We start from the raw sequence: 241,079 nt of genomic DNA on the forward strand, positions 1-241,079 counted from the left end.
TCATGTTGCAGTTGTATAAGACTCTGGTGCGGCCTCATCTGGAGTATTGTGTGCAGTTTTGGTCGCCATACTATAGGAAGGATGTGGAAGCTTTAGAACGAGTGCAGAGGAGGTTTACCAGGATGTTGCCTGGAATGGTAGGAAAATCTTATGAGGAAAGACTGAGGCACTTGGGGCTGTTCTCATTGGAGAAGAGAAGGTTTAGGGGAGATCTGATAGAAGTGTATAAGATGATTAGGGGTTTAGATAGGGTAGATACTAAGAACCTTTTACCGCTAATGGAGTCAGGTGTTACTAGGGGACATAGCTTTAAATTAAGGGGTGGTAGGTATAGGACAGATGTTAGGGGTAGATTCTTCACACAGCGGGTTGTGAGTTCATGGAATGCCCTGCCCGTATCAGTGGTGAACTCTCCTTCTTTATGGTCATTTAAGCGGGCATTGGATAGGCATTTGGAAGTTATTGAGCTAGTATAGGTTAGGTAGGATTCGGTCGGCGCAACATCGAGGGCCGAAGGGCCTGTACTGCGCTGTATCCTTCTACGTTCTATGTAAGTCATAATTACTTTTTAGAAATTCACAGCATTGAACCAGCCCAAAGCAGAAGGAAGCTATTTGTCCCACCAGCTCTTCCCTAGTGCTCCAAATAAGCAGTTGTTTAGTTCCCTTTTCTCACCATCTCTCCAGAAGCATTTAGATGAGCACTTCAAATGCCTGAACAAACAAGGGTCAAGGGCTGGAACATGAAATGTTGATTTAGTATAGACAAGCTGGACTGAAAGTCTTTACAGCATGGAAAAATGTCTATGCCTCAAAGTAAGCCTAAATCACAACAGGTCTGGCTTCAATAGTGAGAATGGGTTGTATAATCAAAGTATTTAGAAAATTTGGCCAAAAATAAGATGGTGACCTGTAGATGAGGCACATGAGAAATGAGACAAAATTGACTATAAAACACATTCTTTCATGGGATGTGCACGTAATTGGCAAAGCTAGCCATCCCAAATTACCCGAGTGGTTGGGAACTAACTTGATTTAGAGGTTTAAGGTGCAGGTGGTTTTGGGGGGTGGGGTAGTTCCAAAACTTCAGCCTGGAGTAGTGATAAATATCAGGGCACATGTGTAAGCACATGCACCTCAGGTGGACTTGGCACTGGTAGTCTCATGAATCCACTGCTCTTACCAGCTTATAGGCCTGACTATACTGATGTTCTGTGCACAGCCATCAACATTAAGCACCAACTATAGAAATTGCAGTTTGAGAAGTAGTGGCTATGCTGCTGTCAAAAACAGCTAACTTCAGAGAGAGTTGAAATGCAGCCTGTAGATGGTATGTACTGCTGCCATGGTGCACCATTAGTAGACAAGAGCAAATTTAAAGGTGATATATAGATTCCAATCAAACACTGATATATGCTCCATGTTGAGCTTCTGGGGTACTGTTTGAACCACACTTGCCCAGGCATGTGCATTATAGCAAACACCTGACATTGTGCAGATGGTGGATGGGCTTTGTAGAGTGAGGAGAATGCCCAAGCTCTAGTCAGCTTTTGACAGAATATCTAATGCCACAGCCAGTTACACATCCAATGGAGTGTAATGGATAGCAGTGCTATTCAATACCAGAAAGATCAATTCTTAAGATAATTAACTAATCATTGATTGACTGCCAGATTTTTTTTTAAATTGGCCTTAGCTATATAACAGACCAAGGGTCCAGAAAATGGCCATTATTTGTCTATGTAGGCCTTCCATTAGATACTAGAGAATATTATATATTCCTGATGGAAAAAGGCATTCCCTCCCACTCTAGGCAAAGGCATACAGCCATGGGATGTGCAAACTCAATGCAAATGCTAAAGACTGACTTGTACAGGTAAGGTGTCTCAGTGCAAGGGCATTAGCACAGGAGTTCCTCAGGATAGGGATTCTCAAATTACTACACATCTCTAGAGCAGGTCAGACATGAACCTGAGCATCCTGCTCTGAAGGTAGGGACACTGTCTTCTGAACACTACCAACTTTCAGTGATAGTCATTTCAATTCCAGGACTGCCCTGCAAGGGTTCCTCAGGGTACACTTGTCACTAAGTAACATTTTGCCATACAAATGCCCTTCCCCATAGTAGAATCTTAATCTCTACTCCTTGAGATGCAATATCATGACCAAACCATCCTTGGGGTGACCAGTGACCAGAAACTCAACTGGACTCCCAAGAGCAGATTAGAGGTTAGGAATACAACACCAACTCTCCAAAGCCTGTCCACCATCCAGTAATGGTGGAAATCAGGTGTGATGAACACTTTGGGCACATTCCATACAAGCTTAAGGAATAGGAGCATTGAGCTATTAATGCCCTCAAGCCTGCTCTGCCATTGAAGATAATGGCTGATATTTTCATTGACTCCACTTCCTGTATCCCCTCATTTAAGGTGAAGACTTCTGAACAATAGAGGTAAACTCACCTGATTGTGGTGAAGGAATTCCACAGATTCCCAACCCTTTGGGCAAAGTTACTCAACTTAGTCCTAAATCTGCTCCTTTTGAGGCTATGCCCTCCAGTTCTAGTTTCACTGGTCAATGGAAAGACCATCTAGGACAACCCTGCTTGGTTAACACCTCATCCACTCCTTCAAGCAGAGGCTCAGTCCACACTGCTACCTACAAATGCACTGCAGAAATCCTCAAGGTCTTCAAACCCCTTCCAAAGGGATGACAACTTTTATCCAAAAGGACAGGGGAAGCAGATAATTGGGACCACACTCCTACAAGTCTCCTCAAAAGCTACTCACTGACTTGGAAATATTACCATTCCTTCACTGTTACTTGTTCAGAATCCTGGAATTCCCTTGCTAAGGGCATTGTGGGCCAATTCACAGCACACAGACTGCAAGGGTTCAAGGCAGTGCACCACTGCTCAAGGTGAACTAGGGACAGACATATGTTGGCCAGTGACATGTCCCAAAATTACTGAAAACAGAACTCCAAATTCCTCATGTTATACTAACATTCAGATAAGCAGAGACATCTCTGGGTGTCTTGTGCGAGGTGAGGAATCTACTCGTGCAAAGATGTTAAGCCTTTATCTTGATTTAAAAACAAGTATTCTGAACTTAAGAAATGTACCTCTAGAGCAGGTGAGCCTTGAACCAGGAAGCCTAGTTCAGAGATTGTAGCACCCTAATAAAAAATTTGGAAATCTAACTGATCATTCTTGACCTACGATTACCAATGACCCCACCAGCCCTGACCAAAGGAGGGGGTACAGCAGAAACTAACCAAGAGATTAGACAAGTCAATAGGAACCAGATTGAGTGACATGGGCAAGATGCTAGAAAGCAGCTGTTTCTGTTAAACCTTTCAGCAAGGGGGGGGGGCTTATGAAAGGAAGGAGATGGAGTGTGGTAGGAATCAGGAATATACAGCCTGCAGGATCTGTGGTAGGAAATGTCAACTTTGAAAAAATACTTGGTAAACACTTGAAATTGCACATTTCAAGGCTATGGGCTAAGTGCTGGAAAGTGGGGCTGATTTAGAGTAGCTCATTGGTGTAGAAGTAAGGAGATAAAGAGCCTGAGTCTATGGAGATGAGGGGAATTTGTTCTTTTAACAGTGTACACAAGATGGATCCTGACTGGACACTGGTTCTCAAGCTTGAGCAACTGTAGTGCCCAAAGCAGATCTTCCAATTTGCTCAAAAGATTGGATCTTAATTTAGCTAAGTTAGATGCCAGCCCAAAGTACAGATGATGCAAGCAGATGGAGGTAGGATAGCATTAATACTGTGGCTGTTGCTAATCTAAGAGGCAATTAGAACAGAGGTAAAGACATCCTGCCATGTTCAGCAGTGGCACATTTTCCTCAAATCTCAATCAATTCAGTTTTATTCTAAGTAGAATGTTCAATTTAGACCAAGGTTCCTCTAACAGTCTAGAAGAGGAAAAAACCATGGTTGATACAACAGCCAGTTGAACATGTTTGTCCAGAACAGCTCAATGTCTCAAAAGGTTGGTGACTTTTTAAACAAAGGCCAATGAATGCTGTAACTAGTTACATGGTAGATTGAACAAACATGTTTTAGAAATAGCAGAAAGCCTTATCCAAAGTTTGACTTGTCTTGAAGTTGTGCCCTGCAGTCAAGCTAATGGTTGATTCTAAACTGATGTACCCATCAAGAGGATAGCACATATTGGGGAATTACATCGATAGTCATTGAAAAGGCTGCACCTTGCCTCTTTTCAAATCAATCATTCTCCAATATTCTAGACCAGAATAGTTACACTCCACTTCAAGCATAAAAGTAAATTCTATAAGAAATAGCATCCCAAAAAAATCATTTCTGCACACCAACTGCTTTATCTCAGCTATTAACTGAGGAGGAAGAAACAAAACCCGGAGTTGAGAAAAAAAAGCATTATAAACTGTTCTAGTTTCACTTCAGACTTACTGCAGGACATCAAATGATAAAGTGACAGGCACATGCAGTCCAATTGCACAACCTATTGTTTTGACATGTCAATTTTATAAAAGGTTGTATTATTTCTATTTACAAATAGAAAGTGTAGTACTAACTTATTACAGCATGGAGTCAGGATGTAGACTGGATCTATTGTATTCCACATGGGAAACCCATAATCCAAGTCTTGTGGGCCCTGAACAGAACCTAGGCTGTGTTCTAAAGTAAAGAACACAAACCAACTACTCCCTTATGGCCCAAAAAAGCCTTTCTATTGGCAGAAAGAGTCAAATCATTGTTGCATTAATGAAGGAAATTTTAGGCCTCCATTTTGCAGAAGAGGAAGGGTAAATGAAGTTAAAATGAAAATTGAACTGATTAACTTCTCCTTAAGCTATAATGCTTTCATTTATGTCTGGTAAGCAAGCAGATGATCTGTTCTTTTGATTGTCACATTCACAAGTGAAAGAAGATTTAAACTTTTCTTGTCCTTTTGACTGAAAAAAGGGACTGTCACAAGACCAGATGCACAAGTGAATTCATTTATCCACAATACTGCAGATACTTCATATCAAACTATTCCTCATTTTGGTTGCAGTCAAAGCACTCATTTGTCCCTCAAGTATCTTCTGGTTTAAAAATTCACTTAAAGCAAGATGGAGAAAGAGCACAGTAGAGTGTTGCCTTACCTTACTCATTAAGGAACCTCAGTTACTCTAGCAAAATGATTTAAGCAGACAATTTTATGCAGCAGAACTACAAGCACAAATCTGCACTTTTGGGATAAGTGGAAATGGAATTTAAGGACTGGCTGTTCTTTACAGAATTGAACTATTTCAAAAAATATATGGGAAAAGTCTTTGATTTCAGAGGCTGAGATTTACTGCTTATTGAGCAGTTACCCAAATTTCAGTTTTGGCTCTACCAAAACTGCTTGGTACTCGAGAAAGTGTAATTGAAGAGAGCTGTTATGGATAACAGACCTGGGACCAAGAAAGTTAAAGATAGATATTTAATATTGAAGACAGCTTTGAAAAGATACTGAAGGTACAACTTTAAATCTCTAAGTTTGAAAAACCTCAAGATTTGGCAATTCAAACATTTACTGAGAAGTTTATTAACAATGAACTAATTTTCATAGCCTAAAAATTAGCAGAATCCATAGAACAGCATGAGGAAAAAAAGCCAAGAAATACTAGTGGTGACACTACAGTTCCCTCATTAAAGTGTTACTTACTGTACTCTTGTTACAGTCACATTCATGTTTTGCAATAAAACCAAACTGTATAGAGTTATGCACAATTATTTGCAATCTATGGTGAGAATTTCTGTAAAGATTCCAATCAGATGTTGAATATTTAGTTTCATTAAGACCACTGGTTTTAAAAAGAGAGTCAGCAAGATATGGTCAAGCTTGCATTTAGAACATAGGAACTAATACATCAAATTTAGCTAAAGTAGTCATTGAAGCTAAAGTAGCAGATACAATTCAGCAGAACTTCAAGGTACCTTGATAAGGCAAAAACACCAACATTTAGAAAGTAATTTTGATTCCCATTTGTCAAGGATGGGTCCAAAAACAGCTCTTGACTCATGATAGTTTGGCCAAGTTATTAGATCACTTCCCATAGTTTGGAGATGGTGTTAAGACTGGGGTGTACAAAGTTAAAAATCACAACACCAAGTTTAGTCCAACAGGTTTAAATTGGAAGTAATAGCTTTCAGAGCATGGCTCCTTCAGGTGGAAGGAGTGGTGCTCCAAAAGCTAGTGCTTCCAATTTAACCTGTTGGGACTATAACCTGGTGCTGTGATTTTTAATTTTGTACCTCCCATAGGGAGTGCTAGATTATTCAGTCACCAACAAAAAGATATTAAATTAAAGATGAGAATTCCTCGTTTTACTTTTAACAGCCTTTGCTGGCTTCAAAAAATCAGTGCTCACTAGCATAAAGTTTATGAATATTTAGTTTCATTAAGACCACTGGTTTTAAAAAGAGAGTCAGCAAGATATGGTCAAGCTTGCATTTAGAACATAGGAACTAATACATCAAATGCACTGGGGAACATTTGCTAAAAAGCAACAATATCCAAGTCATGGTGTGTGTACAGTCACTTGACTAAGGCAGTGGCTGGTTTTAGGACCTAAAGGAACGCATCGATTCCGCAGAAAACTGACCGCACCCATTTCTTCGGGAGACTCCGCTTTAAAATTGTACTATTTATGGACACGGGTTTTTTTTTGGAAAAGCCATGTTTTGTGAGCGTTCAATGACCGTCAGAAAAGACCGAGCCTTTTGGTGAAGGAGCAGCGCGCAGACTCAGTCACCCAGTGTAAAGTTAGTTTGACAAAGAAAACTCAGATTCCGCCGGCCAGGAAATACAAAAAACTGCAAACAAAAAAAAATACAAAAACGCGGTCCGATTATATTTAATACTTTTGTGAAAATGAGTTTACACAGCTTACAATTCACTCTAGAATCATGTAAACAAACGCACGTCTTAGCTTCACTTAGTAGCTTCGCCATTTTTGTTGCTTGTCCTTTTTTGTTTAAAACAGAGACTGATTAACCTCAAGAACCCACATGGGAGACGTATCAAAAATATTAAATGTACTTTTCAGTCTCTTTAAAAGGGTAGTCTTTTTCCTTTCAGACCAGAAAAAAGTCAGCGCACAGAAAATCCATCTTTCAACTCCTCAAAACAAATCGCTTTTTTTAAAAAATGTGCCCCTTAAACTTTTGTCTGTGATGCCAGAGCAATATTCTTTTTAAAAAGTCACATCGAACGGTTTGGAGATGAGAACACAATCTTGGATGTAGAGAGATGGCGAGGGGGCAAGAAACCCACAAATAACAAGAGCTAAAGGGTCGTGTCCAGTGTGTCTCCGAACAGGGGCTGCTCTTGTGCTCGAGTCTCGGTGCAACTAGATACCCCCAAAAAGGGGAGCCAGGATCAGTGACCAACATCTCCCCACCCCTTGACAAGTAGTTATTCCATTGTTTCCTTTCGTCTACCACATACAGCCAAAAGCAGACGAGAGGGTATTAAACACGGTCCTAATCTTTTCTTGGTGAGAAAAAATGCTTAGATAATTTAAAGAGAAAAAACAAACAAACATCGAAATACGTGTCTAGTCCCAGGGTGCACCCCACCCCCTCATCACAACACCACGCACATACCCCTCCCTTCCCCCCCAACCCCAGAGTGTTCAGTTCAGTCCCTGCTGCAGTCAGTGATGTGGAAAGCTTATCAAAATATCCCCTCAGTGGATCCACCAAACCTTCAGGAGGAAGGATCGTTTCCCCCCCCCCCTCCTATTCCCCAAAACAAAAACCCCTCCCTCCTCAGTCAGTCAATCCCCAGTTGCTCCATCCCCCGCTGGACTGTCCAAGGCGAGAGAGAGATGAATGTTATTGGGGAGAGAGCTCAGTTTCCCCGGAGAGACAGGGGTGAGAGTGAGTGTAACAGGCAGCATCATAAGACGGAGCAGCAGTTCGCACAGCCGCTGCTGGGTCTGGCTCTCTTCTGCAGGGCTGCTCGGGTAGCGGTCTCGAACACCTCCCGGACCCCCTCCTTGGTCTTGGCCGAGCACTCCAGGTAGTCGTAGGCTCCGATGCGCACGGCCATAGCGCGGCCATCCTCTGTCTTCACCGGCTCCTGCTTCATGCGGGCCAGCTCGTTGCGCACGTTCTCGTCGTTCCGCAGGTCCTTCTTGTTGGCCACCAGGATGATGGGCACGTTCGGGCAGAAGTGCTTGACCTCGGGCACCCACTTCTCCGGGATGTTCTCCAGCGAGTCCGGGCTGTCCACCGAGAAGCACATCAGGATGACATCGGTGTCCGGGTAGGACAGGGGTCTCAGGCGGTCATAGTCCTCCTGACCCGCCGTGTCCCACAGAGCCAGCTCCACCTGCTTACCATCCACCTCGATGTCCGCCACGTAGTTCTCGAACACGGTGGGCACATAGACCTCCGGGAACTCGTCCTTGCTGAAGACGATCAGGAGACAGGTTTTCCCGCAAGCACCGTCCCCGACAACCACCAACTTCTTGCGGATAGCAGCCATCCTCCTCCCTCTCTCTACAACAGCTCTCGGTGCAACACTGGGGCTTTACTGGTGAAAGGATTCTGCATTAAACTTACACCACACCCTTCCTCGATGGTTCTCTCACACACACAGTATCCAGGCTGCAGCTCCTCAGCCGCCTTTATAAAGGGGCAGTGCATGCTCCTAAATATAGCTACCCAATGGAAGGTTCCAGCCTGAGATCATAGGCTTGCAGGAGCTCACTGATTGGAGCCGGGCTGTTTGGGAACGAGCAATCGATTAGTCAGTTCCCAGACAGCAGCAGAGTTCAGTTACATTGGGAAGAGGGGAAATAAACGCCCACTCAATTCCCTCGCGTCAAGGAATACCCGTTTTACACCAATATTGTGTATTTTTTCCTGAAATCATTTTATATCAAACCAGTTTTTTTTTGTTTTAAAAAATCCAAGGACCCAAACACACCCTCCAGGCGATTAAACGCAAATTACTCCCCATGCTGGAATCTATACTGAAAACAGAAAATAAATATGCTGGAAGTCACACTGTCCGTGGAAAGAGAGCAAACTAATGTTTTGAGTTGAGATAACTCTTGGTCACAGCTGGTGTTTTTTCAGAAGCAGCAATTTATCTGCACCCCACTCAATCTAATCTACTGTATTCGCTGCTCAGTGTGGTCTCCTTTACATTGTTAGAAATCACACAACACCAGGCCATAGTCCAACAGGTTTATTTGGGAGTACTAGCTTTCGGAGCACAGCTCCTTCCTCAAGTTGCTCCATCCTCAACATCGGGCAGAGGAACCACCGACTGGGTGACCTCTTTGCGGGAATACCTATGTCCTGACCTCAAAAAAATGACTGATCTTGCAGTTGCCTGTCACGTCAAGCACACCACTGTGTTCCCTGGCCAACATCTCTGTCTCAGGCTTGCTGCAGTGCTCCAGCGAAGCTCAAAGAACTCAACTCCCCCATGTCCCAGCCCCCTTCCCCACACACCAGGCCTTGTTATCACATAGACTGCCATTCCAGACTACCCAATGCTGACCACTAACACTATCCATTAACAGCTATTCACCCTCCCAGCCAGATTGTTACCAACTCCTCTGTCTGTCTAATTGTTCTCTATATTTGGATTTTACCTCTATCGTTTACTCCTTATCTCATCCCCCGACCCTATCTTCCGTATATGAACCAACATTTTCCATCAGTTCTGAGGAAGAGTCACTGGATCTGAAACGTTAACTTTCACTTCGCTTCACAGATGCTGCCAGATGCGGCACTGTGCAGCCTCTAGGACTCAATATTTAATTTCAATAACTTTAGAACCTGATTCCATCCTTTTTTTTAACCCAGCCCATGCTGCTAGTAAAAAATGAGGTCTGCAGATGCTGGAGATCACAGCTGCAAATGTGTTGCTGGTCAAAGCACAGCAGGCCAGGCAGCATCTCAGGAATAGAGAATTCGACGTTTCGAGCATAAGCCCTTCTGCTATGTCATAGGTTGCTTTTAGCACAGTTACCCATTCTCATGTATTTCTGGGCTCAATATCACATTACACGGTTGCATTCAGTACAGCCCACCCATTCTCTCCTACTCTTACCTCTTATTATCACTTATTCAGCGTTTCCTCTGCCCTGGCCTGGTTTTCATAATCTCCTTGTTTATCCACCCCTTTCATATATCTCTTTCTGTCTCTGAGCTCCACCTCCATCTAGCCGCTTAGCTCTCCCCTTCCCTACACCCCACCCCAATTTCAGTTTTAGCATAAGTGCCACTTTTTTTCCTGGCCTGCTAACAGTTTTGATGATGAGTCACTGGACTCGAAATGTAAACTCTACTTTCTACCCACAGATGCTGCTAGACCTGCTGAGTTTCTCCAGCAATTTCTGTTTCTGTTTGAGAGCTTCAGACGATCATTCTTTGTTTATTTTATTGAGAAAAAGTTATTTCCTGCAATGCTTCTTGCTTCATCCCTGCATTGTGTAAACGGTGCAAAGTCATCCCGCTGTAAAGCATGCTCAGAGATGCCAATGTTATGGGATCCATATTTTTGTTATGGATGAATTGGACTGAGTTATCATCACTTTACAATAGATACCACCATTACTCCTTTTCAAAAACTGCTATAACAGTGATTCTAAACTGAAATGATTTCAGGCTGCTGATATCTTGGTTAAATGTTGTTATAAAGTTTGCAGTTAATAAATTTCACTATTCATGATTAGTCCTTGACAGATGAGATCTATGGAAATCCCAGACTGAGGATGGGGAATCATAATCTACAGTGAATATTTTTATTGTGAATACAAACAAATAAATACATTTAATTGAATCCCAGACTAATTAGGCATGCAATGATGGAGTTCAATTCTCTTACTGAAATGTTAACACACATTGCTTAATTGAGAATGTTTCATCCAGCATAAATAATTGCCATGCATGACGCAGAGCTGAAATAAGTTGGGAAATCGAGTCCACATTTCTAACCTGTCAATTTAAGGGCAGTTGATAATAAATGCTCTCTGGATTCATTCGTTGAGCTGGTATGCTTTTCTACAAATGTTTTGTTGCCTCGTTAAGTGACATCATTAGTGCTTCTTTGATAAGGTGTTGATGCTCTGTCCTGCCTAGTATTTCTATGTAGGAGAAAGTGAGGACTGCAGATGCTGGAGATCAGAGCTGAAAATGTGTTGCTGGAAAAGTGCAGCAGGTCAGGCAGCATCCAAGGAGCAGGAGAATCGACGTTTCGGGCATGAACCTTCCTGAAGAAGGGCTTATGCCCGAAACATCGATTCTCCTGCTACTTGGATACTGCCTGACCTACTGCACTTTTCCAGCATCACATTTTCAGCTCTAGTATTTCTAAATATCTGTTTATTGGTACTTCCGGGTACTAAACAGAGTTTAAAATAGCAATAGAGAGCATTTTTAGAGTTCTTGAGAAGGTTGTGGATGATGTTGTGGATTCGTTCACTGAGCCAGTGTTTTTTCTGCAAACATTTCATCACCTCGCGAGGTTGACATCATCAGTGCAGGTGTTGATGGTCTGTCCGGCCTGGTATTTTATGTCTCTGTTATCAGAGATAATTACCCAACTACTCAGACCCATGGGAATAGTGACTATATCATGCATCAAAGACATATCAGAGATAACTACCCAACTACTCAGACTACTGGGAATCTTAGTGGCCCACAAACCAGTAAACACCTTCTGCTAGCTCCTCACAAAGGTTAAAGACCTAACATCCAACAGGACGAACATCATTTACAAGATACTCTGCAAAGACTGTGAAAAATACTACTTAGGGCAAACAGGAAGAAAACTGACCATACGAGAGCACCATCATCAGCTCGCCACGGCCAGACATGACCAGCACTCTCTCATTTCCAACCACACAGACAATGAAAGACACAAATTTAACTGGGACATTGTAACCATCATAACACAGGCCAAACAGAGACACGCCAGAGAATTCCTTGAGTCCTGGCACTTCAACCGGAGCTCAATCAATTAACACGTTTACAACTGGACCCCGTATACAACCCACTCAAATACAGAACCGAAAGTACCAATAAACAGATACATAGAAATACTAGGCAGGACAGAGCATCAACACCTTATCAAAGAAGCACTAATGATGTCACTTAATGAGGCAACAAAACGTTTGTAGAAAAGCACACCAGCTCAGCGAATGAATCCAGAGAGCATTTATTATCAACTGCCCTTAAATTGACAGGTTAGAAATGTGGACTCAATTTCCCAACTTATTTCAGCTCTGTGTCTCGCATTGCAATTATTTATGCTGAATGAAACATTTTCAATTAAGCAATGTGTGTTAACATTTCAGTCAGAGAATTGAACTCCATCATTGCATGCCTAATTAGTCTGGGATTCAATTAAATGTATTTATTTGTTTGTATTCACAATAAAAATATTCACTGTAGATTATGATTCCCCATCCTCAGTCTGGGATTCCATAGATCTCATCTGTCAAGAATGTCACTAATCATGAATAGTGAAATTTATTAACTGCAAACTGTTGCTGTGTATTCAGGATATCAATAAAACTGGAGCTGGAGCTTAGATTTCTAATCAGGGACAAGAGACAGAAATTCAGATAGTTAAATATTCAACTATGATTTATAGGTTCTCAAGTATAAGTGCATCTGCTTTGAGAGTATGGTGGAATTTGTCCCTCTTGACTACCTCCAAGGATACCATAATGAAAGAATTTGAAGAAGTCAGCCTTGTGTTGATCTTGAATGATTCAGTTCATTTGTTTGATGTAGTTATAGACCATTTTGTTGGTCATATTTGCTTTGTTTTAAATAATTAAAGTTGCAATGGCATAAAATGAAAACAAATCGCTAAACCCGTACTGTGTTTTCATTTCAGACCCAGAGGCTTGTTAGTGCTTCTCAGCAGTTTATTCAAATAATTCCAGACAAATGGTTACAGTTCAAGAACATTTGGCAAATCATACCTGGTTCAGAAACACAGCACACAATGGCATCAATCAGATGAAAATGTACCACCACAACCTATATCTCAGAGTAGAGGGAAAATATCAGATAAGTTTCCCTTGTTTCTTTCTGCATGAACTCTTGCCAATGTTGTGCCAGAAGGTGCAGCTTATTTAGCAGTGCAATGTTTGAGGGTTATGTTTTTAAATGTGAGCAATGAGCAAACATAACTATTGGTCTAAGTTGAAAAGAAGTGCACCATTCATAGTTGAACATGTCAAACAATTAAAGTCACCAGAAAGAGCGGGATACGACTAATTAAAAACATTTATGTTGATCTGCTAATGGGAAAAAAAAACTGCTTAGTACAAGACGTTTAGAATGTAACTGAATGACCTCACCATTTCCCTCACCATGATCATCCAATCTAAACTACAACAGATGTTTGATCAATACATCGTCAAAATGTTTCTCACATACAGTCTTTCACAATTTTTCTGCTTAAAAGAGAACATTTGGTACAATTTTATCTCAATAAAATTCTTGAAGTATCATTTTGATATTCAAAATAACATCAAGTATTGGACCCTCAAGGAAAATATTCCCATCAGTTCAATTTACAGAAAAGTGCACATGAATCCTCTGATTTTAGGTACTATTTTCAATTTAAATTCAGTTCACAGAATCACTGCTGTGGCAAAAATATAAAGACTGAGACAAAGCTTTTGGGAGACACCATTGAAGACACAGTTGAAAAGACAATTTAATAAACATGTAATTATTGTGAAAATGTCAATTTGTTTTAATTTTGAATACTTTGAATGTTAATTTTGCTGCCTAGAAAAGGCTGGCAATTTAAGAAAATCTTCAGAAAATATTTGATCAGAACATCGATTAGGCAAAGCCTTTGAGATTGTAAATATTGATCCATGAATTCATAACGGCCTTTGTAGTGCAGTGGTAGCACTCCTGCCCCTGCACCAGAAACTCCTTGTTCAAGTCCAATTCTGGGACTTGATAGCCAAGGAAGGTGTATGCATAACATGGTAAACCTTTGCAACATACACAAATGGCAAATGTTAAGAGTAGGACAGAATCGTGATCAGTCATGTGCTGTGAAGAGATTTGGAACCTCAACCACAGTATGTCACAATTCATGTTGCCACGGCAATTCAGAGACCTCATGGGATCGGTTGGTTCAATTGGCTGGACAGTAGGTCCAAATCAGATTGATATTGCTGGCATTAGGTTTGATCTTTGTTCTGGATCAGTGGTGCTGGAAGAGCACAGCAGTTTAGGTCTTTGTTCTGGCTGGGGTGAAAATGAGATCTGCTTTGTTGTTCCACCCATGATCATGGCGCTGTAGGTTAGATCTACTTTTGAACAGAGGGCGGAAGAAGAAGGATTCACAATGGAAACAAGGTGGCAAAGAACATGCAAAAATGACAAAAAGCAGCAAAGGTTTACAGTAAGGAAGCACAAAATGTGTGTGCTACTTATATATAACATTGTGCAAAGACAAAGCACAGTTTCTGCAATGTCAACTGCATGATTACATAGAATGGCAATTATTGTAACATATGTTGGAGTTACTTGATACACTGTCCTGAAACTTACTACAGTATTAAATTTCCCTTTGTGTCATTGTATATTATAGCTAGTGTGAAGCAAAAGTGTTTGAGACTACTTTCTTAAGTTGTTATACAAGCCTGTTATGGCCAGGTGAGGAAGGCTAACTCAGCTCCTCCCTTTTTAACCCCCTCTTGATCGATTACATTGCTTATTTTTATTCCTTTGATTAGGCAGCTATCTGATATATTAATTTAAGATGTATTTTCAAAATCAAAGTAAAGGATCCATTTGTTAGGTTTCTCTGAGTGAAAAAGGAAGTTTTTATTACTAATTCCACCTCGCCCTCCAAAGAAAATGACATCAATTGCACACCCAAACACAGGTAATAAGTTTTTTAAAGTTAAAATGTTTGGTAGAGCTGAAGATAATAATGGAGACATGGTTTAAAAGTTATTAGACACATTAAGATGTTAGATTTTGAACCTCAGACCACAGTTCTTTCATTGCTGACTGCTATATTTAGCAGCAGTGAAAATTGTGGGAGTCTTTCAGTTCTTGGTGAATAGATGTTTCCCCAATTTTGTTTTTAACTGGGGGCTGTTTGCTAAGAAAAAGGCAATGGATACAACAACAATAATGTTGCACACCTACAACAAGGACAGGGAATTCATATGAAGTCATATAGACTAGAGAACTTTCATGGAGAGGTACAGTTTTTGTGTGGGATAGAAATGTTATCGTTTTGAACTCAGTGAGACAGAATTTGACCTACCTGAAGATCACCAGCACATTGATCTCTCTCTCTCTCTCTCTCTCTCTTTCTTTGCAATTCCTCTTAGCAAAGTGTGTGAACTGAAAACCCATCAAAGATCATCTTTACCACTCATGGAGGGTCTCTGAGAGGATTCTTTGGAGTCTACCACTAATGTGTGAAGTGAAGGTCTTTTAGTCGACTACAACTGTGCTGCTGTCATCAGTTTGTGTGTGCAGAATAACTTCATAATCAGAACAATCTGTTATTTATAATTTTTCATGAGTTGAGCTATTATTTGCGCAACATATTTTAAAAGTAATGTTCTGTAGAGTTTTCACTTTTCTGTTTATCCTCAGACTTGTGTATATATGGTGGTTTATTTCGAAAGGGTACATATATAATAATATATTACAGAATCTAAACTGTTAATAATCTTTGTGTTTAAATATGTTAAATTAAGATAATAAACCAACTATTTGTTCTTGACTAAAAGCTAATTGATATGTTTTTAACACATTCTACATATTTGGCCAGATCATCAACTTTTATAACATTTGCTATGACAAACAGATGAGTTGTACTAGAAAATGAAACAGTGCATCCCTTCAATCTCAGTCAGAACTGTGATATATTGTTACATATACTCATGTCAACGCCTATATATATATAAAATAACTCTGTTTGCAATAAATTTGTTTCCAAACATGAGCACTACTTTTGCAACAAGCGGAACCAGTAGACTTCTGCTTTTCTCTACGTCAGTGGAGAAGCGTAGTTTCTTACCTCTGCTACTAGAGAAACGTCAAGCTGGGCAAGAGCGCCATCCACAGAAATAAAGTGGTAAGAACCAGTTATATATCTAATGTAGCCATGATGTAGAGAAGATGGTGTTGGACTGGGGTGGACAAAGTTAAGAATCACACAACACCTGGTTATAGTTCGACTGGTTTATTTGGAAGCACTAGCTTTTGGATCACTGCTCCTCCAGCTACCTGAAGGAGCAGTGCTCCAAAAGCTAGTGCTTCCAAATAAACCAGTCGGACTATAACCAGGTGTTGTAACATATATAACATAGAGGGAGTTAAATTGTTAGTGGTGTCAGAGTGAGAGGATAAATCAAAGGATAAACGCAGCAGATACATGGAGATATCATCATCCACAAGTTCATCTTGAAGGCACACACTGAAGTTACAGACATGGTGGATGCATTGGTTGTAATTTTTTTAAAAATCATTGGATTCTGGAGAAGTACCAGAGGATTGAAAAACTGCAGACGTGGCATCCATATTCAAAACGGTGAAGGGGGGGTAGGTGGATAACACAGGGGTCACAGTCGAAGGATAAGGGGAAGATCATATAGGACTGAGATGAGGTGAAATTTCTTCACTCAGATATTGGTGAGTTTGTGAAATTCTCTACTATGGAAAGTGGTTGAGGTCAAAATATTGAGTATTTACAAGAAGGAGTTGAATATAGGTCTTAGTGCTAAAGAGATCAAAGAGTTTAGGGAGAAAGTACAAACAGGATACTGAGTTGGATGATCAGCCACAATCATATTGAATGGTAGAGCAGGCTCGAAGGGCTAATGGCCTGTTCCTGCTATGTTCCTAACAGCACTATGTGTGCATCTGCATCATGTGGTCTGCAGTGGTTCAAGAAGGCAGCTCACCACCACCTTAACAGGGGCAATTAGGGCTGGGCAATAAATGTTGGTCTAGACAATGACACCCACATCGCATGAATGAAAAAGTTCAAAGAAGGACTGTTACCGGATTTTCATCCTGGTGCATCATGCATGATATTTTAGATTTTCAAAAGTACTCTTTTAAAAATTGTTCATTTCATATGAAAGTCAACTGAATTCATCTGGAAATTAACACAGGTGTGATTCCCAGAGTTCTTTTCTCTCAATTCATCCACAAAGGCTGTTCAGAATCAACTAGGAGAAAGTGAGGACTGCATATGCTGGTGATCAGAGCTTAAAAATGTGTTGCTGGAATAGCGCAGCAGGTCAGGCAGCATCAAAGGAGCAGGAGAATCGATGTTTCAGGCATAACCATGGTCTTGGCTGATGAAGTTTAAGTTTATGGGGAAATCAGCTTATTTGGGGTATGTGCAAAAGCAGATTGTAACACTTATCCTCTAGAGCAACAGCCTGGAATCCCAGTAGGTCTCTTGCCATGTGTTAGTTTCCTTTCAAAATATCTCCAAGGCATTATCTACACATGAAGGAGATCTCCATCACCTGATTCTGAGTTTTCTCTACAACAGTATTGAAAGGAGTTCTTTTATGTAGTGAATGCAGCCTTTGAAAGCTGTGGCTGTGGATTATTTCCTGTCTCCTCCTACTTACGAGAGAGCTCCCAGAACAGGGCCAATTTGTGCTGTGAATTCACAATGGCCACACAATGAGGTTGATGTCAGAAATCCGACAAGTATGGTCTTGCATAGTAATGAGCCTGGGGAAAGTCAGCTCTAAATCTGGTGTCTACAATAATTTCAAACAGCAGTTAATAATATATAGTCAGTGAAAGAATACTAAAAACAAAGGTTAAACACACAGAAATGCTGATAAAGCCAGCAACTTGTAATGATGAAGATGGAATATCTGTGATGGCAATGAGAAATCTTGCAAAAGGTTATAATTTTGGTTTATTTTGGCAATTCTCACCAACTTTATTTGCATGTAAATGTTACTTCAGTGCCAACATTTCTTTTGTTTTGAGTTATTTCTATAAAACTTTTATTTCATTAATATAACAAATAGTTTGCCAATACAAGAAGTTTGCTTGTTCATCAGAAACAATAAACTATTACCCAGAAATAACATTTTTATTAATTTTAAATTAAACAGCATACAGTGTCGATGCAGAATACCCCAAACTTCCATATCCCTAGCCTCAAGTTCACTCTCTATAGGCAGCATAATAATTAAGGGATAGATGAAGAACTAGAGGAGAAGTGGACTGAAGACTGTTTTTATAAACTGCCCTGAAATGCTTTCCATAGGATGGAATTTTCACCTGCTTTGTGTGGCTTGGGCAATGCTGAGAAAGTTGAGGTAGGTGGCAAGAAGGAAAAAAAAACAGAAATTCAACTTCAAGAAAGAGCTTTGCAATTTTCCCCTGATGATTTTAATGGTGACTTCAGAACCTTGATATTGAGCAGCATTTTGATTAGATTAGATTCCCTAAACAGGTCCTTCAGTCCAACCAGTCCACACCAACCCTCTGAAGAGTAACCCATCCAGACCCATTTCCCTCTGACTGATGTACCTAACACTATGGTAAAAACAATGACTGCAGATGCTGGAAACCAGATTCTGGATCAGTGGTGCTGGAAGAGCACAGCAGTTCAGGCAGCATCCAATGAGTAGCGAAATCGATGTTTCTGATGAAGACCTTTTGCCCGAAACGTCGATTTCGCTGCTCGTTGGATGCTGCCTGAACTGCTGTGCTCTTCCAGCACCACTGATCCAGCACCTAACATTATGGGCAATTTAGCACAGCCAATTCACCTGACCTGCACATCTTTGGACTGTGGGAGGAAACCAGAGCATCCGGAGGAAACTCACGCAGATACAGGGAGAATGTGCAAACTCCACACAGACAGTTGCCTGAGGCTGGAATTGAACCTGGGACACTGGTGCTGTGAGGCAGCAGTGCTAATCACTGAGCCATTTATATTCCATGAATTTATATCTCATTAATAACCCACTCAGTTTGTTTCTACACCATTTCCAAATGTCTTCTCCTTTGGCAAAAAACTAGTCCCAAATTCCCAATGTCTGCGTGGGTATCCGTCAGCTACAGTAAGCTACTTTCTTGACCTGGCCATCATTTGATTGCATATGGAAGACAAATTCACTCTGTAGCTACCATTACCATGACCCTTTAACATTGGAACCAAGGGACACCAATGACTTGCATGCCTCTGCCTGGTTGTTTTGCACAAAGTTATACCAGCTTCTCATACATTTGTGCAGGATACACTCTACGGCTTTTAGATTACTAAGCATTCCTTTTAACCCCAGACACAGCACTGGCCTGGTCCACTCTCTGTGAGGAGGTCAGGCTGTGTCTGGTGTTACGGTCTCCTGTGGTGGTCAGCAAGATAGGGGAGTGACCCTCTCTTCTCACCCACACTCTCCACCAGCACATCCAGTTGTCTGTTTACAAAGCGGAGAACACATTTTCTTTTGGGGACCATGTCCTCAGTCGTAATGATCAAACACCCACTGTTTGAGAGGCAGTTTCAGTATCTGACCTGTGGAGCCGGGCTATAAATACAGTGACACTAGTGTGAACTGTATTGGCAGTGATGGGTGTCTCTGTCTCTCCTGCTGCACAACTGCATAAAACAGACAACGTAGGTGCATAATTAGTGAGCTGAAGAGACACAATTGCATGAGAAAGAAGTTGCTGTGAGCCACGGCAAATTGGGCTTGGTTCTCACTCAACAAAACACTAAGTGAAAATGAGAATATTCAGTCCTAAGTGTTTTTCACTGACTTGCATTCATCTTGTACTATTGCAATTCATTAAAGAGTGTTGCATCTCTGTACAATTTGTAACCAACCATAAACTTGCAGTTTGTAAATGAATGGTTACTTTCACCGTAAATAACAGCAAATCATCAATCCTTTTTTTAATAAAGATAAATTATAGTGGTGCAACATCTTGTCTGTTCCCACCATAGATGACACCTCAACTTTTGAGTGTTTCCATGGTTTGCTGATTCTGTTGCGATTTCCAGCATCTGTAATATTTTCCATTTTGTATAATCAGTCTAGGTTTGCCTGGGTTGGTGCCACCTCTAGCAGCAACTGCAGAAACACAGTTGCCTGGCCCAATGAGCCTGCCCATAATTTGAAGTGAATCAAAGGGAAATAAATCAAGAGACCGCACAGCATGAATACAAAAACAAACAAGTATTCAATCCGAGGATTTCCAACAATTGGCGCCACCACCAGGTAGGTTGAAATAATTAGCATGAACACTGGCACAAGCATCGGCACCTATAAGTGGAAAGATAAAGTTTTCAATAAGTGCCACACAAGACATTAATTTTCTTTTTGTTTTGCTTATTGCACTTAGTAAATTCTAGTTTATTTTTACAGAGGTGGTAGTGGCTACAATAGATCTTCTCTTAGGCATTGTGGTTAGCAATGCTGCCTCACAGCACCACCAGGTTTAACTCCATCCTCCAGTGACTGGCTGTGTGGAATTTGCACATTCTCCCTGTGTCTACATGAATTCCTGCCAGCTGCTCTGGATTTCTCCCACAGTCCAAAGGTGTGCAGCTTAGGTGGATTGGTCATGGGAAATGTGGGGTTACGAGGAGAGGATGGGGGCAGGGTCTGGGTCGGGTCCTCTTTTAAGGGTTGGGCCAAATGGCCTCTTTCTGTACTGATTCTATGGTTCTATGACAACGTGGTTGTGAAATAACTTTACAGAGGCTGACATCCCCTCATCAAGACATCCTTTATGTACACATATACAGTCTGCGACTATAACACTGTTTCATACAAACTCAGCACCAGAGTGTTAGTATATCTGACACTCAACCATTTTATGTCAGCAAGGGCTCCCTGAGAGGTGCTGTTAATCTGCTTCAATCAAGGTACTCAGTTTATGAGGTTCAGCAGGCTGACCCCATTACAATCACTGCTAGTTATTGAACTCATAATCTGCAGTAAAGCTGACAAAACCAGATCTGCAACCTGATGTGAATTGGAAGTTCTTTGGTTTAATTGAAAATATCTGCTTCTGCCATTCCACCATTGCAGTCCCTCATTACCCAAGCTGCTGCTGTCTCTTTGAATCTTATTTTGTTGCCAGTAGTTGCAATTCTGCACTCTATGCAGCACCCAATACCTTTCTTGGAAGTTAATTGAAGGAGATTTTGATGCTAATTTCACAGCTGTAAGATGACTATGTCAGGGGAGTCAGAGATGTAATGGTTGAAGAAAGGAAAATCTCTTTTAACTCTGTAGGAGGAATCAATGCATTGAAACGATAGCAGACAATAACCTTGTAGATATAAACCGTCAGTCAGGAATTATAGAATCATAGACTCATACAGCAATGAAGCAGACCCTTCTATCCAACCAGTCCATGCTGACCATAAACCCAAACTAAACTGGTCCCACCTGTTTGCTCCTGGTCCATATCCCTCCAAATATTTTCTATTCATGTACTTATTCAAACGTCTTTTGTATTCAGTGTTGTAATTGTACTCTCATCCACCACTTCTAAAAACAAATCTATGAGGACCACCAGTTGTTCAGACCTCATCTTCTGCAACTAACTTCTTAAATCTCCTCATCTTTCTAACTCGCTGTAAAGTGCCTCCTTCTCCAGATGATCAATTATCACTCAGATCTACTCAGGGTAACTCTTCAGTTTTACTTCCTGAGGTGCCTTAGGGACATGCAAACAGATGAATTTATTAATGCTCCAAGTAACAAACTTCAGATGATTAACTATATTTACAGGGCTGAACTAATTCATTGCAGAGTTTCTGATATTTTTCATAGAAAATCTTGTCTGAATTAGCAAAATAAATTTCAAGTTTTAGTCTTCCATGGAGTCCATTGAATCTTCACAAGGCGGCACGGTGGCACAGTGGTTAGCACTGCTGCCTCACAGCGCCTGAGACCCGGGTTCAATTCCCACTCAGGCGACTGACTGTGTGGAGTTTGCACGTTCTCCCCATGTCTGCGTGGGTTTCCTCCGGGTGCTCCAGTTTCTTCCCACAGACACAAAGATGTGCGGGTCTGGTGAATTGGCCATGCTAAATTGTCCATAGTGTTAGGTAAGGGGTATGGGTGGGTTGCGCTTCGGCAGGTCGGTGTGGACTTGTTGGGCCGAAGGGCCTGTTTCCACACTGTAAGTAATCTAATCTAATATCTAACAATCAGTAAATTAAAGGGACATAGCATTGACAAACAATTCCATGGTGCTTCACACAATCACAATCAGATGAAACGAAATAGGCTGAACAACTATAAGGAGATAATACAAGAGCTCACCAAAAGCCAAGAATAAGAAAAGGAAATAATAAAAGGAAAGGACGGCAAAGAAATAATTAGCAAATTATATGGCGCATGATTGAAGGCATGACCACTGGTGTTAGAAATGCATGATAGACTGGATTTGGAGAATTCAGGGTTCTGAGAGTGTTAGGTAAAAACAATGACTGCAGATGCTGGAAACCAGAATCTAGATTAGAGTGGTGCTGGAAAAACACAGCAGGTCAGGCAGCATCCGAGGAGCAGTAAAATTGATGGGCAAAACCCATCACCTGTGAGTGTTAGAAAAGACTATAGGAAATGGAAGGACTAAGACCATGAAGAAGGATGTGAGAGCTGAGGGACTGGGAATCAATGTAATCTTAGAAATATGGAACAGTTACAGAACAGGAAGAGACCATTCAGTCCTGTGCAATAGAAACTCAGCTAGTCCCATTCCTTGTCCTTACCACAGTGCTTCTAATTCTCCCCCACCCACCTCTTTCTTTGTATTTATTTATCACATTTTAAATGACCTGTATACCAAAGCCCTGAGCTGTTTTTTGGACTGTGACTTTTTAGCTTTCCACTGTTTTGATAGTACACTGCTCTGCCCTTTTTAGCTCCAAAGTTGATTACCTGACATTTGCCAGCATTTGCTCAGTTAATCTGTCAAAATCTTTTTTGTAATTTCATTTTTCTATCTGCACTGCTGACAATAGCATATCTTCATGTCATCGGCACATTGGAATACAGGTGTTTCCCCGTTATCTGAAAGGAGAGCGTTCCTGTGAAACGGTTCATAAGTCGAAATGAGGTAACACAAAGAAGCAATTATCATTAGTTTAAATGGGAAAAATGTTTGAGTGTTCCCAGACCAAGAAAATAACCTCCCAAATCAAACCAAATAACTCATAAAATAACACTAACATATAGTGAAGGCCATCAGAGGTTGGGGTGGTGGGAGTACAGGAGACTGGGGTATTGGAGAGAAAGGAGGAGGGTCATCTTTTAACAGCATTGCGTCATCTGAACTCATTGCGGCAGACATGTCACTAACATCTACATTTTCTTCTCTGTCTGCCTGCCTTGATGTCGAAGGTCAAGGTTCATTGTCTAATGTGGAAGGCTTGAAATATGACAATATGCTTGACTGTTTAGCCTTACTATTTTTCTATCATGCACGTCTTTGTAGGCACTCAAAACATCCGAGAAGAAAGTGAGGACTGCAGATGCTGGAGATCAGAGCTGAAAATGTGTTGCTGGAAAAGCGCAGCAGGTCAGGCAGCATCCAAGAAGCAGGAGATTCAATGTTTCGGGCATGAGCCTTTCTTCAGGAATCTGGCAGCATCCAGGGAACAGGAGATTCGACGTTTCGGGCATGATTCCCAAAGAAGGGCTCATGCCCGAAACGTCGAATCTCCTGCTCCTTGGATACTGCCTGACCTGCTGCGCTTTTCCAGCAACACATTTTCAACTCAAAACATCCTGCAAACCTGCCCTAAACCTACGTGCCCTTTCAAAATTAAAGTCATACTTTTCCACAATCATTGCAGCGCTGTCAATCGTAGAAAAATCTCACGCAAGTACTTTATATTCAGTTCCTGGATGACTTCACTTTTGGGCCGTTTGCTATTGTGTTCAGTTTCAATTTGTATCCTTTCCTCTTGCAATTGCATCAGGTCTTCATCTGTCAGTCCTTGGTCATGGGATGCCAAAACCTCTTCAACAGCATCTTTGTCAACTTTCGCAAACCTAGCCTCATTAGCCAAAGTCACTATTACCGTATTTACTGTTTCTTGTTCTAAGTCTTTAAAATTGTTCACTGCTTTGGGACACAGTTTTCTCCAAACACCATTTCTCATTAAGCCTGTTCGCATATCAAAACCATCTCCAAGGCTGGTGATTGCCAATTTTACTTTGTACAGTTTCCAGATCTCTCGCAAAGATGCGTCAGAGTTACCCTGACTGTCAGTGGCACTTACAATAAAAGGCATCCCTTTTTGCATGTTGTTAGCCTTAAGTGTGGCTATTAAGCCTTGGTCACACAGTTGCAGCAACAACGTCGTATTCGGTGGTAAGAACACAACACAAATATTACCGGCACACTCAGCAATGCCAGGTGGATGAGCAGTACAATTATCGACAATCAAAAGACACCTATTATCGAGGTTATTTTCTCTCGAGTACTCATCAACAAAAGGACGAACGTATCCACTCATGTACTCAGAAAAAAATCAGTTAGGTGTTCCAAACAACACGGTGGCACAGTGGTTAGCACTGCTGCCTCACAGCACCAGAGACCCGGGTTCAATTCCCGACTCAGGCGACTGACTGTGTGAAGTTTGCACGTTCTCCCCGTGTCTGCGTGGGTTTCCTCCGGGTGCTCCAGTTTCCTCCCACAGTCACAAAGATGTGCGGGTCAGGTGAATTGGCCATGCTAAATTGCCCGTAGTGTTAGGTAAGGGGTAAATGTAGGGGTATGGGTGGGTTGCGCTTCGGCGGGTCGGTGTGGACTTGTTGGGCCGAAGGGCCTGTTTCCACACTGTAAATAATCTAATCGAAACACAACAGGAAGTGTATTCTTATCAACACCCTTAAGTGCCTCGGATTTTCTGAATGGTACACTAGTAGAGGCCTAAGGACAGCATTACCAGTGGTATTAAGAATAAGCATTAGGGTAACTTGTCCTTCGATGCCTTGTGTCCCTTAGCCTGCTTTTCTTCTTTCAAATAAATGTCTTGCTCAGCAACTTTTTCCAGTAAATTCCAGTTTTGTCACAGTTAAGCACTTGCTTATGCATTTAACCACCTTCTGTAATTATTTTCTTCAGTCCTTCTGGGACTGTCCTTCTCTCAATCTGCTGTCAAATCAATTGGTTTCTAAACTGTGTCAGAGGTTTGTTTTCAATTCCATGGATTTCAACTTTAGCTAATAACCTTCTTAAACCTTAGGAACTTGCAGAAGGCATTTGATGCAAAAATATCCATAAATATTCCCCTATTCACTACTTCAGTTATCTCTTTAAAATGTCCAAGGGGCTTTCTCAGCTGAAAAATGTTAAGGTGTTTAGTTGCTCTATCATGAGCAATAGACTCTAATACTTTTCCAGTAGCAGATGTTGTTACCTCAGCTATAACACCCTCTCACTATTCACCATGAATTACATGGACAACGTTTTAAATTAAATGAAGGTTTCTAAACGAGAGAACTATGGACATTGCTATTTCATGCAATGTTCTCACCTACTTTCTTTAGACCAGGGACTGAAGCCATGTGATCCTGAAGCTTTGTTATATTTTAAAACCATAATTTTGGCATCACTTTTATTTTGCTTATATTGGGTTTAGTGAGTTCCTGTCTGTGATTTAATACCAGCTCCTTAGGAATAACCTCATCTACACTAAATAATGATGCAAAATAATTATTCAACATGTCTGTCATTGCCTTATCTTCAATAACATTATCATCTTCAGTTTTAAGGAACATGCGTTACTTCTGATCACTCTTAATTTCTTAGTGCAGTTGTAAAAAATTATGTTGATTCTGATAATCCTTGCAAGTATATCATCCTTTCTTTATACATTTCCCATTTGATAGTCTATTTAATTTCTTTCTGCATTGTTGTATGATTTTTCTCTTATTTCTCTAATTTAAAAAAAACAGCCTTAACTGACAATTGGAGCTCTTGCCTCTTGGGATAATGAACTATTTCTTTACCATGTTAAATTGTTTTTTGAACACTTTTCACTGATCATCTTTTCTTTTACCCATTAAAGAGCCTCCCAAATTTACTGTGGGTTATTTCTGACTATCAGATTAAAGTTAGACAACTCTAAGTTTAGAATCTTAGCTGTTTTGAGTTTCTTCCTTTCAAACACAAGTTGAACTTGATCTCATTATGATTCCTATTAGATAATTAGATATCTAATAATTAGATATCCAGTTAGCTGCAAGTCAACCAATTTTTAAACAATGTCAATGACTTATTTTCAATTCCATGGATTTCAACTTTTATAATTGTTTTGGACCTTATGAACTTCCAGGAGGCATTTGATAGAAAACGATCCATAAACATTTCCCTGTCCATTATTTTAGTCATCTCTTCAAAATGTAATTCACAACGTAATCCTATCAAAGATGTCGGCTTGCCTTTTCCAATTTCAAAATTTTAAACATTCCTGCAGCTTGAATTTTGTAAGTGTATAATGTGCATTTAAAGGTGTTTATCCATTATCTATTTGTAAATCAATAAGCAAGGTATGACATCAGTGGGAAATTGTAAACAACAGTGATTTGATGTCATTAATAACTGATGCTGGTAAAAATATTGAAAATACATTAATGTCTTTTCATAGAAGTAATAGTGTTAAAAAGACATCTTACTTTGAAGGGCTGTTGAAGATGAGGTCTCTTAATTTTCATATACACCAATGCAGCAAAGGTTAGACTATAAAACATCCAAGCTGTGAAACTTTAAGACAGGAAAAATACATAATTGATGAGTAGGCAGCAGTTCTAGAAGAGATTGCACAATGTCAAAGAGAAGCCACTTGATATATTAACATACTGTAACTAATCTAAATGTCTACATGGATTATGAAGGCTCACCCACGAAATACACATATTTGGAAAAGTTGCTTGCTGTTTAGGAACCAAATCAAATATTGAGTAGCCTTTATGAATCTTAGATCAACCTTAGACATGTTAAATATTGTTTAAAGTCCACAGAAAATCTTGGAATGAATAACAAATATTGTCAACATTTCTGACTCAGGGATTTGCTTTTCTGGAAACATTTCAGGCTTTCAGTCAATTGATTATCATTTTGGGAATTCCACTCTATCCAGTGATTATTTTTGCCATGGTGTTCCATGTTGCACATCAAGTGAGAAAAAAATTAAGTAATATTCTCAATTTTTAACTGATAATCCTTTTACTGAGGAAATGGTGAAGATGCAAGGAGGACACTCCATGCAAGGGATCCAAAATGTAGTTACTTGAAGGCGTTGTGAATCATATCTTACACAGGCTCAGGACGGTCACCAAAGTCTCGGCCTTATACATAGCCTGGAACCTGATTTGATTTTTTATTGTCGCATGTACCCAAGTACAATGAAATGTTTGTTTTTGCATGCAGTCCAGTAGATTACAACGTAAAGACACAAAGATCATTGGGTGATTGAACAGCGTGAGGAATACAAAGTTACAGCTGTAACAAAGGTGTACAAAAAGCAAGATCAACATTAGATTTGAAATTTGAGAGGTCCATTTGCAAACCCAATATCAGTGGGGAAGAAGCTGTTCTTGAATCTGTTGGCATGTGTGTTTAAGTTGGAGATAAAAAAAATTCAAAACAGAGCTGCAAATGTTGACTATCCCTTTAAATTCATAAGGCATAGGAATGACGTCTTGGATTTTTTTTCAATGACAAGTTATACAAACATAACAATGGACAACTTTACTTCTGTGAATGAGTCAAGTTAGATTCAAAATTGAACGCTTGAACAATAATGGAAGTGATTGATATAAGGCAGAGGTATTTTAATAATAATTTTGGGCGATGTTCTTTCTTGTTGTTTATAAATCAGGTGAAACTGTGATTTTATAGTGATAAAGGCACAAACCATGTAACACATGGGTGTGTTATTTTGTTATTAAACCAAAACTATCTCAAATTAGGTCATTCCCATTGAAGATAGAAGTCCAATTGCTTTAATTATAAATAAATGTATGAATAGTTTACCCATGCCATTGTTTATTACAAATTATTATGTTGAGGTGCCAATGTTGGACTGGCGTGGACAGTCTCACATGACACCAGGTTATAGTCCAAAAGGTTTAGCTGCTTCATTGGGTGACATAGTGAAGGAGCAGCGCTCTGAGGCTTGTGATTTCAAATAAACCTGTTGGACTATAACCTGGTGTTGTGTGACTCTTGACCTTATTACTAATTAGGTTGTGTACTGTTCTGTAAAGTAAGAAACGTGAAGTAACAAGTTCAAGTCATGTGATGCATCAAGTTGTTATTGTGTGACTATGCCCTAAAAACATAAATGATAATTGAAAAGAAAATTAATTCAGAGTTGTTTTCTTGTATATAAATGAAAATGTGGCTGCTAGTTTCAAACTCCAGCTAAGGGGATCACAGAATGTTTACAGATTAATAAAAATCGACAAAGTGATACCCGTGTGTGCTATCTTTCTCCAAGTTTCCCCTTGTGTTTGAGTGTAACTCCAACAGAAGGAGTTGGACTGAATGGTCTGTTTCCATAGTATACTGCTCTTTTGCTCTGTAGGGAGAGGCTGAATAGGCTGAGGCTGTTTTCCCTGGAGTGTCGGAGGCTGAGGGTTGACCTTATAGAGGTTTATAAAATCAAGAGGGCCACTGATAGGATAAACAGGTCTTTTTCTTGGGTTGGAGGAGTCCAAAACTAGAGGGCATAGGTTTAGGGTGAGAAGTAAAAGATTTAAAAGGGACCTTAGGGGCAACTGTTTCACACAGAGGGTGATGTGTGTATGGATTGAGCTGCCAGAGGAAGTGGTGGAGGTTGGTACAATTACAACATTTAAAGGCACCTGGATGGGTATATGAATAGGGAGGGTTTTGAGGGATATGGGTCAAGTGCTGGCAAATGAAACCAGATTACTTTAGGATATCTGATTGGCATAGACAGGTTGGCCAAATGGTCTGTTTCTGTGCTGTACATCTCTATGATTGAAATAGTTAGTTTGAACCAAGTCACAGAAATAGAGCAGGTGCCATTCAGTTCATCATGTTCCCACCAGCTCTCAAAATGAGCAATTCACCTAGAACCATTCTTGTGCTATCTCCCATTATGCTGCAGTTTCTTTCTTTTCAAACAGCAGCACAGTTTCCTTGTGGATGCTTCAATTCAACCTGCCTTAAATGCATCTCAGACTCAAACGAATAGGTCTCAATATTTTTTGAGGGCTCCATCAGAGTGAGGGACTCAGACAGCCTGGTGGGAATTTAAGGAGTTTGAATATAGATATATTTAAAAGAAAACAATTTTGCACAAACCTGAAATAATTGACTATTGACTCAAAATCTCCCGGGATTAACATTATCAAAGCAATGAGAGCTGTAAACAAAAGGGCAGGCAATGGTGTCAGACGGTGGACGTGAGCCATGGACAGAATATCTGGCTGGGAGAAAAAGACAAAGCAATCAGCAGCAATCTGGGTTTGAGTTCCAGATTTAAAAAATCTCAATAAATATTACTTCAAATGTGTGTGTTTTTCAGTTGATAGGTAATAAAAAGCGTATTAGCTTTGTCACTTCTTTGAAATTCATCAAAGTCAGAAACCATATGACTCCAGGCTATAATCCAACAGGTTTACTCAAAATCACAAGCATTCGGAGAGTGGTCACCTGACGAAGGAGCAGTGCTCCAAAAGCTTGTGATTTCCAATAAATCTGCTGGAGGATAACCTTGTGTTATGTCTGACTTTGTCCACCCTGGTCCAACAGCGGTACCTCTACATCTTGAAATTTATCAACACTTATCTCTTTTCTTCTGTTCTGCTGGGGCTCATCATGCGCCAGTCGCTGAAAGTAAGTGTGAAGGTGCAGCAGGCAGCAACAAAGGCAAACAGTTAAGCTAACCTTCATAGTGAGAGAATTCGTGTACAAGAACAAGGATGTCTTGCTGCAATTACACAGGGCATTGATGAGGCTACATCTAGAATATTATGTGAGTTTAGATCTCCCTGCATGCCCACAACATTTCCTTGCCTATCTGGCCATGCAGTGTCAGTTAGCACCCAGTCAGTAGTCCTCAAACAACAGGGTGTAAACCTTGCTGTACAGCAGTGTGCCATGTTAGGGGTAGATTCTTTACTCAGCGAGTCGTGAGTTTATGGAATGCCCTACCAGTAGCAGTGGTGGACTCTCCCTCTTTATGGGCATTTAAACGGGCATTGGATAGGCATATGGAGGATAGTGGGCTAGTGTAGGTTAGGTGGGCTTGGATCGGTGCAACATCGAGGGCCGAAGGGCCTGTACTGCGCTGTATTTTTCTATGTTCTATGTTCTATGTCCACCTCAGACCTGCACAATATGCTTGCAGCTTACACAGCAAACACCCCGCATGAGGAGCAAGCAAGCAACCATGTCTCAGTCTGAGGGGATTGGTACTCATGCAAAATGCTGGCATAATTTCGTATGGGACTACACTGAGACAAACAACAAGGTGGAAGGTGGAAAGGTGCCATGTGTAAACAAGTGTCAAATAATGAAGAGTGCATTGTCATCCAGGCCACCAAAGTGCCCTCAATGGTTTTTCTCTTCTTTCTCTCCTTCCCACAACATAGAATTGGACATGATAGATGGCTGGGGTAGTTAGTTAATGAGGTGAGTTTGGTAAGAAAAATCCCTGAGGCCTCAGGTCACTACCTGATGAAGGAGGAGTGCTCCAAAAGCTTGTACTTTCAAATAAACGTGTTGGACTATAACCTGGTGCCGTGTGATTTTTAACTTTGCCTTTCGGCAGATATTCCCTGAGTGGTGATTTGTTCCAGGAAAGGCATGTGATAAGATGGTGATAGCATCAGACATGAAAAATGCCATAGGGATGGTGTAGCTGGTTAATGAGGTGAGTTTGGTAAGAAATCTCACTTCTGCATCATGACAAGAATTCCTCCAAAAACAATTCAACACAACTCACACTTAGCCAACAAAAATGTAAGATTCAGCCTTAAGTCCTTACCATTGAACCTTCTCTGGCTGCTACATAACAACTGCGACCTCCAGTGAAGAAACTACCGTTTACAGACCCAAATGTGGAAAGTACAACAGACAATGGCATCAGCCACGCCCAGCTGCCCAGCACCTTGTTTCTGAAAATAGAAAACATTCCAAAAGAAGCCATTTTTCACGATTGTTATTCCAACTTGGGGTTATCTAGACTGTTATTAAAGTATAGCTCTATTGTAAAGACACTTGGAATATATTAGGGACATTTTAGTTCTCTCTATTAAGCAGAGACTGGGAGAGTGACAGAGGTGAAATTTAAGTTGTTCCCTGTTTGCTGTTGTTATTACAGCCTTAGGCTCTGGAGTCCAATTGCCTTCAGATTCAGTTGGGGTTTCATTTATCAGGACAAACTGAGGACCTCTCCGATATTTAGGGTACTGAGGCAATTATAATAGACAATCGCGTGGTATATATGTTGATAATATAGAGAACACAAGTCATGAGGGTAAAATTTGCCTTGGGCACAACAGAGCAGGCAATAGCTCATTGGGCAGCTCACTTTATATTCTGCCTGAATATGATTCCAGTAGCTAAATGTTGAAGATGGAGAGTAGCACTGCACTTACGAATCCAACATTGAAGGAAAACTGACCAATTTTCTCCACTTGGCCCCATCCCAAATCATCAAACCTCCTTCTCTCCCTGATTATTGCTGATTTCTCTCTAATTTCCAATGACGTCACTCTTCCAGCCAATGCTATCTACCCCTTAGACACCAGGTCCTTCCTGACCCAATCAACTTTTGTTACCACTCACCTAAAGGATGCAGCTGACATTTGTTCCAATCAAATATTGGCAAGAGCTAAAACCATCTTTACTTCCTGGCACTAACTACATTCCCTTCCCAGCGACTCTTTCTTGGCAACTGTGTGAGGCTGATCCAGTCTAATTCAAACATGGTTTCATACTGACACTGAGAGGACTTAGCTAACCTATGTGTGAGATCATCTGTTTTTAGCTTCGTATTATAGCCTCAACTTAGCTGACACTGTAACTCTCATCTACCCCTTTGTTATCGCTATGTTTAACTTTTGCAATATATTCTTAGGTTGGTTTCCCAAGTTCTACATATTGCAAATTTAAGGTCATTCAAAGCTCTACTGCCTGTGTGCTAGCTCACCCCAAGTGTCAATCATTTATCACAGCTGTACTTGCTGATTCAGATTGGCTTTCAGTCAAGGGAAGTCTTGACTTTTAATTTCACATCAAGGTGCTCAAATCTCGTGTGGGTGGCATAGTGGTTAGCACTGCAGCCTCACAGTGCCAGGGATTCAGGTTCAATTCCAGCCTTGGGCGACTGTCTGTGTGGAGTTTGCACATTCTCCCCGTGTCTGTCTGGGTTTCCTCCAGGTGCTCTGGTTTCCTCCCACTGTCCAAAGATGTGCAGATTAGCTGAAATGACTATGCTAGATTGTCCCACACTGTCCAGGAACATGCAGGCGAGATGGATTTGCCATGGGAAATGCATGGTCACAGGGATAGGGTATGGGGTTGGTGGGACTGTGTGGACTGCTTCTCGGAGGCCCTGTGTGGACCTGATGGGCTGAATGGCCTGTTTTCACGCTGTAGGTATTCTATGAAAGCTTTACTTGTGCTTAGCACTATAACTTCATCCATCCCCATAATGCTCTAAGATATCAGTGCTCCTCCAATTCTAGTCTGCTTACACATTCCTGATTTAAATTATTCCATCATTTGTGACCATGTCCTCTGTTATCAATATCCTAAGTTATCATTCATTCACTATGGAGACAGTGAAGTCTGCAGATGCTAGAGATCAGAGTTGACAGTGTAGTGCTGGAAAAGCACAGCAGGTCAGGCAGCATCCGAGGAGCAGGAAAATCTACGTTTCGGGCCAGAGCCCTTCATCAGGAATGAGGCTGGGAGCCTCGAGGGTGAAGAGGTAAATGGGAGAGGGGGTGGGGCTGGGGAAAAGGTAGCTGAGAGTGCAATAGGTGGATGGAGCTGGGGATAAAGGTGATAGGTCAGAGGGGAGGGTGGAGCGGATAGATGGGAAGGGAGATGGACAGGTCATGAGGGCGGTGCTGAGCTGGAAGGTTGGAACTCAGGTAAGGTGGGGGGAGGGGAAATGAGGAAACTGGTGAAGTCCACAATGATGCCCTGGAGTTGGAAGGTCCCGAGGCAGAAGATAAGGCATTCTTCCTCCAGGTGTCGAGTGGTGAAGGAGTGGCAATGGAGGAGGCCCAGGACCTGCATGTCCTTGGCAGAGTGGGATGGGGAGTTGAAATGTTCAGCCACAGGGTGATGGTATTGATTGGTGCGGGTGTCCCGGAGATATTCTCTAAAGCGCTCTCCGAGAAGGCGTCCAGTCTCCCCAATGTAGAGGAAACCACATCTGGAGCAACAGATACAATAAATGACATGTGCGGAAGTGCAGGTAAAACTTTGATGGATGTGGAAGGCTCCTTTGGGGCCTTGGATGGAGGTGAGGGAGGAGGTGTGGGAGCGGGGTTTGCAATTCCTGCGGTGGCAGGGGAAGGTGCCAGGATGGGAGGGTGGGTTGTCGGGGGGCGTGGACTTGACCAGGTAGTCACGGAGTGAACGGTCTTTGCGGAAAATGGAAAGGGTTGGGGAGGGAAATATATCTCTGGTGGTGGGGTCCATTTGTAAGTGGTGGAAATGTCGGCGGATGATGCAATTCATTCACTATGCCCATCTCTCTACTTCTCCCCCTTTTCACACACTCTTAAGATATACCACTTCATTTCAGGTTTTGGTCACTTGTTCTAATCTCTCCATTTCAAATTTTGGTCATTAAGGTCTGTGGGGCATTTTATTGCACAAATGGTGTTCTATAAATGCAAGTTTACATTGTTGATACAGCATCGCAATCTTAAATCCTTTTTCACCAGCAAACTTCCTGTTGATGTCCATAACTCATCAGTTCAATGGCAATACAGTCTGAGATTTAATAAAGTCATATAGTCATATATCACAAAATAGACCCTTCAGTCCAACTCATCCATGCCGACCAGAGATTCCAATTTGACCTCGTCCCATTTGCTAGCATTTGACCCATATCCCTCTAAACCCTTCCTATTTATATACCCATTGTAATTGTACCAGCCTTCACCACCACCTCTGGCAGCTCATTCCATATACGCACCATCCTCTACATAAAACGTTACCCCTCAGTTTCTTTAATATTGAATATTTTGACCACTGTCTCCATATCCTTGTTATATTTGTAATTGCCTGAGATGCTAAGTAATTAACATTTCCCATCTGGAGCACTGAACCTTGTGTTAAGTTTTCATTTTAAAGAAAGTTTTAAAGAACAATTCTGTAGAGTTTGAGTCAGTGAGGTTTTGAGCCTGAAATCACTGCCATACCCAGCTTGTGTAAGGAGCCAAAGACCTGAAAACTGTTGAGTGATAAGTATTCTATGTCTGTTTTGCCTTCAGAGATAGTCACTGGCGACTGTGGGGCTGATTTGAGGTTGGTTGATTCAACAGACCTAAGATTTAAGTCTCAGGACGAGGTGGGGACACTTAGTGGAGAATTGAGTATGTATTAGACAGAACTGAAAACCTGTTGTCAAGGATCAGTGTCAATGAGTCTTGAATTTGAAATTCAGTCCAAAAATTGGCAGGAGAGTTTAGGAGAATTCCTTCACAGAGAAGTTCATGAAAGCTTTGAATGCATTGCAATAGGTGGTAATTGATGCAGTGATATGATCTTCTAGGGGATGGGCGGCACGGTGGCACAGTGGTTAGCACTGCTGTCTCACAACGCCTGAGACCCGGGTTCAATTCCCGACTCAGGCGACTGACTGTGTGGAGTTTGCACGTTCTCCCCATGTCTGCATGGGTTTCCTCCGGGTGCTCCGGTTTCCTCCCACAGTCCAAAGATGTGCGGGTCAGGTGAATTGGCCATGCTAAATTGCCCGTAGTGTTAGGTAAGGTGTAAATGTAGGGGTATGGGTGGGTTGCGCTTCGGCGGGTCGGTGTCGACTTGTTGGGCCGAAGGGCCTGTTTCTACACTGTAAGTAAGCTAATCTAATCTAAAAGACTGAGCATGTGAGGCAGAAGGAGACAGAGGGGCTGGAGCAGAGGGAAGAAACAGATTAGTTCATGGCATTGTTCTTGGTTGCAAATGTATCTGATATTTTGAATGAAGATAGTCACAACACATAATTCATTTGTCAATGCAATGCGTTAAATAAAAAAACAAAGTGTTATTTTATGTTAGCATAAGTAATTTACCCCCAGGTTACGGCCACAGCACCTGATGCCAAAATCTCAGTTGGACTCATGGCTGCCAGGTAGCTGATATTTGCCATTAAATACAGCAGGGTCACCAATGGAAGTGAAATCAATAAAGCTCGAGGCAGATTCACCTGAAACAGAAAGTTCGGTTAGTTACTAGCAAGACTATTGGGACACTTAGAATTATCCTCAAAACCCACAGTTTCTCATGCACTGATTTGTATGGATGGAAAATAACTGCATGACTTCTTGATGTTTTGATGTAGCAGAAATCGTGGCAACTTAGTTCCAGGCAAGAATGCAACATGAACAATATTTTTTTTCCCACATTTAAATTGTCAATGTTCAAACATAAAAAATGGACAAAAATTGTTTTAGATTCATGGTGAGCTAATTAGCTTTTCATATTTCCACCATTGTCTTTTTTTTCATTTGCAAGATAATCCCAGACATTCTTTTAGAAGCATCCATTTAGAAGCATCTCCTACTCCTTTCTTCACACTGCCTATCAAACCAACTCGTCCTCATCCTTCTCCATCATCTCTCTGTCCTAGCCCTGGAACACATTTCTTTCTATTTGTCATCGCTCAAATGAGCTAATTTCTTCCAAGGCTCCTATCTTTTCCTCTTGCACTAAACTACTAACCACCAATTTTTTTCTCTGATCCCGTTGATATGAGAAATGGTCCCACTCTTCACATGTTGTCCCCCCGACAAAGCAGCCAATATTATCTCACTGGGGGGAAGCACAATCACCACCTCTGCTTTTGCTTGTACCCCATTTTCTATTCCCTTCCTCTTCCAAAGGTGTTGTTGCTCCATGAATCAATGTCCATCTCTGTCATACCTCCACAGGATCCCATTTGTGTTCCAGTCTGGTCACCAGGAGATGAAGTATTCAGGCAGTTTGAGTGACAGGAGATTTGTCTGCTGTTGGAATCTCAACACAGAAGTCTGTACAAGGTGGTGTGTGCAGGTTGAAATGGAGCTTTGGATATTTCAGAATCTCAGAATTGTTACAGTGCAGTAGGAAGCCACTCTGTCCATTGTCTCTGCATTGGCTTTCTGCCAATCTCCTGCATTTTCCCAGCAACCTGCACATTATCACTCTTTAAATAACCAGTCAATGTCCTTTTGAAAACCTTGGTTGAACCTGCCTCCACCACCTTCTGGGCAGAGCATTCCAGGCCCTAAATACTCAATATGTGAATGAATATCTTCTTGCCTCATATTCCTCTGTTTTGCAAAAGACTTTTAGACTGTGCCTCTTTGTTGTTAATCCTTTTATGAATGCAAACAGTTTCTCCCTATCCACTCTGCCCAGACCCCTCTTGATTTTGAAAACCTCTATCAAATCTTCTTATCCCTACCCACTCAGAGGAAGTTAAAAATCACACAACACCAGGTTATAGCCCAACAGATTTATTTGGAAGCAATGGTTTTCGGAGCACTGCTTCTTCATCAGGTGGTTGTGGGGCAGTGCTCCAAAAGCTGGTGCTTCCAATTAAACCTGTTGGACTATAACCTGATGTTGTGGGATTTTTAACTTTGTACACCCCACCTCCACATCATGACACTCGGAGGCAGTCCTAATTTATCCAATCTTTTCTCATAACTGGAGTGTCTCAACCCTAGAACCATTCCAGATACATCCTTTGTCTTTCCTATCTTTTCTATTCCTATTTTTCCTAAAGTGAGGTACACAGAACTGTATGCAGTATTCCAGCTGATTTATAACCAGTTTTATACAAGTTCATCATTACCTTCTGGTTCTTGTACTCTATTCCTCTATTAGTGAACCCTGGAATATTAACAGCTCTCTCTGCCTGTCCTTTATCTTTAATGACTTACATACATATACATATCTATCTGCTCCTACACGCCTTTTACAATAGTTGGCTTTATTTAACACTGTCTTGCTGTTGTTTTTATCTCACTCCTCTGCTTTGAACATCATCATGCTCAATCCTGCTGATGGGCTTTTGCCTGAAACGTCGATTTTCCTGCTCCTCAGATGATGCCTGACCTGCTGTGCTTTTCCAGCACCACTCTAATCTTGACATTGAACATCATCAGCCAGCTATCCACCTACTCCCCCAATATGTCAATATCCTTTTGGAGTTCCACACTATCCTCCTTACTGTTTACAATTCTCACAGGGTTTTACATCCACAAATTTTGAAATTGTCTCCTATACACCGAGATCTATATAAATAAATCATGGTCTCCACACTGACTACTGGAGAATCCCATGACAAAAATATCTTCCAGTCCAGAAAATACTAATTAACTATTACACTTTGTTTCCTCACCTTTGGTGAATTTTGTATCCATGTTGCTGCAGTCCATTTTATTCCATTATCTATCACTTTCCTCACGTGCCCATCCTGTGGTACTGTGTTAAATGTCATTGCAACTCCATAGACACCACATCAACAGCCTTCCCCTCATCAACCCTCTTTCTTGCCTCCTCAATAAATTCCACGTGTTAGTTTGATAGGATTTTCCCTTAAAAAGAATTTATGTTGACTCTTCTGAATCAATGCTGAAAATGTGTTGCTGGAAAAGCGCAGCTGGTCAGGCAGCATCCCAGGAGCAGGAGAATTGACGTTTCGGGCATGAGCCTTTCTTCAGGATCCCCAAAAAAAAATTTGTTACAGGACGTCTCCCCACCATCAAAGTTAAACTGAGCAGTCTGTAATGGCTTGGCTTATCTTTACAACCTTTCCTGAGTAAGGTTTGCAATTCTTCATTCTCTGACAGCACCCTTAATCTAGGAACAACTGGAAAATCATTGCCAGTGCTTCTGCAATTTCCAATCTCACTTTTATTCAATGTCCTTGCAAGTATCTCATCCAGTCCCAGTGTTTTATCAACGTTAAGTATTGACAGCTCACCAATACCTCCTCTTGATCAATTTTTCACCCTTCTAGTGACTGTGTTTTCTCCTCTGCCATCATCATCTGCGCAGGAACTATCTTGTGACTAAAGAGAATGCGGAGAATTCATTTAACACCTCAGCTATGCCTTTTACCTCCACATGTCAATCCTTTGTTTTGGTCCCCAACCATCCTTTCTCTTCCTTTTGCCATTGTTATCATTGATGTACTTTTAGAAGACTTTAGGATTTTTCACTTCCCTTTTGAACCGGGACATTTGGATTTGCCTACCCTACCTTTCCTTTTGAAGGAATAGACTTTGACCGGTATTGAATCATTGCTTCACTAGTTTTCCCAATGACCTTAGGTTCCAGTCTCATCAATCAAGCTCTCTTCTTGCCCCAACTGAAGTCAGCTCATGACCAGTTTATTATTCGTACTTGGGATTGACCACTGTCATTTTCCACCATCATCTTAAACATTATGATTCAATGATTACGGTAATCTAAAGGTCCATCACTGCCACTTGACCTATGTGGTCCACCTTATTCTCAAGAATTAGGTCCAGCAATGCCTCCTTTCTTGTTGGACTGGGCAGATACTGCTGTAGGGAATTCTCTTGAATGTAGCCTAGGCACGCTTGCTCTTGCTGTCCTTTACTGCTATTATCCTGGTCCATATTAAAGTGGTTAAAGCTCTGCATTAGAATTCCAATGTTTATACCTCTTGTGATTTCCTTGTAAATTTGTTACTCAACGTCTTTCCCACTAATTGATTGTCTACAGATTACATTAAGCACTGCCATTACTTCCTTCTTATTCCTTAGCTCTAGTCAATTTGATTCCAGCCTTGAACTCTGGAATATCGACTTTGGCCTGGACCTCACTGTTCTCCTTAGCCAAAAACGGCCACCCCACCCTTTTCCTTTCATAACATTGCAGAACATCTTGTAGTCAGGAATGTTTTAACATGCAGACCTGGCTGTCCGAGGGCCCAGTCTGCATTATTGCCACAACATCATAAACTCACATGACAATCTGTACCTGTTACTCCCCAGTATTGTTAATGCTCCATGCAAGGATTCTGTTGTAATTTGAATCTCTGCTGATGGAGACACTGGTCTTTGGATATGTCAAGGAAACTGAGCCATATGTGTGGAACCTGCAACCCTCTAAATCTTCTCTCTATTCTTATGCCCCCACCCCAGACTCCACATCTGCTGACCCTACCACAGCACATCGCAGTGACGGGGCCTGACGACTGGCTTCCTTGTCTGATATCCTTCTGGAGCGGATCGCCTCCTGCTGGTGTTGAATTGAAAGCCAGTGAAGCCCTGAAGCTGACAAGAAGGCTCAACAAAATGTTTGCACACAGAATTGCCAAAACAGATGTAATTACTGAGGCTTTATTGAGATAAGACAATTTGAACTTTAAACATTGCAATATAACTCGTTTCTTTTTCACCAGCAAGTTCCTTGAGCCCTGGAAAATCCATACTGGATAAATTAAGTTTAATATGCTGTGTAAATCAATTAAAAAAGCAGTCACTGTGATGTGATTAGGATTTTAAAATCTGTATTCATTATAAACCCATCAATCCCAATGAACACAGCCAGCTGTGTTATAACCAGAAGAGGGAGCAAGCGAGCCAGCTAGTTCTTCAATTTTCATTTTCAACCTGACCCCAAATGTCTCTTTCCTGGGGTTAAAGTTCCCCCCGGGCATAGAATCACAGAATCTCTACGGTGTTAAAGCAGGCCATTTGGCCCATCGAGTCCACACTGACCCTCTGAAGAATTTAGCATGGCCAATCCACCTACCCTGCACATCTTTGGACATCTGGAAACAAAATATGTTGGAGATCACAGTGATCCAATCCCTCTACACCTCCATCCGCCATGACCAGGGCCTCCAAGCCCTCCGTTTTTTCCTCTCCAGACGTCCCCAACAGTACCCTTCCACCGACACTCTCATTTGTTTGGCCGAACTGTCCTCACCCTTAACAATTTCTCCTTTGAATCCTCCCACTTCCTCCAGACCAAAGGGGTAGCCATGGGCTCACATATGGGCCCCAGCTATGCCGGTCTCTTTGTTGGCTGTGTAGAACAGTTGATCTTCCGCATTACACCAGCACCACTCCCCACCTCTTCCTCCGCTACATTGATGACTGCATTGGCACCACCTCGTGCTCCCGCGAGGAGGTTGAGCAATTCATCAACTTCACCAACACATTCCACCCTGACCTTAAATTTATGTGGACCATCTCTGACACCTCCCTCCCCTTCCTGGACCTCTCCATCTCCATTAATGACGACCGACTTGACACTGACATTTTTTACAAACCCACCAACTCCCACAGCTACCTGGATTACATCTCTTCCCACCCTATCTTTTGCAAAAATGCCATCCCGCATTTCCAATTCCTCTGCCTCCGCCGTATCTGCTCCAAGGAGGACCAGATCCACCATAGAACACACCAGATGGCCTCCTTCTTTAGAGACCGCAATTTCCCTTCCCACGTGGTTAAAGATACCCTCCAACACATCTCGTCCACATCCTGCACCTCTGCCCTCAGACCACACCCCTGCAACAGTAACAAGGACAGAACGCCCCTGGTGCTCACCTTCCACCCTACAAACCTTCGCATAAACCAAATCATCCATCGACATTTCCGCCACCTCCAAAAAGACCCCACCACCAGGGATATATTTCCCTCCCCACCCCTTTCTGCCTTCTGCAAGACCGTTCCCTCCGTGACTACCTGGTCAGGTCCACGCCCCCCCTACAACCCACCCTCCCATCCTGGCACTTTCCCCTGCCACCGCAGGAACTGTAAAACCTGTGCCCACATCTCCTCCCTCACCTCTATCCAAGGCCCTGGAGGAGCCTTCCACATCCATCAAAGTTTTACCTGCACATCCACTAATATCATTTATTGTATCCGTTGCTCGCAATGCGGTCTCCTCTACATTGGGGAAGCTGGGCGCCTCCTAGCAGAGCGCTTTAGGGAACATCACCGAGACACCCGCACCAATCAACCACACCGCCCCGTGGCCCAACATTTCAACTCCCCCTCCCACTCTGCCGAGGACATGGAGGTCCTGGGCCTCCTTCACCGCCGCTCCCTCACCACCAGACGCCTGGAGGAAGAACGCCTCATCTTCCGCCTCGGAACACTTCAACCCCAGGGCATCAATGTGGACTTCAACAGCTTCCTCATTTCCCCTTCCCCCACCTCACCCTAGTTTCAAACTTCCAGCTCAGCACTGTCCCCATGACTTGTCCAGACTTGTACAACCTGCCTAGCTCCTTTTCCACCTATCCACTCCACCCTTTCCTCCCTGACCTATCACCTTCATCTCCTCCCCCACTCACCCATTGTACTCTATGCTACTCTCTCCCCACCCCCAACCCCCCCAAGCTTATCTCTCCACGCTTCAGGCTCTCTGCCTTTATTCCTGATGAAGGGCTTTTGCCCAAAACGTCGATTTCGCTGCTCGTTGGATGCTGCCTGAACTGCTGTGCTCTTCCAGCACCACTGATCCAGAATCTGGTTTCCAGCATCTGCAGTCATTGTTTTTACCTTGGAGATCACAGTGAGTCAGGCAGCATTCAGGGAGAGAAAGCAAGCTAATGTTTCGAGTCTGGTGACTCTTCATCAGAGCTGAAGTGAAGTGTGGAGGGGACAGCATTTATGCAATCATGGGAAGGACAGGCAGTAGGGTGTTGGGGGAGAAAGAAAATTGACAGTTCAGATTAAGTGATCGGAATGTGAGAAACTTTGGGCCATATCTTCCTGAAAAACCTCACATTGGAAAATTGTCACACCAAAGTGTTTCCTGAATGCCTCGTGGGCAAATGGGCTATGAGTTGGCAGTTTGAAGAAACCCATTCATTTTAAACAAGCCTCTGACCAAAATACACAATGAAATCAGAGATGATCAATCAGTTTGTGAGTTTAAAATGACTGCAGAGTCCTCAACCATGACAGGCAAAGGTACTAGCTGTAGTTAAATACTTCTATCACTGAAGCTACTGAATTGACTTATTTGCTTTTCGTAGGTAGAATTTTAATGTTGTTTCATTGAATAGAAACAAGTTGAATATATTCAGGACTTGAGCCTATTTATCAATGAGAGCATGGTTGATTTGTTTACTAACTCTATCTTTGTTGCTGTGATAGAATCAGGCCTACCCTGGTCATGGTGATGTTCACTCAGCCCTCCTTTTCATTGTCCCTTTAAGGTCCTGTCTATGACCCGCAGCCTCACAACTGTCGATCTTAATGGAGTTGCTTCTCAGCTTTCTCTCCCCTTCTGAACGAAATCTCAGAACATCACCAACTGACTCGCCTTCCACTTCAGGGACTGCCTTGTCTATTCATAACCAGCCACAACCAGTCATGAAATTGAATGCCCGATGGACTCTGAATCCTTAAATTAAGAAGGACTTTAATGTTAATAAATACCTTATTTCTTTATTTTCTACTTATTCTGTGAAGGCAATGCTGAACTTTTTGAACTTTGTTTCTTTAACTACTTTGTGCCTGAGTTTTTGTACTTCAGTAACTTTGTAACATTATCTACTTTTCACTGGACTCCTATACTTCTGCAATTGAGTACGTACGACAATGAAAATCTAAATCTGGAATCTAAAACTTTCCCAATGCTTTCAAAATCAGTTCAACATTCTTAGTCTTTTTAGCAGAAAGAACCTGCCCAGAGCACCTTAACTGAAATACAGGCACATAATGACTTCTACAGCAACTCAATTAGTGTTACAGAACCCAGTCACATCAAATTGCTTCCAAGTATTTGTACACTGGGTGTACCACACTAACTGCTCAACACAAGCTGGAGGGTGGCCTTGGTGCATTACGCTGCTCATGGTAATTAGTATGTAGTAAAGTATTGATTTTTAAATCATCCAGTGTTGACTAAAAACTGTTTTGCACTTACCTCAGGACGTCTGATTTCTTCAGTCACATAATTTAAATTATTCCATCCGTCATAGGACCACATCCCTTGCTGGAATGCAATCCCCACTGAGCCAAATCCTGCCACTGTTCCCTGAAAGGCATTCTGAAAACTGTGCGTGTGTCCATTGAATAGTAACACCAACCCCCCAGTCACAATGATAAGTAGGGACAGTAGCTTAGCAAAAGTGAAAATGTTTTGAATGCGGGTTGCCAGTTTTACATGAAGACCATTTATAATACCAAGAATTAAAATGCTTGCAGCTGCCGTACATTTAACCACAAATGTTGGTGGTAGGCATGCAACATAGAATGGAGCTGCAATATATTGGGCTAAGCTCAAAGACATCGCTGCAATTCCTGCAGGTCTAGCTATAAACACAGAGGTCCAGGAGAACAGGAAAGCAGGAATAGGACCAAAGTTTCTTAGGATATATATGTACTCTCCACCAGATTCTTTTATAGCGGTGCCAAGTTCTACATATGCAAGAGCGGCTATCGTGCACACCAATCCACAGGCTGCCCATATCACAAGGCTGGCTCCAGGACTCCCAATATATTGCAACACCCACTCTGGAGACATATAGATGCCTGAGCCGATCATTGTCCCAACAATTAAACAAACAGCACTGATTAATCCGACTTCCCGTTTTAAATGCAGTTTTTGTGTACGTGCATCCATGTCGGCACTTGATTGAAAAGCGATGCAGTTTGTGCCTTCCCTGAATGTCAGTGTTGAAATACTTCGGTGCATTCAAAGTTCTAAAGTCTGTGTTTCAGTTCGAAGTACTTTGTAAACATTAACCGTTCCCTGAATAATCAGACCTAATAAATTGAGATAACTTGCTGATATGCGGGATAACATGAAAAGATAAAGTTTTAATCCTAAAGTTTATGGTATACAATGAAATAACGGAAAACGTAAGGGAGATTTTCACTTGTGTAGTAATGTCACAGTCAGAGGTTCACAAGTAGAAGTGTATAAGATCATGAGAGACATGGTTTGGGTGAATGCACTCAGTCTTTTTCCCAAGATTGGGGAATCGAGGCCTACAGGGCATCAGTTTAAGGTGAGAGGGAGAAGAATAAAAGGGAACTTGAGGGGCAACTTTTTTACACAGAGGGTGCTACGCATATGGAATGAGCTGCCAGCGGAAGTGGTTGAGGTAGATACATTAACAACATTTAAAGACATTTGGACAAATTTGGATAAGAAAGATTTAGAAGGATATGAGCAAAGTGCAGGGAAATGGGGTTAGCATGAGTGGACATTTTTGTCGGTTGGACCAGTTTGGGCCAAAGGGCCTGTCTCCCTGCAAAAGGACTTTATGACTCTATGACTCCAAGTAAACATACACTGAGGGTCTTCTTATTAATAATTATTCTACACTTACAGCTCAAACTGCTCGACATATTCTGAATGTGGGAATTGCTCATTCATCAACAGGAAAAGACCCTTGCTCCATTTATCTGTGCAGGGACCTGTGCGATCATTTATGTCCCAGACCAGGTAAGGTCAGGAGAATTCACTGAAGGATATTTGTGAGCCACTTGGGTTCTTACAGTGGTCTGATAAGTTCATGTCAATTTTGCTGGTTCTTTTTGTGGCAGCATGGTGGCTCAGTGGTTAGCACTGCTGCCTCACAGCACAAGTGTCTCAAGTTCGATTCCAGCCTCGGGCAACTGTCTATGTGGCTTTTGCACGTTCTCCCTGTGTCTGCATGAGTTTCCTCCCACAGTCCAAAGATGTGCAAGTCAGGTGAATTGGCCATGCTAAATTGCCCACAGTGTTAGGTGCATTAGTCAGAGGGGAAATGGGTCTAGGTGGGTTACTCTTCGGAGGGTCTGTGTGGACTGATTGGGCCGAAGGACCTGTTTCCACACTGTAGGGAATCTAATCTAAACATCCTAATAAACGATAGAGGGTGCTGACCGAGAAAGTACCCATGGACGGAAGCACTCTCCTCTCCATATCCTACTTATAGGGACTAGCCATCAATGTCGTCTTTTTCTGTATAAAGTCCCTAATCTGAAAGTAACAAAAGAGGTCCTTCCTAGATAGCTCATATTTCTGGCTCAGCTGCTCAAAAGACATCATGACCTCCCCGTCAAATAAGTCTCCCAAACAGGAAACTCCTCTGGACTCCCAGAGCCTAAAGCTGGAATCCATCAATCCCAGCCAGAATCCTAACTTTCCTACTATGGGAGTAAAAGGGGAAGTTTTTTTGTAAATTACCCTCACCTTGTCACATCATTCTCCATGCTTTAACCATGTTAAGGACAATCGGATTTCTGCAATGGTCCATAACAATCCTCATCTTGTCCATGAACAACATATTAATGAGGGGACATTTTGCCTGGGAGGCCTCAAAGTCTAGCCAGATTGACCACGGGTCCTGGCAAGCCCAATCAGCCACATAGGATAGTAGGGAACTTAGTTAGTATTTCTTAAAGTCTGGAAAATCCTCACCCCCACCTCACCACCCCACCTCCCCCAATCCCCTGCGGACGCTGCAATTTGGCAGGCTTAGTAAGAGGCCACTATGATGCCAGATAAAAGACCCGAGCCAATTGTTAAACCTCCGTAGCGCTTGCCTACGCAGCATCAAAGGGAGCATTCGCATGGGATATAATAAATGAGGAAGAACATTAATTTTAGCCAGAACTATTCTACCCAACCAGGATATCGGAAGATCCTCCCAGCGGCAAAGGTCCTGTCTCATCTTCCAGCAACTGCACAAAGTTAGCTTTATATAATTGATCAAAGGGCGGGGTGATAAAAATGCCTAAATACAAGAAACCTCCCTGTGGCCACCTGAAAGGGAATTGGATTCCACCCCCATGATCAGGTATTCCAGTAAGACGCCCGACACGCATGGCCTCTGACTTCATAAAAGTGGTTTTATACCCCGAGAAAGAGCCAAATAAATTAATCACTTGTATTAAACAGGGAACAGATATCGTTGGGTTAGTTAGAAAGAGAAGAATATCATCTGCATAAAGGGTGATCCTATGCCTTTCCATCCTTCCTGCGGGGCAGTTGTATTGGCATCCCTCCGGATGACCTCTGCCAATGGCTCAATCGCCAATGTAAATAGCAACGGTGAGAGGGGGCACTCTTGTTGGCTGCCTCTGCCAATGCTAAAATTATCTGACCTTATACTATTAGTGAGAACCGATGCTTCAGGATCACTATATAACACTGCCACCTATCTGGCAAAGACCCCTCCAAGGCCAAACCATTCCAGGACATAAAAGAGGTACGGCCACGCCACCCAGTCAAATGCTTACTCTGCATCCAGGGAGACTACCAAGCCTGGCATCGAACGTTGATGGCACACCTGAATCATTGTTAGCACTCTCCTAATATTATTAGAGGATTTGTAATCCCTAATAAAAACCTGTCTGGTCCTCTTTTGCAATGAAAGGCAAGTCCTTCTCCAGCCTCAACGCCAGCATTTTTGACAACATTTTAAAATCCACATTTAATGACGATCTGGGCCTATACGAAGAGCAATCACCTGGGGCTTTCCCTATCTTGAGAATAAGATAAATATTTGCTTCTCTCAGAGAGGGTGGGAGGCAGTCGTGACTGTACGAATAATTGTTCTTATCCAATATTGGCCGGGCTAGCATGTCTATGAACTCCTTATAGAACTCACTCCGAAATCCATCTGGGCCAGGTGCTTTACCGCTCTGGAGTTGCCTCACGCCTCCCATATCTCTTGGATTGTCACAGGGACATTCAAAAGAAGCACCTGCTCAGAAGTCACACCTGTGAGGTCCAAGGTCTTAAAAAAAGGACTCCATCCTCGCCAATCTGTCCTCACAGCCCTTCGACCGATACAATCCAGAGTAGAATTTCCTGAATGCTGCATTAATCTTTTTGGGATTGCAGGTGACAGTAGCAGCACACTCTCTGATGGCTGTGATAGATTGGGGAGCACTCTTCTTTCTGGCCAAGTATGCCAGATATCTACCCAGTTTATCACCATACTCGAATAACCTCTGTTTCACAACGGAAATCTCCCCCTATGCTGTCTGGGTGAGCGCAGCATTCAGAACACACCAGAGGGCTGTAATCCGCTGCGACTTAGTTATAGACGGTCTGTCAAAATATACTGTTTCGGCTGCCCTCAGCCAGGCCATAAGCATACACTGCTGCTCTCCCTTCTGCTGCTTCTGAGTCGCTGAGTAAGAAATAATCAAACCCCTTGCATAGGCCTTGACAGTTTCTCAGAGCACCAATGGATTACAGCCGTCAAATTGATGTCCCAAGATATTTCAAATTCCCGTGAAAAATACCCAATGAACATATTATCCTTCAGGAGGAAAGGACCATGAGGCAGTGTCACGAGCCTGTCCCATCACCACTGGCCTTAACCTCCACGTACAATACCGCATGATCAGAAATGGCTATGTTCCCAATTCTGCAGGACAGCACCAAATTCAAAAAGGCCAATGAGGCAAAAAACATGTCAATCCTAGTATAGTACTTACGTAGATTAGAAAACAAGATGAAGTCCCTACCCTCAGGTGAAGACATCTCCACACTTCCACCAATCCCAGCTCCCTGTTCAGGTCCACCAGCTGCCTGGATTGCGGGGATATACCTGCGAGACCCCTAGGCATCCTATCCACCTCAGGGTCCATAAGTCAGTTAAAATCTCCCCCTATAATTTTATGATGTGCTCAAAGAGCCATCAGTCTGGAGAGTGCACCCATCACAAATTTGAGGGGGTGTGCTGTGGGGCAATATACATTCAAAATCCCATATTCCTCTCCATGTATTAAGGCTTTAAGGATCAGAAACTGCCCTTAACTTGGTCTAACAACTGAAATGGTCGATTCTTTTGAATGACTATAGCTACTCCTCTACTTTTTGCACTAAAGAACGAAAAAAACACCCAGCCAAACCCTCCCTGCTGTAACTTTAGGTGCTCCTTCTCAGTTAGATGAGTTTCTTGCAGCAAGGCTACATCGACCCTGTCCTTCCTAAGGCTTGAAAGTATCTTTTTTCCCTTAATTGGTGAATGACTCCCCTTGACATTCCAGGTGCACCATTTAAATGTGTGGTTAGCCACAGCCATCCGAAACAGTCCGTGACCCCTGGGAGGAAGAACCCCATTTATAGCGTGCTGAGTGAAAACAGTGAACAGTTCATATAAACTTGAAAATACAACTACAAAACCTTCTAACAACTACTTCCACAATGAACCAAAATATAACACAAATAAGAGGAAACTGTCTCCCTTGCTCACAGGGGTGCTGATACTACCCATTAACCCCTCCATGGCTCCTTCTAGCTATAGCCTTGCCCCAAACCCAGACAAAACAAAGTACATAAAAGTCACACGCATCTTATAACAAGAAAATTAAAAGTGGGCATTCAACTCATCCCATCCATACTTTGACCCTAGGCAGTCCTGGTTAAAAAAAAAGGAACCACCCCACCCTGTACTAAGAAAGAGAAATGAAAAGGGAATTATGGAAAAACAAAGGATAATGGGAGGGGAGAAAGAAGGGAGAGGAGAGAGAAATAGAGAAAAAAAAAGACCCCAAACATATTTAAAAAAACAAAACCAGGTAAACCAGGCATACTACAGAAAAAAACAAAGTGAACAGGATTGTCCATATTATTTGAACCAGCCAATCTATTTTAAGTTGTCCAGAAAGTCCTTTGCCTTTTTCGATGAGTCAAAATTAAACATGGATCTTCTGTGGCTGAAACATAATATTACCGGATATCTTATAGAGTACTGAATATTCAAGTCTCTCAGCCTCCATTTTACCTCATCAAAGACCTTCCCCTTACAGACCACAACTACAGAAAAGTCTTGAAAGAACATAATTCTTTATCCTTTATATATCGGAGACTGTGGATCCTTCCCCAGTGCTCTAGATGCTTCTAGCACCATTTCTTTATCTCTGTAGTGCTGGAGTCACACTAGGACTGGGTGGGGTTGCTGGTCCAATCCAGACCTGCACACTGAGACCCGATGGACCCACTTGACCTGCATCTGGTCCGCCTCAACTTCCAGCTTCAAAAACTGCCGGAGCCATGGCCCCAAGTAGCTGACCAGCTGGGCCCTTCTTCCTGCTCCGGCAGCCTGATCAGACGGATATTCTTCCCACAGCCTCAATTTCCGTGGTCATTGACCTGTTTGACTAAGACCCGTATCTGCTGTTCCAGGGCATGGACGCGGCCTTCCGAAGATTCCACCGCAGTTTCGGAAGCCGCGGCCCACTGCTCCACCTCCACGACAATCTGCCCAAAATGTTGGATCTCCCGGTATGGCCGAGCTCGGTTCCAGCCTTGCCCGGGTCTCCTCCATCGCCGAATCGACCTTCTCTCGGAGTTTCCCGAACTCTGAGACCAGGCCATGCTCCACAGGTAAGTCGCCAGGAGCATTCACAGAGGCTAATGCCACAGCCACAGGCTTGTCCCGTACTGCAGGGAAGTGTTCTCTTGTTGCAATTCTCGCGGTCTTTTTCCCTTCATCATTTTTGTTTCTTTGAGAAAAATACGGAAATGAATAAATAACAGTTCCAGGGTCTAAAACCAGCGATTTACACCACAAAGGGTAAAAAGGGAGGATGAATACATCACTCTGTCTGGGTTTTTGGGCACACCCTACCCGGGCAGGCCGACTGGATCACCGCCATCTTGGATCTCCCCGTTCTCCCCAGATTGACGTGGGTTTCCTCTGGTTACTCCGGTTTCCTCCCACAGTCCTAAGATGTGCAGGTCAGGTGGATTGGCCATGCTAAACTGCCTATAGTGTCCAGGGATGTGCAGGTGGGTTAGCTGTGGGAAACGTGAGGTTTTGGAGATGGAGTGGGTCTGGGTGGGATGTTCTTCAGAGGATTGATACAGACTCGATGGACTGAATTGCCTCGATCTGTGCTGTAGGAACACTATGATTCAATTCCTTGAAGCTAATCAACAACTGAAGGGTGTTGATAGGATAACTGACAAGATTTTGCATTATTTTCAGCAGCAGTCCAACCCTTCCAAGCATAAGACAGTGATTAAAAGGATGATTTACAGAAGGCCAGCAGAAAGATCAAAGCTGGGGTAGAACATGTAACTGCTCTGAGGGCTGCCACAGGAAAGGAAGCACGCCTACACAGCAACGGGAAAACAATGTTCTAACTACAAGAAGCTAAACCACTTGACACATAAGGGCGTCCCTGGAAAGGAGGAAATGAAGCTGGTAAAAATGGTTGGTGGAGAGATTCAGATCATGATTCTGACAAATCACCCTGTACACTAGAATGAGTTGGGACCGTCGAGGCATGCAATAAAATTGTTTGTGGTTATTGATATGATGACTACAAAAAAGAGCAACAAGTTGCTCTTCAATTCCATTGAATTGAATTGAACTGAACTTATTGTCATATGTACCGAGAAACAGTGAAAAGTTTTGTTTTGCGAGCAATACAGGCAGATCACAGAGTTAAGTAGCATAGATAATAAATAATAGGTAAACAGCGACAAAAACCAAAATGCAGGTACAAATGAATGCTAAGAGTTTATGAGTCCATTCAATATTCTAACAACAGCAGGGTAGAAACTGTTTTGAAACCGGCTGGTGCGAGTGTTCAGGCTTCTGTACCTTCTCCCCAATGGTAGAGTTGTAGAAAAACATTGCCAGGGTGGGATGGATCTTTGAGAATGCTGGCAGCCTTTCCTTGACAGTGGGCCTGGTAGATGGATTCTATAGATGGGAGGTTGGCCTTTTTATTGTCTGGAACAAGTTCATCACTCTCTGTTATTGTCTTCGATCTTGAATGTTACAGTTGCCTTATCAGCAATGATACATCCAGACAGAATGCTCTCGATGGCACACCTACAAAAGTTGCCAAGGGTATTCGCCGTCATGCTAAATTTTCTCAGCTGCCCGACGAAGAAGAGATGTTGTTGGGCCTTTGTAATCGGTGTGTCCACATGAAGAATCCAAGAAAGCTTGTTGTTGATGACCACTCCCAGGAGCTTGACACTCTCCACTCGTTTCATCTCTGTGCTGTTAATGTGTAGGGGGGGGCATGAGTGACATCCCGCCGAAAGTCAATAATGAGTTCCTCGGTTTTGCCGGCATTGAAAGCAAGATTGTTCTTGGTGCACCATTTTTCCAAGTCTTCCACCTTCCACCTGTAGTCTGTTTTGTCGCAATCTGGGATTCGACCAACTATGATGGTGTCATCAGCAAACTTGTAAATGGCATTAGTCTGGTATTTGGCGACGCAATCATGGGTATACAATGAGTACAGTAGGGGTTGATACGCACCCCTGAGGGGCTCCAGTGTTGAGTATCAATGAGGATGAGATATTGTCCCCATCAAGTTAACGTGAATGGTCCAATAGACATTGGTGTTATAGAGATATAGAGTCATACAGCACAGAAACAGATCCTTCGGTCCAACCAGTCCATGCTGAACATAATCTCAAACTAAACTAGCTTCCTATTCATGAACCCATCCAAATATCTTTTAAATGTTGTAATTGTACCCACATCCACCACTTCCTCTGGAAGTTTGTCCACACGCAAACCACCCTCTATGTAAAATAATTTGTCCCTCATGTCGTTTTTAAAGCTTTCTCCTCTCACCTTAAAAATGTGCACTCTGGTCTTGAAATCTTTCATCCTAGGCAAAAGATACCAACATGAACTCTATCTATATCCCTCTTCACACGCCTATAGATGTTTTTGTTATCAGTTTATTCTCATAGGAGAAAGTGAGGACTGCAGATGCTAGAGACCGGAGTTAAAAAGTGTGGTGCTGGAAAAGAGCAGCAGGGCAGGCAGCATCTGAGGAGCAGGAGAATTGATGTTTCGGGCATAAGCCCTTCTTCAGGAAATGCAAACTTATTCTCATACTCTATTATCATCCTCTTATTCAGTCTCTTTGTCTGCCATTGCTGGAATTTAAACTGTGTCCAGTCTTCAGTTCTGCTGCTTTTTTTGTACAATTTGTCTGCCTCTTCCTTGGATTTACTTCCATCTCTTATTCCCCTAATAGTAGTGGTCTGACCACATTTCCCAATTTATTTTTATGTTACAGATAATATTATTTGCAGTTAATCCAAGTGCTCTTTAAATGTTTCCAATGCCTACCTATTATTATCTCTTTGAGTAACAATCCCCAATTAGTAATAGCTAGCTTGTGCCTCACTCCATCGTAGTTTCTTTTGTTTAAATCCAGGACCCTGGTCTCAGAAACAAGTACATCACTCTCCACTCTCCCTCAGGGCCCACACACAACTAAATTGTCAATTATTCCTCCTCATGACACAATATTAGTCAAAGAAAACCTTTTCTTTAATTGGTTGTACAGTGTATTGATATATAAAACATATTGCCCAGTCAATATCCAGATTGAAGCTGCCCATAAGTACAGTGTGCCTTTATGAATTGCATCTCCAATTTCATTTTTAATACTTTGCCCATTATTGTTTTTATAGTTTGAATGTCTATCTGCAACCCCTACTATCTTTTCCTGTCCCTTGGTGTTTCTAGGCTCAACCTTGTACAGATTCTGTTTCACTACAGCTAATATCCTTCCTCACAATCGCATTAATTTACATTTTAATTTGCGGTGCTATCCCACCTCCTGATGCTTTTGTTCCATCCTTTCCAAAAACTGAACATCCGCCATATTCATATTCCCATTCCCGGTCACCCGGTAAAAGGGAGGTCACCAGGCCTGAAGCACGCAGTATCAGATGAAATGGGGACAGTTGTGAGAGATGATCGAGGCCAGATGATGTATAGTCCATTTGAGTGGAAGTAAATAATAAGGGAAAAAGACAATGGTAGGAGTGGTGTGCAGACTCCCAAAGAGTAGCCACACTCTAGGAAAAGGCATAAATCACAAATAATAGGAGTATGTAAAAGGAATGGCAATAATGATGGGTAACATACTCTTCATGTTGACTGGGTCAGTCAGGTTGGAAAGTGTAGCTGTGACAACCAATTTACAGAGTACATTTCCTAGGTCAATAAGTTATCGAGCCAACCAGGGAGCAGGCTGTCTTTAATCTGGTAATGGATAATATAACTTTTAATAAACAATCTCTGAGTAAAAGGAAGTACAGACAGAATTACATGATAGAATTTAACATGGAGTGTGAGAAATTTGGGTCAGAAACAATTGCATTTAGCTTAAATAAAGGGAGTCAGAATGAAATGACGATAGAGCAAACTAAAATAGTCTGCAAAGATAGATTAGTAGGAAAGAAAATAAGCCAGCAGTGGCAGACCTTTAATCAGATAATTCATGACTCTCAACAAAAGTATATCCCAGGAAGCAGAGGGATAGGCCAATCACAGTTAACCAAAGAAGTAAGGGGAGTATAAAGACGGAAGAAAAAGTATATAAGGAAGTGAATGTCAGTGATCGATCCAAAGACTGGGATAAATTTAAAAGCACAGAAAAGATAATAAAGCGAGAGGAAATAAACTATAAGGGCAATCGAGGAAAGAATATAAAAACTGACAATAAAAACTTCTTTAAATATATTAAAAAGAAGAGAGAGGTCAAAGTGAACACGTCCCTTAGCAAATAAATGGTTACGGGAAACAAGGAAATGGCAGAGGAGTTAAATAGGTAACTCCTTCAGCCTTTGTGGTGAGAGATATTTCTAACATTCCATTAATACTAAAGAATAAGGGGGAGGAATGAAGTACCATCTCCATCACTGGAGAAGTAGTATTAGACAAACAAAGGCAGCTAAATCCCTTGGCCCTGATGACCTGCATCCTAAAAGAGGTAGCTACAGAGATAGTGATACATTGGTTGTAATTTTCTAAATCCTTGGGTGCTGGAGGAGTACCCAAGAGTTGGAAAACTGCTAATGTGACATTCTTATTTAAAAAGTGAAGGAGATAAAAAGTGTTTAACTACAAGTCAATTAGACTAACATCTATTGTTGGGACAATGTTGAAATCAATTATCAAGGAAGTGATAGCAGCACATTTGAAAAATCTTACTCCAATCAAGAAGAATCAGCATGGCTTCATGAAAGGGGAATACTGTCTGACTAATTTATTAGAGTTTTTTGAGGAAATCTAGGCCAGAGTGGACAGAGGAGAATCAATAGACTTCCAGAAGGTGTTCAACAAGGTACAACAAAAAGTTCAAGTCATAAGATAAGAGTCCATGTGATGGAAGTATTTTGTTGGCTTGGATAGTGTATCAGCTTTTGGGCAGGAAACACTGAGTGGGAATTAAGGATTCTTTTTCAGATTGGCAACTTGTGACCAGGTTCCCAAGGAATCGATGCTGGGACCACAATGGTTTACTATATATATTACTGACTTGGATGAAGAAAGTGAACATACTGCATTTTGATGTAACATTTGGTGGGAGGGCATGTTATTAAGAAGATGCAAACCCTTTAGAGAGAGATAACAATAGGTTAAATAAATGGGTGAAAAGCTGGCAAATGGAATATAATGTGAGAAAATGAACAGGTTAGGTGAATTGGCCATGCTAAATTGCCCGTAGTGTTAGGGGTAAATGTTGGGGAATGGGTCTGGGTGGGTTGTGCTTCGGAGGGTCGGTGTGGACTTGTTGGGCTGAAGAGCCTGTTTCCACATTGTAAGTAATCTAATCTAAAAATAAGTGGACCTAATCTCAGCCAAAATATGAAGTTGTTCATTTTGGAAGGGAGAATCAAAGAACAGAGTATTACTTAAGTGGAGAGAAACTGCAACTCAAAGGAACTTGGGGTACTTATATCTGAAACACAAAAAGCTAGCACACAGGTAATCAGGAAGGCTAATGGAACATTAGCTCTTATTTTAAGGGGGTTGGATTATGAGAATAGGAAATCTTACTGTAGAATGGTGAGACCACAGCTGGAGCACTGTGAACAGTTTTGGCCCCCTTATTTAAGGCAAAATATTGGTTCATTGGAAGCAATTCAGAGAAGGTTCACTAGAATGATTCCTGGTATGGTGGGATTGCCGAATGAGCAAAGACCAAACAAATCAGGACTCTACTCACTGGAGACTAGCAACTGAAGAAGGAGTGAGGCTCTGAAGCTCGTGTTTTCAAATAAACTTGTTGGACTATAATCTGGTGTTGTGTAATTTTGACCTTGTCCAACCCAGTCCAACACCTGCATATCCACATCACTGCAGATTAGAGTAATGAGAAGGGATCTCATTGAAACATATCAGATTCTTAAGGGGATTGACAGGGTAAGTGCTTCCCCTCATGGAAGAGTCTAGGACCAGTGGATATGGTGTCGGAATTAAACGGCACAAATTTAAGTCTGAGATAAGGAGTAGTTTCTTCTCTTAGATGGTTGAGAGTCTTTGGAACTGCTTTCCACAAAAAGTTGTGTGGGCAGAATCATTGTGTATACTTAAGACTGAGAGAGATAGATTCCTGATCACTTGGGGAATCAAGGATTATGGAGAAAAGTGGCCAGGAAGAATATCAGATCAGCCATGATTCTATTGAATGCAGAGTAGGCCTGAGGTGCTGAATACCTTCACCTGTTCCTATTTCTTATGCCTTCATAATGTTAAAAGGAATGAGAATCCTGATTTTCTTTTAGATTAGATGCCCTACAGTGTGGAAACAGACCCTTCGGCCCAACAAGTCCACACCGACCCTCCGAAGAGTAACCCACCCAGATCCATTTCCCTCTGACTAATGCACCTAACACTATGGGCAATTTAGCATGGCCAATTCACCTGGTCTGCACATCTTTGGACTGTGGGAGGAAACTAGAGCACTCGGAGGAAATTTTGGCCTTTGCTCATTCGGCAATCCCACCATACCAGGAATCATTCTAGTGAACCTTTTCTGAATTGTTTCCAATGAACCAATATTTTGCCTTAAATAAGGGGGCAAAAACTGTTCACAGCGCTCCAGATGTGGTCTCACCAGCACCTTGCACGGCTGCAGTAAGGCAGAGAAATATATTCATCTGCCTTGTCCCTGCTCTGATGATTTAGAAATAAACATTTGAATGTTCCATGAGGAGTTCAAATGTGTATGATCAAAATAATCAGTAGACCCAGTTCAATGCTCTGTTTCCATATAACCTACTTCTAGGAAAACCGTCAAAACCACTATCTGGGCAGTGCAGCCAACAGACAGTGGGAATGGATGCATGATGCAGATTTTGGATATTTCACTCCAGGGATAACTCTGAAAACTGATGCATGGTGAAATTATTTCTGCTGAACTACCTTAAATAATATAACATTGTATCAACAATACAATTAATTTAATAAAGTGAAACATGTTCAATATAACATTGAACATTCATCCATTACTATTGATTAAGAAGTAATATACTTATGCTATTGTTGTTAATTGTTTTGTCTTTATAGATCCATATGAAACATCTGAACTGAAGATAACAACTAGATCATAGTTATCCATAACTTCTTAAAGATATTAAATTATTTGAGTATGACTACTCACTGAGAAGAATTACTCAATATTTCCACCAGTTAATGTTATTTATATGGAGAATGCTAAGTTTGTAGGCTTGAGAATTCAAGGTCTAGGCAATTGTGTGTACTAGTGAACCTGAAAAAATTCAGAGCAATGGGGAAAGATTCTAAGTCAAAGTTTTATGGCTGTCCTGCACAATATAATGGATAGGAAAAAGTTAGAATCAATTTTTGTATTGAAGGCATTCCTGTGTAATGCACTGGACCACTGAATCTCATTGTAGAATGGATAGAAAACAACTGAGCATCTCATTGAATTTTCAGGATTCAAGCATTGCTGGCAAGATCCATTCCAAATTGACCTGAGGTGGAGATGAACTACTTTCTTGAACTACTGTATAAGTGGTCTAATGCAGTTGAGTAAGTTCAGGGAGTGGTTAAAATGCAACCACATCAAGATGGACTGGAGTCACAAATACACTCAAACAGCTAAGGACAATAGTATTACTCTAAAGATATAGGTATGTCAGTTGAGTTTAACGACAGTTTAACAACCAGGATAATTATCAAGGTTTTATAACTGCGTGTGCATTCTCAAACTTTTGATAAAATTTGAATTAACAATCTGGATTACTAATCAGTGACATACCCTCCACACTGTGGTCCCTCTCCCCCTTTGCATAAAATAAATCTGTATGTTCCTTTTGCTATTTAACTTTCTTACTTTTTGAAGGGTAAAGCATTTCTATTCATTCATTCGCAGGAATGTGAGCACCTCAAGTAAAACTAGAATTTATCCAGAATTTCTTTGAGCAGGTCACTTTTTCAAACTCTGCAGTTCATGTATTCAAGAAGTTCCAAGACATTGACCATATCTTGGTGAAAGAAAGGCAATATATTTCCAGTCAGTTTGACATATGACTTGGAGGTTGTAATGTTGTTATACACCTGCTGCTCCTTCCAAACATCACAGGTTGGGAAGATGTTCCTGGAGGAGCTTTGTGAGTCACTGTAATACATCTTGTACATGGCACACATTGCTGCCATCATGCATTGGAGTGAGGGGGCTGGATGTTTCAGGTAATAGATGAGGTGCCAATCATGCTGACCTCTTCTCCATGAATATTGTTGAGCTTCTTGAGTGTTGTTTGAGACGCAATTAGCCAAGCAAATAGAGAATATTCCATCACATTCCTGACTGTGAAAAGGCTTTGTAGAGTCCAAAAATTGCCATTTGCTAAAGAATATCCAGTCTTCACTTACACTTGTAGGCACAGTACTTATGTTTCTGGTCAGTGATGGCTACCAGGATATTAATACTGCAAAATATAATGATCGTGGCAGTTCCATTTAATTAAAAAACTGAATCTAGCAATTTCGACAGTCACAGGATCACTAAGAGCAATTTGCAGTCAAAGAAGTAAAGCAAGGAGAAACATTGAGAAATTATGTTTCCATTATGATAGTCATTGCCTGATACTTGTGTAGTGCAAATGTTACTTGCTATTCAGCCACCTAACTGTCGACGGCAGTTCTGAAGAAGAATCACACTGGACCGAGACAAAACTCTGCTGCCCAAAATGCTGAGTTTCTCTAGCATTCTCTGTGGTTGTTATGGATATTGTCTTGCTCCATGCAGACATGGATTATTACAAGATAGATACAGAGATAAATTTCCCTCCCCACCCCATCCGCTTTCCACAAAGACTATTCCCTCCACGACTACCTCGTCAGATCCACATCCCACCTATCACCTTTACGAAGATAGGTGGAGTTGTGGATAGTGAGGAGGGCTGTTGTCAGCTGCAAAGGGACTTAGATATGATGCAGAGCTGGGCTGAGGAGTGGCAGATGGAGTTCAACCCTGTCAACTGTGAGGTTGTCCATTTTGGAAGGACAAATAAGAATGCGGAATACAGGGTTAATGGTAGGGTTCTTAGTAAGGTGGAGGAGCAGAGGGATCTTGGGGTCTATGTTCATAGCTCTGTGAAAGTTGCCACTCAGGTGGATAGAGCTTGTAAGAAGTCTATGGTGTATTAGCGTTCACAGAGGGATTGAATTCAAGAGTCGTGAGGTGATGTTGCAGCTGTACAGGACCTTGGTAAGGCCACATTTGGAGTACTGTGTGCAGTTCTGGTCGCCTCACTTTAGGAAAGATGTGGAAGCTTTGGAGAGGGTGCGGAGGAGATTTACCAGGCTGTTGCGTGGAATGGAGAATAGGTCGTACGAGGATAGGTTGAGAGTGCTAGGCCTTTTCTCATTGGAACGGCGAAGGATGAGGGTGACTTGATAGAGGTTTATAAGATGATCAGGGGAATAGATAGAGAAGACAGTCAGAGACATTTTCCCCAGGTACAACAGAGTGTTACAAGGGGACATAAATTTAAGGTGAAGGGTGGAAGGTATGGGAGGATGTCAGGGGTAGGTTCTTTACCCAGAGAGTGGTGGGGGCATGGAATGCACTGCCTGTGGGAGTGGCAGTCAGAATCATTGGTGACCTTTAAGCGGCAATTGGATAGGTACATGGATAGGTGCTTAAGCTAGGACAAATGTTCGGCACAACATCGTGGGCCGAAGGGCCTGTTCTGTGCTGTATTGTTCTATGTTTTATGTTCTATGTACCCCCATCTCCATCCACCTATTGCACTCTCAGCTACCTTCCCCACAGCCCCACCCCCCTCCCATTTATCTCTCCACACCCGAGGCTCCCAGCCTCATTCCTGACGTTTTTTTACCTGAAATGTCAATTTTCCTGCTCCTCGGATGCTGCCTGACCTGCTGTGCTTTTCCAGCACCACGCTCTTGACTCTCCAGCATCTGCAGCATTCACTTTTGCCTTGTTACAAGATCTGTCAAATATTAACCAACCCACCCTTCCCTCTCGGCACCTTCCTGTGCCACCAAAGGAATTGCAAAACCTGTGCTCACACCTCCCCCCTCACCTCCGCCAAAGATCCCAAAGGAGCGTTTCACATCCATCAAAATTTCACCTGCACTTCCACACATGTCATTTACTGTATCTGTTACTCTTGATGCAGTCTCCTCTACATTGACGAGACAGGACGCCTACTTGCAGAGCGCTTCAGAGAACATCTCCGGGACACCCACACGAATCAACCCCAGCGCCCCGTGGCCAAACACTTCAACTCCCCCTCCCACTCCGCCAAGAACATGCAGATCCTGGGCCTCCTCCATCGCCACACCCTTATCACCCAATGCCTGGAGGAAGAACGCCTCATCTTCCGCCTCGGGACCCTCCAACACCAGAACATCAATGTGGATTTCACCACTTTCCTCATTTCCCCTTCCCCACCACCTCACCCCAGTTCCAACCTTCCAACTCAGCACCGGCCTCATGGCCCATCCCATCTGTCTATCTTCCTTCCCACCAACCGCTCCACCCTCTCCTCCAACGTATCACCTTTACCCCCCACCTCCATCCACCTACTGCACTGTCAGCTACCTCCTCCCCAGCCCTACCCCCCTTCCATTTATTTCTCCACCCTCAAGGCTCCCAGCCTCATTCCTGGCGAAGGGTTTTTGCCCGAAAAATCGATCTTCCTGCTCCTCGGATGCTGCCTGACTGCTGTGCTTTTCCAGCACCACACTCTTGATTCGCCAGCATCTGCAGTACTCACTTTCATCTTGTTACAAGATCTGTCAAATATTAACTATTGTGCACCAGTGAACGCCTTCACTTCTGCCTTTGCATTGGAGGCTCAGATATTGATGAATTAACTGGAAGTTATTGGCTGCACTTTTCCAAGAAACCAGTGCAGTGATATCTCAGGGTAAAACATAACAGGCCTCCAAAAACCACAACCTTTTACCTTTCTGCTCGGCATGACCCCAACCAGACAGCTTTACCTTGATTCACAGAGATTTCAGTTGTACAAGTTTTCTTGATTCCCCATTCAGTCAAATGAATTCAGACAAACAGTAACTCTTATTTCGCCTCTCACATGGACCCATGAAATTCTATTAGATGTTCTGTTCTAATTGACAGTAAGAGGAACATTATGTTTTTTGTAGCCTTCTCAGTATAAAATAGGGTGATAGTTTTTATTTAATTCTCGGTGTTGATACATTATTTTATTATGTTTTGGTTTGTAGAAGACAACTGTTTATTTTCGGTCCTTTTTCAGGGTGGCACAGTGGTTCAGTGGCTAGCACTGCTGCCACACAATACCAGAGACCCAGATTCAGTTCCCGCCTTGGGTGACTATTTTTGTTGAGTTTGCACATACTCCCCGTGCCTCCATCAGTTTTCTCTGCATTCCTCCTACAGTCCAAAGATGTTCAGGTTAGATGGACTGGCCTTGCTAAATTGCCCATAGTGTCCGGAGTTAGTTAAGGTAAATGCAAGGTTACAGATATAGGGTGGTTGGGTTGGGGGGGGGGGTGGTAGCGGGAGTAGGGGGTGTCATGAACCTGGAAGAGATGATCTTCACAGGGTTAGTATGGACTTGATGGGCTGAATGGCCCGCTTCCACACTGTAGGGATTCCACAGTCGTGAGTCTTGGAGCTGGGCACAAAAAAAAGATGTCTGGTGGATTTCTGGACTGCACAAAGATTTACAAAAGCATATTAAGCCAAAGAGACATTCCCTATTAGAATATGGCATAGCTCACCACAAGTGCTATGAAGTTGTGTCAATAGAAATATTTCAGAAGGAGTCAGATAAACAGAAAAAAATGGCACAGGGAAAAGTAGACAAATCTGAGTACAGTAGAAAGCATGAGCCCAAACACATTGGGTAAATAGATTTCTGTTGAACTGAAATTGATATCATTCTCTAAAAGTGAATCTTAGTAGGTAAGTGTTATGTATAATGCTTGATAACTGTCAATTCATTGATAGTTAGAAGCCAAGTGGTGCCTCATTACCTTGTCAGCACATTGCCTGCCTCTTGAATGACACACTGTCGTTGATTTTGGAAGATAATCGCTTGTCTAAAGTCCAACACTATCAATAGAGAAAGACCAAATAAAAGAATTACTACTGCAGCAAAATCTAATCGCTAAATTGCTAAGGAACAGTGATCTCTCATTTTGTGGGTAAAGAAACATTCTGAGAAATGTTTTTGTGGTTTGGGATTGGTGACTTACCAGAGAAAATCAGTATTGGTCATGGAAATCTTCCAGTAAGTTGGTTGACACAGTTGTGCATTTCACAAATATTATAAATGCTTGTTTGCTGTTTTGTGAAATGGTTTTTAGCCAATAATGTTTCCTTGATCCATGAAAAGATTTATTTTTTAGTTCTACAAGTAAAACTCTTTCCATCATGCAATTTTTGGGAAAAAGTGCACATAAAAAGCACAAACATATTGTTTGCTAGAGCTAACATTACAGGAGCTGGATTTTATATTGTCAAATAGAATTGTCCTCATTTGGGATTTGAAATATAGTTTTATGACTTATTAATACCATTCTACTCACTTCTTATGAGGTGCAGATCAGTATTATACAATTAGTGCAGTCTCTCTGTTGGGTCCTGGCAGCTACTAACTGACAGTCTCTTTTAAGGTTGCCAATACTTAAAATAAAGGAGCATTTTTTACACAATAATATAACCGGAACATAATATTTACAAAATCTGATTGAAGATTTGTAGCTCGGGTATCCGTTGTTGTGGTTCTGCTTGCCGAGCTGGAAGTTTTTGCTGCAAACGTTTCGTTCCCTGGCTAGGGAACATCATCAGTGCTGTTGGAGCCTCGTGTGAAGCGCTGCTTTGATGTTTCTTCCGGTATTTATATTGGTTTGTTCTTGCCGCTTCTGGGTGTCAGTTTCAGCTGCAGTGATTTGTATGTGGGGTCCAGATCGATGTGTCTGTTGATGGATGTTCTTGCCGTTTCCGGGTGTCAGTTTCAGCTGTAGTGGTTTGCATATGGTGTCCAGGTCAATGTGTCTGTTGATGGAGTTTGGGGATGAATGCCATGCTTCTAGGAATTCTCTGGCTGTTCTCTGTCTGGCTTGTCCCGCTGCTCCTTTATCAAGATCAGGATCGCAGGACACAGAAGTTAAAGTAAAAGATCAAAGTGTCATACAATTGATGCGATGTATTCAAAAACAGGAGGGAGGCAGAAAGTCGAAAACTATAGACCAGTTAGTTAACGCCTGTCATTGGGAAATTATTGGAGTCTATTTTTAGGGAAGTAGTATTGGGACATCGGGAAAGTCAAAACACAACCCATTAGAATCATGATCATATGAAGGGTAAATTGTGGGTTGACTAATTTGCTAGAATCTTTCAAGTAATAACAAACAAAATGGATAATGGGAATCCTGAAGATGTAGTATTATCGGGACTTCCAGAAGGCATTTGGTCAGGGGCTGCTCAAAAGTTTAATACACAAGGTAAGACTACAAGGGGTTGACGGTAATATATTATCTTGGTTAAAGGATTGTCTAACTAATAGAAAGCAGAGAGTCAGAATAAATCAGTTTTTTTTGGCAAGCTATAACGAGTGAGGTCGCTCAGGCCTTAGTCGTTCTGCTACAACATGCGTTTCGTTAATATGGATTCACTATAATGCGATTGGCCAATTGAGGCACTATTTCTAAAGTACAAACCTTTAAAATTAGTGTTGCCTGCAACACAATTATATCGCCAACACTTTAAGCACTGCTCCTAAAGCATGATTATTTTATAGTGCATGTTTGCACAAGAATGCAAGCATCGCGTTATGCAAGAGCTGCCTGTATTTACAATCTATATTAATGACTTGGATGCAGGGATAGAATGTCCCATAGACAACTTTGTAGATAACAGTGAAATTAGTGAGAAAGTATGTTGCAATGAAGAAATAAAATATTTGCATATGGTTATCAGTAGGTTAGGTGAATAAGCCACAATTTGGCAGATGGAGTATAATGTGGAAAGGTGAGAGGTTATTCATTATGGTCAGAAGAGTGAAAAGGCAACTTACAATCCAAATGAAGAGAAACTTCAGAGTACTTTGGTGCAGAGGGAGCTGGGTGTCTTGCATGAATCAGAGAAGACTATATGAAGTACAGCGAGGAATTAGGAGGTGAAATGGAATTTTGGCATTCACTGCAAACAAAATTGAATATAAAAGCAAGGAAGTCTTGTTACAATTGGTATTAGTGAAACTATATCTGGCATATAGTTATGCTATTTGAGGAAAGAAACCGGAGGCAGTTCAGAGGAGGCTGACTAGATTCATTCCAGAGATGGAGAGTTTGACAGTTTAGGCTGATATTTGCTGTACTTTGAAGGAGGAGCGGAGATATAATTGAGAGACGTTAGTCACAAAAAGGTATTGACTAAGTAGACAAAGAGCAAATGTTTCCATAGTGGCATAATCAAGGTCAATCTTAGGACAGTGCCTCAAAGTACTAGGGACCCAGGTTTGATTCCACCCTTGGGCGACTGTCTATGTGGAGTTTGCACATTCTCCCTGTGTCTGTGTGGGTTTCCTCCTGGTGCTCTGGTTTCCTCCTACAGTCCAAAGATGTGCAAGTTAGGTGAACTGGCCGTGCTAAATTTCCCATAGTGTTCAGGGACCTATAGGTTAGGTGCATTTGTCAACAGAAGTGTGACGTAATAAAATAGGGACATGGGTCTGGGTGAGCTAGACTTCGGAGGGTTGGTGTAGACTTGCGAGGCCAAATGGCCTGTTTTCAAACTGCAGTGATTTTAATAAGAAGTCATTGTTTTAGACCAATGGGAGACAAATTTAAAACAAAGATGAGGAGAAATGACTTCTCTCAAAGGAATGTGAATCTGTGGAATTCACTACCATTAGACCATAAGACGCAGGAGCAGAGATTAGCCATTCAGCCCATTGAGTCTGTTCCACCATTCATTCTTGACTGATAAGTTTCTCAATCCCATTCTCCTGCTTTCTTCCTGTAAACCTTAATCTACTTGATACTCAAGAATCTATCTATCTTAGTCTTGAATATACTCAATGGCCCGGCTTCCACAACCTCCTGTGGCAGTGAATTCCAGAGATTCCCCACTCTCTGGCAGAAGAAGTTTCTCTTTATCTCCGTTAGTCTAAGGCTTTGCCCTCAGGTCCTAGTCTCTCCTACCAATGGAAACATCTTCCCAACATCCACTCTGTCCAGGACACTGGGACAATGAATAAATTGAGAGAGGAGATAGGTTTTTAGTTAGAAACGGGCTAAAGGCTTATGTGGAGCAGGCAGAGAAGTGGAGTTGAGGCTGAGATCAGTTGGAATTGGGTTTAATGGTAGAGCAGGCTCTAGGGGCTGAATTGCCTACTCCTGCTCTTAGTTCTTACTTTCATATCCTACTCCATGGTTTGTCTGCAACAATCAATGCCATATCTGTAAATAACTGATAGATAGTGGAATTGTTAAAGATACCAGGAAGGATCCTGACAGTGCCTGGACGAATCTGGGCTCTGGTCAGAAATGCGGCAGAATCATGTGAGAAGTCCGGTGAGGCTTATCTCAACATCAGTAACATGCCGCTGTATGTTTTAACTTGGCTCCAGTCATGGCGATGAAATTCTCACTGGATACCACAGAGTTAGCTATTGGAGAGGATATTGCTTGTTAAGCATACATCTTGCCTCATTAATAAGCACTTTCTACATCATGTGGACTCAAAACATGAGCTTGTTCTCTCTCCATGAATCCTGCCTGACCTGCTGTGAGCTCCAGCAATTTTTTCTTTTGACATTTCTGCTTGCAGCTAGCTACTGAGAATCTTAGTGTTGCTGAGTGAGCAGCATCATCTCAGAGTATGATCAGCCACAGCCACCCCTCATTCATAGACATTGGCATTGCGGCACTTCTCTGAACACTTACAGGAGGCTTAAGAAGTTGAGACTTTGCATTGATGGGTACACAGGTGGTTAGCCTTGAAACACTGCTGCAGGAACATATACCCAGCTTATGGATTTCTGGGTTGCTCACTTTTTGTTGTAGTGTCCTACCCAGATGCTCACAGTGTCATCATCTTGCATGTCGATGTAGTCATGAGACCAGGCAACTTGCCTCACTGGTCAGCTGTGCATAATGAAGGAGACAGAAATATTAACATACAGCACCGTGCTGCACCAATCATACACTTATGCTATGTGTCAGTTGTTTACCCAGCAACACGCTATTTGACCAAGTTGTCATCGCGCAAACTCTGTGGAGAGTAGCCCTCACCAAAGAACATGAGGGCTGTGATGGGGTCCCAACAGTCTCCAGTGTCAGTCCAGAATATTGCTCACAGACTGGCTTTCAGTTGGGGTGTCCTCTGTCAGTGTTCTTTGCAGTCCCCAGAGTGGGTCACTCTAAGTCCTGTGGCTCCACAGTGGTCAGCTTGGGGAGTACAACTTATGCAGCCAGAAGAGCGTGTACCATGTAGCAGAGGCAGTAGGCTGACTCTTACTCTGGTGGTGCAGGGAATTTCACTGATACTGTTGGCCATTCCTCCAAAATAAAGCAACAGTAATGACCTGGGTGACAAACTCAGATCAGGCTGCCAGGGTCCAGCACTGCTCTGCTGATCCACTGTGAAGAGGACAGCCTTCCTTTGCACCATTCCCTCCTCCAGGATGGCATGATGGCTCAGTGGTTAGCACTGCTGCTTCACAGCGCCAGGGACCCTGGTTCAATTCCTGCCTTGGGCAACTGTTTGTGTGGAGTTTGCAAATTCTCCCCATGTCTGCTTAGGTTTCCTCCTGCAGTGCAGGTTAGGTGAATTGGACATGCTATAATTGCCGGTAGTGTAAATGTATGGAAATGGGTCTGGGTGGACTTGTTGGGCCAAATGGCTGTTTCCGCACTGTAGGGAATCTAATCTAAGGTCCCTGTCAGAGAAGTATAGCATCATTTTGCCCTTCATTGCTGAGCAGGGCTGCTTTGCATTGCTAGTGTTCATCTAGGAACACAGCTGGCTTTTAAAGGTGGTCACCAGGGATGCTCGCCTTTCATCAGAATGAAGCAAAGAATCCTGGAATTTTACAGTAAAGAAGACCATTCAACCTAGTGTCTGTATCAGCTCCTGAAAGAACCAGCCAGTTAGTCCCATTTTCCAGGCCTATCTCTGTAGGCCCCTAAATTCATCCCTTTCAAATATATATCCAGTTCTCTTTTGAAACCTGCTATGGAAACTGCCTCCACCACTCTGGCAGGCAGTGCATCCCAAATCCTAACAACTTTCTATGTCAAGATGCTTTTTCTCATCTCTTGCTGACAACCTTGAACTTGTAACTGTCATTGTTAAATTACATACCAACTCGTGGAAACAGAATGGCAAAATTGTTCATAGATTTGAACACCTCAATAAGGTCACATCTTAATCTCCTCTGCTTCGAGCAGAATAAGTTTTATTTCTCTTATTTTTCCCTGTATCAAAAATCCTCCATTCCTGGTATCATTCTAGTAAATCTCCTTTGAACTCTCAAAAGGGTTTCCTTCCTTAAATAAGATTCCTAGAACTAAACACAATACTCTAAATGTAGTCTGATTAATGATAACTAGAGATCTAGCATCACTTTATTGCTTTTATACATGTTGCCACTCTTTATAAACCCAAGGATCCTATAAAGTTTGTTAACAACTATTTCAGCTTGCCCAGACACCTTCAGAGAATCATACATGTAAACCCCGAGGTCGCCTCTGATTCTGTACTCCCCTCAAAGTTGTACCATTGAGCATGGATTGTCTTTCTGTGGTTGTTCTCCCAAAATGCATTACCTCACATTTCTGTGCATTGACATTCATCTGCCAGGTGTTTGCACATTTGACCATGAGTGACGAGTTGTTCTGGTTACAGCAGGTGTTACAATAGGTTTAGATTCTGATGAGAGGGAATGTCAGAGGATTGGGGAACCTAATTATCTAGACTGAATTGGTAAGATAGTGAGAAATTTCATTAGGTATCACAGAGAGAAAAAAAACCCTTGTGAAACTCAACAAAACCAACCTTAGCCAAGAGTTCAGCCTGCCATATTTTGGATTAGATGTTAAACCGATACCTCATGCCCCCTCGGTACCCAGACTTTATCCATTACTCCATTTTTCTCATTGTAACATTCTGTGTGTATGCCCACTGCTCCCTTGCCACCATTTGTACCATCTAGAGTCACAATCCCAGTTTTGTAACACCGTCATTAAACTTTGACAACTCATCCAATTTTCAGTCTTCCCTCCAAATCTCTCCCTTCCACCTCTGCATGTGGTTTCCTTGCAATCTTAATCGTCAAGTGCCTTGGAATATTTTACGCATTAATGATGCCAAATTAACGCAAGTTGAGGTGAACATCATCCTGCCAGATCTCGATAGTCAATTTCCGAGTGGATACAAGTTCAAGGTATACTCTACATAAAAATATGTGGACTATGAGCCAACAAAGCCCAACTGCACAAACAAAGGACAGCTCCACCCAAAAAGTGACAGTGATGTTAGTGGCTCAGACTGGGCCAGTGACAAGAAATGGCTCCTGGGGAGTAGTGACTCCAACTTTGTTGGTTCCAGCACTAGCGGAGGGACATTGCCATTGATGGCAGAGATTTGTGTCCAGCAACAGCAGATGGCACCTGAAATGTGGCAACTCCAACATGGGCAGGCCCAGAGGGGCAGCAGTGGGGGAAGCCTTGAACTGGAGCAGTGGATAAAGAACAAAGAGGGACTTTCTTTCAGTCATATCTTTTTATTATTTTTTTTAATTATTCAAAATGATGTTGGAGAGTGGTGACACTTGAAGCTTTTCACTGTATTTTCCCCGAAATACAGGTGACAATAAATCACTCAATTCAATTCGATTTGTTTAATGTGTTCAAGAAGCACATTACAACAGATTAAAGCAGGGGTGGGCAATTAATTCTTCCAAAGGGCCACATGAGAAACCTGAGTTGTGTTGGAGGGCCAAAACCAACAATAAGTTGAACATAATTCTGCTCAGTATTAATTTTCTCCCATTGTTCAAAAGTACTAAATTATATAGTTTTGCACTGAAACTTATAATCAAAAGAATAAGGATATTCTGTTATAATAAAGATATGAAATTGTGGAGTAGGTCAAATATAGAAGAAATAAACAGTAAAAACAATAATTTCAGTATTTCATTTTATTTTTAACATGTTAATCTCACAAACCAATATTGAAAAGTTGTTTCATTATTGTTCAGTATTACAAACAACAAACAACTCTATACAAAAAGCAATAAGTGCTTTTGATGTTTTTCAGTTCATTTTACTTGTTTAGTGAGAAAAATCCAACCTGTTTTGGGCTTGAACAAGTGCACTGAAATCTGGTTGAATGTCTGAGGTGAATATGCAAAGGACAGCAGAGAGGTGATCATCAGTGATAGAGGATCTGTATTTGGATTTGTTGAACTTCATCACTGAGAATGTTTGTTCGCATATATAGGTAGATCCAAAGAGGACTAGAATCTTCTGAGCATGCTACCTCATGTGTGGAAAGTTCTCCTCTTTGAGGGAAGCGTAAAAATCAAGCAGATACTAACCTACTGTGCCAGAAGTGTGTCAGACTGCAGGTCAATGAGTTCAAGCTGAACATCACTAGGTATATTCTCCACATTGCATGTAAATGGGGAAAAAAATCATGTGCATTTCATTCTCAACCGTTTTAAAGTCTTGAAATTGCCTTGAAAATTCACCATGCAGTGTTTCTAACATAGATGAGTACCTGTGGAGGTGATCAGCTGAAGGTGCTGCTTCCTTCAGTGTTGGCAAGTGGTGAGAACGTTGTCCTCCATTTGGCTTGAGAGAAGCTGCAACTTTCTCATAAAAGCCTTCACCAAGTTGCACATTTCATGCACAAAAAGGCCCTTGCACTGCAGTTTCACATTTAGTTCATTCATAAGTGCAGTCACACCAATAGCAAAACCAAGGTCTGCAATCCAGTCTGCATCTGAACCCATGGAATGCCACTCCCTTTCTTCACACAGAAATCTTGAATCTCTTCTCTCAGGTCCCATTCCCTTTTCAGCATTTTGCCCAGGCTGAGACACCTGACCGCTGTGTGGTAGCCTATGTCACGATATTCAGTCTCATTTTCCTCCAAAGGTGCAACAAACTGCCTGCGATTCAAAGCTCTTGCCCTGATGAAGTTAACTATTTTAGTTACAACATCAACCACATGGTTATTTTTTAACACTGACTTACACAACACTTCCTGATGTATAATACAATGCAAAAATACCAATTTCTGTTGAGGGTCAATTTCTGTCTTTAAGAGTCCAACATTTTTTCCCATTAGATTTGGACAACCATCCATTGTCACACCCGCCAGCTTGTCCCATTTTAGTCCCAATGTGTCCAAACATGCATTTACCTCCGTGAACAAATCATTACCAGTTGTTGTTCCTTTCATTGACTGTATGGCTGCCGGCTCCTGCGTGATTTTAAAGTCCATAGTTATCCCACGTACGAAGATGAGTAGCTGGGCTGTGTCACGTATGTCGCAGCTCTCATCCAAAGCCAAGGAAAAAAAAGTCAAAGTTGACTGCTCTATGGTGCAGCTGAACCTCCAGATTTCTCGCGATGTTCCCAATCCTTCTTGTTACACGTCGGGAGAGGGGCACATTCTCAAATGCCTCCTTTTTCTCTGGGCATATTAGTTCTGCAGAGTCCAACAAGCACTCCTTAATAAACTCTCCAGCAGAAAATGGTTTATTGTTTCTGGCGAATTTGTGGGATATGACATAACTTGTCTTGACGTGAGCTGACATTTTGAGGGCTAGCCAGCAAGCATCACTTTTAGCTGTTCACGCACACACGCACATACACACGCATGTGCATCCATTAGTAAATAAAAAAAGCATCCTTTTCAAAACAGAAGCAGCATAGTTGTATTGTGTGCATGGCGTAAATACTTTTTCACTTATGTTCTAATTTAAGATTGCCCTCATGCGGGCTGGACAGGAACGATCAAAGGGCCCGCGGGCCATAAAATGCCCGGTCTGGATTAAAGGCAACTGGAATTGAAATGCACAGCAAATATTCCACAACTTTCAACTTAAACTGTAAACGCTGTTATTCCAACACATACTTTAATAATGTTGAAAGTTTTATTAAGCCATGCTAATTTTTGTTTGAAATGTAACCTATTTTGACTTGATCTTTATGCATATGTAAAGAGGCGGATATATAAAGAGCCAATATTTATCTATATTCCTTTGGAGGAAAATCACCTTCAAATATTTTTGCAGACTAAAATCACCATTGTTGAAAACAAACATGATATATATTAATAATAATAAAACACTGCAGATTCTGAAGAAACTCAGCATCTATGGAGAGAGAACTAGAGTTAATGTTTCAAATCCACTACAACTTCTGCCAGAACTAGGTTCGAAATATAATTTATATTAACCTCAAAGGCAACTAGTCTCGTGGTTTAAAATAAATTTCAGACACTTGTGGTATAGCTGACAAAATCAAGGAACTGTACATTGTATAATTATGAAAAAATGAGAGATTTTTAATTTTGATTTGGTTTGATTTATTATTGTCACATGTGTCTAGGTACAGGGAAAAGTTTTGCTTTGCATGCAGCACAGGCAGAACACACCATGCAAAAGTGTATTAGGCTCATTGAACGGGGCGAGGAATACAATGTTACAGGTGCAGAGAAGGTGCACAAAGTGAAATCAACATTAAATTTAAAATTTGAGAGGTCCGTTCAGAAATCTTCTAACACTGGGTAAGAAGATGTTCTTGAATCTGTTGGCGTGTGTGTTTAAGCTTTTGTACTTTCTGTCCAACAGAAGAGGTTGGAAGAGATTATAACCGGGATAGGAGGGGTTTTTGATGAGGGTGGCTGCCTTCCTGAGGCTGGGAGAAGTATACATAGAGTCAATGGATGGAAGGTTTGCTTCCGTGATGGATTTGAACATCTGGATTTGTAACTGTTATAATGAAATGATTTGACCAGTTACATTTTTCTTAGATGATTGTGACGAGTACACTTGGCCTGGCATTCTGTTTACAAGCCTCTCCTTTTGATGATGCAATGTGACTGTACCTTGCCACAGCCACTCCCTCTGTCAGTGCAGTGGAACTAAAGCTTGCAACGTTAGCCTGCCTTATTCTTTGTGTTACAGTCATGTCTCCTCCTGAGAAAACATCTTTACGGACGTTTCTTCCCATTTCCATTGAGGAGGGAAGAAGAGTTTTGTACACAGCACATAATAGAAGATTGAGATCATTCATGGACAGGCAGGCTGCTTGCAATTTCTAAGGCCTTGAAGAGTCCATTTTTCATATTTATGCAGCTCCTGTGAGGTTGCAATCCCTTTTTCACTCTTCGAACAACATTTTGTAGCATATCAGCCCCACAGCCTGAAATTTGGTCAGATGGCATGAGGTATTGCATAGGACCTCCTCTTACCAATGTTCCTGTGCCACTGCAGTGGGTTCTCAGTGAATGAGTGAGATGAGTGAGTCTGTGAGATGATTGAGTGAGGTGAGTGACTGAGTGAGGTGTTGTGTGCATGTTGGGTCTCACCCCTATGCCAATGCAGTGGGTTCTTAGTGAGCGGAGAGAAACATATGAACAAGGAAACAAAGAGAAGGCCATTCAGCCCTTTGAGACTGCTCTGTTCTTCAATAAAATAATGGCTGATCTGATATTAACTTCCAACGAGCAGCGAAATCGATGTTTCGGGCAAAAGCCCTTCATCAGGAATAAAGGCAGTGAGCCTGAAGCGTGGAGAGATAAGCTGGAGGAGGGTGGGGGTGGGGAGAAAGTAGCATAGAGTACAATGGGTGAGTGGGGGAGGGCATGAAGGTGATAGGTCAGGGAGGAGAGGGTGGAGTAGATAGATGGAAAAGGAGATGGGCAGGTAGGACAAGTCCAGACAAGTCGTGAGGACAGTGCTGAACTGGAAGTATGGGGGAAGGGGAAATTAGGAAACTAGTAAACTGGTGTTGTCCACATTGATGCCCTGGGGTTGAAGTGTTCCGAGGTGGAAGATGAGGCGTTCTTCCTCCAGGCGTCTGGTAGTGAGGGAGCGGCGGTGAAGGAGGCCCAGGACCTCCATGTCCTCGGCAAAGTGGGAGGGGGAGTTGAAATGTTGGGCCACGGGGCGGTGTGGTTGATTGGTGCGGGTGTCCCGGAGATGTTCCCTAAAGCGCTCTGCTAGGAGGCGCCCAGTCTCCCCAATGTAGAGGAGACCGCATCGGGAGCAACGGATACAATAAATGATATTAGTGAATGTGCAGGTAAAACTTTGATGGATGTGAAAGGCTCCTTCAGGGCCTTGGGTAGAGGTGAGGGAGGAGGTGTGGGCACAGGTTTTACAGTTCCTGCGGTGGCAGGGGGAAAGTGCCAGGATGGGAGGGTGGGCATGGACCTGACCAGGTAGTCACGAAGGGAACGGTCTTTGCGGAAGGCGGAAAGGGGTGGGGAGGGAAATATATCCCTGGTGGTGGGGTCTTTTTGGAGGTGGAGGAAATGTCGGCAGATGATTTGGTTTATGCGAAAGTTTGTAGGATGGAAGGTGAGCACCAGGGGTGTTCTGTCCTTGTTACTGTTGGAGGGGTGGGGTCTGAGGGCATCTTTAATCACGTGGGAAGTGAAATTGCGGTCTCTAAAGAAGGAGGCCATCTGGTGTGTTCTGTGGTGGAACTGGTCCTCCTGGGAGCAGATACGGTGGAGGTAGAGGAATTGGGAATACGGGATGGCATTTTTGCAGGAGGTAGGGTGGGAAGAGGTGTCATCCAGGTAGCTATGAGTGTCCAGGTGGATGCAGTGTGTTGGAGGTGGGCGAAGGGGTACTCGGAAGGTGGGCGGGAATCTCCTCCCTGACCTATCACCTTCATCCTCTCCCCCACTCACCCATTGTACTCTATGCTACATTCTCCCCACCCCCACCCTCATCTAGCTTATCTCTCCATGCTTCAGGCTCACTGCCTTTATTCCTGATGAAGGGCTTTTGCCCGAAATGTCGATTTCACTGCTCCTTGGATGCTGCCTGAACTGCTGTGCTCTTCCAGCACCACTAATCCAGAATCTGGTTTCCAGCATCTGCAGTCATTGTTTTTACCTACCTGATCTGATATTAACCTCAACTGTACATTCCTGGATATCCTGGTAACTTTTCATGCCCTTGGTAATCAACAATCCACTTCCCTGTGCCTTAAAAGAAAGATTCTGCATCCACTAACCTTTGAGGAAAGGAATTCCAGAAACACTCTGCCCTCTGGGACAAAAGAAAAATCCTCATCTCTGTCTCAAATGTGCAAACCCTTATTTTTAAACTCTGACCTCCAGTTCCATACTCTCCCATGAGAGGAATCACCCTTTTCAGAACAATGTGATAAAGCCCCTTAGGGTCTTGTATGGAGTTATACAGCATGGATTCTGGAGTAGAGTGGTGCTGGAAAGACACAGTAGTTCAGGCAGCATCTGAGGAGCAGGAAAATCGACATTTCTAGCATCGGGTTTCCAGCGTCTGCAGTCATTGTTTTTACCTTTATACAGCATGGAGGCAGACTTTTCATTCCCAGTCGTCTGCACTGACCAGAAATCCTAATCAGACAGAGTGCCAGTTGCCACCATTTGGCCCAGATCCCTCTAAACCATTCTTATTCATATACCCATCCAAATGTCTTTTAAATGTTGCAATTATACCAGCTTCCACCACTTCCTGTGGCAGCTTGTTCCAGACACATACCTCCCTTTGTGAGAAAAAGTTACCCTTCAAATCCTTTTTAAATCTTTCCCCATCTCATCTTAAACCTGTGTCACCTAATTTTGGACTCTCCCACCCCAGGAAAAACATTTGGATATTTACCCTACCAATGCCCCTCATGATTTCATGAACCTCCATAAAGTCGCCCCTTAGTCTCTGACGCTCCAAGGAAAAAGCCTCAGCCTATTCAGCCTCTCCCGACAGCTCAAACCCTCCAGTCCCCAGCAAAATCCCTGTAAATTGTTTCTGCACACTCTCAAGTTGAACAAAATCCTTCCTATAGCAGGGCGACCAGAATTGAACGCAGTATTCCAAAAGTGGTCTCATGAATTTCCTGTGCAGCTGCAAACTGGCATTCTAACTTTGTTATGACCAATGAAGGCACATGTGCCAAATCCCTTCTTCACCATCCTGTATACCTGCGACTCCACTTTTAATGAACTTTGTACCTGCACCCCAAGGTCTTTGTTTGGCAACACTCCCCAGGGCACTACTATCAACTGTATAAGTCCTGCCCTGGTTTGCCTTACCAAAATGCAACACCTCAAAACTTATCTGAATTAAGGTCAATCTGCCACTCCTCACCCCATCGTTCCATCTGATTAAGGTCCCATTGTACTCTGAGGTAACCTTCTTCATTGTTCACTAAACCACCTATTTTGGTATTATCTGCAAAATTACTAACCATACCTCCTACATTCACATACAAATCATTTACATAATATGACGAAAAGCAATGGACCCAACACCAATCCTTGCAATACACTGCTGATCAAAGGCCTTTAACCTGAAAAACATCTCTCCACCACTCCCTATCTCCTACCTTCAAGCCAATTTTGTATCCAGTTGGCTAACTTCCCTTGGATCCCATGTGATCTAGTCTTACTAATCAGCTTAACATGCGAAACCTTGTCAAATGCTTCAGTGAAGTCCTTATAGACAACATCAACTGCTTCATCAATCGTCTTTGTCACCTCTTCAAAAATATCAATCAAGTCAGAGATACACAATTTCCCATGCACAAAGCCATGCTGACTATCCCAAATCAGTCCATGTCTTTCCGAATGCCTGTAAATTCTGTCTCTCAAAGTCCCCTCCAACAACTTATCAACCACTGATGTAAGGCTCACCAGTCTATAGTTCCCTAGCTTTTCCTCACAGCTTTCTTAAACAATGGCACCACATTGGCTAACCTCCGGCACTTCACCTGTAGCCATCAATGATATAAATATTGAATTGAATTGAATTTATTGTCATGTGTACCGAGGCACAGTGAAAAGCCTCATCATGCGAGCAATAGTCAGATGGCATTGTTAAGTAGCATAGATAGTAAATAATAAGTAAACAGCGGCAAAAACAAAAACACAGGTATGGGCGAAAGTTAAGAGTTTGTGAGTCCATTCAGTATTCTAACCAGTCAGGTAGAAACTGTTACAAAACTGGCTGGTGCGTGTGTTCAGGCTTCTGGACCTTCTCCCTGATGGTAGAGGTTGTAGAAAAGCATTGCCAGGGTGGGATGATCTTTGAGAATGCTGGCGGCCTTTTCTTGACAGTGGGACTGGTAGATGGATTCTATAGATGGGAGGTTGGCCTTTGTAATTGTCCAGGCCGAGTTCACCACTCTCTGTAACCATCTCCGATCTTGAATGGTACAGTTGCCGTACCAGGTAGTGATACATCCAGACAAAACACTTTCCTATCTATTTTTGTGTCTTCAGCAAATTTAGTTACCATACCTTTGATCCCTTCATCCAAATCATTTATATAAATTATAAAGAGTTGAGGCGTCAACGTTGAACCTTATGGCACACCACCTGTAACACATCCTGTCAATCTCAAAAAGTCCCATTTATTGCCACTTTCTGCTATTTGTTAAAAAGCCACTCTTCTATCCATGTTACGCCCAACACCATGAGCTCCTATTTCCTGCAAAAATCTGTGATGTGTCACCTTATTAAATGCCTTCTGAAAACCTAAGTACAATACATGCACTGGTTCCCTTAATCCACAGTACTGCTTCAAAGAATTCCAATAAATTTGATAAACTTGATTTCCCTTTGACAAAATCATGTTGGCTCTGTCTGATTACCTTGAACTGATCTAAGTGCCCTGATATATCTTATAATAATGGCTTCTAATATTTTCCTGATGACAGACATTCAGCTAATTGGCCTATATTTTCCTGATTTCTGCCTTATTTTTGAATACAGGAGTTTCATTAGCAATTTCATCTAATAAAATCTTCCCAAATCTATTGGGTTTTGGAAAACTAAAACCAGCATTATCAACTATCTCAATAGCTACTTCTTTTCAGATCTTAAGATGAAATTCCTCAGGACCTGGAGGCTTATCAACTCAGAATTTCAACAATTTACTCAATGCTACTTAATTGTAATTTTTGTGTTTTCTGCCTCTTGTTCAATTCCTGATTTACAGCTATTTCCTGGATGTTACTTGTATTCTTTCTACTGAAGACCAATACAAAATATCTGTTCAATTTCTCTGCCATTTCCTTATCCTCCATTACCATTAATTCCCAGCCACATTTTCTTCAGGAACAACATTGACTTTGTTAACTCTTTTCTTAAATATCTTTTTTTTCATAACTATTTCAAAAGTTTTGGCAAACTTTCTCATACTCAAAATTTTTGCACCTTATTAATCTTTTAGTAATACTTTGCTTTTTTAAATATTAGATCCAATCCTTCTCAAAACCTAGGTCCAATCTTCTGATCTACCAACTATTTATGCTCAATTATACAACGTTTATTTAAGGTTAATACTATCTTTGATATCTTTCAGTACTTAACTATGGATGGTGAGTCTGCCCCTAAGAATTCTTCTTACTTTGTGCCCAGTTTTCTCACAGTGTTGTCTCCATACCCCAAGTGCCTTCTTATGACTCCAGTGTCCTCCCCAAGTCCCAGCACATATGTCATCCCCCCAGTGCCCTCCCCATGCTATTGTCTCCAGTACTCTTCTCAGGTTCCTATCCCAGTGCCTCCTGATGCCCTATCCCAGTGGACCCACATAACACCATGCATAATCCTGTCCCAGTGCTCCGTATACACCTCAGTGCTCTGTCCCAACGCTTCCTATAACACCCATGCCTTACCCCAGAGCCCCAATGCGCAGTTCCAGTGTCCACAATAAATTCCATGCCCAACCCGATAGCCAACTCCAGTGTCTCCCCATAGCCCCGTGCCCCCATGCCCTACCCGTGCCCCCGATGCCCTACAGTGCTCCCTAAACCCCTATGCCCTAGTCAGTGTCCGTGATGCTCTGTCCCAATGCTCCCTATACCACATGCCATGTCCAAGTGCCCCTATGCAATGTCCCAGTGCCCTGATGCCCTCTCCCAGTCCCCCATGCTCTCCCCGATGCCCTGTCCCAGTGCTCTCAATACCCCTATGCCAGTGCCCATGATGCCCTGTCCCAGTGCTCCCTATATCCCCTATGCCCTACCCCAGTGTCTATAATGCCCTGTCTCAGTGCTCCCTATAAGCCCCAAGACATGCTCCAGTGCTCCCTATGCCCTGCCCCATTGCCCCCACTGCCCTGTCCCAGTGCTCCCTATAACCCCAGTGCCCCCTGATGCCCTGTCCCAGTGCGCCCTATACCCATGACATGCCCCAGTGCCCCCATGCCCTGCCCCAGTGCCACCACTGCCCTGTCCCAGTGCTCCCTATAACCCCATTGCCCCTGATGTCCTGTCCCATTGCGCCCTATACCCATGACATGCCCCAGTGCCCCCACTGCCCTGTCCCAGTGCTCCCTATAACCCCATTGCCCCCGATGTCCTGTCCCATTGCGCCCTATACCCATGACATGCCCCGTGCCCCCTGATGCCCTGTCCCAGTGCGCCCTATACCCATGACATGCCCCAGTGCCCCCTGATGCCCTGTCCCAGTGCGCCCTATACCCATGACATGCCCCAGTGCCCCCATGCCCTGCCCCAGTGCTCCCTATAACCCCAGTGCCCCCTATGCCCTGCCCCATTGCCCCCCGATGCCCTGTCCCAGTGCTCCCTATAACCCCAGTGCCCCCGATGCCCTGCCCCATTGCCCCGCGATGCCCTGTCCCAGTGTTCCCTATACCCCCATGTCTAACCCCAGGGCCCCCAATACGAAATCCCTGTCCCATCTCATACCAGGCAAAGCCTGGATTGATGGTAATGGGGGCAGGAAGGATTTGGGGGCGGTTAGTGTTGGGGGGGCGGGGGCAAGGGAGTGCGAGGGGCGTGTCCGGAGGGAGGGAGGGGGCGGGGCCGAGAGGGGGCAAGGGAAATAATGGTGGGGGCGGGGAAGGGCGTCTGAGGGAGAGGGCGGGGCAAGGGATGGGGTGGGCGAGAGGGGCAAGGACCTGCAAGGGGGAGGGGAAAGGAAAGAGGGAGAGGGGAGGGAAATGATGGATGGAGGAGGGGGAGGGGAAAGGGAAACTGGGGAGGGGGCGGGGCCGGGAGGGAAACAGGGAAGGGGGCGGGGCCGGGAGGGAAACAGGGAAGGGGGCGGGGCCGGGAGGGGAACAGGGAAGGGGGCGGGGCCGGGAGGGGAACAGGGAAGGGGGCGGGGCCGGGAGGGAAACAGGGGAGGGGGCGGGGCCGGGAGGGAAACAGGGGAGGGGGCGGGGCCGGGAGGGAAACAGGGAAGGGGGCGGGGCCGGGAGGGAAACAGGGGAGGGGGCGGGGCCGGGAGGGAAACAGGGAAGGGGGCGGGGCCGGGAGGGAAACAGGGAAGGGGGCGGGGCCGGGAGGGGAACAGGGAAGGGGGCGGGGCCGGGAGGGAAACAGGGGAGGGGGCGTGGCCAGATGGGGCGTGGGAAACCGAGGGGGCGTGGCCAGATGGGGCGAGGGAAACCGAGGGGGCGTGGCCAGATGGGGCGTGGGAAACCGAGGGGGCGTGGCCAGATGGGGCGAGGGAAACCGAGGGGGCGTGGCCAGATGGGGCGAGGGAAACCGAGGGGGCGTGGCCAGATGGTGCGAAGGATCCTGGGAAGGGGGCGGGGCTGGATGCTGAGCGCGGGGACGCTAACCGCCGCCATGTTGTTGTGGGGAAGGCGCTGAGTTTTTGTCGGAACAAAAAACGGAGAGAAAGCCCCGGAAGGCCGCCTACATTAACCCGAGCCCGTGAGTATGAGTCCGCCCGCGGGCCCCGAGAACCGAGCGCCAAGAATCGGCCGAGAGAGAGCGCGTCTTAATAAACAAAATAATGTCGGAGCCACACAAAGATCGAGGAAGAGGAACGGGCCCCAGAGCCGGGCCCGCTCGCCGCCGCTACCGCCCACAGTCAGAGTGTGTGGGGGGAGAGGGCCCCCGAGAGCAGGGGGGTTGGGGGATGGACCCGCGGGAGGAGGGGGGAGGGGGGACAGGACCCGCGGGAGGAGGGGGGAGGGGGGAGGGGGGACAGGACCCCCGGGAGGTGGGGGATTGGGGGAGGGACCCCGCGGGAGGAGGAGGGGGGTTGGGGGGGAGGGACCCCGCGGGAGGAGGAGGGGGGTTGGGGGGGAGGGACCCCGCGGGAGGAGGAGGGGGCTTGGGGAGAGGGACCCCGCGGGAGGAGGAGGGGGGTTGGGGGGGAGGGACCCCGCGGGAGGAGGAGGGGGGTTGGGGGGGAGGGACCCCGCGGGAGGAGGAGGGGGGTTGGGGGGAGAGGGACCCCGCGGGAGGAGGAGGGGGCTTGGGGAGAGGGACCCCGCGGGAGGAGGAGGGGGCTTGGGGAGAGGGACCCCGCGGGAGGAGGAGGAGGGGGGAATTGGCGGATGGGTCCGTGGGGGGAGGGGACCTGCGGCAGGAGGGGGGTTGGGGGGGAAGATTGAGGGTAATAGGAAGGAATGGAGTGGAGTGAGGATGAGATCAGTATGAACTGGATGGAGAAGAGTGGGCGGGGTTGGTGGCTGAAGGGAGGGGGAGATGGCAGGGAGAGAAGGGGACGTAAGGGGAGGGAGATGAGGGTGAGGGAGGCAAGGGAGAATTGAGGGAAGGCAGAGAAAGGGGGAGGGAGAGGTGGGGGAAGTCAGTCGTGGGCGAAATGGAGGATGGGAGGGGAAGGAGTTTGAGGCAGGGATTGTGGAGTGAGGGGACACAAATGTGGAGCGGGGGCAGGCGAAATGGGGAACAGGAAGGAAGGAGTTGAGGGATGATGGGGAACTGGGGGAAGCGAGGGGAGGGAGAAATGGGGCGATGGATGGATGAAGGAAGGGTAGGCAGAGGTGGGGGGGCAGGAATGGAAGGGGAGACAGGTTGGGGAGGACTGGAGTGGAGGGGGGGCAGAGGTGGGGGGTACAGGGGTGAATGGGGAGGCAGAGGTGGGGGGGTACAGGAGTGGAGGGGGAGGTAGAGGTGGGGGGTACAGGAGTGGAGGGGGAGGTAGAGGTGGGGGGTACAGGAGTGGAGGGGGAGGCAGAGGTAGGGGGGCAGGGGTGGAGGGGGAGGCAGAGGTAGGGGGGACAGGAGTGGAGAGGGAGGCAGAGGTGGGGGTACAGGAGTGGATGGGGAGGCAGAGGTGCGGGGGGTACAGGAGTGGATGGGGAGACAGAGGTGGAGGGGGGCAGGAGTGGAAGGGGGCAGGAGTGGATGGGGAGACAGAGGTGGAGGGGGGCAGGAGTGGAAGGGGAGACAGAGGTGGAGGGGGGCAGGAGTGGAAGGGGAGGCAAAGGTAGGGGGATAGGATTGGAGTGGAGGGGTTTGGGGAGAAGGAAGGGCTGGAGGAATGGAGGGGGATGCAAGGGAGGGTGATGGGGGTGCGTAAGAGGGCTGGTAGAGGAGTGGGGAAGAGGGTGGTTGGAGGAGGGGAGAAGGAGCTTTGGGAGATAGATGTAGAGCGAGGGGAGTTGTGGGTATGAGGAGGAACTAAGGTGGTGGATGGGTTGGGGTGAGAACTGTTGGTATGTGGGAAACCGTGGTGAGAGGAGTCGGTGAAAGAGGGGAAAAGGTGGTGCGAGAGGGTAGGCAATGAAGAGGAAAGGTGCTGGAATAGTGGGGGGTGGGGGAGACGAAAGAGTGGTTGGAGGAGAGTGTGATGAGGGTCTGTGGAAATGTGGCGTTTTGGGGTGGAGGTGCTTTTTGCCTCTTGACTGATGCAATGATTTCTTGCTCCTGTATAGGTTCCCGTGGAATGAATATACCTCCATGTGTGCTCCTGGGTATGAATGAAGTGGCCTGGCAGCAGGACTCGGCGCGGATGATGCATGGAGGCGGAGGAAGCAGCGGAGGGGGTGCTCCTCCGGGCGGCAGTGGGATGGTGCTGAGTGCCGCTGTTGCTGGCGCCACTCTGGGGCCTGGTGCTGCCCCCACTGTGGTGTCCAGCAACCCCGGAGTCCAGCCCCCTCTCAGCGGCCGATCCCAAGACGACGCCACTGTGGGTTATTTCTTCCAGAGGCAGCCGGGGGAGCAACTGGGCACCTACTCAAGCAAACACCGTTGGCCCACGGGGGATGGGGTCCATGTTGAACATCAGGTGTGTTTTGGGGGGGGTTAACTCCTCTGCTGGACGGGAATGAAATCAAAGCTGCACAATTCACTCACCCTGTTCTCACATTTGAAATAGTTTCCTGCTGTTTTTCTGTTTCTTTTGTGTTCCCAACTTTTGTGTGTTGAGTGGGATTGTCAAGAAAAGAATCTGAAGGTGCCTTGATGTGTTTTTGTATCTTGGTGATGTTAAATTATTGTTCTGTTTTCTGGATGTTACCCCTTAAAGGGGTTACAAAAGCGCAATTTGAGGACCGATGCAATCACATTAAGTGCATGCATGCATTTTTACAAGTCCTTGCTATCTTTATATTAGTAACTTTTAAATATTATTTATTTTCAATGCTGCTCTAAATAGGCAGTCATATGATGATTGGGTTTTACATGTAGCACTGTAATAAAATAGATTTATTTATTGATTTCGTATCATCCCATATTATTAAAAGTCTCATCTGTGGTTCTTTTTATACAATAGCCCGTAGCTAACCTACCAGACTTGTTAAACTCTTTTGTGGTATGTTGGCATGGCCAGCAATGTTTCTGATTCTGAACTGGATTCTAGAAATTGCAATGAGTCACTTTCTTGAGCTGCTGCAAGTGCATCAGTGTTGTTGGGATGAGGGGTTTAAAATTTTGATCAAGTGACAGTGAAGGAACAGTAATATAATTCCAAATCAGGATAATGCATAGTTAGTTGGGAGATTCTCAGGTGGTGTTTCAGCTGCAGTTTTGAATGGTGGTATTGAAAGAGACTTGGTGAGTTGTACGTTTCAGATATTTGGAAGTTTAGGCTGTTTTTAATAGTTAGTAGGTCAGATTTAGAAAGTAAGGCCAGAATGTACACAAACCACCATTTTCATGTTGTGAAGCAATTAGAAGTGTGCCTAGTTTACGAATATTGCAGTGGACCAGAGTTATTGTGAAACTAATTTTTCCCTTGTTGACGAAGTATAGGTGGAGTTGACTAATAATTAGATTATAATTTGTATTTGTCCAGTTTTTAAGGCTATTATTTTGAAACCAGTCTCTGGGCAGGAGCAGAAAGCAGTTCACGTTTTGAAGTGTTTTAATATTTATGAACAAAAGTGTCTCCTATCTGTGCTGTACCTTGCATGTGTAGATTTGTGTACAGCAGAGTTGTCTGACAGCTGGTCAGCTATATGTTGGTTGTGAAGCCTTCATAACTCCTGCAGCCTTCGAAACGAAGCTCGATGTTCACTGCTTGTATTTATGTAAGGAAAGATTACTTCTATGCATATTCTTTGTATTTTTTTACCACCTTACAATTCTTATTCAGTTTCTGAATCTTAAATGTCAAATGTATACCTGATTCTGGTATTCATATTAAGTCCACTTATTTATGAGAGCCAACATGTAAGCCTGCAATTCTTCATCCACAAATATGCTGTTTCATTAAGAGAACAAATCTAACAGTGTAATAGGGGAGTAGGTTTACAGACACCTTTTTTCTGGAATCAAGCTAAAGCACCAGAGTAATTGTGGCTAAAGCATGTCTAATTGATTAAAAAAATAGAGTTCAGACATCCAAGACGTATAATACGTGGCAAATGATTTTCATTGTATGAGGGCGAGTGTATTTGCTTACAAACATCGCAACATTTGAAAAAGCTATTCAAAAGAGATTTAGATTATGCCAGTTTCATGATTTTAGGTGCTGTTGATTCTTATTTAATGAAAGCTGTGCAGAATTTTAAAATTATTTTAATGTAAATTTTCATAAGCTCTTTTATATTCAGGATTTTATGTACCTTTCTATCTGATTAGCTGCCTGTATAATTTTCCTCACAAATAAGGATAAGATGGTCAAAGATTGACGTTTTTGATGAGCATCTGAAAGGAGGAAGAGAAGGGTTAGAAAGATAGACAGTTAAGGAAGGAAATTTTGGCGATCAAAGCGTTAATGTGAATTTGCTAAAACCCGATTGGTGAAATGGGGACACTGTTTCTAAAGTGTGAAATTTTAAAACATGTATTGCTTGTATGGTGATTCTAGCCCCATTAGTTTAAATGGTGCTATTATGTGAATTTCTTAACACAGATTGCATGAGTACAGAGCTACCGCGTTATTGCAAAACTGACTGCGTTTGGAAACCCCATAAAGCTTTGATCCCTGATACTATAGAGAAAGGTTTGAAAACTATGTGAATTTAAAATTGAGGCATTGTCATTTAATAAAGCAATGTAGATCGGCAAGCAGGAGAGGAATTGGTGAAAGAGACTTCAGTAGTGGTATGGGCAACAGAGAACAAAGAAAACAAAGGTAGGACATAGGAGCAGGTTCTCCCAATTTAGCACTCTTCCTTTAAAACCACTCATCTTTATCCATAAGCTTTTGATAATTAGAGTCATAGAGATGTACAGCATGGAAACAGACCCTTTGGTCCAACCTGTCCATGCCGACCAGATATCGCAACCCAATCTAGTCCCACCTGCCAGCACCCGGCCCATATCCCTCCAAACCCTTCCTATTCATATATCCATCCAAATGCCTCTTAAATGTTGCAATTTACCAGCCTCCGCCACGTCTTCTGGCAGCTCATTCCATACACATACCACCCTCTGCGTGAAAAGGTTGCCCCTTAGGTCTCTTTTATATCTTTTTCCCCTCACCCTAAACCTATTCCCTCTAGTTCTGGACTCACCGACCCAGGGAAAAGAGTTTGCTTATTTATCCTATCCATGCTTCTCATAATTTTGTAAACCTCTGTAAGATCACCCCTCAGCCTCCGATGCTCCAGGGAAAACAGCCCCAGCTTGTTCAGTCTCTCCTTGTAGCTCAAATCCGCCAACCCTGGCAACATCCTTGCATATCTTTTCTGAACCCTTTCAAGTTTCACAACTTTCCGATAGGAAGGAGACCAGAATTGCATGCAATATTCCAACAGTGGCCTAACCAATGTCCTGTACAGCCACAATATGACCTCCCAACTCCTGTACTCAATACTCTGACCAATAAAAGAAAGCATACCAAACGCCACCTTCACTATCCTATCTACTTGTGGCTCCACTTTCAGGAGCTATGAACCTGCTCTCCAAGATCTTTGTTCAGCAACTCTCCCTAGGACCTTACCAGTAAGTGTATAAGTCCTGCTAAGATTTGCTTTCCCAAAATGCAGCACCTCGCATTTATCTGAATTAAACTCCATCTGCCACTTCTCAGCCCATTGGCCCATCTGGTCTAGATCCTGTTGTAATCTGAGGTAACCCTCTTCGCTCTCCACTACACCTCCAATTTTGGTGTCATCTGCAAATTTACTAACTGTACCTCTTATGCTCGCATCCAAATCATTTGTGTAAATGACAATAAGTAGAGGGCCCAGCACCGATCCTTGTGGCACTCCACTGGTCACAGGCCTCCAGTCTGAAAAACAACCCTCCACCACCACCCTTGGTTTTCTACCTTAGAACCAGTTCTGTATCCAAATGGCTAGTTCTCTCTTTATTCCATGAGATCTAACTTTGCTAATCAGTCTCCCATGGGGAGTCTTGTCGAACGCCTGACTGAATCTCAAGTTTACTTTGATAGTGACTTTGTGAAGCACATTGGGAACGTATTACATTGAATCCCCTCCACAAATGCAGACTAAGAAAATATTGTCAAACTATCTTATAATTTAGGTTCTATTTGGTCAAGAAAGCATTTGTATTGTATATCAACCTTCTCTAATTTGTGTAAATGTACAGCTCTGTGATTTAGATTATTTTTTTCTTGGGAACTGAGGGGAAAATATCCTTGAGGGAACCACTGTACTTAGTGTTTTTTAAGATTTGTAGCAAAAACTTAAAACCAGAATCGATAACACTTGTATTTCTATTTGGATGGCATTAACTCCCATTTTTTAATCTTGGAAGCCAGTTTTGAGAAAGACCTCCTTTCAATTCGAAACCCCTCAAATATTGTTTTGGTACAAATGACTTCTTCTAGAACTATTGTATATTAACTCTGGCTGTTACTGCAATCTTAAATCTAAATTTGAGACTTGAGAAGTGCCAAAATTGTGTGGTATCGCAAACCCAATTCAAAATAAAATGTTAGCTTTCCAATTAAATGGAGGTGCTTCTCTGTTGTGCTGTAAGTTGTGCTAGTGATGTCAACACGATTGATGTTCTGCAACTCAATAATAAATGAGACAATTGCTGTGGCTGGTAGCTGGTGACTTTGTTTATGTGAGATCTTGTGATGAGTACAGATTGCAGAAGGGACCCAACCTGATGAGCAGAGAGGGTCCTTGGTTTATTCATATTGAGTACTCTTCAACTGTACAAACTTCACAGCAGATTTTAAAGTTGCCTGTTAGGTTGGATTCTGTAAGGTTAATTTCCACGAGATGGCTTTAAACTAATTGTTTTTAAGTCTTGATTCACTTACACAGCTCAAGAATTTTGTCCTGATTTTCCATGACTCTAGTAATTCTATCACAAGGATAAGGATGGTAGTAAAAAAAAAGAACCTTGGATACTCCACAACCAATGAATCAGACCAAAGCTCTGCAGTCCTATCACGAGTTAAGTGTTGTTGCAACTGCACCTAGAGTACTGCATACAGATTTGGTACCTTTACTTAAGGCAGCTCAGATAAGGTTCACTTGATTTAATTAGAGATGTCATATGTGGAGAGATTGAGTAGTTTAGGCCTATACTTGCTAGAGTTTCAAAGAATAAGAGTAAGTTTAATTAAAGCATACATGATGCCAAAGAGGATTGACAGAGTTGCTGTACTGTAAATGTTTCCCCTTGTGGGGCAATTTGGAACAAGAAGTCATGGCTTTACACTAAAGGCTGGCAGCATTTAAAACAGATGGCGAGGGATTACTTCTCTCAAAGGTTTGTGAATCTATGGGGTTTGCTACCCCAAAATGTGATGGATGATGGGACGCAATAAATTTCAGGAGGAGGTAGACAGAGTTTTAGTAATTAAATGGTAAAAGCGGTATGGGGAGCAGGCAGGAGAGTGGATTTGAGATCGAAATGAGATCAGCCATGATTGTATTAAGTGGCAAGCAAGCCTGAAAGGGTTGACTTGCCTACTCCTGTGCCCAGTTTCTATGGTTTTAGCCACCCATGAGCAATGGTGGGCAATTAACTAATGGGGGGAGGAAGCGGCACCACAAATACCCCATCCTCAATCGTGAGCATATCTATGCAAAAACAAGACTCTGAAGTATTTGCATTTATCCTCAGCTTGTGCCAAGTTCAGTGATCTCTATCTCCTCCGAAAAACTCCAGTCATGTTTGCCAGTCTTCAGTAAAGTCCCCCCCCCCCCCCGTCCCCCCCCGAAAGCACAGCATTGTGTACATATCAAATACACTGTAGTAATTCACAAGTCTACATTGACAGCACTTTTCAAACCTACAAATTCACCACCTGCAAGGGCAGCAGATGCATGGAAGAAGATGCACTTGGAACTTTCATTGCAAGCCACTCTCCAGACTTGGGAATGTATTCCCATTTACTGTTGCTGTTGCAAAATGCTGAAAATCCCTTCTCATCAGCACTGTTGTTGTCCCTACACCTCAAGGACTACAACAGTACAAGAAGACATTTAACTACCACCTTCTCAAAGCTATTGGGAGTATGCAGTAAGTTGCATTTCCTGCCACGAACCTCTGTGTGCTACATGGTTGGGAAGACCTAGGAAAGTGGGGTGGTTTGAGAAGATCAAGGTCTGGAGAGAACCAGATGGAAGATGGGGAGGAAAAGAGCCAGTGGGAGCACAGCAGGGAGACAAAAGGGGAGAGTATCTCTTGTTTGCACTCTCCCTTCCTGGCTCCTGGGCTGTCCTTGTTAACACCACCACATCGTCTCCCCACCTCTACCACTACCCACCCAGGCTCAGGGGCCCTCTTCCCTTTGTACTCGAGGATTAGTCCCCATGCTGCCTTCCTTTCCCCACCAAGGAAGCCCAATTCAAAGCCATGTGTTTCACTGCACATGAGCAAAAATGTAGTTTTGCATTTCCAGTGAACATGCATGCGTGGTTACGCAGCGTTATCTATGTCAGCAAGCATTACCGTACAATATATGTGCATCCCATGAGCTAATTAAAAATAAATATAAATACGATTCATGCTCTGTAAGCATTCTAAAGTTCTTTATAGTCATTTGAGCATTTTGAAGTTATTGTAAGTAAAATAGCAACCAATTTGTAGGCCATTAGTTCTACAAGTGCAATGAGCTAAGACACCAGGCAACCTTGTTCTCTGATATTAGTTCAGAGTTTGATGTATGCAGTTTAATATCTAAGTATATACTTTCAGGCAGTTCGAAGGTACTGCAGATTTAAACCCAAAACTAGCTTGCAAAGGGAAGAAAATGTTTAAACTTTGAGAAGAAGGAAAAGAACAAATTATCCAAATCATACCAAAGGACGATGGTCTGTTTATTATGCAGTTAAAATGTTGGTTTAAACAAGATACTTAAAAGTATTGAATTTATTTATGTAGATGATTTGATTTCTCTGCCACTTTGCAGAACAGTAAAGTGCACAGTTTCTTACTCTTGCTGAGCGGATTATATCACTTAGTTAGACATTGTGTCATGTATCGTGGTTTAAGTCATATAATCCTGTTTTTTAGTTCTTTCTCTTCATCAACAAATTTTAAGCAAAACATGCCAGCAATGTCCACATCCCCATCTATGACTAAAATAAGTCACTTGCCTCACAGTCCACTGAGAATGTTCTCTCCCTCCATTCTGTATCTTATTTCCCTGATTTACTTTTCCTCATTATTCATGGCCATGTGTTTTGCTGTCGAGGCCCTATTTCGAGAATTACTCTCCTAGACCAATTCACATTGCCTGTATTAATGAAACCTACTTGTTCAACCAACTCTTTACTTACCTATCTTGACTTGTGCATTTTTCCTTGGTGTCTTATTATATACCCATAAAGCTCTAAATGAGGAAATGAAAGCCACATTATATTTTTGTTGGTTTCTCTTTTATTATATGAAAATCAACACAATCTGAATTGCTGAGGAATGTGATGACCATCAAATTAACTAAAATTTTATCTCTCAAAGAATTAAATATTGTAATCTGAGTTTCTGAATGATTATAGTGATTTTAAAACAAAATTGTGTATAATTTGCTCATCAATAATTGTTAGGTGTCAATTGCTTTTATGTTGAGTGAAAGATTTGATTGTTCTGGCACTTCCTGAATCAAAGATCTCATCCCCATCTGCTTTCGGAATATTAAGCAGTTGGACGTGCTGAAGCTGATAACCTCCATATTTCACTTAATTTTATTCCAGAGCTGCTCTTGTATTATGCATGATCTAGAAGTCATCAATGTGTTTTTGGTTTTTAATGGATTCCAGCAGTTTTAAACTGGCTATGATGTCTACACAGTGAGAACTGGCAACATTTGTGTCAGAAACAGTTTGAGTAAAATTTGTGTTTAAAAGTATCATTTGTTTCTTATAATTATTTTTACATCACTTTAAGTTGTGATGTGAGCTTTGGAGCATTTATTTAGAAGTTGTTTGTAAAAATTGACATGTTCTTATGGTGTTGTAAGCGCTGAATGATCAATCATTGCAATTGCTTAAGATTATGCTGAAATATAGTGAAACTCTATTTAGTAAAGTGTAACAAACTAGTAAGTACGATCTTGCAATTTTCTGTTTCACTCCATTGTGGAAGCATCACCATCACAAACTATAGTCATTCAAGGGAAATACCCACGTTTGTTTCCACAATGCAAGTAGAAGTGGATAATTGGCCTTGCCAACTCTGAAAAAAATCTTACTCTGTGGATAATTGAAATTGGTTATAATTGACAATTTCTAAACTTGGTTCTTTATTGTCCTGCATGATGCATGAGTGAATACTATTGGTTGCTGCTTCTAAACACCAGTCTGACATCTTTATACTGTACTTCTTTTAACATGCAAGACAATTTTACATGCTTAGTTTCAATCCCTTAAGCGTGTTCTTTTCACTGAGTATCAGTCTTCTGGCTCAGTGGTGGCAGAGATTGTATCTTTTACTCTTACCCTGCACTGATGGAAGTAGCTTTTAAAAAGTTCATAAGATGTGAATGGCATTGGCAATACCAGTATTTGATGTTCATTGCTAATTATCCTTGAAAATACGATTGTGAACTGCCGCCTTCCAACAGCTGCCGTATAGGCACACCCACAGTGCTGTTAAAAAGAATGCTAGCAGGTTTTTGAGCTGGTGTCTGTTGGAACAACAGTTCAATAGCAATTCCTGCAATAACAGCCAGGAGGGGGAGTGTCTTCCTGGCTGTCTACTGTGCTTATTCTCCTCTTTGTCTTCTAGAGATTTAGTTATTGGTACTTCAAAGAATGTATCAAAGTTGACGAAGAGCAGGTAGACTGTCATAATCATGTCATACCAAGATTACATAAGCTTAGGTACTCAACATTTGTCACCTTAAGTACCAAATGACATTTCTTTCTCTTTTCCTTCACAATTTGTTACTTGAGGTTTGATATAATATGTAACTCTCTATAGAGGATCTGAGACCTATGCAAACAGGGTGCACTCAACAATATGTCTCATCAACTAATATAAGGTCTCTATAGTCTCAGGGCGTAGGACTGCTGTGTCATGAGAGAGAAGGACTGTTGGTCATGAGTTTATCCTAAGGATCACTATGTTTCAGGCAAGGAGCAGAATTGAGAAGGAGGTACATTTACTGGTAATCTCGGCTGGTTAAGAATTGAACCTGCACCGTTGGTGTCACTCTGCGTAACAAACTGACTACCCAACTGACTAATCAGTTTGAAGAATTCTTAATCGAGCTACTCAGTGACTAAATAAGGAAGCGTCAGAATATTTAATGTATTGATGCATAGAAAGCAAAATAGAAGAAAAGAAATAAGGAATTGAGAGGGAGAAGAGTAAAAGAAAAAAAACTCTTTACGACTGCAGTAAAAATGAAAGTCTGAAGAGAAAGGCCATTGTAAAATTTAATTTTCAGAGCTAAAAAAATGTTTATAATTAAGAAATACAACATTATTAAAACTGCACTTGAATGTGAAACTCCAATTTAAATTGATATGTTTATTGGATAGATATTGCAGCATGCCCTTTGTCTATGAATGTGGAGTTCTCGTGATAAGGTATTGGCGTAGCAATGTTTACATAGGAAAAGCAATTAATAGTTTGTTTCTTTAAAGCAGCTATTATTGAAAGAAGTGAGTTCCTAAGAGTGTCATAAGAATGCCACTGAACAAAATGTGACAGTGTGCCTCAAAAGAAAGTATCAAGTCAGGTAACCAAAAGCTTGGTTAATGAGGTAGGCTTTAGATCATGTCTTAGAAAAAGAAGTTGGTGAGATTTGGGAAGGGAATTCGAGTATTTGGCGCCAAGACAACTGAAAGCATGGCTATCATTGTTGGAGTGATTACAATTTGTGCATTGCTAAAATCACTGAGGGTTTTAAGATTGAGTATGGAGGGACGAGTATGGATTTGAAATCTAAGAGTTAAAAATTGCAAGTTGCCGAAAGATCAGGCATACACAAGGATGTTGGCTGAATGGGAGTTGATGTGAGTTAGCATACAGACAGCAGTACATTTTTGAATGAGCTCATATTTAGGCAACATGGGAGTAGCGGAGTACAGTTGTCAAGTTGAGAGGTTATGAAGGCACGGAGTGGTTTAGCAGCAGAAGGGTGTGACCAGGGTGGAGTCAGGTGATATATTGATACATGAGGACAGTCCTATTGATGATATGGATATGTTGCCGCAACATCATCTCTGTAAAATACAGCTCCAAGATTGCAAGTTGAGCCTTTACATTCATTATGTATTATTCTGTTGGCCCATCTTGAATTTTGAGGCCGTTGTTATTTTCCCCACCATATGACGGACCAAAATCACATGTAGTTTTCAGATGAGACCTTATTGAGAGAAGGTATTCAAATTTGCTATTTTGCATTTAAAAGTAGCTGAGTTTTGAAAGCAGACACAGTCTGAGGAAAACTGATACAAAATGGTGGGAAATGTCTTCTCATTTCATTACCACCTATAGCGTCATTCTTTCAATATGTTCACTACCTTTTTATATTTTCCCCTCTGACCGCATTTTGACTCTAATTTTTCCCCATCTCGGGTTTTCTTTTGAAATGAGTGTACTGTTGTACAAATCTATGCGCTACAACAGCAGAATGCTCCTCAAGTCTACTCTGCCATTTAATAAGGTCATGGCTGATCTGATTGCAGTTTTACCTCCATATTCCCACTTCAAGTAAACTTTCATCCCTTTGCTAAGAGCTTATCTGTTTCTGCCTTGAAATTATTTAGACTCAACTTCTGCTATGTTGATATGGTAGTTGAGGTATATATGGATATGTGAACAGGAGCAGAAGTAGGTCATTCAGCCTTTTGAGCCCATTCTGCTATTCAGTGAGATCATCGCTGATTTGATTGTGACCTCAAACCCATGCTTCCACCTACCTCTGATAACCTCTCAAACTCTTGCTTAATAAATCCGTCTACCTACTCCTTAAAAGTATTTAAGGATTCTGCTTGTGCCACCATTTCGGGGAGAGAATTTCAAAAATTCATGACTCGAGGAAAGAAAAAACATTGTCTAATCTGTTTGAATGAACAGTCCTGGATTTTTAAAGTGATCCCCTAGTTCTAGATTCTCCCACAAAAGGAAACATCCTTTTCACATAAAACTCCTCAAGATTCCTTCACGATTTAATAAATTTCAACTAAGTCACCTCTTGCTCTTCTAAATTATGCTGACTATAACCCTAGCCTGACTGAACTTTCCTTGTAATATCTCTTAAATATCTGCCTCTGCATTTCTGTTAAACTAGCAAATTAGATTAGAAGTTGTAGTAGCCAGCTCAGTTTCAAATTTTTAAAAAATTGTCTTGGATTCACTCGTCTCTTGGTCAAACTAAACTCAACCACCACTCCTTCATCTTTTCCTACTTGGCGGTCATAGCAAAAATGTCTTATCCTAATTCAAATCATACAGTAATCATCTCTCTGTAATGTCTGATAGATTGTACTTATTCATTTCTATTTACATGCTCAGTTTTGTTTTAAAGTTACATCTAATGCCAATCTTTGGGTTTTAAAAGCCTAAGGTGGCATTGAACAATGTTGATAACCTTAAATAAAGACTGAGATAAAGAAGTTGTGGTTCTTTCCAGTCTGGTTTGAATGCAGGAGGAAATAAATTGTGTGCAGTGGTTTCGAAAGAAATAGGAAAGGTTTAGATAAGTACTGATAATGTTCATCAAATTGAAAGAAAAATCTTTGAAATTGGGTGTGAGAGGCCCCACAATCTTTCATAAAAATGTGCAAGAAATGCTCAAGAACTTTCCCAAGTAGAATAGTAATACTGAAATTATGGGTGGTTAAAATTTATAGGGGCTCAAGAATTATAATTATCTAATCAGAAAGCAAAGAAACAGACCCTTCAGTCCATTCTGAACATAATCCCAATGTAAACTGGTCCCACCCTTTTGCTCCTGGCCCATGTCCCTCCAAATCTTTCCTAATCGTGTACTTATCCAAATGTCTTTTAAATGTTATAATTGTATCCATATCCGCCACTTCTTCAAGAAGTTCATTGTGTGTGTGAACCACCCTCTATGTAAAATAAAATGCCCTTGTGTCTTTTTTTTAAATCTCTTCTGCTCTCATCTTAAATATATGCCTCCTACCCTTGAAATTCCCCATCCTAGGAAAAGACAACTGCCATTAACTCTATCTATACCCTTCATTATTTTATGAACTTCTCTCAGGTCACCCGTCAGCCGCCTATGCTCTAGTGGAAAAATTGCCAGCCTATTTAACCTGCGATTATAACTCAAACCTTTAGTTGTTAAGAGATTCAGTAGCAAACCTAGCTGCTTATACAGAATTACAAAAAAAGTGTGAAGAGCTATGCAGGCAAACCACAAAGGTGAAAGTTGCTTGCTTTTGATTAGACTTGAGAACCAGGAGGAAACCTTTTCTGAAGAATGGAAAGCAGTAAGACTTCTGCTTCGAGTCGGAGGGCATTGAAGAGTTCAAAAACCATGATTTTAGCCGTTGGACTGAAAACATGTTCCACCTGCATTTTTTAATTTCATCAGATACCAAAAGAGGAGTAAATAATATAAAAAGGAAAAAACAAGAAAGTTTGCACGTTTAATGAGTTAATGATAATGATCAAGCATACACACGATTTGAGAACACTTTATAAATCTATAAAAGTAATTTTGGCAGGCATTTATATTGCAGGGGATACTCTAGTGAAGCGATATTGGCAGAATCATAAAATCAGTTAAAACATATATTTGTAATCAATTGTGGTACATTGAAACCTGTAAATTGCAGCCACCCTGGAGACCAACGTTTTGATTTACAAGTGCAGGTGTCCTTGTATTCAAGATGTCTACTGAGTACACTTCAAAAATATTTCTGTAAAATGGGGCATTTCTTACCTTTTGTGACTGTAAGACTGCTTCATCTCTGAACTAGAGCTGTTCAAGAACTCAAGTTACAGAGTTACAATAATTTAACTGTCATTCTGTATTCTGGGTGAAGAGGACCTCATTCCACAAAAAGCTGTAACTTTCCTAAGCTACCCCCTGGTACTTCGTTCTGAATGACATGCAGTATGCTGACCTTATGAGAATTTGAAGGTTATGTCAATAATTGTCTTGTGTTTTGTAATAGTATGGTTTATTCAAGCAATTAATATTTGGGATCCAGGATGCAGTACCTGAGAGATTGGATGAATAGCCTCCTTTATTTTGATTATTCCATGTTCTTTGAGGCCAACTCAGTGTTCTGTGCATGAAGTGATAATGGGCTAGGAAATTGTTTCTGTTAGGCGAGGAGACTAGGACCTGTGGACACAGCCTTAGAATTAGAGGGGGTCAATTCAGAACAGAAATGCGGAGACATTTCTTCAGCCAGAGAGTGGTGGGCCTGTGGAATTCATTGCCACAGAGTGCAGTGGAGGCCGGGACGCTAAAGTCTTCAAGGCCGAGATTGATAGATTCTTGTCGTCTCGAGGAATTAAGGGCTACGGGTAGAACGCTGGTAAGTGGAGTTGAAATGCCCATCAGCCATGATTGAATGGCGGAGTGGACTCGATGGGCCGAATGGCCTTACTTCCACTCCTATGTCTTATAGTCTTATGATGAAGGATGAGTGAGGATAAATGGAATCAAACTAATAATTGGGAGTTTTTTCAGTCACACCTGATGCTTTCGATTTGGTCCTTTTATTATGATTGTGTTTTGTACATGTATTGTTTTATTCTTTCATGAGTATGGGAGTTACTGGAAGGGCCAGCATTTCTTACCTGTCGCTAATTGCCCTTGAACTGAATTGCTTGCTAAGCCATTTCAGAGGTTAGTTAGAAGTCAACCACATGATTGTGGATCTGGCATCTCATACAGGCTAGGCCTGGTAAAACTGCCAGACTTACTTCCTTAAATACCATTAGTGTGCCAAATGGGTTTTTCCAACACTTGATAGTTTTATGTATTGAGAAGTTGAAAGTACTTCTCTGTAAACTTATGGTATCAATGAGACCTTTGCTGTCTCTTGTTTTAGAGATTAACTGGTTGCAAATACTAATATAATGCAAGCAGCCAGGTTCCTGATACATTTTTTAAAAGTAGATATTGGGACTGCGTCTATATTGTACAAAGCTTTGCAAGTAGGAAAAGAGAATTTTTGAGTTGGAGTATTCTACAAAGCCCATTTATGGTGAGTTTTGGACTTTTGCTCATTAATTATCACCTACAAATACTAAATAAACTAAAATGTTTTATTGGCTCCGAGTAATGGTTTACTGGAAAACCAAGGTAATTTCTACTTGGAAGTTTATTTGGAGAGCTTCAACTCTAGACTGTTATGAGCATTTTAACTGGAACAGGGACTTTTTAAAATAGAAAGTGAGTATTGTTGCATTGGTGTTTATTATTTCTAGATTTAATCTAGTTATAGTGTACATTTTGAATCAGTAATAACATTGTTACTGCTTCACAGTAATTTATTTAACTTTTTAAAGAGATATTAGTTTGAATAAAGTCATGCCTCACTGCAGAGCGTGTTGGAAGTCAGGCTCCTATAATTCCCAGAGTCGCCATGAAAATAAAATTTTCTTATCAAAGTATGCAAAGTCCCTAACTTACCCGTAAGATGGACTCTGGCTAACAGATGACACAAACCAGGTTTTTGTACTGAATGGGAGCTATTTATTACAAGTAAATAGATTGATAAGCAACTATGAACTGTCAAGGCATAACTCTACTAGATAAAACCTTATGTTGCACTTGCTGTCATCGGGACCAATTACGCATTCGTGCATGCAGCAGTGAATGGGCAGGGTTTGGGAAAGGACTGGGTTGGGAGTGGGAGAGGAGAGAACAGGTAGAGTACATCTGTCCAGACTGCCCTGGTTGCCGTCATTGACCAGTATTCCCTTGTCTCTGCCAAATCTCTCCCCTCTGTCCCCATTTGATTCCCTTTTTAATCTCGTGTCTGTCCTGTGCATATGTGCCTTATGGATTTCTGCATAGCAGAGGCCTGGAATTGAGTTCATGCACATTGCTATATGAGCTTTAGGCATAATTGCCCAACAGTTGCGCTGAATGGCCTTTTTCAGTGTTGTTGCACATTCTGTGGAAACTCACTTCCTTTTCTCCACAGAGAAACATGACATTAGAGTGGAAAACCAACAACAAATTATTATATTTAAGATTGAAATCAGGGGTACCATTGATGCAGAAGGCTGTAGTCTGCACATATATTGAAAAGATAAGAGACACACTATTTCTTCACATTAGAACTTGTTAGAAAAGCATATTGCTGGAGGGCTGGCAAGCTGCTAGTGTTAAATGTAACTTAAAATTCAAATTAGCTTGGCCATAGCAAATGTGATGGAATCTTTATTGAAAATTATACTAAAGAAACATTTAGAAATCAAATATATTCTGGTCAAAAAGTATGTTTGACCAAACTTAATTTGAATTCTTTAAAGAAGTAACAGAAATAAGACAAGGGTAATATGATAAAATTCCTGGATTTTCAAAAACCCTTGTAAAGAAATGAAAGATTTGTTAATGGTTGCTATTTAGATTTGCAAAAGATGAAAACATAAACAATGGTCACTCATATATTGCCATTGTATCCAGGCGATACTTCAGGTGGAACTTAAGTGGGAATAATAGCTTAACTTGTAGTTGACACACAAGGTATATGTTTTTAGGAGAAAGCCATCTTAAGCATGTCAAGGTAAAAGGAATAGACATGGATTAAAGAGGAATGAAAGGAGCTTGTATGGAGCATTAAGATTGGCTAGTTGAATCAAGTATCCTTCTGTGTTAAAAGTTGCAGTGCAGTTTTGCTGTTAGTAAACGGCTATCTAAAGTACTTCAGACTTGTGAAATGCTGTAGAATAATTGTGAAATGGAATCTGAGTTATATGTAAACATGTGACTTCTCCCATCTGTGTAGTAAAGCTTGGATGTAACCTAAAAACTGGACAATTTATGCAAGTGATCCAAACATACCAATTGAACTTCTTGTTTAGTTAAGACAAAATGTGGGTTTGAGAAAATTTTGATAGAAAAGGAATCCGATACAGTGAAGCTTTTAGCAGTGCTGAGACCTATTAAAGGAACAAGTTGCTAGTGTCTCTTATAAAGCATTGTCCAGTAGAATTTGCTGACCAGCCACAGGTATAGTGACAGTCATAATATGTCTTTAAGTATCTACAACGGTTCAGCAACCAAGGAAGTCAATACAAAATTGCAAATTTTGCTTTTTGTCTTGCTCACAAAAGCAGAAAAATGTGAGCTTCATAGACATTCTTTATTTAAATGAACGTGGTGATTTGGTATATGCTTAATGACAGTGCCTGTTGTTCCTTTCATGATCAGAAATGCAATTAATTACATCTGGATTCTGTTGTTTTATTGGACCAACATATTACTATGGGGACAGGCTGTTGTTTTCTCTGGTTGTGGGGGATCCCTAATCTACCTTTTATATATCAGTGATTGTTTTTCTTCTGTTTAGGGAAATGTGTACTACATGCCAGCAATGTCCACATCCCATGAGCTAATTTTAAAAAAGTGTAAATAGCATTCCATCTTGTACTACTGGGTTTCTAGTCACATGATCATATCTAGGCTGCGGATACTGTTGTGGAATTTATCTCCGAGGGTATATGGGATGGATCCTATGAAACAAAAACAAAATACTGCTGATCCTGTAAGTCTGAAATAAAAACAGGAAAATCTCCAGTCAGATAGCATTTATGTAGTTAAAAAGTTAAAAATTCAGCGCAGTGAACTGTGATTAGAAGAATGGATTCTATAATGTTGGAAGATTACATCTCGATTGTTGAATCAGTATTAAGGAAAAGCGTCTAAAGGAAGTATAATGTGACAACCAGTCTGCAGTATAAACAAAGTGGCTTCCCTAACAACTAATTATGATGCCTCTGATTCTGTAATAAAACGATGCATCCAAAATGGTGTTTACTTAAGTAGCTGGCAAAACAAATGCTGTGATTAACATTTCAATATAAATACTTTCCCTGTTAACCATTTTCCAACTGGCATCCCGGCACTCTGCCAATCCATCATATGTTGAGTCATTTCAAATTACGCATCGGGCCCTCTTGTGACGCAGTAATAGTGTCCCTACCCCTGGAATGGGTGGCCTGGGTTCAGGTCCCACCTGCTTCAGAGGTGTGGAATAACATCGCTGAACAGGTTGATTAGAAAAATACGTGAAATAAAAATTTTAAATTACACCCTTACAGGACCACATTTGTAAGTCACATGTTCATAAAATGGGCCTCGATATGACTCCACGCATTTGAGGAACCTCTGAGTAGTATCTTCTCTCAGAAATGTGGAACTCACTTTCTAAAAAAAAAAGTCTGCGTGAATTGGCATATTAATTTCAAATTGCTGCAGGTGACCACAAAAGATGGCTATGCAGAAATTTATCTTGACAATGTGGTGGCTTGATGAAATTGGGAAAAGATTATAAACTATTTCCCTATTTTACCACCCAATCTGAAATATGTATTTTGCAATTTGTGAATGCCATTGGTAGATTCTCTAATGTTTAAGCTGAACATGTCATGACCCAATACTGATTGGTTAGTTTAAAATTGAAAATTTCATGTGTTTTAGGAAATGATGCTGAAGCTTTGACAATATATTTCTCAGCTAAAAGGAAGTAAAGCTTTGGTGCTTATAGGACCTCTGAATTCTTCTCAATTATTCTCTGTTCCAACCTTTTAAATAGATATAAAATTGGTTTTAAGGTAGGAGACAGAGAATGGTGGTGGAGAATCATTTTTTGGACTCAGCCTGTGATCAGCAGCGTTTGGTACTGGGTCCACTTTTTTATCATTTATAAAACATTATTTGGATAAGAATATAGGAGGTATGGTTAGTAAGTTTGTGGACGACAGCAAAATTAGTCGTAAAGGAGAGAGTGAAGAAGGTTATCTTATATTACAAAGGGATCTTGATCCAATTGGATCAATGTGCTGAGGAGTAGCAGATGGAGTCTAATTTGGATAAATGCAAGTTATTGCATTTTGCTAAAACAAACAAGGGCAGGAGTTAGAACATAGAACATTCAACCCTCGATGTTGAGCCAACCTTGTGCAGTAAATGGTAGGGTTCTGGGTAATGTTGTAGAAGAGAGAGACCTAGAGGTTCATTGAAATTTGCATTACAGGTAGACAAGGTGGATAAGGCGTTTAGCATGCTTGCTTCACTGCTCAGACCTTTGAGTATAGGAGTTGGGACATCATGTTGAGGCTGTACAGGATGTTGGTGAGGCCTGTTATGGAGTACTTGTGTAGTTCTGGCCCTGTTTTGGGAAGGATGTTATTAAATTGGAAAGGGTTAAGAAAAGATTGACCAGGATGTTGCCAGGAATGAAAGATAGGTTGGGACTTCTTTCACTTAAGCGTAGGAGATTGAGAGGTGACCTTATAGAAGCTTATTAAATTGAGCAGCAAAGATACTGTAATTAGGAAGGGTCTTTTCCCCTAGGGTGGGGGAGTTCAAAACCAGGCAACATATTTTTAAGGTGAGAGGAAAAAGAGTTTAAAAGGACAAGAGGAGCAATTTTTTTAAGACTGGTTAGTGTTTGGAATGAACTTCCAGAGGAAGTGATGGATGCAGGTATAGTTACAACATTTAGAGGACTTGGAAAGGTTTGAAAGGATATGGACTAAACATAGGTAGATGGGACTTTTTTTGGAACATGTGCAAATTTTGAGAAAAAAATACTTACTTTTATATATGTCTTTTCTGCCATTTACTGATTCTTGAACTATCAGGATTAAATTTTTTTTGTTGTTTTCATGCAATGCTAATTGAATTGGCAAGTTTGTGGAAAATTACTCTTACAGTGTGCTTGAATTTACCTTACCCTTTTGGTAAGTTTGTTGATCCACCTGTTCAGTATAACTGAATTCACATTTAGAGTTCAGTCTTTGAAATAGTTTTGAATGTATTTGTGTTTTGAGGCCCAAAAATTGAGAAAGTATGTTTTATTGATTACCACATAATGCTTATTAGAAGTTATCTGAAATGGTGCATCTGTAGGTTTTATCGATTTTGTTCTCTGCAGATTAACCAGGGTTTCATGGGTTCATACAATTCAGAAAAGACCCTTTGGCCCATTGAGTTTTTACCACTGACAATATTCTATGACCTACACTAGTAGCACTTGCCCTCACTAGTCTGTAGCCTTGAATGTTATGATATGAGACCAATCCCTCTATAACTCCCTCGTTAGGCCCATACACCCCACCAATCTACCTTTCACTCCCAGCACCTTCCATTGCCACCACAAACTGTGTAAAACCTGCACCCAAACCTTCCTCCCTCACCTTCTTCATCTGAGGCCCCCAAGGGTCTTTTCACATCAGTGATTTTGCTACGCATCCAAACACCACCTCTATTGTGTCCGTTTCTCTTGATGTGGTCTTCTCTACATTGAGGAGACAGGATGCCCACTTGCGGAACATTTCAGGGAACATCTTTGGGACACATGCACCAAACAATTCCATTAGCCTGTGACCGACCACTTCAACTCCCCCTCCCACTCCACCAAGGATGAACATTTCCCATCAATTACCACCCTCTGTCTTCTTACAGCTAGCCAATCGCCCTCTATCCCATGTCTCCATATTTTGTGCATTCACCTACTGTGGAGAACCTTATTGAGTGCCTTACTGAAATCCATATACCCCACATCAACTGCTTTACTCTCATCCATCTGTTTGATCACCTTCTCAAAACTCAATAAGGTTTGTGAGGCATGGCCTACCCTTCACAAAACTGTGTTGACTATTCCTAATCAAATTATTCCTTTCTAGATGATTATAAATCCTAATTCTTATAATCCTTACCAACACTTAACCACAGCCGAAGTAAGGCTCACTGGTCTGTAATTATCAGGATTGTCTCTACTCCCCTTCTTGAACAAGGGGACAATATTTGCTATTCTCCAGTCTTCTGGCGCTATTTCTGTAGACAATGATATCATAATGATTAAAGCCAAAGGCTCCCCAGTCTCTTTCTTGGCTTCCCAGAAAATCCTAGGATAAATCGCAACCAGCCCAGGGAACTTAATATGTTTTAACACTTGCCAGAATCACTAACACCACCTCCTGACGAACCTCAATCTCATATACTCTAATAGCCTGTATCTCAGTATTCTCCTTGATGGCATTGTCTTTTTTCTGTGTGAATACTGTGAAAAATATTCATTTATTGCCTCTCCTTTCTCTTCGGATTTCACGCACAACTTCCCGCTGCTGTCTTTGACTGACCTTTATCTTAGTCTGGTCATTTTTATTCCTGACATACCTGTAGAAAGCTTTAGGGTTCTCCTTTATCCTACCTGCCAAAGACTTCTCATGTCTTCTCCTGGCTCTTCTTAGCGCTCTCTTGAGGTCCTTCCTGCTAACTTGTAACTCTCAAGTGCCCTAACTGAGCCTTCACACCTCATCTTTACATAAATCACCTCCTTACTCTTGACAAGAGATTCAACTTCTTTCGTAAACCATGGTTCCATCACTCGACCACTTCCTGCCTGCCTGACAGATGCGTACCTCTCAAGGACACGCAGTGTGTTCCTTGAACAAGCTGTACATTTCAGTTGTGCCCATTCCTTGCAGTTTCCTTCTCCATCCTATGCATCCTAAATCTTGCCTTATCACCTCATAATTGCCTTTCCCCCAGCTGTAACTCTTGACCTGCGTTATATCCTTTCCCTTTCCATTGCTCAAATAAACGTAACCAAATTGTGCTCACTGCCACCAAAGTGCTTACCTACCTCCAAATCTAACCCCTGGCCTGATTCATTACCCAGTACCAAATCCAGTGTGGCCCCCATAATAACTACCCTGTTACTTTTGCTCCTATACAGAATCATCTATGCAATCCTTTACTCTGCACCTCTGGAATTTTTCAGAGGCCTGTTAGAAAACTGCCAACAGGGTGAGCTCTCCTTTCCTGTTTCTAACCTCAGCCTATACTACCTCAGTAGATGAGTCCTCATCAAACATCCTTTCTGCTACCTTAATACTGTCCTTGACTAACAATGCCATGCCACACCTTCCTCCTTCCCTGGAACCTACAACAACCATTCCTGTCCCTGCTGTATCCATGTCTCTGAAATGGCCGCAACGTCAAAATCCCAAGTGCCTACTCATGCTGCAAGTTCACCCACCTTATTCTGGATGTTGTTACTTTCCTTTATTAATTTTATCTCCATGATGCTGCTGAACCTTTAATCAGATGAGCAAGTAACAAGTATTGCTTTTTGTACTTGATCAAAGATCTTTTCAAATACACAGCCTCAATCAGATTACCCTCTCTATGACTTCGAAGAATGTAATCAAGTTCATTAGGTAGTATTTGCTAATGACAAATCCCTACTGGCAGACATCAACTCATGTCTTTCCAAGAAACAGGTTTCCTCTTCCATACTTGCCCCATTCTCTCAGTAAGCTAGGATGCATCCCATCTGTTGACGTTTCTGCTTTTAGTTGTTGTTAGTCTTTTAGGTAGATCTGCTTTTACCCTATCCACTTCCTCTATTCCCCCCTTACTATGACATTGACAACCTCCTCTTGTAATATTCTTTTAATTTCTCCACAACTAAAGCATTTTCTTGTCAGAGTTGGCTCTAATCTTCCTTTAGCTATCATTTTACCACTTATGAATTTAATGTTTCTTTTCAACTTTGCCAAATGTTAAGTCTCGTAAATTAAAATCTTCACACAAAAAATGCTACATTGTTGGGTAACATGGTTCCTTTATTAACAGAAATATGTTTCCTACAGGTTCGATCTGTGAATGAGATGAATCATGACTTTCAAGCTCTTGCACTGGAGGGCCGGGGAATGGGAGAAGTAAGTTGGCTAAAATGTGATATTGTTATGAATTGCAGGCTTGACTCTGAAAAATAATGCACTTGACTTTCACAATACTATTTGCACTAGGTGGACACAGAGCTGAGTACTCATATCCTAAGTAAAATTCTGCCTTTGTTCCATACTAATGATTTTTAAAATGGCTTTGGAACTTCATAGAGATAATCATTTCAAAATGGAATATTTATTTTGTTTTTGTAGTTCATGATATTTCAAAGTGATATTTAACCCTTTCAACAAGTGGTTAAGTATTTAGAGTAAATAGGAAACCTGAAGAATACAATATCTTGAATTTTTATGACCGCTTTTAAGTAGGAAAAGGTACATGGCAGAACATCGCTATAGTACTACAGGGCCGTAATGCTCTCTCTTATTAGAGAGAGTTGACGAGTGGTAATTTAAGCTCTGGGTTATCGCACCTCAGGAGAGGGGAGAGATTGAGGACGAGTGTCCCTCATAGTAGCCTCAGCTAGTATGGCAATTGAACCCATGCTTTTGGCATCACCCTGCATTGCAAACCAGGCATCCCACCAACTGAGCTAACTGACCCCATCTTCAAATGTAATCGCTTAAAGAAAAAGACATTATTGGAGTGACCTTGAGGCTTGGCCAATGACTTGTACAAAAAGAGAATTATAAGAAAGTAGAGAAAACAAGTTTTGGAATTCTTTTTCATCCTTGGGCAAGGAAGACCAGAAAAACAGTCATGCCAAGTGAGAGAGTGAAAATGTTACATTATGTAAGGGTCTGCTGAGGGAGTAGTTACGCAGGTCACAGCTGCCATTTCTACCAGCTGCAGACAGAGGCAGACAGAATTGGGTAAGTGATATTTGTGGTGAATACTATGTAGACACAATCAAATGAATACAGAGAGAATAGCAAAGTTGGCGGTATGTCTGTGAATGTTGATATCTTGGTTTATATGGAAGTGGTTGTTAAGGAAGGTGGAGGGAGAGAGAGTGTTGAGTTCAAAGAATCAAAAACCTGAGCCAGAGATGGACAGGATGCTTTGATTTGAAGAATATGGCCTAGATTTTTTGCCAGATGGATACAACCCCTTTCTCACAGCAAAAATGATGGAAGACATCAGCAATCCTAAGTCCGGCCCCACGATATTTTTCATGTTTGTGGGGGTGGGATTGGCTAGTTCATATTTCATGTATGTTTATTTTGCGGAGGCAGTTGGCCATTTAAGTAATCAGATGCTGAATGAAATTTCAGACTCCTTTGTATACAGAACCTGGAGTGTGGATGTCAAATGTTTCTTTTGGATTGACCGTGCAAGCTTTAGACAGATGAGACACCCCTGTGCAGATGGTCCCCGGCATGGGGGAAATGGTGGTAGATGGGGTAGGTAGGTAGGTGGTGGTGGTCAGCAATCCTTTTGGTATGTGGTAGCTTGCAGTTTGTCATTGTAAATTGTGCATAAAATTTGCAAAACACTTCAATACTGCAGAGACATGTTGACTTGTCAACATATGCAGCACCTTTTGCAAAAGTGTGTATTCTGCAAAATAGAGCTTTTAAGTAGCATACTTTACTTTTGTCCTTTCGTGCATGGGTACTTTTGAATATGAAGATAGTTGGCTTGATAGGTAAAGTTGGAAATGAATTGAGTAGACGTAGGCAGTTAAGTTGCCCTTGGACTACGATCAGCCATAGGGAATGGGTAGAGAGGAAGTGTGCACAAAAACTATACAAAAGCAGTGTTTAACTAAGACGGATATTAGTGTTATACGTTCATAAGTTTTGTTTTCAGAGAGAATCTGGGGTTCCTGAAGTTCCTCTGGCATTTCATCTAAATGTTTTTCAGTTCCAAACATCAAGAAGTACGATCTAAGATTTTGGATGTTAAATCATCTTTTGATATCAACAGGCAAGCTAGGGAAATAATTAACTGATATTTGTTTGTTATCTTGCATGCAGTTGATTATTTTATCTTGCTGTACCATAGAGTCATAGAGATGTACAGCATGGAAACAGACCCTTCGGTCCAACCCGTCCATGCCGACCAGATATCCCAACCCATTCTAGTCCCACCGACCAGCACTCGGCCCATATCCCTCCAAACCCTTCCTATTCATATACCAATCCAAATGCCTCTTAAATGTTGCAATTGTACCAGCTTCCACCACATCCTCTGGCAGCTTATTCCATACGCGTACCACCCTCTGCGTGAAAAAGTTGCCCCTTAGGTCTCTCTTATATCTTTCCCCTCTCACCCTAAACCTATGCCTTCTAGTTCTGGACTCACCGACCCCAGGAAAAAGACTTTGTCTATTTACCCTATCCACGCCCCTCATGATTTTATAAACCTCTATAAGGTTGTCCCTCAGCCTCCGCGCTCCAGGGAAAACAGCCCCAGCTTGTTCAGCCTCTCCCTGTAGCTCAAATCCGGCAACCATGGCAACATCCTTGGAAATCTTTTCTGAACTCTTTCAAGTTTCACAACATCTTGTCGCTAGGAAGGAGACCAGAATTGCACGCAATATTCCAACAGTGGCCTAACCAATGTCCTCTACAGCCGCAGCGTGACCTCCCAACTCCTGTACTCAATACTCCGACCAGTAAAGGAAAGCATACCAAACGCCACCTTCACTATCCTATCTACGTGTGACTCCACTTTCAAGGAGCTATGAACCTGCACTTCAGGGTCCCTTTGTTCAGCAACACTCCCTAGGACCTTACCATTAAGTGTATAAGTCCTGCTAAAATTTGCTTTCCCAAAATGCAGCACCTCTCATTTATCTGAATTAAACTCCATCTGCCACTTCTCAGCCCATTGGCCCATCTGGTCTAGATCCTGTTGAAATCTGAGGTAACCCACTTCGCTGTCCACCACTCCTCCAATTTTGGTGTCATCTGCAAACTTACTAACTGTGCCTCTTATGCTCGCATCCAAAACATTTATATAAATGACAAAAAGTAGAGGGCCCAGCATCGATCCTTGTGGCACTCCACTGGTCACAGGCCTCCAGTCTGAAAAACAACCTCCACCACTACCCTCTGTCTTCTCCCTTTGAGTCGGTTCTGTATCCAAATGGCTAGTTCTCCCTGTATTCCATGAGATCAAACCTTGCTAATCAATCTCCCGTGGGAACCTTGTCGAACGCCTTACTGAAGTCCATATAGATCACATCTGCCCTCATCAATCCTCTTTGTTACTACTTCAAAAAACTCAATCAAGTTTGTGAGACATGATTTCCCACGCACAAAGCCATGTTGACTATCCCTGATCAGGCCTTGCCTTTCCAAATACATGTACATCCTGTCCCTCAGGATTCCTTCCACCAACTTGTCCACCACTGAGGTCAGGCTCACCGATCTGTAGTTGCCTGGCTTGTCTTTACCACCATTCTTAAACAGTGGCACCTCATTTGCCAACCTCCAGTCTTCTGGCACCTCACCTGTGGCTATCGATGATAAAAATATCTCAGCAAGAGGCCCAGCAATCGCTTCTCTAGCTTCCTACAGAGTTCTCGGGTATACCTGATCAGGTCCTGGGGATTTATCCACCTTTAACTGTTTCAAGACATCCAGCACTTCCTCCTCTGTAATCTGGACATTTCGCAAGATGTCACTATCTATTTCCCTACAGTCTATATCTTCCATATCCTTTTCCACAATAAACACTGATGCAAAATATTCATTTAGTATCTCCCCCCCTTTCTGTGACACCACACAAAGGCCGCCTTGCTGATCTTTGAAGGGCCCTATTCTCTCCCTAGTTACCCTTTTGTCCTTAATATATTTGTAAAAACCTTTTGGATTCTCCTTAATTCTATTTGCCAAAGCTGTCTCATGTCCCCGTTTTGCCCTCCTGATTTCCCTCTTAAGTATACACCTATTTCCTTTACACTCTTCTAAGGATTGGCTTGATCTATCCTGTCTATACCTGACATAGGCTTCCTCCTTTTTCTTAATCAAACCCTCAATTTCTTTAGTCATCCAGCATTCCCTGGACCTACCAACCTTCCCTTACACCCTGACAGGAATATACTTTCTCTGGATTCTTGCTATCTTATTTCTGAAAGCTTCCTATTTTCCAGCTGTCCCTTTACCTGCGAACATTTGCCTCCAATCAGCTTTTGAAAGTTCTTGCCTAATACCGTCAAAATTGGCCTTTCTCCAATTTACAACTTCAACTTTTAGATCTGGTCTATCTTTTTCCATCACTATTTTAAAACGAATAGAATTATGGTCACTGGCCCCAAAGTGCTCCCCCACTGACCTTAGTCACCTGTCCTGCCTTATTTCCCAAGAATAGGTGAAGATTTGCACCTTCTCTAGTAGGTACATCCACATGCTGAAAAAGAAGATTGTCTTGTACACACTTAAGAAATTCCTCTCCATCTGAACTTTATCACTATGGCAGTCCCAGTAGATGTTTGGAAAGTTAAAATCCCCTACCATAACTACCCTATTATTCTTACACATAACTGAGATCTCCTTACAAGTTTGTTTCTCAATTTCCCTCTGACTATTGGGGGAGTCTATAATACTATCCCAATAAGGTGATCATCCCTTTATTATATCTCAGTTCCTCCCAAATAAGTTCCCTGGATGTATTTCCAGAAATATCCTCGCTCAGCACAGCTGTAATGCTATCCCTTATCAAAAATGCCACTCCCCCATCTCTCTTGCCTCCCTTTCTTTCCTTTCTTAACATTTGTATCCTGGAACATTAAGCTGCCAAGTCCTGCCCATCCCTGAGCCATGTTTCTGTAATTGCTATGATATCCCAGTCCCATGTTCCTAACCATGCCCTGAGTTCATCTGCCTTCTCTGTTAGGCCCCTTGCATTGAAATAAATGCAATTTAATTTATTAGTCCTACCTTGTCCTTGCCTGCCCTGACTGACTCACATCTGTTCTCAGCTGTACCTGTCTCAGATTGATCTCTTTCCTCACTATCTCCCTGGGTCCCACCCCCCACCTTACTAGTTTAAATCCTCCCAAGCAGTTCTAGCAAATTTCCCTGCCAGTACATTAGTCTCCTTCCAATTTAGGTGTAATTTGTCCTTCTTGTACAGGTCACTTATACCCCAAAAGAGATTCCAATGATCCAAAAATGTGAATCCTTCTCCCATACACCAGCTCCTCAGCCATGCATTCATCTGCTCTATCCTCCAATTCCTGTCCTCACTAGCTTATAGCACTGGGAGTAATTCAGATATTACTACCCTTGAGGACCTTTTTAAATTTCTGCCTAATTCTCGCTAATCTCCCTTCAGAATCTCAACCTTTTCCTTTCCTGTGTCGTTGGTTCCAATGTGTACAATGACCTGCTGGCCCCTCTCCCCGTGAGAACATTCTGCACCCTCTCTGAGACCAGCTTGACCCTGGCACCAAGGAAACTACACAACATTCTGCTTTTTCTCTGCTGGCCACAGAAACGTCTGTCTTTACCTCAGACTACAGAATCCCCTAACACGATTGATCTTTTTGCCTATTAACTTAATGCAAAAGTTCATCTCCTGTTATTTTGATGTATTCCTAATATAGTATCTAATTATGTTGTGTTAGTTTGTTTGGGTTGGCTGTGAGGAAACTACAGTACCAAGCTGCCAGTCGCAAAATGTTGCAAAATTATCAGGAAAAAGAAATTTGCATTTTTAGTTCTTGAAGTTCTTTAAAGCTCAGTTTTAAATTCCGTTTGATGGATAATGTCATTTTGTAGGCCTTAGTTATTGATGTTATGGTTGAAATCCTTAAGTTTGAAGTGTATTAGCTCTGAATGTAATAGCCTGGTAATTTTGCTGCCCCTTAGTAACAGAACTGAGAGGTTTATTTTTACATGCAATTCATCCATTAGCTTAAATGTCAGAAAAGAAGATAAATAAATTGGATTATTATGATCATCCGAAATGCTAATATAGCATTGAACATGGCTGCTTCTACCACTACCCCTTTGGGAGACCTTTGTCTGGCATGAAATTTCTCGGGTCACTTGCCCTGAAGTTCCACTGTGCAAGCTGCATACTTATCATGACATATTCCATTGCATTATTCAAAGGGAAGCAAAACGTTCTGCCAGTGTCTGAGCCAATATTTATTACTCGTGTCTCACGCTTAAACCATACAATCTGACCATTTGTCACATTCTAGTTTGTGGGGTTTTCTATTTACAGATTGACTGCCACATTTTCTAAACTTTTGAATTTGTTCATGGCACGTGAGCATCACCGACTAGGTCAGCATTTATTGCCCATCCCTAATTAACCTTGAGAAGGTGGTAGTGAACGACTTTCTTAAAGCAATCGCTGTGAGGTAGGAAAACCCACAATGCTGTTACAGTTTTGACTTAGTGACATTAAAGCAACAGAGGTCTAATTCCAAGTCAGGATAGTATATGGCTTGGTGGTGAAGTTGTCATGCACTTGCTACAACTCGAGCCTTTTAGGTTTTAGAAGTCACGGATTTGGAAGGTTGCTCTTAGAAGAACTTTGAGTTACGGCTGCGCATCCTGTTGTCAGTACACATTACTTCACTGTTGAAGGCATGGATAAGGTGCCAATCAAGTGGGCTGCTTTGCTTTGGATGTTGTCAAGTTTTGTTGGCTCTACAAATCAACAGTTTTCTATTACACTCCTGACCTGAGTTTTTGCAGATGGTGGACAGGCTTTTGGGAGTCAGGAAGTGAGTTCCTTGTTACAGAATTGTTTGTCTGTAACTGGCTATTGAAAACAGTATTTAGATCCAGTTGTTGGTCCAGTTCAGTTTCTAGTCAGTGCTAAACCTCCAGGGTGTTGATAGTGGGGACTTTATCAATGGTAATGGTATTGAATATCAAGTAGTGATGAATAGATTTTGTTGAGATTTTCTACATCTCGATATTGACCACTCTTCAGGAGTATTTGATTGTTTATAAAGCACTTTGAAATATCCTGAAGATATGAAAGTTTGTCTTTACTGGAGGCATTAGTAATATCTTGGAAACTGGTAATTACGTAGCAGTCTCCTGTGATTTTTGTTTAATCATTTAAAATTATTACGGGAATAACTGAGAGATGCCATCTTTCGTGTAGATATTTCTGGGATGGGAAACATCTTGATCAGTAGTTCTCGAAGTGTCGTATGGTCCTCTGGGTGAGCTAGTCCAAAATGCAAATCCCTGAAGCTGGTGTTCAGCAAGAAATGTTTGATGGGCCACCATCCGCCTGTTTTTTAGGTCAAAGCCAGTTATGAGTGTCTGCTCCAAGTGAGTGAGTATCCTGGACTCATCCATGGAGCTGCAAAACTTTTACAGCCATTTCCAGCAACATAGAGTTGTGAGTTTGAACTTTTAAGCATTTGGTGCTTACTTAGAAGAGTGAGAACTGGCAAAACATGAAGCCCAGCTTTGAAGCGCATGTCACTGTACTGGTGTTTCATCGAAAGTAATGTCATTTTTAATATTCATTATGAGGAACTTGTTTTGCAGAGGCAAGCGAAAGGACTGGTAGATTGCATGCAGGGGTTTTTTCCCCTACCTAAGTGATCTATGGGTGGAAAGGTTTGAGGGCATCTTATATAACATTTGATTTAAATTTTATTATAGCGTGTCATTTTGGGCTGTAACTTTCTTTTTTTTGCTGCTTTTTGTAAGCATTAGCGAGTTTGTATTATGAAATGGATAATTCTTCCTACATGGTTAATTTATTCTGTTTCTTAATTGCATTTCATGCAAACTTTAGTAAGCACATAGATTTTGAGTTCAATTTTAGTAAAGTCTGTGTGGTGTATGAATAGGCCGCGGAGTCTTGTGACGCCTCCAAATCTCTCCCAGTATCAGTTGCAATTTTTTGCAGTTTTCCAGCTAAGCAATTTGGGCACAATTAGAGGCATACAGTCTCTGGTCACTTAACAGGACTTGATTTTAGATAATTTTACTGCCCCAGACTATTACTTAATATACATAAAGCAATCAGTTTTCTAGCAACTTTAATGCAGACTAAATCAATGCTGTGCCAAGACTGAACAGAAGAAGATGTATAAACATCTTGATGACAACAATACTTGTAATGATCCATCTTTAACAATGGAAGGACTTTGCTATGATGTTTGTAACCTGATTATCATAATGTTTGTTCGGGAAGGTGGTTGGGGATGGGAAGGTAAGTTATTTGAAATTGAAATAACCTCCCATCCGGTTCTCAGACTCCTTTCCCAGTACCCTCTCCTCCCTTCCATTCCTCATGATGCACCCTCCTTCCAGCTACTAACCAGATTCATTCCTTCCATTGATCAACCAGGTTGTACCTTCTGTCGTTGTTCATCTATCCCTACTTCAACCAACCCCCCCCTACTACTTGGACTCACTCCCATTCCTGAAGAAGGGTTGCACCCAAAAGGTTGACTTCTCCACCACCTGATGTACATGATTTAATGTGTTCTTGCAGCCATCTGCTTGTCTGCCTTCGATTCTAGCATCTGCAGTTTTTTTTATCTGTAATTATAATTGTAGTTTCTGGGACGTTGTTGTAATTTCTATCTCATTTCCACTTTGAGGTGGTGATTTGTCTTACAGGATTACTTTATTCTTGAAAGAATATATTCTTCAATCTGTCTTCTACTTGTGTATGGAAAAATGTGGTGCTGGAAAAGCACAGCAGGTCAGGCAGCATCAGAGGAGCAGGAGAATTGATGTTTCGGGCATAAGCCCTTGATTAGATTAGATTAGATTCCCTACAGTATGGAAACAGGCCCTTTGGCCCAACTAGTCCACACTGATCCTCTGAAGAGTAACCCACCCAAACCCATCCCCCTATATTTGCCCCTAGCTAATGTACCTAACACTATGGGCAGTTTAGCATGGCCAATTCACCTGACCTGCACATCTTTGGATTGTGGGAGGAAACCCACGCAGACACTGGCAGAATTTGCAAACTCCGCATAGACACTCGCCCGAGGCTGGGATCGAACCCACGTCCCCGATGCTGTGAGGTAACAGTGCTAACCACTGAGCCCCCATGCCGCCCTTGGATGTGAACATAGATGGTATAGTTAGTAAGTTTGCAAATGACACCAAAATTGGAGATGTAGTGGACAGCAAAGGAGGTTAATGGGAGTGCAGTGAAATCTTGATCAGATGGGCCAATGAGCTGAGGAGTAGCAGATGGAGAGTTTGATCAAGATCCCATTGCACTCCCATTAATCTCCTTTGCTGTCCACTACACCTCCAATTTTGTTGTCATGTGCAAACTTACTAACTATACATCCTATATTCACATCCAAGTCAATTATATAAATGATGAAACATAGTGGACCCAGCATGGATCCTTGTGGCACTCCACTGGTCACAGGCTGAAAAACAACCCTCCACCACCAACTTCTGTCTTCTACATTCAAACCAGTTCTGTATCCAGATGGCTAGTTCTCCCTGTATTCCATGAGATCTAACTTTGTGAACCAGTCTCCCATGGGGAACCTTGTTGAACACCTTACTGAAGTCCATATCGATCATTATCTAATTATCTGAAGTACTGTTAAGAATGTATATAGACCAGTCCCTAAGTGGTCAGGTTTTTATTCCACCAAGCTCTCCTGCGACAAAGGGTTTCATTAAAGATTGTTTAGTAATAGGAGGCTCTGGGATTAACCTCACAATTTCCTGCCATCGAATGCAAATATCATAATATTTGCTTTCTATCCCAATAGAATACAAGATTTACATCAAACAAACAACTTATTATTGTCAAAGGAAGAAAATGCTCGGTCTGATTTTAATTTCAGAAATAAATGTTAGCAGATTTGATCAAGGGACTGCGAATCCTTTCTATTGCATTTACCTGGAAAATATTAGCATAGTCTACTTATGAAGTGACAAAAATCTTAAATTGCAGATAGACTTTCCACACTTTTGTGCAGCTTGTGATTCCTTCACAGATTTTTGAGTCCCTGCTTCCAGTTGAATTCACTTTTTTAAAATACATTTATTGCACTCATCAGGTTGAACGGTTACGGGGATACTTCAGATAATCTAAGTTTGACCACCGTTGAAAAGGTTCAGCTTCCACATAGAGCTAGCAGTCTACCTATCCTTCATTTCTTTTTCTGTATGTAGGCTTTGAAGCTGTATTTTTGGGAATTGAATGCTGCTTCCTTCAATTCAAGAACAGTGGTGCATCCAGAATAAAGCCTTATTTAAGGTAAAATGTTGAAAGGTTATCTTATCTTTGGATCATGCATGACCATCTTGAAAGGGCAGTATCTGAATCTTTCTCATTTGAGAAGATCTTACTGAGGAAGAAATGAAACCTCTATTAGATGCAACTTTATATATTTTTCTGTATGGCTTAGTCTCCCATTCTGTAAGCTTGTCTTGATTCTACTCTTCTAAGTAGAAATATAGCAAGCCATAGAAAAGTCAGTTCACTTTATAGCAGTGCATTTTAATTGCTACCAATGTGAAGATGCTGGGTATTTTTGGGTGTGGGATATCTGGTCAGCATGGAGGGGTTGGACTGAATGGTCTGTTTCCATGCTGTACATCTCTGACTCTAAATGGTTGTTTTCTTCATTTTGAGGAGTTGTAAGGAGACTCTCAGAATTAGAAAGAGTGCATTTCGTAGTTGAGTCCAACATTTTCCTTACACTGTTGTTCCAGTAAGAATTATGATTATTTGTGATAAATATGAGCACTTTCCCTGCTACCACGTCAGCCCTAAACTCTACATTCCAGTAACATAGACTGAGAGCAAAAGTGCCTGTACAGTGAATGTGATGAGATCGGGATCCTAAGCATTCAACAAGGTAAAATCTTTGTAGTTTGATCAACTTAAATATTATTTGTCCAGGATGCAAGTAGTTTGTTGTTCTAATCGTAATATCCTAATGGACAAGAGCACTGAATAAGATTAATAGCCAACAGAAGGAAATATTGTAATATTTCAGTACTGTGATCAAGCAAGAAAGCTGGGAGAGAACTATGAGTCTCTGTACGGGCATTGACTTATCTTCAGTAGACAGTGGGGACTGCAGATGCTGGAGATCAGAGCCGAGAGTGTAGTGCTGGAAAAGCACAGCAGGTCAGGCAGGAGAACCGATGTTTTGGCCATATCAGGAATGAGGCTTGTGGGTCAGGGCTGAGAGATAAATAGGAGGGGCTGGGGTTTGGGGAAAGGTACCTGAAAAGCGATATGTGGATGAAGCTGAAGGTGATAGGTCAGATGAGGGAGTGATGGACAGATCTGGAAGGTGGTGATTAGTTGGAGTCTGGGGCAATGGATAATGTGGGAGAAGAGGAAATGAAGAAGCTGCTGAAATCCACATTTATCCCGTGTTGTTGCAAGGTCCTGAGGCAGAATATGAGGAATTATCCTCCAGGCTTTGGGTGGTAACGATTTGGCGGTGGAGGATGTCCTTGACGGAGGGAGAGTTGAAGTATTCAGCCATGGGGCAGTGGGGTTGGTGGGTGCGGGTGTCCCAGAGATGTTCTCTGAACCAATCTGCAAGAAGGCGTCCTGTCTCCCCGACGTAGAGGAGACCACATTGGGTGCCACGATGCAGCACGTGACATTGGTAGAGGTGCAGGTAAATTTCTGACGGATGTGAAAGGGTCACTTGGGGCCTTAGGCAGAGGTGAGGAGTGCGTGGGCACGGGTTTTGCACTTCCTGCAGTGGCAGGGAACGGTGCCAGGTGTCGGATGTGGGTTGGTGGAGGATGTGCGCCTGATGAGGGAGACGCAGAGGGCATGGTCTTTTCAGAATATAGATGGATTTGGGGAGGGAAATATATCTCTGGTGGGGTCTGTTTGGAGGTGGTGGAAGTGGCAGCCGATGATGCATTGTATGCGGAGGTTGGTAGGGTGGAGGACTGGGGGGTGTTCTGTCTTTATTGTCTTGGGAGAGGTGGGGTTCAAGGGCAGTGGTGCGTGAAGTGGAGGAAATGCACTGGAGGGTATCGTCAACCACGTGGGAAGGGAAGTTGCAATCGTGGAGGAAGGAGGCAGCTGTCTGGGCTCGGTGGGAGGGGGCTGCCTGGGGCTCTGCAGGAGGGGGAGGGGACTGCCTGGGGCTCTGCAGGAGGGGGAGGGGGCCGCCTGCAGCTCGGCGGGAGGGGGAGGGGGCCTGGCGCTCGGTGTGAGGCGGAGGGAGCCAGGCGCTCGGTGTGAGGCGGAGGGGGCCAGGCTTGGGTTCCGTGGAAGAAGTCGGCCCTTCAGCCCTATACCGATCTGTACCTCTGGGAGATAGGCCAATCACCTGAAATAAACCAACAGATTTACATTTTAGTTTTTGTGTTGGTGTATATTTCTCTTTTATAAACTTTTTGTAATTTTGTGTTATTGTGTTTTAAATCTATTTTAGTTAGCCATTAACACTTGAATAAAGGTGTTTTGCAACGCCAAATGATTTAACTTCATTGTCCACTTGGTGTTTTTTGCCTTGACGTTGTGATTAATTTGATTTTTGTCTGTCTTATTTTGTTTGTATTCACTCATGCGATGCTGGGCAAGCATTTATTGCCCCATCCCTGTTCTCGAGGAGATGATAGTGAGCCGCTTCCTTGACCCACTGCATTTCGTTTGCTGAAAGTGAATCCAGGGAGAGTGTTCTAGGATTTTGACCCAGTGATACTGAGGGAATGATATTACATTTCCAAGTTAGAATGGTGAATGGTTTGCAAGAAAACTTGCAGATAATAGTGTTCCAATGTATCTGCTGTTCTTGCCTTTCTATAAAGTAGTAGTTGTGGGTTTGGAAGGAGCTTTCTAAGGTTCTTTGAATTTCTGCTCTGCATCTTATAAATCATATTCACTGCTGTTTATTGAGTTGTGGTGGTGGAGAGTGAGTGTGTTTGTGGGTTTGGTGCGAATCAAGCAGATTGCTTTGTCCTGGGTGGTGTCATGTTTCTTAAGTATTGCTGGAGCTGTACTCATCACTCATCTGACTTATGCTTTGTAGATGGTAGGCAAGCTTTTGGGAGTCAGGAGGTAAGTTTTTCTCTGCAAGGTTTCTAGCCTTTGATCTGCTATTGTAGCCATTTTATATATATGGCTAGTCCAGTTTAGTTTCTGGTTGCAGTGGTTTCTTTTGGTGCTGAATTCCTTACCTTGATCAAGTTTCCATATATTAGGTTTTAAACTGTCCAAAGTTTGCATGCTCAGGTGCTCATTTCACAGTAATAGAAGCAGGAGCAGGCCATGGCTGATTTATCCATTGTTTCAGCTCCTCTTATCTGCATTATGCCCCTTACACTTCATTTCCCAACTGTGTCTTAAATGTATTTAATGAAGCTGCCTCGACTGCTTCCTTGGGCATGGGAATTCCATTGATTCACTTCCCTCTGGAAAAAGCAGTTCCTCCTCATCTCTGTCCTAAATATACTCTCCCATTCTTGAGACCACGTCCCCTAGTCCTAGTCTCACCCACCAGCAGAAGCAACTTTTGGATTAGTGGTGCTGGAAGAGCACAGCAGTTCAGGCAGCATCCGAGGAGCAGCAGAAGCAACTTCCCTGCCTCTACCTTTTCTGTCCTTTTCATAATTGTATATGTTTCTATGAGATCCCTTCCCATTGTTCTAAATTCCAGCAAGCACAGTCCCAAGCGGCTCAACCTCTCCTCATAAGGTAACCCCCCCATCTCTGGAATCAACCTGGTGAACCACCTCTGCACTGCCTCCAACGCCAGTATATCCTTCCTTAAGTAAGGAGACCATAACTCTGCACACTACTCCAGATTTTGACCTCACCAAAACCTTGTACGATTGCAGCAGAGCCTCCCTGCTCTTAAATTCAATCCCTCTAGCAATGAAAGCCAGTATTTCGTTTGCCTCACTGATTACTTGTTGCACCTGCAAATCAACTTTTAGCGATTCAAGTCCAAGCACTCCTTAGGCCCTGCGCACAATAACGTACTGCAGTCTTTCACCATTTACATAATACTCTGGCCTACTGTTTTTAATTCCAAAGTGGATAACCTTATAATTACCAACTTTGTACCCCATCTGCCAGATTGTTGCCCACTCACTCAACCAATCTAAATCTCTGTGCAGATCCTCCATATCCTCTGCACTGTTTGCCTTTCCACTCAATTTGGTGTCATCAGCAAACCTGGATGCATTACACTCTGTCTCCTCTTCCAAACCATTTATATATATCATGGTTGCAGGCCCAATGCCAACCCCTGCGGCACCCCACTCACCACTGATCTCTAACCAGAGAAACACCCATTTATCTCAGTGCACAGGATCATGTGATATAACTGAGGGAATCTACAATGACTGAGTAAACTCAGGAAATCTTAACTGGCTGCTGCAGTGTAATTGAGAGAATTTATATTGGCTGTAATAATGGAACTGACGATTCTCCACTAGACCCTGCAAAGTATCTGATGGAATCTCAACTAGCCACCTGTAATGCAGTGGATGAGGTTGGTACTGTCCCTCCTGGAAAGTAACTGAGCAGATTGCCACTGACACCTTGTAATGTAGCTGAGCGAATAGCCTCCTAATTCGGTAGCGTAACTGGGGAAGCGAAAGACAGCATGCTGTTGTATAACTGAGTTAAATATAAATTGACCACGAGCTTACATATTTGTAGAGTCTGCAGATAACCTACAAATGTAATTGTGTTTGTCGTCTTGAAAGATGTAAAAAAGCATCCCGGAACAGGGGACAGCTTGGCTGCAAAAGAAGGATATGATTTAAACAACCGCAATCTCAAACAAAAGGTATTAGACAAGGTAATTTAATTGAAAGCTGACAAATTCTCTGGATTTCATGGACTGCACCCTAGTATGTTTTAGAAAAAATGTGGTTGCAGGGTTGTGGCTTGTTATCATCCACATTTTTCAATGTTCTGTAAAGATCCTAGTGAATTGGACACTTGTAAATGCAGCACCTGGTATTCCAGAAAAAAAGAGATGGGTTGCAGAGCATTGTGGTAATTAGCTGAACATCTGTCATTAGGGAAGATAATCATTGCACCAAAATACATTTTCATACTCCTATTTCCTGGATTCCATTCAGGCAAAATGACTATAGTTTAGTGAATGTGAAATTGTGCTTCAAGAATTTACAGGAGTTTTTTGAGTAAACGGTAGATAAATGGAAACCCGAAGACCTAATATAGGTATTTAGGTTTTTAAAAATAAATAAGATGTCCTGTGAAAGGTTTCTGTACAAGGTACAGGTTCATGGTGTTGCTCATATTAACACTGAGGATTGGCTCATAGGAAACTCAGTCGGGATAACTGGATCATTTTAAGGTCAGCAAATTTCATAATGAGTGGAGTGTCTGAAGGATAAGTGCTGGAGCTTCAACAATTTATGCAAATTGCAATAATGCAAGTTGGAAAAGGTTTAGGACTTGGATGAAGGCACTAGTTGTATTGTAGCCAAATTTGTTGATGGAGCAAAGTAGGCAATCAAATTGTAAGGAGGAAGAGTGTAGAAGGAAATTGCCAAGTGTTGCAAGGTTGATGGAGTACAAATATAGGGAAATCTTGTTAGATCTAAAACATTCATCTATAAGACCACCCCTACAATACTTGCACAGTTTGGGTTTCCTTCCTTAAGGAGGTATATACTTGCCTTGGAAGCAGTTTAGAGAAAGTTCAGTAGTCCGATTCATGGGATGAAGGGATTGTGAGGAAAAGTTGAGCAATACTGACGTTTAGGCAAATGAGATGAGACCTTTTTGAACGTATATAACTTTGAGGGAGGTTTGACAGGACAGACACTGAATGAATATTTCCCCTCCGGGGAGCCTTGCCCTAGGGAACATGGCTCAAAATGAATGTCTCTTCTCAGAGCTAGATTAGATTCCCTACAGTGTGGAAACAGGCCCTTTGGCCCAACAGATCCACACTGATCATCCAAAGAGTAACCCACCCAGACCCATTCTCCTACCGTATATTTACCCCTGACTATTGTCACCAACTTTGATTTTCAGGCTGTATTGATGAATAGATGATCAGTGTTGAGCAATTAAAAATTTTATTCAGTTAAGTTAGGATGTTTGTAAAGAACCTGTTTAACAAATCCTCTAAATGCTAAAAATTTTAGCTTCTGCTGAGTGAATTTCTATAGCAGATTGTTCAACTTTTGAAAGAAGTATGGCCAGTGCACAGTTGCCTGAACCAAAAGTAGCTCATGCTAGCAGGTGGTAATCAAGAAATTGTTGATGATTCAAAGTAATCACCTATAGGAAGCCAAATGTCAACGGTTGCAAATACAATGATGTCTCCTAATGTTTTGTTCCATGCATTAACTGAAGTTTCTAGGTAGTTTTATTTCATGAAGTGTGAGAAGATTTTCCGTATAGTCTGACATGCTTGATTTGGTGCATTCGTTGTTGTGAAATACTGCAAATGCTGGAAATCTGAAATAATACAAACTGGGGGAAAAAGTCAAGTTAGGTAGCACCTATGGACATGGTTCTTGATTCTGAATTCTCACTCAAACTAGGGTAATTTTAATATGCAATATTTCAGCCTGCAGAAATTTACCAAATACTGTGAAATTTTTATTGCTGTTATGTGGGTTCAGAGGCCAGCATTTGTTGCCCATTTTGATTGCCCCTGAGAAGGTGGTGAGCCATCTTCTCGAACTGCTTTAGTACAGGTAGACGATGCTTTCTTTGAAATGCTCGGGACCACCTGTTTTTTGGAATTCAGAATTTTTCCAATTTGAGTAAGTGTTTAATGGTGAAATTTTTAAAAAATCTTTTCGGAAGAGTGGGCTTCTAAGTAAAAACAGGCCTTGAGAGAGTTGGTGCTGGGCCATTCCCCCCAAGTTACATTTGAGTGAAATGCATCGAGTGGGTGTCGATTTGGGTTAATTGCTTGCATGCCAAACAACCTTGTTAATGAGAAAAAAACTTCACAAAGAAAACCATTGGATTTCAGAGCTGTTTGGATAAAGAATCCTCTGTCTATACATCTAATACAGGTACCCTCTATAAAGAAGGCAGTTTTAGATGGCAATATAATTCCAATTTGGGTTAAAGTTTGGCTTAGAGGGGAACTTTCAGGTGGTTGTGTTCCCTTGGATCTTCTGCTGTTACTCTAGGTAGTAGAGTTTGCACGTTTGGAAGGTGGGGTTGAAAAAAGCTTGGTGAATTGCTGCAGTGCATCAGTGATGGAGGGAGTGAATGATGATGATGATGGATTGGTTGCCGATCAAAATAACTACTTTGTCGCAAACGTTGTTGAGCTTCTTGGGTGATGTTGCAGCTGCAGTCTTTTAGGCAAGTGAATGGTATTCTGTTACTTTCTGATATGTATCATGTAAGTGTGAACAAGCTTGTGGAATCAGGAATTAAGTTATCTGCCACAAAATTGCCAGCCTCTAACCTATTTTTATACTCATTAAACCCTGCTTTAGAACTGTCACTGGACCTGAAATGTTAAATCTGCTTTCTCTCCACAGGTGCTGCCAGACCTGCTGAGTTTTTTCCAGCAATTTGTTTTTTTAAATTTCCTGCATGCACAGTTATTTGTTTTTTTAGCACTGTTTTGCCACCTGGAAAGGTTGATCTCAGTTACTGAAGTAGCAATCAAATCTGTCTCTTATCTACCACCTCATTTCATATCATGGCGCTGCTAAGGAGGGCTGAACTTTGTATCTTCAAAGTCCTAATTCTTGCTGGGCAGACATTTAGACACAACTGACTAAAGTTAAATGTCTATTTAGAAATGTCATAACATTTTCAATAATGTCATTTGTGCCACCTGTGTGCTCTCCGGTTCATCTTTCCTACCCCATGATGTCTCGGTGTAGTCCTAGGTTCTAGAACTGAAGCGGAAGAGCCTGCTCTTTAGTGGACACACCATTGGCTTTGTAGTTTTGGTCAGGTAATTCAATTAGCATTTGCGTTTAACATGTCCTTTCCAGAGGCAGTTCCCTCATTACCTTGAACTCTCACAGGACTAAGGTGCAGATTAGGTGGATGTAGATGGTCTGGCCTGTTCTGACTTTTCCTGAAAGGAAACTTCTGGAGCGCCCTGTCTCTGGTTCCTCCACGTTGGATGCCTACCAACATTACTATGTTTCGTTGTGAGAAACAGTCACCTGAGATCAGCTTAATGCCCCTCATCCCTCTGTTACTGTACCTTTGGTGTTGAGCATATGAGTTCCTTGGACCTGGAAGCTACAACCAGTCAATGAGGCAGCATGGTCCTATTGTTGTAATTCTGTAGCCTCTGTGTTGGGTTGCCTAGTACACCCAGAAAACCTACCTGCTGCTCCTGTGTTTACTTGTGCAAGTCAGTGAAGTCATAGATGAGTAACACCATAGGGTCATGGCCTGCCTGGTCCCTGCAGTCCCCCAAGTGCCAGCAACTAAGGGCAATTTTCCTGCAACTAGTTGTAGTGATGTGTTCACGTGCAGGTGCCTCCTGATTCTTATGCTGCTAATGCACACACCGAGATGCCAGTATGTGAGCTGGTGAGGGCTGTAGGAGGAGACCTTGTCTGAAGCAACCATGCTCTTTTCCTCGTTGGTGGAAGAGGAAATGTGTTGTGGCACGGCCCTCTTCACTATGAAGACCATGCTAATGACACACTGTCTGCATGGAGACAAAAGACAGTACATCACAAACAAGGGGTAGCAATTGTGGCATGTTAATAACGTTGGGGTTAAAGGGAGAGTAATCACAGCACTCAAGGATGCTTCTTACTTGGTTTTAAAGACATGGATGGCAAGGGCCAAGATCTTCATTTCATGATGAGTACCGAAATATCCGGCACATCATTTGTTGTAACTCTTTCTGCCCTATAACAGGTGTGTTTTTCTGCAATAAGAGAAGGGAGGGATTAAGGTGAAAGTAAAGGTTGGTAGTGCTGCTGCAGGTGGGGTAGGATGATGATGTGTCCCAAATGAGTGAGTAGAAGATTCAGCGGCCATAGGGTTTGAAATGTGGAAAATTGGGCTGAATGTGAGTGATTGAGGGGAAAGATAGTGATGAGCCTTGATTGGAGGTGGATGCAGAGCAAAGATAGCATGAGGTAGCAAAGAGAAAGTGGTGACATTTAACCTGTTTGTACAGGTGTTCCTCAGACCAGGCTGGCAGGGTCTGATGCCATTGGTTCTGAGGGAAGAGGACTGGCTCCCTCTAAACCACCCTGTCCATCAGAGGCTCTAGCTCCCTGTCTGCAATGCCAGATGCATATTTCCCCTTGTCTGCCAGATCTGGGGAAAATGTCGCAAATGCTGTTGGGCAATCCAGACTGCCAGTACTTAGGGAGTGCACAATGGCCTTTCAAATAGGCTAAACCGCAATGGGCAATGGGCAATGGCCCAATTTGACTAAAATTCTTACCAGGAATTCCTTCCATGAATGAGGCAAATAAACCTTCTCTGAACTGCAAACAAAATTATGTTCCTTCAAATAAATATAAAATTGTGCACACCACTCCAAATATGGTCTCACCAAACCCCTGTGCAACAGGAGCGAAATTTCCCTATTTAGTATTCCATTCTTGTAATAAAACGCAGCATTGTCTTTATCTGCATATTACCTTTGATTCATGTACCCAGATCCCTCTGCAACACTGAGTTTTGCAATCCATCTGAATTTAAATAATATGCCTATTTTCCAGTTGTCTTCTCAAAGTGAGCAAGTTCATATTTTCCCCGTATATACTCCCATCTTCTAATTTCTTTGCCCACCTCACAACCCACCTGTATTCCTGTACAGATTCTCTACCTCCTCTTGACAACTTGCTTTCCAAGTCATTGTTGTAGACCGCAAACACTGCTCCCCGCGGCACTCTTGGTTGGCAAGTTGAAAAAAACCATTTATTCCTGCTATCTGCTTTCTGTTAGCTAAACAGTTCTTTACTCATGCAAATATATTATCAATACATCATATGCTCCTCTAGTAGTCTGTGAAGAGGCACCTTATTGGTTGGTTGATGGATGGAATCCTCCCCACCCCTTACTCCAAGCGTACTTGATTGGTTGCTTATTTACGTCCCTGTGGCATCTCTTAGATCCTGTTTTCACCAGATCATATCATCGAATTATCCTGGATATCTGCTGAATGAATCCTGGGTAATCCAAAATGAGGACGGGAAAAATTTCTGGCTGTAACAGCTGTTCCTTTTTTGAGGCATTTTAGGCGTTGGGAAGTGATTTCCTTGAATTCCAGGAGCAGCAATTACTGTTTTATATGTTGTTGCATTGTTTTGGAACTTTGGAAAAAAAGTCAAAACAACAGTTTTAAAAGGGAGAAGAATAAACAAAGGAAGCACATGGTGAGGTCAGTGCAAGAAAGAGAGAGAGAGAGAGAAACAGATACCACAGTGAACCTGCACAGTTACTGCCTTTGCTGGTTGAATTCATGTATTGCTGAACATCAGAGTGCGTCTGGGAAAATTAACAAACAATGAAATTCACAGTTCCTCCGAGATCAGTTGTTCGGGCGAAGTCACAGCACAGAAACAGATAAGTGAATTGTTTTAAGTGCAGCTTACAGAAAGTCAGCAGTAGTGAGTAAAGTTGGTTCTTTCTTGATTGTTTTTTGAGATATGTCTCTTGATTAAACTTAAAATAGATGCCATAACTATTTATTTAACCTGGGGCATGTTTGTAGAGGAATAAGACTGTGTTATTTTCTGGATCTGTAGATTGTGAAGGAGCAAAAATGGCCTTTAGTAGAGTGGTATGTGTTTCTTGTCAAATGTGGGAGTTTGAGTGTTTACTGGTTACTGCAGATTATTTCTGCAATAAATGCTGTTGGTTGCGAATCTTGTCAGATCGAATGGATCGGTTGCTGAGACGGTTAGAAGCAATGAAGAATTTGCACAGCAACGGTATTGATGGATGGCAATTATAAGAAGGGAGGAAACTCTCAGATACAGTCACAGATTGGTTAACTCCAGGTAAGGTAAGAGAGGTAGGCAGGTAATGCAGGAGTCTTCTTTGGCTATCCCCATTTCAAACAATTATGTTGTTTTGGAACATGTAGGGGGTGATCGATTCACAGGGGGACAGGCAAATTTCTGGTATTGAAACTGGCTCTAATGCAACGATGGGTACATCGGGTTCCAAGCGATCAATTAGGAGATTCTCTCGTCCAAGGCACAGAAGATGTTTCTGTGGCCAGCAGTGAAAAATCAGAATGGTCTGTTGCTTCCCTGGTGCCAGGATCAAGTATGTCTCAGAGAGGGTGCAGAATGTTTTTAAGGGGGAGAGGGGCCAGCAAGAGGTCATTGTACACATTGGAATCAATGACATAGGAAGGGAAAAGGTTGAGATGCTGAAGGGAGATTACAGAGAGTTAGGCAGGAATTTAAAAAGGAGGTCCTCGCAAGGAGTAATATCTGGATTACTCCCGGTGCTACGAGCTAGTGAGGGCAGGATTGGGAGGATAGGGCAGATAAATGCATAGCTGAGGAGCTGGTGTATGGGAGAAGGATTCACATTTCTGGATCATTGAAATATTTTTAGTGGTAGAAGTGACCTGTATAAGAAGGACGGATTGCACCTAAATTGGAAGGAGACTAATATACTGGTATAGAGATTTGCTAGAGTTGCTCGGGAGGATTTAACCAGTAAGGTGGGAGGGGTGGGACCCAGGGAGATAGTGAGGAAAGATTTCAATCTGAGACTGGTACAGTTGAGAACAGAAGTGTGTCAAACAGTTAGGGCAGGCAGGGATAAGGTAGGACTAATAAATTAAACTGCATTTATTTCAATGCATGGGGCCTAACAGGTGAACTCAGGGCATGGTTAGGAACATGGGACTGGGATATCATAGCAATTACAGAAACATGGCTCAGGGATGGGCAGGACTTGGCAGCTTAATGTTCCAGGATACAAATGCTACAGGAAGGATAGAAAGGGAGGCAAGAGAGGAGGGGGAGTGGCGTTTTTGGTCGGAGATAGCATTACAGCTGTGCAGAGGGAGGATATTCCCGGAAATACATCCAGGGAAGTTATTTGGGTGGAACTGAAATAAGAAAGGGATGATCACCTTATTGGGATTATATAATAGTCCCCCTAATAGTCAGAGGGAAATTGAGAACCAAACTTATAAGGAGATCTCAGTTATCTGTAAGAATAATAGGGTGATTATGGTAGGGGATTTTAACTTTCCAAACATCGACTGGGACTGCCATAGTATTAAAGGTTTAGATGGAGAGGAATTTGTTTGTGTGCACAAGAAGGATTTCTGATTCAATATGTGGATGTATGTACTCGAGAAGATGCAAATCTTGACCTACTCTTGGGAAATAAGGCAGGGCAGATGACTGAGGTGTCAGTGGGGAAGCACTTTGGCGCCAGCGACTATAATTCTATTCGTTTTAAAATAGTGATAGAAAAGGGTAGATCAGATCTAAAAAATTGAAGTTCTAACTTGAAGGTCAACTTTGATGGTATTAGGCAAGAGCATTCAAAAGCTGATGGGAGCAGACGTTTGCAATTAAAAGGACGGCTGGATAATGAGAAGGTAATCAGAATTTATAATCAGAAATTAGGTAATGAGAATCCTGAGAAAATATATTCCTGTTCGGGTGAAAGGAAAGGCTGGTAGGTTTTGGGAATGCTGGATGACTAAAGAAATTGAGGGTTTGGTTAAGAAAAAGAAGGAAGCATATGTCAGGTATAGACAGCATAGATAAAGTGAATACTTAGAAAAGAATAAAGGCTGTAAGGATATGATTAAGAGGGAAATCAGGAGGGCGAAAAGGAGACATGAAATAGCTTTGGTAAGTAGAGTTAAGGGGAGTCCAAATGGTTTTTACAAATACATTAAGGACAAAAGTGTAACCAGGGAGAGAATAGGGCCCCTCAAAGATCAGCAAGGTGGTCTTTGTGTGGAGCTGCAAAAAAATGGGGGGTATACTAAATGAGTATTTTGCATCAGTATTTACTGTGGAAAAGGACATGGAAGAAATAGAATGTAGGGAAATAGATACTGACATCTTGCGAAATGTCCATATTACAGAGGAGGAAGTGCTGGATGTCTTGGAACAGGTAAAGGTGAATAAATCCCCAGGACCTGATCAGGTGTACCCTAGTACTCTGTGGGAAGCTAAGGAAGTGATTGCTGGGCCTCTTGCTGAGATATTTGTAGCATCAGTAGTCACAGGTGAGGTGCTGGGGTTTGGCTAACATGGTGCACTGTTCAAGAAAGGTAGTAAGGAAAAGCGAGGGAACTATAGACCAATGAGCCTGATGTCAGTGATGGGCAAGTTGTTGGAGGGAATCCTGAGGGACAGGATGTACATATATTTGGAAAAGCAAGGACTGATTAGGGATAGTCAGTATGACTTTGTACATGGGCAATCATGTCTCTCAAACTTGATTGAGTTTTTTGACGAAATAACAAAGAGGATTGATGAGGGGAGAGCAGTAGATGTGATCTATATGGACTTCAGTAAGACATTCAACAAGGTTCCCCATGGGAGACTGGTTAGCAAGGTTAGATCTCATGGAATACAGGGAGAACCAGCCATTTGGATACAGAACTGACTCAAAGATAGAAGGCAGAGGGTGGTGGTGGAGGGTTGTTTTTCAGAATGGAGGCCTGTGACCAGTGGAGTGCCACAAGGATTGGTACGGGGTCCTCCAGTTTTTGTCTTTACATAAATGATTTGGATGCGAGCATAAGAGGTACAGTTAGTAAGTTTGCAAATGACACCAAAAATGGAGGTGCAGTGGACAGTGAAGAAGGTTATCTCAGATAACAGCAGGATCTTGACCAGATGGGCCAGTGTGCTGAGGAGTGGTAGATGGTGTTTAATTTAGATAAATGCAAGGCGCTGCATTTTGGGAAAGCAAATCTTCGCAGAATTTATACACTTAATGGTAAAGTCCTAGGGATTGTTGCTGAACAGAGAGACCTTGGAGTGGAGGTTCATAGCTCCTTGAAAGTGGAGTCACAGGTAGATAGGATAGTGAAAAAGGTGTTAGGTATGCTTTCCTTTATTAGTCAGAGTATTGAGTACAGGAGTTGGGAGGTCGTCTTGCGGCTGTACAGGACATTGGTTAGGCCACTGTTGGAATATTGCATGCAATTCTGGTCTCCTTCATATCGGAAAAATGCTGTGAAACTTGAAAGAGTTCAGAAAAGATTTCCAAGGTTGTTGCCAAAGTTGGAGGATTTGAGCTATAGGGAAGCCTGGAGCTTCAAAGGCTGAGGGCTGACCTTATAGAGGTTTACAAAATTATGAGGGGCATGGATTTGATAAATAGAAAAGTATTTTCCCTGGGCCCAGGGAGTCCAGAACTAGAGGGCATAGGTTTAGGGTGAGAGGGGAAAGATATAAAAGAGACCTTAGGGGCAACATTTTCATGCAGAGGGTGGTACATGTATGGATCAGGTGGTTGTCAGGTGTTAAAAGATGAAGGAGCGACGCTTCGAAAGCGAGTGCTTCCAAATACACCTGTTGGACTACAACCTGGTGTTGTGTGATTTTTAATTTTGTATGCCCTGGTCCAACACCAGCATCTCCAAATTAGCAATAATATGAGCCTGGTATCCTTGGCTGAGGAAACAAAGTGCAAAAAGGCAATACATTTTCTGGTGGAGATGCTCTGAGCATCCAGCTGGAGTGTGTGTGTGTGCGTGCGTGCGCGCGCTGTGACACTGAACAAAGAACCTGCAGGTGTGGCCTGGTCTAATCCCTGACCTCAGTGCATTGCCCTGAATGTAAAGTGTCCATGGCTCGCACTGCAGCATTGAAGTATGAATGGGAACTGTTAAGATGTGCCATGAGAGTTCCTAGAGGCTGCCTCATGTTTGATATCAATGTCTGTGGATGTGGGGTACATATAGCTGGTGCATCTAATGTCAGTGCTGGTTTCCAACATGAAGATCACACGGAGCAAGCTGTCAGCTTAATTTGCTAGATGCTTTTATTGGTTTTCTTGTCAATTTTCATGACATCAAGCTTATTTGTTAAGATAAAAAGCTAAATATTCATGAGATGAACTTTGGGTGTTAACAAGGCATTTAACAAGTAATAATTACTGTCACATGGCAACTCTGCTGTTTGGTGAGAATGTCGTCATGCTGTTTGCGAAAAGCGTAAAAGATTGAGTTGCTCAGAACGTTGAGTTGGGCCTTGCTGCAATTGTTTGCTTCTGTCATGCATTTCGCTATACCCAAGCAGCTAATTTTCCCTAAAAGATTCAGGCCTCTTATTTATTTTGAAAAACATGAACAATTTAAAACATGCACGCTTGAGCATCGTAAATATGAGTACAGGTTTTGCTTAACAAGTCTGCAGTGATATTCCATTGTACCTCCAGTAGCTGTATGGGACTCAAAAAAACTTTTGGGCCCAGATTACCCCCGTCACTGCTAACACCACCCCAAAAGTATTGTAAATTTGTTAGAAACGCAATAGTTATTGATTACATTTTGCCTTTCCTACTTCTCAGTGCTTAGCTCTAGATGAATTGACACCTGGGAGAATATTTGTCAGCTAAAGGAGATGACTATCCTGTGGAGACTTGAAACGTAAATAAGCATATGATAGCATTAACATTTTGTTAAAAATGTTCATCTTGCCACTTTGTAGCTTACTGCTTTGTTCCCTATTTTATAGCTTTGAAAATTGAAACTAAACCTCTGAGGAAATAATTAGAATTAACTGCTTTGAACCATGATAGCGGAGTGGAAAAGTAGTTCCAGTTCAACATGTCCTGCAGCCTTGATATCATTTTATAGCAACACATCTGTATGAATAGTGACATCAACACCAAATGAAGTGTTAGATATTTTAACAAACACATGCTTACCAAGCTCCTCCTATATAAAATGTTTCTCTATATTCACCAATTTAATGCGGTGGTTGTTAACTTGTTTTTTTTCCTTCTTAGCTTCTACCTGCTAAGAAATTCTGGGAGTCTGATGATCCAGCAAAGGAAGGCCAAAAAGGGATATTCCTTGGAGATGAATGGAGAGACACTGCATGGGGAGGAACTCGTAAGTGTCAAACTAACATTTTTTCTTGTAAAAAAAAATGTTTACGTTTTTGCCAAATTCAATAACTGTAAAACAAAACCTGAAGGCAAAAACTGGTCTCAGTAGTTTGGATACATTTTCTTAGTGGAGAAAGTGAGGTGTGCAGATGCTGGAGATCAGAGCTGAAAATGTGTTGCTGGAAAAGCGCAGCAAGTCAGGCAGCATCCAAGGAACAGGAAATTCGACGTTTCGGGCATAAGCCCTTCATCAGGAATGAAGCCCTTCCTGATGAAGGGCTTATGCCCGAAACGTCGAATTTCCTGTTCCTTGGATGCTGCCTGACCTGCTGTGCTTTTCCAGCAACACATTTTCAGCTACATTTTCTTAGTGTCTGTGTTTACAATTTAGGGAAGATATTGCTCAGTTTCATTAAAACTGAATTCTTATTTCTTGGTAAATATGCAAAAGCATTTTTAAAAAGTGTAATTCTATCTGGATTATATTCTATGCTTTATGGCAACTGGTCAAGTAGGTGTAAAGATTATTGCTTAAGTTTCAAATGTGTAATTATTGCTATCTATGCAGTTGTTACAGAATAGCCTTTGTGAAGATAAACCACATTGGTTTCCTGACCATTTTGTCTTTACCTTTATGATGATAGTGCTTAAAAATCATGAACATACTTCCTCTTATAAAGTAATAATCAATTTGCAAAACATGGAGCACTTATCAGCTGGATGCGAATTGATCAACAGTTCATCATCGCGATGCACAGCACAGAAACAGGTCCTTCCGTCCAACTTGTTCAGGCCAGTCAGTTATCCTAAATTAATCTCGTCCCATTTGCAAACATTTGGCCCATATCACTCTAAACCCTTCCTATGTGGACGCTTTGGAGAAGGTGCAGAGAAGGTTTCAGAGGATGTTGCCCGGTATGGAAGGTGCTAGCTATGAAGAGAGTTTGGGTAGGTTAGGATTGTTTTCATTAGAAAAAAGGAGATTGAGGTCTACAAAGTCATGAAGGGTATAGACGGGGTAGATAGAAATAAGCTTTTTCCCAGGGTGAGGGATTCAATAATGAGAGGTCACACGTTCAAGGTGAGAGGAGAAATGTTTAAGGGGGGTGTATGCAGCAAGTACTTTACACAGAGGGTGGTAAGTGCCTGGAACATGTTGCCAGAAGAGGTAGTAGAGGCAGGCACAGTAGATTCATTTAAGGTGCGTGTGGACAGATGCATGAGTCGGTGGGGAGCAGAGGGATGCAGATGTTTATGAATTCGGCGATAGGTTTAGACAGTGGATTTGAATCAGCTCAGGCTTGGAGAGCCAAAAGGCCTGTTCCTGGGCTGTAAATTTTCTTTATTCTATTCATGTACCATTCAGATACCTCTTAAATATTGTAATTGTCCCAGCCTCCTCCACCTGTGGTTGCTCATTCCATACACTCCCAATACTCCATGTGAAAAAATTGTCCCTTAAATCTCTTTTAAATCTCTCCCCCTTCACCTTAAACCTATACAGCCTAGTTTTGGACTCCCCCACCCTGGGAAAAGACCTTGGCTATTCACCCTATCTGCTTTTACTCTCAATAGTAATTTCTAAATCATGCACATTATCTCAATTTCACCAGATTGTTACATACCAAATATTTAAAATACAGTGCAGCACGTGATGGAGATTTTAGAGCTTCAAAGACCCAGTTTTATACAGCGAATAAAACAAGATTATAGTGTGATCTGATTTACAGGGAGTTGTCTCAATATTGACTTTGAGTTCTGGACATTCATCTCTTTAATACATCCTCTAAGTATTGAAGCACCTTTTTCAGAACTCATCACTTTCAATACAGTTGGTTCCAACATTAATTATGATTGCTGCTTTTACTTTTCCCACTTGAAATCTGCAGGGAAGAGTAACTCACCCAAACCCATCTCCCTCTGACTAATGCATCTAACACTAATGCAACCTAATGCACCCTGGGCAATTTAGCATGGCCAATTCAGCTGACCTGCACATCTTTGGACTGTGGGAGAAAATCCACCCAGGCACGGGGAATATGTGCAAACTCCACACACGGTCACCCAAGGCTGGAATTGAACCTGGGACCCTGGTGCTGTGAGGCTGCGGTGCTAACCACTGAGCCACGGTGCCACCCCCACATTTCTTGATTATGTATTCCTCATGATGCAGATTTCTACCTCGACTATATACCTAGATCCATTTTGTTCCTAATTTCTACCACTGTAAGCAAGAAAACCTCCATTTTTGCCATATACTATTTTTGTCTTGTGCTTTTTGTTCACATTAACAACCTGCTCAAATCTTTTAACAGTTCCTCTTGGACTCAAGATCTGTATCAATGTTTTATAAATGTTGATAGATTGCTGTATAAATAAATCCATTAATTAATTTCTATTACTTTTTACCCTCAAACATTCAAAATTTGATAGAATATGTCAATTTATTCTGCTTCCCAGACCACACTGTGTCACAGCCTATCATGGTACAGAGAAGACCTGGTCAAGGTTTTCATGGAAGCAATGAAGTCAGCTCTGTTCTTTCTCCCCGTTCAGAAAGTGGTGGGCTCGGAGTAAGCATGGTGGAGTATGTGTTGAGATCTTCACCTGGAGATAAACTGGACTCTCGTTTTAGAAAAGGGCCATTTGTAAGTAACTGTAATTACTTTGGTTTGAGTGAAATTTTGCATATTGTGACATTAATTTTAATGGTCTGATTGTCAAACTTCACTAAACTTGATCTGTCATTTTGAACATTAGCTTTTCTTCACTTATGAGCTGCAGCTTATAATTTATAAGACATTTGGGGAAGTAAGCTTCCTTGTACTGTTAATATGCTAAGTTTTACATGCAGATATCCAAAATATACTGGAGATTGTCCATTGTAAATCTGTAAATAAATACACAAGTGCTTGTATGTATAGTGTGCTTTATCCACCATTTTCTGCCTTGACCTCATTGCAGCATTCAGTATCACTTCCTTGATTTTCTTCTCTGTCATTCAGCTTAGTAGAATTTTATTTGATGTTGCTATTCTTAGCTATCTAAAACATTCTCCTTGATTTGCATTTTCTCTGCTAGGGTCTCTCAGCCATCTTCTCCCTATCGTTTCACTTAATCTGTTGCTCTTTTGGACAGTACCATTCCTAGGTTTGGGGTCAGTTGTGCACTGATGGCATCCAAGTCTGAGCATCTTCCTCAGTTAGTTGGTTGCTATCACCCAGTGTTGAATGAGCCATAATTTCTTCAGATGAGCTAAAACTGAAATTATCATTTAATCCCCAACTCTCGTTTTCTGCTTAGCCACTAATTCTTATATGCCTGCAGTTGTTGTCATGGTCTGAACTAATTTACTTTCAAATTTGTCTTATTTTACCTTGAGTTATTTCCACAGTATTGCTAACCTTAGTTTTCTACTATTAAAACAGAGATCTTTTTACAAGTTTCCATCCTTTTCAAAGTGTGTCACATTTGAACCATATGTACTGTGTCCTACACAGAGGCCTGTTCACGAACTCACATTGGCTCTCTGTACCTCAGCAGCTTCACTGTAATTTAATTTCCTGATGTATCTCAAATTGACTACAGTCCTACCTTCACTGTCTTCCCCACCTTCAGCTCAGCCACTATTTATACAAACAGTGAATCCTGATGGTATTAGAAATATTGATTGTGTAACTACAGTCTGAATCAATAGGTAGAACCCATCCAGATATTAGTGATGAATGAGATTCACCAAAGGAGATCTGCTGTTCTTCCGAATCAAATTATTCTAACACACTAGATAAGCATTAGACAAGGGCAGCATCACGTTTATATCTGGATGTTATGTAGAAGTAATGCGGTAACAGTGACTTTCTCTGACCAGTCTGTGCAGCTATTTATCCTTCAGCTAAACAGTTGTCTTAAGTGCTTTGCCTTCTCTTATTTGATTTAATTTCAGTCATCGGTATAATCTAGCCTTAAATATTGACTTATGCTTTCATCACTAATGGTGTCTCAGTTCTCTGAGTTGAAAAAGAAAACAGTTTCTTCTTGCTATCTGTTCATCACATCCTTTCATAACTTCAAGCTCTATCAAATCACACTTTCATCTCTGATCTAAAGGATGATCGTTCATTTTTCATGTCTTTCAATTATGTTTCTATTTCCTTATATCAGATAACATACCAGTGAATTAGCATTGCATGTGTTTGCCACTCTTCTTATAGTGTAGGGCTCAAAACAGCATGCAGTACTCCTGTTCTGGTCTTAGAAAATTTTAAAAATTCATAATTGCACCTCAAGTTAGTGCAAAGACAATTTAAAAAATACTAACATTTATCATATTTCTGCTACCATCTAGCTTTGATTAAAAGCAGTGTAAATAGAAATCAATATTTTTTTTTAAAAAAAGCAATGAATCAATTGTATTTAAAGTAAACTTTTTTTGGTCATGTGCAAGAGAAGTCATGCCAAAGTCTAGCAGAAGAACAATCAAAGTCTCAGTAATATCGATATGGTTCATTGCTTGTAAATGAATTGATTTTTCATGCATGGGAAGTGCTAAGTAAAATGAACTTGGCATTAAATTTAGCTATGAGCTTTTGATGTATAATGGAAGAGTTTGCAATTGAGTATGACATACTTGTTCCTCCCCTTTTGTACTCTCAATTATTTGCTCACTTAACTGCTTAGGCGCCATGCAAAACTTTGAAAAGCTTTGATTTTTGACAGCTGTGCATTCATCCTGTCCATTCACGTGTATATTTTGGTTGCCATCCTATATTAAATCCATTACTTTGCATCCTCTTTCTCAGGCTCCTTTCCTTCATGCCACCCTTGACTTCCTACCTTTTCATTTTTCCACTTATACTTTCTACTTTCAATCAATTAATACTCCTACACCTTTAAAGATGTTCGTGGCTTTTTACAATTACTGACTTTGACCGTATCTTCCTGCTTGGCTAAACTGTTCTAAAGGTTAACCGCATTTCTAATTGCTGCTTCTGTTGGTCTCACTCCACGCTATCTGTTCATTTTTGACTTGGCTACACTTTTACAGCATCAGCCCTACTCATTTAGTCGTAGTGGCCGTTTGACCTCGATACACCTTGATCTCGTCATGGCATGGCCTTCCTCCAACTAACATCGTTGCCTTTTGAGTATGACTCTGTTCTCGCCTGTTTGGCTTCAAACACATTGCATTCCTTATTGTTTGTGTCCCCAGATTCCACTTTTATTTATTTCCGTGATGCTGTTCTTTTTATTTGCTGATCTTCTCAAAATGTTTTACTTGCTTCCAAACAACTCAAGAAACTTTCAGACACCTGTACTAATTTGTCCTCCTTCAATTTGGTATCTAACTATTTAACTGTCTATACTGAGGTTTTGGATTCTATATTAAAACCACAATGTAAATTTAGCTTGCTCTTCAACGAGGGCCAGTAATCCTTATTTAATTTCTTTTCTGCACTTGATGAGACTGTGAATCATTCTGCTGTGTACTTTGGATAGGTTTGTTATGAATAGAAAGCTTTACTGAAAGCAAAAAAAAGCTAAATGACCATAACTGATATCTCCAATTTTGCTAACTCCACTACTGGCAACCTTGCCTTCATCTGGAAGGACGTGGGTTCTGGAATTCCGTCCTTAGATCTCTACACCTCTCTACCTCTTCTTTCCTTTACTACAATCCTTAAAACATATTCCTTTGCCCAAATGTAGGTCCCTGGCTCAAATATCTGCTCATGTGGCTCAGTTTCGATTGTTTGATATCATTCCTTGACATAAGTAAAGCATGTTTGGTAAGTTTTACTGATGTAAAGGCACTGCATTAATAGTGGTGTGTTCATAGTATGATCAAGTGCCAGCATTAAGACCAGGAAAATACCCTGGTTTTCCAGAATCATGTCATGGCTGCAGCACAACAGTCTCTCCAAGTGAAAAGTTCTGCCATAGGCTGTACACCGTAACTGCTCCCTGCTGCAGAGTGACAATGAAAGAAAGGACATTAGTTGCAAGTTTCACTGTAAAAGTTGTATGTGAATTCGATGGCTCATTCTTGTTTTTAACTCTAATTCCCAACACTTTCCAAAGATGATTGGATAATCAGTGAGCAAAGTATCCTGCCATATTTGGATATTTATCAATTAATTCAGAACAGCTACTCTGTTCATATGAAATGTAAGAATCCTGGGAGGAAACCTAGATATGAGGAGAATAACTCCAAAGCAGAGACATAATGCGCAATATGTTTTCTGTTATATAGCAGAAAAATGTAACTAAGTGTCCTTGAGTGATCTCAAGGTGTACATTATTAAAAATTGCCTCCTGTAACTTCAGGATTTTTGTGGATTTACATTTTTGATTTTAATTCTCAAAATAATTCTTTAGATGTTTCAGGCTTTCATTCGAACTGCAAAACTCTTTAAAAATAGACAATATTTTGCTGGCAATAAATGCGAAGTACTAAGTGGAAAAAAGTATGCTAGCCTCAGAATATTCATTTCTGCTGAGTCTGGTGTATAAATGGAGCTGCTGATAATGGTGTTTCCTATATCATTTTATTGTATTGTCACATAGCAACTCACCATATAGGCAACCTGCAAGGATCAAGTACTGAGAGAGTAAAAAATTTAGCTTTTGGTACCTTAAATGTAGCATTTTAAAAATAACTGAAGTTGGTGTAAAGAATACTAGTTGGAAAGAGTACATTCAGTGAATATGTTTTGGGTTAGTCCTTTAACTGGAAATATATTCAAAGTGTGGTCTGCTGTATACTTGACGAACTTTCTAATTCAGCATCAAAACGTACATTTTACTAGTTTGAAACTCTCTGTTTAGGAGACTGGCAGCATAGATGTGAATCTAAAAGCATCAGTGTACTGCTTTCTGCCACCAGTTTCCTATTGATTTCAAGATCAGAATTGACTCCATTGGTGATTGGTTGTTCTTCAAAGCTGAGAAGGAGCTGGGATAATGCAGTTAGCGCTATGTCAATGTAAGACAGCAGAAAATCCACCTTCTTTCTTCTACTAATCATTACCGGCTGAAAGTGTAGTTTCTGGTCAAGCATAATCCTCCCTCTTTAACTGTTTAGGATCATATGTGGAGAATGGCTATTTTTCTGAGGGACAGAATAATACGTTTCTAATGGAACTTCAGTTCATTTAGAACCACATGACTGACAATAAGTTTCAATGAATCGTTCCATATCGTGCATCATTGGCACAGCCGTGCATATGTATTCAGAAATGAAACATTGCGGAAAATAGTGAACAGGTTCTCTCTCTCTCTCTCTCTCTCTCTCTCTCTCTCTCTTTCTGTCTCCGCTGCAGCTTTCTTTTGTTTTTCCCTCTTCCTTCTTGCTGTAAAGCACTTTGGAATAACTGAGTAATACAATATTTATAGACCAGATGTTTGCACACTTAGATCAATATTCAACATGAATGAAAAACATGAAAGAAAACTATATACAAAATTAAAGACAAAGCACAAAAGGCTTACATGAAACACCATAAACGAAAAATTGGGGGAGCAAAAGCAAGAATTAATGACCAACTGACATAGGAGCATTCAGCCCATTGAGTCCCTCTATACCATTCAATAACTTTGGCTGATTTGATACCATTCAACTCCATTCTCCCATAATCCTAATTCCCTTAATAGAAATCTGTCTACTTAACAACCCTGTCCTGACAGCCCCCTGTATAAAGAATTCGATGAAATCACCAAACTTTGAGAGAAGAAATTCTTTCTCATTTCTGTCTTAAATGAGCAACTCCTTTCTCTGAGATTATAACCCTCTGCCACACTCCCCCACAAGGGAGCACCTGCTAAGAATCTTATATGTTTGTGCATAGTGTGGTATGTGAATGGAATGAGTTGCCAGAGGAAGTGGTGGAGGCTAGTATAATTGCAACATTTAAAATGCATCTGGATGGGTATATGATTAAAAATGGTTTGGAGGGATATGGGCCGGGTGCTGGCAAGTGGGGCGAGATTGGGTTGGGATATTTGGTTGGCATGGACGAATTGGACCGAAGGGTCTGTTTCTCTGTTGTACATCTCTATGACTCTATGGTCTCCTCTCATTCAATGTTCAACTTACTCAGCCTTTCCACATAGTAAATCTCTTACGTTGCCAGGATCAACCTAGTGAACTTTCTGTGCACTGCTTCCAGTGCCAGTGTATTATTCTTTCTGTAAGGGGACCAAAACTGCACGGTATTCCAGGAAATGTCCAATTTGTACCTTGTATTTGGAGTATTGCACTCAATTTTGGGGACATTACCTCAGAAATATTTGCCCTGGAGTGTCTTCGAAAGAGATTTCCAAGGATGATCCTAAGAATGAAAAGGAATGTTTGAGGACTCTGGATTTATATTCTGAGTTTAGAAGGATGAGGGGAATCTAATTGAAACATATAGAATACTGAATGGCCTGGACAGAGTGGGAAGATGTTTCCATTGGTAGGAGAGACTAGGACCCGAAGGCACAGCCTTAGAATGAAAGGAACACCTTTTAGAATGGAGTAAGGAGAAACTTCAGCCAGGGAATGGTGAATCTATGAAATTCATTCCCACAGAAGGCTGTGGAGGCCAGGTCATTGAATATATTTAAGACTGAGATAGGTAGGTTCTTGAGTATCATGGGGATCAAGAGTTGCGGGGAGAAAGTGGGAGAATGGGGTTGAAAATCTTATTAGCTGTGATTGAATGGTGGGACAGACTTGATATGGCTGAATGGCATAATCTGTGTTCTTGTGGTATAGTTTTAGCAAGACCTTCCAAATTTTATGTCCAATTCCCTTTGAAATTGCCTTTTTTATTATCTGCTGAACCTTTTTATGATCAAAGCAGCAGGACCCCAATTCCCTATGTGCTGGAGCTTTCTATGGTGTTTCCCTACTTAAATAATATTCAGTTCTTCAATTCTTCTTGCCAAAGTGCATAACCTCACATTTTTAAGCATTACAATCCAGCTGCCAAGATTATGCCCACTTGATTAGCCTGTCTTTATCCTTCTGTAGACTTCTTGCCTTCCCACCTAATACATTCTGCACAAGCTTGATAATAAATTTACTTTCTCCATATGAAATAATTCTGGTCCCAACACTAATTCCCATGACATGACATTAGTTTTGGTTATCATCCTGAAAATGCTTGCCTAATCCCAACTCTTGAATTAATTAACCAGTCCTCTTTCCATGATGATATGCTGCTTGCACCAACATGGGCTGTTGGCAAAGACAAGGCGCTTCTAAAGTAAAAGAATGGGTAACTTGTGAAGACCATTAAAACATTTCAAAAGTGATCCTTTTTCCAAGATAGCGAGGAAAGATATGGTAAGTAGATGTGAAAGTATAAAGGTAGCATCAAATGAAACAAAATGAGAGTGATACTGATTCTCCGTATTTCCATGCAGATTTTCTGGAAGAGTGTTTGATTGTGAAGAGACACTCTACCTAGCTTTAAGCAAAGTTGATAGAGGCTATTATAAGTGTGTCTGTTATTGTTCTCAGCTGAAATCTAGGCCAGCATAGACTGAGGATTGAACCTGGTCTATGCTGATCTGTATAGTTCATTTACTAGTTATATATTATACTCCAAGTTTTTGAGATTAAATACAAAGACTTGATACAGGCATTTCTATTAGGCACTTTTAAATATATTAGAAACTTGTAAATAGAATAATGCAGTTACTAGAAATATTGGTGCATTGATATTGAGGATACTGAATAGTTTATTTGTATAGTATATCTGCCTTAGTGGCTTTGTTTCATTAGGGTGCGGGAGACACTGAGACTGATGAGAATGAGAAGGCTGATCAGAAAGGGAAATCATCACCATTCGAGGAAGATAAAAATAGAGATCTGAAACAAGGAGATGATGATATTTCCAAAGCTAATGGGCTAGTTTTGCAGAATGGAATAGATGCAGACTGCAAGGACTTCAAGTAAGTGCCTTATTTTGGTATTTGTAAATTTTGTGAAGATTGCTAAATTGCTAGATTTACTTTCCAAAATAAAGTGACAACTATGGTCCAACAAAACACCAGTTTGTTTCCAAGCTTTATAGTAATTGTACTCTGGAGGATTCATTAAGGTTTGTATAAGAATGACTTTGAGATTACCTCTCCAAGGCAAAGTTGTCATTGTGGTCCAGCTATTCAAGCTGTTGTCTACATTTGGAGCTTTTTAAAGTTTCAAAATCAGCTGCTGGCATGGAAAATTTGAGTTAAGGTCTAGATAGGCAAAGTCATGTGGTAGCAAAAGAAATTGTGGAAATTCAAACAAAGCAATATTTTTCATGCGAACAATTCAGTTCATTATGAACTAAGTGTCTACTTTTCCCAGCTTTAGTGCTGATTGTAAGAATGTCTGTGCCATCATTAGATAATTGCCTTTGGGAAAATTAAGGGTTTTGGCCTTTTCCCCTCCATTATTTAAATATCACGTCTGCATGGTCATTTCCAAGCGGAATGCTCACTTGCTACTTTGAGGGGATATCAAGTTATATTGCCATTAATAATATTTGTCTTCTGTTACAAAACTTAACCATCTTGATTTGTAAACAACAATGCCATTTTTGGGCTTAAGATTTAAAATAATTTTGTGTTTTATTGCCATAGTGCATACACCTTAAGTTTGATATATTGGTCATGGAATAATTGTTCTGACAAGTCTGTGTTTTGAAACTTGTATTCTTACTGAACAGTTGTCTAGCTCTATTTGCTACCTTTCTTATATAATTGATGGTTTTCTGATGAGTTTAGGGGAAATTGGAAGAGAAAAGCCTTAAAAGAATTCAGCATTGCAGTGCAAGATATTCTGAACTAAGGGAATGATACATTTGAGCATATAGTGTGGACATAGTCTTTGAGAGTGGGAATGTCTGGAAAATAACTGCTTTGCTAATGAAAAATGAAAACATGCAAACCCTGTGCATTGTAGAGTAGGGAACCATTAAATAGCACTTTCAATTAACGTAAAGCTACATTTGTTCTTGGGAAACTTTTAACATTCCCTTCCATTTAATTTAATCATGAGGGAAGACTATAGGGAAAGATTAATTGCCCTTGATTTAATTGAGGTAATGTCTCTTGAACAGTAAATTCATTGTCTTGGTGTGATGTCAAGGCTATGGAAAATATTTATCTGAATTTATTGAATCATAGCAGTATGTATGAATGTCGAACTCTTATTGTCAGACTACTCAGCTGCCAATGTGACCCAATTTGGAGTAAATGATGATGAAAATTTAGTTAGGCACTGCTTTAAGTTTAATATCAGAAGTTTGGTCTTCTAACCCAAATAATAAGAGCTGTAACTACTGAATGACTGCTTCAGATCTAAACCATGCTACTGTTTGTGGTACTATTTAGCTTAAAGAAAAATAAAAGGTGCGATGCAGGAATTAATTCTAAAGTACCTGATAAATGCCCTGATAACAGAATAATTTTTTAATTATTATTCTCTGTCATGTCTAAATCAGAAATAGATTTATGTTCTAATAATCTGTGCATTGACACCTTTGTCATGAATGTGCAATAGAAAGCACTGGGGCCAGGAATTTCATTCCAAGTAAGGGGTGCAGAGTTGGCAGAAGTTTGGTTCCATGAAACTAACCTTCAAAAGTAGCTGCTCGCACTTCTCATTTTTGCTTTGGGTTAGTCCCTGGTTAGATTAAGAGTCAGGATAATCTCAGAAGGACTATTGAGCTGTAAGGTTCAGAGACCGACAGGATGGACAGCTTGTCTCTGGTATCAGACACTGTCGAGAATATGATGGTAAAAATCAAAATATGGAAGATCCCTCCAGCCTTCACTCCACGCACTCCCTATGCCCTATTCATGGCACCCCATGGTCATTGCTCACCGCATGGCCTCTTATTGTTGCCATATCAACTTTATGACCACCCTCGCTTATTCATGCCCTCCACCCACTACCTTTGGTTCTTGCAGTACCATGTCAGCTCACCCAGCATATGTCATGTACACATGGAAAGACCGCAGGATCCCATGCTGAGATGACACAAAGTTCTAATTATACTCATTCACTGTTATGAAGCACGCCCGCATTAAAAAAATCTCTTTACAATATTTACATTTCTTCAGCATGTAAATGTTTTATGACTAACATTCCTTCAAGAGTAACAAACCTTGGAATTTATAGTCCCATATCAGAGTCCTCATTGCTTTTAGCTGTCAATCAAACTGAATGAAAGGAAGACCACTGTATTAATGGTTGGATGTGAAACCTTTCGTGCTGCAGAAATGAAATAATGGAAATCTTCAGGCTTATGTCACCGTACAGATTTAGATAGCAGGCAGTCCTTTTTAACATTCCAGATTTCCGTTTTTCAAATATTCAAAGAGTATTACTCTTAAATGTCTTGATACTTCTGATGGCTTGATTCTGTATAGATCCTTTGACAGTTTTGATAGGTACTTTTGATAGGTGGGGAGGGGTGAGAACCGAAATTGTAGTTCCAGTATCCAGGAGGTTGAGAGAATTGAGGTCAGAAATGAGATTTCAAGATTGCAAGAGTTCACCAGCAAGCAGGAACGTGGTTTGAAGTGTGTCTGGAATAAGGTGGGTGAACTTGCAGCATGGGTTTGTACCTGGGACTTCTATGTTGTGGCCATTTCAGAGACCTCAATAGGATAGGAATGATTATTACAGGTTCTGGGATTTAGATGTTTCAGTAAGAACAGAAGAACAGTAAAAGAGGGGAAGGTATGGCATTGTTAGTCAAGGGCAGTATTGCAGTGACAAAGGACATTTGAGGTATTATGGGCTGAGGTTAAGAAACCGGAAAAGAGAGGTCACCCTATTGGGTGTTTTCTATAGGCCTCCGAATAGTTCCTGCGATGTAGAGGAAAAGATAGCAAAGCTAATTCTGGATTAGAGCAAGAGTAACATGAGGTGGGCACAATTGAAATGTAGAGCTTATTCAAGGAACAGCTATTGCGTGTCCTTGATAAGTATGTACCTGTCAGGCAGGGAGGAAGAGGCCGAGGGAGGGAGCCATGGTTTACTGAAGAAGTTGAATCTCTTGTCAAGAGGAAGAAGATGGCTTATGTTAGGAAGGCTTAGGATGCATGAGAGTTACAAGTTAGCCAGGAAAGACCTAAAGAGAGAGCTAAGAAGAGCCAGGAAGGGACATGAGAAATCATTGGCAGAAATGACCAAGGCAAACCTTAAAGCTTTCTATAGGTATACCAGGAATCAAAGAATGACTTAGAGAAAGATTAGGGCCAATCAAAGATAGTAGTGGGAAGTTGTGTGTGGAGTCACAGGAGATAGGGGAAGTGCTAAATGAATATTTTTCGTCCGGATTCATTGGGAGAATAGAGATACAAGCTACTCGACTACATAGGATTGCGGTTCACAAGGAGGAGGTGTTAGCAATTCTGGAAAGTGTGAAAATAGAAAACTCCTCGGCTGGATGGGATTTATCCTCATTCTCTGGGAAGCCAGGGAGGAGATTGCAGAGCCTTTGGCTTTGATTTTTGATATCATTGTCTACAGGAATGGTGCCAGAAGACTGGAGGATAGCAAATGTCCCTTTGTTCAAGAAGGAGAGTAGAGACAACCTTGGTAATTATAGACCAGTGAGCCTTTCCTCAGTTGTGGGTAAAGTGTTGGAAAAGGTTGTAAGAGAGAGGATTTATAATCATCTAGAGAGGAATAAGTTGATTAGGGATAGTTAACATGGTATTGTGAAGGGTAGGGCATGCTTCACAACCTTATTGAGTTCTTTGAGATGATGATCAAACAGGTGGATGAGGGTAAAGTGGTTGATGTAGGGTATATGGATTTCAGTAAGGTATTCAATAAGGTTCCCCATGATAGACTATTGCACAAAATACAGAGGCATGGGATTGACGGTGATCTGGCAGTTTAGATCAGAAATTGGCTAGCTGAAAGAAGACAGAAGGTGCTGGTTGATGGGAAATGTTCATCCCAGAGTTCAGTTGCTAGTGGTGTACTGCAAGGATCTGTTTTGGGACTACTGCTGTTTGTCATTTTTGTAAATGACCTAGATGAGGGTAAGGAGGGGTGGGTTAGTAAATTTGCATATGACAGTAAGGTCGATGGAGTTGTGGACAATGCTGAAGGATGTTGCAGGTTACAGAGGGACATACATAAGCTACAGAGTTGCGTTGAGAGGTGGCAAATGGAGTTCAATGCGGAAAAGTGCGAGTTGATTCACTTTGGAAGGAGGAACAGGAATGCAGCGTACTGACTGAGCTAATGGTAAGATTCTTGGATGAGCAGAGAGTTCTGTGTCCATGTATATAGATCCCTAAAAGTTGTCACCCAGGTTGATGGGGTTGTTAAGGCATATGGTGTGTTATCTTTTATTGCTAGAGGGATTGAGTTTCGGAGTCACAAGGTCATGCAGGTGTGCAAAGCTCTGGTGCGGCCGCATATGCAGTATTGCGTACAGTTCTGGGCACCGCATTATAAGAAGGACATGGAAGCTTTGGAAAGGGTTCAGAAGTGATTTACTTGGATGTTGCCTGGTATGGAGGGAAGGTCTTACGAGAAAAGGCTGAGGGCCTTGAGGCTGTTTTCGTTGGTGAGAAGAAGGTTGAGAGGTGACTTACTTGAGACATATAAGACAATCAGAGGGATAGATAGGTTGGACAGTGAGAGCCTTTTTCCTTGGATGGTGATGGCTAGCACTAGAGGATATAACTTCAAACTGAGGGGTGATGGATATAGGACAGATGTTAGTTTCTTTACTCAGTATTAGGGGTGTGGAACGCCCTGTGTGCAACAGTAGTAGACTTGCCAACTTTAATGGCACTTAAATGATCGTTGGATAAACGTATGGATGATAATGGCATGGTGTAGGATAGATGTGCTTCAGATTGGTTCCACAGGTCGGTGTAACATCGAGGGCTAAAGGGCCTGTACTGCACTGTGGTGTTCTATGTTCTGTGAATGGAGGAACTGATTATTTAAATGGTTTGCTGCCTCCAAGGATCATGACCTGCTTGCAGTTCCATCTCTGAGAAAATAGGAAGTACAGTTTTTGGGTTCATAAGTTAGGACTTCCATTTGCTTCCACTATTTTCTCCTTTACAGAAAGACCCTCTGATGTGGCAAAACTCTGGCCCAATATTTGCACTCTGCATTGGTTATTTGATTACTGCTGCTGATATAAAGAATTCCCTGACGGACATAAGAATTTGTTAAGATTTGAAAGCACTGCATTACTCTTGGATACCTACATAACGTGAAAGCTTTAACAAAGCTTTAGAGATCTCTTGAATGATGGTGATAACTGAATTTGGAACCATGTGAATGAAGACTGTTCAATGAATTGAATCCTATGCACAAAATATCCACTGTCCTGTCTACCTTCAAGGCCTTTTCTGATTGGATGAAAATATGTAGCAAATGAGGTTCACAGTATTTCCAAAAGAATGAAATTCCTAGCTTGGACGGAAGGTTTTCTTTTAGAGGATTGAAGGCAGAAGGAGGGAAGGAGCATTAGGTCTTGACCCACTGTGACTGGGTGTGCAAATCCTACTTGAACTTGAGATTTACTGATGTCAGGGCATGACTCGTGATACGTGAAATATATCGTGCAAGGAATACTGTATTTGTGTGTATGTTCCGTCAGTTCCTTTGCCACTGTAAATAAGTAAGAGCAGTTATATATTAGGTTAAAAATTACACAACACCGCATTATTAGTCCAGCAGGTTTATTTGGGAGCACTAGCTTTTGGAGTGCTGTTCCTTCATCAGGTGGTTGTGGAGTATTCCTGCAGGTTTATTTGAAAGCATTAGCTTTCGGACCACTGCTCCTTCTTCAGCTTGTTGTGGACTATATTATATATTAGCGGTTTTTGAGAGGATTTTGAGCTCAGGTTGATAAGTACGTAAGTTAGCTCGCTGAGCTTTGAAGACTTGTTTTCAGACATTCTGTCACCAAACTCGGTAACATCATCAGTGAGAGTCTATGGGGAAGCACTGGTATGTCCCCTCTCTCTATATGTAGATCTTGGTTTCTTGAAGTGGGTGATGTCATTTTCAGTTTCTATACAAAATACAAACAAGGGCACCAGTTTGACTGGGACAACGCACACATCCCAGGACTGGCGAAACAAAGACATGTACGAGAATTCTTAGAAGCTTAGCATTCCAACCAGAACTCCATCAATATACACATTGATTTAGATCCTATCTACCTTGCCTTGGGCGGGAAAAATACCGGAAATCACATCACCCACCTTAAGAAACCAAGACCTATAAATAGAGAGGCGAGACCTACCACCAGTGTTCCACCGGAGACTCTGAGATGTTATGTAGTATGATGACGAAACGTCTGAAAACAAACCTTCAAGCTCAGTGAGCTAACTTATTTAGCAGTTATACATTCCTAATTTGGATTTGACAAGGTAAATTGAAAACACATGGAAACCCCTTTTATGTCCAAAAACATTTGAAATGATGTTTATCTGTTGTCGAAGTATTGACACCATGACCATTAAATAATATTGTAAGGAAACTCTGTAATTCTTATTGTTGACTACTTTTTAAAAGATTATGCTGAGAAGTGTATGTATGCGCACACGTGTGCTGCATTTAACAAAAAGCTATAAACCCACATCTGTATTTTTATGCTGCACAGCCGAACTCCTGGAAGCCGTCAAGCCTCTCCCACTGAAGTGGCTGAACGCCTGGGTCCTAACCAGAACACTTCAGAAGGTTTAGGCCAATTGGCCAATGCCACAGCAAGTAAACCACCTGGAGAAGAGTTTCATAATTCTGACTCTCAGACTTTAGACACCATTGAGGCTGCAGTTAGCCTAAATCACTTACAGTTTGACTATTCGGGCAATCAAGTATCCATGGACTCATCAGCTGCTGTAGGTCTTTTTGACTACAGCTCCCAGCATCAGGTTAGTCCTTATAGATGAGTGATTTGGTGTTTGCTTTCCTGTGAGATTAAGCATCATGCACAGAATTGAACAATTGAAAAATGAATTAAAATGTTCTGAGGCTCAAAACCTTTGCGACAGCCTGGTAAAGACTGGTGCTACAGCTAATCACATAGATTTAAATAAAGCAAAGTTTCTTGCTATTTAAAGATTTTCATCAGCTCTGAAGTTTGGTGCCTCTTTTCCCACCCACTTCTCAAAAATGTCCAAACATTTAACCAGGATATTAAATTTTGTCAGACTTCCAAGAACCTAATTCGAATCAGAAACGTTATCATCGTTTGAAATTCTTCCAGCTCCATAGGTGTACTACATTCCTTGGTTGAGCCATATGGTGAGTACTTGCCTTCTTGCTAAGAAATTGACAAGTGGCATTTCTCGCCTCGTACATCGGAAAATGCCACTAGACAATATTCCAGAGCTGTGGTATTGACAGAATGCAATATTGAGTTTTTTTTAAAAAAAACATGTGTACTTCAGTTTTTATTGAGTGTTATTTTTATATTTTAACTTGCAAAAAAAAAAGCATTTAAATTGTATCTTGTCTTAACTTGGCCAGCAATGATTTCCTTGGTGCATTGCAATAAATTATTTTTTTGTACTGTAAACAAAAGATGCTGGAAATCACCATGGGTCAGGAAGCATCCATGGAGAGCAAGCTAACGTTTCGAGTCTAGATGAGGTCATTTCTTTCAAAAGCCTATCTTAACCAAAATTGGCAGAAATGGAGATCATGTAAAACGTTCTTTTGTTCTTTTCCTTGTCAATAGTAAACGATCTAAGAATGATGAGATTTATAGCAACCCATCTGCAATATATGTTTATCTTCCTTTTTATGCTAGGAATAGCACAGTTGCTCTTGATTTTATTTTTACTACTTTCTTGGATGGTGATTGACACAGTTTGACTTCTTCCTTTGCCAATCATTTAAGGAAATTTGGCATAAATTAATTGCTGCTTAATCTTTCCTTCAAGATTGATCAAGAGAGATGCAAAACACTACCAAGTCAATCAGTTGAGAAAATTTGGCAGAAAACCAATACTACTTACTTGCATTTGCATTGTTTATCATCAAACTGCATTTTTCATTTGGTGCATTCCTTCCTCAAGAATAAATCGGGTTTTGCCTTGTAAAGTCTTGATCATTCATCATTTCACCTGTCGCACTTCAGGTCTTGCAGTCTGGGTAGAGAAGTGAAAAGTGTCTTTGAGTATTGGCAAATTGAACAAAAAGATATCACTGATGTATCACTGATTAAGATTTAGCAAAAAGAAAGATTGTTTCTCTTTGACCAAATTTTAAGTTTTGACTTATGGTATCATTTCTCAAGATAAGTAATCTAATGTGTAAATAGTGTAAGCTATGAAAGCAAATGCATTATGCCTGTGTGGGTAGAGTAAGAAGTAATCATACCACTTAAGGTTTATCTTACTATATAAAGGTAAGAGTTTGAAAACTTGCACTGACTATGATACTGGTGAGATATGGTGGAGTGAGTTGCATAAAATAAACTGGATGGAGTGCTGTATAAAGCAATGGCAAATAGAAAAAATAGCATTTTATTTCAAAAGCTTGTATACAATGGAGATCCCTATCAAAATGTTTGTGTGGCCAGACTGCCTTCAGGTTATAGTATGGTTTATATTGTCATCAATCGCAGTGATTCCTAGTTCAAAATTGAAAAAAAAATGAAATATGCTTTTGTGTCAGTCTAGGTGAAAGCAGTTGTGTGGATCTAGTATCAAACATTGGGCTTTCTTGCAGTTAGTACTTAATTCAGTTGATCAACACCTGCAGCATCACCAGCATTTGTAAATATAGGCACGCTTTCAAGTAGATATTAAATAGTTAATCACCACAAGAAAGGTTGTCAGGGTAAAAGTTATTGGCTGGTCTGATATCAGGAATTAGGGACCTTTATTTATGTGGCTGACTGGAGAAAGAAGTGGCATTCTCCATATAGCAGAGGCGGCTAAGAGGAGATTTGATAGCAGAATCATGAATTGGTCTGATAAGAGTGCCCCCCCCCGCACCACCACCACCACACACGCGCACACCTCCCTCTGACAGGAGGTCAGAGAATCCAGATTTAGGCAGATTCGTTAGAGAATCAGATGTGATGTGAAGACACAGTTTTATGCAGTAAGTTGTTGTGATCTTGGAGTGATAGTGGAAATAGTAAGAATTAACTTTGAGAAGATGTGGGCAATCAGTTGAAGGGAGACATTTTCGGGGATGGGGTAAGAGCATAGGAACGAGATTTATTGGGTTATTTGTTAAGTGTGTTCATTATTGGTTGGATGATCTCCCATATTATAATTCATACATTAATCATATAATTAAAAGCAAAACAGCTCTAATGCTGTTGACAATTTTGTTCTTTCATGATGTCCTGTTTGTGCTCTGTCCCTCAGACTAGAAAAATGCACTTACAGCTAATATTCTTGAAAAGTGCAGTTTACCTAATGTTTGGAGGCTTCATGTTTTTGCTTGTTCAATTTCAATCGGTTATTTGGCTTTGGCTCACATTTGACAAATCTATATCCAGGTTAATTAATAGTTTTTATTTCATGTTGCCAGTATCTTCAGTAGCTCTTGTAGTTGATCCCTTACCAATGATAACTATTTTTCATAGAGTTTGAATTTTCATGTAGGAATTAATTTAGTTTGCAAAAAGTGGGGTTGTCAATGACTTAGAAATTGTATTGTTCATGAAATTATTTTTGTTCATGGACACTTCACAATACTTTTTGATGTGTTGCATATTTTCGTGCTATGCACACTCTATTTTCTGATTTGTACCCCTCTTATGTCAGCATATTCAGTCTTTATCATTTTGTTCTTTGTTCCTGAAATCAATTTAGGACTTCATCTTGCAAAGTTCCCCAGTTTAAATAGTATATCCAGTAATTGTAGACCAAGCTCTTTCAGTTCCTTGACTGTAAAAGACTTTTTTTTATTGTGTTTATGATCATGACTAGTTAGGCCAACATTTGTCATCAACGTTGTCTTGTCTTTATTTATATAGAAATAAAGAGAAACTAAGTTTCAAGTACTAACTTCTATACTTTATGGAGGTGATGGCATAGTAATAAAGTCACTGGACTGGTTAACTCTTAACTGCCCTCTGAGCAATTAGGGGTGGGCAAGAAATGCTGACCTGACCAGCAACACCCACATGACATGAACACATTTTAAAAAATATTTAAGTTGCACACGAGAATAATTGTAGCTTACAGAAAAAAACACTAAACCAACTGGGTTAGCATGACTGAAGCAGAAAAAGCCACTGTAAGCTCATCTGTAAAATTATAATATTGAATGACATTTAAGATGTAACCTGTTGTCAAAATTCAGTGGGTTAACACAAAACACTGCCATTCCTCTTTACAGATAAACTTGAGAGACATTTTTCACCATTTTCCTCTTCCTTTCAGGTTTTCCGCATTTACAACATTTTAAGTTCTGTTTTCATGTTTGGTTTTTTCCCTTTAAAATTACTGTTGTTTGACATATCCTTGATGCAACCTTAATATAAATTTCATTTAAGGATAGTGACAAAAGTACCATTTGAAGGCTTTATAAATTATATATGTTGGCTATACTGTTTCTTGATTAAGTTTACCTCACAGTAGCTTTCAGGGATTGCTTCAACGTTTGCTTCAAACATGATCAGGCAGTCATTATTTTGGAGTTGTAATTGACTAAGTCACAAAATAAGCATTTTGATTTAGGTAAAGGATGAAACAAATGACATTCTCATCCAATATTGAAAATTATTTTTCCTTGATGAAGAACCTCAGTTGTTAAAAGGAAATAAGATAACGTTACTGATTTTAAAAATAAATTTAAAAGAAAAATAATTATGTAGAGCTGTTTTCCGAAAGCATATTTCTTTATCTTGTTAATCCATGGGAAGAATATTACCTGCCATAGTTGCATGGGCAGAGGTGGGGCAGGATGGTAACATGCTGGAAATGTTTACCACTAATGAATAGGCAGTGGCCTGACTGCACACCCTGCTTGCTTGGTCCATATAAAAATGTATTTATTGCTCATTTTTCCAAGAGTGTTTTAAAATGTTGTCCCTGCTGCCTCAGCTTTGGCTGTCTTCCCATTTTCAGCATCTTAATTGCCTTCTGTCAGTATCATGAGGCAAATCTTTCAGCCTTGTCCGTGCATGTCGGTCACTTGAAAGCCACTCCTGTGATGGGAACTCTTCCACTTGGCAAAACCTCACCTTTTGACTACGTATTCAGCATATAAATTAACTCTACAGTTAGCTCATGGATTAACTCTGACAACCTTCACCTTGAACCATGTGAATTAGAATTATTACCTTAAAATGTTTTTGAACTTTAAATTGAGTTTGGCAGATGAAAAGAGTAATTGAGCATTAGAATGTGGGAACAGTAGAATCATCTGGAACTGATTATGGTTTTTGTACAATATAATTCTTCATGTTAAATTTGTTAAGTATTAAGTTTAGCCTGACTTTTTAAAAAGAGAAAATAGATAAAAGTAGAAACTGTCAAAATCTGTTTCTGAAAGTCATCCACACTCATGCTTTCAAATGAATAACTGCAGTCCTACTATTATTGAGCTATAATAAAACTAAGCCTTCTCCTCTTTCTCTGTCTTGCCATTTACTAAATACTGACAAGCTCACCATGTTTCACCTTTGCTGAACTGTTCCTGTAATGCTGCCAGCTTGAACTTTTCTATTCAACTATATTCCAGTGCTATTTTATTAGATGCTTGCAATGTGATGTGTTTTGGATTGGTGGTTTGGCACTTCTTTCTACTGAGGTTCGGGGTGCATGCAATTCTTGAAGAAGCAGTGGGGGAAAATGTTGGTGTATTTTGCTGTGGATCTGTACATTGTTTATAATTGTGCATTGCAGCTCTTCCAACGGCAAAATGCAATGACGGTACAACAGCTAACTGCAGCCCAACAGCAACAGTACGCATTGGCGGCAGCCCAGCAGCCGCATATAGGTAAGGACCAAGAATCTGTTTAGTCAGTGGTTGGTCAAGTAAAGCAAAATGAAAATACTTCTCCCTTAACAAAGGTAGCTCTTGAGAAAAAAATGTTTATTTTGAATGTATGTCCAAGTGATTCTGACAGTTTTACAATGGTTAGTATATACTTGGTATATAATGCTCTTGTATGAAAATATTAATTTGCTCAAGTGCAGTAGATTGCCTTTTGTTTATTTTAGAAGCTTTCTGATTTTTTTGACATATCTTCAGAAGATTAAAAGTAGTTCAAAGTTTGTGAGAAGATTAGTAGTTCGGGTGCTCGTTGTTGTGGTTCTGTTTGCCGAGCTGGGAATTTGTGTTGCAGACGTTTCGTCCCCTGTCTAGGTGACATCCTCAGTGCTTGGGACCCTTCTATGAAGCGCTTCTGTGATGGTTCCTCCAGCATTTAGAGTGGACATACCTCTATAAATGCCAGAGGAAACATCACAGAAGTGCTTCACAGAAGGCTCCCAAGCACTGAGGATGTCACGTAGACAGGGGACAAAATGTCTGCAACACAAATTCCCAGCTCGGCGAACAGAACCACAACATTAAAAATAGTGTTTATTGACTGACAAACTCATTTGTTTGTAAATAACTAACAATAGCAGTAACCAGGCTGTCTTTGAAAGATTAAAAGTAATGTTCAAACACTGACAAGTTGACCTGTTAAGAAGAAAATAGTAGTAACCAGGTTGCGATGTTAACCTGCTTGTTTCTTAACAGTGTAAAACTATTAGTAAATAATGAATCACCCTTATAGTACGTTTAACATACCAAGTATGTATTTGTAATAAATATTGTGTTGGTTAATGCATGTAACTATTAAATGCAAGAATAATATAGTTTGGCTAAATCAACATCATGTAAATAAAAGCATTACAGAAGTTTGTAGTTAGTAAACAAACAGGTTATTTTGTTGCTCAAACTTCGCACTAACAGTTTAGTTCACCACCTCCTACTGCCCCCTAGACCATGACCCCACCTCCCACCACCAAATCATCATCTCCCAGACCATCCATAACCTCATCACCTCAGAGGATCTCCCATCCACCGCCTCCAACCTCATAGTCCCAAAACTCCGCACCGCCCATTTCTACCTCCTGCCCAAAATCCACAAACCTGACTGCCCCAGCTGACCCATTGTCTCAGCCTGCTCCTGCCCCACAGAACTTATCTCTGCATATCTTGACACGGTCCTGTCCCCGTTAGTCCAAGAATTCCCTACCTACGTTCGGGACAACACCCATGCCCTCACCTTCTCCATGATTTTCGCTTCCCCGGTCCCCAACACCTTATCTTCACCATGGACATCCAGTCCCAGTACACCTCCAACCCCCATCACGAAGGACTCAAAGCCCTCCGCTGCTTCATTTCCCACCGTACCAGCCAGTACCCTTCCACTGACACCCTCCTTCGACTGACTGAACTGGTCCTGACCGTGAACCTCCACACCAAAGGAGTAGCCATGGGCATCCGCATGGGCCCCAGCTATGCCTGCCTCTTTGTAGGATACGTGGAACAGTCCATCTTCTGCAGCTACACTGACACCCCACCCACCTTTTCCTCTGCTACATCGATGACTGTATCGGCGTTGCCTCGTGCTCCCACAAGGAGGTTGAACCTTACTCCCACTTTACTAACAGCTTCCATCCCGACCTCAAATTTACCTGGACCGTCTCAGACTCCTCCCTCCCCTTCCTAGACCTTTCCATTTCTATCTCGGGCGACCGAATCAATACGGACATTTACTATAAACCGACCGACTCCCACAGCTACCTAGACTACACCTCCTCCCACCCTGCCCCCTGTAAAAACGCCATCCCATACTCCCAATTCTTTCGTCTCCGCTGCATCTGCTCCCAGGAGGACCAGTTCCAATACTGTACAACCCAATTTCCCCACAGACGTGATTGACGATGCCCTCCACTGCATCTCCTCCACTTCCCGCTCCTCCGCCCTTGAGCCCCGAGCCTCCAATCACCACCATGATGACAGAACCCCACTGGTCCTCACCTACCACCCCACCAACCTCCATATACATCGTATCATCTGTTGTCATTTCAGCCACCTCCAAACGGACCCCATCACCAGGGATATATTTCCCTCCCCTCCCCTATCAGCGTTCCGAAAAGACCACTCCCTCCGTGACTCCTTCGTCAGGTCCGCACCCTCCACCAACCCAACCTCCACTCCTGGCACCTTCCCCTGCAACCGCAAGAAATGCAAAACTTGCGCTCACCCCTTACTTCCCTCCAAGGCTCCAAGAAATCCTTCCATGTCCGCCAAAAATTCACCTGCACCTCCACACACATCATTTACTGCATCCTCTGCACCCGATGTGGCCTCCTCTATAAGAAGACAGGCCGCCTACTTTCGGAACGTTTCAGAGAACACCTCTGGGACACCTGGACCAACCAACCCAACCACCCCGTGGCTCAACACTTCAACTCCCCCTCCCACTCCACCAAGGACATGCAGGTCCTTGGACTCCTCCATCGCCAGACCATAGCAACACGATGGCTAGAGGAAGAGCGCCTTGTCTTCTGCATAGGAACCCTCCAACCACACGGGATGAACTCAGATTTCTCCGGTTTCCTCATTTCCCCTGCCCCCATCTTGTTTCAGACAAATCCCTCGAACTCAGCACCGTCTTCCTAACCTGCAATCTTCTACCTGACCTCTCCACTCCCACCCCCACTCCGGCCTATCACCTTCACCTTGACCTCCTTCCAACTATCGCATTTCCAATGCCCCTCCCCCAAGTCCCTCCTCCCTACCTTTTATCTTAGCCTGCTAGACACACTTTCCTCATTCTTGAAGAAGGGCTCATGCCCGAAACGTCAGTTCTCCTGCTTTTTGGATGCTGCCTGACCTGCGCTTTTCCAGCAACACATTTTCAGCACTAACAGTTTAGACTCTGGAATATGCAGTACAGTTTCAGTATTTGCAGATGACTAAATACAAATGAAAAACATGGCAGCATATAAAATCTGAATAAATTTGCAGAATAGCATGTATTTGGCAAATCAATTTCAACATAGTTAAGGGTGAAGTGGTACATTTTGGGGAGAATAAATAATGAAGCTGCATATTGTTTGGATAATATGAACAGGGTGGAGGAACAAAGATCTAGAGCAAAAGTAGAGATTAAAGTTAACTAAGCCACCTTAACAAAAAAGAAAGCAATGATATTCATTTCTAAGTCAATAGTTAGGGAATTTAAAGATAACTTGTATAAAATTTTGGTTAGACTGTACTTGAATACTGTGCATGTGATGAGGTACATTGATGAAGCTGTAGTTTCAATGGGTTGGTAGCAGAACTGGAAGATTATAAACATCAAAAAGAACTGAATTGGATAAAGCTCTTTTTTTTGAAAAGGCTAAGAGGTTGCTTGATTGAGAAGGTAATAAAAGTATGTAAATGTGGCTAATTGCGTCGACATCATGATCGTGATGGAAACTTGAAGACTGTTTTATACTGACCATCATCCGCCCTGGTCGACCCCCTGTAGTGACAGTATAGTTCTTATCAATAAATCACCCTTGGGCTTCAATTATTTTCTTTTATCTTTCATCTTGTTCTACCTCTCTGTCCTTTAAAATACTCATTCTGTGCCACTCAATACCACAGCAAGTTTTCTAACCAAGATTACTTCCAAATCTAAGCTCTGCGGCAAGCAGTTTCTTATCCTTGATGGATTCGCTTTCTATTTAGCTCATTGCATTTGCTGTCCTCTTATGTTCACTAATTTTCTGTTCTCCCTTTGTGTCCCAGCTGCAGACACCGCTCATCAAATCAAGTGGCCTGTTGTTTTTGTTGTCTTTTTCTTTAAGGATGTCTCTTGTCAATTCCTTGCATTACTCTTCACATAAATCTTCTCCCTCAACTCCACTGCTTTTATATTGAGAAAAATTTTACTCTAAGGCACTTAGAGCTATATATTCAATTGCCTCTTGGCTTTTCACTCGTTTCTGCAGCTACCAATCTGGTCAATTTTGCTCTCACCTTTAATGCACTTGTCATTTTAATTGCTTTCTTTTATTGCCCTGATTATTCACCTGATGCTGCATTCTTCTTTTCCTTAAGCCTGAGAATTGCAAGCTTGAACATTTTGTGGTGGTTTAGCCATTAGCACCGTATCTAGCTGCACTGCAAAGCACTATCTGGTCCTGCAGTCCTTTGCCAAAACTGCTCACTATTCCAGGATTATCAGAGAATGCAAAGATAATGAGGCTTTTACTCCACTGGAACCCCCTTAAACCCTCCTGCTGGAGTCAACCTCAGCATTGTCCAATCAGCCTACGTCTTTGTAATTAATATTTAGACCATCTGTCCAGTTGCCTGACCAATTTTGTCCTTTCGGTCCACTGATCCCCTGTACTTGCTCTGAACATTCTTCTTTCTCTAATTTTCATCCATCTTGCATTATGTCCTCCAAGCTCATCTTATCAATGGAAGTTACTTTACACTGAGGAAAGTAGCAAAACTGCACCTAAATGAAAGCTAAATAAACACATGAGAAAAGAAAAGAAGTTTGCAATGGTGGATTTATATGAAAAATGGATGCAAACTTTTATGAAACAGAAATGTCAGCATAGGCTAAATACCCTGGTTACATGTTATGGGCGTAGTTACCACATTCATGAAAATCAGAGCAAACACAAGCAATTTGAAAGTCGTGAATAATAATTGACCACTATGCAAAATCTTCAGTGCTATTTGTTTCCTTGTTTGGATTAAAATGTCACTATGGCAAAATAGATATACAGTATTGAAGTGAAATAATAACTGCATTTTTAATTCCATGTGACTCTCGATCATTTAGCAAGCAACTTAGCTATGCAATGTGTTAGCTTACTTGCACAACCTCCACATGAAAAGAATATTGGTTTTAGCTGTGGGACTGAGAAAGTTGGAGGGAGTGGAGCAAAATGGTTGTTGCTCTTTCGAGATGATTTTGTCTGAATTGTTAAATAGTCCATTGTGAAGATTCTGCTGCAGGTATTTTTCCTCTCATCCTCTTTCCCAATTTCCACACCCTGATCAACTGCATTTCTGTTCCATCCCCCACAAAGAAAAGCTGTGTTTACTGTTTTTGTTTTCCTGGTGAGACCAATGGCTCAAACAGGAGAAGCTATTGAATTTCATTTGGATTCTTTGATTTAATAAGTCATTAGTTACCGTAAAGTTCTATTTATTTTCACCAATCCAATATTGAATCCCTTTACACCAACATTGTTTAGTCTAAGAGTCCTGCTGTAATTTGCCAAACCCACTCTGCTGTTAAGCCTGGTGATTTCGAATTGAATTCTACTTAGAGTCCTTTTTTTCCTTAGCTCTGCATAAATACTGTTATTGTAAACTGGTTGTCTGGAGATTGGAAAACTACTTCAGTAGACGTTCTCACTCTGTTTTCTTCTTTTCTAATATCTGCTATACTTACTGCCTCTGGTTAAACATGCTTAGATTTGAAATTTGACCAAAATAATATGGTGCTGTGCCATTTTCCAAATAGATTTTCCATAATTTTGGCAATCGGAGAATATTGAATGCAGATTCTAAATTGCTGTTCAAAATTATATTTATTTTTTGAGGGGTGAAGATGTTTAGAGGATAAGGAGAGGATTCAGAATGTTAATTTCTAGATACTTCACAGCTGTAGAAATATTAATACTTTCTTTTCTTCAACAGCAGGTGTGTTTTCCGCAGGCCTTGCTCCAGCTGCCTTTATGCCAAACCCATACATTATCAGTACAGCTCCACCGGGCACAGATCCTTACACTGCAGCAGGACTGGCTGCAGCAGCTACTTTAGCAGGTAATCAACAAGATGCCGTATATTATAAACAGAGTAAAAGAAAAGCTGCACGTCTACCAGGTAAAGGCTGCACCTGGTTTGACATTAAAACATACAGACCAGAAGACGTTGGTTTCGGTTCATTATTTCTCTTCAGTTACTTGATCTGAGTCATGCCAGTGGCTTTAAAAAAAAGCTAGAATTACTATCAGTGGTTGGGCCAAGATGAGAAAAATGAATGAGGGATGTTTCTAATCGTTGTTTAGAGAGGATGAGAACGCATGAAGATAAGCCAGGCCTGTACAACACAGAGTGAGCAGAAGGGTAATGGCGTGTTTTGAAGAGCAATTGTGTAGTGTGGGTGTGGTAGACAGTGGTGCTGACTTGTGCTCTTAAAGAGTGCATCTCCAAAACTGAGTACTTTATAAAAATCATCAATATTGATTGCTCCTCCAGACCTCAATTTATAATAGTTTTTAAAACTTTGACTATTGTGATATAACATGGTTTCACTTAACACCTATACTTATATGAGCATTATCTGTCATGCATCCAGAGCCATATCCTTTTATCGTCTATATGAGGATGGTCATTCTCATCTGGCTCCTTTTTGAAAACTTGCAGCAAATTATTACTCCTTCCATGAGCCAATAACTTGTTTCAAAGATTCACAACTCTCCCTAAGAAATGTCTAGCACAAGAACTAGTTCTCTGCTTACAGAGCTATTAGTCTGAGCCCTGTTAGTGACTAATCTGTTTAGCTTGAATTTCATTATGGGCTCACTTAAATTTTGATGATTGAAACACTCAATTAACCTCTTTGAAGTCACTGCTTCTCCAGACTGTATTTTTAAAAATATTCTCCCAACTGAGAGGCTTTGCATTGGTTTAATCTGATTGCCATTCTCTCAACTTCTTGAAAGGTACCCATATCATTATGGCATGATAGGACTGAAAGCTTGCTGTCTCATGTTCTGGATGGAATCCGATGAAAGCCTTCCCAGAGATAGAATATTTATTATTTTGCAGTTAAATGCCCTGGAAATACATTATAGCATGCTTTTTAACCTGTCTAATAATCTCCCTGGAATGTTCTTAGATTTTTGGTGACTGATACACTGTAGGATATAGGTCTTTCTCCCATTCTGAAACCATTCATCAAGTTTTCATGGTTTACGAATATGTGACATTTCCCTCAGCTTAAAAAAAAAGCTTGCAAGTATGCATCTTTCACAATTCATAGGAGTTCCAGATCATTTTGCAGTGAATTATGTTCAGGTTATAAGTTTGCTCATTGAGCTGATAAATTTGTTTTCAGATGTTCGATCACCATGCTAGGTAACATCAGTGAGCCTCCGGCGAAGCGCTAGTGTTGTGGTCCCGCTTTCTATTTGTGTGTCTTGGTCTCTTAAGGTGGGTGGTATCATTTCTGGTTCTTAGAGGTTGGTGAATGGGGTCCAAATCGATGTGTCTGTTGATGGAGCTCCAATTTGAATACCAGGCCTCTAGGAATTTCCGCCCGTGTCTCTATTCAGCCTGTCATAGGATGGATGTGTTGTCCCAGTCGCAGTAGTGCCCTCCTTCATCCGTACGTAAGGATACTAGTGATGGCGGGTCATGTATTTCTGAAGTGTAGATGCTGTTGCAGTAAGGGAAACAAGGTAGGAGAAAGTGAGGACTGCAGATGCTGCAGATCGAGCTTAAAAATGTGTTGCTGGAAAAGTGCAGCAGGTCAGGCAGCATCAAACGAACAGGAGAATCGACGTTTTGGGCATAAGCCCTGGGAAACAGGGTAGCCAATTTGTGCTTATCAAGGCCTCACACACGGTAAGCGGATAACTGACATTGGAAGAACCTGCCCACCTTCTATGAGTAGACCTCTATTGTCTTTCAGAGAGTAGGCTGATATTTAAAGAAGAAACCTTCAGCTATGCAGTGCTGCATGGGAGTGCAAGTGTGATTGTACTCAAACCTTTGGATTAGGACTTAAATCCATAATCTTCTTACTTTAAGACATAAATGAATAAAAAGGATCTTTATCTACATTAAAAATTACATCTGTCAGATGAAGATCCATTTCCCATATTCTGCAGATCTAGCTGTATTTTATTTTTCACCATTAATGTCTCTTTCTCAAATTTCGAAACCTTGTTGTTTTTCATTGTAGGCAAGTAAACGCAGCCCAACATTTCAGAAGATGATATAACTGTTGAATGGGATGGTGTAGAGTAGTCGCCATGCCAAAAAAAGAAAATTCTTCTAGGGAGAAAGTGTCCCCTGTATTGTAAAATCATAGGAAGACCTGCGTAAAGTATGTGAAATGATGGGTGGAACTGGGTGGCTAACTGCACATGGGTATCTCGTGGTCAGAGACAATGATTATATTGAAAATATTGAAACATCTCAATGTATTTCACATAATTACTTTTTGAAGTTTAATGACTTCTGCAGAAATGTTTGGTGTCAGTAGGTTCTTGGATCACAATGGAGTTGGATTTATTCCTATCTAAACTTCAACCAGTGTTTGCTGTGTAGTGATCGGAAGTGGGAAATCAAAAATTGTTTTCTCTGCTTCACACCGGGCACTGAAGATCTATGCTACATTATCTGAAGTTTGAGATCAGATCTGGGTTTTCTATGGTACGGTTACTGAATAGACCAGCTCATCAAGTTTAGTTAGGAGGCTCCCATTGGCATGAATAAAGAATACAAATCTAGTCAAGCTATTAAGCCAAGAAAACATCGGTGACTGTTGCTGATTCACCAGTGTGTGTTTTTGTGCTAGGCCCTACAGTTGTCCCCCCTCAGTATTATGGAGTTCCATGGAGCGTGTATCCAGCCAATCTGTTCCAACAGCAAACAGCTGCACCATCTGCAAATAATACTGCCAACCAGCAAGCTGCAACACAGGCACAACAAGGGCAACAACAAGTATTTAATTCTAATTATTTCATGCTAGTTCATCCTTCAGTTATTATAATGGCTTGAAAAAATATGTATAAACATTGTATTGAATTCTCTACACTTATCAAGTTTAGTTTGATTTTGGGTGACTTGTTCATTGTTAATATTTGGGGGTGTTAATCATATATGTGTTGGGCAGCATTTTCTCTCATGTCCTGCTTTAATATTTGTATAAAATAAAGAGGAGGAGCTTCTCATCTGTTAGGTTTGGTTAACTGATACGTGTCACAACATGGTAAACCTTTCCTTGTTATTTGCTGTTAGGTATTGCGTGGCGGAAGTCAGCGTCCATTGACACCAAGTCAGAGTCAACAAAGCCAACAAGCTGATTCATTGGCAGCAGCTGCTGCTGGCAATCCAGCTTTAGCTTTCAGTCAAGGTCTTGCTACAGGAATGCCAGGTACTTGAAATTTAGTATGTTTACTTTTCAACAGCCCAGCCATTTATTATATGGTAATACTTTTCTACCAATCCTTCCATTATATAGTACCCACTCTGGGATACAATTTCATGGACCTTGAGAGATCTCCACTACGTAATGGTTATGTTTGGAAGTTACTTCACTGTGGAGGGTATTACAGCTGTCCTCCCTTGCAATTTACATCCTCCTCTTAATAAATAGCAGCAAGAACTGGACCCTTCAGATACCTTTACTTGTTCAGTGTGTCTTTGCAGCCTCATCATGGTTCTGGTTGAGATTGGCCAGACCACCAATGGAATTTGATCTTTGTTTCCTGATTTGGCTCAAGAGTATGGTAGGTTTTCTATCTGAACATGAAGCAAACCCAGAAAAGGCTGTTCAGTCCATCAAGCTTCGTGTTTCACAGACAATGACTAATCTAATCATTTCATGAACTCTGATTAGTGGAAATGTATTCTGAATATTTTCGCTGTCAAATCCCCGCAGAATATTGTTTATTTTGATAACATCAACCTCATTCTTCAGAACTGTCATAGGAGACCCAACATGTTGAGCCATTCTTAATAAATCAAACACTTCATCCCAGGAATCAGCCAAATGAATCTCCTTTGAGCTGCTTCCAGTGATAGTGTATATGGTTTTGGGGGACAAAAGCTGTGCACCGTAATCCAGGTGGGCTCTCTGACACCCTGTACAGTTATAACAAGGCTTCCCAATTTTGAAACTACAACCCCTAACAATTAAGGCCAAAATTCAATTTTTCTTCATTACTTGCCACACCTACATGCGAATACTTTGTGTTCATGCATAAAAACACTCAGATTCCTCTGTGCTGCACTTTCGTTTTGAGAGTCTCCCCATTTAAAGAGTAGCCTGCCTTTTGATTCTTCCTACCAAAGTGCATCACCTTACACTTCTTTACATTAGACTCCAGTTGTTGAGTCTTTGCCCACTCGCTCCCATCTCCATTCCCCTGCAAACTCCTTACATCCTCATTGCAATATGTCCTCCGACCTATTTTTGTATCTTCAGCAAAGCTGGATACATGATACTGTGCCACCACTTCAGATCGTTAATATAGATGATAAATAATTGAGGCCATAATACTGATCCTTTGGCACTCCAGTGGTGTTATGTCTTTGTACCTTGAAAAATACCCATTAATTCCAACTGTACCCCTAATACCATCCAGTTTGCTCAGTCTGTATTTATAAGACAGTTCTACCATCCAAGGGACAAATCCGGTGAACCTTCATTGCACAAACTGTATCCAGAGATAAGGAGGCAACAGCTGTGTATAGTACTCCGAGTCTAACCAATTCCAAAAATGTAAGCAAAACTTCACTACTCCTGTACTTGAATCCTCTTTCAGTAAAGGCTAGTATTCCCAATAATTTGTTGTACCTGCATGTTAGCCTGCAGTGACTTATCGACAGAAACCTAAGCCCCTTCATGCATCTACAGTTTCATCTTTTTACCGTTTATGGAATGCAGATGCATATCCATTTCTCCTATCAATGTAGATAACCTCACATTTTATACATTATATTACATCTGCCATGTTCTTGCCCATTCATTAATCCTGTTCACATCCTCCTGAAGCCACCTTCCATCTTCCTCACAACATGTATTTCCAGTTAACTTTGCATCATCTGCAAATTTGAGAATATTACATTTGGTTGCCCATCATCAAATTATTGATCTATATTGTGAATAGCTGCACCCATTTACTGTTCCTTGTGCAATCTCATTAGTCACAGCCTGCCAACATAAGAATGACCCTTTTATTCAATGTATTATTATGTTTTCTGTCTTATAGCAAATCATTCATCAATGGCCATATATATACCATCTAACCCATGTGCTTTAATCATTCTAACTGGCATCCTGTATTGGTCAGGGTGGGGGGAGGATCTTTTGTCAAAAGCCTTCCGAAAATCTAAGAATACTTTTCTGTATCAATTTAGATAGTAACATCCTAAAAACAAATTCATTAGTCATGATTTTCCATTCAAAAATCCAAGCTGACTATGCCTAGTCATATCATTGTCAACCAGGTGTCTATTTCTCCCATCCTTTTCCATCTGACTGATGTAAGGCTATCAAGTCTATGCTTCCCTATTTTATCTCGCTCCCTTCTGTCCAAAAAGCTGTCAATTATGGATAATTCCTGAGGATTGCAAGATGATCACCAATGCACTGACTACCTCTATAAAACTTTCTTTAACACTCTGGGATAAAGACCAGCAAGTTTTGGGCATTTGTCAAGTTTCAGCTGTATTAACTTCAGTACAATCTGCTAATTTCTTTCAATTCATTATTCCTCTTTTTTTACGTTTTGTGTTAATCTACTCTCAATCAATTTTGTTCTACTTTATTAGCTTTTTTTGCCATTTACTGCTAGTTTATTAAAATAAAAATCTCAGTCCTCTGGTTACCACTGCCTAAATTTTTGATTGGATATGCTCCTCATGTATTTCAGTCAGATCACCCCTCATTCTTCTAACTTCTCCGAATACAGGCCCATTCAAACAAATCATTCCTCATCAGACAGTTCTGCCAGCCCTGGTTTACTGCACTCCCTCTTTGCCGAGTATATTCTTTAGTGGGGGAGACCAAATCAACAGGCAGTACTCCAGGTCTCACTAAGGCCTTGTAACTTTCAAATGTCTCCTTCAAACTGTATTTAAAATTCTACTATGTTGTGATCACTACCTTCTAGAAATTGCTTATTAACCTTAACTGCTGATGCTGGAAATCAGAAACAAAATCAGAAATTGTTGGAAAAGCTCAGCAGGTCTGGCAGCATCTGTGACGAGAAAACAGTGTTAACGTTTTGGGTGCAGTGATCCTTAGAACTGATGGTAGCTCAGAAAAGGTTGTTTTTATGCTGAAGGTAAGGTGTGGGGGAGGGGTAAGGAGCAAATGAAAGGTGGAAATAGAGCCCTAGAGTAAAGGGAAGACCTTTTAGAATGGAGATAAGGAGAAGCTGCTTCAGCCAAAGAGTGGTGAATCTATGGACTTCATTGCCACAGAAGGCTGTGGAGGTCAAGTCATCGAGTATATTTAAGACTGAGATAGGTTCTTGAATATCAAGGGTTACTGGGAGAAAGTTGAAGAATGGGGTTGAAAAACTTAACAGCCATGATTAAATGGTGGAGCAGACATGATGGGCAGAATGGCCTCATTTCTGCACCTGTATCTTATGGTCTACCTCGTTATATTAGATTAGATTAGATTACTTACAGTGTGGAAACAGGCCCTTCGGCCCAACAAGTCCACACCGACCCGCCGAAGCGACAACCCACCCATACCCCACATATACCCCTTACCTAACACTACGGGCAATTTAGCATGGCCAATTCACCTGACCCACACATCTTTGGACTGTGGGAGGAAACCGGAGCACCCGGAGGAAATCCACGCAGACACGGGGAGAACGTGCAAACTCCACACAGTCAGTCGCCTGAGGCGGGAATTGAACCCAGGTCCCTGGCGCTGTGAGGCAGCAGTGCTAACCACTGTGCCACCGTGATATTGCAAGATATAAAATAGCTGGTTACTGTGTGGATTCTATATTGTATGGTTCTAAGAAATAATTCCTCTACAAATTAATTTTCCATGTAACCTTTGTCCATCCGATTTGACTGAAATGTTAAGGTCAAAAGGCAGATTAAAATCACCCTTGTAGTGCCTTTCTGACATGCCTCCATTAATTCCTGACTTCCATGTTGTCTTACAATGAGGTAATGCTTTGGAGACCGATAGACCACTTCCACCCCTAACTTATTTCTTTTGCAATTCCTTATTACCACCCAAACTCATTTCTCATCATGATCGCAGTCACATCATGACTCACCAGTGCACTGATACCATTCTTTATTAGCAGTACTACCTGTTTCCCTTCTTAGCCATTCTTCCGGAATGTTGAATACCTTTTAAATATTGAGCTTTCAGTCTTGGTCACCTGCGACTTGTCTCTCTAATAGCTATGAAATCATATTCATTTATTTCTATTTGTGCCGTCAATTCCTTGTTCTTTACAAGGTAATCCTTGCACCCTGAATTCTTCTGGCTTGTGAGATAAACTGCTCCATGCTCCTGTTGGTCAAGAATTGGCCTGCTCTGTCACAGTTAAGAGAGCATTAAAGAGCCTCTGACATTTGTGGTAATTACTTGGTCTAGTTCTAATTTTTGCTGTTCACTTCTGCTCATAATTTCTACCTTTTCCTCTCACTATTGAATAACATTTGCCTTTTCACTATCCTGTAGCTCTGCTGTCCCTGTTCTTGCTGAAACTTTAAACTTCAATTGAAGCCGACACCCCATTCATTATTTTAAAGGCCTTTCTACAGTGCTGTATATGCAGTTCCCCAGGACGCTAATAATAGGGCCATTGATAAAAACATGAACATGATAGCATGCTTTTACAAATTGTATTTTATCTTGCCAATAGCACAACATTGTAATTTTTATTTCCTGTAGTTCTCTAATTTGATATTTGTACTGTTTAATATTGCCTTTAGTTACTCCTTAGCATAAAATCCTTTATCAAACTAGTTAGCTCAGAATCCCTTCCAGATTAAAGTCTTCTAATTTACATGGTTTTGATTTGCGTAACCTCCATATGACTTACACAAAATTATTACATTAAGCATTAAAGAAGGTCATTCAACCCATTAAGTCGATTCTTTGGGAGAACAATTTCCAGCTCCCCTACCTCTTTCCTTGTTGTTTTGCAATATTTTTTAAGGTGCATATTTGTTCCTTTGAAAGTTACAGTTCAATCTGTTTCCATACCTATCTCAGTATTCCAAATCTTAACCCCTTGCTGTATGAGGAAAAAAGTTTTCCTTCTATTCATTTTTCTGAGCCATTCTCAAGAGTTTCCCAGACCCTCACTAAATCCTTCTCAATTAAATGGAAGCTCTTAAAAATATTTAATTACTCTGTTTTGTAGGTGTAGATATCAATCAGACAAGGAAAAGCCTACATCCGTCTGCACTCAAAGGGAGAGGCTATATAATTATAATCCTGTTGGGTCAAAACTGAGATATGCATTCTACTAAGTGACCTCTACATTTGCCTTGTTCTGTGTTTATTTTGGTTGAAAGAGATGGGTTAGTTCTGCATAATGTCATTACGCAGATTAACTTCCGTTTACCTCTTTTGTTAGGTTATCAAGTCTTAGCCCCAGCTGCCTACTATGATCAAACTGGTGCCTTAGTGGTGGGCCCTGGAGCAAGGACTGGATTAGGGACACCAGTTAGGCTGGTGGCTTCAACACCTGTTATCATCAGCTCTGCAGCGGCACAAGCTGGTAAGCTCCAACACAAACATTGAGTACTGTTCATTCATTGTTGAAAATGGAACCTTCGTATCCATCTGATAAAATCCCACTGGAAGGCTTTCAATAAAGTCCCACTAAGAGATTAGCAGATCTGGCAGCATCTGTGGGGAGAAACCAAAGTTAGTGTTTCAATCCAGAGTCTCTCCATCAGAACTACTCAAAATGTTAACTCTGTTAACTGTTTTCTCCCCATAGATGCTTCAGTGTGATCTAGGTAAGTTGCATCAGTGGGCAAATGCAAAAAGTAGATAAAGTACAGTGTGGATTCATGTGAGGTTATTCATTTTGGTAGCAAAAGAGGAAGGTGAATTATTATCTGAATGGTTAAAAATCACACAACACCAGGTTATAGCCCATCAGGTTTAATTGGAAGCTCTAGCTTTCGAAGCGCTGCTTCTTCATAACTACCTGATGAAGGAGCAGTGCTCTGTAAGCTAGTGCTTCCTATTAAACCTGATGGGCTATAACCTAGTGTTAGTAAGGACTGCAGATGCTGGAAATCAGAGCTGAAAATGTGTTGCTGGAAAAGCGCAGCAGGTCAGGCAGCATCCAAGGAGCAGGAGAGTCGACGTTTCGGGCATGAGCCCTTCTTCAGGAATCAAGGGCTGAAGAAGGGCTCATGCCCGAAACGTCGACTCAGGATCCTACTCCTTGGATGTTGCCTGACCTGCTACGCTTTTCCAGCAACACATTTTCAGCTATAACCTGGTGTTGTGTGATTTTTAACTTTGTACACCCCAGTCCAACACCGGCATCTCCAAATCATATGTGAGTAGTGATAGATTGGGAAAAGGGGAGATTAATGAAACTTGGGGAGGTGCAATGAATTCTTTTATGAGCTCACTGAACGTAAGCTCGGTCGTGTAGCAGGCGGTGAAGAAAGCAAATGGTATGTTGGCCTTCATAGTGAGAAAATTCGAGTACAGGGGCAGTGATGCCTTGCCACAGTTCTACAGAGCCTTGGTGAGACCACATTTGGAATATTGTGTGCAGTTTTGATCTGTTCTGGCTGTGAAGGCTGTGAACAAAAGTTTACCAATTTAATTTCTGGGGTCACAGGACTGAAGTATGACAAGGGACTGGATTGGCTAAAACTATATTAACTGGAATTTAGAAGAATGAGGGGAGGGATCTCGGACATCTATAAAATTCTAACAGGGAAGGATGTCTCAATGACTGGGGAAGTCTAGAACCAGAGATTACAGATTAAGGTACGCCATTTAAGACCAAGATGATGACAAAGTTTTTCATTCAGAGAATAGTGGACCTGTGAAATTCTCTGCTACAAAAAGCAGTAGAAACCATAACGTTGAAAATATTGAAGATGGAGTTGGTTATGGTTCTTGGGGCCAAAGGAATCAAAAGTTATGGCAAGAAAGCAGGAACGCAGTACTGAGTTACATGATCAGCCATGATCATATTGACAAAGGGAACAAGCTCAAAGGGCTGAATGATCAACTCTTGCTTGTTTTGTATGCAAGAAAATCACCTGGGGACACAATCCAACAAAATTCCCTCAACATTATATAAAATCTGGTTTTCAGTCCTCCATATTAATAGTGACCATTATCAAGAATTCCCAAGAGCATACATTGGTAAATATACAGAATTAACCCTCATCGCTAATAAATTGTCTTCTCTCACCAGCCTGTTCCTAGTTTTAATTGACAGTAACCAAGTCTCCAAATGCTGTGTCGGGTTTCCATTGACAGGACCTTTATTTCGATCTATAGCAGTTGCTGCACTTTCTTCTCTAACCTGTTAGCTGAATTTCATTACAAGAGTGTAAAAACAATCAAGTTAACAAACTGACAGCACTTGATTTCTTGTGAAGGAAGTTTACGTTTCACTCCTTGGGACATTGTAAATGATTGTTTCAGCAATATGCTCAGTTTAACGAGTGTGACCTAAATCACGCTAAACTTCAAGTGACAACTGTATCGAACTCAATTCTCAATCATTGATGACAGAACCTACAGAAACACTGGTGTTGCATGATGTTATTTGGAAGATAAGTAGTGACCAGGGCACTGGGGAAAAGTTTGAAACTTTGCCAGGGGATCCTTTATGTCTCTCCTTGAGGGTAGACTGTTTAATGTCCTTCTGAGTAACTGCACCTGCAGCAATGCACCACTGAAATGTCAATCTAGATTTTGTATTGAACCAATAACCTTTTGATTCAGTCAAGAGTGCTAGCAGTTGAGTTACTACTGAGATCATTGGGCAATCTGAGGACTATCTTTGAAGTAAGAGGAATTTGGAAGTGATTTCTATCACATTTTTGAAACATAAATATGCTGCAGCCTCCATGAGAGTCCTCTTGAACCTAGCCACAGCACATCCTCATAGATGCCACTATTAACTTAGCAGTTACCTGCTAAGATATTTTTGGATGTAGGTTTGCTCGCTGAGCTGAAAGGTTCATTTCCAGACATTTCGTTACCTTACTAGGTAACATCTTCAGTGGACCTCATGCGAAGCATTGCTGAAAATTCCTGCTTTCTATTTATATGTTTGGATTTCTTTGGGTTGGTGATATAATTCCCTGTGGTGAAATCACTTCCTCTTCCTTTTCTCAGGGGGTGCTAGATGGGGTCTAACTCAATGAGTTTGTTGATAAGAGTTCCAGTTGGAATGCTATGCTTCTAGGAATTCTCATGCATGTCTTTGTTTGGCTTGTCCTAGGATGGAAGTATTGTCCTAGTCGAAGTCCTTCCTCATCTGTGTGTGAGGATACTAGTGAGAGAGAGTCATATATTTTTGTGGCTAGTTGTTGTTCATGTATCCTGGTGGTTAGTTTTCTGCCTGTTTGTCCAATGTAGTGTTTGTTACAATCCTTGCATGATATTTTGTAAATAACATTAGTTTTGCTCATTGTCTGTATAGGGTCTTTCAAGTTCATTAGCTGCTGTTTTAATATGTTGGTAGGTTTGTGAGCTACCATGATGCCAAGGGGTCTGAGTAGTTTGAGAGATGTCATTGATGTAGCGAAGAGTGGCTAGGGTTTCTGGACGTGTTTTGTCTGCTTGTTTGGGTTTGTTGATGAGAAACCGGCGCGCTGTGTTCATTGGGTACGCATTCTTTTTGACTACACTGTATAGGTGATTTACCTCTGCGTAGTTCCTCTGTTCTGCAGTGTGTGTTGGCTCGTTGAAATAATGTTCTGATGCAGCTTCTTTTGTGGGTGTTGGGATGATTGCTTCTGTAGTTCAATATTTGGTCTGTATGTGTTGTTTTCCTGTAGACGCTGGTTTGAAGTTCCCCATTGGCTGTACGCTCTACTGTGACATCTAGGAATGGCAGTTTGTTGTTGTTTTCCTCCTCTTTAGTGAAATTTATGCCAGTAAGGGTATTATTAATGGTCTTGAAGGTTTCCTCTAACTTGTTTCATTCAGTGATGACAAATGTGTCATCCATGTAGTGGACCCAGAGTTTGGGTTGGATGGTTGGCAGAGCTGTTTGCTCAAGTGTCTGCATTACAGCCTCTGCTAAGAACCCTGATATCATAGATCCCATGGGTGTTCCATTAGTTTGTCTGTAAATTTTGTTGTTGAAGGTGAAGTGGGTGGTAAGGCATAGGTCCACTAGCTTGATGATATTCTCCTTGTTGATGAACTTAGTGTATGTGTCTTTGGGTCTTCTAATAGTGTAGTCAGTTTCCTTCTCCAGGTTAATGCTGATTGAAGTAAACAGAGTTGTTACATCAAAGGAGACCATTATTTCATCCTTTTCTATCTTAGTGTCTTTGGTCTTCAGGAATTCTTGGGTGGAGTGAACGTAGTGGTGTGAGCTTTCTACTAAGTGTTTCAGTCTTTCGTGTAGCTCCTTGGCCGGTCTGTAAGTTGGTGTTCCAGGTAGTGAGACTGTGGATCTGAGGGGGGGCTCCTGCTTTGTGAATTTTGGGTAATCCCTGGATGCGTGGTGTGTTGGATCCGTCTGGTTTCATTTTTTGGAAATTGGTCTTATTTATTTGTCCAGATTTCTGAAGGTTTTTGAGTAGGGCTGTGATTCAGTTCTCTAGTTGTGGGGTCAGGTCTATCATTACTTCTTGGTAAGTGTTGGTATCTGTAAGTAGTGTGTTTGCTTTTTCAATCCATTCTTTTCAATTTAGAATGACTGTCAAGCATCCTTTGTCTGCAGGTGGGATAACAATGTTTTTATCTTTTTTTAATCTTTCCAATGCTTTCCTTTCTTGTGTATTGAGTGTGTTTCCTTCCTTTTTTCTGCTTAATGTTGGTGGGACTACTTGTTGGATGGATTGTTGGGTTTCTTCTGTGAGTTGATTGTCTTTTAGTGTTGTTTCTAATGCTGCTAAGAAATCTTTCTTGTCCGCATCCTGGCAGTTGTAATTTAATCCCCTTAGTAAGACGGCTTTTTCAGTGTCTGTTAAGGATCGGTCAGATAAGTTTTTTTTTAATCCATTCTTCTGTGTTGTCATTGTTGCTACTTTGTGTAAGTTTGTCTAGTTTTTTTCTGCAGGTCTAGTTTTTTCATTTTCTGTGTTTGTTGCTGTCTAATATCTATGGTTTGTTATACTGTCTGTCCATTCATGGTCTGTTGCATGACCGAATCATTTCTGTAAGTATTCTGTGGCCGTTTTGCTCTGCTATTCTTATGGCTAGTTGGGTGTTAATGGGAGGTTTGTATTGAAGACACGTAGGTAGTACCTGTTTCTTTAGGCATTCGTACAGGAAGTACAACTGTTTGCGGGTGGCACTCTGTCGGATGGCATTTGTTTCCCATTTTCGGGCCAATGTGCAAAACCAACGTCATTTACAAAATACCGTGCAAGGACTGTAACAAAGACTACATTGGACAAACAAGTAGAAAACTAACCAGCAGGCTGCATGAACACAAACTAGCCACAAAAGGATATAACCCTCTCTCATTAGTATCCTCACATACGATGAAGAAGGACACCACTTTGACTGGGACAATACATCCATCCAGGACAAGCCAAACAGAGACATGAATGAGAATTCCTAGAAGCATGGCATTCCAACTGGAACTCTATCAGCAAACACATTGAGTTAGACATCTCAGTTCACCCTCTGAGAAAAGGAACAGGAAGTGACTTCACCACAGGAAATGACATCACCAACCCAAAGAAACCCAAACATATAAATAGAAAGCAGGAATTTTCAGCATTGCTTCACATGAGGTCCACTGAAGATGTTATCTAGTAAGGTAACGAAATGTCAGGAAATGAACCTTTCAGCTCAGTAAGCAAACCTACATCCGAAACCTCAACCTGAGCTACAAATCTTCTCAAAACTTGCTAAGATATTTTCAGATTCTCATTAATTATCTTTAATATGTATCATTAATATGTATGACTGTCATGATTAGCTTGTTTCATAAAATGATTTTGACTTTTGACTGTTCAAGATATTTCATGCAATACTTACCTAATTAGCTTTACTGTTATTTGATGTTGGACAGATGGATGAATCTTATTTTTGCTTATCTTTGGAAAGACTTGTCGTAGCTTTGTGGTTGATAAGTAGCAATGTCTGAAAATATGAGATTTTAACTTTGAAAGTAAATGGAAGAATTTGTCTGTGATATATGATGTTACATTTTCAATTAGTACTACAATGAAGAAATCAATATAGGTTTCTTGATGCATGTCCAATGCTTACGTTTTTGTTAGCACAAATTATAGATTCAGTGAATTCAACTTGGTCTTTCTGATACAATCCAGAAATCAAAATTGCACTTATCTGAAATTGCCTGATTAATAAGTTCTTGCGCTAATTCATTTTGTTTTTCATATGAGAGCAGTGAGTCGTTGCAGGTCAGAATCTGTAGTATTACTAAGAGTTATTGCTTTGGTTATTTACATTGATTATATTTTGGCATGGCTTCAGATTTGAAATGCAGGTATATTTTCCCACGGCTTGTAATATCAGCAATGGTCTTGAGCAGTGGAACCATAAAGCACATTATTGTGACCATCAGCCACTTCCAAATCACTTACACACTTCCTTAAATAAAGACGTCAAAACTGCACACCATATTCAAGATGTAGTCTCACCAGTGCCTGACATAATGGAGGCATAACATCCTTATCTTTCTGTTCAGTTCCTCTCCTCATGATACCATCTTGATTGTGTTGTATCTGCATTCTAAGTTCTTGTGACTTAAGCAACAGAATACCTGAATCCCTGTACACATGACAAAATTTGAGATTTTTTTTATTCTGCCGATGAATGTAACCTTCACATTTTTTCACATTGTGCTACGTTTGCCACATTCTTGTCCACTCACTCAAACTATCCGTATTTAGTTAAAAATCTCATAACACCACATTATAGTCCATAGGTTCATTTCAAAGTACAAGCTTTTGGAGCGCTGCTCCTTCGTCAGGTAGCTAGTGGGGCAGGAACATAGGACACAGTAAAAGATTGAAGTGTCATACAACTGATGCGGTGTATTGAACAAGCCTAGATTGCTGTTAAATCTTTATTCACTGTATCTAGCTGCACATTCTCTAAGTCATATGTGCAATGTACTTCCTGCATACCTTGCTATTGTCTGGGAAGTCAACAAGCTTGTCTCCACTCCCTTCGCACAAATCATTGATGTAAATTGTAAAATGTTGAGACCATAGTAGAACTTCATTTGTTTCATCCTCCCAGTCAAAGACAGGTGTATGCATATTCTCTCTCTGTCCTGTCAGCCAGCCAATTTTCTGTTGATGCTAATGTGTTATCCCTTCCATCATGTATGGAGATCCCCCTTCAGTAGCATATGTGCTGCCTTCAATAAGTTGGTTAAACGTGACTTTTCATTTTCAAAACCATTCTGATTCTTGTCTTTCTCACTGCACAGCTATAATCTCTTTAATGGTCAACTCTGACACCTTCCCGAAGCAAACACCAGTTAACCGACCTATAGTTTCCTGTTTTCTGTCTCCTTCCCTTTTGTTGCATAGAAAGGTTACTTTTACCATCTCCCAGTCTGATGAAACCCTTTCAAGGCCGATTATAATGATCTGAGGGTTGTCAGCCCACAGTTCCATAGGTTGCCTAGTACTACTTAATGTATGATTATAATTTCACTGTGTTCCTCTCTTACTTCTAACTCCTGATTTACAGCTGTTTCTGTTTTGTGTTCATGATGGTGAAAACAGGAACAAAAGCTTTCTAATTTCATTCACTATTTCCATATTATCTTCTATCAACTCCCATTCTCACTCTTCAGATGACTAACTCTTGATTCTCTGACTTTCTTTTAATAAATATAGAAACTCTTGATCCAATTTCATTCTCCTGTAAGAAATAGGAGCAAAATTAGACAATCTAGGCCATTGGTTCTGCTCTGGCATTTGATCATGGATGGTATATTTCTCAACCTCCACTTTCTCCCCCACCCCATTATTTGAACCCATTATTAAGCAAGACTCTATTTATTTTTGTTTTAAATACACTCAATGACTTGGCCTCCACAGCCCTCTGCAGTAATGAGCTCAATAGAGTCACCACCACCTGGCTGAAGAAATTCCTTCTCATCTCAGTTCTAAAGGGTCCTATTCTCTCCTAGTAGTGGAAACACCTCCATATCCATTCTATGCAGACTTTTCAGTATTCTGTAAGTTTCAATCAAATTGCCCATAATCCTTCTAAACTCCATTGAGTACAGACCCAGAGTCCTGAACTGCTTCTCAAATGATGGACCGTTCATCCCCAGGATCATTCTTGTAAATCATCTATGGTCCCTCTCCAACGCCAGCACATCTTTCAGAAGATATGGGGCCCAACACTGCCCTCCGTATTCCAAATGCAGTTTGACATGTGATTTATAGACTCTCAGCAGTATATTCCTACTGCTCATTTCTAGACCTCTTGAAATGAGCCAAGAGTGTGGTGCTGGAAAAGCACAGGAGGTCAGGCAGCATCTGAGGAGCAGGAGAATCAACGTCTCAGTCGAAGTGGTGTCCTTCGTCATCTGTATGTAAGGATACTAGTGACAGTGGGTCATGTCTTTTTATGGTGAGTTGATGTTTTGGCCAAAAATCCTTCATCGGGAATGAGGCTGTCATCTCCTCTGCCCTGAAACAGCCAATCTATCAACATTGCACTCACCTCCATCTACCTACCACACGCTCACCTACCTTCCCCACTCCCTCCCATTTATCTCACCACCCTCTCAGCCTCATTCCTGATGAAGGGCTTTTGAACAAAACCTCGATTCTCCTGCTCCTCGGATGCTGCCTGACCTTCTGTGCTTTTTCAGCAAGACGCTCTCAAATCTGCAGTCATCACTTTCGCCTCTTGATTGCCAACTGAACCTGCATGTTAACCTGAAGAGAATCCTGAACTACAACTCCCAACTAGAATTCCCACTCCCATTCTCTGCCCTTCATGTTCTGACCAGTCATTTGACATGTAATCTTTATAAAATATTAATTTTTCCCTTTGATTTACACCTTTCCCTAACTTTGTTTCAATAGAGCTTTTTTTTAAAATTTCAGGAATATATCTATTCTGAAATATTCCCTTAAATGTCTGCCATTCTGTATCTATTGTTGTATTCCATTCTGTATCTACTGCTGTATGCCCTCGCCTAGTTTGCCAGTTGATGTCAGCTTTCATGGTCACATAATGGCCCTTATTTAGGCTTAAAAAACAGGCCCACTTCCACTAGTGGCTTATTTCAATACTGTTCTTTATCGCCATCCAAATTGCTATACATTCAGATTTCCTAACCGAGGTTATTTATATTATTGCTCAAATAGCATCCTTGATTAACAGTGCTATCTCTCCACCTTTACCCAGCCTTCAATTTTTCTTGAGTATTATATACTCCTGAATAATCCTTGTCATCCTGCAGTCATGTCTTCTTAATAGCTCTCAGATCGTTTTTTTTTTACTTCAGTGTGGCTACCAGTTCAGTTATTTTATGAATGCAGACATAAAGCCTTTAGTTTTTTTGTAACATCTAGTTTTTGGTTTTTGGTGTATTCCTGGGTTTTGCCTCTCTGTCACCTCCTGTCATTCTGTGACCCTCATTTCCATGTTATTACATCACCGCTACTCCTTGATAAACTAAATCTTTCCACATATGACCTCTTGCCTGATCTATTATTTAATTTAATAAACTCTCTCTTTCTTTAGTTGTGTGGACCACAAGAACACTGGCCCGTTCGTGGTTTGGGTGTAGACTGTCCCCACTTTTCCCAGTATGGTCCCAATGGCCCATGAATGAGAACCCACTTCTATATCAGTTTTTAAGCCATATATTCATCTCTAATTTTACATTCACTATGCCAAGTTGCACGCAGCTCAGGTAATCTGGTGATTATAACCTTTAAGGCTATGCTTTTTAATTTAATCCCTGACTCATTGTATTATCTATTGCAGAACTTCTGTCCTTTTGCTACCTATGTCAGTGGTGCCTAGAAAGACCAGGATCACTGGAACCCCACTCACTGCAAGTTCCTCTATAGCCCTGAGCAGATGTCCCAAACTCTGGCACCAGGCAGAGCCTAATTCCTGGACACACTACTGCAGAGAACAGTAACAACCCCCCTCACTATACCATCACTTAATCTTGTATTAATCTTTGCTCTCCCTACTTGTACATGGCTTTGTGTACCATGGCCATTTGCATGTTCACCCTGCAGCGCCTGCTCTCATCAAAACAGGCTGAAAGAACCTCAGACATATTGAGCAATCATAGCAGTCGACTTTCTTGCATTCCAGCCTCTAGCTCAAACTTAACACATAATATGGATGTGTTCGCGCTGTATTGCAATTATCCACGTACTGCAACTTAAACACATCATCTGAACTGTCATCGTTAATTACTCCTTTTTATATTATTCACTCAGATATGTTGCCTTTTAGATATTTTATTAGTTTTACCACTGAGAACTACACTAAGTTAGAATTTAAGAGTAGGAAAATCATAAATCACTTCTAGGATTCACCAAACAACATCCCGCGGTAACCTGCCACATCCTTCCTCACTGTCAACAACTCCACCGACTTTCGTATCATCCGCAAACATGGTCACCCAACCTTCTAGCCCCTCCTACAGGTCATTTATAAAAATGACAAACAGCAATGGTCCCAAAACAGATCCTTGCCGAACACCGCTAGTAACTGCACTCCAAGATGAACCTTTACCATCAACTACTACCCTCTGTCTTCTTCCAGCCAGCCAATTCCTAATCCAAACCTCTAATGCACCCTCAATGTCATACCTCCATATTTTTTGCAGTAGCCTACCATGAGGAACCTTATCAAACGCCTTAAATCCATATACACCACATCTACCGCTTTACCCTCGTCCACCTCCTTAGTCACCTTCTCAAAGAATTCGATAAGGTTTGTGAGGCACGACCTGCCCTTCACAAAACCATGCTGACTATCCTTGATCACATTATTCCTATCCAGATGTTCATAAATCCTATCCCTTACAATTCTCTCTAAGACTTTGCCCACAACAGAAGTGAGACTCACAGGCCTATAGTTACTAGGGTTATCCCTACTCCCCTCCTTGAACAAGGGAACCACATTTGCTATCTTCCAGTCTTCTGGCACTATTCCTGTAGACAACGAGGACATAAAAATCAAAGCCAATGGCTCTGCAATCTCCTCCCTTGCTTCCCAGAGAACCCTAGGATAAATGCCATCAGGCCCAAGGGACTTATCTATTTTCACCCTTTCTAGAATTTCCAACACCTCTTCCCTACATAGCTCAAAGCCATCTATACTAATTAATTGTGACTCAATATTCACATCGGCAACAATGTCCTGTTCCTGAGTGAATACTGACGAAAAGTATTCATTCAGTGTCTCCCCAATCTCTTCAGCTTCCACACGCAACTTCCCACTACGATCCTTGACTGGACCTATTCCTACCCTAGTCATTCTTTTATTCCGGACATACCTATAGAAAGCCTTTGGGTTTTCCCTAATCCTACCAACCAAGGACTTTTCATGTCCCCTCTTTGCTGCTCTTAGCTCTCTCTTTAGATCCTTCCTGGCTACCTTCTAACTCTCGATCGCCCCAATTGAACCTTCACGTCTCATCTTTACATAGGGTGCCCTCTTCCCTTTAACAAGGGATCCCAATTCCTTATTAAACCACGGCTCCCTCACATGACCCTTTCCTCCCTGCCTGACTGGTACATACTTATCAAGGACACTCAATAGTTGCTCCTTGAGCAAACTCCACATATCGATTTCGCCCTTCCCTTGAAGCCTACTTTTCCAAGCCACGCATCTTAAGTCATGCCTCACCGCATCATAATTTCCCTGCCCCCAACTATAACTCTTGCCTTGCCGTGCACACTTATCCCTCTCCACCACTGAAGTAAAAGTCACCGAATTATGGTCACTGTCCCCAAAGTGCTCACCTACCTCGAGTTCTAACACCTGGCCTGGTTTGTTACCCAGAACCAAATCCAGTATGGCCTCACCTCTTGTTGGCCTGTCTATATATTGTGTCAGGAAACCCTCCTGCACACATTGGACAAACACCAACCCATCTAACTTACTCGAGCTATAGCTTTCCCAGTCAATATCTGGAAAGTTAAAGTGCCCCATAACAACCACCCTATCACTTTCACTCTTCTCCTGAATCATCCTTGCAATCCTTTCTTCTACATCTCTGGGACTATTAGGAGGCCTGTAGAAAACTCCTAACAGGGTGACCTCACCTTTACTATTTCTGACCTCAGCCCAAACTACCTTAGATGGCGAGTCTTCATCCATCGTCCTTTCCACCGCTGTAATACTATCTTTGACAAGCAATGCCACACCTCCCCCTCTTTTACCCCCACCTCTGACCCTACTATAACATTTAAACTCTGGAACCTGCAACAGCCAATCCTGTCCCTGTTCTACCCATGTCTCCATAATAGCCACAACATCGAAATCCCAGGTACCAACCTACGCTGCAAGTTCACCTACCTTATTTCGTATACTTCTCGTATTGAAGTATGCACACTTCAAGTCACATTCCTGTTTACAGGCACCCTCCTTCGAGATTGATGCCATGTTCCTAACCTCCCTACACTCCAGGTCCTGCACCCTAAAGCTGCACTCTAAGTTCTCATGCTCCTGCAGAGTTAGTTTAAACTCCCCCGAAGAACACTAGCAAACCTCCCCCCCAAGGCTACTGGTGCCCCTCAGGTTCAGGTGTAGACCATCCTGTTTATAGAGATCCCACCTTCCCCAGAAAAAAACCCAGTTATCCAGATACCGGAATCCCTTCCTCCTGCACCATCCCTGTAGCCACGCATTTACCTGCTTTCTCTCCCTATTCCTCGACTCTCTATCACGTGGCACAGGTAACAAACCAGAGACAACAACTCTGTTTGTTCCAACTCTGAGCTTCCAACCTAACATCAAGGGCAACCTTTTTACACAGTGGTTCATATGTGGAATGAGCTTCCAGAGGAAGTGGCAGATGCAAGTATAGTTACAGCATTTAAAAGAAATTTGGATAAAGACATGAAAGACAAGTATTTAGAGGGATGTGCGCCAAGCGCAGGCAGATGCAACTAGTTTAGTTTAGGATTATGGTCGGCATGGACTATTTGGACCGAGGGGTCTGTTTCAGTGCAGACACTGTGACTATATAAGATCAGAATTGTGGATGTTTGCTGATGATTGCACAATGTTAAGATACTGAAGCAATCCATGCCAAAATGCAGCAAGATGGTATCCAGGCTTGGGCTGACAACTAACAAACAACACTCTCACTGTAGAACTGCCACGTACTGCCATCTCTAATGATGGAGAGCATCTAACCATCATGCTCTGATGGCCAATGGCATTACGCTTGCTGAATCCTCCAGTATCAACATCCTGGAGGTTGCCATTGACTAGAAACTGAATGGACTCACTACATAAACACTGGCTGAAAGAGCAGGACAGAGCTTAGAAATCTTGTAGTGAATAACTCATCTCCTGACTCCCAAAACATTGTCCACAATCTACAAGCCAGGAGTGTGTTGGAATGTTCCCCCATATGCCTGGATATGTGCAGCTCCAACAACATTCAAAAAGTTTGATACTATCTAGGGCAAAGAAGTCCATTTGATTGACAGCACATTCACAAACATTTATATTCTTCACCACTGACGCACAATAGCAGCAGCGTTTACTGTCTAAAGATGCACTGTAGAAATCTTTCGAGGATCCTTAGCACCTTCCAATCTGGACATGGGAACGCTACCACCTACAAATTCCTCTTGTGGTCACTTATCATCCAGACTTGGAACTAACTCATCTGCTATTGCTGAGTGAAAACCATGGAGCTTCCCTCCCTGTTAACAGCGTTATGAATGTATCTACACCAAACTGACTGCAGTGGTTCAAGATGATAGCTTACCACTGTTTTTTCAATGGCATTTAGCTATGGACATGAATACTCGTCTAGCCAGTGAAGCTGCCATCCTCTGAGTTAACATTTTTTAAAAAACCGAAAGGTTGAATAGATTGAGTTTGTTGTCCATTGGAGTTTAAATGATCCTGAGTGGGTAGGATGAGGTAGAGACCAGGAGGATGTTTCATGATGTGGATGAAGCTCAAACAAGGTACACAGTTTAATAATAAGGTTTCACATTTTCAGACAGAGGTGAATGTATTTAATCTATGGAATTTGATTTCCCAGAAAGCAGTGGAGGCTGGGTCATTGAAGTAGAGTTTTGATGGACTATGGAATCAAGGGGAGCAGGCAGTAATATGGAGTTGAGCCCTCAACCAGATCAGCTATTGAATGGCAAAACCAAATAGCCTACTCCTCTTAACTGTTGTGTTCCTAATATGTATTCCGTAGAAGTCTAATATATTGTTTTCAAGGTATAGTATCCTGAACTGTGTCATCTATCAGCTGTGGCTGATCCAGGGCTTTATGAATCATGACTTCTGCCTTCTAGTCCTCGGAGTATAAAGGTCAGCATTCCAGTAGTCTTTTTATTTACTCCTTGGTATTGAAAGGCGTGGATCATTGTTCTTGATGATAACCGTGTCCCTTTGTAACTCAAACGACCTGATCCTAATACTATTGTTTTAGTCCTCTTTGAAATTTTTCCAATGACCCTCTGAAATAGTGTCCAGAAATACAAGACATTGCAAATAAGACCTCACCAGTGAGCTGCAGTACATTAGAAATGCTTTTTATTGGTGTCATAATGCTTTCTTGAAGTAATCCCACTATTTGTTTAGTCATGTTAATAACATCACATTCACATTTTTAACCATTTTATGTAAATGATCAATAATCACATTTTTTTTGTTTTATTTTCAATTTGTTGAAAGACCTCACTTTATAACATTTGTTTTTCACTTTTGTGGAGGAAACAAGGATGAAAATAATGTTATAATGTACCATGCTCCTAAGTTTCAATGTGAAGCATCCTGTACATGCAACAGCACTCAGTCAGGCCCTACAGTGCCTATTAAGGGTGTATTTTGCATAATTGTTTTGATTATGTTCCAATTTTTTGCTTCACTTGGGTAACAAATTAAATACACCATGGATCATTAGGGTGAAGTCCCTTTTAAGATTTTTAACATGGTATAATCCACATGGACCTTCACCCTTTTGATTTTTCCCATTGGTAACCTAGGCTTACTCCTATTGATATGTGAAGGATCCTTCCCTTTGAAGAATGAGGAAGATCCTATAAGGTGGGTAATTTTACGTTCTATTCCTATGCCGTCACTTAATTACTGAGCTTAATATGGTATTGCAGTTTGACAACACCACAATAAGTAAAACTGCTTAAATCCTTGCTTACAACTTTGGGGAGAGTGCCATAGTATTTTTGTGGACTCATTTACCATTCGATCAGGTTTCTAATTTAACTGAAGTTTTTTTTCAATATGAGAAAGTTTGTTCTAACAGTACAGATTTCCTAATTTAGCTTTTCCAGCTGATGTTTGGTAAGTTTTCTATGAGTTTGCATGTTAAATATTTTCCTGGAATTTGGTATTACAATGGTACCATTTTCTTAAAATGCATTTCACTTTATGTTTAATTGAAGAAGAATGTCCGTCATATTATCAGTTCTTTTGTGTATTAACCCTTTTGTGTGATTCTGTTAAACAGCTGCAGCAGCTTCAGCTAGTGGGACAGCAAGCAATATAGCAGCAGCAGCAGCAGCAAATGGCCTCTTCCGTCCAATTGGAACACAGCAACAACAGCAGCAACAACAGAACAACAACTTGCAATCAAACTCATTTTATGGCAATAGCTCCTTGTCAAATAGTTCTCAGAGCAGTTCTTTGTTCTCTCATGGGCCAGGTCAGCCAGGCAACACATCACTTGGCTTTGGAAGCAGTAACTCTCTGGGTGCTGCTATTGGCTCAGCGCTTGGGGGATTTGGATCAGCAGGTAAACTATTCCTGAACAATTTGTATGTTTCTATACTTAACTACTCAAAGTCAAATGCTCTCTTTTGAACTAGTGGCAAACACCAAATTTCTACTTTAGTCAGATATTGCAATCAGCAGGAGAAAATTGGTTCCAGCAAATTGGTAATACTGATCAATTGATAAAATGGCTTTAAGCATTAATTTTAATTGAAAATATATTTGTAACATTAATGTGAATGTCAACTGAAAATTGTTAAATTATTTGTCAAATTTGAGATGCAAATACAACATTTAACACTTGTCCAATACCAAAATGTATGTATGTGAGAAAATGTGTAGAATATTCTGTTGCTCCTCAACATGTCCAGATATTGGCTTGATTGCCTATTACTAGTCAAACTGTGATGCTCCATTTTACCAAGGCTTGCTTGGGTAGATTTTGTGCCTCTACTACGTAGCAAATTTAAGATGCGTATTAAACATCATGGATTCTTCATTACATTGTCATGTTGTATGTAATACAAAGTTGGAAGAAAAATTCAATGGAAGGTTATCCTGAGACAATAAATTTAAACAGTTTCTTAGTTCATGCGCACGCTGAGTATTATATGCTTAAATGATTCTAGATTGCAGTCATGAATGTCTTTGTAAGCAGGAAAAACCTACAAGTCTGTCCTTTTTCATTAATCCCAATCTCACTATCCTACCTTGCCATATCTTCAACCACTTTATTTCAATGATGCATCTTGAAATTGTTTAAATATTTCAGTGAATTCACAGGTCACCTAATTGATAAATCTGATATGTTCTGTATGTTTGACTTGATTACATCCTCTTATTCCTTTTTTGATCTTTTTGTATAGATTTGCTTTATCCCAATTTTCACAAAAATCAAACTCACCTTTTTCCAATCAGCTTAGGCAGTTTAGTTCATTTCGTTTGTAATAATATGAGACAGTTAATTTTGGATGGTTGCCATTATATACTGTCCAGGATAATACTTTTTCACACATTTAGCTAGCAAGATTTTCTGGATTAATGTGTTCAGAATTCCTTCCATTCATAAAATCTCTCTCGTTATTAATTACTGTTTTAGTTGTACTTAAACACTGCACTATCATTGACTTAGCCACATTAGTTCTTGGGTTTCTTTTTCTATCAAGCTAATCAGTATCACGGTTCCTCTTAATGTGGTTTTCATGGTCAGCAGCAAAGCAACAGCTGTTTGCTGCACCGAAAGGTTTAGTGATCCTAGCCTTTTTAAGAATTTTTGCAGTGTGATCAGTCATTTAGAAAAGTGGAAGTTCACTTCACCTGATTTCCAGAGATATCTCTCTAAGTATTTAAATGTAACAGGAGAGAAGCAAGGAATCACTCTCAGCAACTTATGGATTTCCACTTTAAATGTAAATCTGTGGATGCCAGAGCTGCTCTTCAGTTTCACATCTGTAATGACAGTGAATGCTGACAGTTTGTGTTATTACAACTGCAATATTTGGACCATACAGTCGTTTATTCGTAATCCATCAAGTCCTTCTAAATCTGATTTAAAAATGTCCATTCTTTGAAAGTGCTTCAGTTATTATCTGTTAGACATAAATCAAATAATCATTGACTTAGTAAGCAGGAAATCTGCTAACCATGGAAAATAGAATTATAATAGATACCCCTGCCTTCATTCATGGACATGCATTAATATATTTTTAAGGGTAAACGGTGTGAGCAGTTAACATGTTCAGGTATATGCAGTTATTAGCTTCATACCTGGAACTTATTTTGCTATTCCATTCTTACAGTTAGTGGTTCTGGAAGCAGCAGTGTATCTAGAAGAGATTCATTGTCTACCAGCTCTGATTTGTACAAACGGCCCAATAGCAGTCTGGCTCCAATAGGTCAGCAGTTCTACAGTGGCCTGGGATTCTCCTCTTCGCCTGGTCCAATTGGCATGCCCCTTCCTAGCCAAACTCCTAGTCACTCTTTGACACCACCTCCATCCCTCTCATCGCATGGGTCTTCATCCAGTCTTCATCTTGGTATGTTTTGCTATTTAATCATGTATAAAAATGTGTTTCGACCAGGAATTTAGCATTTAGATGCTTGGTGGCTTAATGGCTGGACTAATAGTAAACAACATACTTTAGTGTTTAAGCACTTCCTGGTGTTTAGCATTTTTACACAAAACAGTGCCCTTCAGATACAATTGATTTGGATTTAAAAAAAGGAAAACCTAATATCCTAATTTTAACAAAACTTTGATAGTTTTGTGCTCAGTTCTACATATTCTACATACAATTTAATATATTATCAGAGTCTTTCAAATAGAAAGCACTTAAAAATATCAGCTGTATTGCTGGTGAGGTTGATCACTTTAATATTAGATGTGTATTTATTTCTGGTGCATTACACATACGTTTTACATGCTAGACTATGTATCACTTAAACTACACCAAGTACTGTATTTTGAATGCGCTCTGCAATATATTTCCATATGAGTACAATATGTTAATTTTTTGTAACTATTTGCAAGTACAGTATAATATTGGGAATCTTAAATTTATGCAGTATGTTTTGTGTTCTCTTGAAAGTACATGATGTTCTTTAATGGTAAATAGTATAATTTTATGAGGAAAATATCTTTGAAGAAGCTGTTGTAAAATCTATTTTACAATAGTAAACATTATTGTAAAACTTGAATGGTCTTGAGAGCATTACATAGCAGCACTATCTTGTGTGTTTTTCTTTCCATTCATCAGCATATGTTTTTACTGCAGGTGGACTGACAAATGGCAGTGGTCGATTCATCTCTGCAGCACCTGGTGCTGAAGCTAAAAGTCGCAGTGGGATTAGCTCATCAAGTCTGTTCAGTTCAAGCAGCCAGCTGTTTCCTCCTTCACGTCTTCGCTACAGTAGATCTGACATCATGCCTTCAGGTCGTAGCAGGCTGCTGGAAGACTTCAGAAACAACCGGTTCCCGAATCTTCAACTACGTGACCTGGTTGGTCACATAGTTGAATTCTCCCAGGACCAACATGGCTCCAGGTAGACCAATTTATAGAAATCGTTTTTTTAAATAAATGCGTGTTCATAGTATTAAAAACATTGGTTAAGGTTATCAGCATGAATTTTGTTTTAACCAGTTGGTATCAACAACTGTCATTTGTGTTAGCGTTGCCTTAATTGGTATAGCCCCATGCTTCCAAACACCATTCTCTGATCCATGATTCTCAGCGAGTGCATGTATGTGAGAATGCGGGAGGCAGTGGCAAAGTGGTAATGTCACTAGGTGAGTAGTTCAGGGCTCTAATGGCTTGAGGATGTGGGTTTGATTGCACTATGACTGACAGTGAAATTTTAATTTAGTAAAAATCTGGAGTAGAAAGAAAAGCGAGTAAAAACAGCAAGCCACATGATAACCATGCAACCACTGTCCATTGCCTTAAAAATTTATTTGGTTCACTCATGTCCTTTTGCGGGTAAAACAATCTGCGATCCTTACCTGCCCTGGCCTACGTGTGACTCCAAATCCACATCAATGGCTTTATCTTAACTGTCCTCTGGTACTTGTTGGCCTGGTTAGGGATGTCTATATCCATGAAGAAATATTTAAAAAGTGATCAGCAAAAGTATTAAAATAATACAATCATATAGTTCAACATTCTTTTGTCTCATTTTTTTAAAAACAATAGTAATGCTAAATCAAGCATAAAGCACAAAAATAGGCTATTCATCCGTGCTGATGTTTATAGTTCATATTGGGCCTCCTTCCAACTACTTCATCTTAACACACCACACCTGCTTTCTATTCCTCTCCCCAGCATACTTATTTAGCATTCCTTTAAACACTTCTGCTACTAGGGAGTAATGGTATTGTCTCTGGACTAGAGAACAGAGATCCAGACCAATGCGATGGGACATAGGATTTAAACCCATCACAGCAAATGGTAAAATCGAATTCAATTAATAAAACCTGAAAATAAAACAAATAACCATGAAATCATTTGCAGATGTCCCAAAAAAGTCTAATTTACTAATATACATTAGGGAAAGCAAATCTACCATCCTCACCTAGTCTGACCTACATGTGAGTTGAAAAATGTGCTGGAAAAACACAGCAGGCCAGGCTGCATCCGAGGAGCAGGAGAATGTTGCCTGGCCTGCTGTGTTTTTCTAGCACTGCATTTTTCAACTCTGGTACTCCAGCAACTGCAGTCCTCACTTTCTCCTAGTTGACCTATATGTGACTCCAGATCCACTGCAATCTGGTTTAAAAGGCCCAACAAGCTCCACAGTTCAAGGTTATTTCGTGATGAACAGCATTTCATGACTTTGCTGAAGACACCTACATTTCATGAAAAATAAGGAAACTTAACTTCAGCTGCCTTTTCTTGTAGTATGTTTCTCCTGAATTCCTATTTGGATTTAGATTTCTAGAGATGTACAGCACAGAAGTAGACCCTTTGTCCATGCTGACCAGATATCCTAACCTAATCTAGTCCCGTTTGCCAGCACTTGGCCTGCATTCCTCTAAACCTTTCCTATTCATATACTCGTCCAAATGCCTTTTAAATGCTGTAATTGTACCAGCCTCCACCATTTCCTCTGGCAGCTCATTCCATAAGCCCGCCACCTTCTGCGTGAAAAAGTTGCCCCTTAGTTCCCTTTTATATCTTTCCCCTCTCACCATAAATCTATGTCTTCTAATTCTGGACTCCCCACCCCCAGGAACTTTGTCTATTTCTCTTATCCATGCCTCTCATGATTTTATAAACCTCTATAAGGTAACCCCTCAGCCTCCGACGCTCCAGGGAAAACAGCCCTAGCCTATCCAACCTCTCCCTATAGCTCAAATCCTCCAACCATGGCAACATCCTTGTAAATCTTTACTGAACCCTTTCATGTTTCACCACATCTTTCCGATAGGAAAAAGACCAGAATTGCATGTAGTATTCCAAAAGTGACTTAACCAATGTCCTGTACAGCTGCAACGTGACCTCCCAAGACCTATATGCAATGCTCTGACCAATAAAGGAAAGTGTACCAACCCCATCTTTTTCAATGATCATCATTGTTTACAACCTCTGATTTTCATGTGTTCTATAAATTGAAATAATTGTCTAATGCTTGCTTAAACAGATTTATTGATTATCTCGATCAGCCTTATGCTTTGTCTATTTAGTCTTTCAATTAGTTTTCAGTTCTGGTATCACCCTTGTGAATCATCTTTGCAATTTATCGAATGCTTTTATCCAGTTTTTAATAATGTGAAGATCAGAACTTGTTTACAGTACTTCAAGTTACTTCTGAATTGCAAATTTCTGGATTGAAATTTTATTTCAGAGCTTGAGCATAAAAATCCAGACTTGTGTTGCACGTTAGTGCTAAGGAGTTGCTGCACAGTCAGATATACTGTCTTCTGGATGAAACATCAGAATAATGTGGGCGGCACGGTGGCACAGTGGTTAGCATTGCTGCCTCACAGCGCCTGAGACCCGGGTTCAGTTCCCGACTCAGGCGACTGACTGTGTGGAGTTTGCACGTTCTCCCCGTGTCTGCGTGGGTTTCCTCCGGGTGCTCCGGTTTCCTCCCACAGTCCAAAGATGTGCGGGTCAGGTGAATTGGCCATGCTAAATTGCCCGTAGTGTTAGGTAAGGGGTAAATGTAGGGGTATGGGTGGGTTGCGCTTCGGCGGGTTGGTGTGGACTTGTTGGGCCGAAGGGCCTGTTTCCACACTGTAAGTCTAATCTAAAAAGTCTAATCTAAAAAAAAATCTAATCTAAATAAGATTTCATATGCTGGCTCAGGGTGAAATTAAAAGATCCTGTTGCGTTATTTTGAAGAAGAGCTGGGAGCTTATCTCTGGTGTTCCAGCCAGTATTTTTTATCTCAAAATATCACAAAACAGATGATTGGCCATTATCATATAACACAATTCAGTGCGAATTTGTGGTCATGTTTCCTATATGACAACATTGACTACAATTAAAAGGCACTTCATTGACTGTAAAGCACTTTTGACATCAGTGGTTGTGAAATGTGCTATATAAATTCCAGTCTTTTGAATACCCCGGTCTGCTTTTTCAGTTTTTCAGTTACGATTTTCTAGAAATCAGCAGCAATGCTTGGTTTGTTTTTAAATGGCCTCACTAAACGATCTTATTGTTTTCAGTGACTTGTATATCTGTATTCCTTATCTCCTTTGCCTACCTTATTATCTAAGAAGTGTGTGTTTGCTTTTTGAGAAGCTTCCTTCCCACTGTCAAAAATTCAAAGAAAGCTATATACTTCATTGGTTAAACTGGGCATCTCAGTTATGGAAAGAACTCTATTTTGTATTGGGATGAACAATAACTGCATTTTTTCCAAAATCATTTTAAAACGCTATCAAGTATAAAGCTAACTTGATTTTCATTTTTGGAATTGACAGATTCATCCAGCAAAAATTAGAGCGAGCCACTCCTGCTGAACGCCAGATGGTTTTCAGTGAGATCCTGCAAGCAGCATATCAGTTAATGACTGATGTATTTGGAAATTATGTAATACAAAAATTCTTTGAGGTAATTATATTTTCTGTTACATGAAAATTAGACACACATCTTCAATGCAAGAGAGCTACCTCTGAGAATGTGCATCACCATCCTACATCACAAGTGCAACCTCCCATGTGCATCATTCCCTACTTAATGAAAGTGCACAAACCCTATAGCACACCAGCTGTAGTAGAAGGAAAGGTTTAGCAAGTAGTTGGTTTGAAGCTGGGTATAGTTAGATTGTGAAATATTTGCCGTATCCTGAGAACAAGTCATATATAGAGAATGCTGGGGAAGACCAGATTTATGGCACACCTTTTGTTGTGCTGAAAAACTTATGAAACCTTTTTCCCATTGTCATCTTTGAGTGGTATGTTACATTGGACACTTCAGATCCTTTGGTCAGTGATGATGAAATAGTGACAAATATCCAATTCAGAATGTTCCCACAATATCGCTGCTCTTTCTCTCTTCAATGGTAGATGTTGCAGGTGATGCTATCATTGTAATCTTACTGAGTTGTTGCAGTGCATTCTATAATTCATACATATTGTAGTCACAGTATGTTAGTGTTGGGGAGCAATAAAAGAGCAAGCATTAAAGAAACTGATGTATCTTGGGTGCCTTGAACTTGCCGACATGATATTGGTGCATTCAGCCAGGCAAATGGTCTGCACTGTTTGACTTGAGATTTGTTTATAGTGAAGAAACTGAGGGAAGAGGAAGTAAGTTTTGGTGACACAGGACTTGCTTCCCCACCTTGTTCTTCATATTCGCATGAGCTCATGTTTGTGTGACTGATCCAGTTAACCTTCTGGGCAATGGTGACCCACCATGTTGACGGTGAAGGACGGAGTGTCTGTGGTGCCATTGAATCTCAGAAAGAGATAGCTGGGCTTTTCTTGTTGCAGGTGGTTATTGTCAAGTATTTGTATGCTTCAAATACTACCACCTGTTTATGAAGCCAAACCAGGGCCATATTCAGCTCCTGTGAGCTGGCACAAACTGCTAAAGAATTGTGAATTCAGGTGAGACTGCAACCATCAGTCAACTGTACTATCTTTAAATGTTTAATTGAAATTGTGGAACATGATTATTCTGCAGATGCCTCATACGTAGAGTTGTGACAACTTGTCTTCAACAACAGCAACCATGTTCTTGTTTTTAGTCCAATTATATTTGCACTTAATGCACCTGATTTGGTTGAATAAATAAGTCAGCAATAGATCCAAATTGCAATAAACAACTGTTACTTCATCCATGCTTTCACTGGACTTGATCCATGATGTGCTACTGCTGTGGAGGTAGAAAGCATTTTGCACCCCTTTGAGATATTGGGACCAAACTTTTATATCTTAGCTTGACTTGAGACTTAACTGATTTATTTTAATATTTTCAGTTTGGAAGCTTGGATCAGAAGCTAGCTTTAGCTCAGCGAATTCGTGGCCATGTTTTACCCTTGGCCCTACAGATGTATGGTTGTCGTGTTATTCAGAAGGCATTAGAATCCATATCAGCAGACCAGCAGGTAATTGTAAGTTTGAATAGATTTTTCTATACATTAATTATTAATAGAAAATTGAATAAATAATTGTGCAGAAATATTATTGTTTCAGTGTTTTTCCAATGAATTAAATTTGTAGGTTTTAACAGTTCTCTCCTCAATGCAGAATGATATGGTAAAGGAGCTGGATGGTCACGTTTTAAAATGTGTTAAGGACCAAAATGGAAACCACGTTGTTCAAAAGTGCATCGAGTGTGTACAACCTCAGTCACTCCAGTTCATTATTGATGCTTTTAAAGGACAGGTGAGCACTTTTTCTTGCTTTATGCCCACAGTTGCCAACCTCATAAGCAAGGGAAACCATTCCACATTGAAAACTATTTCATCTATGATTGGAAAATGTAATTTCAAATGTGCAGTTTTATACTTGAGAATGATGGTGGCATTACCAAACTTCTCTAATACTTCGCTATTGCATGTATTTCCAGGTATTGAGCTGTGGAGTAAAATGGCTTTTTTTCAGTGGAATTAGAAAATGTATTGGGAAAGTTCTCATTGTAGATGACCGGGCTAGACAGCAACGCGAAGCATGAAAATAGGATGTGACGCAAAAGTCAGGTTAATAGGACAAATGAGAACCAGGCTGAAAAAGTTCGGAGGAGAAATGGAAAATGAAATCGGGCAGGCAATGAAGCTGGTAGCAAAAAGGAATCTAACATTGTTCTACAGATACATAAATAAGAACAGAATAGAAAGAGGATGGGTAAGGCTAATTAGAGAGCAGACGAAGGATCTACTCATGGTCTAGTGAGTCCTTTGCATCTGTCTTCAACAATGATGATGATGATGCTGAAGTCATAGTGAACTACGTGGGCTAAAAACTGACAATACAAGTGTTGGAAAGGCTGGCTGTAGCAGGACCAGCTGGGATCCATCCAAGGATACTGAGGGAAGTGAGGCTGAACATTGCAAAGGGACTGGCCATAATCTCTGACTCCTTCTTGAATATGAGAAGGGTGCCAGAGGACTGGCAAAATTATAAATCGTACCCTTATTGGAAAAAGGATGTAAGGGTAAACATAACAATTCAAGTATGCACGTTTAACCACATTGATGCAAAAACTTGCAGACAATAATCCAGTGCAGAATTAAACATTAACAGTGGGATAATTAAGGAAAGTCAGCATGGATTTGCTCATGTGAAATTATGTTCAACAACTAGATTCAGTTTTTGACAAGTAAAGTGACTGCTGATGTGCATATGGACTTTCAAAAAAGTTTTTGATAAAGTGCCACATAGGTAGACTTGATAGCAAAGTTGAACTTGACAAATTAAGCCGAAATGACAACTTTGGTATAAAATTGACCTGGTAGTAAACAGTTAATTTCTAGACTGGGGGAGGTATACATTGGAGGGGGATCCCTGGGATATAGCATTAGATTAGATTAGATTACTTACAGTGTGGAAACAGGCCCTTCGGCCCTACAAGTCCACACCGACCCGCCGAAGCGCAACCCACCCATACCCCTACATTTACCCCTTACCTAACACTATGGGCAATTTAGCATGGCCAATTCACCTGACCCGCACTTCTTTGGATTGTGGGAGGAAACCAGAGCACCCGGAGGAAACCCACGCAGACACAGGGAGAATGTGCAAACTCCACACAGTCAGTCGCCTGAGTTGGGAATTGAACCTGGGTCTCAGGCGTTGAGGCGGCAGTGCTAACCACCATTAGAATCACTGCATTTCTTGATGTATATTAACATCTTGACCATGCAGGATATAATCTAAAAATTAACAGACAACACAAAACTTGCAAACATTATGAAGAGTAGGATATTGATAGACTTGTGACAAATGAAATTCAGTACAGAGAAGTTTGACATGTATTTTTGTAGGAATGAGGAAAGAATACAATTCTGAAGGGCTTGCAGGAACTGCAAGACTTAGCGATACGTGTATGCACAAATCTTTGAAGATGACAGGGCAACATGACGAAGTGGTTAAAAAGACATAGCTTTGCCTTTATAAGTAGGTGTATACTGTACAAGGGCTCATATGTTACGCTAACCCATTATGTAGACTCTGATTCAGCCTCAGATGCAGTATTGTATCCATACTGGGAAGGGTGTATAGGCTTTAAAAGGGCACAGAAAAGATTTGCTCGAGGTATTGATTTAAGAGGAAGCAGAGTTCTACTGAGTGAAGAGAGTGTTGAGAGTAGATTTGATGGATGTGTCAAAATCATGAGTGACCTAAGAGTACATTATGGGAAACTATTTCTATTAATCAAAGGGCTTAGAGCCTGAGAACACAAAATTTAAGTGTTGGCAAAAGAACCGACAGTGATGTGAAAACCATTTTTTTACACACCAGGCAGTTAGGATCTGGAATGCATTGCTTAACATTGTTGTGGTGCCAGACTGTGTCATGCATTTGAAAGAGGAATTGTAAAGTACTTGATAAGAACAAATTTGCTGTTCTGCAGGAAAAGGACAAGGGAATGAACTGGGCAGGTTGCTGTTGCATAGAGCAAGTGTGCACAAAAGATGCTGAAAGACAGCTTCCTGTAATTTAGCAATTCCAAGATTACTCCTAAGAGCAAATTTTTCATAACGTTGTTCCAGTTAGGAATCTCATTTGCTGTGATCCTAACAGCATGTCCTACACCCCATGAATAATAATGGTTCAAAAAAGCTCTTTGCCACGACCACCTCCAGGTCATTGGGGATGGGCAATAAATGCTGACATTGCCAGTAATGCCTTCCACCTCAGTCACAATGCAAGATCAAATCAGAATAACTATTTTCTCATCATTTTGGTAGAGTGTCACAAATCATAGAAGGATACAACTGAATGAAAACAACCTTTGAAATAAGGAGAACAGTCCCAGTCTGTCCAATCTGGCTTTATAAGTGAAAGCTCTCCAAATTAGACAACATCCTGGTAAATCTCCTCTGTATCCACTCCACACCTCTCCTATAATGCAGATTCCAGAACTGCACAGTGTGTTTCTAGCCTAATTAACGTTTCATATAGTTCCAGCATAACCTCCCCCCTCAGCTAATAAATCAAGTATAACAAATACCTTCTTCACCATTTTATCCATCTGTCCTGATACTGTAAGGGACCAGTGAGCATGCACACTAAGGTCCTACTGTTCATTCCTGCCTGCCAACTATCCAATGATAATTACTGTCTGGTTCTTATAAGCCAATTTGTATCCATGAGTCATGATTCTTTTCTCAATCTGTTGTGTGTCACTGTATTTGAATGTCTTTTGAAAATCCATATGCACGTTATCAACAGCATTCCCCTCATTAACACTTCCTTTTGTCACTTCAAGTTAGTTAAATACAAGTTTCTCTTTGGAAATCCAAACTTGCTCTGTCTATTCTCTGTCTATACCTTTCTCTACTTCTAATCATTGTTTCTAGAAGCTTCTCCCCCACTGAAGTTGAAGTTAATTGTGTAATTGTTGCGCCTATCCTTAAAACCTTTCTTGAACAATTCTCCAGTCCTCCTACCTCTAATTTAAATCCAATTTTAAAAAAACTGTAAGTTTCAAATAATATAGCCCAATGGTGACCATGTAACTGCTGTCAATTGTTGTACAAATCCATTTGGTTTACCAATGTCCTTTTAAGGAAGGAAATCTGCCATCTTTCCCTGGTATGCTCTCTGTGTGCCTCCACACTCTCAGCAATGTGGTTGACCGTGAACTACCCTCTGAGTAATAAATGCTGGCCAAACCAGCAACACCCAACATCCCATGAATGAATTTTGTTTAAATGCTGGTCCCAGTTTTCCACTTGAAGTACTGGCATTCTTTCAGAGACTGGTTCCTTTTCAATTTTGAACCCTTTAAGTGCTTTACAGTCTTACCATGGCCTAGCCTACATCTACATTCTTGGTAAAGACAGATACATAATTCATTGAATACCTTAACCGATGCTCCATATGTAAACACCATGTCCAAAATTCAAGATGTTATTTCAGCTAAGGCCAAGCCAATATTTCACTTGACGTAATTGGTCGTACTTCCATTGGTCAGGAAATTGTTTCAAATTAAGTCCCATTCCTGAATTATATGAGGAAAATCAAGCCTGGTACTCCTGTGCACTAGAGAATAGGTGTTCCTTTGTCAGAAGTGCTGTCTTGTTGATGAGACGTTAAACCAAGGCCCATTTGCCCTCTAAATAACAGAAAATTCTGTGAATTCTGTAAATCTGAAAAAACGCAGTGCGGGAGGGACTTCTCTCTTTCTACAGATACTCTCAAGCCTTCTAAGTTTTTCCATCTCCCCTCTGATGTGGATATAAAAGATTGCATGGTACTGTGTTGCAGAGGAGTTATCCCCAATGAGCTGACCAATATTTTGTGTCTCAGTCAATATCAAAACTGAATATCTGGTCATCCTTGCTTTGCTGTTTGTGGGAACTTGGTGTGTGCACATTAGCCTTGCTTTTCCCACATTGCAGCAGTAAGCTTCGAAAGTAGTTCATCAACTGTTAAATGCTTTGGCATGTCATGAAGGCGTTATGTAAATTCAGATCAATTTTAGTTTGTTTAAAAGCTTAACACAATTTTCTTTTTTATATACCAAACAAATTGCTGGAGAAGCTCTCCAGGCCTGACAATAACACTGGGGAGAAAGCATAATTAATGTTTTGCGCCTGGTTACTCTTCAGCAGAACACTGAACTTGAAAGGTTAACTCTTGTTTTCTCACCAAAGATGTTGCAAGACCTGCTGAGTTTCTCTCACAATTTCTGTTCTTGTTTCAAATTTCCAGCATCCTCAGTTCTTTGTTTCATTTTTTTAATACTCTGTTCCTCTATTGATAAAGCCAGGAATTCCACTTCTCCTTTCACCTTCAAAGAAATAATGAAATAGATATATAAAGCCCAACTATTCCTGCAGCATTAAACTTACAATTCCGTTCATATTGCTGCTCTTCATACTTCCTACCAAAATGTATAATTAACTTTTCGCCATGTTAAATTTCATCCATCGTATGAATTAGGAGAAAGTGAGGACTGCAGATGCTGGAGATCAGAGCTTAAAAATGTGTTGCTGGAAAAGCAATAGCAGGTCAGGCAGCATCAAAGGGACAGGAGAATTGATGTTTTGAGCATAAGCCCTTCTTCGTATAAATGCTTAGTTCACAAGTTTGTATCTTCTGCAAACTTCAAATTTGTACTCATTATATTCAAACTCAGGCCAATAGTTCACATCAAGCAGAGCAGTGGAGAACACCAGTCTCTCTGTTTCTCCACCTAAAAGTGAGCAGTTATCATTATTCTACCTTCTGTCCTTTAAAAAGCAGGATTCATGCTGCTACTGTCCTTCAATCTGGCAGGTTTTACTTTTGCTATAAAGTCTGTTATTTGCAGAACTTGCTACCAAATACCTTTTAAAAGTCCATAGCCATACCATCAATGATGCCACCCACTTCAGCCCCATCTGTTATTTTAACAGAGGCCTTAATCATGCTAATCAAGCATAATTTGCCTTCAGGATGATTTTGTTAATTTTGACTTTTTTTAGCCATAATTTTTCAAATGGCTAATTAATTTTGTCATTAATAGCTAACTATATAGGTTTTTGTAGTCCTTGCATTAAGCCGGCAGGTTTGTAATTGAGAGATTTATCTGTTTCCTTTTATTGAGAAAAGGTGTGATGTTTGTAGTTCTCCAGTCCTTGGGCAGCTGTCTCTGAATCTGTCTCTTTCTGTCTGTCTCGCATGCGCTGTTTCTCTCTCTCTCTCTCTCTCTCATGCTTTCTCTCTGTTGCACATCTGCCCTCTGAGTTGCTCGCCTGCTCCTCCCTGTCGCGCGCTCAACAACCACCACCACCACCCCTCTCCCCCGCTGTCTCTCAGTGTCTGTATCTCTCTCCCTCCCCTTTTCCCAACACTATCTCATTCCTTAGAGGATTGGAAAGTTGTGATCTGAGCCTCTGAAATTTTCACCTATGCTTTCCTCACTAATTTAGGATGTATCCCTTCTTGCCAACGAACTTTTCTACTTTGAGGACTGTAAATCTTTTATATACTGTACTGCTTTTATCAATGAATAGAATAGGTTCTAAAGAAACACTTTGCCTTGCCCATACAATTGTAACAGCATGAGATTTGAATGATGGTTAGGGTTGGATGATCTAGTAGAACATTACGATAAAGTGAATAATGTCAAATCACAAATGATAAGTTGAGGTAGCATTTGAGAAACAAAGTGCATGCATGTCCTGTAGTATTTTACACACAATACATTTGAAGTACAGACACTGTAATGGAGAGACATGTCATAAATAAAAACAGAAAATCCTGGAAATACTTCTGGCGGGGAGAAGCAGAGCTAAAATTCCACGTCTGTGCTTCTTCGTTATTTCCCTGAATTAACTCTGTCCTGGACTGTTGTTTTTCCCTGTTATTTTAAAGGAGGTTTCATGAAGTAATTATTTAATTGTAATTTCCTCTCTCTCTCTCTTCTTCCCCCCCCCCCCCCCCAGCAAACTCTTATTTCCTCAGGAACTTATGATTGTTTTGTGATAAATTCCAGGTTTTTGTTTTGTCAACTCATCCTTATGGTTGTCGGGTTATTCAGCGTATTTTGGAGCACTGTACTCCTGATCAGACTCTTCCAATCCTGGAGGAATTGCATCAACACACCGAGCAGTTAGTGCAGGTAAGGTGAACAAATAACAGATGACCAAAACACAGCATGAATCCATTCAATCTATACCTTTCATTATAAACAAGGCTGACAAAATAATCAAATTTTGCTTCAATAGCATAGGATTTTGGAATCCTAGCCAATGTTTTGAGATCATATTCTACAGTTCTATCCATTTGGAATCTGAGTATTGATGGCAATTTAAATTTTATTCTCATTTTTCAATTATTTTTATTAATTGATGTTGATCAGTTCTGAGGATCACATTCTTTAATATTAATTATGTATCTATGTTAAAAACAACAAACCATGGCCTTGGTTATAATTGTACGTGTACTGCATAGGATTTCTGCCATTTGCATTACAATATGTACAGCATACTGAACACATCTGTGTTTAGGAAAGGGAGCCTTGTATTTTGCACTTTCTGACATAACATGCACTACTTATAATCACCACCGACATCATCCATCCATTGTCTTTAACTCAAACTGTCTGCTTACCTGTGCAGAGTGCTCACCGTGACATGGTGCCAGTCATCTTTTAAGAAACGAAGTAAGTGATTTTAAGAAAAAGGAAAATACACAATATACAATGCTTAAAACATGATCAGTAATAATTTGCTAACATATATGCACTTTTTTTTTTGACTTAGACATGCAATTGTAGTATGGGTATATATCTATATTAATCTTTAACAGAATTGCTCAGGGCATGTTCTGCTTACCCACTCTGGGACTTAACGCACTTAGTTACTGGGGAAGTGCGAACAAAAGGCTGGCACGGTGGCTCAGTGGTTAGCACTGCTGCCTTGCAGCATCAGGGTCCCAGGTTCGATTTCAGCCTTGGGCAGCTGTCTATGTGGAGTTTGCACATTCTCCCAATGTTTATGTGGGTTTCCTCCGGGTGCTCCGGTTTTCAGTCTCATTCCAAGGATGTGCAGGTCAGGTGAATTGGCCATGCTAAAATGTTCATAGTGTTAGTTGCATTAGTCAGACAGAAATGGGTCTGGGTGGGTCACTCTGGCGGGTCAGTGTTGTTCGGCCAAAGGGCCTGTTTCCACACTGTAGGGAATCTAATAAATCTAAATGGAATGCACAAGATGGTTGCATAAATAAAAATTAATACAGAACAAGGAAATGGCTAATCTAGAATTATTAAATAGAGCTTAGAGGAAAAAAACCACAAAGAAAATTGAGGGAAATGGTTCGTGAAAAGTAAGGAAGACTCTTTAATATATACATCTCAAATAATGCAAAATATAGCTTCTCCCTGCAACACGTTACATCTTAATTTAGTTTTGGAAAATGAAAATTTGGAACTCTTAAGTGGGCTCTGGAACACACATTTCATACAAATAACAATTGTTTTGCAGTTAAAATGATAAGGAAAGATTTGGAATATCATTATTGAACTCTTTCAAATTTCTGCAGACATGTGATATCCTGGCAGCAGCACAAAGCAAAGAAAAACACAAACCCAATCAAGAATGTTTTAAACAATAACCTTTCAAAAATTCATTTTTGCCTTCTACAGCCATTCATAATTGCCCTGAGATGATATTGACAGCACAAGCATTGACTCTTAATCCAACTATATCAGTCCCAGCCATAGACTGAGTACAGCTCCTCCCTGAAGATTATATATAAAGTCAACACACTTAATGAGCCAGCAATGTATTTCAGAGTCTTTCCATCTGAGTAAAGCCACCTGCTTATCTAGTCTATTCCAGTTCTTGTGTAGCCATAATGCGGAGGTTCCTGTGTTGGACTGGGGTGGACAAAGTTAAAAATCACACAATAGGTTATAGTTCAACAGGTTTATTCGGAAGTACGTGCTTTTGGAGCACTGCTACCTGATGGAGGAGCAGCGTTTCAAAATCTTCTACATCCAAATAAACCTGTTGGAACTGTAACCTGGTGTTGTGTGATTTTTAACTCTTCTTCAAAAGAATTTTAATTTTCTTTTTATTCTGTGACAAACTACTTTGAACGAGTGAGAAATTGATGTGAACCCTCTGGAGATCGGAGAGGTGCTAAGTGAACGTTTCTCATCGGTTTTCACTCAGGAAAAGGAGAATATTGTAAAGGAGAAGAATGATATATTAGACTAGAATGGATTGAGCTTAGTTACGAAGGAATGGAAAGTAGTCAAGTCCCCTGGGCCGGATGGGGTTTATCCGAGGATTCTCTGGGAAGCTAGGGAGGAGATAGCAGAGCCTTTGGCTTTGATATTTGAGTTGTCATTGTCTACAGGTTTAGTACCAGAGGACTGGAGGATTGCAAATGTGCCTTTGTTCAAGAACGGCAGTAGAGATGACCCAGGTAATTATAGACCAATGAGCCTTACTTCTGTTGTAGGAAAGGTTTTGGAAAGGATTAGTAGAGATAGGATTAATAATCATCTAGCAAGCAACAATTTGATTTCAGATAGTCAACATGGTTTCATCAAGGGCAGGTCGCATCTCATAAATGAGTTTTTTGAGGTGGTGACCAAGCATGTAGATGAGGGTAAGGTATTTGACGTGATATATATGGACTTCAGTAAAGCCTTTGATAAGGTTCCACATGGTAGGCTGTTGGAGAAAATGCAGAGGCATGGGATCGAGGGTAATTTAGCAGTTTGGATTAGAAACTGGCTTTCTGAAAGAAAGTAGTGAGTGGTGGTTGATGGAAAATATTCAGTGTGGAGTCCAGTTACTAGTGGTGTGCCACAAGGATCTGTTTTGGGACCACTGCTGTTTATCATTTTTATAAATGACTTAGGCGCAGGCATAGGTGGATGGATTAGTAAATTTGCAGATGACACTAAAGTCGGTAGAATAGTGGACAGTTTGGAAAAACATTACAGGTTGCAGGGGGACTTGGATAAACTGCAGAATTGGGCTGAGAGGTGGCAAATGTTCAATGCAGCTAAATGTGAGGTGATTCTGGGTCAGTGGGAAGATTTTTGGTAGTGTGGATGCGCAGAGGGATCTTGGAATCCATATACATAGATCCCTGAAAGTTGCCACCCAGGTTGATAGTGCTGTTAAGAAGGCATACGGTGTGTTAAGTTTCATTGGTAGAGGGATTGAGTTCCGGAGCCACAATATTGTGCTGCAACTATACAAAACGCTAGTATGGCAGCACTTGGAATATTATGTACAGTTCTGGCCACCATATTTCGGGAAGGGTGTGGAAGCATTGGAAAAGATGCAGAAGAGATTTACCAGGATGTTGCCTCGTGTGGAGGGAAGTCTTGTGAGGAAAGGCTGCGAGACTTGGGTCTGTTCTTATTGGAGAGAAGTGGCTAGCATGGGATTTAATAGAGGCATACAAGATGATCAGAAAATTAGGGTAGACAGTGAAAATCTTTTTTTGCTAGGATGATGATGTCAGCTTGTGCAAGGGGGCATAACTGCAAATTGAGGGGTGATAGATTTAAGACAGATATCAGAGGCAGGTTCTCATAGAGTGGTAAAGGTGTAGAATGCCCTGCCTGTCACTGTAGTTAACTCAACCACATTAGGGAGATTTAAATAATCCTTGGATACGCACATGGATGATGATGGGATAGTGTAGGGGGTGAGCTAAGAATAATCCACAGGTCGGCGCAACATTGAGGGCCGAAGGGCCTGTTCTGCACTGTATTGTTACATGTTCTGATTTAAGTATGACACCTAGTCCTCTCTAACCTATCAATAGATGTATATTGCAGCTCTCACTGTTTTCTTACCCAGTCAGTTGCAAACTTGTGCTGCTGTGAAGTAAATATGCAGTTCTTTTAAGACTATATGAGTATTCAGAAGTCTTAGGAATTATTCTTTTTAACCTTCTCTCAGGCCACTAATATGGAAAAGGTGTTGCACTACTTGAGAAATGATCTAACCAATGGCCTGTATGATGGACAAATGTCATCCTCTGATTTGTTCTTATAAAATATTTATTAGTGAGCAAAGAATAAAATGTATTTAAAATTAAGTGACGCTAGAAATTTTCTCTATTTATTTCTAAAGTTCCTTTTTTTGTGTAATTAGGATCAATACGGAAATTATGTCATCCAGCATGTTTTGGAGCATGGGCGCGCTGAAGATAAGAGTAAGATTGTTGCCGAGATAAGGGGAAAGGTTCTTGCTCTAAGTCAGCATAAATTTGCCAGGTATAAGAATTTGCATTTCCTGTAGAAGTTTGCTTCTAAGCCATATTAATAGTAGAAAAGTGTTCCTTCCTTTCTTTAATTGAGGATAGACTTGTTTTTTATTCACTCATGGAACATGAGCATCACTGGCTAGCTAGCATTTACTGCCCATGCCTAGTTGACTTTGAACTGAGTGGCTTGCTAGGCCATTCCAGAGAACAGTTGAGAGTCAGCTGCATTGCTGTGGGTATGGAGTCAAATGTAAGCCCAACCAAACCCGGTGACGATAGCAGATTTCCTTCCTTGAAGGATGTTAGTGAACCAGATGGGTTTTTACAACAATCGCCAGTGGTTTCATGGTCATCAATAAATTCTTAATTCCAGATTATTTTTAAATTCAGATTCCATCAGCCATAGTGGGATTTGAACCCGAGTTACCAGAAAATTGAGTTTCTGGATTAATAACTCTGGTGATAATACTGCTATGGTCATTCCCTCCCCAAGAATTGAGTACTTCTTCTTGAACAAAAGGTTTTAACAAATGCAAACAGGTAGAGCTGATGATCTTGTAAACATACAGCCAAAGTAAGGTTAAGTTATGCAAGTGTATCTTAGACATTTTTTATTAAATATTCCCCTGTAATTTAATTACTTCCCACTGTAATTTAAATTTTTTTGATGATATATGTTTTTCTCTATTCTGCATGCCATAAAATAAGGATATAAGAATCCCCTCACTTTGCGTTACTGATTAATCCTGTTTTTCAGCAATGTTGTTGAGAAGTGTGTCACCCATGCCTCTCGTGCTGAACGTGCTTTATTGATTGATGAGATCTGCTGCCAGAATGATGGTCCCCATAGTGCCTTATACACGATGATGAAAGATCAGTACGCCAACTATGTCGTTCAGAAAATGATTGATGTAGCAGAACCTGCACAGCGTAAAATTATTATGCATAAGGTATATTTTATTGTTGCACAACTCTGAAGTTAACTGCTATTTAATGCACAAGTCCAATGGCTAAAGTAGCAAAATACAAATTGTCACCAACATAATGAGTTAATTATTTTACTAAAATAAAACAGGATTGTGGATGCTGGAAATCTGAAACAAAAACAAAAATTGCTGGAGAAACTCAGCATTTGGAGAGAAAGCAGAGTTGTTGTGGTCCTGTTTGCCAAACTGGGAATTTGTGTTGCAGACGTTTCGTCCCCTGTCTAGGTGACATCCTCAGTGCTTGGGAGCCTCCTGTGAAGCACGTCTGTGTTGTTTCCTCTGTGGTTTGTCTCTGCCGCTCCCGGTTGTCAGTTCCAGCTGTCCACTGCAGTGGCCAGTATATTGGGTCTTGGTTGATGTGTTTGTTGATAGAATCTGTGGATGAGTGCTATGCCTCTAGGAATTCTCTGGCTGAAATCTGTTTGGCTTGTCCTCTAATAGTAGTGTTGTCCCAGTCGTACTCGTGTTGCTTGTCATTTGCGTGTGTGGCTACCAAAGCAGAGTTAATGTCTTGAGTCTAGTCACATTTCTTAAGATGTAGATTTGCTTGTTGAGCTGGAAAGTTCATTTTCAGATGTTTCGTCACCATACTAGGTAACATCTTCAGTGAGCCACCGGATGTTACCCAGTATAGTGACAAAATGTCTGAAAACAAACCTAGCTCAGCAAACGAACCTCAACCTAAGCTACAAATCTTCTCAAAACTTGCTAACCCTTCTTCGGAGCTATTCTGAAGAAAGTTCACAAGATTTAAGACAGTAACTCTGCTTTAGATCCACAGATGCTCCACTGCTTAGTTGCTCCAGCAGTTTCTGTTCTTGTAATTATTTGACTGCCTGGACAAAGAGTAAGCACTGTAAACTGGCTGATTATTTTAAGAGGGCATTGCTTAAATTGTGTTCCTATAATCAAGGCACCATTCTGTTAGAATGAACAAGCCTTGCGAATCATTATAGAATCTTCAAAGGTTAAACCTCACTTTGTTTTCTAATTCTGTATTCTTCCTTCGAATAGAGGATGGAATTTATTTTTCATTTAATCTTAAAAGAAAAATGCAACCATAAACACAGTTAATCTCTGTTAAAATTAACAAAAGAGGTAAATTTAATGTTTGAACCCATTAATGCGATCACAATCATTAATGAATTACTTTAAAAGAAGTTTCCGATTTTTTTTCCCCTTTTTGTTTGTATGCAGATTCGACCTCACATTACAACCCTGCGGAAATACACTTATGGAAAACATATCTTAGCCAAACTGGAAAAGTATTACATGAAGAACAGCACTGATCTGGGGCCAATTGGAGGACCACCAAATGGAATGTTGTAAATTAATTGATGTGCACAGAAAAACTGTTGAAAGCTATTTTGCTTAAATATTGGTTGTGCCAGATCAGATAGACTTCAAACACAACTTAACTTTTAATTATTGCAAACTGTCTTTTTCATTAATTATGAATTGTGTATTTAACCAAATAACTCTACTTCCACAAATAAATATGTCCCAAGTTTGTACGCATTTTGTTTCTCCTTAAAGTACCTTTGCTGGAAGTTTATTTGAAAATCAGTAGCAAAATATAGAATATATGACTTTAATGTAATATTATCAAACTAATTTGTGTTTTGTAAATTAAATCTTGGAAAGAGCAAAATGTTTTTAGTCTGTAAATTAATCACTCTGATAGTTTTAAGTAGTTGTGCATATCAAAGTTCTCAGGTCCAGTAGATTTAAACTTTGAGGAGAAGCTGCTTGAATTACCACATTAAACAATGTTTGTTATTTAATTAAAGTTAAGTTGTGTTTCAGCAAATTATTTTTTGCAACAGTATTGAAATAGCACAACAGTTATGGTCTGTTAAAATTGTAATTCAGGGAAGGTTTAAATGACAGGCTGATGTGTAATGTAACTCCAGATGTTTACTTGGACATGTCAATACTCAATAGGTTTTATTTTTTGAATGAAACACTGCCCCGATTTTCTATTTCAGTGCTGTATAGAAGTGTTGTACATACATATGTATTTAACTATTGTACAAGGGGACAGTAAGGAATCATGATGGTACACATACCTAAATATACAAATTGTCTGAAAAGTTTTTTTTTGCTAGATTTGGCTTTTCAGTCTATTTTGCAAAGAGTTGAGGGGAATTTGTATTTTTGCATACCTAAATTAAGAACGTTTATGAAGGTGTGGTGTTTATAGTTTTACTTTCTCGATTTAAGAATTTGGCGATCTTGAGCAGATTTGAATATTAAGGGGCCATTGAAGAATAAGCTTGATAGCTCACCATTACGCATGCAAAATTAATTAAGTAGACTTTGTTTTGCTATAAATATGTAGTGTATACGTGTAGACTTTGCAATTTATAGGTGTAAGTTTACAGTTTGAAAAATTAAGATTTATTGTTTGTGTTTAATTACATGCTTGACTAACTTAGTAATGCATAGTTTGGTTGTACAGTTGTACATTTGTAAACCTGATGCTGTAAATGTTAAAATGTCTTTTACCCTTCAGAAAAGTTTGCATTTTAGTATATATTCACTTACTCCTTTGCCCTAGCATAGTGTTGTATAATGTAAATTTCTTTTAATCAAGATTTTTTAAAAATTGTATCTTTATATGGCTTAAACATTAAACTTGTCTTCTTTTATCAGTTAGGGCAGTAGGTTCTGTTTATAAGTGTAACTGTTGAAATTCTGTTAATATGGTAATTTTTGAAAACTTTACAGGTGTAACGTGCAAGTAAAAGTTGTTTGTAGTCAAATTGAAAAGTTTGGACTAAAACATGTAGTTACCATGGAAACCAGATGTTCTGTCCATCTCTTAAAAGTGACATGATCTTTTTTGTACAGAAGAATACTGTATTTTGGAATTGTTTTACCTAAATGTACGTGGAAGTATGTATGATATTGTCAATTTTTTCATTTGAACATAAGGTTGTAACACTACAAATAGATGATGTACATTTTACAGGAGGCCTTATGTACATTTCCTGATGACATTTGCAGGCAGAATTGTAACCATATGTGTGTAATTAACAGTTATTTGTATTCTTTTCCTCTGGAAATATTTTGAAATATGCTTTGTATATTCAGTTCCTGAAAGATAAAAGATTGTGCATTGTATTTTGATCCTCGAAAGTCAGTATTTTGTATAAACAGAATGGCTTGTGGATTTGGAACAATCTGAAATTATTTATCTTGAGACCTTTGCACGTGATGTCCTTAGCATTGAAGAGATAAAAGTTGTTTGTATTAGGGCTGTGCAGTCAGATTTTTTTTTAAATGAACTAAAGCATCAGTGAATTTAAATTATTCAATGCTATAAAGCTTTCATATTTTGAGTATTTTATATTAATTTGTGCAGTTTTTTTCCCTGCTACATCATCTAGCTTTTTCAATCTGATATTAAGTGGTACAGTGGCACTTGACTTGCCATTTTTCAAATTGTTTGGCAGTATTTATATCTTCCAAGAACTGCAAAAAGTGTATCATCAGGAAAGATCATTTTGGCCATGTTTGGCTGTTAACCTACTGTATGCATAAAGTCAGTAGGTTGGTTTTGGCACGGCCCTAGTTTCCATGGCAACTGTTTATTTGTTGTGTAAAGGAGGTCGCTTTGTGAGATTGTACTCTGGTTTTAGCTTGAGAAGTGGAGTTTGGGTGAAAATGCAGATCAAGAAATTTAAAATTAGCATTGATAACAAATGGAACAAAACCACTAGGTATTTTACTGATATTTCCTGAAATATGAATTGTTGCTGGACCATTTTTATCTTGTGTTTAATCAGGTCTGCCACCTGACTCCTTGGCAATTAAGATGGAGTAATGTTATATTCATTTATTTGTATATGCTGTATACAAAAAGAAAAAAAAGTGTGAATAACATATGAAATAAACCTGTTGTGTTTTCTGTAGTAAAATAAGACTTTTAGTCTTTAATAGTGTCTTGGGTAGCACAGTGGCTCACTGGTTTGCACTGCTGTCTCACAGCACCAGGAATCTGGGTCTATTTCCACCCTTGGGCGATTGTCTTTGTGTAGTTTGTGCGTTCTCCCCATTTCTGTGTAGGTTACCTCTGTGTGCTCAGGTTTCCTGGTGCAGTCAAAAGATGTGCGGGTTAGGTGGAATGGCCATGCTAAATTGCTGTAGCCTGCATGTCCCTGGACACGAAGTGGATTATCTATGGGAAATGTAGGGTGATGGGGAGGAGTTGGGTCTGGGTGGGATGCTATTCGGAGGGTCAGTGTGGACTTGATGGGCCTAATGACTTAATTCCACACTGTAGAGATTCTATGATTTTACTTTGAGTTTTTCCGCTGATTTGTCCGCTTTTATTTCCTGATTCTAGTTGCCCTTAAGAAGATTGTGGTGAGTTGCCTTCTTGAACACTGCAATCCATGTGCTGTAGGTTGACCCACAATATTGTTAAAGTGGGTGTTCAAAGATTTGACCCAGCAACACTGAAGGAATGGTGATATATTTCCAGGTCAGGATAGTGAGTGGGTTGGAGGGAACTTAGAGTGGTGTATCAAATCATTGTCCTTCTAGATGGAAGTAATGGTATATTTGGGAAGTCCTATCTAGAAATTGTTGGCAAATTTCTGCAGGGAATTTTGTACATATTATACACTGCTGCTCTTGGGTGCTGGTGGTGGATGTGGTGCTAATTAAGCAGGCTGCTTCGTCCTGGTGTCAAGCCTCTTGCATGTTGTTGTAGTTGCACCCGTCCAAGCAAGTAGGGAGTATTCCATCACATTCTTGTATTTTCTGGTGTGCAGACTTTGGGGAGTTAGGAGTTGAGGTATTCCTGGCATCGATCAGGAATTAACAGTGTGAGTGAAAGGGAGGGTTTTGCAAGAGGTGTGTGTGTATTGGGGATGAAGGACTAAGTACAACGTGTGTTTGGGAGGTTTAAAGGATGAACTTCGTGAAGCAATATATATTAACAGTTTGGAAAAATCTAAATTAAATCACTTGCTCATTTCAGGGAGATGACTTAGGTTAAATGGGCTGAACAAATCTGACTCCATCTTTTCCCTGATAACGAGTATGTATAGTTTTACTGTATTCTGCAGTGATGCCGCTATTTTAAAATGACTTCATTTTACCACTTCTATCTGGCAGTCTTGGGTGTATCTTCATTGGGTCGGATAATAATGGAAATGCTTAATCAATGAAGGAGAGAAAAACCTATAAAATTCTAAAGATGCCAGAATAATTCTTCTCCTTTAGAATGCTGGCCTTATTTTTGGGAAGGGACTGGCGTGGGATTTGACAGTGTGGGAGAATTTGGAAGAGGTGTGAGTGTAAGGGAGAGTTTTGCAAGAGGTGTGTGTGTATTGGGGATGAAGGACTAAGTACATTGTGTGTTTGGGAGGTGTTGAGGGATGAACTTCGTGAAGCAATATAGAAAGTTTCGTTGAAGCTATATGCATATAATAAATTGTGCTTTTCATTTGCATACCGTTACAGAAATATAAAATCTTGTGTTTTCTGGCATCTGAGGTCATGTTAGTTTTCAAGAAATTTTTATATATTCTTTCATGGGGTACGGGCCTTGCTAGTTATACCAATGCTTGTTGTCTGTGCCTAATTGCTGAGTTAAAACAGTGTTAAATTGGAATGTAGTTTGTGAAACACAGCATTAGTTCTTTTTGTCACTTTTCCTTGTACATGATCTGGTAAGATCATGTTCTGTTAGCTTTTGGGCTTCATTCTGTATTATCTGCACCAACTCTGATTGCTGAAATGCTGAGGTCACTGGTTCATAGACCAGACAAAATAGAAGATATGCAAAGTAAAAACTTGCATTTCTTCTCACTTGAAGTCTAATAGTCCCACCTATTTGAAAAAGCCTAGCAACATTTGCCTTCAATTCAGTTCACAAAACAACTAAAATTCCATGAATATTTATCATAAAAGGAATTTTGTCTTCAAGCACTAGTTTTAGACCTCTTTGTCTTTAGCCACTCTTCCTTGATTTCTGCTCGCACTCTAAATAACAGTCTATGACCTTCAAAAGTTCATACACTTTGAATCTACCAAAAAGAATCAGACGTTTTCTCTAAGCTGTATTTCTGTCTCCATCCGGTCACTCTGAACTCTATCTAACAAGTTAAAATCTATTCCCTAGAGCTAATGTTAGAAAATGTGCTGTGTGAACATAAATTAATAGGCGAAAGTGAGGACTGCAGATACTGGAGATTAGATTCGAGACTGTGGTGCTGGAAAAGCGCAGCAGGTCAGGCAGCATTCGAGGAGCAGGAGCCTTTCTTGATGGGCATTTTCCCAAAACGTTGACTCTTCTGCTCTTCGGAGGTGAGGGGAAGGAATGTAGATTTATTTCACACCACTGTGTCAGTAGGAAATAACACCCATGCTCCAATTGTGGGTTAAGTAAGAGATTTAGTTCTTAGATAATTTCTGATCTGTGACCTAATATTTACTCCATTTTCTTTAATACAATTCATTCACAAAAATCTGAAGTTTAAATCTCATTGGTAGATGGCAATTGATCTAACCTCAAACTCCATATTGCAGAAGAGTTCAAAATTTGACAATCCTTTACTGAGTAGTTTCCTAACTTCTCTCTGAAGGTCTTGAACACACTCAGTGACAAAGTGCACAGCCCTGTCCGTTACAAAGGCTACTCCATGTCAGCCCTTATTAAATAAACACTGGAATACAATAAATAAGTGAACTTCAATATACTGCAACTGTAAATGTTTTGTGTTTACAATTTAATGTTGCAGCAATTCCTAAATTTTCCACAAGGTGTCAGCCTATCCCTGTAAATATAAAACTTGTGCAGCTGCAGCATCAAGCAGAAGCCATTTTTAACTTTGTAAAACCAAAAATCCAAGATTTCTTCGAACTTTTCAATATTTGGGATAATGCTTGAACGCTAATCTTAATTGTATAGATTTAGCAATATCTTCCAGGAAATTTAGCACTGAAATTTCAACTAACCATTAAATTTACAACTAAACAAATGACTTTTTAAAATCTGTTTTCAACTTGAGTCTTGAACTTCAATTCCGGCTGAAAGTGTAAGCAGAAGAAATGTGTTCGTAACAGATGAAACGCTTATGAACTGTAGCTGCGTTTAGTGAGCCATGACAGTGTAATTCAGAGACAGTAGAATAGAAGAGATGTCACAATAAGGAATAATCATTGCTGAATCTTTCATCAATGACTTGGAGGGTTTCCAGTCTAATCACCAGGAGAGGATGTGTAATTTGGCTCCCCTCTTTTCAGCCTCCCAGTTTCTAGCAACAAAGATTTATGTTTTTCTCTAGGAGGAATGTGATTAACCCATCTCTATGCTGTCTTTAAGTAGTCAATTACAAGTTTTCTTGAATGAAAGAAAACAATTTTATTATCCATTAATGCCAAGAGAAACAACAAAGATGCGTTAAACATGTATACAGGTATAGTATTATATAGAGGTAATATCCAGTGCTAAAAGATGATGAAGGAACATACGTGTTGTCGACGTTAACCTGTGAATATGCTTGTTTAGTTGATGTGTTAGCCATCAACAGTAATAAATATTACAGGCGTCCTTTCTTTAAGTTTTTGTTGCCCGTAAGACTGCTTTCGTCATGGTCAAGGCAAAGGTTTTGAAATCCATTGGATTTTATCCGCATAGGTTCAAGTCCTGCTGGCGATCATTCCTGATATTGTGGTTTTTAAATAAGTTTCTGCCCGATTAATTTCCATTTAAAACACAAGCAAAGTAGTTCAAATGTCTCCTTTTTTTAAAGTATCCATTCATTTGTCTACTTCAGTTCAGAGATGGCAAATTAGTGAACCAAGTTGTTTACAACCTGACTTTCTAAACTAAAATAGCTAATTTGGGAGAGCTTGGGTTTTGGCAGAATATGTAGCTCAATTCCAGTTCATTGTTTGGTCTTGTGTTCTTAAAGGGGTTCCTGTGTTAAAAGGAGTTTGGTGAGATAAGCCCAGAGCCTGGTTCCTATATTAAAGGGATTCAGCTGGATAAACCCAGAGCCTGGTTCCTATATTAAAGGGATTCAGCTGGATAAACCCAGAGCCTGGTTCCTATATTAAAGGGATTCAGCTGGATAAACCCTGAATCCAGATTCTGTTAACCTTGTAGATTGGGAATAAGGTGTTGACAAAGGTGGCCACGTTGACAAATTCACAGAATTTGAAGATGGTGTGTGGATCCAAGCATGAGACTTTTGGATCTAGTGATGCGTAATGTCAGTATTGCCTAAGGAATCTTTTATTCTAAGATCATTTATTTAACCTACTTCATTTACACATCACCAGATCAAAAATACTCTAATTCCTACGTAGAGCCACAACATATTGTTTAACATTATGAACTCTTCCACATGGCTACCTTTGTCAGTATCTTATTCCCAATCTACAAAATGATTAATAGGAACTTGGTGGAGAGTTTATCCAATTGTGAGCCCCTTTAATAAAGGATCCAGACTCTAGGTTTCTGAACTTAATCCCTTTATTGCAGGAACGAGGTTCTGTCCCTTCACAAGAGCTAACTCTAGGCCAGTTTCTTCTGAACAAGAGTTTCCCACAAATTGACATCTATGTTGCATTTCTTGAGGGAGTTCTTGAAACACTTTCTTTGTCCTCCTTTCATTCTAGTGCTGTCCTTGATCTGGGTGAAGATTATTTGCTTTGGTAGTCAGAACTTGGGTTTCCTAAATGCGTGGCCAGCGCTGTGGAGTTGGTTTTGGATGATAATGGCCTTGATGCTGGTACTTTTGGCTCCTTCAAGGATGTTGATGTTAGCAAGCATGTCCCCTTGGTTGATGTGAAGAATCCTTCTCAAATAGCATTGATTTTCCTTGAGAGTGACGTCTATATGTTTTCTAAGATTTGGAGCCTCATAGAACTCATCGGTAGGATGACTGTCTTATGCACAAAGATCTTGGTATCAGCACAGATATGGTCATCGAAGACTCGCATCCTTAGGCATACAAAAATGGTGCTTACAGGTTAGATGGGGTGTTGGATCTCCTCATCGCAGGCAAAGATTAATGATAAATAGGGAAAATTTCAAAAATTAACTAAAGGTGACCAAAGAATATACCAAGAGGGAGAAAATAAATTGAGGGAAAACCGGCAAGTAATATAAAAGCAATCAGTTAGAGTTTCTATAAATAGAAAAAAGGAAGAGGGGACTAGCTGCTCATTGACACTGTCGAGAAAGAGGCTGGGGGAGCAGGAAAAGACAGGGTTTGAATAAATACTTTCAGTCTTTATGGTAGACAACATTAATAGCATTCTAAAATTATTAAATAAGGTATGGGAGGAGGTGGAAGTAAACAACAATTATTACTACAGAAAAAGTACTTGGGAAGCAATGGTGCTAACAGCCAATAGGTATGTGGACATGATAGTTGCACCCTAGTATATGAAAGGAAATAGCTACAAAGATAGTTTACATAGTAATGAACTGAAACCTGCACCCATTCTAAAAAAGTGAAAGAATTGGCAACAATCTAGGATTGTTCAATATATCATTTCAGTTACATGACACTGTGATCATTTGCTATAAATTCTGTGTCTTATGGTCCTGCTCCATAACCACCTGATGAAGGTGCAGCGCTCTGAAAGCTAGTGCTTCCAAATAAATCAGTGGGACTATAGACTGGTGTTGTGATTTTTGATCAGTTAAAAGCCCATGTATTGATGTAGCATATTATCATGGATGGAGGACTAACTAATAGAAGTCAAATGGTTTAGATAAAGGGGAGCATTTTCAGGATGGCAATGTGTAAATTGTGGAGTGTCACAGAAATCTGTGCTGGGGCCTCAATTGTTTACAATGTTTATTAATGGCTTAGATGCAAGAGGTGAATGTATGATCACCAAGTTTATGGAAACGGAAAGTGGGTTGCTAGGCAAGTGGTGAGGATGACACATGCAGGCAGTCTCCAGAGGATATGAGTATATTCAATGACCCCTATCTCTACTGCTTTCTGAGTCAGAACTTCAAAGTCACGCAACCCTCTGAAAGAAATTTCTGTCTTCGAAAGACAACCATCTATTTTAAAACAGTGCACCTTTGTTCTGCACTCTGCTTCAGGATATAGTATAATTTTGACATCCACCTTGTTAAAACTGTTCCAAATCTTGTATAGTTCACCTTCTAAACTCTTATGGAAAGAAACTCAATTTGTTCAACCTTTCCATTTAAGGCAAATATTCATTCTAGGTATCTAGTAATCCTGAGCAACCTCCAATGTATTTACACCAACCTTTCAATAAGGGAGCCAAAACTGCACATACTATTCACATACTATATTAAAGGGAATGTGAATATTGAGTCACAATTAATTAGAATGGATGGCTTTGAGCTATGTAGGGAAGACGTGTTAGAAATACTGGAAAGGGTGAAAATAGATAAGTCCCCTGGGCCTGATGGCATTTCTCCTAGGATTCTCTGGGAAGCAAGGGAGGAGATTGCAGAGCCATTGGCCTTGATTTTTATGTCCTCGTTGTCTACAGGAATAGTGCCAGAAGACTGGAGGATAGCAAATGTGGTTCCCTTGTTCAAGAAGGGTAGTAGGGATAACCCTAGTAACTATAGGCCGGTGAGTCTCACTTCTGTTGTGGGCAAAGTCTTAGAGAGAATTGTAAGGGATAGGATTTATGAACTTCTGGATAGGAATAATGTGATCAAGGATAGTCAGCATGGTTTTGTGAAGGGCAGCTCGTGCCTCACAAACCTTATTGAATTCTTTGAGAAGGTGACTAAGGAGGTGGACTAGGGTAAAGCAGTAGATGTGGTGTATATGGATTTTAGTAAGGCATTTGATAAGGTTCCCCATGTAGGCTACTGCAAAAAATATGGAGGTATGGCATTGAGGATGAGTTGGAGGTTTGGATTAGGAATTGGCTGGCTGGAAGAAGACAGAGGGTAGTAGTTGATGGGAAAGGTTCATCCTGGAGTGCAGTTACTAGCGGTGTTCCGCAAGGATCTGTTTTGGGACCATTGCTGTTTGTCATTTTTATAAATGACCTGGAGGAGGGGCTAGAAGGCTGGGTGAGCAAGTTTGCGGATGATACGAAGGTTGGTGGAGTTGTTGACAGTGAGGAAGGATGTGGCAGGTTACAGTGGGATATAGATAAGCTGAAGAGCTGGGCAGAAAGGTGGCAAATGGAGTTCAATGTAGGTAAGTGTGAAGTGATTCACTTTGGTAAGAGTAGCAAGAAGATGGGGTACTGGGCTAATGGTCGGATACTTGGTGGTGTGGATGAGCAGAGGGATCTTGGTGTCCATGTACACAGCTCTCTGAAAGTTGCCACCCAGGTAAATAGTGCTGTGAAGAAGGCATATGGCTTTTATTGGTAGAGGAATTGAGTTCCGGAGTCCTGAGGTCATGTTGCAGTTGTATAAGACTCTGGTGCGGCCGCATCTGGAGTATTGTGTGCAGTTTTGGTCGCCATACTATAGGAAGGATGTGGAGGCACTGAAACTGGTGCAGAGGAGGTTTACCAGGATGTTGCCTGGTATGGTAGGAAGATCGTATGAGGAAAGTCTGAGGCACTTGGGGCTGTTTTCATTGGAGGAAAGAAGGTTTAGGGGTGACTTGATATAGGTGTACAAGATGATTAGGGGTTTAGATAGAGTTGACCATGAGAACCTTTAGTCAGCTATTACGAGGGGGCATAGCTTTAAATTAAGGGGTAGATTCTTTACTCAGCGAGTCATGAGTTCATGGAATGCCCTGCCAGTAGCAGTGGTGGACTCTCCCTCTTTATGGGCATTTAAGCGGGCATTGGATAGACATATGGAGGATAGTGGGCTAATGTAGGTTAGGTGGGCTTGGATCAGCGCAACATCGAGGGCCAAAGGGCCTGTACTGCGCTGTATTTTTCTATGTTCTAAAACATAGGACAAATGTTTAGGATGAGAGGGGAAAGATTTATTAGGGACCTGAGGGGCAACTTTGCAACACAAAGGGTGGTGCAAGTCTGGAATAAGCTACCAGATGAAGTAGTGGAGACTGATGCAATTACAACATTTAAAAGGCATCTGGGTGCAGAGATGAATAAGGGTTGAGAGGTAAAATTGATCAAATGGTAATAGATCAGTTTAGGATATCTGATAGAGGTGGACGAGTTACGCTGCAGGGTCTGTTTCCAAGCTGAATACTCTGATGAATCCACAATGTTCTGTGTAACTGAAGTCCAAAATTTTACTTTTACGTTCAGTTCCTCTCATAACAAAGGACTATTCCATTAGCCTTCTTGACTACATACTTTTTCCATGTATTAACTTTTTTGTGACTGGTATACTGGAACACTAAGATCCCTGTGCAAATATTCTCTGTTGAGGTAATACTGTGGTTTTATATTCTTCCTGCCACATTTTCACATATTATGCACAATTTCAGTCCATCAGATTCCAATATATTAAATCAGACATTTGAATTCAAAATTCAGTAGTCTATAATTTAATAACATTGACAATTTTCACCAGGAATTGAAGTGTACCATGCATATATATATGACAGTCCACTGCAAGACACAAGTCGGGAGTGCGATGGAATACTTAGCATTTGTCTGGATGAATGCTGCTGCAACACTTGACACCATCCAGGACAAAGCTTCTAACTGTCAGTTAGCCAGATCGGACCATGGCAAATGGCAACTGGTCAAGTTTCCAGGTTTCAGGAGATTGAAGGTTGAGAAAGGCTTCCCTCTTGTAGTATTGCATGATTTTAACTGCAGAAAGACCAAACAGTTTTGTGCAAATCACAAGCAAATTAGGCAATAATTTGAAGAGGAAATTTTTTTTTAGATCTTGTTTCTTAAATACGTGCTTCAAATTCTCCCTTGAAGGTTCTGTCAGAGAGCAGTTGTGAACTCACAGTGAATATTCACTAGGTTATTGCGGAGACCATCACCGCTAAATTGGTCTCTCCTCGCCTCAGCTGAGATATTTAATGATGTGGAGGAGCCAGTGTTGGACTGGTGTGGACAAAGTTAAAATTTGCACAACACCAGGTTATAGTCCAACAGGTTTATTTGGAAGCACGAATTTTGTGCTTCCAAATAAACTTGTTGGACTATAACCTGGTGTTGTGAGATATTTAATGTAAGACCAAACATAACAGGAAGCCTGCTTGCTTTCCCAATTCTATCTCACGGATGTTCAAATTAGTATTATGGCTGAATCCAATTTATAGCCTAAACTAAGTTGAGTTGGAAAATTTCCTGGTCTGTATAGTTTGACTAATCACTGTATTAACCAGTTTAAGTAGAGGGGAAAAATGACTACACCTTTTTTAAAAAAAAAATTCCATTGTTCTATTTCAAACTAAGTTTGTATTTTTGTCACATGATTAATGGTTACTGCTGAAGTTCAAAAGAGTTGAAGCATGCTCTCACACCCAGTTCAGCTAGGCTGCTAGTTCTGGAGACATCGAGGAGCTGCTGTGAAGTAAAGGCAGGAAATTAGGTGACAGATGTAACCAGAGGGTACGACTCTTCCTGAGTTCTGTAATGTTTTATCCCTCGTAAGGCATTCATGAGTCTAAAACAAAGGGTAGTTAACTGAACCTAAATGTCTCACCATAAAGGTAATTTAACACAATATTTTGTTAAGAAGCAATCAACAAGTTGTTTTATAGAGGTGCAAGCAGGAGCTGAAACTATTGCTTGGTTCAATCAGTGCCATGCTAAGAAACCAGCAAAAGCTGATCAACTACATCAAAGGGGCTTGAAAGTAGAGAAAGGCTTCTCTCTTGTATTTTAACTTCAGAAAGATCAATCAATTTTGTGAGAATTACAGAAGCAAATGAGAAAGGAAGTACTTTGGAGAAGAAAACATTTTTAAAAAATGTCTTGCTTTTTAAATGCATGCTGCAGATTCTTCCCAGAAGGTTCAATTAGATAACTATTGTAAACTGAGACAGTGAAGTGTCATACAGACAACTCTGAATATATGTCTAGTACGTGTAAGTTAGACTGCAAGTGAAATCGTGTATAGCTTTAGCAACTCCTGTACCCAACAATTTGCTGCATTTATTGAAGGCTGTGACAGCTATTGTAAGGATTTTCCCCAATTTCCTACAGAAAATTTGTCAGTTATTCTGTTTGTTAATTGACATCCTTTGTTGCTAAATCTTAGTTGAATTGCTTAAAAAACGCAATTATCTGGTGGCACGGTGGCTCAGTGGTTAGCACTGCTGTCTCAGTACCAGGTTCGATTCCAGCCTCGGGCGACTGTGTGGAGTTTACGCGTTCTCCCCATGTCAGTGTGGGCTTGCTCCGGTTTCCTCCCACAATCCAAAGATGCGCAGGTCTGGTGAATTGGCCATGGGAAATTGCTCTGAGTGTTAGGTGCATTAGTCAGAGAGAAATGGTTCTGGGTGGGTTACTCTTTGTAGGCTAGGTGTGGACTGGTTGGGCCGAAGGGCCTGTTTCCACACTGTAGGGAATCTAATTTAATCACAGTACATTGCTATGTCCACAGGCGATGACTAACTCACATGCAGTCAGACCAGAATTCTCCACCATCTCTCCCTCCTATCCTACTAATCCTACACTCCTTTTCCCTCTTGTCCTGCCCCCACTACCAATTCATCTTTGCACTTTCTCCCCTCTGCTACTTCTGAGGACAGAGCAGCAGCTTCTCCCCGTTCCGCTGACCCTGCCTGATATTGCTGTTACTCCATTGAGGAATATTCCACCATGTGTTTTGAGTGGGATCTCCTGGAAACCTCCAAATGTGAGCATGCACAGGGCTGGCAAATTTTAATTGCTGGTTCTCATTTCCAGAAATATTTCCATGATCCTGTCCAAACATGACCATGACCATAGTCTCGCTGTCCCGGTGGAAACAATTGGAATCTGTAGGGTTCACTGGTGTTTGAGGGGAGAGTCTGCGCTGAGGGTTGGCAGATGTAATCCTACATCGGAATGAAGGAGGTTTAGTCCCCTTTTTACAATTTGGGGTTTTAGGAGGTGGGGAGACTGAAGAAGGGGCCTATGCAATTGTTGAAATGTTTAGGCTGGGGAGTTCTAAATTAAGCCTTTTTCTTTAATACTCATCTTGAACACACAAAGCTATTGTGCAGATTCCATCTTTAGAAGCAACACATCATTAAGGAGTCCATAACTAGTGCATTAACCTTAAATAATAATATCAATTACATAGGCATGAGGAGTCAGTTGGCAAAGGTAGATTGCAAACATAGGTTGAAAGGTGAGACAATAAACAAACAGGAGACATTTGAAGAGATATTTCAGAGTTCTCGAAAAAAATGCATTCCATTGAGGAAAAAGAAGTTCCGCAAGGAAACGTGATCTTTGCCCAGTTAACCAAAGAGGTTGATGTTAACATTCAGTTAGAAGTGTCAAGAAGAGTTATATATAGATTAGATTACTTACAGTGTGGAAACAGGCCCTTCGGCCCAACAAGTCCACACCGATCCGCAACTCACCCATGCCCCTACATTTACCCCTTAGCTAACACTACGGGCAATTTAGCATGGCCAATTCACCTGATCCACACATCTTTGGACTGTGGGAGGAAACCCACGCAGACACTGGGAGAAGGTGCAAACTCCACACAGTCAGTCGCCTGAGTTGGGAATTGTACCCGGGTCTCAGACGCTGTGAGACAGCAGTGCTAACCACTGTGCCACCGTGATTGGAAACATTTTAGAAATCAGCAATGGATGACCTTAACATGGATGTGGAGGAAAAAAATTACAATATTAGTAAAGTAGCAAGATGTATAAGTCAGACTGGAAGAGCTTTTCCAGGTATTTTAAAAAGGAAGTGAGCAGCAAAAGTAACATGGGGCTTTTGGAGACCAATTCAAAAAATTATAAGGGCGAACAAGGCAATATTAAACAAATACTTTTGCAGTTAAAATAACTAATGAGAAACTGAGAACCAAATGATAATGAAGAATTTAAAGTAATGCATATCAGTTTTAAAAATAAGTACTGGAAAAATAAAAGGGCTAAAATCTGAGGCCAGCTGGCCTCTGTTCCCTTGTTCTAAAAGATGTATCTACACAGATAGTGGATGCATTAGTTGTGACCTTACAACATTATGATTCCCGACCTTCAGGGATTGAGTTATGAGGACGTATTCTACAAGTTAGCCCTGTTTTATCTTGAATTTAGAAGGTTAAGGCATGATCTGATCCAAGTCTTCAAGATACTAACAGGTAGAAGAGACAGGATGAATAAAGATAAATTATTTCCACTGATTGGGGATTCTAGAATTCGAGGCATAGTCTGAGGAATAGGGCCAGACCGTTCAGGGAAGCATTTCGACACACAAGGTGATAAATGTTTGGGAATATCTTCCACAAATGGCAGAGGATACTGGATCAATTGTCCATTTTAATCTGCGATAGATACATTTTTGTTAAGCAAAGGTTTTAAGGAATATCGGCCAAATGCAGGAATATGGAGTTGGGCCACAGATCAGCCATGGTCTCTTTGAATGATGGAACAGTCTTGATGGGCTAAGTAGCTCCCTACTTCTGATCCAATGTGCCTCTGTTCATATTTCCTGGATTATGGAACACTCCCAATGGATTTAAAGGCAGAAAAAGTAACTTTGCTTTTCAAGAAAATAGGGTGAGATAAAGCATGTAACTGAAGACATTAGTGTGGGATTAGTCACCAAGAAATTGCTGGAATCCATGATTAATGGAGTGATAAGAGGACACTTAGCAAATTATGATCATGCCAGCATGGATTTATGAATGGGGAACGGTTTTCAGTCAATCAATTTGAATGTTTGGGGCTATAATTAAGTTAGCTAAAGGAGAATTGAAGGTGTAATGTATTTGAAATTTCAAAGTGCATGTGTGTAACCTTATACCAGAGATTTACTAATGGAGAAGGGGATAATGTAGTAACATACAGAGACGTTTAAAAGACAGTTGGATAAGTACATGAACAAGAAACATTTGGAGGGATATGGTCAGCATGGACTGGTTGGACTGACGAGTCTGTTTTCATGGTGTATGACTTGATGATAATAGGGCATTAATAGGAAATTTTAACTATCTGGAATAGTACAAGGTTGGAACAGAGCAAAGTTTTAAAATTTCTCCAGGAGAACATTTTTTTAATAGGAGAGGGGACAGTTCTGGACCTAATATTGGAAAAGGGACCAGGCAGATCGAAGGCTTATCAGTTAGAGCATTTTGGAGATGGTCACCATATCTCAGATTTAAGATAGTTACGGAAAATAGCAATATTGGGCTGGGAATCAAAATTCTCGACTGGGGAAAGGTTAATTTTACAAAATAAGATATGATAAGATATTGATCTACAGTGATCGATCGAACTAGGATAAAGTGTTAGGAGACGTTCAAGAAGAAAATAAAAAGAGTCCAGGGCAAATGTGTTCCCGTAAAGACAAAGTGTCAGACGGAGACCGGAGAATCCTGAATATTGTGGGGCATAACGGTCGGGATTAAGAAAAGAAGAGAAGCCTATGGCAGAAACCAAGTTCTCAATGTGTGGACTCGCTAGAATGTATACAAAAGTGCAGGGGGTATCTTAAAAAGAAAGTGAGGAAAGCAAAGAGGGTGCATGTGTCAGCATTATTGTATAGAATAAAGGAAAAGGCAAAAGGTTTGCTTTTAATATACAAAGAGTAAGAAAATAGCACAAGAAAGGCTAAGAATCCATCAGGTACCATAGAGTTGATCTTTATGTGGACCAACAAGCTGTGGGCACAGTCCTCAAAGAATGCTTTGCATTGGTCTTCACAATGAAAGGGACAATGCAGTATGGACAGCGGTGGGTGGACGGCAGAATGTTAGAAGAAATTAACAAAAAGAGAAGATGCCAAAGGATTAGCAGCTGTAAAAGTGGATAAATGTGCTGGCCTGTATGAAATGTATCCCAGGTTGTGGAGGGAGGAAAGGGAAGAGGTAGAGTAGTTTTTATTCGTTATTTCTACCATATATGACTGATGCAGTAAAACGAGACAGCGTTCCTCCAGGACCGAGGGTGCCACATGGAAAGCACAAACTACACGACCATACACAACATGAAGTGCAAAACTTGCAAGTTGCAGTGTAACAGAAGAATGGTGAACGGTAGACATTTTTCCAAACAATACGAAAGAATTTCAGATGGGAAAGAGTCCGATCATACAGTGTGAAGGAGCCTGATGGCTTGGGGGAGGAAACTGTTGCACAGTTTGGCCATGGGAGACCAAATGCACCGGTATCTTCTGCCAGCTGGAGGGGGAAGAGTTTGAGTGAGGGGCGTGTGAGTTCTTCCAAATGCTCTTAGCCTTTCGGATGCAGCGTGTGGTCCAAATGTCTGTAAAGGAGGGAGGATAGACCCTGATGATCTCAGCTGTCCTCACTCTCTATTGTAGGGTCTTATGATCAGAGACAGTGCAATTTCCGAGCCAGGCAGTGAGGCTGCAGCTCAGGGTACTCTCATAGAACCCTCTGTAGAATGTGGTGAGGATGGGGGGGGTGGGAGGTGGGCTTTCCCTGTGCAGAAAGTAGAGACGCTGCTGGGCTTTCTTGGCTATGGAGCTGGTGTTAAAGGTCCAGGTGTGCCCCAAGAAAGTTGGTGCTCTTCACAATCTCCACAGGGGAGCAGTTGATGGCCAGTGGTCGCTCCGTGCCCTACTGAAGTCAACAACCATCTCTTTCATCTTGTCTATGTTCAGAGACAGGTTGTTGGCTCTGCACCAGTCCGTTAGCCGCTGCATCTCATCTCTGTGTGCTGACTCATCATTCCTGTTGATGAGACCCACTACAGTCATATCATCAACAAATTTGATGATGTAATTCGACCTGTGCATTGCTATCCAGCCATGTGTCAATAGGGTGAACAGCAATGGACTGAGTACACAGCCCTGAGGGGGTCCCGTGCTCAGAGTGATGGTGTTGGAGATGTTCCTGATTCGGACTGACTGAGGTCTCCCAGCCAGGAATTCCAGGATCCAGTTACACAGGGAGGTCTTTAGGCCCAGCAGACTCAGCTTTCCGGATACAGGTCAAGTGCCAGGGGTGTGGAGGGTTGCTAATGTTGTTCCGTTATTAAAAAGATGGAGGAAGTTATAGATTGCAAGCCAGTCAGTCCAACTTTGATGGTGGGAAGGTTATTGGAAAGAATTAGGAGGAACAGATACATCCTTACTTGGAGAGACACAGATTAATCAGGGACAGTCAGCATTGATTTGTTACAGGAAGGTCCTGTTTCACAAATGTGATCAAATGTTTTGAGGAGATAAACAGTAACCCAATGAGGATAGTACGTTTGATGTGGTCGATATGGACTTTACCCAGGCCTTTGATGAGGACTCTCACAGCAGACTTGTCACCAAGTAATAGCCTGTGGGATCCAAAGGAAAAGTGGCTCATTGGATTCAAAATTAGCTGAGCTGCAGGAATGTTACTGTGACTGGAAGTCTGTTTCCATGGGTTTCCAGTGCTTTGGGCTTGCTGTTGTGGTATACATTAATGACTTGGATTTAAATGTAGAGGATATGATCGGGAAGTTTGTGGATGTCGCAAAAATTGGTGAGTAGAGTAGACAGAGAATATCAGCAAAGTGGTCAGATGGGTAGAGCTGTGGCAAATGGAACTCAACTCAGAAAAAAGTGAGGTAATTTGGGATGATTAACATGGGAAGGGGTTCTAATACGTTCTATGTTTGTTCTTTTTTCGAATGTCCTATGTTCTAATATGAATAGTAGGACTCTGGAAGGTACTGAAGATTGTCCTATGTTCTAATACTAATAAATGAATTGGTATGCATAGCCACAGGTCCCTGAAGCTAGTAAAGTGGGTAATTGGATGATTAAGAAGGTATATGAGATACTTATTGGCCAAGACATAGAATGCAAGAGCATGGATGTTATACTGGAACAATATAAAATTAGGCCACAGTTAGAGAACTGTGTGAGGTTCTGGTCTCATCACTATAGGAAGGATGTGATTACAGTAGTGAGGTTACAGAAGATTTTCACCAGGTTGTTGCCTGAGCCTGAGTCTCTGAACCAAGAGGAACTATTGAATTGGCCAGGGTTGTTTGTAAGGAGCAGAGAAAGTTGAAAGGGGACCTGAGGGAAGTGTATATAATTATGAGAAGGATACATAGGGTGGATAGGAAGGCACTTTTTCCATTGGTAAAGGGGTAAATAACCGAGGGGCATACATTTAAAGTAAGAGGTTGAAGAGGAACATTGAAGAATTTTTTTTTAACTTAGCGGGTGCTGGTAATCTTGAGCTCAGTTCCTAAAAGAGTGGTTGAATCAGAAACTCCCATAATGTCTGAGCAGTAATGATATAGAGTCATAGAGATGTACAGCATGGAAACGGACCCTTCGGTCCAACCCATCCATGCTGACCAGATATCCCAACCCAATCTAGTCCCACCTACCAGCACCCGGCCCATATCCCTCCAAACCCTTCCTATTCATATATCCATCCACATGCCTCTTAAATGTTGCAATTGTACCAGCCTCCACCACATCGTCTGGCAGTTCATTCCCTACACGTACCACCCTCTGCGTGAAAAAGTTGCCCCTTAGGTCTCTTTTATATCTTTCCCCTCTCACCCTAAACCTATGCCCTCTAGTTCTGGACACTCCGACCCCTGGGAAAAGACTTTGTCTATTTATCCTATCCATGCCCCTCATAATTTTGTAAACTTCTGTAAGGTCACCCTCAGCCTCCAACGATCCAGGGAAAACAGCCCCAGTCTGTTCAGCCTCTCCCTGTAGCTCAGATCCTCCAACCCTGACAACATCCTTGTAAATCTTTTCTGAACCATTTCAAGTTTCATTACATCTTTCCAATAGGAAGGAGACCAGAATTGAACGCAATATTCCAACAGTGGCCTAACCAATGGCCTGTATAGCTGCAACATGACCTCCCAACTCCTGTACTCAACACTCTGACCAATAAAGGAAAGCATACCAAACAACTTCTTCACTATCCTATCTATCTGCGATCCACTTTCAAGGAGCTATGAACCTGCATTCCAAGGTCTCTTTGTTCAGCAACACTCCCTAGGACCTGACCATTAAGTGTATAAGTCCTTCTAAGATTTGCTTTCCCAAAATGCAGCACCTCATATTTATCTGAATTAAACTCCATCTGCCACTTCTCAGCCCATTGGCCCACCTAGTCCAGATCCTGTTGCAATCTGAGGTAACCCTCTTCGCTGTCCACTACACCTCCAATTTTGGTGTCATCTGCAAACTTACTAACTGTACCTCTTATGCTCGCATCCAAATCATTTATGTAAATGACAAAAAGTAGAGGGCCCAGCATCGATCCTTGTGGCACTCCACTGGTCACAGGCCTAGAGTCTGAAAAACAACCCTCCACCACCACCCTCTGTCTTCCACCTTTTAGCCGGTTCTGTATCCAAGTGGCTAGTTCTCCCTGTATTCCATGAGATCTAACCTTGCTAATCAGTCTCCCATGGGGAACCTTGTCGAACATTTTACTGAAGTGTTCAGATGTGTCGCCACATCCTGGAGGGCTATGGGCCAAAAGCTGGAAAATAGGGCCTGCGTAGTCAGGTCTTTGTTGGTTGGCGTGGACACTGTGGGCCATATAGCTCCTTCAGTGCTGTAAGTGTCTGTGAGTTCCTTTATATTTTCTCACAGCCCAGACTTCACCCACTATCAGTCAGTCTCTGACTATTCCCTGCATGGGTTTCTACACTGAATATCTGTCTCCCACGTGTCCTGATGTTTGAAGGTAGATAGTGCATTCCAAGTTAGTCTGACCAAAGCATGATACAATTTGGCCCTTATTTCATCTGACTTGGATTTTACAGAAGAGAACATTTTTACATATATTTATCACTTGCATCCTAATTGTTTTGTTTTATTATAATGGGAACAAGCTGGTCTGATTAGCTGTTTTAAGCATATTGATGTATACACCGCTTCTCTGGTTTTCTCTTGTGGTTCATATCAAAGGATTCTTTAATCACTGTTTTGTAGGGGGCCCTCTGGTCCCAAGAAGATGGTTATGGATCATAAAGAATATTATTGTCACCGTTCTGATTTGGATTTGTTATTGGCCTTTGCACAACGTCAGAACTTAAGAAAATTCAGGACAAGTAAATGCAATTTGGCTCATTGATCTCATTCTTTCCAGACTGTCATGGACTCTGTCCCATGTATTCAGTCAATGAAATAACTCACCTCTGCTAAAGCTGGATCATTAACCTGAAATTCTGTTCCTGACTCTACAGACGCTGCTATGAATATTTCTAGTATATTTTCTGTTTAGCAAATGTGACGCCACTGTTTAAAAGGGGAAATAGACAAAAGATGGGAAAGTATAGACCAGTGAGCTTAACCTCTGTAGTGGGGAAGATGCTTGAGTCTATTATCAAGGAAGAAATAGCAAGGCGTCTCGAAATAAATTATCCCATTGTACAGGCGCAGCATGGGTTCATGAAGGGCAGGCCATGCTTCACAAATCTTTTGGAATTCTATGAAGACATTTCAAGCAAGGTGGACAATGGGGACCCAGTGGATGTGGTGTCCCTAGATTTCCAAAAGGCCTTTGGCAAGGTGTCACACATGAGATTGCTGCATAAGGATGCATGGTGTTAGGGGTAGGGTATTAGTGTGGATAGAGGATTGGTTGACTGACAGGAAGCAAAGAGTGGGGATAAATGATGCTATTCTGGCTGGCAATCAGTGACTAATGGTGTGCATCAAGGATCAGTTTTGGGATTACAATTATTTACAATTTATATCAATGATATGGAGTTGGGGACCATGAGTAAAATTTGCCAATGACACTAAGATGAGTGTCAGAGCAAAGTGTGCAGAGGCTTGTGAAACTTTGTAGAAGAACATAGATACATTGAGTGAGTGGGCAAAGGTCTGGCAGATGGAATGTAATGTTAATAAATGTGAAGTCATACATTTTGGTAGGAGTAACAGTAAAAAGGATTATTACTTGAATGGTAAAATGTTGCAGCATGCTGCTATGCAGAGGGACCTGGGTGTCCTTGTGCATGAGTCACAGAAGGTTGGTCTGTAGGTTCACCAAGTAATGAGGAAGGCAAATGGAATTTTGTCCTTCATTGCTAAAGGGATTGAGTTTAAAAACAGGGAGGTTATGCTGCAGCTGTACAGGGTACTGGTGAGGCCACATCTGGAGTACTGTGTGCAGTTTTGGTCTCCTTACTTAAGAAAGAATGTACTGGCAGTGGAGGGGGTGCAGAGGAGGTTCACTGGGTTGATTCTGGAGTTGAGGGGGTTGACTTATAAGGAGAAACTGAGTAGATTGGGACTATATTCATTGGAATTCAGAAGAATGAGGGGGGAATCTTATAGAAACACATAAAATTATGAAGGGAATCAATAAAAAAGAAATAGAGAGGGTGTTTCCACTGGTGGGTGAGATGAGGACAAGAGGGCATGGCCTCAAGATTAGAGGAAACAGATTTAGAACTGAATTAGAAGGAACTTCTTCACCCAGAGGATTGTTAATCTGTGGAATTCCCCGCCCAGGGAAGTAGTTGACACTACTTCACTAATTGCTTTAAAAGCTAAGGTAGATACTTTTTTGAAAAATAAAAGAATTAAGGGAAATGGTGAAAACACAGGTAAGTGGAACTGAGTCCACCAAAAGATCAGCCGTGATGTTATTTAGGAGCGGACTAGGTTTGAAGGGCTGAATGGCCTCCTCCTGCTCCTAGTTCTTATGTTTAGGTCTCATCAGTACTCAGGTTATCTGCTAATTGACCGATCTTGAATTGTTGTCTGTTTTTATCTTCAGTGCACAATCAATTTTTAAAGTTCATTTTCTGCAGTTATTTCCATTTCTTAGGGTTTTTTTGTCCACAATCAAAATATACAAGGGTTTGCGTCATTGCGGAAAATGTATTTCTAAATTTCAAATTGCATTTGTGTGAAAATATTAGTTTTAATAATTATTTTTGTTAACCATTGAAAATAATGGTTTTTATGTTTCTTATAAGAATATTGTTTACTACTTTGGTTCTGTTATATTGATGGCTAAAAATGTGGAATTTATGGATTTTTTTGCTTTGTTTTCACGTTTTGGTTATTTACAAGTTAGTTCCATTTGTCTTCGCTAAGAATTGACATGGCAACCCAATCAGAATTGTACCCCAACATTTTGTTTCTTTATTTTTGCATGAAATTGAAGAACCCCTAGGCCGGCAGATTTTGGAAGAATGCAGATGTAGCAGGGTTGTTGTTATGGGTGACTTCAACTTTCCCAATATCAACTGGAACCTCCTTAATGCAGATGGTTTGGATGGAGCCGTTTTTGTCAGGTGTGCTCAGGAGGGTTTCCTTACTCAGTACGTGGACAGACTGACAAGGGGAGAGGACATCTTGGATTTGGTGCTTGGCAATGAGCCAGGTCAGGTGTCAGATCTCGCGGTTGGGGAACACTTTGGTGACAGTGACCACAACTGCCTCACATTTACCATAACCTTGGAGCGGGAAAGGAGCAGTTACCAAGGAAGGATATTTAATTGGGGAAAAGGAAATTATGATGTTATCAGACATGAGTTGGAAAATACAGACTGGGAGCAATTGTTCCACAGGAAAGGCATAGCAGACATGTGGAGACTGTTTAAGGAGCAGTTGTTGCGAGTGATGCACAAATTTGTTCCTCTGAGACAGGTAAGGAGGGATAAGATTAAAGAGCCTTGGATGACGAGAACAGAGGAGCTTCTCATCAAAAGGAAGAAGGCAGCTTACGTAAGGTGGAGGAATCCAGGATCTAGCACAGCTTTAGAGGATTACAGGCTTGCTAGAAAGGAGCTCAGAAATGGACTGAGGAGAGCCAGGAGGGGGCACGAGAAAGGCTTGGCAGGAAGGATTAGAGAGAAACCAAAGGCATTTTACTCATACATGAGGAATAACAGGATGATTAGGGAGAAGGTAGGACCAATCAGGGTAGCATAGGGAATTTGTGCAAGAAATCTGAGCAGATAGGGGAAGCCCTAAGTGAGTGTTTTGTTTCGGTTTTCACTCAGGAAAGGGACCTTGTTGTGAATGAGAACTTTGAGGAGCTGAGATACAGGCTTGAACAAATCAAGATTGATGAAGTTGATATACTTGAAACTTTGGCAAATGTTAAGATTGATAAGTTCCCAGGGCCAGACCAGATTTATCCCAGGCTGCTCCAGGAAGCGAGAAAGGAGGTTGTTAAGCCGCTGGGGAAGATCTTTGCTTCCTCGCTTTCCATGGGAGTTGAACCAGAGGATTGGAGGGAGGCGAATGTTGTTCCTCTTTTCAAGAAGGGTAATAGGGAAATCCTTGGCAATTACAAACCAATCAGCCTTATGTCTGTGGTCAGCAAGGTTTTGGAAAGAATTCTGAGGAATACGATTTATGACTATTTGGAAAAGCATAGTGTGATTAATGGCAGTCAGCATGGCTTTGTGAGGGGCAGGTCATGCCTAACCACATTTATTGAGTTCTTTGTGGAGATGACAAGACAGGACGATGAAGGTCGAGCAGTGGATGTGGTCTATATGGACTTCAGCAAGGCATTTGATAAGGTTCCCCATGGTAGGCTCATTCATAGAGTCAGGAAGTATGGGATACAGGGAGATTTGTCTCTCTGGACTCAGAATTGGTTGGCTGACAGAAGGCAGAGAGTGGTTGTAGATGGAAAGTATTCTGCCTGGAGGTCAGTGTTGAGTGGGGTCCCATAGGGCTCTGTTCTTGGGCCTCTGCTCTTTGTAGTTTTTATAAATGACATGGATGAGGAGGTTGAGGGGCGGGTTAGTAAATTTGCAGGTGACACAAAGTTTGGAGGTGCTGTTGACAGTATCGAGGGTTGTTGGTTGTTACAGGCTACAGCGCGACATAGACAGGATGCAGAGCTGGGCTGAGAAATGGCAGATGGAGTTCAATCTGGATAAATGCAAAATGATGCATTTTGGAAGATCGATCTTGAATGCTGAATATAGGATTTAAGACAGGATTCTTGGTAGTGTGGAGGAACAGAGGGATCTTAGTGTTCAAGTACATAGATCTTTCAAAATTGCCACCCAATTGGAGAGAGTTGTTAAAAAAGCATATGGTGTCTTGGCTTTCATTAACAAGGGGATCAAGTTTAAGAGCTGCGAGGTTTTGTTACAGTTCTACAAGTCCCTGGTGAGACCACACTTGGAATATTGTGTCCAGTTCTGGCTGCCTTACTATAGGAAAGATACAGAGGCTTTGGAGAGGGTGCAAAGAAGGTTTACCAGGATGCAGCCTTGTCTGAAGAGCTTGTCTTATAAAGAAAAGTTGTCTAAGCTCAGACTTTTTTCTCTGGAGAGGAGGTGGAAGAGAGGTGACCTGATCAAGGTGTACATGGTAAGGAGAGGCATGGATAGAGTCAATAGCCAGAGACTTCTTCCCAGGGCAGGACTGACTGGCATGAGGGCTCATAGTTTTAAGATCTTAGGAGAAAAATATAGAGGAGATGACAGAGGTAGATTCTTTACGCAGAGTTGTGAATGCAAGGAATGTGTTGCCAGTGGTGGTGGTGGAAGCAGAATCTTAGGGACTTTTTAGCGACTGCTGGACATGCACATGGATAGCAATGAATTGAGGGGTCTGTGGGTTAGGTTATTTTATTTTAGATTAGGATTAATCCTCGGAACAACATCATGGGCCAAAGGTTGTGTTCTGTGCCGTACATTTCCATGTTCTATGTTCCACGTGGGCATTTTTGGTAGATCCAATATTTGTTACCTATTCCTAACTGCCCTTGAACAGAGTGGTTTACTTGTGTTGAGTTTAGGGCAATCACAGTCACCTAAAAGTTGATGATTTGTTATAATTTTCTGATAGTTTGTTCTGAAACAGCAGTTAGATATGTTACATTTGGTAATTAGATGAAGAACATTGGGGGATAGGAACAAAGGTTAATGAGTGGATCTCATTAATATTATGAAAGTAGCATCCCTCTCTCTCTCTCACCAAGGTCTCAGGGACCTCTTTCCTTGATCCTTCTCCTCTACTCCGTCATTCTGCATTGACATTACATTATCCCCTGAGGCCCGACTGATGGGGACTGTTCTCTCAGGGCTACTGGCTAAGGCTTCCTCACTCAGCACTCCTTGATATGAACTCCCCTTTGTCTCTGAGCGCTTACTATTGGGTGTTTTTTGGGGGGGGTAGTGGGGTGTGGTTACTTTCTCTGTGTGAATCAATTGCCTTAACCCTTTTGACCAATGACCATGGAGCAGCTGTTCCTGCTGGTGAGTGACCATTGTTCCTGTGCCTAGCTCCATTCAGATATTAGTTTTCATTCTTTATAAGGACAAAACCTTTTGGTTTTGAAAGCAATGCACCGATAACATGGCACCAAGTATTTGTTGGTTCAAGTTTAATGCACTTCCTGATCTCCATGTTTTTTGTAATTATTCCCTTTTGTTTCTCCATGCTAAAATTTTAGAGAGTTAATTCCTACTGTTGTTGTGTTGCCATAGTCTTACCAGACCATAGGGACTGCTCTCTTATCAAAGAGAAGCGACTGGTGGTGATTTTAATTAAGGGCCACCAGACCTCAGGCAAGGCAAGTGGTTGAAAATGAGAGCCCTTCATGGTAACCTCGAACCAGTGATAGGAATGGAGCCCATGCTGTTGGCATCACACTGCTCTGTAAACCGACAATCCACCCTACTGAGCTAAGCTGATTCCCATTCCTGCTGTAATAGCTACTAAATGAAATCTCATGCTGCACTAGGAAAATTCAGTGTGTCAGGGCTCCATTTTTCAACAGTCGCCCTTTTGAGAAAGAAACATTCCTGTTGACTTCTCACAACTTAATTAATCTGTTTATTTCTAAGGTACAAATTCAGTTCACCAATTTCTTGATTATATGTTGCAGGTAATGTAATAGACCTATTAGAACAGTTAGCATCACACATTGTCAAGCTACTAAACAGAAGGACAACTTCCTCAGCCATCGGGATCTGAATGAAATTATATACCAAGTCAATTCTGAATGCTCTTTTGAATTCCTTCTTCTATTCCTTTGTTCAATCAGCCATTTTAACCAGGTAATCTTTCTGAGTTAATGGTCATATTTAGGATTAGTCTGAGTCTTAGAGACAAGGGGCGCATTGGATGACCAAATTGAGACATGGCTGTTAAGTGACTCATTGAGTCATAGAGTCAAGGTGTCAAACAGCACCGAAACAGACCCTTCAGTCCAACCAAACCATGCCAACCATAATCCCAAAGTAAACTAGCCCCTCCCTGCCTGCACTTGTCCTGTATCCCTCCAAATGTTTCATATTCATGTACTTATCCAACTGTCTTCTCAATGTTGTAACTATACCCACATTTAACACTTCCACAGGAAGGTCATTCCAAGCACTAATCACTCTCTGTGTAAAAAGATTGTCCATTGTTTCTTTTTAAAATCTTTCTCCTCTCATTTTAAAAATATGCCCCCTAGTTTGGAACTCCTCCACCCTAGGGAGATGACACCTGCCATTCACTTTACCTATGCCCCTTATGATTTTATAATTCTCAATAACCTCATCAGGATTGCAATGGCAGAGGGCACAGTCTTTGGGATCCAGTGCCCGGGCTTGTCCTCTTTGTCTACATTTTTCTTCTTTCTTTTCCCTTTCACCCCTTTTTCTTCCTCAAATGTGCATGATACAGAGATCTCGACAGCAAGAGGCAGCTTCGATGGGCTCTGGAGCGGTGCTGGTGTTCTCAGGGGCAGTGCGGCTGCAGAGACGGTCGGTCAGCCTGGGAAACCGGGAGCAGGACTCTCACTTCCACATGGAGTGGGCCCCTGGCCACGGCATGGTGTGGGCTGGTGTAGCCCAGAGCAGGACACTCTCTCTGGGGCATGGTGTGGGCTGGTATAGCAGGACACTCTCTCTGGGAGATGGTGTGGGCTGGTATAGCCCAGAGTGGGACACTCTCTCTGGGACATGGTGTGGGCTGATGTAGCCCAGAGTGGGACACTCTCTCTGGGGCATGGTGTGGGCTGGTGTAGCCCAGAGTGGGACACTCTCTCTGGGGGATGATGTAGGCTGGTGTAGCCCTGAGCGGGACACTCTCTCTGGGCACAGTGTGGGCTGGTATAGCCCAGAGTGGGACACTCTCTCTGGGCACAGTGTGGGCTGGTATAGCCCTGAGCGGGACACTCTCTCTGGGCACAGTGTGGGCTGGTATAGCCCAGAGTGGGACAATGATGGCGGTATGTTGTAGCAGCGGCGAAGGAAGCATTGGTCTCTCTTTAAGTTACGTTATTCTGTGAATAGTGTTTATGTACAAGTGACAGTGCACACTTTTCATTGTATTTTATATTGAATACACATGACAATAAAGGATATTCTAAGGTCACCCCTTAACTCCTACCTTCCAGTGAAAAAATATCCCAGCCTATGCAGCTTATTTTTACATCTCAAATTCTTCATCTCCGACAACATCTTGATAAATCTTTCCTAACTCTCCCCAGCTTAATAATATCCTTCCTACAAGAAGGAGACCAGAACTGGACACAGGATTCCAAAAGAGGCCTCATTCTGCATGAAGGTATTTACCTTAGTCTGTGATGTTACGTATGGGCACAGAGGGCAAGGAGTGACTCTTTATCTTAGTCTCCGTAGGTTGGAAGCAAAAGATCAGCTTCCAAAAGGGGCAAAAACCTCTCTCTGATGTCTCTCTGTTCCTCACTTTCCTTTTCCCTTACATCAAATTGATAGGATTTCTGTCTCTCATCCAACATTGAAACAATATTATCATCCTTTGAGGACTTTGGCTCATGTTTAACTGTTTATGATACACTAAATTACAACTATAGATTATTTATGGATTTAATTCAACATCACTTAGCTTGTAGATTTTTCTTAATTTTTTTCCCTTTGTCTCCAGTTGCCCAAATCCAAAATTCATTTTTTGATTTTTTACTGTCTCTTACTGATACTGCTTTGATTGTTTTAATGTCAGTTTCTTCACAGATTATCATTTGAAATATGGTTTCATGCTGTTCAGGATACAATAACCATTTTGTCAACTAGGCATACAATGCTGAGAGCTGTTCATGCGTGCATTTTAACCACGCGTTCCCTCATGTCAATTGCTTTAGGTGTAACAATCATTTCTGCATGCTTGCAACAGTATTCCAAGATGATAAAGCTCATTTTTGACTTACAGATGGTCTCTTTCAAAGATCAAAAGTTGGGTTTGGGGGGGATATATACTCCATCCCCACTTGGTCCCAATGTTCCAGATGGTTGCCAATTCAGTTCTCTTAATAAAAACTCATATTCAAGGGCACAAGATAATTCTGTTAATAAGTAATTTCATCTACACTTTCCCATTTCACTACATCGAAGGTGTGTCATTCCCAATTGCTGCTGTGTTGCTTTTTTTTTCCCCTGTCATTATTCTTTTATTCTGAATGAATTACCATTCTATCTGATTCAGGTGCTTGGTAGAAAAGTTACTGTCCAGTTTATATTTTTAAATATGTTTTCATAATATCTTTAAATCAAATATTACTGCATTTCCAAATTGAAGCATTTCCCAACTCTGCTAGTTTTTTCTGTCTTACAAGTAATATGCAAATATTTTTCTCAAAAATACCTTGTTTAATTATGCTTCATGTTTCTTTGTTTTAAAATTATCCCGCGTTCAAATATAGAGTCATGGAGTCATAGAGATGTACAGCACGGAAACAAACCCTTCGGTCCAACCCGTCCATGCCGACCAGATATCCCAACCCAATCTAGTCCCACCTGCCAGTACCCCGGCCCATATCCCTCAAAACCCTTTCTATTCATATACCCATCCAAATGCCTTTTAAATGTTGCGATTGTACCAGCCTTCACCACATCCTCTGGCAGCTCATTCCATACACATACCACCCTCTGCGTGAAAAAGTTGCCCCTTAAGTCTCTTTTATATCTTTCCCCTCTCACCCTAAACCTATGCCCTCTAGTTCTGGATGCCCCGACCCCAGGGAAAAGACTTTACCTATTTATCTTATCCATGCCCTTCATGATTTTATAAACCTCTATAAGGTCACCCCTCAGCCTCTGAGGGAAAACAGCCCCAGCCTGTTCAGCGTCTCCCTATAGCTTAAATCCTGCAACCCTGCCAACATCCTTGGAAATCTTTTCTGAACCCTTTCAAGTTTCACAATATCTTTCCGAGAGGAAGGAGGTCAGAATTGCACACAGAATTCCAACAGTAGCCTAACCAATGTCCTGTACAGCCGCAACATGACCTTCCAACTCCTGTACTCAGTACTCTGACCAATAAAGGAAAGTGTACCAAATGCCTTCTTCACTATCCTATCTTCCTGTGACTCCACCTTCAAGGAGCTATGAACCTGCACTTCAAGGTCTCTTTGTTCAGCAACACTCCCTAGGACCTGTTAGGAAGCATTATTAAGGTTAGGTTCTGTTCAGAAACTTTATTGTTAGGTAGTGCTCACGTAAGGTAGTATTAGCAAGTCTGGAAATTGTTAGCTTCACTAGACAACAGTAAGCCATTATGTTACACTAAGAACAGACTGAAACACTGATGGCATAGTGAGGCCACAGGAAGGGTGAACAGATAACAGGACATTGAAACCGTGTTAGATTGCACGTAGCTCATACTGAGGTAACTGAATCTTATCTCTTTTGGGACCAATCCTATTAGAGTATACCGCTTCTTACCAAATAAGGATGTAGCACTGGGATGCGAGGGGCTAAAAGCTAGACAAAGAGAACAATAGATCAGAAGGCGCTTTCTCCAGTGAGCAGTAAACATCTCACTGTATTGTGTACGTCTCTCTCTCAGTAAAAGCTTATATTTTGAATCAGATCCAGTGTTTCTCTCCTTCAAATGAACACCAAGGACGATAGCTCCGTTCTAACAGACCTTACCATTAAGTGTATAAATCCTGTTAAGATTTGCTTTCCCAAAATGCAGCACCTCGCAATTATGTAACTTAAACTCCATCTGCCACTTCTCAGCCCATTGGCCCATCTGATCAAGATCCCGTTGTAATCTGAGGTAACCTTCTTCACTGTCCATTACACCCCCAATTTTGGTGTCACCTGAAAACATACTAATTATACCTCTTATACTCACATCTAAATAATTTATATAAAAGTAGTGGACCCAGCATCGATCCTTGTGGCACTGCACTGGTCACAGGCCTCCAGTCTGAAAATAACCCTCCACCATCACCCTCTGTCTCCTATCTTTGAGCCAGTTCTGTATCCAAATGGCTAGTTGTCCCCGTATTCCGTGAGATGTAACCTTGCCAATCAGTCTCCCATGGGGAACCTGGTTGAATGCCTTACTGAAGTCCTTATAGATCACATCTACCGCTCTGTCCTCATCAATCCTTTTTGTTACTTCTTTAAAAAGCTCAATCAAGTTTGTGAGACATGATTTCTCATGCACAAAGCCATGTTGACTATCCATAATCAGTCCTTGCTTTTCCAAATACATGTACATCCTGTCCCTCAGGATTCCCTCCAACAACTTGCCCACCATTGACATCAGGCTCACTAGTCTATATTTCCCTGGCTTGTCCTTACCACACTTCTTAAATAGTGACATCACGTTAGCCGACCTCCATCTTCCGGCACCTCACCTGTGACTATCGATGTTACAAATATCTCAGCAAGAGGCCCAGCAATTACTCCATTAGCTTCCCACAGAGTTCCAGGGTACACCTGATCAGGTCCTGGAGATATATCCACTTTTATTTGTTTCAAGGCATCCAGCACTTCCTCCTCTGCAATATGGACATTTTTCAAGATGTCGCCATCTGTTTCCCTACATTCTATATCTTCCATGTCCTTTTTCACAGTAAATACTGATGCAAAATACTCATCTAGTGTCTTCCCCATCTCCTGCGGCTCCACACAAAGGCCGCCTTGCTGATCTTTGAGGGCCCATATTCTCTCCCTAGTTACCCTTTTATCGAAAATGTATTTGTAAAAATCCTTTGGATGGGTATATGAATAGGAAGGGTTTGGAGGGATATGGGCCGGGTGCTGGCAAGTGGGACTAAATTGGGTTGGGATATCTGGTCGGCATGGATGGGTTGGACCGAAGGGTCTGTTTCCATGCTGTACATCTCTATGACTCTATTCTCCTTAACTCTATTTGCCAAAGCTATCTCATATCCCCTTTTTTCCCTCCTGATTTCCCTCTTAATTATACTCCTACTGCCTTTACAATCTTCTAAGGATTCACTCGATCTATCCTGTCTATACCTGACATATGCTTCCTTCATTTTCTGAACCAAACCCTCAATTTCTTTAGTCATCCAGCATTCCCTATACCTACCAGCCTTTCCTTTCACCCTGACAGGAATATACTTCCTCCGGATTCTCGTTATCTCATTTCTGAAGGCTTCCCAATTTCCAGCCACCCTTTTACTTGCGAACATCTGCCCCCAGTCGGCTTTTGAAAGTTCTTGCCTAATACCGTCAAAATTGACCTTCCTCCAATTTAGAAATTCAACTTTTAGATCTTGTCTATCTTTTTCCATCACTATTTTAAAACTAATAGAATTATGGTCGCTGGCCCCAAAGTGCTCCCTCACTGACACCTCAGTCACCTGCCCTGCCTTATGTCCCAAGAGTTGGTCAAGTTTTGCACCTTGTCTTGTACGTACATCCACATACTGAATCAGAAATCTTTCTTGTGCACATTTAACAAATTCCTCTCCATCTAAACCTTAACACTATGGCAATCCCAGTCTATGTTTGGAAAGTTAAAATCCCCCTACCATAACCACCCTATCATTCTTACGAATAACTGAAATCCCCTGACAAATTTGTTTCTCAATTTCCCTCTGACTATTGGGGGAGTCTATAATACTATCCCAATAAGGTGATCATCCCTTTATTATTCCTTAGTTCCGCCCAAATAACTTCCCTAGGTGTATTTCCGGGAACATCCTCCCTCAACACAGCTGTAATGCTATCCCTTATCAAAAATGCCATGCCCACTCCCCCTCCTCTTTTGCCTCCCTTTCTATCCTTCCTGTAGCATTTGTATCCTGGAACATTAAGCTGACAGTCCTGTCCATCCTGAGCCATGTTTCTGTAATTGCTATGATATCCCAGTCCCATGTTCCTAACCATGCCCTGAGTTCATCTGCCTTCCCTGTTAGGCCTCTTGCATTGAAATAAATGCAGTTTAGTTTATCAGTCCTACCTTGTTTTCTGCTTTGTCCATGCCTGCCCTGATTGTTTGACTTACTTCTTTTCACAAGTGTACCAGTCTCAGATTGATCTCTTTCCTCGCTCTCTCCCTGGTTCTCCTCCACCACCTCCACACCCCCCCCCCCCCCAACCTTAATAGTTTAAATCCTCCTGAGCATCTCAGCAAATCTCCCTGCTAGTGTATTAGTCCCCTTCCAATTCAGGTGCAATCTGTCCTTCTTGTACAGGTCACTTCTACCCCAGAAGTGAGTCCAATGATCCAAAAATGTGAATCCTTCTTCCACACATCAGCTCTTCAGCCATGTATTCATCTGCTCTATCCTCCTCTTCCTACCCTCACTAGCTCGTAGCACCAGAAGTAATACAGATATTACTACTTTCGAGGGTCTCCTTTTAAATTCCTGCCTAACTATCTATACTCCCCCTTCAGCATGTCAACCTTTTCCCTTCCTCTGTCGTTGGTTCCAACGTAGACAATAACCTCTTGCTGGCTCCTCTCCCCCTCGAGAACATTCTGCACCCTCTCTGAGACGTCTTTGGTCCTGACACCAGGAAAGCAACACACCATTCTGATTTTTCACTGCTGGCCACAGAAATATCTGTCTGTGCCCCTGACTAGTGAGTTCCCTAACACAATTGATTTCTCGGAACCTGACGAACCCCTCATTGCATTGAAGCCAGTCTCGATACCAGAAACTTGGCTGTTTGTGCAACACTCCCCCAAGGATCCATCACTTCCTACATTTTCCAAAACAGCATACATGTTTGAAATGTCGTAGCCACAGAAGACCCCTGCACTACGCGCCTACCTTTCTTACCTTTCCTGGAGTTAGCCCATCTATGTGACTGTATCTGTGACTTTTCTCCCTTCCTCTAACTGCCATCCATCACACCCTCTTGTTCTTTTATATTCCTCATTGCCTCTGTCGCTCCAACGGATCCATTTGATCTGAAAGGATTCGCAATGACGACATTTATTGCAAACATAATCCTCAGCAACACGTAAACTCTCCCTAAACTCTGACAAGAAGAGCATATCATCTACTAAGAGCCATTTTTGCTTCTTCCAGTCTGCAGACCCAGAAAATAGCACCATCTTATTCTTCTACAAAACACTGCTCCAGGTTAACTTAATACTCAATGCTTATATGTTTACGTTCAATCAAGGGACATATCTCAATAAAGCATGCAATCAAGAAAGAACCCAGTCTACTCACTACTACAGACTTTCAGCACAGTCACACTTAAAACTATTCACTTATCTGTTTCTGTGCTGTGACCTCTCCTAAAAATGTTCCTCCAAGATCACTTCTGAATTTCACTGTTTGCTAATTAGCAACAAACTTGAGGTTATCTTTTATATATAGCCTCAGCAGTATTGTTGTGCTGATGTGTTTCACTCATAGTCAATAATTTCTTCTCAAGCAATCTTTTCCTATTTTTGCAATACAAATTCAATCTACCTAGGTTTCATTGGCTCTTGTTTAAAATTTAAGCATAAACATTTAAACGTATTTTCCCCTTTGGCATCAAATAAATTGTTCTTTGCGTGCTTGAGCTGGAAGTTGTATTGGGTAATTTTATCAGTCCCAATTTCAGAAACAGTTATGTCCAGTCTTGGTGGGTTTGAAGGTTGATTCATCTATCACTGTGCTGTGACGTTGAAAGTCTGCAAACACATCCAAAAAATCATGAAGCTGCTAGGAAACATGTTGTATTTGCAGTAAGCTGCAAAGGAAAGACAAGATTCATTCATTCCACTTCAGCCAGAATGGATTAATTCATCCAAATATCTCTGGTGATTCAGAGACTTAATCATGGTGGCTCAAAGGTTGGCAGTGCTTCCTCACAGCACCAGGGACCTGGGTTTGATTCCAGCCTCAGGGGACTGTCTAAGTGGATTTTACACGCTCTCCCTGTATCTGCGTGGGTTTCCTCTGGGTGCTCCAGTTTCCTCCCACACTCCAAAGATGTGCAGGTCAGGTGAATTGGCCATGCTAAATTGCCCATAGTGTTAGGTGCATTAGTTAAAGGGAAATGGGTCTGGGTAGGTGACTCTTCGGGGGGTCGGTGTGGAGCCAAAGGGCCTGTTTCCACACTGTAGGGAATCTAATCTTAATATTTTACCGTACAGATGATATTATAAATTCTCAGAACTATGTAATCAATCAGAGCTATGCAGTTGAATCTGCTGATTAAATAGGGGCATGGCAATGGTCTTGGACATAATTATTTCATTGGCCCCTCTTTCTTTCAGATATAGCAATTTCAGAGGGCAATTATGAGTCAACAGCTTTGCTATGGATCTAGGATCACATGTTGGCCAGATCAGGTACGTTGCCCACCATAAAGGAGATTTGTGAACCAGATGGTTTTCAGTAATAACTGCTGATAGCTTCATGGCCAACATTACTGAAAATGGCATTCAATTCCAGGTCTTTGTGATTATATTGCCGGTTGTTTTGATCATCGGAAGTCAGATGCTCGACCAATGTACGACATTTCATCTAGACCACAAGCACAACATTGCTCTTAGCTTAAACCCAGAAATAACTGCACAGAGGCAAGTATCTTGTCACCAAGTCACCCTTTATTTACACTTGTACATTACATGGGCTCTGACCAGCCAGCTCAAAGCCAGTACCTCATCTGAAGAGACTCTCTGAATCTCCTATTTATATCTGTCAGTCTGGGCTTCCTGATTGGAAGGAGAAAGTGAGGACAGCAGGTGCTGGAAATCAGAGTCAAAAAGTGTGTTGCTGGAAAAGCGCAGCAGTTCAGGCAGCATCCAAGGAGCAGGAGAGTTGACGTTTCGAGCATAAGCTCTTCATCAGGAATGAGGAGTTTATGCTCGAAACGTTGACTCTCCAGCTCCTCAGATGCTGCCTGACTAGCTGTGTTTTTGCCGCATCACTTAAGGCTTCCTGATCGGCCAAGGTTAACAACCCCAATCAAGAATTGCATCATCAATGAGATCCATCTGGCCACGATTCCAACCACAACAAAACCAAAGTCAACTCGTGGGCGTTTTGCGCAAGAAAATCATCAAGAATATGGTGAACTTGATGAAACCTAGGGATCAAAGAATATTTATTCATAACCTTTCCATCAGAGATTATAAAAATAGGTTAAATATACAAGTGGTTTCTGGAAGGAACAGGCTTGATGGATTGAATGGCCTTCACCAATTGCCATTTCCTTTTTATTTAGAAACATTATTAATTGCACCTCCCTATTTCAATGGATTAAACCTGAATTAGGGGTTCAAGGTTCTGTGCATTTGTTTGCCTGAACCTTGGAATAAAAGAGCATTGCTGTCTACAAAGTGCTTACAACTTCTGCAGTTAACTGTTTGGAGACACCATCAAAACATTGTTTTATAATGAATGTTGCCTGCATTGGTCAAATTCATTGTCTTTAATATTTAAGTAGGACAAACAAAAAGTTCAGTGGGTGGCAGATTTGTAGGAGAGCTTATGGTGCATATTATTCCAGAATGTTTAATCTGTCTGCAAGGCAATACAATTCACATGTAATATTGTGTGGCCAGTGGAATTATGAAGTAGAATGCATGTATTATAATTAATAAGTTGTCTCCACAGTTACAGGTTTAAGTCACATAATTACGTACCTTGATATGTCTTTCTGTCTCAAACATCAACATGAATCATAATATAGTTAATACCAAATGCCATAATGGATATAACATATCCTTTGTCTTTCAGAGAGTGGGCATGGGGTGATGGAGGACAGTGTCATTGAAAGTGAAATTAGTAAAAGAATTAATGCATGGTTGATTATTTTTCTGCAGCAATTATTTGCTGTGAGTAAATTGTTGTGGAAAGAAAGCTGCCACATGTGATAGTCTCAAGAAATTCACGAAAGATCCTCAGACAGCACCTTCCAAACCCACAGCCACTTCCAGGGCTGCAGATATATAGGAACAGCACCACCTTCAATTGCCCTTCCAAGCCACTCACCATTCTGACTTGGAAATATAATCACTGTTCCTTCACTGTTGCTGGATCAAAATCCTGGAATTCCCTCCCTAATGGCATTGTGGATTGCAGCAGTTCAAGAAGGCATCTCACCACCACCTTCTCAAGGGCAACTAGGGACGGGCAACTAATGCCAGCAATGCCCACATCCCACAAAATGATGTTTTTTTTAGAAAGTCCTGCGATTCCCAGAAAATTGGAAAATGCCAATTTAATGTCCTTATTCAAAAAGAAAGAGGTACAGAACAGGTAACTACAGACCAATTAGCTTAATATCTGTCATTAGGAAAAAGTTAGAGCATACTCTAAAGGATGTAATAGAAGAACATTTAGAGATGCAAAAAATAATCAAAGCAGAGTAAGCATGGCTTCACAAAGGGGGGGGCTAAAAAGTGAGGTCTGCAGATGCTGGAGATCAGAGCTGAAAATGTGTTGCTGGTTAAAGCACAGCAGGTTAGGCAGCATCCAAGGAACAGGAAATTCGACGTTTCAGGCCAAAGCCTGATGAAGGGCTCTGGCCCGAAACGTCGAATTTCCTTCACAAAGGGGGGATCATGCATGACAAATTTATTAGAATTCTTTGAGGAATTAGCAAATAGAATGGATAAAGGGGAGCAAGAAGGTATAATATATTTGGATTTCCAAAAGGCAGTTGTTAAGGTGTTGTGGAGAGAGAAAGGGACATGTGTCAGTGAAATATATTAGTATGTATGGATGATTGGTTATCGAAGACAAAGAGTAAATGGAGGCATTTTCAGGACAGCAAGTAGAGTGTCATAGGGAACTACAACTATTTATAATATATTAATGACTTGAATGATGAAAGTGAATGTATTTTAACCAAGTTTGCAGATGACATAAAAATATGAGGGTGACGCAGTCTACAGAGAGATGTAAGGTAGAGGTGCTGGTGCTGGACAAAATCAGAAGTCACACAACAGCAGTTACAGTCCAACAGGTTTATTTGAAATCACAAGCTTTCAGAGTGCCGTCCCTTCATCAGGTCACAGCTCCTGATAAAGGGACAGCGCTCCAAAAGCTTGTGATTTCAAATAAACCTGTTGGACTGTAACACCCCCCCACCACACCAAACTGGTGAAATGTGACTTCTAACTTTACAGAGAGATATAGTCAGATTAAGCACATGAACAAAAACATGACAGAATATAATATGAGAAAATTTGAAATTATACAGTTTGGAAGAAAAAAATTGAGGAGGTTATTTTTTTTAAATGGAGAAAGATTGCAGAAAGCTGAAGCACAGAGAGATTTGGGAGTCCCTGTGCATAAATCACAAAGAACTAGTAAACAGGTTCCACAGCTAATCAGGAAGGCAAATGGAGTGTCGAACTTTATTTCAAAGGAAATGAAATATAAAAGTAGGAAAGTGTTGCCAAAACTTTACAAGGGTAAAAAATGAGGTCTGCAGATGCTGGAGATCACAGTTGAAAATGTGTTGCTGGTTAAAGCACAGCAGGTTAGGCAGCATCCAAGGAATAAGAAATTCCACGTTTCGGGCATAAGCCCTTCATCAAGAATGAGGAGAGGGTGCCAGGCAGGTTAAGATAAAAGGTAGGGAGGAGGGACTTGGGGGAGGGGCGGTGGAGATGTGATAGGTGGAAGGAGGTCAAGGTGAGGGTGATCGGCTGGAGTGGGGTGGGGGCGGGGAGGTTAGGAAGAAGATTGCAGGTTAGGAGGGCGGTGCTGAGTTGAGGGAACCGACTGAGACAAGGTGGGGGGAGGGGAAATGAGGAAACTGGAGAAATCCGAGTTCATCCCTTGTGGTTGGAGGGTTCTCAGGCGGAAGATGAGGCACCAGTAGAATACTATGAGCAGCTTTGGACTCTTTATCGAAGGAAAAATGTATTGTCATTGGAGGCAGTTCAGGAAACATTCATTAGGGTGATCCTGGGATTGGTGGATTTCTTTATGAGGAGAAAGTTAAAAACTACATAACACCAGGTTATAGTCCAACAGGTTTATTTGGAAGTACAAGCTTTCGGAGTGCAGCTCCTTTGGCAGGTAACGAGTGGGACTGGATCATCGGACACAGAATTTATACTAAAAGATCAATGGGCCATACAACTGATGTGATGTATTGAACAAATCTAGATTGCTGGATTAGTGGTGCTAGAAGAGCACAGCAGTTCAGGCAGTATCCGAGGAGCAGTAAAATCGACATTTCGCGCAAAAGCCCTTCATCAGGAATAAAGGCAGTGA

At 41.2% G+C, this 241,079-nt stretch overlaps 3 protein-coding genes across 7 annotated transcripts; 1 reads left to right on the top strand and 2 right to left on the bottom strand.

Annotated features, from left to right (window-relative positions):
• Positions 1 to 6,868: 6,868 nt before the first annotated feature.
• On the bottom strand, positions 6,869 to 8,649 carry LOC132834780 (rho-related GTP-binding protein RhoB). Its single transcript, XM_060853815.1, has one exon. The coding sequence runs from the start codon at positions 8,519 to 8,521 to the stop codon at positions 7,931 to 7,933; it is 591 nt and encodes a 196-aa protein (XP_060709798.1). The 5' UTR covers positions 8,522 to 8,649; the 3' UTR covers positions 6,869 to 7,930.
• Positions 8,650 to 20,075: 11,426 nt separating this feature from the next.
• Positions 20,076 to 49,551, bottom strand: zmp:0000001267 (b(0,+)-type amino acid transporter 1). The gene is made up of 8 exons (XM_060855282.1): positions 49,327 to 49,551; positions 47,319 to 47,356; positions 43,150 to 43,822; positions 35,310 to 35,443; positions 31,037 to 31,166; positions 29,350 to 29,474; positions 26,691 to 26,778; positions 20,076 to 20,309 (listed from the first exon to the last, which is right to left on the bottom strand). The coding sequence occupies exons 1-8, from the start codon at positions 49,549 to 49,551 to the stop codon at positions 20,076 to 20,078; spliced, it is 1,647 nt and encodes a 548-aa protein (XP_060711265.1).
• A 29,691-nt stretch (positions 49,552 to 79,242) lies between these two features.
• LOC132834733 (pumilio homolog 2-like) lies at positions 79,243 to 204,592 on the top strand. Of its 5 annotated transcripts, none has more exons than XM_060853702.1 (22): positions 79,243 to 79,366; positions 81,343 to 81,695; positions 103,064 to 103,132; positions 128,913 to 129,018; positions 131,475 to 131,662; positions 138,784 to 138,953; positions 145,640 to 145,919; positions 150,864 to 150,957; positions 156,679 to 156,804; positions 159,569 to 159,714; positions 160,012 to 160,147; positions 165,345 to 165,488; positions 180,591 to 180,875; positions 182,653 to 182,889; positions 183,628 to 183,895; positions 187,281 to 187,410; positions 188,783 to 188,917; positions 189,054 to 189,191; positions 195,454 to 195,579; positions 199,586 to 199,707; positions 200,455 to 200,647; positions 201,881 to 204,592. In XM_060853702.1, exons 2-22 carry the CDS (start codon positions 81,354 to 81,356, stop codon positions 202,010 to 202,012), a joined length of 3,567 nt encoding a protein of 1,188 aa, XP_060709685.1. In that variant the 5' UTR covers positions 79,243 to 79,366; positions 81,343 to 81,353; the 3' UTR covers positions 202,013 to 204,592. The 5 variants fall into 5 exon arrangements, with proteins under 5 accessions (XP_060709685.1, XP_060709695.1, XP_060709702.1 ...); XM_060853712.1 differs by having other exon boundaries at positions 188,783 to 188,911; XM_060853719.1 differs by having other exon boundaries at positions 145,649 to 145,919.
• The last annotated feature ends 36,487 nt before the right edge of the window (positions 204,593 to 241,079 follow it).

This window comes from Hemiscyllium ocellatum, chromosome 3, assembly GCF_020745735.1.
Source record: "Hemiscyllium ocellatum isolate sHemOce1 chromosome 3, sHemOce1.pat.X.cur, whole genome shotgun sequence".
Taxonomy (NCBI): Eukaryota; Metazoa; Chordata; class Chondrichthyes; order Orectolobiformes; family Hemiscylliidae; genus Hemiscyllium; species Hemiscyllium ocellatum.

Excerpts from the sequence above, each read along its gene's own strand:
- LOC132834780 (XM_060853815.1), bottom strand. The coding sequence starts at position 8,521 with ATGGCTGCTATCCGCAAGAAGTTGGTGGTTGTCGGGGACGGTGCTTGC.
- zmp:0000001267 (XM_060855282.1), bottom strand. The coding sequence starts at position 49,551 with ATGGCCTGGTCTCAGAGTTCGGGAAACTCCGAGAGAAGGTCGATTCGG. Across the intron at positions 31,167-35,309 it reads GCTGTGGCCGTAACCTGGGG|AAACAAGGTGCTGGGCAGCT; the intron begins GTAAATTACTTA and ends TTCTATTTTCAG. Across the intron at positions 20,310-26,690 it reads ATCTTCAACAGCCCTTCAAA|GTGCCGATGCTTGTGCCAGT; the intron begins GTAAGATGTCTT and ends TTCCACTTATAG.
- LOC132834733 (XM_060853702.1), top strand. The coding sequence starts at position 81,354 with ATGAATATACCTCCATGTGTGCTCCTGGGTATGAATGAAGTGGCCTGG. Across the intron at positions 81,696-103,063 it reads GGGTCCATGTTGAACATCAG|GTTCGATCTGTGAATGAGAT; the intron begins GTGTGTTTTGGG and ends TGTTTCCTACAG. Across the intron at positions 103,133-128,912 it reads AGGGCCGGGGAATGGGAGAA|CTTCTACCTGCTAAGAAATT; the intron begins GTAAGTTGGCTA and ends TTTCCTTCTTAG.